General features: G+C 35.1%; 2 protein-coding genes across 2 annotated transcripts in view; both read right to left on the reverse strand.

Annotated features, from left to right (window-relative positions):
- Positions 1–646: 646 nt before the first annotated feature.
- On the reverse strand, positions 647–186,899 carry LOC150108597 (uncharacterized). Its single transcript, XM_090416046.1, has 13 exons — positions 186,714–186,899; positions 178,037–178,077; positions 158,991–159,157; positions 151,800–151,838; positions 129,762–129,863; positions 118,876–118,924; positions 87,533–87,615; positions 68,330–68,621; positions 57,398–57,421; positions 43,890–44,000; positions 35,145–35,333; positions 14,577–14,636; positions 647–934 (listed from the first exon to the last, which is right to left on the reverse strand). Exons 1-13 carry the CDS (start codon positions 186,785–186,787, stop codon positions 828–830), a joined length of 1,338 nt encoding a protein of 445 aa, XP_090272172.1. The 5' UTR covers positions 186,788–186,899; the 3' UTR covers positions 647–827.
- Positions 186,900–206,963: 20,064 nt separating this feature from the next.
- LOC150108598 (lamin-like) overlaps positions 206,964–288,358 on the reverse strand; it is a 118,734-nt gene continuing 37,339 nt past the window's right edge. Inside the window, exons 6-11 of the mRNA XM_090390885.1 lie at positions 283,376–283,596; positions 268,086–268,314; positions 244,410–244,514; positions 232,521–232,637; positions 225,994–226,058; positions 206,964–212,990 (exon numbers count right to left, since the gene is read on the reverse strand). Of these exons, the coding sequence (XP_090247011.1) occupies positions 212,987–212,990; positions 225,994–226,058; positions 232,521–232,637; positions 244,410–244,514; positions 268,086–268,314; positions 283,376–283,596 (741 nt within the window). The 3' untranslated portion in view covers positions 206,964–212,986. The remainder of the gene's footprint in view (positions 212,991–225,993; positions 226,059–232,520; positions 232,638–244,409; positions 244,515–268,085; positions 268,315–283,375; positions 283,597–288,358) is intronic.

A 288,358-nucleotide genomic window follows, 5' to 3' on the forward strand; every position in this document is an offset into this window, starting at 1 on the left:
CAAAAACAAAGATACATTTTGAATTTTTTTTATTAGAATAATAAAATAGTAAATATGAAATTACTGTATAAGGTGACTAATTTCTTCTTTTTATTTTCTAGTTTTAACACCACACAAATTGTATGGAATATCCACATTACTTCCAACAGCTGTATTTTGGGTTTCAGCAGCCAATAAGTTATCCATTATCTTCCCTCTAAAGTACTGTGACCTCATTCCAATACCAACACAGATAGCATATTGCTCTTAGGTTGAGTAGATTAAATTAAAATATACGAATGTGTTCAGTAAATTAAAATATCAGGATGTGTAATTCAGTTCGGTAACACAGGTGAATTTCTTTTAAAGTTTTAAACTTTTACTGTTTGCAAGAATGAGCATAAAACAGTACTGATTTTACAGAACTCAGGTCAAGACCTTAGTTCTGTAAAATCAATTTAATTTCATAGTGCCAGTCTACATACCATCTGCCCTTACATACTCAAAGATTAAATGCTGCATGCTAATAAAGACACTTGAGATTATTTATACCAGAGCCATTGTCTTAATTATAAAACATTAACGTCTTTCTAAAAGTTGATGATTTTCTTTGTTATCTACAGCACACTGCCCTGCTCAGTTTTCATTTATCACAAAAAAGAAAAGATACACTGTCATTAAATGTGCTTTATTTAAGACAATGATCACCGATAGTGATATTTAAATGAATGTACACAAACACATCTCAATGACACTGAATTTATGGCTAAAACACTTGATTTTCTTACAACAAAACAATGCAATGGATGATGATGATGATGAGGCCATAACAAAAGTACTTATTTTCATTAACGCCTGTATGGATGATATCCTTGTGTTTGGGCAACCCCACGCCCACTCTGAGGACCTGGACCTTCTCCTTGACCACTATAACCTGCTCCTGGGCCTCCAAATCCTGCAGTAACAAAATTAAGATATATATAACACAAACACACACACACACACTAAACAGTTAAATATGATATAAATCCGTACAATCTAATACATGCATGAGAAAAAAAATTAATTTTAAAAAAAAAAAAAAATTAAAGAAAGAAGTAACAGTTCCTAAATTGCCTAAGTATAGAAACTGTACTCAAAGACAAACCACAGGAGGAAGGGATCTGGTAAACATATGGAAAGCTTCTTTTCAGATGAGGAAAGGAAGGTACAAATCTTCCTGACAGGAAGAAAGGACACTACAATATTAAGAGGTTTTGGAACTTCAGCAATACATTCAGAAATTCCTTTAACCTCCCTACAGCACTGTGGATGAAATAGTGAGACCAAATTGCATTTCTTATTCATGTTATTCAATAGGTGTTACAGAATCATATCCAGATTTAGCTGGATGTCTATAGACGTCGTGGTCAGTGGGGGGGAGGGGGGAATACAGGTGTCCCTCTCTGTACGTGATTAACTGGTTCTATGAAATAATTGCGTAAAGTGATTTGAATTTAGCATTGGTGAGATAGGGATTTCTTCAGAAGGATAAAAAAAATGAAAGCTTTATACCTGTGAGCAAAAGAAATTTTAATGAATTTAATTAATACAATGTCATAAACACTACGTACTTCTGGATCATACTCTCTTGAAGTCCCTGGGATGATAGGCAGATGATTTTCAAGTTTTTTAATGAAACAGTCGAGACTCAGCTGATGGGCAGCATTCTTCCTCTCACTATAAAGTTCTTTGTAGCAAATCAAAGAATTCTGAATTTCTCTCGCAACTTGGGTACTTCTAGTCTCATTAGGATAATTTTCTTTAATTATTCTGATAGAACTGTCAATGTGATTAAGAAATTCAGTCGTTTTGTTGAAAGCAGTTTGATGGGCTCAGCAACAAAGGGCTCGACTTTCATCATTCATGTTGTTTTCCATTTCCAGAAGATCTTCATTAGTGAGCTCTGATGAGTGGAACTCTAGCAGTTCATCCACATTTGTCTCATCTACATCCTCAAATCCAATAGATTTTGCCATTTTAACTATGTCATGTCTTCAGTTGGCAAGCTCACTTTCAGGATCAAAATCACTAGAATCAGAATCTCCAGGCCAAATTTTCTTCCAAACTCTCTTCATGCAGGACTGCTTAACTTCTGCCCATGCCTCTCCAATGTTGTCAGTTGCCATTTTTATATTTCTTCCAAAATTCTTTCACTGAAATTTTATCTTCACTATCGGTACATGTAGCCTGAACAAGCTGCAAAAATGTTCCGCGGAGATAATAACTCTTGAAAGTTGCAACAATACCCTGATCCATGGGTTGAATGAGGGATGTTGTGTTTGATGGCAGAAAAATAACTTTTATATTCTCATCAATTTCAGCAATGCTTGGAGGATGTCCTGGTGCCCACAAGCAGAAGAATTTTGAAGGGTACATTTATCTGTCACAATAAGCCTTCAATTCACGATGCAATTCATTGCAAAAATAGGACTCAAACACAGCTCCGGTAATCCATGCTTTTTTATTTGACCACCACACAATAGCAAATCCTCCTACGAGCAGCCCTCAAGTGCGCGTGGGTTTACGGAGTGATAAACCATCAGTGGTTTAGTTTTATGATCTCCAGATGCATTTCCTCCTAACAGCGAAGTGAGACGGTCTTTGGAAGCTTTAAAACCTGGGGCCCTCTTAACTTGCACTGATAGAAATGTTCTACTAGGCATACGCTTCCAGAACAATCCCGTTTCATCAAGATTGAACACTTGCTGAGACAAATAACTATGTTCCTGAATTACACTTAGAAATTTTGCTGGAAAGTTCTCAGCAGCAACATCAGCCTCACCAGTCAGCTTGAGATTATGGAATCCATGTCACACCTTGAAACGTTCAAACCACCCAGCACTTGCAGCAAAAGATTGCACTTTAGGATCAGGATCCATACCATTCAAATCAAACAAACTTTTCACCTTAGCCTGGATAATCAAGGTGGATAACAGAACAGCACGTTGATTTTCATGTTCAATCCATTGGGTCAACATCCTTTCCAATTTCTCCATAATTGGTGCCCTTATCTGTGTTATCTTAGTTGCCGACATTCTTGTCGCAGTTTTATAACTTTCTTTTATTTTCTCTGCTTGATTTCTTATTGTTCTTAAAGTTGATTCTGAAATTCCTGTAGCTCTGACTATGTCGACTGTGCACTCATTACGTTCATACCTCTTTATAACTTCTAATTTTTTCTCCAGTGTTATAGCTTTTCCGTTTTTTTAGTCTTGGAAGTATTTTGAGCACAATTACCTCTTTTTTCCATAATGTTTGCATTGCAGAAGACTCCAACAATGGAGCTCACTAGTTCTACACCTACTATGAGCACAATGACATGCAGCATAATGCTGCCTTGTTAAAGCAGTGAGCACACAAAGTCGTGTAATCATGCACAGGGTGACTGCGAAATTGCTACCGGTTGCGATTTTTAAAATTAGCTTTTTAAAATCGTGTTATAGGAAAATACTAAATTATATGCGTAAAGTGAGATCGCATATAACGAGGGATACCTGTATAAAGTAAAATACAAGAAATCTGGAGAAGTAGCATAAAAGCTATTGGGGGGGGGGTGAAGAGAGGCAGATTTCGTATAATTCAATTCTTGCTGTAGAAGGTCTTTAGCAGAATATATTATGAGCACAATGTAATAAGGTCTTGCTGGTTCAACTATTTGACTGGAGTGATGATATGCAACATTATTCCAATCAAATCATGAATTTACTGACAATTTGCTGTCTTATGCTGAGTGGCACTTTAAAAAAATTGCTTTATTGCATTTTATTTTGTGTTCCATTGTTAATGTACTGAGGATGTCTTTGATACTTAGGTAAAAATTTTAAATTTTTATAAAATTTACTTCCATGTAAGTTGACTTTCCATTTTTAATTTCTACAAACAAACATACAAGAAAGCTCACATACCTATTTTGTAGGAACTGTAGCCATTTGCCAAGAAAGTATGGTAAACATAGTTTAGTTCTGTGGAAAGGGTTACATCATCAGAATAAATATCCCTGTCTCTATGACTTAGTGTTTTAAGAATTCTATACTGTTGGTTTTCTAATAAATGTAAAAAGACAATGAACCACCTGAAAGCCAAGAAAAGGTGAATAGTTATTTGATTCTATTTTTCTAAGTAAAGTGAATTTTGGGATGTTGGCTATTAAGTACATTACAAAAAATCTGAAGTGTCTTACTGAAGGGATCTAAATGGCAACCATTGAAAGTGTGTATGCACTTGTGTTCAAGCAGGGAAATAATGACAAGACAGCAGGGCCATGTACATAAGATACCACAATACGTATGAAACAAACAATGGTGGTATGCAAGAGAGGATTTCAGGAATGGTTCAACTTCCATTGGTCTTGAAAGAAAATTGTTTCAGAGCAATGCAAGAAATACAAAGAATAAATGGAAAAGTTCGTAAAATGGATTTTATTCACTCTACAAATCAATAATGTAAATGAGACAGCTGACAGAGAATGATATGCTATTAGAAATAGAACACAATGATATATAATATTTCTTGGAAGACAGTGGTTGTGAGGCAGGGTGAGAGTATTACTGATGATCTCAGATGAGCTTCAAGTAGTGACAGTAACTTGTTTCAAGTGGTACTCATGGTATAGACTATATACAGACATAAGAAAGTTTATTACTGATCTAAATAACATACATTTCAATCTGAAACTCAGAGATCATCTTTAGAAAATCCAAAACACAGCTCATTTTTCACTTATAGAATCATCACTGAACTTCATAAGCAAAAAATGAGCAATGTGCTCAGTGGTGACAGCATATATATGAAGTTGATATATATATATATATATATATATATATATATATATAAATTCAGTTAATAAGGATAAGACTTTCAGAAATTTTTGGTAAGAAAAACAGTCATTATGGTTCAAGCTGATGTAGTGTAGAAGCACTTCAGCACACACTTCTCAAATATGCACTCAAATTTCAAAAGCTGTGTAAAAGGGGAGATCTAGAATGAAAGATTCTGCAGTGAGTCGTCCATGTTGAAGTGTAGACCAGACACAGCATTTGATTAGAGAGCTCGAAAACAATTTAAATTGCAACTGAAAAGAAACTTTTGTCCTAAGTAAGTGTCTTCTGGAAGCTAGATAAAAATGAATTTAATTTAGGAAAGTCATGGTAAATGTGGACTTAGGTGGATGGTCTCTTAGATCTGTGGCAAATTAATGAACCTGCATTTATTAAAGTTAGGGGGATGTTTCATGACTGATTCTAAAAATGCGTTCTTTCATTTTTCTTTCCTGCACAAAGATGCTATAGATCTGAAAGACTATTGATAGAATTAGAATCAGCTATGAAGCATCCCAACCCTCAACATATATACTGCATTAATCTGCCAAAGATCTGTGAGACCAACATTCTAAGAGCAGCTTTATCCTTTACCAGATTAACTTTGTTTTATCTGGCTCCTAGTTAGGATATTAGTTCTTTTTCAGTTAAAAATTTAATATGTTTCAATGACTACCTAATTGAGTGCCATCTATCACATTTTTTTAAAATTTTACTCAGAGGATGAGATTTAAATCCAGCTAAAGATTAGCAAACTCAATACTTTTCTTGTGTTTATACTATGAAGCAGTATTATGAAGAGAGGATGTAGAACTAATGCTCCCAGAAAACAGCAGGGAGGGAGGGAGGAGAAACTATGTTGTCATGTGGTAAAAATGTCATTCACAAAGCATACCTAGAAAGAAAGTTTCAGCTGTAGAAAGGAAACAAAGGGCCTTTGAGATGTTCCAGGTAAAAATTTGCTAAGGCAAGTTCCCTTATTGGTATTCTCAATCTACTTGTACATTCTTTTTTACAGCTAAAATAGCCTGAATATGTGAAAAAATTTGAACAATTTAATTATAGCAGGAGGGAAAGCTTGTGAAAACTGAAAAATTTCCAAGTGCAAAATGTGACTACCATATCTGTGGGTTTTAGGGACAAGATATTGTCAAGAAATCTGATGGATTTTTTTTTAATATAATCAAGTGAGAATGGCCAGTGGGCAAGCTTATGAAACCTGGCCTGATAAATATTGCTATGCAATAGGTGAGACAGTACAGTCTACAATCCACCTCTTCTCCAAAGAAAGTTGTATTAGGAAAAATATCACATCCTAATTTTATAATCATGGTTTTGATTTAAAATACAAGCAGTTCCTGACTTTATATAAATTATCTTGAAAGGGCTGTAAAAATGGCAAATTATAAAAAAGTTTACTTAGCCTGTCACTAAATGGCAGTCTTGCACAAGAAAGACAGCCCACACTGTACATGCATACGCTTTCCTCAGCCTCACTTTCAACACCAATGTAATATTTTTAGTGTTTTCATGGATCCTAATGACTCATTGTTCTTAAAAGTCCAAAGAGAGAAATAGATGACATGTTAACTTGTTATTGAGAGATTTATGAAGAGAAGAAACAAGTCAGTGTTCAGTCATCTCTTGATATTTACACAAGGAAGGATGAATGCCAAATTAAACATTAAAAAAAAAAAAAAAACCTCATACTATTTATACTGTTATTACTTTGCATTAATAATTACATACTGAATTCCAATTTGTATCAATTCTTGAATGAACTACAAGAAATAACTTTTAAATCATGTTAATGCATTACTGCATAAACACAAGCAATAAGGTGCAGTTAACAGGTGAGGAGGATTAAATCTAACTTATGTAAGACTTAAGTTACGCAAAGTTTGCAGAACTCTTAAGCTGGGGACTGCCTGTATTATAAATAGATGAAGTAATTTAATTGAATTAACTTATTTATGTTCTGTATTTCTTTGTGAGCACTTTTTATTTAAAAAAAAAAAAAAAAAAAAAAAAAGCAAACTAACTAAGAATTTACTTTCAAAGAGACTGTAATAGATAAATGTTTTCATTACAAAAGAAATAACTCAAGTCTCATGTGGAGGAATAAAGTCCTCGTGGAGCAACAAAAGTTGGCAAAGGCTGGTTTCAAAACCATTCTGTTGGTTTTAGAGTAAAGAGGAAACATTTTCTTCATAGGAGGGTGTGTGTGTGTGAGAGAGAGAGAGGGGGGGGAAGGGGGGGGGGAATAAAACAGCAGTAAGAACAGTGGAAGATGTGCATGATATACAAATGATTAGTGTAACAATATTTTTTCTGGAATGAAGTTACCAATTACCACAAGCAAGGAATCTAAATTTCTGATAATTGGTCATGTAAAACTTATAACTTATTGATGAATTTTAAGTTAAAAAAATCTTTCACTTATTAATCTGAATACTGTCATAGTAAAGTGAGAGTTAAAAACTTTCTATGTCAATCAACAATTATCTGAAGCAATTATCATGGACCTAAATGGCACCAGCAGTGATAGAAGTATGTAAGAGTAGTTTAAATATTCAAGAGGATTGCAGTTACAAGTACCTAACGAATATTTGACATAGAAAAAGCCAACAGAAGCCTGAAATGTAGGAGGGCAGCTGGAGGTAGATAATGTTTAATCAGAACTGTTCAAATATGGAGGTATAAAAATTTTACAGTATAATGCATAATTCAGAAAGCACTCATCCATAAAAAAAAAGAAATAAGAGAATGTAAGCACAAATTTCCTTACTAAGCATTTGAGAGAGAGAGAGAGAACAGATTTGCCAGAATCATATGAAAAATAAAGATATCAGATAGGAAAGTGACATTACTAGCATTCAAGAATGTGTGAGCAGACCAAATCTATGGTGATGTGGTCATTTAAACAGAATAAGAGAGAGGAAAATATAGCAAAACAGGTATGACGGATGGCATGAAAGAAATTTATATCAAAATATAAGATCTGACAAATAACAGGCTAATGTGGAGGAATGTTGTTAATAGGAAGTTAGTAACAATGTAAATTGAATCATGTAATAATTTCTTCAAGAGGAAGAGCAAAGAATCGTCATGGTCAAATTATGTACTCTCAAGGCGATTCTTTGTTCTTCCTCTTGTAGGTTATGTCAGCACTCTAGAGATTTAAAATGTGTAAATATAGCAAGGAACATTATATTGATTTGCAACATGAAGCACTGCAGTCATATTTGCTTGAAGGAACTTATTTTATTGTAAACTGAAGGCTTAAATGTACAAAAAAGTTACAAGGAGAATGAATATTACTTCCAGTTTATGTAACTATTGATTTATATAGCTGCTTTTCTGCAAAGGTGGACAAAAATAAAACCTGCAATTCGTTGTAGGCCCTCACATTTTGTAGTAATTGCTACCAGCTGTGGGATGATAATGTGAGGGCCTACAATGTATTGCTGAAGTTAAGTGAGGAGGGAAGCAACCTATCACCTTTAAATGTCATAGAAGTGGAGAGCAGTATCAAATTTTTTTGATATTGACAGTTCACTTTCTCTACAATTTTAGAAAACTCTAAGAAATTTATCATTTCACAAAAGACTAATTAATTTTTTTTAAGTCATAATAATTTTGTTGGCAACATCTTAGATTATGCAATTAAGATTATAAAAGTCAGTTGAGTGATTTTATTGATATACATCATGTTTCAAATTAATGTACCCCTATTCAGAATAATCTGTAGAGAGAGAACAGCAGACGGAATACCCTCAAACTTGGGGTAGCCTAACCAGATTACATGAAGAAAAAAAAAAGTCCAAAAAATGACTAATAAGGAGAAAAGATAGTGAATTTTACATACCGCATGAGCCACAAGGTGGTACAAATGAAGAAGCAATACTGACTCTACAACCCTTCAACTTGCATGATGGATCTCACTTTGCCTAAATGTGACTTGCTTGTGAAGTATTTATATAGAAATGGAGAAAATGTTGCTGCAACAGCACTTTGCAAGTACACACACCTAGACTCCTGAAAAGGCCCAACAACATCACATACAGTTTGAGAATCCAACCAGGAAGAAGCCGTAAATCTGAAATTCCACAAATGACTAAAGATGTTGCAACTGCAGCTGTTGAGATCAAATGAAAATGCTGTAGGTTCATGTAGTGCACATGTCGTAGTAAGACAATTAGATTTGCTATACACAACAGTATGAATAACTTTGCATGAAGTGTTGCAATACTACTTGTATAAACATAGCCAAGAATTGCAATGGGAGATGCCAGTATCCGAGAAACGTTTATATTGAAATTTTTGGCATGCATGGAAATGGACAAGGAGTGGCCTTGGAACATCCTATGGAATGATGAAGTGCAATTTCATTTTTGCTGAAATCAATACTCAAAACTGTGACATTTGGGCTACAGAAAATTCATGTGCATTTCAACAAGATCCCTTACATTTGCTAAAGGTCACATTATGTCATGTTCATTATTGAGCCATTTTTCTCTGAAAAAATCCATCAAACTGGACATGACCTACCTGGTCACAGTTGAACATTATCAAGACACACTGAGCAGTTTCATCATGCAACTGTAGCAAACAGGGTGCCTGAACACAACAGTGTTGATTCAAGATGGAGCATCTCATCACATAGGACATGAAGTTCAACAATTATTGCATCAACATGTCACAAAGGATAAGTAACCAGTCACTCATTTTCTACGAAAGAGCCCACATGTTCATTAGACCTAACCCTTGTGACTTCTGGCTTTGGAGTTACCTTAAAATGGTTTATGGCCAAAGTTCTTCACCTGGCAGATTCCAAAGACAAAAGTGAACATTTGGCAGATCCGTTGCGCTCTGCTGTAGACCAGGGGCGAATATTCTGGGTGTGCTAGGTATACGGTGCTTATCCATGAAATATCAGTATCACCGATATTATATTTTGGCATTTATTCCCATTAAAGACTCCCTAATTGTTTGCAGACTTCATGTGATTCCTAAAATTAAACACAATTTACTAATGCTTCATTGCCCTCTTCATGAGGATAATGAAGCATTAATGATTCATGAAGAGGACACTTTTTGACACTTAAACATTGCATCATATTCACATTAATAGCCTGGATGTGCTTCCAAAATACATACACCTTCGAGCCCTTTGAAAAGATGTAAAGAAGGTGCAGCGGGTCAAATTCTTAGCATTCTAATATTTTTAAACTGCTTAGAAGGGGAGGCTGGGTGCGCTCAGAGACAATAGCACCTAGAGGCTGTGAATGGTTATTGTGTCAACCAATCCAATTGAACATTGTCACTTGTCATGAGTTGAGTGCTTTCTGTATCCAATGGCTGTATTACAAACAGCTGTTACACGTTTTCTGGAACTGAAAATTTGAAAGTGGATGTTAGGAGAAAAATACTAATTGTTTCTCTTGTTTGTGCAGTATAGCATCTGTTGAGTGTTGCAAAGTTTTTTAACGGTATAGAGACATTTTTATTCTAGTCTTCGGAAACAACAGACAGTAAAAAATTATCTATTCCTGAATAAAAATGAATACTTCTGTGTATTATAAGATGTTCTACAACAAAATACCAGCATATGTGAGATTGATAAGACAGAAGAACCGCTGATACTAAAAAAACTAATGAATGTAAGATTCCTGAAAGTGTGGATAATTCCGATAATGATCGGATGTTATGGATACTGAGTCTCGGTAAACAAAAGAAAATTCTCAGAAAACATAGCGAAAGATACACAAACCAGAGAAATACACATAACATGTGCAACAAATTTTACAAGATAATTTGCTGCTCCAACAAACCATATTTATTCCTGCCATACTCTCCATCTCCTCGTAAGTTTTTTTTTTTAATTATGACATCATAAATTCACTTATTCATGTCTAGACTATAGGATCGTGCTATTCACTCTACCAGCAACGTATAGGACACACACATATCACAAATGTTAATTATTAATAATTCGTTTGATATTAATGATAATATTTCTACTCACACTTATTCTTTCATTTCATTTCCTATTCTCACATGTCTTATAAATGATGGTTCACATATTTTCATCTTTGAGTATTTCAAATACACCAACCAAATATAGCATTCTCCTTCACTGTTTTTTTCTAATAAATCCTAAAACAAACAGAGTGTTCCCCCACTCTACGCAGAAGTATTCAAGGTTATCCTGCAAGTAATTGCACTGGACCAATTAAGATGAGCACTGATGCGCTATGCACTCTCAAAACTTTCATACATCGATAAAAATGCAATCATACAGTCACAGGCATCTGCAAGAGCGGGGGGGAGCAACGTGGCACTCCTCCCAAGATCGAGTCAAACATTCCACAAATTATAATCGTAAAAGTTATTGAGATATGTAACCTTACACCCTTGACCATGGGATGCTTTGTCTTAAAATTTTATTACAGGTTAGCCTGTTTTGGCCCACAGTAGGGTACTAATAGAACATGTTTTACTGCAGCAATAAAACATGCGTTCCTGATTTTGGTTCATCTTTTTCTGATTTGTGAAAAAAAGTTCATTACTGCTGTGAACAGCAACCAGTTTGTTTGCCATGTATGTCTAGTGAGTCACAGACTGAAGTGCGAATTGTAAATTTATAGTGAAACCAATTTAAAAAGAAAAATACATTTTTAAACAGTAAGTGTATGTAATTTAATATTATTTTACTTGTTAGTTTTGTGAATTTTTTTGCTTTTAAACTGAAATAATTTAATTTAGGATTTTGGGATTAATTATTTAGTTGATTTTTAATAAAAGCATGCCAGCCAATTTTTTAGTATATGAAATTGTGCTAAAAACTGTATTGATTCCAAATACTTTTTTTCCAAGAATTAAAAATCATAGTTTACATTGAGGGGTGCTTAAGGGTCAAAGCTCTATAACTGAGAGGAGACATCCACATAGCCTTTAAAGGAATGCGGAGAACCGACCAGGGCTTCTGACCTAATGTCCAATCCTCACCTTCTCGTGGTGCACCCTGTTGGGTATCTACTTTGATACTGAACGAACGAGGATGGGCTGGCAATTTGGGATTTAGCCGACCAAATTGTATTCTTATTGGCCTAGACCAATACACAAATGATGATACAACATGACAAAATTTCACGGCAGCTGGGGCGTCACCCAGTTAAACAAAGCCCCCTTTGTTTTCGCCAGGGAATCAGGGCGAACAGTGAAAAGTCAGCTACCAGAACAAATCTGAAAGCACACCCCCCAACTCAACATCACCAGAGTTAAAGATCGATACTATCAACATAAGAAGCCTGAATGGCAAAGAAATGGAGCTAGCTGAGGAATTAGTTAAGTACCAGATTGATATAATAGGGATGACTGAAACAAACAAGACCAAAACTGGTGAGATCTTTCTGAGCAATAAACACAAAATGTTATATTCAAACAATGACAATCAAGGAAAAGGAGTAGCCATAGTATTCAACACAAAATACGAGGCTAATCTTCTTGAATGGCAGGCAAATATCAGAATGGGGATTTGGACAATAAAACTTATTTGTGCCTATGGTCCCACAGAAGGTTCTACTAAGGTAGAAATGGAGGAATTTTTTGATGCTTTAGAAAAAGCAACTGACACAATGAAAAAGGAAAAGTTGGTCCTTGTTGGGGATCTAAATAGAGTAGGAAATGATTGTCAGACACAAAAATATTTTGGGAAAATTTGGAGAAAAGTGCAAAGCTAATAATAATGGCAAATATCTGTTGGATTTCTTCTCAGGACAAAAACTGGTTATTACTAACACCATGTTCCAACATCAAAATGTGCACAAATTCAGATGGAGAGAAGAGGCAAGGAATAAGAAAAGTCTGACTATGTTATTGTTGATAGTGATGTTTTTCTCCCTGGTGCAGGACACCAGAGTGTACAGAGGATTTGAAATTGGAAGTGATCACTATTTAGTCGTGAGCAGGATAAAACTGAATTTCATATTGAAAAGAATAACATGTAAGAAAGTTTTAAAGCGAATAAAAGTTGAGCAGCTCTCAGATGTGAACTGTAGACTAAAATACACAAAGATTATTGAAGAAAAAATGAAAGAGTTTCAGAACAGGAACCAAACCTTGGAGAAAACCCTGATTAATTCAGCCAGAGAAGCATGTGGTGAGGTTGTCTACAAGGATAGAAAAATCAGAACCATTGTGGACACAGGAAGTTAAAGAGGCAGCAAAGGAAAAGAAGAAAGCATATCAAAAGTTCCTGGCAAATAAGTCAGCTTTTGCTCTTAGAGAATACAGAGACAAATGTAAGAAAGCGAAACACTGTGTAAAACTAGCTAAACAAAAGTCATGGGAGTACTTTGGCAAGAACATAGAAAATAAATATCAAGAAGGTGGTAGGGGTGCTTAAGGGTCAAAGCTGTATAACTGAGAGGAGACCTCCACGTAGCCTTTAAAGGAATGCAGAGAACTGACCAGGGCTTCTGACCTAATGTCCAATCCTCACCTTCTCGTGGTGCACCCTGTTGGGTATCTACTTGGATACTGAACAAACGAGGATGGGCTGGCAATTTGGGATTTAGCCGACCAAATTGTATTCCTATTGGTTAAACCAAAATAAAAAATGATGGTACGACATGACAAAATTTCATGCTCTGCTAACGCATCCAGGAATGCGTTAGCAGAGCTAATCTCAAGTGGTATGGTCACTTAAACAGAATGGGTGAGGAAAGATTAACAAAACAAGTGTTCTCTGCCAAGTTAGCAGGAAAACGACCCAGAGGAACACCAAGATATAGGTGGATTGATAAGGTACAAAGTGCCTTATAGGATAGAAATATAAGATCTGATAATGTTGGAGTCTTGACAAGTAACAGACTGATTGAGAGGAAAATTGTAGATAGGAAGTTAATAATGAAGTAAATTTTTTAATGTAGTACTATCATATCCTGTACACCCCATGTCAGGAATTTGATGATGATGAGTTTACATTGACAAATAATTACATTAAAAAAATGCTAAAAGATGTTCATTGATGTAATTATTTAATTACATACTTGGAGACAAATTTATTTGTCTCCAAGGCTTTGACCCCCCCCCCCCCAATTTTTTTTTTTTTTTTTTTTTTTTGTGGACGCCCATGCATATTGTCAAATTGACATAAAATTTGTAGCACAGGTTGCGCAACCCACACCCAACTGAAATGGGAACGCAACGGCACTGCTGTATGGTGGTATCAGCTGTTGGTCCTGCATATAAAGGCCAACACATTAAAACGTCAGCATCAAGATTTCATTGAGAGCTCAATGTGATATGTATTTTCTATCGCACTGTTTTATGAAATGATAATGATTATGAAATAATTTATTTCATAGAAATAAACACCAAATAACTTTATTTGTCATTGACTCTGAATCATTTCACAATTACATACCATCCAGTTCACATTAATGTAATTTTTTCCTGCTCACAGTACCATTTTCATTATTGGTTGTATTTTTCCCCCCCCCCCTCCCTATCATAATCTCTTACCCATGATGTGGTTAGAATACCAAAATTTGAGTGTATTTCGTTTCTGGGTCTTTCTATAGATTGCTCCAAATAGGCATACTTTAATTTGAAATGCTCCGTATAATAAATTATTTCCCAATGCTGAAAACTAAAAAGCAGGAATGAAAACTTAAACGAAGAAGAGGAAACAAATTAATCAATATGCTTTCATTAGAAATCAATACCCACCTCCACCATAACCACGTGCTGGACCAAAGTTAGATGCTTCTTGAGGATAGTTTCCAATACCTAAAATAAGAATAGAATTAGACAATGGAATATAACATATCTTGATGTAAAATGATTTAATATCTGTTCATTAAGAGAAAATTATAAGAAGAAAAGAAATGAAAATTAATTTATCTCAAAACACAATACTGTGTTCATGTTAGTATCTTGTACAATATACCAATATGCTATTGCTACTAATCCATCACTTACTGCATTCACATAATGATTATACAGTACATAGATTTATTTTAATAAAGAATATGTAAAAAATGCTTTCATTTTTTTTGTTCACAAAATTTTATGTTACTATAAACAATGTTATACTTTGATATGAACAAAAATTTCTTGAAAAGTATTGTACTTTTGGTGAGGAGTGTTCTCTATAACAAAAAGTCTGTTTTTTGAATAAGATCATTTTCATAATTTCAGCAGGGTCATGTGGTTATTTTTAGAGATTTTTAGATTTTTGAGAAAGCCAAAGAATCAGTCCAGAATCTTTTCTGTAATGGAGGAAAGATTGCGGGTGATTAGATTCTTGACGGTCTGCTGAAGATGAGGAAAGAATACATCACATTTTTCTGGAAAAATCAATTTGTCTGTTTTAGTTTCAACATCTCATTCAAACACATGATCAATATGCAAATCAATTGTAAAAACAAGCTTTGAATGATCTGTTATAATTATAAGAAGACAATGACTTTATTTTGCATACTTCATCAACAGTTTCATTTAGGATTTTTCTTCAAGTTCTTTTCATAATATCTACATATACAGATTCTGACACATGTTTATCAATATTGTGGATTTCTTCAGAATTGTTTGAAATGGGGATGAACAAGCTCCTCCATATCTACCAATGTCACCTTAAGACAGATTTTCTCCAAGCTGGACCACAAATTCTTTTTTATGCGTCTCACAATTTCTGGCTCACACTCTTATGATATAATTCCAATGTTACCTATCATCAGTGTTGCTAAATTCTTCCACAATTATTTTTATGTTGGCCATTCTCTGTCGATTGTCACAAAACATTCAAATGTAAGCATACGAACCTTGGCCTTTGAAATAGATAACATGGTTATCGATTGGCTGAATTGAGGTGGTGTTCAGAGGGGAAAAAAATCCCTTTTATGGTGCCCAGGAATACTCAAGGTCTAGGTCATGAGTTGATGCATTATCAACAATAGGAGTCTTTTTAGCTAAGTTCTTTGAAGATATTGGTCTACTACTGGAATAAAATAATTCACACTAATCTTGAAAAATTTTATGTATCATGCATGCACCATGTCCTATGATTACTAATCTCAAAAATCAGTGGGAGTCAAGCTAATCATCACATTTTTTTAAGACTCTCTCATGTTCTCAAAATAGAAGAGAAGGAGTGGTTTCATTTAGAAGTCTCACCAGGCATGTTATTTACACAAAATTAAATTTTCTTTTTATATATTTTATTAACAAGGTACATATATACATAAAAACATTGTATACAATAAATTTGAATGGGCGTGTACACACACCACACACAACCTTAAAATAATGGGTCTTCTGGCATTAAATACAGGATATCTGCAAAGCAGAAGTTAACATATTTTAGTCAGCAACCTGAACAGACATTCACAGAAAACGTCACAATATTTCTCTGGAAAATCAAAACAAGTTTCCCACGAATCCTTAAGTTCACTAAGGGAAACTGCAGCAACAAATTTCCTCGCACACAATCACACAAGAAAATGACAACTCGTACCTGGGCCTTCAAATACATGCCTTACTTCTAGCATATCCAGTTACTACTTAAAACAAGTACCAAAAACATTAACAGTTTACTTCATAAAACTCAGATATACATAAACAACTACATGAAACATTCTAGCATTTTTACTTGACAACTTCAGTTCGACAAACAGAATAATTTTCTATCTAAATCACACTCCAAAAACTAAAAATTACAACAGTGAAGATATATAAACTTCTCATAGGAACTTCAACAAATAAGGAATCTACAAAATACAACTATCCATTCCTTATATTTTTCTTTATTTCTAAAAGGGAATTATTTCCAGCTCTCCCTTATATTATTTTCTCAGTTCATTTTTTTCCCATCTCCTCTATATATAAATATATCTTCTCTCTCATGTCCATCAGCTGTTCATTTCCATATCACTCAAGCATATGCTGTATTCTCTCATTCGAAACTGTGTGAATGATGTCATGACAGCTGGGTATCACATACAGGAAAGCAAAGTTTTCTGTAATGATGGATTAGATAATGTTTGTTTACAGTTTGATGAAGACCCCCCCCCTGATAATTTCATTGCACTCAACATTCTAATAAATGGAATTTTTCATTTTATGAAGGATGGTTTGAGGACGAGAGGTCATATTTGGAAGGTGAGAATGAATACAATCAAGAAAGGGGTGAGAGCTAAATTTTTCTCTCACAGAGAAGTGTATGACTTAAATGGCCTGCCTCAATGAGTTCTTGCCTCCTTGGAGATCTCTTGTAATAATAATCAATTTAATATTATAAAACTCTATTTCAAAATCAGAAAGAAAGTAATGCTATTCAACATTGTTTCTTGTTTATAAAAGCAGAACAATACATATCTTAAATGTAAGTATAATAAAACACACACACACACATTGGAATTTTGCAAGGGAGGAATAAATTTCGTAATATGAGAAATTCTATATTCGAGGTCACTGTTAAATCAAGTGACCTCAAAGATAGCAACCCCCTTGTAGTTAATTTGTCAATGACTATCATTAAGGAATCAAAAAGAGAGGATAATTAAGTCATAAAAGGCAAAAGAGGCAGCTTGTGTTTTCATCCTCGAAACATGACAAGTTAGTTGGTGTATCTGATCCACTTTGGCCAGAGAGGTGGTGAACTGTCTACCATAACACCATGCTGCATCATCTCCACAAACCATTGTGAATCAGTTGGATTTTATTTCCTATGCAAAGTTTCAAGTTTGATGTACAAATGCTGATTACTGGGTGATATCTAACTGGCATCAGATTCTTCCTCTTCACTTTAATCCAATTTTGCAGCAAACAACATTTTAGTCAGGGGCATGAAAGTGGAAACTATTATCCCCATGACTGTGTGCAGACAATATGTATGCATGCAGAGAAGTGTTAACTGCCATTTTTTTGGATAAGTCTCCAAACCATGGAATGAGTTGGAAAAATTCACATGGTCAATCAATATTTCCCAGAATGCATGTCCGACATAGAGAACTTCTCAGCAAACTGTGATCATCATAATCAATTTCCTGATTTTTTCATCGAGGATGTACAGGCTACTATGAATGTACTAGATCAGCGATTTTCAACCGGTGTGCCGCGAGATTTATGAAAACAAATCAATTGAAAGAAATAATGTCATTAATTTGTGCATTTATTTATTAGTGTCTGGTCTTTCACCTTCTTGTGTGTGTAAATCAATCAAAATTATGCCTATTTTTTTGCCAGATCATCAAAAAAATTAAAAGAATATATTTTTAGTGTGCTGCAGAATTTTAATAATTAGTCTAGGTGTGCCATGTTATGAAAAAGGTTAAAAATCACTGTACTAGATGATTAATATTACATTATTATTAATCTATCAACAATTGCCCTCCAAATTAGTCTATTACTTGTCAGAACTCCAATACTGTCAATATCTAAGATTTCATTCTTCTATGGTACCTCTGACTGAATCAATCAACCAAGTCTTCTTTTCGGTATTTTTCTGGCATCAAACTCCCATCATGCTAACCTTTCTTCTCCTATTCTATTTAAGTGATCTTACCACCTTAGATTAGCCCTACATACATATTCTTGAATGCAAACAATGGTAAGTTCTTTAATAATGTCCTCATTTTTAATGATGCTACCTGTTGAGACCTCTAATTATTTTTCTGAGAACTCTCATATGTGGTCTCTAGTCTTTTAGAGACCACATATGAGTGAAATCAAGTGCTTAATTTCTAACTGAACTCTCAGATTCATAACATCAAACTGGCTTGAACACTGTCTTATATACTGCTAGGTTGGCATTTTGACTATTTTCTCTCTTATTCTGTATAAATTTATTCAGATGGCCCCTCACCATACCAGCTTTTCTTATTGTCTATTTCCAAATTTAATTTGCCATCTTCACTAAAACTGTGCCTAAGTAGATGAAATAATTTTACAATGGAGAAACTATACTTGTAGTATAGTTTCTCCACTGAGAATGAAACAGAAATTTTTAATGTATCTGTCTATTGTCATACTTTTGATCTCTTTATTGCTGATTTTTATGCAAAATTTGTTACAGTTATTACTTGCACTGGATGCACTACATCTGCATAAAGTTTGATATCTGATTCCAATATAAAGTTTAGTGCCGCTTTCTTTCATCATGCAATGCATGTAGATTATGAATAAGAGTGGAGATAACTTGCATTCTTGTCTTACCCCCGATTTTTCCATCAAACCATATTCCTGTATTTGCATATCATTACCTATTTTCCATCCTTTGCAACTAATTTGCTAGCTTCCTCTCCTGATTTTTTTATCAATGTAATTTCTTACTGACGTAAAATCATAGCTGCACATTCCTCTTCCTTTGACAAATCTTGTAGTACAAAATCACTTGAAGCTTCAAGTTTTTCCATAATCTAATCTTGATATAATTCACTGAAGTGGGGATAATCCTGTGAACATATATACTAACAATTCATGATCCTGTGTTATGTCTTGCAAGAAATATCCCTATTTCCAATGATACCTAGAACTCCCGCACAATCTGTTTTCTCTTCTGGGGCAAACATATTTAAAACCTTTCCTGACACAAACATCTCAACCAGATGATTGTGGTTCTCTAGTGTTCTCGGTTAGAGTGATTTTAGAGTGATTTGAGAGTTTTTGACTCGGAGATTGGTAGCGAGTGTCGGATCAAGAACGGACTACGCGATTAACATTGGATTACATCTTATACAGTGAAAATATAATAGTGGTTCAAAAACGGACCTCCATGACCAAGGACTAAAGTGGAATGAAAGAACCTACCAAGGTAAGGTTTAGTAACTTTATTTATTTCAAGCGATATACAAATAGCAACAAAACCGCAACGGAAAAACCATACACGCACCAAAATGGAAAGCTTCGAAGATTTACTACAACACCTAAACAGAGATCAAGCACTAGAGTTATTTAAGTTAATCCTTAAAAAATTCGACACCGAGTGGCCAGGTTTTCTAAACTTGTATGCACACACAGATGAACCAGAAGACATCGAAGATGACGAGAGAGAAACAAACAACACGACCTCCAGCCCACCCGAGAACTTAAAACAGACAAACGTCACAGAAGAACACACAGGGAAAAGACGCAGAACCACGGACGACCACATGGAAGACGCCGCACCCTCACAAACAGCCCCGGAAAAGAAGGAAAAGGTCCCCCCTGTAATTCTCCGGGAAAAAGAAAAATGGACCACAGTAGCACAAAACCTTAGAGATCACAATATTGATTACTCCTGGGCCAGAAACACAGACGAAGGGGTTAAAATACAGCCAACAACAGTAACAGACTACAGAGGTATAACAAAAATAATGGACAACAACAAACTACAATATCACACTTTTGCACTAAGCAGCGAAAAAAATCTTAAAGTTGTACTCAGAGGAGTCACAGAAGGCATCACCTCTGAGGAGATTGCAGCAGACCTCACCCAACACGGACTAACACCTATCAAGGTCAGCAGAATGACCCGATCAGACAAGCGACCAATGCCACTAGTCCTAGTGGAAGTCCCCAACACACAGAAACACATCTATGAAATAACCGCCGTCTGCGGTCTAAGAATAACCCCAGAACCACTAAGAAAGAGAGCATCAGCAGGGCAATGTCATCGCTGCCAAAAGTTTGGCCATGCACAAAAACTCTGCAAAGCTGAGTACAGATGCCTCAAATGTGGCGAAAAACACCCAACTATTACCTGTTCCAAACCAAGAACCACGCCAGCCACATGTGCCAACTGCGGTGGCCCCCATCCTGCCAACTATAAAGGATGCATTCATCATCCGAAAAACCGTGGGGCAACAAGACCCCCCCAATCACCTGCTCCGATTAGCACCCAAAGATCGCAGATTGAGACTGATCAAAGAAAACTAAACCAAACAAGTCAGGAAAGACCACAATTCCCCACCAAAACCTACGCAGAAGCAGCTCGCCCCAAGAATGCAGCACATACCACTCAGAAAACCTCCAACATAGCAGCAATTCTGACCTCCTCATTAGCCACTATGCTGCAAGAATTTAGCCAAACAAACCCACCGTCATCCTCAACGAAGAGATTCCTTCAAGGAACCCACTCCATACTAGCAGCTCTCAATGAACACAACTAAAATACAACCAAACTCACTCCTGATAACTGCCTGGAATGCCAATGGCCTCACCAACAAAACACTTGAGTTACAAGAGTTTGCACTCAGAAGAAACCCCGATATTATGCTGATTAGCGAGACTCACCTGAGACCTGCTAACAACCCCAAAATAAGGGGGTACACCATGTACAGAACAGACAGACTAGGTGCCAGAGGGGGAGGCACAGCCATCTACATCAAGCCCTACCTCAACCACAATACCATACCCAACCCACCAACCACCAACCTGGAGATTACCGGAGTAGAAGTACACACGAGAAATGCAGGAAGCATCAAGATATATGCAGCCTACAACCCACCAAGCAAACACCTATTAATATCAGATCTAGATTCCATCCTAGGCTCCACAGACCCCATTCTTATGGCAGGAGATTTGAATGCGAAGCACACTGCCTGGTACAGCTCCACAGTTAATACAAGTGGCCACACTCTACACAACTACACAGCAGCCAACTCAGCCACAGTTGTGGGACCTGTCGAGCCTACCCATCACAGCCCAATTGGCAGATCAGACGTGCTAGACATCATTATTTTAAAGAATATCAAATATCAGTACCAGCTGGAAACAGTAAATGAATTGTCATCAGATCATAATCCCCTAGTACTCAAACTAGGTACACTAGATCAATTCTCCCCACTACACTCATTCTTAGCATGGGACAAACTGTCCCATGTCCTACCAGAGCACATCGGCCCAGTACCTATCATACATAAAAAAGAAGAGATAGACACTGCAGTAAAAAGCTTAACAGACCAAATCAAGAAAGCAATTGCTTCAGTCACCAGAACTACACTCATCCATTCAACCAGCAGAATCCCAGAGGAGATTACCAACTTAATCAAGTCCAAAAATAAAGCCAGGAAGAGGTACCATAACACTAGAGCCCCACAAGACAAAACTATCCTAAATAACCTAAACAGAAAAGTAAGAGATGCACTACAAAATCATAGAAACCAGGAATGGGAAAAGAAGTTAACATCCCTAAACCAAGCTGATCATACTTTATGGAAATTTTTGAAGATCCTCCGTAGAAAAAATCAACCCTTACCCCCCATGCAGACCAAGCACGGAATAACACACATGGATAGAGACAAAGCTGATGCACTGGCTGACAGTCTGGAGGAGCAGTGCAGACCTGCATATGACAACCTGAATATTAGTCATATATATAATATTCATATGCAGGTCAGGCATACTTTAAAGCAAACAGAGAACTGCCCAGACCACATCACTCCTACCACCCCAACAGAAATATATAACATCATCAAGCATTTAAATTCAAAAAAAGCCCCAGGACCAGATGGAATCACCAATAAAATCATAAAAATTCTTCCCAGAAAGGCCATAATCCATATAGTCAACATAACAAATGCAATAATTAGACTACAACATTTTCCCATAGCCTGGAAAATTGCTGATATAACACCGATAAAAAAGCCTGGAAATGACCCACATCTTCCCCAAAGTTACAGGCCCATTAGTCTAATATCCAGCCTTGGCAAAATAGCAGAGAGAGTTATCCTTACCAGACTACAAGACGCCACAGAGAAACTTAAAATCATCCCTAATGAACAATTTGGTTTCCGGAAGGAGCACAGTACCACTCAACAAATACACCGCCTGGTAGAACACATCACAGTCGGCTTTAACTGGAACCAGCACACTGCAGCCGTTTTCTTGGATCTAGCAAAGGCATTTGACAAAGTATGGCACCAGGGCCTACTCTACAAGCTTATAAAAGCCAACATACCCATAAACATCATCAGACTGATCAAATCCTATCTCTCAGACAGATACATGCAAATAAAAATCAATGGAATTGTATCATCCAGAAGAAAAATTCTGGCAGGCGTACCCCAAGGCTCTCTTCTGGCCCCCCTACTCTTCTCAATCTATGTAGCTGATATCCCACAAAACCCAAGAACAACCATCACTGCCTTATATGCCGATGATACGGCAATATTGTCCAGATCTCTCAGTCCCAAGCTGGCAACCAAAAGACTACAGGATAGCATCTCCACTCTTGCAAAGTGGTTCTCAGATTGGAGGATTCAGGTCAATCCACACAAAAGCTCGGCGATGCTTTTCACCAGAAGAAAAGTACTCATCAGTGATGACATACAACTCTATGGGAAAAAGATTCCATGGCAAGCAGAAACCACATATCTGGGAGTTAGATTGGACAAAAGACTTAGATTCAACAGTCACATTAAACACATCTGCAGCAAGACAGCCAGAGCCATAGCACAGCTATACCCCATGATCAACCGCCGAAGTAAACTTCACACACAAAATAAACTACTAATATACAAGATGGTATTACGCCCGGTAATCACGTATGCCTCCCCAGCGTGGAGCCACACCTCACAGTCTAATATCCTAAAACTCCAGAGAATACAAAATAAATGCCTTCGGATGATCTTGGACGCACCGTGGTACGTCAGAAACGCACAGATCCATCGGGAGACCAAAATACCATACATAGCCCCCCTACTACACGACCTAGCAGAGAAGTATTTCACCAGAGCAATCACTCATCCTAACCCACTGATCAGTCAAGCTTCAGAATACGATGAGACAGTCTACAATAAGCACAAAAGACCGAAAACAATTCTACTCCCAGCTGATATCAACTAACTACACTGCCCACAAAGGGAGAGCATAAAGCTCAAAACTACCCCATTCACCTGTACACCAACCCAGACAAAGGGGAATATAAAAGCATATTTGCTTCGCCCATCCAGTCAGTAGCGTTGAGCGACATCTCAACCACAGCATCTTTGACCTCCAAAGAACTGTCCTTTTCTACTCAAGGCACTACTTCTTCACTTGTACCACACACACACACACACACCAAGCAGCATCAAATACCTCAGAGTACTTGATACTATCCAAGAGACCTATACAAGTAATCAGTCCTTATGGAACACCAACAGATTTCTTCTTTCTCTTTAATTCCATACCATGCCCTGCGCTGTTCTGTAACCTTTTATGTGCAGGATATACATATACAGTAAAACCCGTTTTTACGTTTTCCTGCCATTTTCTGTTGGTCCTGTCTTAAGACCTATTCTCACAATATGTTGTTTTCCTGCCATTAACAACTTTATGTGGACGTTATTTCCCGTGATTTGCGTTTTTTTTTTTCCCTCGGGTGACAATACCGATTTTTGAATCATTTTCTGCGGAAATCTGCGCATTTCTGTTCCCAGGTGTGTTGCTTTCGGCTGTAGTTTCGTTTCTGCCATCACAGTGGCTTACATGCTTGTAGCAGTGATGAGGATTACCACGATTTTTCAATCACAGTACGAATTGATAATGCAGAATTTCTGGTAAGTAATTTAGTGTGTGATAGTTGCGGTGGTGGATAATCCAAGTTAGTAAAATGGAGAAAAAAGACAGAAAATGTATTTCGGTAGAAGAAAAGATGGCAATTCTGCGATGTGCAGATTGGCATGCCGGAACACGTGTTCAATTAGCAAAAGATCTTGGTCTCTCCATGTCCACTTTGAACACAATAACAACAAACAGGTCAAGCATTGAATTCAATGCAAAGCAATCTGGTGTTATGTCAAAAAAAAAAACGAAAATATATCCGGACATCGACATACGATGAATTGGATAAACTTGTGGCAGAGTGGTTTGTTTCTACGAAAGAGTCAGGTATTCCAGTTGATGGTACTATACTCCAAGCAAAAGCCCTTGAATTTGCTGCAGGGTTGGGGATTAATGGTTTTACTGTGTCAAATAGATGGATTGATTGTTTCAAGACTCTTCACAATATTGTGTATAACCAAGTGTGTGGAGAAAGTAATAGTTTTGCAGGGGAAACTGTAAACCAGTGGAAACATGAACTAAAGACTATTATTCAGGACTACGAACCAAAAATTATTTTCAATGTTGATGAAAGTGGGCTCTTTTATAACATTCTGCCAAGTAAAACATTGTGTTTTAAAGGAGAAAAGTGTCACGGTGGAAAACTCAGCAAGCAGAGGGTGACTGTTTTGCTCATGGTCAATGCTGATGGATCAGAAAAATTACCTCCACTGGTAAGTGGTAAATTTAAAAAGCCAAGGTGTTTTAAGAACATGAACAATCTGCCTACTAAGTATGATGCCAATAGCACAGCATGGATGACCAGCAGCATGTTCACATCCATTATGCATGCTCTGGATGCTAAAATGAGTGCAAATCACCTGAAAATACTACTACTGCTAGACAAATGTCCTGCACACTCTGAAAATCTGCAGCTCAGAAACATTAGATTTCCCCCTAATTGTATAAGTGAGCTTCAGTCATTAGATCTGGGCATCATCCATGCATTTAAATGGAAATATACAAAAATGCTTCTTGAAAAACCTGTGTTTATGCATGATAATGGTTTGGACCTAAAACAAATGACATATCAATCCTTGATGGCATGCATTGTGGCCAAAACACGGTTGCATGTTACTTCTGAAACCATATCCAACTGTTTCCAGAAGGTAGGAGTTACGTTTGCAGAAAAGGAGGAACAACTACAGGAGGAAGAAGATATGTCGGAGCTCAACAACTGATATGTGATGGATGAGTCTTCCTCATTTCAAGACTATGTTGATGCTGGTGTGATCACATCAACTTGGTAAAGAAGAAGTGGTTGAAGAAGACTGTGATCAAGAACCTACCATCCCTACTAGTAAAGAAGCAATGGAAGCTATCTCTGTTTTGAGGCAGTATATTGCAAGTGCATCAGGAGACGATGTGGCATTTAATGCCTTACACACTGTGGAGAGGCAAGTGGAACTTATAAGAGTGCAGAAAAAGCAAAAACAATCAACAATTAAAGAATTTTTTAAATAGATAAATGTAAGTAATTGTAAATTCATTTATTTTCAGTTATTAAATTTTGTAATCTAGTATGTAGACTCACATACTAGCAGTATGTCATCTTTTAGCCTTTTTTTAATGATTTTTTACATTTCCTGCTATTTATACTTTTTTCCATCAGTCCCCTAAAAAGTAAAAAAAAAAAGGGGTTTTACTGTATATAGTTCTAAGCAGGATAAAATTGAGCATTACACTGCAAAAAGAAATAAGAATGAAAATTGTAAAAGAGTCAGATCCAGCAGTTTCAGATGTAAACTCCATCTGAAAAAAGAAAGAATTCAGAACATACTGAGAAAATAAAAAAAAAAATAAAAGTAGCCAAACAAAGTTAATATCATGAAAACATCAAAATTTTCTGGAGACTAATGAAAAAGCACAGAAATGGAGAAAGAGTATACCATAAAAGGAATCAAGGATGATAAAAGTGACAAAGGAACTGAAAGAAAAGGATGTTTGGAATGCATGGAAAAATTATTAAATGTTACAAATAATAGAAAAGCAGAAGGGCACAGAAAATTACAGAGGAACATGGAAAAAAGATTTACAAACATTCTTAGTGGCAAACCTAACATGGAAAATAGGAAATTAGAGAGGAACATGGCAAAAAGATTTACAAAGATTCTTAGTGACAAACCTAAGAAGCTATTTTCTGTAGAAAGGATTATACGTTGGTTGCACATGATTACTAAATAACTTAAGGAATTCACAATGTAAAGTGGAATATAAATCAAAATAAACTTTAATATATATTTCCTATATTTTGGCAACGTCACATTGCCATCTTCATGGGAACATAAGATTAAGAAACGTGCACGCAGGCACTAAAAACAGCAAATGAGGTTGAAGCTAGGAAACCACTCTTTTTCTTAAAGTCCTGATGGTGCCCCCAGACCAGACCAACAAAACAGGTGTTTCATGCTGGTCTGGTTGGCTGAGTGGTTAGCCTACTCGCTCTCCAACCAACAGGCTGTGTGCATGGATGCTTGTGATTAGGTGGGTAATAAATTCTACCATCCATATGATACTACCACCCTGCTTATTAGAGACCTGAAGTCACTAGAAAAAGTTCCATCATGTTTGGTCACTAGAGCAGAGTTCAAAGACTATGTAAAAATAATTTAAAAATACAATATATATATAAATAAAAACAGCAGAAATCCTTAGCCCAGCCATGATATACAAAATGTACTATAGGTTAAGAAATAAACTTTTCTGTTGGTTAATTAATGCTGTTAGTAATGCCTTAAAAGATCAAAATGTTAGATGCAACAGTAGTGGATTAACTGGAAAGAAAAAATATTGATAGGAAACTAGTAATACAGCAAATATAATATGAATGCTATCACAACATCCTAAAAACTTCTTGAAAAGATACATATCAGGAAATGATGCAATTTGCAGTGTTAAAATAAAGCAAAACACAATCATCACTACATATTTTGAATTTTAAAAAAAAAATCATATATATAAATTTGAAGCTTCTGTCAGTCATATACCTTCAATCATACTTAAGAACTTGAAGTTTTATGTTAAAAAGTTTTCTACTTCTTGTAGACCTTATCAGAATTAATGAAGAAACAAAGCTTATGTTTTATGCATTTTTTGGTAACACTGTCTATCAGTGTTATAAATAATTAAATAATAAAAAATAATACAGAATATAATAATGACTAACATCCTTGGAAAAAAATCCTTTGGATAAAATGAATACCATGTTATATCAAATGTTATAGATATAACATGAATAAGCATTTCAAAAATTTCTAGCTATATGTAGATTTTTAAGTAACAATAATTTTTTATATGCTTAGGAATCCGACTGTTGGGAAGGTTCAACTAAGACATTACTTGAAATGTATATTATGTGATCAAATTCCTGATATTATGACAGTACTACTGAAAGCGTTACACCATTGTGTGTATGTGTGTGTTATGATCCATCGAGTCGTTTCCGACTGCTGGCGACTCCACGAACAGACACTCTCCATTCCGATCTGTCCCTGACCATGTCTTTCAGAACCTCCAAGCGCACTCCATCCACCCATCTAATTCTTGGTCTTCCTCTTCTCCTGCTTCCATCAACTTTAGCAAGCATCCTCATCTTCTCCAGACTGTCATTTGCTCACATAATATGTCCGAAGTATGACCATTTTTGCTTGATGATCATAGCTTCAAGGGAGCAATCTGGCTTTATTCTGTCTATCACTGATTTATTGGTTTGCTTTGCAGTCCATGGTATTCTTAGTAAACGTCTCCAAACCCATAATTCAAATGCATCTATCTTCCTTCTTTCACTCTTCCTCAGGGTCCAACTTTCACATCTATACAGCACCACAGGGAATACCACTGCTTTCACGATTCTGATTTTATGTAGTGAGGTTAATATCTTTATCTTTAAAGATCTTGCTTAAATTTGTCATTGATTTTTTTCTGAGTAATAATTTTCTTCTAACTTCTTCGGTACAATAACCATCTTTATCAATTCGGGAACCTAGGAACACAAAATTGTTGACCGCTTCCATTTTCTCCCTATCTACTTCAAAATCATTAAGTTCACATGTTGCCATTACTAACATTCAATCAACAATTTTCCTCCAAATTAATCTGTTTTCTGTCAAGACTCCAACATTATCAGTTCTTATATTTCTATCTTCTAAGCCACTTTTTACTGTATCAACCCACCTACATCTTGGTCTTCTTGTGGGCTCTTTTCCTGACAACCTGGCAAAGAACACTTGTTTTGCTAATCGTTCCTCTCCTATTCTGTTTAAGTGATGATACAATCTAAGATCAGCAGGTTTCCTAATATCCTAATTTTTACTAAATAGTTTAAGGAAATTACAACATAGACTAGGATATACATTAAAATAAATTTTAATACACTTCCAATATTTCGGCAACATCACATTGCCATTTTCACAGGAACTTAAGAACAAGACACGTGCACGCAGGCACAACAAACAGTAAATGAGGAAGAAACAGGAAGCTATTCTTTCTCCTAAAGTCCTGATGGTGCCCCCTAGCAGGCAATGTTGGTATTCTTGGGCGATTGGGCTGAAGGTCTTCTGAAGTAGGCTTCCCAAATTTGAGGCAGTCTCATACAGCCAAATGTGTTGAGGTTTGGACTGTTTCTTAGGGCTGAGGCTGATTCCATGAAAAGCCTTTCATATTTGTATTTACTATGGTGTATTACCATGGCTTTCTTCCACCTTATTCTATGGCGTGTATCTAGCGCATGGTCTGCAAGAGCAGAGTGGCTGTATTGGTGAAACCAGATGTGGTCCTTGTGTTCTGAAATTCTGATATTAGCTGTCCTGCCTGTTTGGCCAAAGTAGGACAGCTTACAGCTGCAAGGGACCTAGTATACACCAGGTCTGGGGGGGAAGGTTGGTCTTTAGTAGAGCGGATAAGGGATGCCAATTTTTTATATGGTCTGTAACAAGAAGTTAAGTCATGTTTTTTTTTTTAGGATTTTTGTAATTTTGAACAGATAAGTTTAGCCCTGTTGTGTAGTGTCTTAATGACTCCATACTGTTGCAAGGAGGAGTAGTGGGATTATTGGTGAATGTATGTGCTTGTATGGGTGGGTTCTCTATAGACTGAGAAAACCAAGGTTCCATCAGGCTGGCAGGTGACTAGTGTGTTTAAGAAAGGAAGGCAGTTGCTTTTTTTCCTCTTCCAGGGTGAATTTGATTCTGGGGTGTTGGTTGTTTAAGTGTTAGGAAAGAGAGGAGTGTATCGGAGCCATGTGGCCAAATAGTGAACACATCATCAACATAGCGAAGCCAAATGGTTGGTTTTTGTTGTGCAGAGTTTAAGGCTTTCTCTTCAAAAGGCACCATATAAAAGTTGGTCAAGGGTGGGGAGAGTGGAGAACCTATGGCTGTCCCTTCTATTTGTTTGTAGAATTGTCCTTGCCAAACAAAATAGCCTGAGTTCATTGTGAACTGAAATAGGGCTGTGATATCGGGAGGAAATTTAGCTTGGATTAGCTCTAAGGATTCTTTGAGTTGGACATTTGTGAATAAGGAGGAGACATCAAAACTGACCATAATGTTAGTGTGTTTGAGTGTAAATTTTTATTTTAAATATGTTAATGCCACCTGATCACTCGCCTAATCTTTCTCAGAACTATCGCATCTGTAGTCTCCAGTCTTCACCAAGCATTTTATTTCTAACCCAGCAATCAGATCAATAAGTTAAAACTGGTTTGAAGACTGTCTTGTACACAGCTAATTTAATGTTTTGATTAATTCCTTTCTTATTCCATATAAATTTATTCAGTTGCCTTCCTACCACACCAGCTTTACTAATTCTGTTGTCTATTTTCATATTTAATTTGCCATTGTCACTAAAATTTGTGCCTAAATAGCTGAGATGTTTTACTTGTTCTACAGGTTCTCCATTCAGGATACAGTTGATAGTTTCAAAGTTTCTGCCTATTTTCATTGTCTTTCTATTGCTAATTTTCATGCAAAGTTTATTACAACAGTTATTTATTCAATTTATCAATTTTTTATATATATATATATATATATATATATATATATATATATCTTCTGTCTTCCTGCAACTCCTTAAATTCTAACTGCTGACTATATACTGTTTGATATAATATCCCATTTACACCATGCAGCTGCAATGTTTTGAAGAGCTTTCCCCTTGGCACATTGTCATATGCTTTCTCAATATCTATGAAGCTTAAATACAAATCCTTGTTATATTCCCATGATTTCTCAAACTATCTGTCTTAAAGTGAAAATCTGATCCTGACAACCTTTATTTGGTCTGAATACAGCTTGTTGCTCACCAGGCTTTCTGTCCACAAGACTTCTTAGCTGTTTCTCAAGTATACGTCCATAATCTTACCAGGAACACTCAATAGGGAAATATCTCTATAATTCTCGTATTCAGTTTTATTTTCCTTTTTATAGATGGGAACCATGAGAACTGCTCCAATCATCTGGAATTTGAAACTTTGACCGGGCCTTCTGAATTATGTAGTGCACTATAAAACTTTATACCACCACATCTTAGAATTTCTGCCATTGTGCTAACACTGCTTGTTTCATTTAGCAATTTTTCGAAGTAATTACTCCAGACATCTAGAATATCTTTATCTTTGGTTTTTTTATGTGACATTTATCATTTCTGATTCCTTTTACAATATGGGGGGGCATTCCTGTGTCCCCCCCCCCCTCCATGCCAACAGTGTTGCCCTGTGGTACATTGTTGGTGCTTCAGACAAAAGAAGTCCCAGAGATGAATCACAGGCAACATAAAGCTAATGTCTCAAACAAGGCGTCCAAAGGTTTCCAAGCGCCCTGGACTGCTTACAATAATGAGGAATACAAAACATAAAAAGTTCCATACCGGCTCGATCATTGCCCAGAATAACAAGGACCGCATTGCTTGTTTAGGTGGAGGGCAAGCTTCGAAAAATATGTTACAGTCCCCTAATCAACACTACCTCAAGATATGTTCCCTAAACATAGAAGGGCTATCTAAATCCAAAGCCAGAGTCATCGCCAAAATAGCCAAAGATAAAGCAATTGACGTCTTGGCTCTCCAGGAAACCCATGTGCCTGACACAGCCCTCATAAAGATCCCAGGACTAATTCTCGTGTCTTATAACTGCCATCTCAAGCATGGTCTAGACACCTACATCCAGCCTGGTCTCAAGGATATAACCCAAAGTGTTCCTGATACGGAATACTCCATAGATATTAAAGTTCAAAATATCACTACCTTCAATGTCTACAAACCTCCATCGCAATCCTGGCCCGATCAGATGGACTGGCCTCCACCTTGCCCTGCTATTTTTTTTGGCGACTTCAATTCTCATCACACCACGTGGGGCTATTCCTCTAACAACCGAGATGGTGATAATCTAGTTAACTGGATGGATACATATAACCTGTATTTGAATTATGATGCCAAGCAGGACGGCACTCTTTGCTCTGCCAGATGGAACAGAACCTACACCCCAGATCTGTGCATAGTCACTAAAGATTCCGAAGACCACCCTCTTCCATCAACCGGAACCATCCTCAACAGATTCCCTAATAGCCAACATCGTCCTACATTAATAGACATAAGAACACCAATCCCAGTCATCAGCGGAACACCAATTGTTAGAGGGAATCTCCACAGGTCCAACTAGACTGCATTTCAGAAACAAATCGATCAAACCATTAGAGCAATTCCACCCACTCCTAATTGCTATCCTAGATTTGTTAAGCTACTCAAATCTGCAGCAAAAGCCTCTATCCCTAGAGGCTACAGAAAACAAAATATCCCATGTTGGAGTAGAGAGAGTGAGAAACTCCTAGCCAAATATGAGGAAACTGAAGATCCAACTGTTGCTAAGGAGCTCATATCAGCCATGTATAAAAGCAGAAAGGAAAGATGGATCTCAACCATCAAAGAACTCGATTTTGTCACATCTAGTAGGAGAAGCTGGTCACTTCTGAGAAAATTAGGTGGAGCAGAGCCAACAACACACAAAACAACAGATATAACTCCTGATCAAATGGCTAACCATTTATTGAAAACCTCCAAGATTCATCCCAGCTCTACCAGGAAAATTGCTGTACAAGCTTCCATCAGACAAATCCTGAAGACGGAACCAGAGCTTTCTGAACTCGTACACCCATTATCTCAGGAAGAGGTACAAATAGCCTTTAAACTCACCAAGAATGGCAAAGCTGCAGGAGTGGATGGTATCCTCCCTGAGTTCTTAAAACATCTTAGTCAACATGGATGGCCGCCCTTTTCTCAGAAATTATCATGACTAGGAAACTTCCAAAAGCTGTGGCGGGAAGCCAAAATAATTGCTGTGCCCAAGTCAGGGAAAGATCCAAATGATGTGAAAAACCTACGACCTACTCCTTACTTTGTACCACCTTTAAGCTCTTTGAAAGAATTCTCCTTAAAAGAATTTTACCACTCATTGAAAGAGCATGCCCGACTGAATAAGCTGGCTTCAGGCCAGGAGAAGTTGCTGTGACCAGGTCATGGCCTGACAACTCAAATCTGGATTTAAGCTTCTTCCAGAAGAAACTTAAATCCAGAGCCACTTTCATTGACCTAACATCAGCTTATGATGCTGTCTGGATCAGGGGCCTCCTCCAAAAAACTAGGAAATATTGTTAAGTGCAAAAAAATTTTCCAACTTTTTGAATCTATTCTCTCACAGAAAGATCTGGGTCCATATTGGCAGAAAAAAGAGCAGGCCCAGATTCCTTCACAACGGTCTTCCTCGGGGCTCTGTGTTATCCCCTTTACTTTTTAACATCTACGTGTATGATCTACCTCATACCAGATCAAGCAAGTATATGTACGCTGATGACCTAGTGATCTTACATCAATCCACCTCCTTCGCCAACCTAGAATCAACCTTGAATACAGACCTGAACACCCTGAAAGAGTACGTCAAGCAGTGGTGCTTGAAGCCAAATCCAACAAAAACAGTGTCTCAGTATTTCACCTGTAAAATGTAGAGGCGAATCAACAACAACCTTTCTTTCTGTGGAAAAATAGTGGAACATGAGCCTCACCCAAAATACCTTGGAGTGAGCATGGACAGAAGCCTAACTATAAAAGGCACATCATTAACCTCTCCAATAAAATTGAAACAAGAAACAATATCACCTCAAGGCTTGCTGGAACAACCTGGGGTTGTGGTGCAGAAGTCCTAAGGTCGCCTGCACTAGCTCTCGCATTCTCTGCAGCAGAATATTGTGTCCCCTGTCTGGGAAAGAAGTGCACACACTAACATTATAGACACCCAGCTAAACTCTACCATGCACACAATTAGTGGGACAGTGAGAAGCACCCCTCTCTCCTGGCTGCCTGTCCTATCTAACATTGATCCACCAAACATACGGAGAAGACAAGCCTTGATTAAGGAATTTAATAAAGCAATGAGCAACCCACTCCTACCCCTGCACTAGACTCTCATAAATCCACCAAGTCTTCGCCTCAAATCTAGAAAGCCTCTCTGGTCCATGGACGAACTCTCTTCAGCTGTGCTGCCATCAATATCTGACATATGGAGAGAATACTGATCTAACAATCTCCCAACAAACGGCTTCCTGAGAAGACCCCTGTGCTCCACATCCTGGCTTTGATCTTCGTAGGAAGATTTGGTCATCGATAAACAGGATCAGAACTAATCAGGGCAGATGTGGCTACCTTCTACATAAATGGGGGCTGTTAGACCACCCTTATTGTGATTGTTCGCCCGTGGCTCAGACGATTACTCATATTGTGTATGACTGCCCAAGACGCCAATTTCACTGTGGTGGCCTACAGGACATCCACAGGATGAGGCCTTCGATTGGCTTTCCAGTCTGGACCTCAACCTGTAGTTGGTATGGTCGTGGCGGCGGTTATGGAAGAAACAGAAGATCACGGCCCCGTCTCACCACGAAGACGTTATTCTCGTAGTCACTCTCATAGGGGTTGTCCTCATCATAGTATCAGCAGAACTCCTCCTCATGTTAGAAGATGATAATGCAATGTGAAATGGGCCTCCTCTAATGGATCAAGTTTCTCACACAAGACACAACTTCTCTTTAATTAAACCTCGGATGCAGCTACATTTATGTTATGAAGTGTTGTGAGAACATGCAGCCTTGTCATGCTTGGTGCAGCAGGACGATAATTGCCCCTGGCTTGATTCTGACAAGTTACTTTTGCTTTATTTTAACAAAAAAGAAAGACTTAGAAAGCAAGTTGTGTCTTTTATGTAATGAACTTTTATATGTTAAAATTTTCATCATTTGTTTCTGGAAATTGTGATTGTACTTTTCACTTGCCAGTTTCATGTAGCCATAAGCATAAATAAAGAAACAAATTTACAATACATCCTTGATATTAATTTTCTATGTTCTTACCAAAGTCTTCTCATGACTTTTATTTAGCTAGTGCAAAACACTGCTTCACTTTCTTACATTTTTCTCTGTATTTTCTAGAGAGCACATGTCCTCAGCCGACTCTCCGCATTTCTGAAAAGACTGCATGGAAGTCTCCTCCCAGTTATACGGCTTTGACCATTAATCACCCCTCCTGCATTTTTGAGTGTTTATTTAATTTACCATTAATGTTCACATAAAGGATATTTTGAAAATTTCATGTTATCATGTAACACAAATTACCCATCATCCAATCCAAAAACTACAGATAATTACAAAATGTTAGAGAGAGAATCTCTATGGGCTGTTATAATTAGAAACAAACCTGGAGGTGCATTAGGTCCAGATGCGCCTCCTCCTTGTGGTCCACCTTGCGAAGAGGGATTATTTCCAGGTCCTGTACCTCCTGGTCCACCATAACCATCAGAACCTGGAGCATTAGAACCAGGTGGGCCAGATGGTGCTCCACCCATTGGACCACCATAACCACCATATCCACCATAGCCTGGTGCACCTGCAATTTTCAAAGACAATATTAATAACAAATATTTAAACTATTTAATTAATTAGGGCTAATGATTACAATCAGTAGTAGTTTGTATCCTGGCCATAAAATATTATTTACTCTATAAAATGCAAACACTGACTGCAATTCTTAAAATTATGAAAGTAATCAGTTTCTCCTACCTCTTCAGCTTATAGAATAGCAAATTTACAGTACTGTAATCACTGTCAACAATAAATTAGTCTTAAAATATGTAGGCATAAAATGATAAAATGTTCAATACAAGAACAACCAACATTTATGTATTTACAGCTGCATTTTGTGTTAAGAGAATAAATGTTTGGACCAAACATACCAAGATTTACATTTATCTCTTGATCCATTTGAAAAAGACACATGGCATACAAAACATCCTAATATAAAATTAATGAACAGGAAACCAGTCCACAAAGATTGCTTTTGTGCACAACAGTAATAACAAAACAAACACAGGACTACTTGCATAAGTAGTCCTGTGTATATTAAAACTAATATTCAATGCAACTTGTGATTGGCATGAACTCTAAAAATCTTAAACTTCAAGATAATTCAAAACATCTAAACAAATTCTAAAAGAAAAGAGAGAATCTGCAAAGAAAAAAATAAACTAAGAAATAGTTTGAATACATATTTCTCTAGAAGTCCAAGGACTGAAGCTATATAACTAACATAGGTCTATGTATCCCATATGGAATGCAGAGGAAAAATAAGGGATTTCAACTCAATGACTGTTCTCATGTACACTTCATTATTAAGCGTTTGGATGAGGTATACAAATTTAATGACATATAACTTAGCCTTAGTAAGGAGAAAAAGAGCTGCTTGGATAGCCTTCAACAAAATAAAATCAACAATTACCAACCAAAACATAGATATAGACATAAGAGCCCACCTTTTCAATAGTCACATCTTACCAGCATTAACTTATGGCAGTGAAACATGGAACACAACTTTAAAAGAAGAACAAAGCTTAATAACAACTCAACATGCAATAGAAAGAAGAATATGCAATATAAACAAAATAGACCACGTAAGACACACAGAAATCAGGAAGAAGTCTGGACTCACAGATATAATAAAAACAATCTACAACAGCAAAAGAAGATGGGCAGGACATCTCGCCAGAATGAGAGACAACAGATGGACAGTCAGAGTTACAAACTGGTATCCGAGAGATACCAAAAGTAAACCTGGAAGAGCAGCCTTAAGGTGAGAAGACCCAATGATTAAGAAAGTTGGAAGAAAATGGAGAAGAAAAGCCCAAGACAGGAATAGCTGGACTCTTTACGACCTGCAGTCATGGAGAAACCCTGAGTGAAACCACAGGTCCATCACGGTAAACTTAATCATTGGGTCTTCTCACCTTAAGGCTGGTCTTCCAGGTTTACTGAGAATAAGACAAAATAGAGAATAAGCAAAATAAATTTTATAATAATTTTTTTATGCAATATCAAAAAAGTTAAAACCTTTGCCCACAGGGAAAAAAAGCTAAGAAATATAGAGCAGATAAGTGCAACAGCATAATTTTAGAGATAAATTTTTAGATTAAAAATCTGCTCTGTAGAGAAGATGATTTAAAACATAAGGTCTTGATAAATACAACCAAAAGATTAAGATACTACATATATACATTCCCCCTACCTAATCAATTTCTAAGCTTGGTACATTACAAATACTGTTTCATTTCCACCGTCTGTTTGTAGTATGGTCATAATCAGTGATGAGCTATAGAAATTTTAAAAAAGGGCTCGCATCGTCTTAGTAAGGTTGAATTTATCAATTTCTAAGCTTGGTACATTACAAATACTGTTTCATTTCCACCGTCTGTTTGTAGTATGGTCATAATCAGTGATGAGCTATAGAAATTTTAAAAAAGGGCTTGCATCGTCGAGCAAAGAAAAAAAAAAAGCCGTATTTCACACAAAAACTTTTGTTAATACAGCTTGTGTACAAATTCCAATCAAAAAGTATGAGAGGACAATCAACCTCTAAAGGGTATCATCTTTAAACAAATATTTCATGATCTAAACATGAAATATTTGCACACAATCAACTGTGTTAATTTATCTTACATAAGAAAAACATTTTTTAACTATCAAAATATAATAAGAATGAAATTTTTTATAAACATTTGATTGGCTACTGGTTTTACCATATAATTGGCTACCAGAAGGGAGAAGAGTAAAGATAGCACATGTGCTTATTTTATTTTCAAACTTGGGTGCATTCATTATAGAGGAGTTGAAACAATAATTCCAAATAATCTATACACTGCCGAATAGACAAATTTTTGTTAGGTTACCGTATGAGTTTGACGCTTAACATGTTTCAAAAAAAATTTTTTTTGAAAAATTAAAAAAGTAAACAAGAATAAAGGGCTCGCAAATTTGAGAAAAATTTAACAAAGGGCTCGCGTGAGCCCTTTATAGCTCACCATTGGTCATAATACAAATGGTTTCATTCCAAGTTAGCATCATCATTAATAGCATTCACCTGGCTACATAATACAGATAAATACTGTTCAGATTCTTAATATTACATATGACAGAAGTACATCAAAATATTATAAGTAGGTAATTATAAGTAGGTAATTATTATATTGCAGTAATACTGCTATTACTGCAATATAATGATGCATGACAAATTAGGATAAATTATATATAATTATAGAGGCTCTACCATGTTAAAGAACTTGATCATCATCATCAAATTCCTGACATGTACCCTCAAGGGGTGTACAGGATACGATAGTACTACATGAAAAATTTACATGATTACTAACTTCCTATCTACAATTTTCCTCCAAATCAGTCTGTTACTTGTCAAGACTACAACATTATCAGATCTTATATTTCTAACGTCTAAGGCACTTTGTACCGTATCAATCCACCTATATCTTGGTCTTCCTCTGGGTCGTTTACCTGCCAACCTGGCAGAGAACGCTTGCTTTGCTAATCTTTCCTCGCCCATTCTGTTTAATGCCAATTCTTTAACCAATATACAAATGGTTAAAGAACTTACTTTAATTAAATAAAAAAAAATATATAAAAAAATAAAAAATAAAAAAAAACTCCATGATTTTTAAACCTTTCATCTTTATATCAAGGTCATCTCCAGGAACACACACACAGACACGGAAGCCTTACGGTGGCAGCCTCACCACTGAACTCACCCTGTGAAAGGCTGGTAGCCTATTAAGGTGAGATTACATTACTCGCAAAGCTCTGAAGAAGAAAATTAGGATGGATTTAATTGGAAACGACCCAGCTAAATGGACAGGGACTGCTCACTGAAAAATTAAAAACAGATAATTGGAATGTCTGTGGAATCACACAGACATTCCAAAAAAAAAAAAAAAAAAAAAAAAAAAATGATGGTATAACATGACAAAATTTCATGCCGGCTGGGGCATCTCCCGGTTAAACAAGGTCCCCGTTGTTTTCGCCAGGGAACCAGGGCGAACAGCGAAAAGTCAGCTACTGGAACAAATCTGAAAACAAACCCCAACGCAACATCACCAGAGTTAAAGATCGGTACTATCAACGTAAGAAGCCTGAATGGCAAAGAAATGGAGCTAGCTGAGGAATTAGATAAGTACCAGATCGACATAATAGGGGTGACTGAAACAAAAAAGACCAAAACTGGTGAGATCTTTCTAAGCAATAAATACAAAATGTTATATTCAGGCAACGACAATCAAGGAAAAGAAGGAGTAGCCATAGTATTCAACACAAAATACGAGGCTAATCTTCTTGAATGGCAGTCAGTCTCAAGTAGAGTAATGTGGGCAAATATGAGAATGGGGAACTTGACAATGAGACTTATTTGTGCCTATGGTCCCACAGAAGGTTCTACTAAGGTAGAAGTGGAGGAATTTTTTGACGCTCTAGAAAAAGCAACTGACACAATGAAAAAGGAAAAGTTGGTCCTTGTTGGTGATCTAAATACCAGAGTAGGAAATGATTGTGAGACATACAAAAATATTTTGGGAAAATTTGAAGAAAAGAGCAAAGCTAATAATAATGGCAAATATCTGTTGGATTTCTGCTCAGGACATGGACTGGTTATTACTAACACCATGTTCCAACATAAAAATGTGCACAAATTCACATGGAGAGAAGAGGCTAGGAATAAGAAAAGTCTCATTGGCTATGTTATTGTTGATAGTGATGTTTTCTCCCTGGTGCAGGACACCAGAGTGTACAGAGGATTTGAAATTGGAAGTGATCATTATTTAGTCTTGAGCAGGATAAAATTGAATTTCATATTGAAAAGAATGACATGTAAGAAAGTTTTAAAGCGAATAAAAGTTGGGCAGCTCTCAGATGTGAACTGTAGACTAAAATACAGAAAGATTATTGAAAAGAAAATGAAAGAGTTTGAGAACAGGAATCAAACCTTTGAGATTCAGTGGCAAACTCTGAAGAAAACATTGATTGATTCTGCCAGAGAGGCATGTGGTGAGGTTGTGTGCAAGGATAAAAAAATCAGAACTCCCTGGTGGACAAATATTCTGGAGGTTGTTGAAGAAGCTTAGGAATGGAGGAAAGAGTGCTGTAAAAGGAGTTAGAAATGATAAAGGTGACATGAAAACAGGAGAAAAAGATATCCTTGAAGTATGGAGTAATTACTTTAAAAAATTACTAAATGAAACAAGTAGTGATGACAGCACAGTGATAAAAAACACTGACCAGGCATGCAGTCAGGAATACATATCCATACTTGAAGTAGAAAAAGCCATCAAAGGCTTGAAATGTGGAAAGGCAGCAGGAGTAGATGATATTCGACCAGAAATGCTGAAGTATGGTGCTATAAAAGTCTTACAGTGGCTGCACTGCATAGTTCAGAAAGCCTGGACAGAGGGACGAATTCCCGATGATTGGAGTTGAGCTCTCACAGTACCAATATATAAAAAGGGAAATAAAACTGAATGTGAGAATTACAGAGGTATTTCCCTACTGAGTGTTCCTGGCAAGATCTATGCAAGTATACTTGAGAAACGGTTGAGAAGAATTGTGGAAGAAAAGCTTGGTGAAGAACAAGCTGGATTCAGGCCAAATAGAGGCTGTCAGGATCAGATCTTCACTTTACGACAAATAGTCGAGAAAGCATGGGAATATAACAAAGATCTGTATTTAAGTTTTGCCGATTTGGAAAAGGCATATGACAAGGTGCCAAGAGAGAAGCTATTCAATATGCTACAGTTATATGGTGTCAATGGGGCATTATATCAAGCAATATTTAGTCTTTATTTGAGTTGTAAGTCAGCAGTTAGAATTGAAGGAAGTACAGGAAGATGGTTTAATGTTAAATCTGGTGTGAGACAAGGATGTACATTATCCCCTCTGTTATTCATTATCTATATGGATCACATTATGAAGGAAAGTGGTATTAAACCTGATATCAAAATTGGAGATGTTAATGTCAGCTCTTTGCTTTATGAGGATGATATTATACTTCTAAATAAATCCGCTACAAGTCTGCAAGATTCTCTGACTAAATTGAATTGCTGTTGTAATAGATATCGTATGAAGGTCAGCAATAAAAAAGACAAAGACAATGAAAATAGGCAGAATCATTGAAAATGTCAACTGTGTTGTGAATGGAGAACCTGTGGAACAAGTAAAACATTTCAGCTACTTAGGCAGAATTTTTACTGAAGATGGTAAATTAAATATAGAAATAGACAACAGAATCAGCAAAGCTGGTATGGTGGGAAGTCAATTGAATAAATTCATATGGAATAAGAGAGAAATTAGTCGGAACACTAAATTAGCTGTATGCAAGACAGTGTTCAAACCAGTTTTAACTTATTGATCTGAGAGCTGGGTCAGAAGTAAAACACTTGACCAAAGACTAGAGACCGCAGCTATGAGAGTCCTGAGAAAGATTAGAGGCGTGAACAGATGGCATCAATGGCAATATCATATTAAAAATGAGGATATTTGGAAAGAACTTGAGATTGTCAGCATCCAGGAATGCATTAGCAGAGCTAATCTCAGGCGGTATGGTCACTTAAATAGAATGGGAGAGGAAAGATTAGCAAAACAAGTGTTCTCTGCCAGGATGGCAGGAAAACGACCCAGAGGAAGACCAAGATATAGGTGGATTGATACGGTACAAAGTGCCTTAGACGATAGAAATATAAGATCTGATAATGTTGGAGTCTTGACAAGTAACAGACTGATTTGGAGGAAAATTGTAGATAGGAAGTTAGTAATGATGTAAATTTTTTCATGTAGTACTCTCATATCCTGTACACCCCTTGAGGGTACATAGCAGGAATTTGATGATGATGATGGTGGAATCGCACACAAAATTAATGAGCTAAAGAAAAAACTAAAAAATAGAAACATTGATATAGCAGTAATAGATGAGAAAAAAAGAAAAAGGGATCTCAAATTCTGGAAGATTATGTTATGTTCTTCCGAAGTTCCAGAGTTCTAGAAGACAAATGGGCTACATCTGGGGTTGCAATTTGGATTAAAAAAATAAAAAATACTTGGAGAAACAAAATCTCAGATTATACTTGGGTATTAGGCGGAATAATCAAAGTCAGAATGAAAATTATGAATCAAACATTCAATATTTTTCGAATTTATGCACCAATGAAGCAACAATCTTGATGGGAGATTTCAATGCTCGAGCAGTAACAGGATGCACTGGATCAGAGAGAGAACCAGTAATCAATAACAGTGGAATGTGATTAAGGGATTTCTGCATATTTAACAATCTAAAATTCAGCAATACTTTCTTCAGGCATAAAAATATACATAAGTACACATGGGAAGCAAGAGGAACTAAATCAATAATAGATTACATTATCATTAACAACAAACTAAATAATAATATCAAGGATACAAGGGGTAATTACTCATCATTCTATTGCTATTTGTTGTTTTTTTAAGTATCCATTTCATTTCACTAATTTTTACTTATTCAATCTTAAATTGTTTTCTTTGGATAATTAAAAAATATATATTTATTTAATTTAAGTCTGCCTGCGGAATACTTGTGGTCCACGGACCACAGGTTGAGAAACACTGTTTTAGACAATTCTCGTATATAAGGGATGGCTATATATTTTTGATTGTATTTTTGTGAAGAATTCTATGGATTGTTTTCTTGTTATAGTCATTTTTTAAAAATGTTTTCTTATTATTCTATATTCATTTTTCAGAGCATGCTCACCAGAGCAAAATTGTTAAGGCTCTATTTTTTTTGAGGTGCTAATAATGCCTTGTTTCTGTGTAGGTGAAGGCGGGCATATATGTACTGGCCTGTGTGCGTTGGCTTATAATAGACAATGAAGGACAGGCAATTTGAGTGAAGACATGTAACAAATGTATCCAGAACATGAAGTTTATTGTTTTTCAATTTCAATGGTGAATTGAATGTGCCTGTGTTGCTTGTCTGGCTGAGGAAACTATTTCAAATTTGGTGGACATTTAAATGTCTTCAATATATTTGCCATTTGGCCCCGTGCCCACCAAACTTGAAAAAGGAACATAAACAACACATCAAGTACCTAAAATTTATCTGGTGTCCTGGTTGGTACAGATGAACATGCTGGCTCACTGCTTTAGAAAATATATTTGCATATCTCCTACCTTAGTTAATGCAATTAGAAAGGAAAGCCATTTGAAGTTTTATACATTAGTTGTAAGAAAAATGACTTAACAGTTTGGATAGATGAGCAAGAAGTTGAAGAGGCCAAAATGATTAGGTGAAAAGGTAAAAATAGTGAATTTCAATGATTAATGTGCAATGGAGACTTCTTTTTTATTTATTTTTTCCACAAATTAATCCAAACTGTTGCTTCATTCTGTTATTAAAATCATATATAGATGGTGATTTAATAAGAAATCAGTTAAAAATGTGTTTGCAGTTTTTCCAAGAAAATACAACTGTACACTACACTTTAATTAAAAGACAAAAAATATGACTAAATCAATGATTCAGTTTCATATTCAAATCCATAAATTTTTAGATGAACTAGATTTGCTTTTGCTTGAAACAGATTCACTTTGCATTTCTGCTGATGTGCCTGGACCAATAAACAATTTGCCAATTCAAAAAGTATAGTGAATCACTAAATGTTATAAAAAATAATAAAAATTACACAAATTTTCTGAAATTCAAAACATTCACATTTATGTATTCTATACGATTTTTCTTTTTTTGCCTGTTACCTTAAAAGCTTTTTCATAATCAATAAAGGTCACGTGTTTCTTTTTGAAATTCTCTTTCTCATTTCAATAATTAGTTCAAGAGTAAAATCAAGTTAAATCAAATAATGTGACAACCTTAGAATCTATTTTGTAGGCAGAAACGTTTTGGTAAAATTTGGAGAAAAGAGCAAAACTAATGCTAGCTGGATTTCTTTTCAAACCATGGACTAGTTGTTGCAAACAACATTTTCTAACATAAAGATGTACATAAATTCATGAAATGTAAAACTATATTAAAGTACACCAATCACATTAACACTAAGATGTGTAGAAAAAGAGTATGTTTTGTACTCACCATATCCGCCATAACCTTGCTGACTAGGTCCTCCATAAGGTCCAGGTCCACCATATGGTCCATAACCACCTGTTGGAGCTCCCCATCCCTGATAACCAGTTCCATATCCACCTGAACATAAACAAGAATATTTGTGTATATTTGTTTCTGTTAGCATATTTTTAGTATTTAACTCCTGGATACTATGCCAACTCTGCCATTAGGAAAACGTCTTTATATACACTTTTTTTTTAAAGTGTTGCAGAAATCATGCAAATATCAACTTAATTGTTATTTAAAATAGCAAACTCAAAAGTGTAGTTCTTTTTCAATTTTTTAAAAACTGTTCCTCTCAATAAACGCAAAAAAACAGTGCACTTGATAATTCAGGTTAAAGAACTGGACATGAAAGAGGGAAAAAAAAAAAAAAAATCTAGATGGATTGATGCATTTAGTAGAGCCTTAAGAAAGTGAAATAATAAATGTGACCATAGTAGAGAGACCAGCCAAATAACTTGAGATTAAACCAGCCAAACACTGGCATATATATATATAAATCTGGGAATAAGAATATACATACATGCAACACGATGGTGTAACAATCAAATGTCGGGTCAACTGGTGCCCATCCCACTTGGCCTGGATCACGTTTTCGTAAAAGCCAGTTATTGAAACTGGGGCCATCAGCATAAAGGATGTTGAGTGGCAGAGGATTTACAAAAATACTGCAGACAAAACTGGTATTACTGAGACAGAGAAGACAAAAACAAGTCAAATACTTTTAAGTAATAGCTGTACAATAATATATTTAGGAAACTTTAAAAAAAAAAAAAAAAAAAAGGGGGGGGGGATTATTGTTGGTGGTACCTCCTTTATAACAAAATACTAAAAAGTCCACCATCAATACAATGCTTTTGTGAAAGAAATTCACTGCCGTTTACTACAGTGAATAGTAACCTAATGCTGTAGTGTCTAAGAGTTTAATCTAATAAGAGGTGACCGAACAGTGAAAAGAAACATGTATGAAAACTGCTCAAAGTTGAAAAATATTATTGAAGTAAATCAGAAAACAAGAAACAAAATTAAAGAACCAGTGGTAAAATATGATGAGAACACTGGTTCAGCCAGAAAGATTATCCAAGATTATAAAAAAACTTAATTCGACACCTCTGAAATGAAGTCCAAAACCTGTTTTGCACTCATCCTGCACTAGATTCCATATGTTGGAAAAAAAAAAAAGTATGAATTTTTCACTTCATTATAAAGTATATCATACTAGAAAAGAAATATTCCTGTTTAATCCTTAACTAAGGTGTAAGAAACCAAAGTTTGTGGATGAAGAATCTTCACTACTAGTCAACTTGTTTATATGCTTTGTTTGCTTACACTTGGACAAGGATAAAAACAATATAATTTCTTGTCAAGTATAAGAAATCCAAATTAGACAGTGAAACAATCAAATATAGAAAACTTTGCTTCACTCTGAAGTTCATACTCTGGTAACATAACAGTATTCAAGGAATAAGAAACATCTCATTGACTATGTTATTGTTGATAGTGATGTTTTCTCCCTGGTGCAGGACACCAGAGTGTACAGAGGATTTGAAATTGGAAGTGATCACTATTTAGTCTTGAGCAGGATAAAATTGAATTTCATATTGAAAAGAATAACATGTAAGAAAGTTTTAAAGCGAATAAAAGTTGAGCAGCTCTTAGATGTGAACTGTAGACTAAAATACACAAAGATTAATCAAGAAAAAATGAAAGAGTTTGAGAACAGGAATCAAACCTTTGAGATTCAGTGGCAAACTCTGAAGAAAACATTGATTGATTCTGAGAGAGAGAGGCAGTGAAGGAAAAGAAGAAAGCATATCAAAAGTTCCTGTCAAATAAGTCAGCTTGTGCTCTTAGAGAATACAAAGACAAATGCAAGAATGCTAAACACTGTGTAAAACTAGCTAAACACAAAAGTCATGGGAGGACTTTGGCAAGAATATAGAAAATAAATATCAAGAAGATGGTAAAATATTCTGGAGGTTGTTGAAGAAGCTTAGGAATGGAGGAAAGAGTGCTGTAAAAGGAGTTAGAGATGATAAAGGTTACATGAAAACAGGAGAAAATGATATCCTTGAAGTATGGAGTAATTACTTTGAAAAACTGCTAAATGAAACAAGCAGTGATGATAGCACAGTGGTAAAAAACACTGACCAGGCATGCAGTCAGGAATACATATCCATAATTGAAGTAGAAAAAGCCATCAAAGGCTTAAAATGTGGAAAGGCAGCAGGAGTAGATGATATTCGACCAGAAATGCTGAAGTATGGTGGTTTAAAAGTCTTACAGTGACTGCACTGTATAGTTAAGAATGACTGGACAGAGGGGCGAATTCCCCATGATTGGAGTAGAATTCTCATAGTACCTATATATAAAAAGGGAAATAAAACTGAATGTGAGAATTACAGAGGTATATCCCTATTGAGTGTTCCTGGTAAGATATATGCAAGTATACTTGAGAAACGGTTGAGAAGAATTGTGGAAGGAAAGCTTGGTGAAGAACAAGCTGGATTCAGGCCAAATAGAGGCTGTCAGGATCAGATCATCACTTTACGATAAATAGTGGAGAAATCATGGAAATATAACAAAGATCTGTATTTAAGTTTTGTTGATTTGGAAAAGGCATATGACAAGGTGCCAAGAGAGAAGCTATTCAATATGCTGCAGTTATATGGTGTCGATGGGGCATTATATCAAGCAATACTTAGTCTTTATTTGAGTTGTAAGTCAGCAGTTAGAATTGAAGGAAGTACAGGAAGATGGTTTAATATTAAATCTGGTGTGAGACAAGGATATACATTATCCCCCTCTGTTATTCATTATCTATATGGATCACATTATGAAGGAAAGTGGTATTAAACATGATATCAAAATTGGAGATGTTAATGTCAGCTCTTTGCTTTATGCAGACGATGTTATACTTCTAAATAAATCTGCTACAAGTCTGCAAGATTCTCTGACTAAATTGAATAACTGTTGTAATAGATATGGTATGAAAGTCAGCGATAAAAAGACAAAAACAACGAAAATAGGCAGAATTATTGAAAATGTCAACTGTGTTGTGAATGGAGAACCTGTGGAACAAGTAAAACACGTCAGCTACTTAGGCACGATTTTTAGTGAAGATGGTAAATTAATCGAAATAGACAACAGAATCAACAAAGCTGTTATGGTAGGAAGTCAATTGAATAAATTCATATGGAATAAGAGAGGAATTAGTCGGAACACTAAATTAGCTGTATAGAAGACATTGTTCAAACCAGTTTTAACTTATGGATCTGAGAGCTTGGGTCAGAAGTAACACTTGACCAAAGACTAGAGACGGCAGATATGAGAGTTCCGAGAAAGATTATAGGTGTGAACAAATGGCATCAATGGCAATATCATATTAAAAACGAGGATATTAGGAAAGAACTTGACATTGTCAACATCCAGGAATGTGTTAGCAGAGCTAATCTCAGGTGGTATAGTCACTTAAACAGAATGGGCGAAGTAAGATTAGCAAAACAAGTGTTCTCTGCCAGGATGGCAGCAAAACGACCCAGAGGAAGACCAAGATATAGGTGGATTGATACGGTACAAAGTTCTTAGATGATAGAAATATAAGATCTGATAATGTTGGAGTCTTGACAAGTAACAGACTGATTTGGAGGAAAATTATAGATAGGAAGTTAGTAATGATGTAATTTTTTTCATGTAGTAATATCATATCCTGTACACCCCTTGAGGGTACATGGCAGGAATTTGATGATGTATTCTCTTCCAACTCATGTATGGATGACCAAAGAAATTCACTTTCTCTTCTCCCATGAACAGCTCACTGCACACCTCTGATCTTTTGCCAGAAAGCCATTATAAAAATCCTCACTGGTTTGGATTGCAATAACAATCCTGATCTCGAGGGCATCATTGTCTTCTGCTGTGCTCGAAATTTGCACTCCAGAATTAACACCATTTTGTATCACTTGTACAGGAATGCAGTTCTCTACAATCTACCCAATAACATGGATCTTTCACATACCATATTTTCCGGTGTATAAGACGCACGCAAGAAATTTAATACAATTTTCTGGAAAAAACCTAAACTGTAAAGTATGATTAAAAAAAAAAAAAAAAAATGGATAAAATAATAGGTAATTTTTAATAGTAAACTGACCTTTCAGAAACCTGCAAAACCCATGTCACTGTCATCTGACTCTTCTCTATGATCATTAATTTCTTATAATATAGAAATAATTTTGTCTTCATATTCTTTGGCATTTTTTGACTGATTTTTGTTTTTGTATGCATACAAAGTCCACTGCGTTTCATGAAACGTAACACCATGACACACCACCTTTAAAATCTTCAATGTTACGCTCACAGGCTACTTTGACTGCATGTGAACGAATCATTTTTGTTGAAATGGCAATGCCATTTTGCCAATTTCCTTGCACCCATTTCAAAACTTCAGTCTCTAGTTCTGGCACTTCGCAATTTTTCCACATTCCGTGCACTTTTCTTTACGCAAATTGTACAAAATCGCCTTCTCACCACGCCAAGTTCTAATCATTTTTTTGTAGGCGGAGGTCCAAAATGTCTTCCAGCTTCCCTATTCCCGTGTTCTTCCCCATATTTTACAATCTGCAATTTGTAACTTGAAGTATATGAATGTCGCCTGTTTTTTCATCATCATCATCATCAAATTCCTGCCATGTACCCTCAAGGGGTGTACAGGATATGATAGTACTACATGAAAAAAATTACATCATTATTAATTTCCTATCTACAATTTTCCTCCAAATCAGTCTGTTACTTGTCAACACTCCAACATTATCAGATCTTATATTTCTATCGTCTAAAGCACTTTGAACCGTATCAATCCACCTATATCTTGGTCTTCCTCTGGGTCGTTTTGCTGCCAACTTGGCAGAGAACACTTGTTTTGCTAATCTTTCCTCGCCCATTCTGTTTAAGTGACCATACCACCTGAGATTAGCTCTGCTAACGCATTCCTGGATGCTGACAATGTCAAGTTCTTTCCTAATATCCTCGTTTTTAATATGATACTGCCATTGATGCCATCTGTTCACGCCTATAATCTTTCTCAGGACTCTCATATCTGTGGTCTCTAGTCTTTGGTCAAGTGTTTTACTTCTGACCCAGCTCTCAGATCCATAAGTTAAAACTGGTTTGAACACTGTCTTGTATACAGCTAATTTAGTGTTCCGACTAATTTCTCTCTTATTCCATATGAATTTATTCAATTGACTTCCCACCATACCAGCCTTGCTGATTCTGTTGTCTATTTCTATATTTAATTTACCATCTTCAGTAAAAATTGTGCCTAAATAGCTGAAATGTTTTACTTGTTCCACAGGTTCTCCATTCACAACACAGTTGACATTTTCAATGATTCTGCCTATTTTCATTATCTTTGTCTTTTTATTGCTGACCTTCATACCATATCTATTACAACAGCTATTCAATTTAGTCAGAGAATCTTGCAGACTTGTAGCGGATTTATTTAGAAGTATAACATCATCCGAATAAAGCAAAGAACTGACATTAACATCTCCAATTTTGATATCATGTTTAATACCACTTTCCTTCATGTGATCCATATAGATAATGAATAACAGAGGGGATAATGTACATCCTTGTCTCACACCAGATTTAACATTAAACCATCTTCCTGTACTTCCTTCAATTCTAACTGCTGACTTACAACTCCAATAAAGACTAAGTATTGCTTGATATAATGCCCCATTGACACCATATAACTGCAGCGTATTGAATAGCTTCTCTCTTGGCACCTTGTCATATGCCTTTTCCAGATTGACAGAACTTAAATACAGATCTTTGTTATATTCCCATGCTTTCTGGACTATTTGTCGTAAAGTGAAGATCTGATCCTGACAGCCTCTATTTGGCCTGAATCCAGCTTGTTCTTCACCAAGCTTTTCTTCCACAATTCTTCTCAACCGTTTCTCAAGTATTCTTGCATAGATCTTGCCAGGAACACTCAGTAGGGAAATACCTCTGTAATTCTCATATGCAGTTTTATTTCCCTTTTTATATATGGGTACTATGAGAGCTCTACTCCAATCATCGGGAATTCGTCCCTCTGTCCAGGCTTTCTGAACTATGCAGTGCAGCCACTGTAAGACTCTTATACCACCATACTTCAGCATTTCTGGTCGAATATCATCTACTCCTACTGCCTTTCCACATTTCAAGCCTTTGATGGCTTTTTCTACTTCAAGTATGGATACGTATTTCTAACTTCATGCCTGGTCAGTGTTTTTCACTACTGTGCTGTCATCACTGCTTGTTTCATTTAGCAGTTTTTCAAAGTAATTACTCCATACTTCAAGGATATCTTTTTCTCTCGTTTTCATGTCACCTTTATCATCTCTGATTCCTTTAATAGCACTCTTTCCTCCATTCTTAAGCTTTTTCAACAACCTCCAGAATATTTTGCCACCTTCTTGATATTCATTTTCTATATTCTTGGCAAAGTCCTCCCATGACTTTTGTTTAGCTAGTTTTACACAGTGTTTAGCATTCTTGCATTTGTCTCTATATTCTCTAAGAGCACAAGCTGACTTATTTGACAGGAACTTTTGGTATGCTTTCTTCTTTTCCTTCACTGCCTCTTTAACTTCCTGTGTCCACCAGGGAGTTCTGATTTTTTTATCCTTACAGACAACCTCACCACATGCCTCTCTGGCAGAATCAATCAATGTTTTCTTCAGAGTTTGCCACTGAATCTCCAAGGTTTGATTCCTGTTCTCAAACTCTTTCATTTTTTCTTCAATAATCTTTGTGTATTTTAGTCTACAGCTCACATCTGAGAGCTGCTCAACTTTTATTCGCTTTAAAACTTTCTTACATGTTATTCTTTTCAATATGAAATTCAATTTTATCCTGCTCAAGACTAAATAGTGATCACTTCCAATTTCAAATCCTCTGTACACTCTGGTGTCCTGCACTAGGGAGAAAACATCACTATCAACAATAACATAGTCAATGAGACTTTTCTTATTCCTAGCCTCTTCTCTCCATGTGAATTTGTGCACATTTTTATGTTGGAACATGGTGTTAGTAATAACCAGTCCATGTCCTGAGCAGAAATCCAACAGATATTTGCCATTATTATTAGCTTTGCTCTTTTCTCCAAATTTTCCCAAAATATTTTTGTATGTCTCACAATCATTTCCTACTCTGCTATTTAGATCCCCAACAAGGACCAACTTTTCATTTTTTTTCCATCACTAAAATCTACGGGGAAATATCAAACTGAACACAAAATATCTCAACACGTCAACTCAATACTGATAAACATCGGTAACTGATTACTCAGATAAGATACTATGAAACTTGAATAGGGGCTCCCCGTTCTTAGCCAATGATGCGCTAGAAGTCACATGAAGGTCACGCATCAATTTGATTGCACCATTAACCACCTACAAAGATCTTGGAACATAAAAGGGAGTGCACGACTTTGAAAAGAGGAAACAATCTTTACCTTCATTATATAAGACGCACCCGATTTTTAAGATGAATTTTTAAGGTAAAAAAGTGCGTCTTATGCACCGGAATATACAGTAATAACAAATAACATTCATTTTATTTTGGGAAATTTTTATGCCTCTGTTATTTAAAATGTTCCACTGTATTAGTATTTCATTAATATAAATGTTGGAGATAGAGGAAATCCCTGTCTAACACCTTGGTTTATAGGTTGTTTTTCAGATATGTTTTCATTTATTTCTATTTTATTATTTTTGAACATATTCAATATTGCCTGCAATAAAATATTAGATATATTTATTCTTTGTAATAAATCAAACATTATTTGTCTTTTCACACTATCAAATGCTTTATGTTTTTTTTTGAGTTTCGAAACTAAATTCTCATATGTTCTCTGTAAGTAGTTTTAAACAAAATGCTACATTCAATTGTAAAGCATCCATTTCTAAATCCATTTTGACATTCTAATATTTTTTTCAGTATGCAATTTAAGTTCTTATTAATTATTCAACTATATACAGGGTGTTTCAAAAGGGGATATACAACGATAATAGAAGATAATTAGCAATAAATGAACAATTTTTCTTATCGTGCAAATGTAGTGTAAAGCTTGAAGGTTCAACACAGACAATTAAAGTTTAATATGACTACCTCAAGTAATTCTGTAAATATCCCATCCCATCTGTAATGAATTTCCTGCCACACATGACAGAACATATCTGGCAAAACTTCGGCAATAGCGGCAGTAATCCTGGAACGCAGCTAATCCAAATTGGATTATAGCCCCCCCACAAGAAAAAAATCCAACACTGTAAGGTCAGGGGAATGCAGTGGCCATGCTACAGGCATCCCTCTCCCAATCAATCTGCCTGAAAATGGGGGTTGAGGTACGACCTTACATCTATCAGGTAATGAGGAGGTGCCCCTGTCTTGCTGTAAATGTCAGCATCTGTCGTGGTTATTGTCATCTAACTGTGGTATTAGGTACCCTTATAGCATGCCCAGATACACACCACCAGTAACAGTAGACTCTGAAAAAAAAAGTCTATATACTTTCTTCTTGCTTATGGTGCAAAATAATTAGCTTTTGGGGTGTTGCATATGCTACGATGGCATGTTGATTTTCACTTCCCCAAATTCTGCAGTTGAGTCCTCATTTTGTTCTATCCTACTTATCATTTCCATACAGAAATCCTGGTGTATCTTCTTATCATCTTTCTTCAAATGTTGAACAAGGGCAAATTTGTAGGGCCTTAAATGTAGATGCTGTCGTAAAACATGCCACAGTCACATGTAGAATTCCATCATCATCATCATCAAATTCCTGCCATGTACCCTCAAGGGGTGTACAGGATATGACAGTACTACATGAAAAAATTACATCATTACTAACTTCCTATCTACAATTTTCCTCCAAATCAGTCTGTTACTTGTCAAGACTCCAACATTATCAGATCTTATATTTCTATCGTCTAAGGCACTTTGTACAGTATCAATCCACCTATATCTTGGTCTTCCTCTGGGTCGTTTTCCTGCCAACCTGGCAGAGAACACTTGTTATGCTAATCTTTCCTCTCCCATTCTATTTAAGTGACCATACCATCTGAGATTAGCTCTGCTAACGCATTCCTGGATGCTGACAATGTCAAGTTCTTTCCTAATATCCTCATTTTTAATATGATATTGCCATTGATGCCATCTGTTTACGCCTCTAATCTTTCTCAGGACTCTCATATCTGCGGTCTCTAGTCTTTGGTCAAGTGTTTTACTTCTGACCCAGCTCTCAGATCCATAAGTTAAAATTGGTTTGAACACAGTCTTGTATACAGCTAATTTAGTGTTCCGACTAATTTCTTTCTTATTCCATATGAATTTATTCAATTGACTTCCCACGATACCAGCTTTGCTGATTCTGTTGTCTATTTCTATATTTAGTTTACCATCTTCAGTAAAAATTGTGCCTAAGTAGCTGAAATGTTTTACTTGTTCCACAGGTTTTCCATTCACAACACAGTTGACATTTTCAATGATTCTGCCTATTTTCATTGTCTTTGTCTTTTTATTGCTGACCTTCATACCATATCTATTACAACAGCTATTCAATTTAGTCAGAGAATCTTGCAGACTTGTAGCGGATTTATTTAGAAGTATAACATCATCCGCATAAAGCAAAGAGCTGACATTAACATCTCCAATTTTGATATCAGGTTTAATACCACATTCCTTCATAATGTGATCCATATAGATAATGAATAACAGAGGGGATAACGTACACCCTTGTCTCACACCAGATTTAACATTAAACCATCTTCCTGTACTTCCTTCAATTCTAACTGCAGACTCACAACTCAAATAAAGACTAAGTATTGCTTGATATAATGCCCCATTGACACCATATAACTGCAGCGTATTGAATAGCTTCTCTCTTGGCACCTTGTCATATGCCTTTTCCAAATCGACAAAACTTAAATACAGATCTTCGTTAAATTCCCATGCTTTCTCGACTATTTGTCGTAAAGTGAAGATCTGATCCTGAAAGCCTCTATTTGGCCTGAATCCAGCTTGTTCTTCACCAAGCTTTTCTTCCACAATTCTTCTCAACCGTTTCTCAAGTATACTTGCATAGATCTTGCCAGGAACACTCAGTAGGGAAATACCTCTGTAATTCTCACATTCAGTTTTATTTCCCTTTTTATATATGGGTACTATGAGAGCTCTACTCCAATCATCGGGAATTCGTCCCTCTGTCCAGGCTTTCTGAACTATGCAGTGCAGCCACTGTAAGACTCTTATACCACCATACTTCAGCATTTCTGTTCGAATATCATCTACTCCTGCTGCCTTTCCACATTTCAAGCCTTTGATGGCTTTTTCTACTTCAAGTATGGATATGTATTCCTGACTGCATGCCTGGTCAGTGTTTTTTATCACTGTGCTGTCATCACTGCTTGTTTAATTTAGCAGTTTTTCAAAGTAATTACTCCATACTTCAAGGATATCTTTTTCTCCTGGTTTCATTTCACCTTTATCATCTCTAATTCCTTTTACAGCACTCTTTCCTCCATTCCTAAGCTTCTTCAACAACCTCCAGAATATTTTGCCACCTTCTTGATATTTATTTTCTATATTCTTGCCAAAGTCCTCCCATGACTTTTGTTTAGCTAGTTTTACACAATGTTTAGCTTTCTTACATTTGTCTCTGTATTCTGTAAGAGTAAAAGCTGACTTATTTGCCAGGAACTTTTGATATGCTTTCTTCTTTTCCTTCACTGCCTCTTTAACTTCCTGTGTCCACCAGGGAGTTCTGATTTTTTTATCTTTGCACACAACCTCACCACATGCCTCTCTGGCAGAATCAATCAATGTTTCCTTTAGAGTTTGCCACTGAATCTCCAAGGTTTGATTCCTGTTCTCAAACTCTTTCATTTTCTTTTCAATAATCTTTCTGTATTTTAGTCTACAGTTTACATCTGAGAGCTGCTCAACTTTTATTCGCTTTAAAACTTTCTTACATGTTATTCTTTTCAATATGAAATTCAATTTTATCCTGCTCAAGACTAAATAGTGATCACTTCCAATTTCAAATCCTCTGTACACTCTGGTGTCCTGCACCAGGAAGAAAACATCACTATCAACAATAACATAGTCAATGAGACTTTTCTTATTCCTAGCCTCTTCTCTCCATGTGAATTTGTGCACATTTTTATGTTGGAACATGGTGTTAGTAATAACCAGTCCATGTCCTGAGCAGAAATCCAACAGATATTTGCCATTATTATTAGCTTTGCTCTTTTCTCCAAATTTTCCCAAAATATTTTTGTATGTCTCACAATCATTTCCTACTCTACTATTTAGATCCCCAACAAGGACCAACTTTTCCTTTTTCATTGTGTCAGTTGCTTTTTCTAAAGCCTCAAAAAATTCCTCCACTTCTACCTTAGTAGAACCTTCTGTGGGACCATAGGCACAAATAAGTCTCATTGTCCAGTTCCCCATTCTCATATTTGCCCACATTACTCTACTTGAGACTGACTGCCATTCAAGAAGATTAGCCTCGTATTTTGTGTTGAATACTATGGCTACTCCTTCTTTTCCTTGATTGTTATTGCCTGAATATAACATTTTGTATTTATTGCTCAGAAAGATCTCACCAGTTTTGGTCTTTTTTGTTTCAGTCACCCCTATTATGTCGATCTGGTACTTATCTAATTCCTCAGCTAGCTCCATTTCTTTGCCATTCAGGCTTCTTACGTTGATAGTACCGATCTTTAACTCTGGTGATGTTGAGTTGGGGTTTGTTTTCAGATTTGTTCCAGTAGCTGACTTTTCGCTGTTCGCCCTGGTTCCCTGGCGAAAACAACGGGGGCCTTGTTTAACCGGGCGACGCCCCAGCCGGCATGAAATTTTGTCATGTTGTACCATCATTTTTTATTTTGGTTTAACCAATAAGAATACAATTTGGTCGGCTAAATCCCAAATTGCCAGCCCATCCTCGTTCGTTCAGTATCAAAGTAGATACCCAACAGGGTGCACCACGAGAAGGTGAGGATTGGACATTAGGTCAGAAGCCCTGGTCGGTTCTCCGCATTCCTTTAAAGGCTATGTGGAGGTCTCCTCTCAGTTATACAGCTTTGACCCTTAAGCACCCCATGTAGAATTCCAATTTAATGAAATGCCCATCTGGTTGACTTTCCAGGGCCTCACTGGCAACTTTTCTGAACTTCTTCCACAATAGTATTGGCAGCATGAGGCCCTCATGTTGAGTGGATGACACACAGAACAGTCTGTTTCCACAAAATTCTTGTGCCACATGTAGATAGTGCATCTACTAGGAGTTTCTTTGCCATATTGCATGTGAAAATTCCTCTGAACTTGTGCTTCAGACTTCGTTTTTTCAAACCAAAACATAACATGCTCGCTCTGCACCATCGAAAGTTACCATTTTCAAATGATGACGCATCACGCCATCTAGTGCTGTCATTTGGTGATAAAGTTATGTGACAAAAAATGATCACAGAAAATGGCTGGTGTCTCTCTCTGACTCACCAACCTACAATTAGTGTTACAACAGAAATGCCTTTAGCAGATAGATAATATTTGGTGCCTAGTGTGAGACTATTACCACCACCACCATACTTATTAGAACCCTGAAGGTTCCAATAAATCTAAATGCATTCCATGTTAAGAGTCAGCTTCTAAATTACCAATTTCCAATCCATCCACAGTGCTAAATGTCTTCATAATCCATGAAAAATTTAAAACCTTTCATGGGTGTTACTGACATAAGAAAAAGTGAAGCAATATCTGGATTTTGCTTAGGTAGATATTTATTTATTCATTTTTAACATTCCTTTTGTATAAAATCTCCTGATCTGGTACAAAAAAAGTGTGCTTTTAACCAAATTCATTATTCCAAATCCCGATCCCAAATTTCAATAAATTCCATCCACTTAGAATATAGTTGATATATGATAGATGCTAATATATTTTTGTAAAACACAATCTTAAACAATTTTTTATTCTATGCTTTGGAACAGGCGAATATTTGGATAAGGATGCAATTTAAATAGGATTCATTTTGAAATCAGAAGCTTAGCGAAAAATTTTCTCCTTAAAACGTTTATGATAGGTTACTCCTTGTTGACATAAAAAACAATAACATCACTTTAAGGATAATAATGGCAGAAGAAATTAACAACTTTTCATTATAATTGCCAATTCTTTGTATCTCGAATTAAAGAAGTGAAACTGTAAAGAATGTGGTGGAATAATGAATAGCTAGCTTCCCTTGGTGGTAAGAAATTGTATGTTCCAGATAATTCCCACGAAATGCCCAAGTTTTTAATAATAATGGAAATCAAACAAAAATTTTAATATTAACAAAGACTCATCTTTTCCATGCATGTAACTATTGCAAATAAGCAAGGGCTTATATAAGAGGGGAAGAAAAAAAAACTTACCAGCAGGTGGTTGAGGACCCCAGCCTAAGGGGGGAAAAAAAGTATAACCATATAGTAAAAAATATTATGCTGCCTTATGAAAAGTTAATTGCTGAAATAGTTATAAACAACATTTAAAAATGATTTATTGGACAAAATGAGAAAATGTCCAGTGACTTATGGCCAAGTAAATTGGACATCACTAGGGCAGAGTGTTTTATATTTATTTATTTATTTTAAGGGCCATGACTTATACTTTGCATCATGTCGACAGATGCAAAGTTTATATACCTCAATTATGTCAACTTGCGACATAATTTTGTAACTACGCTTCCCTAATTAACTAAGAACACCATAGCCCATTAAAACATGAGAAATTACAAAGATTAATTATTCTCCATTAAAATTGCCGAGTCTATTAAAAGTCGAGAGGCTTTAATTTGGTGCTGCAAATTTTCAGAAGTTACTTCATGACATAGTAATATAAAGCACACAAAAGTCTCAAATTAAAAATTTTCAAATAACCATTTCAAAATATTTTGCGTGTTCCTGCACATACACTGAAGTGCCACTGAATTAGGGATAGTTACCTAGTAATGTGTTGGACCTCCCCCCCCCCCCTTCTGGCCCGGATAACAGCTGCCACACAACGAGGCAAGGACTCCACAAGCTTGCAAAACTTTTTCAGGGGTATGGTGACCCATGCATTCTCAAGAGCTATCCACAATCTGCTCAAGTTGGTGGTGATGGGATTTAAATCAGAGCTTTTAGGTGGCCACTTCATTATTTTAAAGTCAACAAAATGCTCCTGGAACTAAGCAGTAGTCTGCCAAGACTTGTGAGATGAACAGTCGTCTTGCTGGAAGATGGCATTTTCATTGGGAAGCATAATGGACATAAATGAGTGTAAATGGTCGGCCATTAGTTCAACTAACTGGGATAACTGAGAGTCGTTGGTACATGTACCAAGGGTCCTAAAGATGTCCAACTGAAGACACTCCATCACCAGCATGTAGAATTACAACCTGACATGCAAGATCTTCAGTCTCCCACTGACACTATGAAGCTTAAATCGTGATTCATCACTCCAGGTTATACATTGCCAATTTTTAATCATCCAGTTTTGATGTGTCGTGCTGTTAAAAATGGGATTCTCGTAGGTCGGCAGCTCACAAAGCCGAGGTGGTGGGGTAAGCATTGCACTGACTTTCCGGATGAAACATCATTTTCAGAATGATGTTTCATCCGGAGGTGAGAGGTGATTTGAGATAATGTCTGACCCCCTATCAGTCCCATATGATGCAAGCTAGCTAGACAGCCAAGTCCACAATCATTCAATCCTGGTTGTTGCATTTTGCAGTTTGTCTAGGTGCTCTGCTTTTTTGCCAAAATTTTCATATTCGGAACACTCCTGAAACTGTCATAAGAAAATATCCAAGTTTGTTGACAATTTCGGAGATCGAGTGATCCATCCATCAGGCACTTATGATCTGCCACGTGTCAAATGCATTTAAATCCTGCACCTTTCCTATTGCACTTCTCATGACAAATGCTTAGGGAAGCCAACGCTAAAAGCTAAGTATAATCAGAGTTTCAGCAACAATATCTGCAAATGCACGAGTTGTGGTACAGAATTTGTATAGCATCTCCTATCCTCAATTCAATGTATGAACACAGTCTGAAAAGTTCTCTGCCTCGACCATAGATGGCAACACTATTGTCTTGATTTTTTTTTTTCAAAGTTTGTACACCTGTCACAAGCATTCATGTGAAATTGCAAGTCATTCTATCAAGCAGTTTGTTTTATAGAGCTGTCTGAAGCAAAAGTGTTGTCTGTATCCCTTTAAATGGATAAAATCGAGTTTCATGCAGTTATAAAATTCTTTGTAAAAGAAAGTTTAACGCCAAAATAAATTCATTCAAAGTTCATAAAAGTTTATGGGCACTCTTCTCCTTCGTTTTTCCACAATTAAGAAAGGGAGTGCTGAGTTTAAACATGGCTATACCAGCCTTGAAGATGATCCACATGAAGGACATCCAAAAAGTGTAACAACACCAGAAATCATTGATCAAGTGCATGAAATTGCTGAGACTATAGGCATTTCAAAAGAACATGTTGGATATATTTTGCATGAAGAATTGCAAATGAAAAAGCATTGCGCAAGATGGATGATGACAGCAGATTCATCATCCATCTGCTCACAGCAGATCAAAAATGCACTTGCATGAAAATCTTTGAACAGTGCTTGAAGAGTTTTAACAAGAATAAAACTGATTTTGTGCATCCATTCATTACTATGGATGAGACTTGGATTCACCATTATACACCAGAATCCAAACATCAGTCAAAACAATGGGCAGAAGCCGGTTGTTCAGCACCAAAGAAGACAAAGTCGGTTTCATCAGCAGGAAAGGTGACGGCATTGGTGTTTTGGGATGCTAAAGGCATTTTGTTTATTAAGTATCTTTAAAAGGGTAAAACAGTAACTGCGGAATATTATTCCTATCTTTTAACCAGACTTGACGAAAAAATTCGTGAGAAAAGACCCAGTTTGCAGAAGGAAAAAAAAAAAAAAAAATCCTCTTTCATTAGGACAATGCACCTACCCACAAAGATGTTTTGGCAATGGGAAAATTAAGAGATCTGCACTATGAATTGTTGGAACATCCACCCTATTCCCCAGATTTGGCTCTCTCCCTGACTTCTATCGCGTCCCAAAACTAAAGCTCTTCCTCCATGGTCAGTGTATTTCTTCGAATGAAGATGATTGCAGCTGTTGAGGGTTATTTTGCAGATCTTACTGAGAACCACTACAGGGGCAGGATAATGGTGCTGGAGCATCGCTGGAATAAATGTATTAGTCTTAAGGGAGATGATGCTGAAAGATAAAAATAATTTTGAAATTATAAATTCGTTTTTTCATTGTCAGGCCAAGAACTTTTCCGACCATCCTCGTATAATCATTGAATCTTAACCAAAATGAAGACTCAATCTTTTTAGTACGCACCCTATCTTCATCATCATTAAATTCCTGATATGGATCCTTGGAGGTTCCTGTTCTCAAACTCTCATTTTTTCTTGAATAATGTTTGTGTATTTTAGTCTACAGTTCGCATCTGAGAGCTGCTCAACTTTTATTCTCTTTAAAACTTTCTTACATGTTCTTCTTTTCAATATGAAATTCAATTTTATCCTTCTGAAAATAAATGGTGATTACTTCCAATTTCAAATCCTCTGTACACTCTAGTGTCCTGCACAAGAGAGAAAACATCACTATCAAGAATAATATAGCCAATGAGACTTTTCTTATTCTTGCCTCTTCTCTCCATGTGTATTTGTGCACATTTTTATGTTGGAACATGTTGTTAGTAATAACCAGTCCATGTCCTGAGCAGAAATCCAACAGGTATTTGCCATTATTATTAGCTTTGCTCTTTTCTCCAAATTTTCCCAAAATATTTTTGTATGTCTGACAACCATTTCCTACTCTGCTATTTAGATCCCCAACAAGGACCAACTTTTCCTTTTTCGTTGTGTCTGTTGCTTTCTCTAAAGCCTCGAAAAATTCCTCCACTTCTACCTTAGTAGAACCTTCTATGGGACCATAGGCAGAAATAGTCTCATTGTCCAAATCCCCATTCTGATATTTTCCCACCATTCAAGAAGATTAGCCTCGTATTTTGTGTTGAATACTATGGCTACTCCTTCTTTTCCTTGATCGTCATTTCCTGAATATAACATTTTGTATTTATTGCTCAGAAAGAGATCATACCAGTTTTTGTCTTTTTTGTTTTAGTCACCCCTATTATGTCAATCTGGTACTTATCTAATTCCTCAGCTAGCTCCATTTCTTTGCCATTCAAGCTTCTTATGTTGGATATTAGAATTTATGATGATTAAATTTACATTATTACTAATCTCTTATAAACAAATTTCCCCCAAATCAGTTGGTCACTTGTCAGCATTCCAGTGTTGTACTTGTCAGCATTCCAGTGTTGTCAGATCTCAGATTTCTGTTCTGACTGCATCAATGCAGAGTCTATTTAAGTGAACACACCATTGTTTGTGATTCTGTCACTGATACCATCTGTTCACACTCCTAACATTTCTCAGAACTCCCATTATCTGTGATCACTTAGTCTCCGATCAACATTTAATTCTAACACATCTAACAAGTCTCTCTTACTTCATATAAATTTATTTAGTTGGCTCCAACCATACCAGCTTTGCTTTTTCTGCCATGTATATCCATATTTAATTTGCCATCACTAAAAATTGTGCCTAAATAGCTGAAATATTTATACACCCTAAATACCTTAAATTCAATCTGTCAGAATGGAGTTATTAACTCGGTATCTTTCTCAGCTGTTTTGACCAATTTTCCCCCACATAAATGTCTAATCTAAATGAAACTTGAAATGCTCTGGCAACTTCTCATAAGGACCACATATTTTATTAATAACTGGAATTATATGCAAACAAGCAAATAGGCCTAAAAATAGACCTAGATTCAATTACTCTGTATTTGTTAATTAAGCTAATCACGAAATTCTTCAAAAAATAATACTGGAGCAGTTGAAGTTAGTAACAATGATAGGTTTTATTTATAATACCTTTACTCTCATCCTAGTCCTTTATTTATAAAGGCATATGAAGAGAATCACAGCAGTTTGAAAGTAGACTTTATTGACAAAAGGAAGTAAACAGGCCTCTGTCTATAAGATGGAGAAAAAAAATCCATAAATTTATTAAGAACTAATCAATCCCTATTCTTCACAATATCATAAGATGGAGTCATACGCTAGCTGACTAGTAAACTGGATTATTGTTTAAGGGAGTTAAGAGTGGAGTTAAAAACTTGTTTGTTAAAAAATCCATAAATTTATTAAGAACTAATCAATCCCTATTCTTCACAATATCATAAGATGGAGTCATACGCTAGCTGACTAGTAAACTGGATTATTGTTTAAGGGAGTTAAGAGTGGAGTTAAAAACTTGTTTGTTAAAAAATCCATAAATTTATTAAGAACTAATCAATCCCTATTCTTCACAATATCATAAGATGGAGTCATACGCTAGCTGACTAGTAAACTGGATTATTGTTTAAGGGAGTTAAGAGTGGAGTTAAAAACTTGTTTGTAGGAATCTGATGAAATTCACAGAATAAAATTTAAAACTGTGGATAACAGAGCACATATGGCAAGTTTTTAGTCAAATATGCAAAATGCATTAATAGGGTAAAACAGCACAGGATGCCTATCTGCTGCAGACTTAAAGATGATTTTCAGTGTATTGCATTTATGTTAGGGCCAATCAATCTTGGTTAAATTACAAGTCAACTCAATGAAGCTAAGAAATTTTTGACAATACTGTCAAACATGGAAATTAGCTCTTATTCAAGATCAAATTTCAGTATTATCCAAAGCTCATGAGCATGCAATTTCTCCTAGAAAACTGTCTATTATGGATTTTCTTTTCATCTTATATGCAGAGATTGATTTCCCTTCCTTGTGAGACTGCCAAGCAAGCATACTTTCAAATTGCGATGATTGTCTTCACAGTAAAACTACATCCTTCTAGGCTAACACCTCAGGAATTCAAAGCTCTTAAATCTTTAAAGAAAAATAATACTTATTATTATCAGAGCTAACAAGGGCAAAGTAGTAGTCAAATAAGATAAGAAAAAAATACTTTAAGATTTCTTTGATCTTCATGATCTTTCTACTTATCCCCTCCCCCACCCCACTTTGTGTGATCCTAACACCAGCCAAATTTTAAAAAGTTAATAAAATAGACTTTCTTCATTCAGTTAGGATCAAAGAGTAAAGACAAAAACTCAAAATCATTTATACTCCTCCTTCCAGATTACATAGTCTTTCAAAAATCCATTAAGCCTGGTATTGCAATAAGACCTACAATGAATTATTCACTGTCCACATTATTATCTATCTTGACTGGAAAATATGTTTCACATTTTATCAACTCTTTGTATTTTAAAAATTAAATTTGCAATCATTGTTCAGGTCCTTCAGACACCGTGATTAGTCTAGATATATTATCTCTTTTTATTAACATTCCTTTATTATTAATGAAAAGAGATAATATATCTTACACCATGATCTATATTAATACTATTAAGTACTTAATAGTAATAAAACCAACATTAAACATACCCAGATACTGATATAGCTTTAGAACATAACTCTGTTTGTCTACCTTAAAGATTAAACAAAAAAAACATTTCTAAAAACAATCATACTGAAAGACTTAACAGCTCTGAATATACCTGACAACATAATGGTGTTTAAATCAGAAATTAGAAAAAAATTATATCATGTAGGATATAAAACAGAAGACAATATACTTAGCAATACAAGGGAAATTGAAAACAGATGGTCAAATTTTAGAAGTGCAATATATAGACAGCCAACAAAATTATCCAAAAATGAAATACAATAAGATATCAATATAAGAAATACAATCTCATCTCTGGATGAGAGAAATTATATTAGAACTTATGAATGAAAGACGAAAAAAGAAAAATACATAACAGCATAGAATACTCAGTAAAATTATAAAAAATGAATGCAATAAGGCTAAAGACAAGTGGCTAAATGAAAAATGTAAAGAAATAGAGGAATTAGATAACAAACACAATAATAAAGAATGCATAAGTCAATCCAAGCTTTGACAAATAAAAAGAAAAAATTCAACCATAATCTTTGTATAAAACATCAAAATGAAAAAATACTATTAGAGATACAAGAGATCATAAAAAGATGGAAAGAATAGGGAGAAGAACTGTTTGACTCTGATCGCACAGCCAACCAGATATACAAAATATGGATGGTGAACCAATTACATATTGGGAGAGAGAGAGAGGAGGGGAAAAAAAAAAAAAAAAAAAAAAAAAAAAAAAAAAAAAAAAAACACCAGGCCCTGATCAGATCCCTATCGAATTGTTAAAGAAATTAAATGAAAACTCAATTAATGATCTAAAGGTTATTTTTAATAACATCTATGATACAGGATACATCTCTGATGATCTAAGGAAATCCATCTTTGTCACTATTCCCAAAATTTCAAGAACTTTTGAATGTTCAGAATACAGACTAATAAGTTCAACAAACCATGTTATAAAATTACTACTGAGAATAATCCTAGAGAGAATAAAAGCACTTTGTCAATTTGAAAACATTATGCGAAACAAGCCTCGATAACCAGAAAAAAATATAACTTTGTTTTATTGATTACACCAAAGCATTTGATTCAATACAGCACAAGAAATTAATATATATCCTACAGAATAATGGATTAAAAGGAAAAGATCTAGTATAATTACAAATATATACTGGAATCAAATGGCCTCAAATAAGATACAAAAATGCATATTCTGACAACTTTGAAATCAAAAAAGGAGTAAGACAAGGACTAATGATATATATAGTGAGCAAGTTTTTAAAGATATTGCAGAATTGAAGGATGTAAAAGTAGGGAGTAAGAACTAACAACTTCAGGTATGCAGATGACACAGTCTTTATAGCTGTATCTGAATCTTGAAAACTTAGTCACAGAAATTTACAACAGATGCTTAGACATGGGATTAATTATTAGCCTGAAGAAAACAAAGTGCATGATTATATTAAAAGAACCAATAAATAAGAAACTAAATATAACTGTTAACCAAAAGAAAATTGAACAAGTTCAGTCTTCTATATATTTGGAACAAATGTTTACAGATGGAGGAAATTCTCTTAAAGAATAGAGATAGCAAGAAAACCTTTTATTGATATGAAAACTGTTCTAACATCCAGAGGCATTAACATAGACACAAGAAAAAGATCAATAAATGCTATATCTGGTCAAGTCTTCTCTACAATAGTGAAACTTGGACTCTAAATAAAGAAGCAGAGAAAAATTAGAAGCTTTCGAAACGTGGACTATCAGAAAAATGTTGAAAATATCATGGACAGAAAATGAAAAATGAAGATGTTTTAAAGAAAGCAAAAATGAAATGAACATTAATGAAAATAATTAGAGAATGAAAACGTAAATATTTTGGATATCTAACTAGACAAAGCATTCAGAAATTAATATTAGAAAGGAAACTGAATGGAAAACGAGGGACAGGTAGACTAGGAGAATGTGGTTTGAAGACATTAAGGACTGGACCATAAATGTTTCAGAGCAGCAAAAGAAAGAAAAAAAGTTCCGTGACATGGTTGCCAACCTACTTCTAGGGGATGACACTTGAAGAATTACTTAAACGGCCTCACTTACTTCCTATAAAGGAATAAAAGGAGTTGGCTGATTTTTTTTTTTTTTAAATTACTTAAAGATTTTTCTCTAAATATCAAACTTTTTGACTATTATCCATTCTGGTTATTTTAATGTCCAATATATATCAACAAACTGAAGTTCTCTTTCTCATATGCTTCTTCTATGGTATTTTGTCTCCTTAATGACATTTCGCCTAAATGTGCAGTATTGTACAGATATGATAACATAATTGTGATATGGAATGGTTTGCCACTGATTTAAAACTTTTAATCTCTAAAATCTTAGAATTTCTCTTCCTTATGTTAAAGGAATATGTAAACATACTACTAAGGTTCTAAGGCCTCTCAACATTGTGGTTTTCTTTCATCCTACTAGGAAAATTTCAATATTCCTTTCTTCACCTAAAGACTGGCTTCCTACATTCAACTTTCCAGGTGCCTACCAGATCCCTTGATCCTCCCGTGACTTGTTGTACTTTATGTGATGTGCCTTAGTAGGCCGAAATATAAGAAATAACAATACTGGAGTCATAATATCCTGTACACCTAACTGAGGATATATATATAATGAGTTTGATGTCTATGATACATGAACATTTGTGAATGTTTTTTTACTTGCCTACTGAACATCCATGCCCATGGTAAGATTCAATGGACCAGCCTATTAGTAGGAGCTATTCACTTGGGCCAGTTAGGCTACCAATAACTGCATGTAATCTCCAGTGAGTGGAGTTAAGAAGGAAACCAGTTTCAAGAAGAACCATGCTGCTAGCGTCAGAGATAAAGTTTGCATAAATGTATAAATCTAAAGAGTCCTGAGGCATGACTATAAATAATAAATTACAAGATAACCACAGTAATTAACTTTAATGAAATGAAAGTACAGGAAAAAAAAAACAAAAATGAATGTAACCATCAAAAGTATATTTTTAATATTATTTATTAATAACTTCAAATCAAAAACACAGGGATGTACCTTGCATTCCTGTGTCTTTGATTTGCTTGTTTCTACACATCGATGATGTACTGTTAATAAAAATATCTATATTTTCATTAAAGTTAATTACTGTAGCTATTGTGTAATTTATTGTTTATAAATGTATAAAGTTTTTCCACTTAATTACAATGCATGTTATGATAAGAATTATATCTATATTTTAATTCTTTAACTAAGCATGAAACAAATGAAGTTTAAGTGTGAAGCATTTTTACAACTAGTCTACTTATATAAAGGTCGTTGCTGATTTCACATCAATTTCCTCATAATCCCATAATATAAAAACATTATGGTAAGAGTCACTACCCAGACTGGTTTCAATTTATTGATGTCTCATCAATGGGAGCTACACCCATGAATATAAGGTTAAATAAATGAAAAAGTCATTGTGTCATTATAAACACACTCTAGATTAGAGTGCTTATATATGGAGAATATGTGACTTCTGCACCGATGAGCTTCCCATATAAGTTGAAATTGGTCAGGGTAGTGATCTTTCTTATATTTTTACATTATGGGATATTGAGATAACCAATGCGAAGTAAACAAACAGCCTCTATAAACAAGTAGATTAGTCATTAAGTCATATACTTCGAATAAGCTTTGTTTGCTGAGGTAAAGTTGAATGTTCCCTACATCCTAAAAGGTACAAACTCAAGGCTTTAAAACCCATGGAATATGTTGCTTTTTCAGGCTACAATAAGAAGTCATATGGCACTGGTCATGCTGTGTTTCTTGTCATTATGGGTAAAATGACATTGGGGGGGGGGGGAGGGGGGGGATCCTAAGCAGGTTGTGAGAAGCATAATACACATATAGGGTCAACTGCTAAGAGTCCCTGTGTGGAATGATAAACTATTCATATCTTAAAAGATTTTAAAAAAAAAAAACTTAATATTAAATAGACACAAGATGAATAGCCTAGCTTCAAAAAGAGTTCACCTAAAAATTTAAATATTCTGGTGAGGAATTTTACAGATCATCTAGTAAGACATTAATTGACTTCTCTCATTAAATAAAGCTGCACATGTAGAAGAAAGCAAATGATAAAATGATGTCAATAATGAATTAGTATCATGGATAGAGCTAAAGGATGATTGTGAGTCATGTTGTAAAGACCAAACAAGGTAGAGTCAACTCTACCAGTAAACACTGTTATAACAAACCCACTCAAATCTAACAAACTACCAAGAAGTTCCAACCCAAATTCTATAGATGCAACACTAACTATTCTAAGGAAAATTAATTATAATGGATAGTCTGCTTTAGCTATTGTGGATCCTCAAGTTTTCTCTGCAGTGAGTGTAAACTCTACTTTCCACTTTTCCCTTGGGAATTGCCACCATAATTAGTGCCCCTTTTTAAAGCCTTGAGGATGATTAAAAAAATTCTCTAGAAAATAAAATGCAATTTAGATGTAGACCCATACATGCAATACTAAAAATGTAGAAATATCAAATGTAAAAATAAATAATTACAAAAAATATGCATAAAATTGATAAAAATGAAAGAAAAAAAAATCCTTAGCTTCCTCATGGTACAAATGTACTATAGGTTGAAATAACATTTAAAAAAAAAGGCATGTCAAGAAAAAACATTGTTGTTCCTAACAAAGTAACAGAATCAGCACTTTCTAATAATTATGAAACACTTAACTACTACTGGTAAAATGTTACCTTGTGGTCCATATGGTCCTTGCTGCTGAGGTCCACCCCAACCTCCTTGATAGCCACCAGGCATCATTCCATTAGCCATAGGTGGTCCCATTGGTCCAGAAGGTCCACCAGGTCCCATTCCTGGACCACCAGGTCCCATGTTAGGGCCACCAGGACCTGGTCCCCATCCTCCTGGAGTAGGACCCATTCCCATGTTTGGACCCCACTGATTATTGGACATGTTGTTATTGTTTTGTTGCTGCGTCCTATTACCTCTTGACAAATCACGTGGCTCTGCTCGCTTGCACTCCACCTACCCAAAGAGTAAAATGATAAGTTAAACTGTTTTGGAACATTCAGTAAGTGTAATAAACAGAAATTAAAAGTAAAAAAGTGACTACATCATTTCATTGGTGAATACTAATAAGAATAAAGCAACAAATCAAATATAAAAAATGACAAGTGATTTGTAAACCATAGTATGTCTTTTACAATGGAGAGAAATTTCTCATATTCTGGCGTATGGCATATACAGGCTGCTATATTTCAAATATTTCATTAGTTTCAAATTTTAGTGTTTTGTGTAAGTGAATTTATTATTAAAAACCATTCAGGTAAACAGTTCTTTTGTAAAGAGGTTCTTGGGATCTACTTTACCAGTATTACAATTTATTAAACACTACTATAAATGAATCATTTAGACTTTAAAGGAGAATGCTACTTAAAATTGTGATTAAGAAAAAACTACTTAAAGTTGTGATTAAGAAACACATTTTTTGTTATTTAAATGTAGAGAAAGAAGTTAAAAATACACTTTATCCAGCCAGGTGAGTCAAATATATAATGATTAAGTCCTACTTACACAACTTTAAATTTTATTTTATCTCTTCACCAAATTCAAATTAAATGAAAAATATAATAAATCCAGAACTTCAAATATTATGAATTTATTCAATGTACCGAAAACTATTTGCCAAGTTTTGTTGAATCAAATCAGAGAGCCTTGCTGCATAGGTATATTTATATTCAAGTTGAGAACTCATCTTAGTGGGAAAAAAAATCGATAGTTTGTATTTTTTAAGAAACTATTTTGAAATGTTTGACTGGTGTTAATATTTTAGGGCAAAAGAATAAGATTATTTTGTGAATGTAGTTTCATTTTCTTTAATTGTGCAGATGCACTTAATTTTGAAGGAATATATACATATTAGCCATTTATTTGTCCCTTGCTGATGAATAGCATGATAAAAAAATTGTTTAATAAATATTTATCTATGATGGTGAATTCAATTATTAAAATATGAAAATGATCATCTAGGCAAAATTAATTCATTATCATCATCAAATTTGTGATCTCCAGGGGTGAAAAGGATATGATAGTCCTACATGAAAAACTACATCATTACTAACTTATCAACAATTTTCTTCCAAATTAATCTCTTATCCGTCAAGATTCCAACATATGCTCTTATGTTTCTGTCTTCTAAGCCACTTTTTACTGTATTAAACCTGGCAAAAAAAAAACCTTGTTTTGCAGAATCTTTCCTCTCCCATTTGGTTTAAGTGACCATAGTATCTAAGATAGATTACCTCTGCTAATACATTTCTGGATGTTAACAGTGTCAAGTTCGTTCCTAACATCCTCATTTTTAATATGATATAGCCATAGGTGCAATTAGTTCACTCACCTAATATTTCTCAGAACTGTCATATCTGTAGTTTCCTGTCTTGTAGTGCTTTATTTCTAACTCAGCTCTCAGATCCATAAGTTAAAACTTGTTTGTACAATGTCTTGTACACAGCTAATTAAATGTTTTGACTAATTTCATTCTTATTCCCTATAAATTTATTCAGCTGACATCCAACCATACCAGCTTTAGTAATTTTATTTCCATATTAATTTGCTATCCTCACTAAAAATTGTGCCTAACTAGCTAAAATGTTTTACTTGCTCTATAGGTTCTTCATTCAAGATGCAGTCAATGTTTTAATGTTTATCCCTGATTTTCATACCAAATTTATTACACCAGTTATTGAATTTAGTCAAAGAATATTGCAGATCTCTACTGGAATTATTTAGAAGTAGAATATCATGTGCATAAAGTGAAGAGCTGAGATTAACATGTCCAATTTTGATATCAGGTTTAATACCACTTTCCTACACAATGTGCTCTATATAGATGATATATAACAGAGATATAATGTGCATTATTTTCTGACACCTGATTTAACATTAAACCACCTTCCTGTACCTACTTCAATTGTAACTGCTGAGTTTCAACTCGAATAAAGATGAAATATTGCTTGATATAATGCTCTAATGATATCATATTTGAATAGCTTTCCTCTTGGCTTTGTCATATGCTTTTTTCAGACCTATGAAATGTAAATAAAGAGCCTATATTTCTACGATTTCTCAACTATCTGTTGTGAAGTGAAAATCTGATCCTGACAACCTTTATTTGGTCTGAATTCAGCTTGTTCTTCATTAAGCTTCCTTTCTACAATCCTTCTCAACCGTTTCTCAAGTATACCGTCATAAATCTTACTAGGAACACTCAGTAGGAAAATACCTCTGTAATTTTCACATTCAATTTTATTTTCTTTTTTGCATGTGGATACTATGAGAGTTCTAATCTAATCGCCTGGAATTCGTCCCTCTGTCCAGGCTTTCTGAACTATGCAGTGCAGTCACTGCAAGACTTTTATACCTCCATACTTGAGCATTTCTGGTCGAATATCATCTATTCCTACTGTCTTTCCACATTTCAGGCTTTTTCCTTCAAGTATTGATATGTATTCTGGATTCTAAAGGTAAATAATGTCAATCACCATTGAAAACTTTTAATGAGATAACTATTATATGCAAAATTCCACCATCATCCCATAAACACAGTATCATTAGAATGTTTAGGGCCATCAAATCAAATAATTTGTTACAACAATATTTACAGCTATTAGAGAAGTCTTCTGTCAGCAGTGAATTCAAGAAGTCATCAAAAAGGGTGAGTCACATAATACTAGAAAAAAAATGTTGGTTCCATTATCATCACCAAATTCCTGATGTGTGTACCCTCGGGGTGGGATATTGTATAGCTCTAAATCAAAATGTAGTACTATCATAATATCATAGCACCATAAAGACTAAATTCTGTTTATGGCATTAAACACAGAAGCTAAGTTACTTCATTCCAACAAGAACCATTTAGAATCTTCCTCCATTCTACATGGCTACTACCACCATTATTGATGAATATACCACACTGGATAAATCAACGCAAAGAATATAAAGAACACACTCAGGGATGAAACTATTAATAGGCTTACAACAGAAAATGCCATAAAAAAAAGGACTATATTCTCTGAATAGAAGCAAAAATTCACTTACTAATTAGCATTTCTACTGGATGTTAGTGCTTTTTTTCTCTGTAAAATACATAATACTTTGATAACGTCCTTCTAAAAAGGGCATTTTTAAAATGATAATCCCACACATGAAAGTTTGAAAACTGTAGCATATAATAGCATGGGTGGATTTAGGGTTACTGGGTTTGGGAACTCTGCCCTTCAGGGGCCTGGAGTTGTCTTGTGAAAGCAAACTTCAGACCTCAAATAAGGATGATGGTCTTACAACTAGCAACTAAAATCATATATCACACCAAGAACATGTTAGATGCAATCTGCTCAACCACCCTGGCCAGCAAAACAATATCAAAACAAAAATGCCAAACATTTAAAGGTTTCTATTACTATATTATTTATATAATTTTATGCTTGGTCAATAAAAGTCACATATCTCAGACCATCGTGTCAAGTGATTATCACATAACCTTCAGAGATACAAAAAGATCTAAAAGGAAATCTATTGTTGATTAGTAAATCTCATCTATAAAGGTTGATATCTGTGGTGTACAAATTGCACTCGCAGACCTTAAGAATATGCACTTGTATGGGATAATCTTCCTATTTCCCCATGAAAATACGTACACACACCTTTGCAACTTATGAATTATTCTTTGTAAGATAGTGGAGTTAACCAATCATCATCATGAAATTTAAGTTAAACATATGCATATACACCACTATTACCAGATTGCTATTTCAGAATTTGCATTAACATGTAATTCTGATAACACCTTTTTTTTTTATTATTTAGTCAATGGGGGGAAGGAAATCAAAACAACCTTTCAACTTTATTTTGCACACAGCAGATTCAAAAAATATCTAAATCAGTAATTTACAAAATGAGAAAAACCTGAATTTTCCAGTTAATCAAGCAATGCAAATATGTAGGTTTCCATTTCTATCATCATAAAACTAAAGCTGATCCGATTAGCATGTAATGAATGCCTTTACTTATATATCTTTTACATCACCCAACCATTCGAAAGAATTCTCCATATCTCCTCTGTTGAAAGTCTGTACTGAATTAAAACTTTACTAAGAAATATATCACTTCATTGTGAGCTTTATAATAAAGTTACTTAAAATGGCTTTTTAAAAAGTTCTTTAGTACAGATGTTATCAGTTTCAACATCTCCTCTAGCTTTTATTTTCGGCAATATCTCAAACAAAAGGGCTCAGATGGAAAATAGAAACAAATGCAACAATGATAATAATACAAAAATCACTGACAAAAATTGAATATTTAGAAAGAAATTTTTGAAGGTTACCAGTAAGTTTCCACTTTAAAAATATACAATCTCATCTAATAGACTACAGGTAACTAACTGCCTTTTCAATATTCGAAATTTCATGATATACACAAAATCAAAGAAAATTCTTTACACACATACAATATAATGAAAATTTCACAATTCCAGAAACTGAAAAATGTTTAACATTAGCAAATTTACTTTTAAGAAGCTGAAAATTAAAAGTTATAAAAATAAGCATCTCATTAGAATTAATTTATTATCACTGAACTCAATAAAAACAAAACAATGACAACAACAAAAAAGACAAATGAGCTTCTGAATTAGTTTAAGAATGAAGCAAGACTAGAGACAAAGAAAAAAAAGAGTAAAATACTCTTGTTTAAGTTAAGGGATATTACATCCCATATAGTTTCTTAGCCGAATAAGAAACTCAAAGAGTTTCATGCCGAATATAGTAGAAACTATATAAAGTTTGGCGATTCCAAGCGTAAGCAAATACCTGGATACTGCAGCACTGATCCCAAAGGGTAGTGCAAGCTGGGGCAACTCGTGGTAGAAGTGGAGTAAGTTCCGATCACTATTCTTGATATTTGCCCATAATGTGAACTTAGCTCCTAGGAACTCTAAGTTCACATTATGGGCAAATATCAAGAATAGTGATCGGAACTTACTCCACTTCTACCACGAGTTGCCCCAGCTTGCACTACCCTTTGGGATCAGTGCTGCAGTATCCAGGTATTTGCTTACGCTTGGAATCGCTGAACTTTATATAGTTTCTACTATATTCGGCATGAAACTCTTTGAGTTTCTTATTCGGCTAAGAAACTATATGGGATGTAATATCCCTTAACTTAAACAAGTTATATGTCGCCGAATTGAAGCCTTTGGCTCTTCACATATCTAGTAAAATACTCTTTTTAAGAATATTTAGTGAATAAGAGCATAAATCTATGACACAGATATAATCAAACAAATGTGTAAACCCTTTAAAATAAAAACTAATTTTGAATTTCAAAATTAAGTATACAGATATACTGTCTATTACATATAACATGAAGTCTGCTGACTGGTTTGACATCAGTAATAATAATGAATTTGTATCTAGAATTATGGTAAGGGCATTCTGCTCTGAATCTTTTAATCTATGGTGTTACTGCTAACACATAACTATGTGTTAAAATTAACTTGGTAAATGTACAATGTAATATTTCTGCCACAGTAAAATTGCAGTTAGTCCACCAAATTACATTTCTGCCATATATAAATAAATTACCACAAAAATAGTAGTAGTACATTTGGCCAAAAATTTTCTGACTAATTTAAACAAATTTATGCTACAATAGAGGTAGGTATCAAGCATGTTTTTGCATGAGTTTGCATGTTGTTATCATAAATAAGCATCACTCATTCTAGTAATAACATACACTTAAGGAAAAGACTAAACAGTTTCAGTATTATAGCTGTTTCATTCAAAGGCATCTACTGTATCTGTGATTAACACATGACCTAACTTTAAAAATGGTATCATAAATTAATATTCTGGACATAATTTTGTGCTTCAGATTCACTTTCGTTTGAAATCTAACCTATCTGTTATATTAAGTTATAAAAGTATCGTTAACATATTATTTATATATTAGAATTTCAGGATGCAGATCTAAATCATTGCACAGTTCATTCTTAATAGTATGGCTACATATGATTGGAATAAGTTAGACTTAAACACAGAGACAAACATCTTACCACTGAAACTAGAACATGTCCAATTTGTACCTAATATCCAACAGTCTCATGGTACCTACAAGCAGAATCGTTTGTCAGAAATGCAATCTGTATTATTCAAGAAGGTGGGGCTGCTTAAGGGTCAGAGTGACGTTACTAAGGAGATCTCTGACCAAGAGTGACTAAACGGGAGCTTACTGAAGTGCCTTGAAAAAGTTGCGTGTTTGGTCTCTAGAGCAGGGTTTCCAAGACCAGGTTAAAAAAAAAAAAAATTAAGAATGGTGTGTGTGTGTCTGCGTGGTTAGCCTAGTAGCTATGCACTTCGAAACCATATGCCTGGGGAAGGAGTGTCCTAGGTTCAATTCCTGTCGATGATGCGAGGAGCTTAAGGGCCCAAGACCAGCAAATGAGCGTGGACAGCGAGATTTTTCTCCCCGGTTTATCTGGGTTTTTTTCATCTTGCAAACACAGATACAGTCATGAATGTTGCCCTTAGGGGGTGCAACAGAGGAGTGGCGAACTGGCTGCATTAATACGCCGGTAATCCCTCATTAGGAGGGGACTCAACCCGTCCTATATATGTAAACATAACAAAGTAATCCTTAAGAAGAATACTGAACAGGAAATATAATGAAGGTTACAAAATGTGAATACTACTGAAAAAGCTTAGAAATGGAGAATAGTGCAACAAAAGAAATCATATTGAAAATGAGGAGAATGCCTAATTATTTTTGGAAAAAATTATTACATAAAATAAGCAGTGAAAGAACAGCAACAGAAAATATTCAGGAAGAACGTAGTAATGAGTATATTTTAGTACTGGATGCAGAAAAGCTGTTAGAAATGTGAAATGCAGCTGAAGTATATGATATTCAACCAGAAATTCTCAGATATAGTAGTATAAAAGTTTTAGTGATGTGTTTTATAACAAAGTACAAACCTGAAAGATTTTTTAGAATCAGAGCAGATTAAAAAAAAAAAAATCTAAATAACTATGGTTATGTTAAACTTCCATTACCTATAAGACAAAAGTTGTCTTATAGGTTTGCCGGGGGTCTGGGGAGGATGACTAATCATTTAAATAATTTGTTGATATTGACAGATATGAAAATACTTCTGTGAAATTTACAAGAACTAAAAACATATAATGCACTCGCATTTCACTCTCTCTGGCAACAAAAAGAGGCAGACCAAGATGCACACTACTATTTTTAAATGCTTAATTCCCTAAAGATTTTAAACTGGAGGAGGAAGAAAGCAAAATTGCTATGCATCAAAAGGCTAGTTTTCATTAAAATCAAATTAATTTTAGTTATCTACAAGATTGAAAGTTACCATTAAATAAATGTGATGATATAAAAAAAATAATAAGATAAAATCTGCTAGCAGCTTTTATTCCCCAAAGTGAGTAGGAGAATGAGGAATAATCAATCTCCAATCATAGCCAATCAGAGATAGCTGTCCCAAGACTATCACTAATTTTAAGCAGCATCTTGGAAAGAGACAGCCGACAAGTGCTGCAATCTCATGGTCCTAACACAATATGTTATTCTTTGAAATAATGTGAGTTTTGCAATATATTTTCTTGAGTTTCCAGCAGGGTAAAAACCTTGCCTGTGCTAGAGATTAACTAATTTAGAAATTGGTTGAAGAAAATGGTCCTATAGTCTGTGACTAGAATCGAGCATTCTTCGGACAGTCTAGCACTACAGGTGCAAATATTTCAACAGGACCACACAGACTTTCATGTGATGATATATATAAGAATTTTATATATATAGCAGAGAAAACAGATTAAAATAAAATAAGATTTTTGAGTGATAACTGTTTATGAACCATTTCAATTTATGAGACTGCTATTTGTAATCATCTGCTTATTGTTACAAATTTTATAAACCACATGCCGACCTGGTTGGAAGAGTGGTTAGCATATCCGCTCTCCAGCCAAAAGGCTGTGGGTTCGAATCCCATGTGGGCACGGATGTTTGTGAATGTCTGTGAAAGCACCAGTGGTGGTAGTTGGCAGTAGATGCCATTGGTGTTAGATGATGAAGGTTGGTGGAGTAGTGAGACCAGGAGTTGTAGAGTTGATGCCCTACCTCGAGGAGTCTTTCAACTCCATGGAGGTGTGATATTAATAATAATAAAACATGTGATCACATTAAACTGATCCTACCATAGCTGCAATTTAATGCTCTAGTACAATCCCTCTCCATCACTTCTCAAATATCTGATATTAACACACAGGTTGTCATAAATCAAATACACTACTCATAAAATCCATTTAAAATAAGACTTTATTCTGTTTTATTTTACAGTCAATGGGCAGAATTCCAATATATCATTTTTAGATCCATTACTCACTACAGCAAATGTTGTAATGATCCTGCTCATTAAGAAACCGTTATGAAGTGTATACAAATAACATATCACTGCTAATCTAAAGAAAATCTGCAATACCAAAAAAAAAAAAAAATTATATTTCCAACGAATTTACTATATATATAAATTATCACTTATCCATTTGAATCACACCCGACTGATTTCTGTTAATTATACTGACTAAATGCAATCTTTTCTATACAGTTTGCAAAAATCCCATTTGTGGAAATAATAAGCCAATAATGGTTCGGTTTGAACCCAGAGCTCAGTGGATAGCCAGCAAGTAGCCACTACAGTTGGGCAAACCAAGCAGGCAGATCTTTATCTATAATACTGTTTCTACTTCTCATGTTACTTTATGTCCTTTCTAAACAGCCATACAATTATTGAGAAGACATAACAACCAAACTTTTGCAGTTACATTCTCAATAAATAAAAATTGCAAATTAACTATAAGTGACTAAACAATTTTATACTGCATATCCATATTTTTTTTGGGGGTGCTTAAGGGTCAAAGCTATATAACTGAGAGGAGACCTCCACATAGCCTTTAAAGGAATGCAGAGAACCGACCAAGGCTTCTGACCTAATGTCCAATCCTCACCTTTTCGTGGTGCACCCTGTTGGGTATCTACTTGGATACTGAACGAATGAGGATGGGCTGGCAATTTCGGATTTAGCCAACCATATTGTATTCTTGGTTAAACAAAAATAAAAAATGATGGTACAACATGACAAAATTTCATGGGGGTTGGGGCATCGCCCAGTTACACAAGGCCCCCCGTTGTTTTCGTCAGGGAACCAGGGCAAACAACGAAAAGTCAGCTACTGGAACAAATCTAAAAACAAACCCCAACTCAACATCACCAGAGTTAAAGATTGGTACTATCAACGTAAGAAGCCTGAATGGCAAAGAAATGGAGCTAGCTGAGGAATTAGATAAGTAACAGATCGACATAATAGGGGTGACTGAAACAAAAAAGACCAAAACTGGTGAGATCTTTCTGAGCAATAAATACAAAATGTTATATTCAGGCAATGACAATCAGGTAAAAGAAGGAGTAGCCATAGTATTCAACACAAATACGAGGCTAATCTTCTTGAATGGTGGGAAAATATCAGAATGGGGAACTGGACAATGAGACTTATTTGTGCCTATGGTCACACAGAAGGTTCTACTAAGGTAGAAGTGGAGGAATTTTTTGACGCTTTAGAAAAAGCAACTGACACAATGAAAAAGGAAAAGTTGGTCCTTGTTGGGGATCTAAATAGCAGAGTAGGAAATGATTAACAGATATACAGAAATATTTTGGGAAAATTTGGAGAAAAGAGCAAAGCTAATAATAATGGCAAATATCTGTTGGATTTCTGCTCAGGACATGGACTGGTTATTACTAACACCATGTTCCAACATAAAAATGTGCACAAATTCACATGGAGAGAAGAGGCTAGGAATAAGAAAAGTCTCATTGACTATGTCATTGTTGATAGTGATGTTTTCTCCCTCGTGCAGGACACCAGAGTGTACAGAGGATTTGAAATTGGAAAGTGATCACTATTTAGTCTTGAGCAGGATAAAATTGAATGTCATATTGAAACGAATAACATGTAAGAAAGCTTTAAAGCGAATAAAAGTTGAGCAGCTCTTAGATGTGAACTGTAGACTAAAATACACAAAGATTATTGAAAAAAAATGAAAGAGTTTGAGAACAGGAATCAAACCTTGGAGATTCAGTGGCAAACTCTGAAGAAAACATTGATTGATTCTTCCAGAGAGGCATGTGGTGAGGTTGTCCGCAAGGATAAAAAAATCAGAACTCCCTGGTGGACACAGGAAGTTAAAGAGGCAGTGAAGGAGAAGAAGAAATCATATCAAAAGTTCCTGTCAAATAAGTCAGCTTGTGCTCTTAGAGAATATAGAGACAAATGCAAGAATGCTAAACACTGTGTAAAACTAGCTAAACAAAATTCATGGGAGGACTTTGGCAAGAATATAGAAAATAAATATCAAGAAGGTGGCAAAATATTCTGGAGGTTGTTGAAGAAGCTTAGGAATGGAGGAAAGAGTGCTGTAAAAGGAGTTAGAGATGATAAAGGTGACATGAAAACGGGAGAAAAAGATATCCTTGAGGTATGGAGTAATTACTTTGAAAAACTGCTAAATTAAACAAGCAGTGATGACAGCACAGTAGTGAAAAACACTGACCAGGCATGAAGTTAGGAATACGTATCCATACTTGAAGTAGAAAAAAGCTGTCAAAGGCTTGAAATGTGGAAAGGCAGCAGGAGTAGATGATATTCGACCAGAAATGCTGAAGTATGGTGGTATAAGTCTTACAGTGGCTGCACTGCATAGTTCAGAAAGCCTGGACAGAGGGATGGATTCCCGATGATTGGAGTAGAGCTCTAATAGTACCCATATATAAAAAGGGAAATAAAACTGAATGTGAGAATTACAGAGGTATTTCCCTACTGAATGTTCCTGGCAAGATCTATGCAAGTATACTTGAGAAACAGTTGAGAAGAATTGTGGAAGGAAAGCTTGGTGAAGAACAAGCTGGATTCAGGCCAAATAGAGGCTGTCAGGATCAGATCATCACTTTACGACAAAGTCGAGAAAGCATGGGAATATAACAAAGATCTGTATTTAAGTTTTGTCGATTTGGAAAAGGCATATGACAAGATGACAAGAGAGAAGCTATTCAATATGCTGCAGTTATATGGTGTCAATGGGGCATTATATTAAGCAATACTTAGTCTTTATTTGAGTTGTAAGTCAGCAGTTAGAATTGAAGGAAGTACAGGAAGATGGTTTAATGTTAAATCTGGGGTGAGACAAGGATGTACATTATCCCTTCTGTTATTCATTATCTATATGGATCGCATTATGAAGGAAAGTGGTATTAAACATGATATCGAAATTGGAGATGTTAATGTCAGCTCTTTGCTTTATGCGGATGATGTTATTCTTCTAAATAAATCCGCGACAAGTCTGCAAGATTCTCTGACTAAATTGAATAGCTGTTGTAATAGATATGGTATGAAGGTCAGCAATAAAAAGACAAAGTCAATAAAAATAGGCAGAATCATTGAAAATGTCAACTGTGTTGTGAATGGACAACCTGTGGAACAAGTAAAACATTTCAGCTATTTAGGCATGATTTTTACTGAAGATGGTAAATTAAATATAGAAATAGACAACAGAATCAGCAAAGCTGGTATGGTGGGAAGTCAATTGAATAAATTCATATGGAATAAGAGAGAAATTAGTTGGAACACTAAATTAGCTGTATACACAGTGTTCAAACCAGTTTTAACTTATGGATCTGAGAGCTGGGTCAGAAGTAAAACACTTGACCAAGACTAGAGACCACAGATATGAGAGTCCTGAGAAAGATTATAGGTGTGAACAGATGGCATCAATGGCAATATCATATTAAAAACAAGGATGTTTGGAAAGAACTTGACATTGTCAGCATCCAGGAATGCATTAGCAGAGCTAATCTCAGGTGGTATGGTCACTTAAACATAATCGGTGAGGAAAGATTAGCAAAACAAGTGTTCTCTGCCAGGTTGGCCGCAAAACGACCCAGAGGAAGGCCAAGATATAGGTGGATTGATACGGTACAAAGTGCTTTAGACGATAGAAATATAAGATCTGATAATGTTGGAGTCTTGACAAGTAACAGACTGATTTGGAGGAGTAGATAGGAAATTAATAATGATGTAATTTTTTTCATGTAGTACTATCGTATCCTGTACACCCCTAAGGGTACATGGCAGGAATTTGATGATGATGATGACAACAGAGTCAGCAAAGCTGGTATGGTGGGAAGTCAATTGAATAAATTCATATGGAATAAGAGAGGAATTAGTTGGAACAGTAAATTAGCTGTATAGAAGACAGTGTTCAAACCAGTTTTAACTTATGGATCTGAGAGCTGGGTCAGAAGTAAAACACTTGACCAAAGACTAGAGACCACAGATATGAGAGTCCTGAGAAAGATTATAGGTGTGAACAGATGGCATCAATGGCAATATCATATTAAAAATGAGGATATTAGGAAAGAACTTGACATTGTCAACATCCAGGAATGTGTTAGCAGAGCTAATCTCAGGTGGTATGGTCACTTAAACAGATGGGCGAAGAAAGATTAGCAAAACAAGTGTTCTGCCAAGTTGGCAGCAAAACGACCCAGAGGAAGACCAAGATATAGGTAGATTGATACGGTACAAAGTGCCTTAGATGATAGAAATATAAGATCTGATAATGTTGGAGTCTTGACAAGTAACAGACTGATTTGGAGGAAAATTGTAGATAGGAGTTAGTAATGATGTAATTTTTTTCATGTAGTACTATCATATGCTGTACACCCATTGAGGGTACATGGCAGGAATTTGATGATGATTATGATATCCATATTTTTTCCCCTCTACATGCAGCATACTACTGATTTCTCGTTTCATTCAATTGTAGCCTAAAAACTATCAATATTCGAAGAGCAAACATTAAAACATCAAAAATGCATTACCTTTCTGAATATGGGTGAAAATAACTTGCCATAAGTTAACAAAAATAAATAAATAATAAATAATGAAATGAGTTAAAAATTATTTTATTTTTTGCTAAAATTTTTTGCATCCCCATTATAATTTAAATATGCATGATCTGTGGAGTATCTCTTTGGATTATTGTAGCTGTTTCTACTCCCACTCTCTTTTGTGCTCTTTTATCAAAGGGTCTTCCCTTATGAAGTTACATTTTTGAATTTAAACATAAGGAAAATATACTGAAGTTATACTGTGACTCTTGATGAATAGGTAACACCATATGGTTTCCACATATTCTCTCATGAGCTGCAAATACAAGGTTCAAAAATCGAAAGGCATATATGTAATGGTGGAGAGAGATTGTAGTTTATATGAAACACAAAGAAATGTTCAACAACAAACATTTGTATTTAATTTTACTGCTGAAAGTTTGAATTGTTCCATACAGTTCAAACTTTCAATTATGACATGGAACTTGCACTTGATGAGTGTACAACACTACTTCCATAGGTTCAAAGCAAAATAACAGAGCAAATGATAAAATTTACAGATGGACTTAGAATGAGAATGTCAGAGAATAAATCTTATGAATATGTGAGAATTCTTGAGGCAAATAGCATATTGCATTCAAAAGTCAAATGAATATCTGTTCAAGAGTTCAGAAGTCCACACTCAATGGAGATAACACTTTAACAGCAATCAATACATGGGCCATTCGTGAAATCAAATACACGTAGGGTTAACTGACTGACACAAGCCAATTTGGACACTTCACTGTAAAACATGAAAATGACAATGAACCACTGACATTTATCAGTGAGCATTGAATAACTACATAAGCACGGAGAAAATACTAATCTAACTGAAGCTTACAACAAAAATGTAATGAATGTCATAAATTCAAAAAGGCAGTGTAAGGATAAAGAAACAGTAAAACGATCAGAACGATAAAAAGAGAAACATTCCATGACCAATATATTAAGGGCACTAAAGGAAAATATGATAGTTGCTTGACTTGACAACAGCTTCAATGTCTTGCTAAATTCATGGTGTCTTACCATGGAGAAAGAGAGATGCTAGATGCTGCTCAAGAATAAGCACTACAAAAAAATGCAATAAAGGCAAAGAAAAATAGTAATAATAACAAATGCTGACTCTGCAAGATGAAGAAATAGTGGATCACCTGACTAGTTCTTACAGCAAAAATGCTTATACAGAGTATAACAGACACCATCTGGCTGCAAAAGCATGTAGGAAATATGATTTATTATCTTACAAAGTTCCTTGGGAACATGCAACTGGAGGGGGGGGGGGATGAAAATGCAAAAAAACAGTAGGAGACCAAAATTCAGAAGGCTAGACATCTGGAACACAATATGCTGCACATCGTTCTTGTTGAACAATGTGTGTGTGTGTGTGTGGTTTATTGATGTCATTATGTAGAAAGGAAAACTAAGTATAGAGATCTAGAAACTGAAATTCATCAAATATGAAATAAAATAGCAACAATCAGAACAAGGTCTGATTGTTCAGAGGAGCAATATACCAAGACAATTTATGAAACAGCAAAGCTGATCCTCCCGAACACGACACCATCACAAGTCCTGAAAATGGTGTTATTAGTGACATTAACATTTTTTAATGATATCCAGTTGATTCCTGGATAAGGCCTGATTTGGCACAACTGCAAATCATCTGATATTATGCTTAATGGAGTTTTACAAAGTTTCATCCCTAAATATGACAAACTTACATTATCGTTATAGGACCAATAAAATTTGTTATTATGACATAACAAGATACACTGCTTAGAAAGAAGTCAATGCACAATCCCATGGGCAAGGTGCATCATGCCATGTAATGAGTCGTGTTTGTAGCCAGTATAAATTGAAGGAATATGGTGTTTCCAATTCAATGCAACTGTGTCCAGGTGAAATGGCTGTGAGAAGGAAACTATCAGAGTATGAAACAGGCACTGTGATAGGATGCTATGTTGCAGGCCTCTGTGTTCAGCAAATTGCTGACAAATTGGGCCATCCCATGTCACCAATCAGTGACACCATATTAGTGTCACTGACCCACCACACTTACCAAATGTGACAGTAGGGTGCTGAAGCATAATACGTAAAATATGTCATTCATTGGCCAACAGGTTGAATGTGGAGTTACGAGCAATGATGAAACACAAAACATTCAGAACTGAGGCTCACAACATAGGTTTCCGTGGTAGGACCGCAATACGCAAGCCCCACATTACCCGAACCAACATGTAGCATCATCTCAGTAGTGCAAAGAGTGCGTACAGTGGGATGTAGACACTGGGAAAGCTATATTGTAGTAACAATCAAGCCACACCTTTTACCGAGCAGTGCGAGTGTGGCGGATGACTGGTGAATGTTTCTTACCAGAGTGAGTAATCCTCCCAACTATGAAATTCGGAACTGGCAGTGTGATTGTATGGTCATGTTTTTTTCATGGTTTGACCCTGCACCTCTTGAAAACAAATAATAGCATTATTGTCAAAATTGTTAACATTATTGCTTTCAAAATCACTATCTGAACATTTCACTCAAGTCCACTCATAGCATGGTCAATTTCCTTGGAACTATCTTAACTTTGACATTTTTTTTTTTTTTTTTGCTGTTGTTCTGGTAATTACTGATAAAAAGAAAGCACTTTAATAAATTAACTACTAGTTTGGTACACTTATCGTGTATGTCTTCAAATTGGGAAAGAAGTAAATTCATTAAAAGTGCTTTACTTTTTTACAGCAAGGATACATGAAAAATATTAGGAAGATTGCAAAGAGATGGCAGTGCTATTCACCCACCCCAAAGCTCAAAAGGATATTTGTGCTGTTGGTTTTAATTTTTTTTCTCCAATAAGAATCAATAGTCCTCATTACTGAGGACAATATTTATTATTATTGGGAAAAAATCCAATTCCAGACATAGCCTCTAACAAACTTTTATACTTTTTCCACATTTCTCTTTTTTCTTACCTTGAATACTGAAAAGTAATATGACTGCATCTCTTTAATGTTTTCTACCAGTTTTCTGTATGAGATTACCTCATTCATCAAATTTTTCAGTCATTATTCTGGACATCCAGAATATCCATCTTTAGTTGTTGTTTTTTTTATGTCACCTTGTTAATTGCAGATTCCTTTTATAGTGCTCTTTCTTTCATTTCTAATCTGCTCCAAAAGTCTCCAGAACAAAGTAAATTATGACACACAAGAAATTATATGCTTGTTTTAAATCCTTAACTAAAGTGTAAGCAATCAATGTTTGCACGTGAAGTATCTTCATGACTACCATACTCATATATTATAGACTGTTAACCTCACATCAATTGCCTCAGTATTATGTAATGCAAAACTCATTTCCGTTAAGACATGTATATTGCTATGCATTATAGTAAGGGTGACTACCCAGATAACTTTTTTCATCTTATTAAGAACTAGACCAAAGGAAGATAATTCACCTTCCAGGGGCTAGCTCCTACTGATGTGAAGATAGGCTCATCATGAAGATACTTATTACACAAACCTTGTTTGATCATGCTTGGATAAAGGATTAAAACAAGATAATTTGTCTACTATAACTTTCTTTGTAATCAAACTTTGTACACAGTCTCTCGAACATTTTGCCACCTTTGAGATATGTATCTTATATATTCTTACCACACTCTTTCTACCATTTTACATATAAATTATTATTTCAGGAAGATATGCTAGAAATGCCAGCAATGACCCAACTTGCATTGTATCTTCTTACTCATTACAGCAAATGGACTCATCCTGCAAGGTAAATATACATTAAGCAAAAAAAACAAAAAGAATTCTATCTAGTCAAATGATCATGAAGAACAACTTCCTATAGTTCATTGATTTGTTTTCCTTTCTCCAGAAGTTAAAACTCAAACCTACCAACAAAAAACTGGCAGTAATTTATGACAGTAGGCTCACACAATATATGGCATAAAAAATAAAGCTTGCCACCTTGAATTAACACAATAAGAAATCTGACAAGTTCATAACTATGAAGAGGTGGGAAATTGAGCTCTTCTAGGTGTGCATAGAGGAACAGAAGAAATGAGATGGCACATCACAGTTGGCTAAACAAAGAAGTTGGTAAGAAAAATTTTCAAATTCAGACATAACAATATTTATAGAAGAACAGCATCTAGCCTCATAAGAAGAAGAATGGAGAAAGACCACAAATTAATAACTGATTTCAATGGAAAGAAGATAGTGTCTCCTGAGGGCTAAAATGGATATGGAAAAATAACACATTATCTACAGACTCCAGACTTGAATCACTATTCTGCATTTATCATCCAAATGCTGATAATCTAGTTTCTGACTGTGAATTGCTCAAATCCATTCAAATGCTTTTGATACAACAACACAGTGCTCCCACAGTGACATATCAAAATAAGGGCTCATCCATAATTATCATCTCTAACCTTGGAAATTATTTTCAACATAAGGCATGCTAAATTAAACACAAAATTATATGCATATTAGAAATATCACAAAGAATAATAGGAGTAATAAAAGTTCAGATTATACTTCTGCACAATATAAACAATAAACATTAGTAAAAATGTATGTAAATACTTGTAAGATATGCATTGTATGCATAATAGAACATTCAGATATAAGGTCTTTCTTAGTAGTTGAGTTAGTAGCAGAATTAATTACTGAGAAAGAAAAAACACGGTCAAATAGTGGAGAGGGGGGGGAGTAGTACATGTCATGAAATATTTCATGTCTATCCAAATAATCTATATTCACAATATCACAATGATATTGTGCTGATCACAGATGTAATCTGTATTCAGCATGATATAGTGTGCAAGACACACAACTTAGAGGTAAACCTGCTGTCAGGAAACTTTCAATACATTCTCCAAATATAACAAGCATGTGTATGAAACTTGTACAATTCTAGGGTGTACATTTTTAACTTTGCAGACTTATACAATAGCAATTTTTATTGGACAGCAATAATATTAATACCAAAGTCTTGAGTACTAACATAATAATTTACAACTGATTCTCGATGATAAGAACTTTAACATATCTAAATAAGATAGCCTTTAAGTAAGCATATAAAGTTTATTCGTAATAAATAAAATCAAAATAATTAAATTTTATATTTTTTTCAGTGGACTATTACATGAATATAAAGATATTTGGAATGCAAAGTTGCAGTGTACTAAAACAATCTATATAATCAGTCAATGATAACTTTTTTCTTTTAGGAAAATTGCATTAATGATGGACTAACCTTAATTTTACTGTTTTAGTAGCTTATGTCTTAAATCTATAAAGTCACATCTTGAAATCAATAGTGTATACGTGGCTTAATAATATTTAAATTATTTTATCGATTCTGAGTCCTCAAGTTTGTAAAACAAGTTATAAATATACTAAAAGAATAAATCTATTTTCTCTTATGCTTTACACAGGCCTGAAGATAACTAAATTCTAAACTAATTAACTTTCTGTAATTGTAATAGCATAACTGAAAAATGGTACTTAAAAATCACAAGTGTTGAAATTTAGCTGGCTAATATTTTTAAATGAAGTCTATAAGAGGCACATATTGATCACACACACTAAACAAGTTCAATGGCATCACAGTTTATTCCCCATTTTAAAGGTTTCAGCTGAACTATGAAAAAAATTATGATTGCTGATGTAAATATTTAATTTTTTTTTTTAATATTTAAAAGTCATGTTTAAAACATGGCATTAAAAAATAAGACAAATCTCCATATTTTAATCCAAATAAGTCCAACCAAAAAGTGATACCATTGTATAACTTCAGGCCTATAGCATAAGAGAGTAACTGGAAAAATTAATATGAAAAAGTAAATAAATAACAAAGTAACACTCCACCTGCTTGCCGTTGATGGTCACAAAATGTTCAGCACAAACTTGTTTCACGCTGTCTTCGGTCTCGAATGACAAAAATCCAAACCCTAACAGTCATAAGGTGAAGAAGGAAGCATAATCTTATCTAATTAGCCTTCTAAAGCTGACACAAACTACTGCTGCAGAACATATATGTATATACTACTACCTATTTTAGTCATATACTAAATAATATGCTAACCCTGTAAAATGCATAGCATTAAGTCAGAACAAATGGGAGAAATTCAAGTAATGGGTCCAAGATTCCTGATAAGAAATCTCTATCTTGAAATAAGACGTATAAAATATAAGATGATCCAATTTTTAATTTAAAGATATCTGAACTTCTGTCTTTTAAAACTATGTGAATGACAGAATGTCTAAATTTTATCAAATACATAGGGACTTAAAGTTACTAATCAGTAGACACTAAGAATAGCGTCAAACCAGAAAAATAAGCAGATAAAATATAAACTAACAGAGACAAGCAATGACTGCATATTCAAGCAAAATGCAATAATTTCCAATCAAAGTTTGGAAAATTAAAATTATTTCTGGATAAAAATAATTTATATAAAATAAATTATCATATATTTGTTGGTTAGCAATTTTATGAAAACAAATCCTCTTGGAAAAAATATATTACCTACATGCCTTTTCTAATTTCCCAATTTACACTTATTTTTAACCAACATGTATAAAAAAAAAAAAAAAAAGATTTATCTGACTGATAAATTCATACATGAAAAGAATAACTACAACTATTTGAATTATAACCAGTAATAGTAAAAAATAATGTACCGATTAAATATGTACAAAATCTCAATAAATGCATCCTGATCTAAGACTTAGTGCTTTGCATTTAGAGAGTTAGAGATTTGATGAATTAGTAAGCATGTAAACTAGGTAGCTTATCTATATATATATATATATTATTAGGCTTTCACTGTGCAATGTATTTTTCACATATATTTTCCATTTCCCAATCTGTAAATTTCTGAATTTCAGCTGATAAATTATCATTAAAATGTTATTCTATGACAAAACTATGATTCCGAAATAGCTGTTAAATTTAGTGAAAGGAAGTTAAACTATATTTACAGATTTAAATATAAACTAGATAATTGATTAAATAGAATTAAAGTTTGATACATTAATGTATATAGTTAACATAAAAAGATTTATTTAAAAAACTATTACAATTAAAACTAATCAGCTACCATAATACTATAATTCATGCATAATAACTAATCTCATAACAAATAGGACAACTATAATAAGTCAGATTTCAATGACATTACATACCAGGAATTTACATATAGTCAAAACACTGTTATACTGTCCACAAGTAATATATGGACAATGCTTTCCTTGAGTTACTAATCAGTGGACACTAAGAAATAAAGTGTCAAACCAGGAGGGAAAACTATCTATTTAATATTTTAAATGCATAAGATGGATGCTCCATGACTTGCTAAATATAACATCTGCATGCGACTGCATATCACTATACTCAATGAAATTTGTGACGAACTGAGTTTCCTCACTTTGCAGTTCGAATGCAACAGTGCCATTTGAGAATGATATATGCCACTGATTATCACAACAATATAAAAGTGCTGTCAACTACCACCTCCCATCCCCCAGATTTGTACAGCATTGTAGCATACCTTTTACCACTTTGGCTAATTAAAAAAAAAAAAAAAAAGTTTAAATCAAAATTACTCAAACAGATTTTAATCAATCCCAAACAACAAATTCCGACAAATCAGCACTATTAATGATTAGAAACCAATATCTTGTCATAAACAATGCAATGATGTAGTGAAAGTGTTTACCTCACAACATCAAGCTAATACATTTACCCAAAACGGCTTGGATTACTTGGTCATAAATGGGCATTCCTAAAAACTGGTATTGGCAAAAAATCTAATGTGGTAATGCATGAATATCAAGAAAGATGATGTTCATATATTATCACATGAATAAAAAAACATTCATTCATTAGTAAAATAATTTTGATGAAAAAAATCCAGTAAGAGTCACTGACCTCTCAACATCGACCCAAAACAATTTGGATTACCTGGTCATAATGGGCATTCCTAAAAATTGGCAACGGCATAAAATCCCATGTGGTAATACATGAATATTAAGAAAGATGTTCATGTATTATCACACAAATAATAATAATAATAATAATTTTATTCTTAGTAGGAGAATTCATTAATAAAATAATTTTGATGAAAAAAAAAATCTAATAAAAGTTGCAAATCAATCTTTGAAATTTTTGAAAATAATAAGAATACGACTGCAATCAGTTTTCAATGTTCATCACATATTAAGTTTATATTGATATAATTACTCTTTGATTCCTCTTAATATTATACTACTTAACACACACACACACACACACACACACACACACACACACACACACACACACACACACACACACACACACTATTATACTAATATTAATTAATAAGCTAACAAAATACACACACACATACACACACATGCACTAGTATTAATTAATAAGATAACTAAATAATATATATATATATATATATATATTTCTTCAATTTTTTTTAGAATTAATAACTGTCTAAACAACTAATCTCAGTATTCTAATACTTTTGCCTATAGAATAACAATGCTGTCTTTTTTCTCTTTCTATTTTAATGAAAAGTCAAAAGAATGACATCAATCATGGATAATATATGTGAACTAGAATCTAAACTCATAGGAGAGAAAAAAAAAACAATAATATAATAACATAAGCAGCCTATCCTAAGTTCACAGGTCAGCCATCTGCTAAAACAGTTGCTTGTGTCAAATATAGTATATGGCACTTAGGTGGCACCTACAGATAAAGAACAAAACTAGTTTAAAAGCTGCAAGAAATCAACTTTATATTATATATACATATATTAATTTCTATAATGTACATGCTGAAAATTAATTTTGTGGCGCATTTTCAAAACTAACATCGCGAAGAAATTATACACATAAAAAAAGAAAAAATTAATTTCAACATGTACCATAGAGCTAAGTGTTCCATAATGACTGGCTTATAATACAGCATGCATGCGTAGTTTTTTTAAACTAAAATTTGACTTTAATAAATGTAGGTGAGAATAAAACGTGCACCTAATCTTTAAGCAAAAATACGGTATGTTATATTCAAATCTTACACCAAGGGGATATTCATACACAAAAATATAAAATAATATATATATTTAACATAGTTTATTTACCAACTCATTTCTACCATATAAATTAAGGAAAATAAACATGAAAAGATTTTTTTTTTAAATTTAGTCCTAAAACTGGAAAATGGATATTTAATACTGACTTAAATACATAGATCTGTAAAACATTAAATATGAAGAGAAAATATTTTCTAAAGCATGTTTAAGATAATTTACAACTATGAAAAATTCTAGAATTGATTTATTAAACATCAAAAATACAAATATATAAATGTACACATAAAATACATATACACAAATAAGTCTGAAAATATAAAGATATCTTTTATTAGCAAAAAATATGTAAAACTCAAGATGTTCTTATTCCAAAATAAAGGCCAAATGTAGCCAACTTGACTAGCAAATAATACTCTGAAATCTTTTAAAATCACCTATGCTTTACTATGAAAAATAATAATAAAATACATAAAAAATTAGTCTGTACACCATTTCCACAATTACCACGCATCTTCCATTTAAAAAATAAAAAAATTTAAGATTAATTCTCATTTCTAATTTAAAATGTTAAATAGTTATATATTGCAGATATTTAACTGATTTAAAATGACCCAAACACCGAAAATGCTCATGTGCCACTCCCTACTATCCCAAATTCATGGGTATTTTTGTTTGGGTTCCATAAATTAACAACTTGATTTAACTACACTGTAAAAGTTCTGTATGAAAAAAAAAAAAAAAAAAAAAAAAAAAAAAAAAAAAAAAAAAAAAAAAAGCAATTTCAACAGCTGCAAAGTGGTCCTGAAAATTAAGAATACAAAAGGTTTCAAACTTAATGATAGTACTGAAGCATTTGGTGAAAGGTGTAAACAAGTTTATTAGAGCAATTTCTTTCTCTCTTTTTAAAAAATTGTTTTTATTTGAGAAGAAACTTCTTAGTACATCATAAAAGGCTATGAAAGCTTCATTTAGATAATAATTAAAACTAGTCCTAATACTTAGAAATAATCAAATGTTTGTGATAGATAACCAGCTAACTACAAAGCCAAATGCTGAAACATACTAGAATTCCAATGACTGCTATTTTCATTTATTGTAAAACATCAATGAATAAACAGTTTTTGAATTTTCACTGCTATTTTGTAGCACCTTCTCAACATGTATCTCCTGCCCACGAAAGATTGTACAACTATAGTACCATACGCCAGCTAATGATTTTTTTTAAATCTTTTAAAATGATTTATTTTTTATATTAGTCCAGAAATCAGGCCTCCTATAAGTGGAGAGGTGGTTTCACATCAGGCAATGTAATGCATCTTCCACATAAAGACAAACACAAACATCTAAGCCCAAAGCAGGATTCAAACCTGCAACCTGTTGGTTGGTGCACATTAAGCAGTCAGGCATCCAGGCTAGCTCTACAATCTATAGATCTATATCTGTAAATATATTTACTGTTTGTTTAACACACAAGATACATATGTAAACAAACATGTAAATTTATATTTGAGGTTCACTATAATCTAACAGAAGTAAAACTCTAACATTTCAAATCATTTTTATTTTACAAGAACAGGTTAATGTAAGTACGTGAACCAAAATATTTACTAAGCACATTACTTTTAAACTAGTCACAGTCAGATTATATATTTGGTGGTATATTAAATTATTCTTACATGGTGCTTTTATTCAGTGGAAATATGTAATAGTATGGAATGTTAATAGTCTTTTTTTTTTCATAAAATAAAACCAATTTAGATATTTATTATTATAAAGGAAGAAAAAAAAATTCAGACTGATGGATAAAATTATACAGATTTGAAGAGCACTTTATTCACTAGTAAGCTATAAAAACTGGTGTTATAGCCTTTCATAGAAGTGTCCAATTTTGATTAGTATATCATATTGATCACACTGGTGTTGCTTATAAGATTTACATCTAGACTGCTAAATGACATAATTCTTAAATATGTAATTGAAGAAGCTGACCAAAAAAGTTTACTGAATTTATGTCCATTCAACATACCAAATAAAAGGAGTTATTCCAATAAGGAAAAGTACACGCTAATCATTTATGTAAAAAAAAATCTCATGTAATTGTGATTTATTTATCAAGTTCCTTTTTTTTTTCATCCCAGTATTATATACATGAATTGTAAATTTCATTAATGATATTTAAGTTTTATTATATGATAAGGTAATTTATATACAGGGTGTTCGGGATAAATTTGACATATTTATAATTAATTATATTTTTCCGTAAGTTACATGTATTAACACACACTTCTCTTCATTTAAAAGTTTGGACCCTTCTTCATTCATATACAAGATGTCAGAAAGGATGGATAGCTGGAACCCACCTGAATCATGGAAGAGAATAACTTGTATCATGATGATTCGTGCCCGCCATCAAAATAAGGATATTACGACTGCTGCCCAATGCTCCCTGAATACAGTAAAAACAATCAGGCATGAACTAGAGACTTGCAATGGTGACTACGAGGATGTAGCAAGAAGAAAGATCCCTAGCAGACGATCTGATTGCGTTCGTACAGCAGAATTCCTCGCAAATCTGCAGGAACAGGTGTTGAAGAACCCTGGCATTGGAATTCGGGCTTTGTTCGTGGAGTTGCTAACTGTAGTCAAGCCCTGGATAAAAAGGGTAGCCAATGGTAGGCCGTATGTATGGCAGCAGGATTCGGCCCCTTGCCACACCTCTGGGAAAAGTCAAAAATGGTTGTCTGAAAATTTCTACGACTTCACCAGTCCAAATGTTTGGCCTCCAAACTCCTCAGACCTTAACCCCATGGATTATTTTGTATGGGGCGCAGTTGAAAAAGACACCAATCGCACTTCCAGTAATACAAAAGCCCAGTTAATGGATAAAATTAAAACAGTTTTTGCGGCCCTTCCCAGGGAGACTGTAGCATCAGCTTGTTCGAGGTTCCGAAGCAGAATTGAAGCTGTGATCGATGCTAATGGTGGTTATTTTGAGTAAATCTTGTTGATAGTATTGTAATTAACTCTGCCTGTAATGTTTTTTTGTCAATTCATTAAATTTAATAGATACAAAGAAGATTTTCTTTTTCCTTACGAAACTGTCAAATTTATCCCGAACACCCTGTATATGTACACATTTTGTTCATGTTTTAGTAGTGCAATTGAATGCTTTAGTATTAGTGGAGTGAGCAAGTGGCTATGCAATGGCGAAACAAAACAAGACTTAAAATGTACTTGTCAACAGTAGTATTGTAGCTTACTGTAGTATTGTAACCCTTAGGGATTTACATAGAAAGTGACAGTTCTAAAAACTCATAACTGACATGCATGCCTGTTACCAAAGTTGAAAGTGAACTCAAGTGACAACAATGTGGCTGCCATTAATACAGCACTTACACGTTGTAACAGTGTACGCCAGTATGTAGTCACTCCAGTTTTTGCTTTGAATCTTTGACGCTGTGTTTTACATTATGAGAAAATATCAAGGATAATGAGGGAGCTTGCTCCACCTTTGCTTCGAGTTGCCTTGGTGTTGTACTAACTGGGTAGGTTGATTAATGACCATAATTTCCCCTCACAAAATCTGTCAAACCATACACTGACTTTTCTTTTATTCCTCCTACTCCTATCCCTTTGAGCAGCTCTCCTCTTATTTCTTGAAGATTATAACTTGTAGGTCTTCATTGTTAATAATTGCCCTCTTTCTGCTCAGCTTCCTCTCCATCAAGTATTTCTGGGCTATATGAAGAAGAAAAAAAAAAAGTGAATCTCTGCATCCTACCATGAAAGGTGTGATATCTGTAACATACATTAGTACCATAGGCAGGCTAAGAATCAGATAATTTTGGAAATCTGTTCTAGGACCAAACTTTTTTAAACCATTTCACCCTTCCAATAAGTGGGATGGCGGTCTTGCTCATGGTTGTATAAGCAATGTAGTATAGTGTCAGTGCTTAAGAGTTAATGAAGGTGTAAGCAGTCATGAATTTTAAATATTCTGTCCCAGAAAGCAGTGAGTATCCTAGTACTGAAGAAAGCTACTTTCTTTCTTCATACTTTTCTTTTTCCCATAAACAACTTTCATTCACTAATATGTCAATAAGTGGGTTTATTAATTTAGCATTTGGCACATGCAGTACAATACAGAATAAAAGGCAAACGTGCAGCTTGGAGATAACTGGACCAATCACTTGAATAAGCACACAGGCTGCAGTCAGTGATGATGTGACGAATTCTTTGTTTATGAGCGCCACAGTCACAGCCTTAAGAGAATGGTGCTTTCCCCCCATTTAAATAACAAGTCTCATATTTTCCGTGGTCCGTACAAATCCTATTCAGGATCACCCATGTCTTACAGGGAAGTCAAGAACAGAAGATTGGTTACTAATGCCTCAAATTCACATTTGTAGTTGAGGATGATCAATGTTTGTATCCTACTCTTGTCCATTCTTCTGTGGAGATGAAGTTATTTGTAACTAAATTTTCTGCTTCACATATTTCTGGTTGTCTAAATTTTGATGAACTGATTCTTAGGTTTGCTGCTGTCAAAGGAGAGCATCAACTCTCCGAAGGTTCAGAGGTAGGATGTTGCTCAAGGTTGGAAGACAATAAGTGTTCACTGACCTGATTGCACCAGATATCAGCCACAAGGTGCTATTAAGGTGAGTAACAATGAGCTTTGTGTGTGTTGAGCCAAACAGGTGAACAGTATTCAATTACAGAGAATACCAGACTTAGAACTGATGAGCATAAGATAGTAGCAGAGGATCCACAAAGTCTTGGAATAATTTTATTGCAGGTCTTGATTTTAATCTCTACATTCTCCAGGTGTGTTTCGTGTAGGTTAGTATATGTCCAGTGTAACACATAAATACTCATAATTTGTTATATCATAAGCCCCCCCTGATGCCTGTGACCAACCGTTCCAACAATTATTGGCTTGATCTCTGGTGAGGAGGAGAAAAAAAAACTTTACATCAAAACTTTGATGTAGTAAAGTTTTTTTTCCCATCACCAGAGGTCAGGCCAATAATTGTTTACACAGTATGTCAGTAACTTTAGCATACCATGTAGATTGTAATGCAGCTTGTTTCTTTGTATATATGTGTATGTTCCATATGATGACCTTGATATGAAGGTCGAAATGTTGAGTGTTCATTTTGGTTTATATTAAACTAAAGTTTTGCTCTAACAGGGTAGTTCGCTTCATAATTTTTCATAATGCATTTTGGAAGAACTCCACATTTCTATGGCTTATCAAAAATCCATAAAGAAGGAGACCCCACTCATATGGGGCTATCTGTGCAGTCTGTAGTTGACTGCACAGATAGCCCCACCCATCGCTTAGCCAAAGTCCTAGCTCCTTTTGTAAGCTCCCATACAAGCCACACATAAGCCTCTGTGAAAAATGAACCAATTTCTGACAAAAAATAAAAAAACCTACTCCTTCAACCTATAGACATCATGGTCAGTTTTGGCATTTAGTCCTCATTTACCAGCGTACCTCTAGGCTGACACTATCCAACTGTCATCAGAAGAGTTCCTTTCTAGATATAATCAAACTCTTCAACTTTGTCATTCACTCAGACTATTTCATCTGCAGAAATCAATTCTATAAACAGATCAAAGCAACCACTATGAGAAGTCCTCGGTCACTTGCACTTGCCAATTTCTACTTAGAGCATCTTGAAGACTCCCTATTCTTTTCAACAAACTTCCAATCTTCTCTTTTGGGTATGATATGTGGATGATGCATTCACAACCTGGACAGATTCAGAAGCTCTACTAACTTTGTTAACCAAAAGAAACAGCTTACATGCATCAACTTCACCATGGAAAAAGAAAAGGATGGAAAATTAGTCTCCCTGAACATCCTCCTTTCCTGTACTCCATAAATCCACCTTCCTGTACTCCATATGTTCACCATAAATCCACCTTCACAGGCCACTACATGCAAGATTCAACCCATCATCGATCTCAAAAAATAGACATCTTCAAATTTTTGCACATTTTCAAGTAAGTATATTTTGTATATAACTTGAAGTGTACAAAATATAATATGCACTTTATTGGCCAGTCAGGTCACTAGGTAAAATAAGATAATACAAACATATAAAAAATGTTTAGAAAAGGTCTAATAAACTGAGAGTGCATTCAACACCAAAGAAAAATAACATCTCTTGGAATGGAACAAAAACATCTCATTTCAAATAACTGCTATATTATTTATTACTCTACTTTTAATTTATTTCATAAGAAAATTCACACGAAAAATATACATGGCTATAATAAATTTAGTTTAATCCTTTATCCAAGTATAAGCAAACAAAGTTTGTGCCTGAAGTATCTTCAGGACTGAGGTAACTCGTGGTAAAGGTGGACTAAGCTCTCATCACTTGTCTTAGTATCTCCCATAATGTAAAGCGCATCTCCTTGCAGAGATGTATAATGCTATGCATTAAAGGAAGGGCCACTACCCAGACTGGTTTCAACATTTTTTGAGGTCTCGTCAGTGGGAGCCAGACCCAGAGGTGGTGATACTAACGTGAAAGTAATGGAGAAGTCATAAGGATTAAACTAAATTTATTATAGTCTAACCAAGTGGAAAAAAACTTCCAACAGAAAAATGGCCGAGGTAGCATGCATTACCAATCCAATATAATAAAAACCAAGGTATGATTTTTAAGAGAGGTGGTCACATCAAAAGTTGTTGATCAGATGTTTATTAAGAGATAGCATTATTCATTCTGAATAGTATAAAACAACAATCCCCAATACATGAATCAAAATATCTGTAATTAATCCATCTTAAATATTTTCAACTGTGTCTACATGTTACTTACTAAGAATTTATTGATCAGTTTCAAGTGAAATATAAGTTGGCGTTTTAATAGAAGATATGATATGATTACTTCTGAAAATATTTTCTTTACTTTACATTTTCAGCATGACTTATTTAAAAGATGGAACTGCAAAGCATAAATGACAGGAGTAATAATAGAGCTGTAATAGAATAGCACAGCATAACCATAACTAACGCTCTATAATAAAAAAGTTCCAAAGTCCAATAAGAACAATACTAAAGAAAGGCACTGTAACAAACTATTCTGTGGAATCTACGAGTTTGCTCTAATGGCAGTTTCATGGAAACTACCACTAGAGCAAACCTGTTCATGGAAAAGACCCAAGTCTTTTCCATAAACCCTGTGTGTAATCTGAAAACCTAGTCTATTCTACACACAAATGGCTATAGATCTTCCAGATTTCACCATGCAGATGTTTTGCAGAGGTCTGCAAAAAAACTGAAGTCCTACATGGAAAGATTATATAGGGAAAGTTGCACACTCTTGCAACTATACTCTGCAGATCTGAACAGACTGTGTTTATCTCCATTGTAGAAAGTAATATTATTTAAATACTATTCAATCTATCTTTATTACATACATTTAGAGACCTCAGTTATATTGCCATGCAGTTTTACCATAACAGATAATACCATATCTTCATTATTTATTCTGCACTTCAATGCTTTTGTCATTAATTCTTCTACTACAATTCTATTTTCTAAATCAATCAGAACAAAGTGCTCAGAAACAGTGTGCTAGCCTTAAAAATTTTATATTTTTATGCAAGTAAGGTGAATCATATTTTATTATAATTAAATCTTTATAATTAAAACTTTTCACAAAACATTCAGAACCAAAAGAATATGAAGTACACAATACTCATCAAATCAACAACTGGGCTTCCTGTTGATAGCACATTTTAATTCATGTAATTTCAATTTCAAATTTACAAGCAGAAAAATTAATAATTTTTCTGCTTGTTCTTCACAGTATAGATTGTGCTGTAAAGGAAAGTGGCATGTGAGGGGACTAGAATCAAACACATTAAACTTAGCTCTTTACTTCATATAGATGATAAGATACTCCTAGATAAAAATATAATGCAAGACCTCAGGATTCTAATCAAACTGGATAACAGCTACAATAATAAATGTGTTAAGACAAAAACTAAAAAAATAGGCAGGAACAAAGAAAATATCAGCAATTTCAATTCTTTTTGATGAAGATGAAATATCAAATATAAAGAGCAAATAAGCATAAAACCAAATAGCAATACATAAGACAGTAAGTAATACTCTCAAATGGGTAGGAAATTATATTCAAAGAAATATGGAATACTGGCACTCATGTAAAAAAACAAGCAACACATATGTCAAAAAGTTAAAGAGCATTTTATGAAATTTCAACCCACCACTATGTAATTTATTTATTTATTCAAATGGGAGTTTCCCTCTCTTTCTTCCCTTGTCCCTTGGGGTGGGGAGGAATGAGACCTCCTAATGAGGGATTTAGTATATATATATATATATATATCTTATGACTAAATCCGTGTGTGTGTTTCATGGGGCTAGTTTGCCTGTTCAGGAAGAAAAACCTTCTACCTCTGTATTAGACTGGCTAACTCACCTTTAGTCAAACAAGACCAGATAAAGGTTTCTCACATCATGGATGGGAAATGGTAATCAAATCCATGTCTTTCTGACCATAGGGCTTCATCTATACTGATTGAGCTATGGAGGCTCTTGGATATGCAATGTAAACATAATACTGTTTTCTGGTATTGATCTGAAATATTTTGACACATCCTAAATATCAGATTTCATTAAATTCTATTTGGCTAGTACAGAATTATCTGCACTTGATATTATTAGCATTCAAAGCAATAAGAGCAAGATTAGCAAAAGATGTTTTGCCAATTATGTTAAAATGGGAGGAAAAATATCCAAAAGAAAGTCAAGATCTAGATGAAATGAATCAGCAGCTGACAAACAGATCAATTTGGAAGAAAACTGATGATAAGCTATAATGAAGAAATCTTAACTAGGTTGGATTATTATAATACATCCAGTACATACCCTTAAGGATATAAATCAGGAAGCTAATAACATACCATGTCAACTGTCATCAAAAATAAGTTTAAAAAAAATATACAAAAAAACTGTTTATAGTATAGTTTCATATTATGATTTTATCTTATGTTCTAAACTGTTATCTCATTGTTGTTATATACAGTAATAGTAGTAGTAATAATAATACTCCTTTAGATGTTGAAACAGGCTAATAGCTTAGCTCTTAAAAGAAGTTTTTTTTTTTTTTTTTTGAAAACTGATTCTGGAACACATACTTGTATTTTATATCTATTTCCTTATTCATTATTGTGCTTGTAAATATATGCATATTATTAACTTCTATTTAATAAAGAACTTTTGTTTTAATATATTTCTTCTTTCAATCGCATCTCCACTTCATAAATAATTGATAAATTCAGAGAGCTTAGAGAAATATTTTTGTTTAAATTACTGCTAGGTATGAATGTTTTCCCTCCCTTTAATTTTTTTTTATTAGATTTCACTGAGAAAGATTAAGTTCACAACAGTTCAGATTATTCTTGAAGTCGCACATCAATCACAATCATCAAGCTGGACAGATTTTTGTTGTTGTTATTTTGTGATACTGTTCAATGTTACTCAAGACTAAAAAAAATTTTAACATAAATACAGTAGAGTTTACAATGGCAAGAAAAATGCCATTATAACAAATGCACATTTTAACCAAATTCACATTCCTCAGCAATATGGAAACAGAAAATCAATCTATTGCAGAGAATGACTGGTGAAAACTTACTAGGCAATATCTAACAGATAAGCTTACGTGTTTACAGTTATTCATGACTTATTTTTAATGGTATTAACAACATCAAACAAACTATTTGATAAAAAGATGTTTTATTAACGTACGTGCCAGTAAGTGAAACAATACAATTGTAATGGACAAAAGATCTAAATTCCTATTTTGGGGCCCTGTAATGTTGTAAAAATTTTTTTTTTAAAATTACAGCTGTGGGAATTGCTCTTAAGATAACAATCTCCCAAATTTTGCAAATTAATGCAACCATATTTGTTCAGGTTAGGAGAATTCTTCATAGCCATGGCTGACTTAAAAAATAATCTTTCAGATCTGTCACTTCTAAATAGCATATAGAAGAAAACTAATGTGCTATTTAGAAAATCATTACAGATCCGAAAGATTATTTTTTGAGTCAGCAATGGCTATGAAAAATTCTCTAAAATTCTAACCTGAACAAATATGGTTGCATTAATTTGCCAAAAATTTGGGAGACTGTTACCTTGAACTCCCACATAGCTGTATTTTTTTTTTAAACAACATTAGAGGGGTGCCAAAATAGGACTTTAGATCTTTTGTCTGTTACAATTATATTACTTCACTTACTCAGTGAAGTAATATAATACTGTTAAAAATATAATTTTTAACAGTATTAACAATTTGGTGTTGTTAATACTGTTAAAAATAAGTCCTGAACAACTAGGCAATACTTACTTATTGTATGAAAAGTGTAAAACTAAATTAACAAAAAATAATAAAAAATAAATAAAATGCTCTTTACCTGAAAATTTAAGACAGTTCTGGAGAGACTTTAAATTATTCCATATTAATTTAACTGTGAAATTCTTATCAACCTAAATCACATGGCTGATCAACTATGGGAGAATATATATATGTGCACTCACTCACTCTCCTTCATAGTATTTTCAAATGCCTTCAAAACTAAACAAAGCATTAATTCCTGGTGGTAACAACAGCAACTATGATTAATGATATTTAATGGAGAGTGGAACTAAGCTATGGTATTAGATTTATTGCAATTATGGTAGAGAAATAAAGAAATCAGACTTGGTTTGCAGAAATACTTAAACAGCGACTCTGATTACCTGATAGGAAGATAGCGTCCTCATTCTCTAACAACAGGCATGGGTGGATGTTTGTGAATATTTTACAGTGGTAAGTGAATCTCACTGTTCAGGGTGAGACCTCCATCCTGATTAATGGAAATGTGACATAGACTGAAAAAAAAATGTTCAACGGACTCTAGAACAGAATGTCTAGATTATCTTACCCTTAGCTAATCCAGAGAGATGCTTTCGCAGCACATATTCATTACTGTGATATAATACTCTCCTTATAAATGAAAAATATTTAAGCTATAATCTGATACATAAAAAATTCAAAATAGATTTCTCATTATATGCCATATTTTTTTTTACAGGTAAGTTGAAACACAGCAGAAACATATATATATATATGGTTGAACCATATACTATATACAGGGTGTTCGGGATAAATTTGACATATTTATAATTAATTATATTTTTCCGTAAGTTACATGTATTAACACACACTTCTCTTCATTTAAAAGTTTGGACCCTTCTTCATTCATATACAAGATGTCAGAAAGGATGGATAGCTGGAACCCACCTGAATCATGGAAGAGAATAACTTGTATCATGATGATTCGTGCCCGCCATCAAAATAAGGATATTACGACTGCTGCCCAATGCTCCCTGAATACAGTAAAAACAATCAGGCATGAACTAGAGACTTGCAATGGTGACTACGAGGATGTAGCAAGAAGAAAGATCCCTAGCAGACGATCTGATTGCGTTCGTACAGCAGAATTCCTCGCAAATCTGCAGGAACAGGTGTTGAAGAACCCTGGCATTGGAATTCGGGCTTTGTTCGTGGAGTTGCTAACTGTAGTCAAGCCCTGGATAAAAAGGGTAGCCAATGGTAGGCCGTATGTATGGCAGCAGGATTCGGCCCCTTGCCACACCTCTGGGAAAAGTCAAAAATGGTTGTCTGAAAATTTCTACGACTTCACCAGTCCAAATATTTGGCCTCCAAACTCCCCAGATCTTAACCCCATGGATTATTTTGTATGGGGCGCAGTTGAAAAAGACACCAATCGCACTTCCAGTAATACAAAAGCCCAGTTAATGGATAAAATTAAAACAGTTTTTGCGGCCCTTCCCAGGGAGACTGTAGCATCAGCTTGTTCGAGGTTCCGAAGCAGAATTGAAGCTGTGATCGATGCTAATGGTGGTTATTTTGAGTAAATCTTGTTGATAGTATTGTAATTAACTCTGCCTGTAATGTTTTTTTGTCAATTCATTAAATTTAATAGATACAAAGAAGATTTTCTTTTTCCTTACGAAACTGTCAAATTTATCCCGAACACCCTGTATATGGTTCAGCTTTGTGCATTTTTTTTCTGAATACAACTTATTGTTAAAAAAAAAAAAAAAAAAAAGCTACTGCATAACATACATTAAGAAATGGATTTCTGTGTGCTTCCAATCCATGAAAAATTGTAAAACCTATAATACATTAGTGCTGTAGGCAGGTTAAGGATTTTTTTTTTATTTCTATAATTTTTATATATATATATATATATATATATATATATATATATATCAGGGACGAATATTCTGGTGTGCGGTACTCATCCATGAAATATCAGTGTTATTGATACTTAAATATAAAGAGCCAATAGGCTTCATTTCGGCGATATAAACATTATTTAAATTAAGGGGATATTAAATCCCACATTGTTTTAAAACCGAATAAGAAACTCAAAGATTGGAATCAGAGTTTCATGCCAAATATAGTAAACTATAAAAGTAATGGCGATTATTAGCGTGAGCTAATGCAAGAAGTCCTAGTACGTAGGACTACTAACTTACAATCTCGGGCAACTCGCAGCAAAGGTGGTAAAGTTCTGATCGCTATTCTTGGTATTTTCTATAATGTAAAAACACATTTCCTAGGAAATGTATGCTGTTATTACATTATGGTGGGAGGTCACTACCCAGACCAGTTTCAGCCTTTATTGAGGCTTTGTCAGTGAGTAGCTAGACCAAATAAATACCAAAGGGTATAGCGAAAAGAACTTATATACTCTGCTATACGAGTTGTCAGAAAGGTGCAACCATTAAGTTACTTAAATATAAAGAGCGGCTTCATTTCGGCGATATAAACATTATTTAAAGTAAGGGGATATTAAATCCCACATTGTTTTAAAACCGAATAAGAAACTCAAAGTTTGGAATCAGAGAGTTTCATGCTGAATATAGTAAACTATAAAAGTATCGGCGATTACTAGCGTGAGCTAATGCAAGTAGTCCTAGTATGTAGAACAATCTCGGGCAACTCGCAGCAAAGGTAGTAAAATTCTGATCACTATTCTTGTATTTTCCATAATGCAAATGTGAAATTTTCCATAATGTAAAACGTGAGCTAATGCAAGTAGTCCTAGTATGTAGTACTAGGACTACTTGCATTAGCTCAAGCTAGTAATTGTCGATACTTTTATAGTTTACTATATTCGGCATGAAGCTCTCTGATTCCAATCTTTGAGTTTCTTATTCGGTTTTAAAACAATGTGGGATTTAATATCCCCTTAATTTAAATAATGTTTATATTGCCGAAATGAAGCCCATTGGCTCTTTATATTTAAGTAACTTAATGGTTGCACCTTTTTGACAACTCATATAGCAGAGTATATAAGTTCTTTTCGCTATACCCTTTGGTGTTTATTTGGTCTAGCTACTCACTGATGAAGCCTCAATAAAGGCTGAAACCGGTCTGGGTAGTGACCTCCCACCATAATGTAATAACAGCATACATTTCCTAGGAAATGTGTTTTTACATTATGGAAAATACCAAGAATAGCGATCAGAACTTTACCACCTTTGCTGCGAGTTGCCCGAGATTCTACTATGTACTAGGACTACTTGCATTAGCTCATGCTAGTAATCGCCAATACTTTTATAGTTTACTATATTTGGCATGAAACTTTCTGATTCCAATTTCTTATTCGGTTTTAAAACAATGTGGGATTTAATATCCCCTTAATTTAAACAAACTCAGTATTATTGATATTACATTTATTCCCATTAAAGACTCCCCCTAATTGTTTCCTGGCTTTGCATGATTAATAAAATTAAACACAATATACTAATGCTTCATTGCCCTCTTCATGAAGAGGACATTTTTCAATGAGTAAACATTGCATCACATTCGCATTAATAACTTGGTGTGTGCTTTCAAAATGCATAGACCTTTGAAAAGATATAAAGAGAGCATAGCATTGTAGTAGTTTTAAACCTCTGAGAAATTGAGGCTGGTTGAGTTCTGAGACAACAGCACCTAGAGGCTGTGATTGGTTGTTCAGCCAACTGAACATTGTCAATTCGCATGAATTACTGTTTTTGTTTTCTGAGTTTCATCTGTTTTGCATGTGTGAAGTGTGAACTGATGCGGTGGGGGGCAAGTTTTTATATAAATAAGATAATATAAACTAGCTTGTAATATATAATTTTCCATAAATTTATAACTTTTTTAACCATATTTACAATGGGCAAAAAAGTTACAAATTTATGGAAACAGTGTTGACAATCTACTGAATGTTCTATTTTCTGTCATAACTTTAGTGGATTGTATCACTGTATTCAAAGGAGGTAAGCCCTGTCCTCCTCTTCAAAATTTACAGAGCATGCACAAAGATGCAAAAACTGAGTACATGAGACACATCTCTATTTCACAATACAGCACAGTAGAATGGTTAACTAGATCTGAAGTGCAGTAAAGACTTTTTTGTTGGCATTGTTTATTATTCTCCAGAGAGAAAGATATTTGAATAAGCATGGATATTCTGACTTTAACCATTTAACAACAGCAGTGCAAAAACATGAGCGTTCCCAATCGCATGTTCAATCATTTTTAAATCTCAAGATGTTTAGAAAATAAAGAATTGACACTCATTGACAAACAAAGAAAAACTGAAGTTAACTGTGATAATGAACAAGTAAAGAAAAATAGAGACAGTTCATCATCATCATCATCATCAAATTCCTGCCATGTACCCTCAAGGGGTGTACAGGATATGATAGTACAACATCAAAAATTTACATCATTACTAACTTATCTACAATTTTCCTCCAAATCAGTCTATTACTTGTCCAGACTCCAACATTATCAGATCTTATATTTCTATCATCTAAGGCACTTTTTACAATATCAATCCACCTATATCTTGGTCTTCCTCTGGGTCAATTTCCTGCCAACCAGGCAAAGAACACTTGATTTGCTAATCTTTCCTAGCCCATTCTGTTCAAGTGACCATACCACCTGAGATTAGCTCTGCTAACACATTACTGGATGCTGACAACGCCAAGTTCATTCCTAATATCTTCGTTTTTAATATGATATTGCAATTGATACCATCTGTTCATGCCCCTAATCATTCTCAGAACTCTCATATCTGCAGTCTCTAGTCTTTGGTCAAGTGTTTTACTTCTGACCCAGCTCTCAGATCCATAAGTTAAAACTGGTTTGAACACTGTCTTGTATACAGCTAATTTAGTGTTCTGACTAATCTCTTATTCCATATGAATTTATTCAATTGATTTCTTACCATACCACCTTTGTTGATTCTGTTGTCATCATCATCAAATTCCTGCTATGTACCCTCAAGGGGTGTACAGGATATGACAGTACTATATGAAAAAATTACATCATTACTAACTTCCTATCTACAATTTTCCTCCAAATCAGTCTGTTACTTGTCAAGACTCCAACATTATCAGATCTTATATTTCTATCGTCTAAGGCACTTTGTGCCGTATCAATCCACCTATATCTTGGTCTTCCTCTGGGTTGTTTTCCTGCCAACCTGGCAGAGAACACTTGTTTTGCTAATCTTTCCTCTCCCATTCTATTTAAGTGACCATACCACCTGAGATTAGCTCTGCTAATGCATTCCTGGATGCTGACAATGTCAAGTTCTTTGCTAATATCCTCATTTTTAATATGATATTGCCACTGATGCCATCTGTTCACGCCTCTAATCTTTCTCAGGACTCTCATATCTGCGGTCTCTAGTCTTTGGTCAAGTGTTTTACTTCTGACCCAGCTCTCAGATCCATAAGTTAAAACTGGTTTGAACACCGTCTTGTATACAGCTAATTTATTGTTCTGACTAATTTCTCTCTTATTCCATATGAATTTATTCAATTAACTTCCCACCATACCAGCTTTGCTGATTCTGTTGTCTATTTCTATATTTAATTTACCATCTTCAGTAAAAATTGTGCCTAAGTAGCTGAAATGTTTTACTTGTTCCACAGGTTCTCCATTCACAACACAGTTGACATTTTCAATGATTCTGCCTATTTTCATTGTCTTTGTCTTTTTATTGCTGACCTTCATACCATATCTATTACAACAGCTATTCAATTTAGTCAGAGAATCTTGCAGACTTGTAGCGGATTTATTTAGAAGTATAACATCATCAGCATAAAGCAAAGAGCTGACATTAACATCTCCAATTTTGATATCAGGTTTAATACCACTTTCCTTCATAATGTGATCCATATAGATAATGAATAACAGAGGGGATAATGTACATCCTTGTCTCACACCAGATTTAACATTAAACCATCTTCCTGTACTTCCTTCAATTCTAACTGCTGACTTACAACTCAAATAAAGACTAAGCATTGCTTGATATAATGCCCCATTGACACCATATAACTGCAGCATATTGAATAGCTTCTCTCTTGGCACCTTGTCATATGCCTTTTCCAAATCAACAAAACTTAAATATAGATCTTTGTTATATTCCCATGCTTTCTCGACTATTTGTCGTAAAGTGAAGATCTGATCCTGACAGCCTCTATTTGACCTGAATCCAGCTTGTTCTTCACCAAGCTTTTCTTCCACAATTCTTCTCAACCGTTTCTCAAGTATACTGGCATAGATCTTGCCAGGAAAACTCAGTAGGGAAATACCTCTGTAATTCTCACATTCAGTTTTATTTCCCTTTTTATATATGGGTACTATGAGAGCTCTACTCCAATCATCGGGAATTCATCCCTCTATCCAGGCTTTCTGAACTATGCAGTGCAGCCACTGTAAGACTTTTATACCACCATACTTCAGCATTTGTGGTCGAATATCATCTACTCCTGCTGCCTTTCCACATTTCAAGCCTTTGATGGCTTTTTCTACTTCAAGTATGGATATGTACTCCTGACTGCATGCCTGGTCAGTGTTTTTTATCACTGTGCTGTCATCACTGCTTGTTTCATTTAGCAGTTTTTCAAAGTAATTACTCCATACTTCAAGGATATCTTTTTCTCCTGTTTTCATGTCACCTTTATCATCTCTAACTCCTTTTACTGCACTCTTTCCTCCATTCCTAAGCTTCATCAACAGCCTCCAGAATATTTTGCCACCTTCTTGATATTTATTTTCTATATTCTTGCCAAAGTCCTCCCATGACTTTTGTTTAGCTAGTTTTACACACTGTTTAGCTTTCTTACATTTGTCTCTGTATTCTGTAAGAGTAAAAGCTGACTTATTTGCCAGGAACTTTTGATATGCTTTCTTCTTTTCCTTCACTGCCTCTTTAACTTCCTGTGTCCACCAGGGAGTTCTGATTTTTTTATCCTTGCACACAACCTCGCCACATGCCGCTCTGGCAGAATCAATCAATGTTTTCTTCAGAGTTTGCCACTGAATCTCCAAGGTTTGATTCCTGTTCTCAAACTCTTTCATTTTCTTTTCAATAATATTTCTGTATTTTAGTCTACAGTTCACATCTGAGAGCTGCTCAACTTTTATTCGCTTTAAAACTTTCTTACATGTTATTCTTTTCAATATGAAATTCAATTTTATCCTGCTCAAGACTAAATAGTGATCACTTCCAATTTCAAATCCTCTATACACTCTGGTGTCCTGCACCAGAGAGAAAACATCACTATCAACAAGAACATAGTCAATGAGACTTTTCTTATTCCTAGCCTCTTCTCTCCATGTGAATTTGTGCACATTTTTATGTTGGAACATGGTGTTAGTAATAACCAGTCCATGTCCTGAGCAGAAATCCAACAGATATTTGCCATTATTATTAGCTTTGCTCTTTTCTCCAAATTTTCCCAAAATATTTTTCTATGTCTCATAATCATTTCCTACTCTGCTATTTAGATCCCCAACAAGGACCAACTTTTCCTTTTTCATTGTGTCAGTTGCTTTTTCTATAGCATCAAAAAATTCCTCCACTTCTACCTTAGTAGAGCCTTCTGTGGGACCATAGGCACAAATAAGTCTCATTGTCCAGTTCCCCATTCTCATATTTGCCCACATTACTCTACTTGAGACTGACTGCCATTCAAGAAGATTAGCCTCGTATTTTGTGTTGAATACTATGGCTACTCCTTCTTTTCCTTGATTGTCATTGCCTGAATATAACATTTTGTATTTATTGCTTAGAAAGATCTCACCAGTTTTGGTCTTTTTTGTTTCAGTCACCCCTATTATGTCGATCTGGTACTTATCTAATTCCTCAGCTAGCTCCATTTCTTTGCCATTCAGGCTTCTTACGTTGATAGTACCGATCTTTAACTCTGGTGATGTTGCGTTGGGGTTTGTTTTCAGATTTGTTCCAGTAGCTGACTTTTCGCTGTTCGCCCTGGTTCCCTGGCGAAAACAACGGGGACCTTGTTTAACCGGGCGACGCCCCAGCCGGCATGAAATTTTGTCATGTTGTACCATCATTTTTTATTTTGGTTTAACCAATAAGAATACAATTTGGTCGGCTAAATCCCAAATTGCCAGCCCATCCTCGTTCGTTCAGTATCAAAGTAGATACCCATAGAGACAGTTTAAAAAGATTAATTGATGCCACATGCCATTTGGCTAAGTAAGGGCTTCCTTTGAGAGGTCATGATGAGTCTGAAGATTCAACTAATCAAGGAAATTATATAGATTTTTAAATATGCTCCATGAGTATGATCCTCTTTTAGACAGTCATTTAAAGGATTCAACTGTATTTCAAGAAACTTCTTCCACAGCACTATATCTGATGTGGTTAAAGAAGTTATAAAAAAAGAAATTCCTGCCACGACATTTCTGGCTATTATATATGCTTTGTAAATCTTCTAAATCATCGAAAAGAATAAATGCTTTGCAAGATTTTGTTGCTAAAAAATTACCCTTCGTCACACCAACCAGTTGGAACTTTACTTCTCATTTAACAAGCACAGTAAAACATCTCAGAAATCAACTCACTGAATTTTTTGAACACATAGCAGAGAATTCTAAGGAATGAGACATGGATGGTGTAATCAAAGCGCATGGTTTTTTGCATTTCTTGCAAGATTTTCAAAGAATTTTGTTGCTAGAAATTTTTTCTATATTTTTCAGTATATTTTTTATATTTTTCAGTATATTTTTTGAATAATATACTGCAAACTTCATACTATGATATATTGCACTGTTGTACTGACACTATGAATAAGCTTAGGAATGACAGGGAACATGGATTTGATGATATCTGGGTTTCTGTATCAAAGGAGAAGCATACAGTTGATAAGTCGAGACCTAAGAGATGAAAAGGATCAGAAGAGATGGAGAAAAGCATGTGCTTTTGATTATACCAGGGAATAGCTGACTGCAGATGGAAGAAAGATACTCTTCACTTTTTTTTCAACTCCTTTGTAGTGAAAGATATGGTTGGTATGCAAAGATGTTTCCTAATGGTATTTTAGAAAACAAAGGATTTCTATGGCCCAGTTTTGACTCTATTCACTTTGCTTCAAAAATGAACTGAAAGTACTATTTGCTTCTGAAGAATTTGCCAGAAAACCAGTGTACCACCTATTAAAATTCATGTAAGAAAATCAACTTCAGATTGCATTGAAGGAAATTTATAAGTTAGCAGCAGAGCTGAGAATCATGTTGATTCTGAGCTCTGCTGCTACAGTTGAGCATTCTTTTTCGACTATGAAGAGAATACATATGTATTATAGAGGAACACAGGAAAGGCTGTGCAGCCTAAGCTTAATCGCTATTGAAAAGACATTGCTGATGAAACTGAAGGAAAAAACCTTCATTTTATAATGATGAGCTAACACAATTCTTAAAGAAAAACAGAAGATTGGAACTTGTGTATAAATAAAGTAAGTAAAACAAGTTATTTCAGCCTTTCTTTGATTCAGTCCAGAAAAATTATAATTTCCCAAGGGATTACTATTTCTGCTTTTTGTGTGAATTATATATGGCTGTATTTAAAAATTGTATTATTGTGTCTCACTCTAGTATTTGCTAATGATAATCTAACCTCACCAAGAAGCATAAATCCTTTGTTTCTCAGAAAATCAGCACGCATGAAGCATAACTATCGTTAATTTGACCTTTATGCTTTCCATATTTAAACATATGTTAACACGTCAGGTTCGCAAATGAATGTCTGTCGTTCCTTTATTCCCTGGGCAGTACTAGCTTTTAGCATATGTATGCAGCTTTCGCGTTTCGGATTTTCACAAAGCTTATATGACATGTTACTCCAACTTCCATGGTAGAATTTTATTTCTAAAATTAACGTGTTAAGTCTGAATGATATTGAATATCTCAAATGCAATTCAAACTAATTTCAAGTTTTACATACACACACACACAACACGGGTATCCCTTGCTTAACGTGCCAAAATTAATTGCTGCAATACCCTGATATACGCGACAAGAGTTTTGATTAACGCGGCTTAAAATTTACCATGCAAAAACATGCAAGCCTTGTGGCGTGAGCATGATGACTTCATTCCTTCCACGCAGCCATGCTCTTAGATCCTGAGTGCCAGCCACTTACTTCGGAGCCAGCATTAAGAGTGGGTGTATTGCAAGCTCCAATTGTTCTGCTGTACGTATTTACAAATTATGTTTTTCGTAAATTTCACAGCCCATTAATCATGTCGAAGAATAAGAGCAATCCCACAACCAGGTCATTAAGTGAAAAAAAGAAGAGGAAAGTAGTTACATTAGATACAAAACATGATATAATTAAAAGATTTAAACGTGGTGAAAGTAAAAGTAAGATCGGAAGCGAATTTGGTTTTAACGAGTCTACAATACAGACTATTTTATCCAAATCTGATGAGTATTGCGAGCAAGGTGAAGTTGCATCTACATCTGCAAGTATGCAATGCACATATAACCGGAGTGCTATAATGGTCGAAATAGAAGAGCTGCTGATTATTTGGCTGGAAGACTGCAATCAAAAGAGATCCAATTAGTGCCTATAATAATGCGGCCAAAGCTCTAAGCTTGTTTTCAAGACTTAAAGAGACTAAATATAAAGAAGACAATTCAAAGTTCACAGCTAGCAAAGGCTGGCTTGAAAATTTTAAATCTAGGGCTGGGATTAAAGAATGTGAAAATAATAGGTGAAGCTGCTAGTGCCGATGAAGATGCTGCATCCACATTTCCTCCTGAGCTGCAGAAAATTATCGAAGAAAATGATTACGATTACTTCCAAATTTTCAATGTAGATGAAACTGGCCTCTATTGGAAAAAAATTCCATCTAGAACTTTTATATCAAAAAAGAAGCAGCGCAGCCTGGCTATAAAGTATAAAAAGTTTGCTTAACAGTTATGCTTGGAGGGAAAGCTAATGGAGATTTTAAATTGAAGCTGCTGCTTGTCTATCGAACTCAGACCCCAAGGCCTTTAAAAGGATATAACAAGAACTCTTTACCTGTAATTTGGTGGGCGAATCAGAAGGTTTGGGTTACCCAACGTCTATTTGAAGATTAGTTTAAGTCTTTTTTTTTTTTTTTTTTTTTTTTTTTTGCCTGGAAGTTGAAGCTTATTGCAAGAGAAATAACTTAGCCTTCAAAGCTCTTTTGCTTTTAGATAATGCACCTGGTCATCCAAATTCTCTTAATGATCTGTGTGAGAATGTGAAAGTTTTATTTTTCCCATCGAATACGACATCATTGCAACTTTCAAAGCCTATTTTCTTAAAAAAAACATTTTCAAAGACAGTAGAAACAACAACGGGAGAAAATACGATTATGCTACAAGAATTTTGGAAAAAATTTAGCATTAAGCATGCAATTCAAAGCATTCATGACTCGTGGGAGCAATGCCTTCTAGCTGCATGAAAGCTGTTTGGAAAAACCTTTTACCATAATGACTTAGGTTGATTTCAATATCCTGTGAACAACATGGTTGAAGAAATTGCAATTGATGATACCTTGGTTTTGATGGTGTTGATGCAGAAGATGTTAAAGAATTATTCGATTCAAATTTAAAAGATTTCAGTGACAACGATCTTGAAATTGAACAACAACGCGCATATGAAGACAACGAACAAATGGAATGTGAAGATGAGGCTCCAAAGGAGATAACAGTCAAAGAACTGGAGGGAATATTTCGCAGTTTAGAATCACTTAAGCAGCAAGTAATGGATACGGATCCAGATGTTAATCGAAGAATGCTTGTTTGCCGAGGTCTGGAAAGTCATTTTGCTTGTTATTGTAGAATTTATGCCGATAAGAAAAAAAAAAATTAAAACTGTTCAAACGATTCTTGATAACTTCTTTTGATAAAAAAAATGCAGTAACTAATGTAGGTACAAGCATTCATTAAACATTTACTTTGCATTCATTTATCTTTCCTAAAAGAGTACCATATAAAATGAACTATTAATACAGTAATCGATCATGGACGAATTGTAATTTTTACCATTAATTATTATATTTGATTAACGTGATAACATCGAGGGATTAATTAACCGCGTTAATCGAGAGATACCTGTATATGTATATTCATTTTACTTTTCATAAATTGAGCACTTTCTGTATTCAATGGCTGTATTACAAACACTTGTTACACATTTTCTGAAACTGAAAATTTGAAAGTGGATGTTAGGACAAATGTGCTTAATTAGGTGTTATTTTTAGTGCTACAATAAATCTGTTCTGTTTGTATGCATTCAGTATATCCTGTGGGATCGGAGTGTTTTTCCGCTGTGTCGTTCGAGTTGTCTTACACTAATTGTTCCTAAATATAGTACACAAATGTTAAATATCTGTTTACTGTATTTAGCAATAAACAAAGCTAACTGTTTTTCTTGCTTGTGCAGTATAGTATCCGTTAAGGTTGGAAAGTTATTTTTAACAGTATAAGAACTTTTTTTATTCTAGTCTTTGGAAACAACAGACAGTAAAAATTTATCTATTCCTGAATAAAAATGAATACTTCTGTGTATTATAAGTTGTTGATCTACAACAAAATACCAGCATATGAGAAATTGATAAGACAGAAGAGCCGCTGATACTAAAAAACTAATGAATGTAGGATTCCCGAAAGAATGGATAATTCCAATAACGATCGGATGTTATTATTATTATTATTCCTGATACCTCCAAGGAGTCCAAAGATTCATCGCGGGAGAAAAATTTATAAGGACTGGCCGGCTTAAAGGGGTGAAGCAAGAATGCTTTTCATCTTCCCCGTTATCTGTAGAGGACAGTGTAGGGATAAGGTGTTTTTGAGTTATTAAAGCTCTGATCATGGCAAGAGGGTAACAGCAATAGCCGAGCCTCAGTTAGAACTTCATTGGCTACAGCATTGCCATCCATTATCCTCCAAAGGTATTAATCACCGCATGATATCATGTATCCTATTATTGCATAATATATACTGAGTCTCAGTAAACAAAAGAAAATTCTTAGAAAAACAGAGTGAAATATACATAAACCAGAGAAATACACATAACATGAACACCAAATTTTATGAGATGATTTGCTGCTCCATCAAACCACATGTATTCCTGCCACGCCTAAATGAATCACCTGATCAACATTATTAGTTCATTGGATTAGCCTCTCCCTAGTTTAACTACTAAATGTATTAGTGGCTGTTTATTATTGGTTAGTTATTTATACTTTGCAAGCAAATCTCTTTAGCTCATCTCTTCTCATCTTTTTTTTTTTTTTTAATTATGCCATCATAAATTCACTTATGCCTAGAAATTATAGGATCACATGCTATATGCTTTACCTAGCAAGTTATGGGTCTCATATATCACAAATGTTAATTATTAATAACTTGTTTGGCATTAATGAAAGTATTTCTACTCACACTTATTCTTTCCTTTCATTTCCCATATCTTATAAATGATGGTTTGCATATTTTCACCTTTGGGTAATTCAAATATACCAACCAAACAGAGCATTCTCATTCATTATTGTTTTCTAATAAATCCTAAAACAGATTGTTCTCCCACTCTATGCAGATTTGGTTACAATTAATTGATAAATTAAAGTATTAAAAGTTATCCAACAATTAATTGCATTGGACCAATTAAGATGAGCACTGATGCACTATCTCAAAACTTTCATACATTGATAAAAACGCAACCATACTGTCAAATCTATGTGAATTTTGTAACATAGGTTGCATAATCCACATGACAGCACCGAAATGGGCATGCAACACCACAGATACACACACATGCATGCACACTACATTACAGACCAAAAAATATGGAACCTTTTCAAACCACTTCAGGCCTCCAGTAAGTAGAGAAATGACCTCATGGCAAGTGGGCAGCAATCCCATGGCAGACTATGAAATTCATCCACCACCTAAAGACAATCACAAACATCCAAGTCCATGGCAAGATATGAACACACAGCTTGTAGGTTAGAGAGTGGGCATGCTCATCACTTGGCTAACCAGGCCAGCAATGTAGATCCTGATGGCAACATTGTCATGTAGATAATAACGATGGTGTGTGAGGTGAGGAGATGTAAAACAATGGAGGGGAAGGAATCCAAGGTAGTTTTCATGCAAGAAAAAAATTTAAGTTCCAAAGATTACTTTGCAGTACATGATGGTTATAACTTTCTTCTCATTAAGAAGAAAGTTACAAGCATCCCTTGGCTTTTTTCAACATTGCTTTTGAACATGACAATTCAAGTACGACTTTAACTCTACAACAATACTTGAATTCAATCATGTTACCATCTTGCAATGAAAGATCTTCAGTACACACTGATGTCATAGTGGGCATTCCCCCCCCCCCTTTAAATCTATCTTATCACATCCTTTTATCTCATAGGATAGTGCACCTACACATGATTTAAATTAAATCACCCAGTAACAATTAAAGTCACTATCAAAGATCTTCTTCTTTTAATCTTGCCTTGTCTAGAAATGACACACTGATATGTAATTGTAAACGACTAATTCACTAAGTACTTATTAATGAAAATTAGCAATGTTCTACTGCTGACTAAGTAAAAATAAAGACTACTTGTTTGATCAATATCTAACACTTTTTCTGTGAACTTTATTATCTATGATGAGAACTATGTATTTTCTAGGAAATTTCATTTTGCTCAATTTTTTTATTTGCCTTTAATTTTCTTTTTCCTTTGTAAAATATATTCTTAGGACCTGACAATGTGTTTTCTCTCAGTGCGAATTTAATCTTTTTAAAACTGAACTGGTTCTAATAAATGAATTTCCATAATTCAGCTAAGCCAATTTTGAAAAGTCTTCTCCTCCCCCCTGAAATTCAGAAGGTATCACCAAAATGTCATTTCTATATTTTATATAAGGAGCCATTTTCATATGTAATAAGAATTAATTAATCATGACATACACTGAAAGTTCCAAGATTCTGAATGAATTAAACTGCAATGTAAAAATTGTAGAAAAATTTCTGTAATGAATATTTCGGGTAAGATTTATGAACTTATTTAAAAATATGGTAAGTAAAATTGTTAAAGAGAAATCCAGTCAAGAATAAGCTTCAAGCTACATATCATTTGTCAGGATCAGATTTCTACTTTAAGAGAAACAGGAAACCATAGGAATATAACCTGTGTCCATTGTTTCCTATATCTTTTGAAAAAGACAATAAGTTAAAACGCTGTTCAAAACATTACAATTAAAGGGTGTAAATAGAAAATATTATAGAGAAACATATACACAGCCTCTATATTTTGAGTCAATATAATTGGATGTACAGGAATATGGGATGAGGTAAAATTAGGTGTCAGCTATCTCCACTGTTAGTATCTACATGGATCACTCTTCATGAGGGAAAATGGCATTAGACCTGATATCAATCAGAAATATTCAACTCGGCTCCTCTTTATACAGATGATGTTATTATACTGCTAAATAAATCCAGTACACATATTCAAATCTCTAACTAAATTGAGTAACTGCTGTAAAAAAATTCAGAATGAAAATCAGCAATAAAGAGAAAACAGTGGGGGTTGCATTCTCAATGTAGAACCTATAAAACAAGTAAAATATTTTACCTCTTCAGACACAATTTTTAGTAAAGACAGCAAATTAAAGATGAAATAAATAATAGAATAACCCAAAGACACTAAGCTAACCATCTAAATGATGTTCAAACTAATTCTAACTTCTAGATCTGAGAGTTTCATTTAATTTTTTTTATCTGTTCCAGAACCTCTGCTTTAGAGACCAAACATGGAACTTTTTCAAGCCACTTCAGGACTCCAATAAGCAAGGTGGTGGTCTCTAACAGGCAATGAAATTCATCTCTCAACTAAAGACAGTCGTAAATATCCAAGCCTATGGTGAGATTTGAACCTGCTATATGTTGGTTAGAGAGCAGATATGCTAACCACATGGACAGAAGGCTGGCATTAGAAATAAAACTGCTGATCAAAAACTAGATATGAAAGATATGAATTCTGAGAAAATATACAAGAGTAGAGAGATACATCAGTGTAAGAATTACATTATGAAAAGATATCAGAAAGGAGTTTTCATGTAAATAGAATGGCAGAGATAAGGTTAGCAAAAAAAAGTTTGGTCCACAGCAAATTCTAACAATTTTTCACCTCGTTCATTTCCTTCTCTGAAACCATATTTTCCAATGACTTTTTCCCAACCATCATTATCTATTCCAACTTTGGCATTCCAATCTCCTTCAATGTCAGGATGCCAGGTAAAAAGACTGAGAAAGTTCAAAACTTAAGATCCAATAATACCGGAGACTTAACAAATAGATTAATCTAGAGGAAAATTGATGATGGTAAGCTAGAAATAACAAACTTATGCCCATAGTATCAGAGTATTGTGTATACCTCTTTTGAGAGTGCACATCAAAAGACTGATAATGTGATGATATGCAACTCAACTGAGACTTCAAGCACACTGCTGATAATACAACCTACTTTCACTACAGCAAATACTTTTATAACAAACTCACTCACTACAATAAACTTCTAAAAAGTCCTAACCAAAGGCCACAGGTACAATCCTATGATACAAAAAATTCACTACAGTAAAACTATCCACTATAATGAACTATTCTAGTAGTCCTTATCTCTACAAGTTTGGTATAATAAGAATTGCCTGTATACTGGTAATTTGGGTGTTTTTTCTCTCATACCCAATTTAAGTTTATGATTCAATACGTTCATCCAAAGTCAATTTCTTTATATGAGGTCTCACAAACATGTTCTGCTACTAAAAGATCAAAACGATTGTTTTTAAAGTTGGACAGTGATTCAGTAACACAAAAGGACTTGTTTCTATGAAGATGCCAATCAGCTTCTTTCTTATTATTAAACAGAAACTGAAAATAGTATGCTTCAGGTGAGCTGAAAGAGCAATAGGAATGAATGCATATAAATTACTATTGTGAAGGGCAACTTATTGAATACTTCTCCTTTGATTGATAAATATGAAAATGAGTCACTTATTATAAAAATGACAATTTGTGAAAAATCAGCCTGTGACAGCAAAAATATGGACAAGGTTTTCAAAATCAGCAGGAAGTAACTGACATAATTAAGAGCATATATTAGCAATATATTGTTACATATCACTGACATTCACATTCTAAAGAGTGAAAAAGTGCACGTAATATTTCAAAAATCAATCACTGTAGTATTCGGTTCTATTGCTCATGGTGTTATATTAGGTAAATATATTTTTCATGTGATTCCTACCCATGATAGACTTTTAGAAATCTATAATACAGCAGTTCTGTAGGCTGCTAAGTATGAAGCACTGCATAAAAACTGAAACCCAAATATACTGTATTCTACTAAAAACAAAGGACAAAACATTTTTTTGGAAAGCAATTACTGTTCATAAGCCAGCCATAACGGTTGTTTACATAATTCTAATGGTAATTTCTTCATTAAAGAGGTAGACAATTATAGCAAAAACCTTAAAACAAATGTATTCTATAAAATGTTTTAGTTAGGGAACTAAATTATTCATACACTATACTAAGATATAGATCTGTATAGTTAATATTATATAAGAAGCTGACTACTACGAATGCCCTTTGGAAAAGCTGAAAAAAAATCCATGAGATGCATGCTAAAATGCTACAATGTATACTACATACCTCTTGACTTCTTCTTTTCTTGGTCAAACATTATAACAACTTCAATTACCTTGAAAAAAAAAAAGAGGGGTTAAATGTCTGTATCTAAAGATATGAAATAAGACCAATATTCATATGAAATATGCTTTATTCTCTATACAACAGATTTTAAGAACATCTATAAATTTTATCCCACACTAACTTGTCTAAAACAAATTTTACTGATATTTTTTTCTTACTGGAGTGCAATTCAGATGAACAGGATTTTTTTGTGATGCTAACAGTGACATAGTGAATTTTTACACATATTAATCACCCGTTTCTGCCCCCAGCCTACAAAAAAAAGGATACATTGTGAAAGGTAAAGTTGATAGTTACACATTAATAAATAAGTTTTTAATATAAAAAATGAAACAGTAAAATTTGTTTTTACTGTTTCATTTTGTAATTTAAAATTTGTAATCAAATGGCATAGGCCAAGATTACACAATTTATGCTGTATTTTCTTGTATACTGACACCTGTGGAAGTAAAATTAAATTTTGTGTAGATATTTCGTCTTATGTAATGTAAGGCATCATCAGTACAAACAGCGAACAATAAGGAATTACAGATAGTGATAGTCAATTGCAGTTCCTTCCTCTTGTTTATATATTTTATCTTTCCATGTGAAGTAACCTGATGCAACTGCAAATTTAGATAAATTATTATTATTACGGGTATCTCCATGGAGTCAGTAGACTCATCGCGGGAGACCCCAACTTTCTCGAATTCATTTACAGACAAAGAGCTCACAACTAAGTCAGGCAATGGATTCCACACATTCACCACCCCCCCAGGCAAAAAACCTTGTTCTGACACCCTTGTTAACCACACTCTTTAATTTCCAGGGATGACCTCTTGTTCTTCCATCACTATCACACAGCTGAAACATTTCCCCTGCATCAATCCTATAAAAACCTTTCAGTAATTTAAATGTTTCTATCATATCCCCCTCTTCTCCACCTATCAACCAACCTCTGCAATCCACAAGCTCTCAATCCATCAATATAGGGAGCATTTTTTACATCACTTACCAACTTGGTCACTCCTCTCTGAACCCTCTCCACAGCCTCCTCATCTCCAAGGAATCCAGGTAACCAGACCTGAGCACACTAATCCATATGTGGAAGTATCAACGACTCCCAATCACTCCCATACTATTTATTACTGCATCATTCACCAAAGACTCACCCATACGTAAATCTGTTCTAGTTACTTCAGCTAAAGTAATCTCTATAGTCCAATTTCTCTGTTTAACGTTAAACTCAGTTTTAACTTCCAGTATCTCCTTACTGAGCACTCCCAATTCCTCATGCAGAAGATGGTCATTTTTCATTTTCATGAACTCCCACCGAAGTTCCTCCGCTATGGCACCCAACGTCAGCTTCCATTCCTAAACACTCCAGCCTATCCTGACACTTCTCACATACATCGACATTTTCATTCTTCTCACTTAGCCAGACCGACCATAGATCCTTCACATTCTTCAGTGCATATATGTAGCAGTTTCCGCAATGCATCCATTGCGAAAAATCTAACGTTGAGCCAGCCTTTCGTGTCGAAGTAGAAGTCCTGTGCACCGCTGACGTACGTTTCTTGTTGGACGCCATCTTTACACGTTGAAGTAGTGAAACAAACAGCAGCGAAAACACAATATATACAACATAGTTCCAAACAATAACACCACTGAAGGACACTTGTATCTAACCAATGCACAACTGCAGCACAATTTGAGACAAAAATCCACTATGTCAGATGGAAATTTTTGGGCTCGTGTCTCTTTGTGAGGAATATTAGTGAAGGGAGAGACGATGTCAAAGTTTACTAATATTTCTGTATCTGCCAGATTAATGTCTTGTTTTTATAAGAAATTCTGTGATTTTTTTTTTTTAATCAAAGAAGATGAGTGACCAATGAGGGGACAGAAGAGGTTAGACATAAATCTTGAAATTTTATGTGGGACTGCCTACAGAATCCACAATAGGTATAAGTATACAACTGCTTTTATGTAATTTTTGTGAGTCATATTTTAGAGGATCTTTCATGGTATGTTATGCATCTTTTGATGGTTTCCTGATCTAGAGATTTTTGATAGGATCATTAAGCTGGGAGTATGTATTTCGAGCATGAAGTAATTTCATTTTTCAATCATATGATTCGGCATCTATGGTGGTTATGTTATGCATCTTTTGATGGTTTCCTGATCTAGAGATTTTTGATAGGATCATTAAGCTGGGAGTATGTATTTCGAGCATGAAGTAATTTCATTTTTCAATCATATGATTCGGCATCTATAGTGGTATTACCTTGGTCAGCTTTGGTGATAATTATGTTATTATTATTACATTTTAAGGACTTAGGACTTTCAATTTTGATCGATGTGCATTATAGATCACATTGGCTATTTCAAAACATAGTTTATTAACTTCCTTACTAGATGACTGATGTTCTTTTCAAAGTTATGCATGAAATCTAAATAAGGAATAAGTTTGGGTGAAATCGCAAACTTGTGATATGTGCTGGTACATTTTCATCTTCAGCTAGAAGGCCAGTTAAGTTTACAACCAATCTGTCCATAGGTAATTTAGTTCTTTTTCTTTCACCGAGTTAAGTACTCCTTATCGAGATTTATGATACTTTTTCCAAAGGCTTCAGTGTCTGCATTTTTTGATCTATTAAAAAACCATACACAGTAAGTCGTGGTTTAATGTATTTGACAGATCAGCTTCTAATTCTGTTGTTTTTATGACATTTAAACTACCTTTTGTACCATATATTAAAGGCATTTCTGAACATTTGGCAAAAATTATATGAAAAAATACCAACTCATCGCCACCCATCAACCAAATTCATAACTGCTACCTTCTTCAAAAGACAAACTCTCACAACTGGTGCTACCTGGCATATAACCAAGTACCATGTTCATGCAGCTTGTCTTACTTTGGAAAAACAGAAAGATCTGTAAACAAAAGTATTGCTGAACCACATTTGACTTATCACACCTCACAAACCTGGCCTGGCACAAAATGGAATTGAAAACACCAAGCTGCTGCATAGAACCATATATAGACATGAACGTTCATAGAAAGAAAGTGCTGAAGCTCAATTTCATTGATCTAAACTCAATTGTAATGACTGCCTCACTGTTCCAAAGGATAATAATTTGATAATAATAAGTTGAGGATAATAATTTTTCACAAAAGTGTGGGAAATTATTATCCTCAACTGTATTAAATAAATGTATAATCTCTTAAAATTTATTATTATCATTATTATTAAGAGACCTCTAGGGAGTCAGGAACTCATTAAGGGAGGTCACATACCTGCACCAGCTATCATACTTATGCTAGAATTCATTCACACTGCTTGCACATACAACATCCAATCGCAATCCACTCCAAACAGTGGCATTCATTCTTAGCTTCCAAGGATGCCCTCCTGTCCTTTCTCCACCCTCAATAAATTGAAATCCTGCATGACCTTTAGAGAAGTTTGTAAATCCCAATCATATCACCCCTCTTTCTCCTGTTTGCTAGTACCTGCAGTCTCCAAATTCTCAATCTATCTTCATAATCAGTATTCCATAATACTGATATCATTTTTAACACTCCTTTGCACTCCCTTCAACATATCAGAATCACAATGGAAACCAGGAGACCAGACCTGCACACAATAGTCCAAGTGAGGTCTTATCAAGGCCTTGTAAAGAGGAAAAAAATGACATCCTTATCTTCATGTGAACGTTTGTTTCAGCATTGAAATTATGTTGGAAATTTTTTTTTCCCCTCTAAATCCAGAGTAATTTAATAATAAGGTGGTACACCTTTTAGCAACTCGTATAGGTAAATATGACTTCTCCATTGCTTCTGCCTTGGTATCACCGCTACTGGGTCTGGCTCCCACTGAGGAGACCCCAATAAAGGTCAAAACCGGTCTGGGTAGTGGCCTTTCCCTTAATGCATAGCATTATACACGTCTGCAAGGAAATGTGCTTTACATTATGGGAGATATTGAGACAAGGAGTGATGACAGCTTGGTCCACCTTTACCACGAGTTGCATCAGTCCTGAAGATACTTCAGGCTCAAGCTTTGTTTGCTTACACTTGGATAAAGGATTAAACTAAATTTATTATAGTCTAATCAAGTGTAAAATAAACTTCAAAAAAAAAAAAAAATACTTCTATTGCATAAAGGAGGTTCCAAGACTGATGTTGAAAATTACCGACCAATCAGCATATCAAGAGTTGTCATAGTATTGGAGAAATTAGTCAAGAGCAAAATACAGGAATGAATAGATGGAGATACTGTGTGTAGGGGGGGGAGCACTGTAATACTGGATGAAGGTAATAACGGGTTTACAGTGATACTGCTGGATTTTGCAAAGACCTTTGACAGGATACCACATGGAATTCTAATAAGTAAACTGCAGCACATGGGGATGGATATAGGACTGGTAAGATGGATAGGAGGGTGGTTAATGGAGAGATAGAGAGTAGTTAATCTAAAACAATAGAGTCCAAAAGAAGGCCTGTGACTAGTGGTGTGCTTGTCATAGGGTTCTGTTCTTGAACCACTGCTGTTTAATTTGTTCATTAATGATATAGGAAAGGATCTGAGAGAGGAACTGTTCAGTTATTTGCTAATGATGCAAAGTTGGGTAGAGCAATAGTTAATACAGATAACATCAAAATTTTGCAAGATGATTTGGAAAGATTGGCAGACTGGGCAAAGGAGAAGGGATTGTAGTTTAATGTGGCAAAGTGTAAGGTTATACATTTTGAGGTGAAAATATTACCAGCTATATACTACATTGTTGGAACTGTACTCCAGGAAATTGACAAAGTCAGAGACTTGGGAGTGGGATCAGCAATCTAAGTGATGAAACCCTGAGTCCACCATCCTTCACCTTCGTGTGGAAATATGCAGTAGAGGTGTCAGGCGGCAGTCGGAGCCATGATCTCACAGCTGAACGGGTAGCTCTGTCCATTCAGGACAGTTCTGAGATATATGTCCTCCCAAGCACCAACTTGTGGTAAAAGCGAGGTAGGAGATAAGGAAAGGAGAAACAGTCTTTGCTGGGGCTTGAGAGGAGCTTTCCTCAAAGAAGCGATCCCAGCTTCTAGGATAGAAGGGACAGAAGACCTTCCCTTTGGGGGTGAACATGATACTGAGGTATCTCCACTCTTCCAGGATGGTCAAAGCATGCAACCATCCTGGAAGAGTGGAGATAAAAAGTGGAGAGTGCAGGGAAAAACTCTATAGTCTCGACCTTAAGCTTCTTGTCACGACAAGAGCTAAAGAGCAGGACTTCTCTACATTAATAGAAAGGCCTCGAATAACCAGAATAAGATCGTCTGCAAAGGCCATAGCATTAAAGGAAGAAGCGCCTAGAGAGTAGCCTATATGGCTAGGAAGAGAGTGAAGAAACTCATCTATGATGCAGTTAAAGAAAAGGGGATATAGAGGATCACCCTGCACTGAGGGAATAGAAGTCGCACGGGACCCTGTAGTGATAGTGGTGGAGCTACCCAATTATAGCTCCATAACATAAGAAAGAAAGGGTTCCGGACATCCAGCAATAGACAGCGCTCGAAGGAGAGCAGGAAAGAAGACACTATCAAAGGCCTTTTGGAGGCTCAGTGATGCCCAATATAGAGGCTTAAGGTGAAGCCAATATTTTACTATAGGAAAATTCAAAATTCTTTATTCCTAACCAAAATTACAGAAATAAATGCAGCAACAGACTGATTTTTTTCTCTCCCAAACAGTGAATATCCATCCCTAAGAGATTATCCTGTCTCAATGAAGAATTTATAACCTTACATCTAATGAAAATCTCTGTGAGAAAAACTACTATGGACACTGCAACATAATTTTCATCATATACCTCCACTGTCATACACTCAAAGTTACTACAAACAGAATTTTTTTTTTTCATAATTCCATATCGTACATGGATTTTGATGCTCAAGGAAATGACGGAATCAACATAATCCTATTTCAAGTAATGTCCTAAACATTAACAAACTTGGATTTTATTCAATTCCCATCTTCCCTTTCATGTTAGGCTGAATGGCCTGTCAGGAGAAAGTAACTTGGCAGAGACAAAATTTAGCATTTATACGCCGGTAAATATGGTAATTATTTCAATATTAAGATTTCAACTGAAGATCAATGGCAGCATTATATTAAAAATAAGGAAACTAAGAAACAACTTGACATGTTAAGCATCCCGGAATGTGTGGGGTGGTCACTTAAATATAAGACATGGCATATTAGAGTTAGAGTAACTGTTTCACATGGTACTATCATAATATCCTGTACACTCTCTGAGAGTACTTGTCAGGAGTTTGATGATGACCGAAATTATTGGATTGGCAAATAAGTTCATTCGGTTTATGCCACTTCACTTGTCGCTACTGCACAACGATATTGCACAATTGAAAGGTGACATTTCACATAACCTTTCAGTGAATTTTTGTTCACCCTACTTCAGTTGCATGTGTGTAACATATTTTTAGAAATGGAAGGAAATAACGTACATTACCAGCATATTTTGCTTTTATATTTCAAAAAAGGCAAACGAGCTGCAGAGGCTCATAAAAAAATATGCAGCGTATATGGGGATGGTGCTTTAACAGAATGCGCATGCCAAAGTGGTTTGCCAAATTCCGTTCTGGAGTTTGACGTCAGTGATGCACCTTGTGGCAGTCACCCGACCGAGGTTGATTCAAGTGTTGTGAAAGATATTGTCGACAAAAATCGATCACAAACAGTGTGGGAGGTTGCTGCAGTACTGAACATATCCCATACAAGCATTGAAAACCATTTGCACAGCTGGGATATGTTTCAAAACTCAATGTTTGGGTGCCGCATGAATTGACTGAGGCCAATATGACTGCTCGCATATCCATCTGTGATTCGCTGCAACGTCACCAAGAAAACGACCATTTGACAGATGATGATGGGAGATGAAAAATGGATCGTGTACAATAATGTGGTATGTAAAAGATCATGGGGCACAAGAACGAACCACTGCAAACAACCTCGAAAGCAGGATTGCACCCAAAGAAGATCATGCTCTCTGTGTGTGAGGATTATAAAGGTGTTGTCCACTATGAGAATTAACCAATTACACAAAACTAGCACCACACAAAAAATGCACTCATCCAAAACACCTCCAATTCCAAATAAGTTAATACAAATTACATAAAGTTGTGTTGTGTTATGTTGGAGATTTCCTTGGAGAACCATTTGAAGAAGAAAAGTCATTAAATAAGAATAGAAATAATAATAATAACAAAATCAATATTCATTTTTGTTACTTGAATTTTCCTTTCTATGACACATTTTTCTTTTAAAAACTTTTTAAACAAGATCTTTTTAACTTCTTGAAGTTAAAAAAGGATCTTGTTTAAAGTTTTTTTATTATTTATTAAATAAAAAATATTCTACTTTTTCCAGTACTTGCACATGGCAAAATCTACTTGACATGTGCAAGTAGATTTGTTGAGCTCTGTTCAAAAAAGGGTGTTCTTACCACACTGAAATATGATAAGGGGACCAGTTTAAGGTACGGATTATGGAAGCTCTTGTAAATTGGATTATATATAAGCGCTGCAAAGTTTGCCAAATAAAAAAAAAAGAAGAAAAAAAAAGAGAAAGCTAAAGAGAAAGAGAAGGTCATTTATGAAAATTGAAACAACTATAGAGAAAGTACAGCGCCCTGGAATAGTCCTGCAGGTGTGGGAAAATCTGAAGTAACCTACCAACCAAACCTTAATATGGTTTTGTGACATGTTCCAAGATTTGGGAAACAGTAATTCTTAGACTTCCACCCTAGGCTGTCTACCAGCACTCACAGAGGGCGTGCCTCTTAGTACTTTAGGCTTAGTCTAATATCATCTACTTATTTATTATATATATATATATATATATATATATTTTGTGTGTGTGTGTTCTGTGAATGCATTATTAGAATTCTATTAATAGAATTCTCATTGTATCATAAATGATGTCTCTGCAATAAAGATTTAAATTCATGTTTAATTCTTTCACTGTGTTGTTTTCCTTCTATTAAATTTAAACATGAATGTATCCAGCAAATAAGCCTAAATACATGACTTCATATCAAATTGTCCTATTATCTCATAATGCACAGTAAACTTTCTTTTAATCCTTGGCATTCATTATAGTAAGGGTTACTACCCAGATTAATAACAAACTTTTAGGTCTCATAAGTGGAAGCCAGACATGTGGAAATATTGAGAGCTAAATCAATGGATGTATCAGAGAAATTTGATATGAAGCTGTGTCTATATATGAGCAACCTAGTCAGGAGGTTATCACACTTTTTTTCCATGCTTAGGTAAAGGATAAAAACAAAAAATACAACTTCAAGCATAATTTATTTTCTAACCAAGCAAAAAAACTAATTATAATTAGGATAGCATTCCAACTCTTTGGTATTCTCTTCTGTCTTGGACAGGATGTATAAATTTTACTTAGCAGTCATGACCAGTTTACCACCTGCTTTCAAAACTTCTATAAATATCTCATGTTCACCTGGTGCCTTTCCACTATTCATGCTTTCCATTGCATACTAAACTTCTTTTATAAAATCAAAGCTTATTTCTTCCTTTTCCATTTAGAGTACTACATCATTATTTTCATACTGGCTTAAGTTTTGAGAATCATCATATAAGTTGATATAGAAAGATTCCACTCTTCTTATGATCTGTTCTTTGTCTGTGATTAGTACTCCATTTTCATCTTTAAGGGCTATTCTTTTATTTTGTCCTATGATCAACTTTATATCTACATTATCAAACTTCTATCTTTTTGGAAGAATGCCCCTCTCCCCAGATATGATAAATTAATATGATAAACTTTTAATCAGTTTCTGTCTTTCTCATCTTTTGTTGATAATTTTGGATATCACTAATCTATGGTTGCTACATGTATTGAAATTATTTATCATGTATCTCAGTCTTACAATATATCATATCATTAAATCATTAAACACCTCTTTATTTGCACTCCTCTATGTTCATTTCCAGTTCTTCCTTTTTTTTTGAAGAAGTCATTCATTGAAGAGTCCTCTGCTTTCAGCAAATTCTATCAATCTTTCTCCATTTTCATTCCTCTGGTGCAATCCATATTTTCAATCGCTGCTAGATGTGCACTGCTCTTACCTACTTTAGCATTAAAGTCTCGCAAAAAACTGTAAAAAAATGCAGCATCGCTATTTACTAGTTGCTCTAGTATTTCATAAAATGCATGTATTTCATACTCTGTGTGGTGAATAAACTTGTATAATTCTTAATTTTAAGGTAGATTTCTGGAATTCTGTTTGTGGTGTATTTTATTTCTTGTATTTGATCTTTTAAACAGGATCTTGGATTGCCACCATAATTATAGAGTAGATGCCTATTCTTTTGATCTAATTCTATTTCCATATTTAATTTGCAATCCTCACTAAAAACTGCCATAATAGCTGAAATTTTCTACATGCCTGGATTTTTACAGTTCTGGTCTTTTTATTGCCAATTTTCATGCTAAATCTGTTTCAGCTGTTACTCAATTTTGTTAAGGGATCCTAGAGACTTGCATTGGATTTATTTAGGAGTATAACATCTAAATAAAGCAGAGAGCAAAAGGATGATATCTCATATTACAATATCAAGGTTAATGCCACTTCTTTCAATAATGTAACATACACATTATTATTATTAGTAGTATTATTTTGTGACACCTCCAAGGAGTCCGAAGACTCATCGAGGGAGGGCACTGACTTACAACTCTCCATCATCTACTGCTCACCACCACCACTAGTATTTTTTGTCTGTAAATTGTGTGTGTGTCCTAAAGCTGATTTGCCTGTATGTGGGATGAAAAATCCAAGTTTCCAGGAGGAAAAAACCCTGCTACCTCTATATGAGATTGGCTAACTAATCTTCAATGGAAAAATTCCATATAAAGATTACTTCCATCATGACGAGAATCGAACTTAAGCCTTTTCCAATCAAAGGACGCGAAGTACTGTCGTTCTTCCAATTGCACTACGGAGGCACTTGTACACAGATGATTATACACAGATGATGAATAAGAGTAGGACACCCTTGTCTCACATCTGATTTTAGTAACCACTTTCCTGCCTATGATTCCTTCAATTTTAACTGCCAACGCAGAACTTAAAATATAGACTATCTTTCTTCCTTCCTTGTAATCATTTAGAATCACCCACTCCAGTATTTCTGATGTCTGATTTTTTAAAATTGATTTGTAAATAAAAAGCATTACTCCTGCTGATAATATAATAACTGTCAGGCTATCACACTATTCTATATACCTCTTGAAGCTACACTACAAAATGAGGATGATTTTACTGTTAAAATAGTTCAGTGATTCTGTCCATATCTAAGAAAAGACATGGGTTCAAATATATGGCAAGAGTGAAGTGTTTTTTTTTTTTTTTTTTTTTTTTAAACCCCTGTCAAATTAATGGTCTCATTGTGACATAATTTGTCTCTTGCAGAAAACTTAAATTAACCGCAGGTGTAATACACATACAGACATTCCACACAAACACATGTGCCAATGATAATGATAATAAAACTGACTAATATAACACAGATGTGTTGTTATATTAGTCAATTCTCTTCCTCATACCTTTCTCTTGCCACCTGAATGAAACGGGGTGGGGGGGTATTTTTTCCACCCTGATTTATCGTGCAAGTCTAAGATTAAACCAAAATTTCCAAAATCTCATTAAATTTTTCAGTTACCAATAAACACATATAAATTCATTTCAAATTGACTGGAATAAACCAGTAAAGTAATTATAATAATAATCAAATAACATACCCGTCCATATTTTGAAAAGAAACTACGAATATCTGTTTCTGTACAAGCAGATGGAAGGCCACCAAGAAAAACCTTTGGAAAGTTTCCTCCAGCTTTCTTTGCCTATATTGCAAATATTAATTTAAAAAAAAAAAAAAGATTAATAAAAGTAACTAGTAATAAGTTATCAACATGTCAGTAAAAAATATAACTCTCACTGAATTAGAGACCAGAATTCTATCATATATATATATGTGTGTGTGTCTAAAACCCAATTTAATGGCATTTCTCAGAAAGCTAAACAACTTCAAAGATGCTGTCAGTGCCAAAATTTCTCTTTATTTTTTGACAAATATAATTTACTAGAGTTTGGTAGAAAATAATAAAACAATCTCCCTTTTTTGTTGCTTACAGAAAGAAATGAATAGTCTGTTATAGTGAACAGGAAATTCACTATAGCAAACTATGTACTAGGCTTGACAAGTTAGTTTCAACTATATTGGATACTGTGCAATGGATCTTGAGACACAAAGAAAGAAACCTACTAGTTTTAGTAGTAACTAAATTATGTGCTAATCTAAATCTAAAAAAAAAAATCTAAAACCCAAAAGCAACTATATACAATTGTGTGTGTGGGGGGGGGGGGAGGAATCAACCATCCTCATTATAATACATGCATGGAAGGGGCTAAAAAATAATGCATTACTATTATTAATGGCATGTCTCTGGAAAGCATGAATCCATATCCATCTAGTGGCGACAGCATGAACCTTTCCATAATTTTAATCAATATTCTGCTATTTGAGAAAAGTATGTACAGAAACTCAATAATCAGGGAGTGCTTAATGAAAGTATGAAAAAATCATGTTTCTAGAGAGCAAAAATTCACGATATTAGCCACGCCATCCAGATGCAAAAAGGTAAATAGAAGAAAATGATTGTCTTGGTTGGTACTAATGATTTGAGAGGTGAGAAGTATTCTATGAGGGAGGATGTAAAGGAGTTGTTAGAAGAGGCAAATCTGAAGAGCAAGAAGGTGAAGATTGTAAGTCTTCTACAATGGTATGATAGAGGTGAACTGAGAAGTGGGGCACTGATAATCAATAAGTCTATCTGTAGATTGTGCAAAAGGAATGATGTAGAATTTGTGGTCTGTGTTTGATGGAAAGAAGGATTTGTACAATGCAGATGGACTACATCTGAATAGTTTTGGTGTTAGGTGTCGGGGGGGGGGGGGGGGGGGGGGCCTTTGTTCACTGAGCATGCTGACATGTAAATTCAGGAAAACTTAAGCAATCAGGCTGGAAGCAAGTGAGTTTGTGTGAAGGCACCCACGAAGCAAGTGAGTGTGAGAATGACCAAGTGAGGAATCTAGCCTCTCAAGCAAAAATATTGAATAGGGTAATCAATTCAGGAAGTAAAGGTGTGGGGGAATAAAGGGGTGTTGCTGTTTCTATATACTAATGCCAGAAGTAAAGTAACAAGAGGGAGGAGATTTTGGATTTGGGGTAGTACAACTTTGCCAAAAGGTATAGGCATTAGTGAGACTTGGCTAACAGCAGATGATGTAGTTACAAGGATTGAATGTGAAGGGTTTAGTATTTTCAGAGAAGATGGGATGGGGAGGAATACTAATGATGATAGGATATAATAAATTTAGTTTAATCCTTTATCCAAGTGTGAGCAAACAAAGTTTGCGCCTGAAAGTATCTTCAGGACTGGGGTAAGGTGGTACAACACCAGGGCAACGCATTGCAAAGGTGGAGCAAGCTACCAACACTCCTGTCTCAGTATCTCCTATAATGCACAACACATCTCCTTGCGAATATGTCTATTGTTATGCATTAAGGGAAGGGCCACTACCCAGACTAGTTTCGACCTTTATTGAGGTCTCTTCAGTGGGAGCCAGGCCCAAGCTGAGATACCAGGCAGAAGCATTCGCAGGTCATCTCTACCTATAGGAGTTGCCAAATGGTGTGCCACCATTTTTTTAATAAATTACTCTGGATTTAGAGAAAGATGTTGAAAGTTTATTTTTCACTTGGTTAGAGTATAACAAATTTAGTTTAATCCTTTATCCAAGTGTGAGCAAGTTTGTACCACCTTACCCCAGTCCTGAAGATACTTTCAGGCGCAAACTTTGTTTGCTCACACTTGGATAAAGGATTAAACTAAATTTATTATACTCTAACCAAGTGAAAAAGAAACTTTCAAAATGATGATAGGAGATGAATTCAACCAAAAAAGAACAGGAGATAGGTGGTAGGGTGGCAGTTCATTTGAAGCAATCTGGTGTGAGATTAAGACCAATAAGACTAAATATATACCGTATTTTCCGGTATATAAGACGCACCCAAGAAATTTAATACAATTTTCTGGAAAAAACCTAAACTTTAAAGCATAATTTTGAAAAAAATGGTAACTGATTACTCGGATAAGATATTATGAAACTTGAATAGGGACTCCCCGTTCTTAGCCAATGACGAGCTAGAAGTCACGTGAAGGTCACGCATCAATTTGATTGCACCATTAACCGCCTACAAAGATCTTGGAACATAAAAGGGAGTGCGTGTGACTTTGAAAAGAGAAAACAATCTTTACCTTCATTATATAAGACGCAACCCATTTTTAAGATAAAAAAAGTGCGTCTTATACACCGGAAAATATGGTAGTTGGTTGTTGCTATAGGCTAGAGCAGCGTTTCTCAACCTTTCTAAGCCCAGGGACCTGTAATATGCCTAAAACAATTCTATGGACCACTAAGTTATATAATTTTTTTAAAAACCTATATGGAGATTACCAACATTTGGGAAAAATTGTGCCATTTATAACATAATAAATCTACAAGCATGTTTTGAATACATATGGAAACATAATTAATTAAATTGGAAGTAAACGATTAAAAGAGTATCATCACTGAACAAAGTTTTAATTTTTATTAAACAAATAAATACTGTAAAATGACATAATTATGTTACTACTTATTTTAATGAGATGCTTGAGCTTCTTGGCCCTTGCAGAGTTGCTGGATATCTGGCTCAGTATTGGAATACTTTAGTCGAAGATCAGCTCACACACTAAGTTGATTTCTGCATTTTTTTATTTGAAGGAGCAATGAAAATCCTTTCTCACAAAGATAGGTTGTAGAAAACTGCATGACGATTTTCAATGCTTCTTTAGATAATTCGGGAAATTCACTTCTCACTGATGGCGAAATCCAGAATCGAGCCAAACCAAGATCACGGAATTGCATTTTAAGCCCACTGTCACTTGTAAACTCAATTAACTGTTCTTTTTTCGATAACAAAAGGTCGTTCTCTCGTGACTGTAAGCCTCAAATGGATCACGATATAAAAGTTATTCGGGAAATATTTTCCAAAATTCTGTTTCAGAGTTTTGAGGTGATCACAAACCCTTTCCAGAAACTCAGAATCAACAAATATATCATTTTCTACTAAAAAGGATTCCAATGTTGGAAATTTGTTTGTCTTTTACATAACTAATCCAAAACACCAGTTGTTTTTTTTCCCCCTCGAATTCCTTTATTTTGTCGTAGGCATCAAAAACAGTTAAAGAATTTTCCTAAAGGAAGAGATTTAGTTAATTTCATTTCGAAAAAAATGTCTTGAAGACAGGATAGCGTTGATAACCTGCTTTGTCAACAAGGAGGGATGCAAAATCATACGTTCATTTACAAACAATAAAACTTCGTGCCTTAATTGAAATAACCTTGCTAGTGCTTTGCCCCTGGAAAGCCAGCAAATTTCAGAATGAAGCAAAAGTTGTATATATATATTCACTGCCCATTTCATCTCAAAGTACTGAAAATAACCTGTTATTTAAAGGTCGAGCATTAATAAAATTAACTAGCTTTACAGCATTATATAGCACAGTTTTAAATTCTGGTGGCATTCCTTTGGAGGCTAATGCTTCCCTGTTTATGAAATAATATACCCAATTCATATCCAGAACTACTTCCTTGACCTTAGAAACAACCCCACTAGGCCTGCCTGTAAGGTCACGAGCTCCATCCGAATAGAAGCCCATACATTTTTCCCACTGGATCCCTTTGAGTATTATGTAATTATTGAGAGTGTGAAATATTTCCTCTCCAGTTGTTCGGGATGACAAAGTTCTACAAAACAGAATATTATCATGAATGTTGTTAACATATGCATATCATACATTGCATATTAACTACGCATCATTTGTAACATCAGAAGACTTGTCTATTTGTAATGCATAATAAGGGCTCTTTCGATTATCTGAGATTCTATGTCGCCTGCCATATAATTAATTCTGCGACTGACAGTGTCTTTTGAAAGTGGAATCAAATCAACATCTTTTAGTATCTTGTTGCCAAAATTAGTTTTTACCACATTTTTTATAGCTGGAAGTAGTAAGTTTTCCCTGATAGAATGAGATTTCCCTGTTTTCACTATGCGCAAACTTAAGACATAGGATGCTTCCAGTGCCTTGCTATTAATCGAACCCATGGCCGAAACTATATCTTTCCCATGATTTAATGTTCCTAAGCATCGTTGAAAAAATTCAATTGGCTTATTTTTCACATCACAATGTTTAGTTTCTAAATATCTTCGGAGTTTGGCAGGTTTCATGCACTCGTTCGACAACACTTCATAATGCAAAACACATTGAGGTTTCTGTTCACTCATCTCCACACCAAGTGAACCCGAATTCCAAACATGAACTGTTGTATTTCCTATATTTTTTATTACAACATGTGTATCACAATTAGGGTTAGCATCACCTGTTTCGTTTGCTTTTCTTTTCAAAGTCCTAGTTCTAAGCCACTTTTCCATTATTAACAAACGGTTCCCAAAAATACATAAAAATACTGTATTGGGATTAACTCATGACACACTTTGTCAAAGTATCACTTAGCACTTCTGAAGATATACTGAGCCTTGGTTGAAGGAGGAAAACCTTCAATAATAAAAATCAATAAACAACAAACAAGTGGTTGAAATGTGGATAACATTTGAAGTAAACAGATTTGTTTACTTCAAATCTGACAAAACAGCAAGGAAAGGTGGAAGCAATAAAACCATATTGTTGTTCAATTCACTCCTCTTATTAAATTACTGTAGCGCAGAATGTTCACGGAATGAGCATTCTGTCGCTATTTGCTGGGTTTTTTTTAAGTATCCATTTTATTTCAATAATTTTTCCTTACTTATTCAATTTTAATTTGTTTTGTTTGGATAATTAAAAGATATATATATATATATATTTAAGTCTGCCTGCGGACCACCTGTCCCATCGTCGCGGACCACAGGTTGAGAAACACTGGGCTAAGGAGTTCACAAATGATCTTCCAGATCATCTGTGAAACTCATATGGAGAAAAAAACAAGTCTTATTGCAGTTCCTGTCGATATCTTAACACTAGTTCACGATACAACAGTAAAGCAGGGGACCTGAAATAGGTGGTGATTACTATTTGGTTTTGAGAGGGGATAAAATTCATACTTTTTTCCCTTCTCACAGTGGTAACTAAAAAGTATACAAAAAAATTTTAAATGAATCAAAGCCAAATCACTTTTATAATGTCAACTGGACTCAAATCAGCTCAAAATCACTCAAAAGGAAAATGATATGCACAGCAAAAGAAAGACGTAAGTTGTCTACAAGGATGATAAAAAAATAAATACATAAATCAGAACTTTGTAGTAGACTCAGAGAAGTTAAAGGAGCATCTCAACTTGCTGGCATGTGTCTTCAGAGAATACGAAGAAAGTTATAAGAAAGATACATATAAAAGTAACTAAACAAGTCAAGGAGAAGAGTTAGGAACTCTGCAGAAGATAAATATCATGTAAGTGGCAAAATGCTCTGGGGGCTATTAAAAACATAGAATTGAAGGGAAAAAATGCTATAAAAGGAATCAGAGATAATAACGGTTACAAAAGAAATAAAGATATTGTGTATTCCATTCCATTTTCCTTTACTAGTTAGGCTTAAATGTCATGTCATGGCCATCTACTGCGGCTTCTCTGAAACCTAATTAATGCCCTGATAGGATGCTTAATACTATCTACATGGTATATTACAACTATCAGTTGTGTGTGTCTTCTTGCCAGTTTGCCTGTTTTGTAGAATAAAAAACCTGAGTTCCTGGGAGGGGAAATCTTTCTACCTCTGCATGAGATTGGCTAACTCACCTTCAAATTAAGAGCTCTGATAAAGATTCTTTGCATCCTAGATGAAATTAAAACCCAGGTCTTTCCAAAGGACTTTCCAGGTCTGAGCAAAGGACATTGTTGAAACCAACAGCTACAGAAACTCAATATTCTGAATGTCTAGAAAGTCACTACTTTGAAACATTATTCAGAAAGAGAATAACTGCACTACTGAAATGTATGGGTACATTTCATTGGTGAAAAAGAAAAAAAAGCTGTAAGAATTTTGCAGGTGGAAAGACACAACAGATCAAATGTGACCAACCAGAAAAATTGAAACATGACAGTATTTTATACCTCCAATTTTATAGTAGGATACTGCAAAATTCAATGCTTCTCATCTCATCTTCCCATTTGTGCTAAGCTCAATGATTGTCACAGACAAGTAACTTGGCTTTATAAAAACATGTTTACTACTATAATAGAGCAGTTAATAGATATAACCATCTGCATTGTTATATAAGTTTGTAAACTGCATGTGTTCTTCTGGCCATTTTTCTATTATGCAGGATGAAAAATCAATTTCCAAGTGTAAATTAGAGATACCAAGAAATTATATAGTACAATTCAACAGATTTTGACAATGCGGCTAATAGCAGAGAAAGCTAGGAGAAAAAACAAAAACCTATATACTTGCTTTGTTGATTTTCAGAAAGCATTTGACAGTATTGACCAGAAAGTGACATTAGCAGTTCTGGAATCCTATGGAATTGATAAAAAACCAATAGCTATATTAAAAGATGTTTATCAGAATGCAGTTGCAGTAGTTAGAATAGGTGATGATTTGGGGAAATGGTTTAAAACAAGCAGAAGTACTAGACAAGGAGACCCAATATCACCAACATTTTCATCGCACATTTAGAAAGAGCAATGGATAAAATGAAAGAAGATGACAAAGGAATATCTGTACACGGAATGAGAATTAACAATCTGAGATTTACAGATGACATTGTTATTATTCAAGAAGATGAAAGAGAACTACAAAAAACACTGAAATTGTTAAACGAGGAAGGGAAGAGACTTGGACTTGTTATGAACTTTGAAAAAACAAAGACAATGGTATTTGGTGAGAAGAATGTGAAACAAAAGATACAAGTGGATGGAACAGATATAGAAAATGTAGAACAATTCACATATTTGGGAAGTAAACTGACACATGACTTGGACTGTAAAAAAGAAATAAAGATCAGGATTGCAAAGGGAAGAACAAATCTGAAGGCCATGGATAACATCTGGAAAAGTAAAGTGATCAGTCTGCAAACAAAACTAAGAGTATTGGAAACATGCATCATCAGTGGTGTACTGTACAGATCTGAAACTTCGGTAATGAATAAGGAATCAAGAAAAAGAATTTTGGCATTTGAAAGAACTTATTACAGGAAGATTCTAAGAATAGGATGGGTACAGAAAATCACCAATGAAGAGCTCTATCAGAAGATACAACCAAAACAGAATCTAATGCAGATGATTATAAAACGGAAGCTGCAATTATTTGGACACATCTGTAGAATGAGTGAGGACTGGAAGATAAAGACATTTATGTTGGTATTTTGGATGGTTTAAACAGAAGAGGTAGACCATACAGAGAATGGATAGACGATATAAAAGACTGGTGTGGAATGGGTGTACAAAAACTGCGACACTGTGCACTGGACAAAGAAAGGTGGAAGAAGATAGTGAAACAGGCATCAGACATCAACGGGCAGTGAGCCCATGGTTCGTGATGATGATGCCACTTTCTGATCTATATTTCTGAAAGTCAACAAAATAAGTATGAAGGTTTTTAGGCAGAGCTTTTTCTATTAATCTTAACATTAATATTTGGTGCATAGTACTTTGTCTCTTCTAAATCCTGTTCACTCATCTTCCAGATTGTCCTCTATTAGTTTCTTTATTCTTCTTTGTTAATATCATCATAGGTACTATTCCCACATGACTCAGAGTAATTGTTCTAAAGTCTTTGGAGTCTTTTTTTTTTTTTTTTTTTTTTTTTTTTTTTTTTTTTTTTTTGTGAATGGATATTAGAATTGATCTCATCCATTCCTTGGTCCCATGAAATGTTAAATAAACTGTGCAGTTCATCTATGATCACCTCTCCACATTTCAGCATCTCCCAAATGATTTCACTCCAGGAACTTTTATGGTTCTTCAGATGTTACTGCCTTTACAACCTCATTCCTCAGCATAATTTCTCCATCTATGCTTAGTGGTGATATTCCCTTCAATTTATCAATTAAACTCTTTTGCACCTCAACAAATCCAATATAATTCTGAGCAGTATCTTGTTCATCTTTCTCTCTCTCTCTCTCCCCTATTTCTTCTGTGTTCATCAAGATTTCACCCTTTTCATCTTTTATGGTTCTCTGCTTTGGACTCCATTTCTTGTTGATATTTCTGATCATCTTGTATTACTCTTGTTCTATATTCACCATAGTATATTGATATCATCAGTATTCCATGCCATTTTGATTTCTCTCTTCTAACTGCCTTCTTCACTTCATTGCATTTCGCTCCACACTGTTCTTCCACAGATCTCTCTCTCTCTCCCCCCTAATCTTAAATGCTCTTTTTTTTTCTTGATATCCCTATGAGATTCACTTCTTTCATAGCTTCTGTCTTTGAGACTGTTTGTTCTGCTGCTGTCTTGAGTGTAGACACTACTTTGTTGATTCTATCTTCCAGTTCATAATGGCTTTAAATTCTTCCTTGAGCACTTTCCTATACACTTTTCCTGTGACTTCCTCACTCAGCATCCTCATGTGTCTCTATAAAGCTGTGTCTTCACTTGTTGTTTGAGTTTTAACTTGATATAAGCAACTACTAAGCTATGATCTGATTCCATGTCTGCTACTTGAAATGTTGAAACACTACTGAGCTAATGTGGCACATCTCTTGCTTATAAGTATCATGTCTAGAATGTTCTTTGTTCTTCCATCAGGTGATTGCCATGTCCACTTCCTGCATATAACTCTGAGGCAAGGAAAATCCATACTTGCCCATTATTCTTCCCCATCCTTCATTGTCGTTTCCAATCTCCACCAATGATTAGTATATCTTTCTTTGATTTCAAGATTATTTCCTTCATTTTTTCTTTAGTACTTTCTGAAGTGGATGAACAAACATGGACCACTGTAATGTAAAATGGTCTTGCTGCAAATCTTGCCATTATTACTCTTTAATTTACTGGTTTGTATCCTCATAATACTTCTCTTCCCCTTTTACTTAGAAGAAATCCAACTCTTGTCTCATGTTTTCTACTGTTTTCAGATCAGATGATTCTTCTACCTATAACCCCCCCCCACCTGAATATGTCTAGTGAATCTCCACTAATCCAAGGATGTTGCAGCAGTATTGTTCCATCTCTTTGCAAAGCAAGTTTACCTTTCCAGAAGCCCATAAAGCATGGACATTCCATCTTCCTACTGATAGCATGTCTCTTGCTTGTTTTAATCTTATTGTACATCTTTTGGTAGCTGACTTACCGATCCAAACCGTACTTTTCTTTGTAATTCCATATTGCACTAGATTTCAATCATATTCTGTTTTACAATCAACACTCATCTGACAAACCTTAATGGTTCATTCAGCCATCCCTGACATAAGGAACAGATGTGGTTTGTACCTTCTTGCCTTGGCACTCTATCATACGCTTTCTCCAGATCAATAAATACCAGATGTAGCTGTCTCGAAACTTTTCCATTATCTGTCGTACCCCAGAGATAGCATCTGTCTTCGATCGACCAGGCGTGAAGCTAAATTGCTCCTTTGCAATCTCCACCTCCTTCCTCAGTCTTCCATCAAGAACCCTCTCTAGGATTTTCATTGTGTGGGACATTCAACTTTATTTCTCTGTAATTCTTAGTCTTGTGCATCCCCTTTACTCTTGTAGATGGGGACAAGAGTACTTTCCCTCCATTCCTCGGGTATATTTTCCTGTTGACAAACTTTTATTAACAGGTCCCACAGTAGGTCAATTCCTTCTTCCCCCAGTGCCTTCCATGCCTCCACTGGGATCCTGGCAGGGCCCACTGATTTTCCATTCTTCATGCTCTTTATGGCTTCCTTCACTTCCACTCTACTAATGTTCTGCACCATCCCCTCATAAGGCTCCCCATCTTCTCTGTGAGTCCTTGCATTTTCTTCATTCAAAAGTCCTTCAGAATATATTCTCCATCTGTTTCTTATATTCACATCCCTCCTTGCCTTATCAAAGTAAGCAAAATAACCTCCTCATCCTTATGTATTAATGTTCATTTTGACACTGCAATTATCCTCCAAGCTATATTTGCATCTTTGCTATATGAACTTCTGAACTTCAGCTTCCTATCTACTAAAACTCGAAGATCACTAACATGGTCAGTTTCTTCTACCATAACCGACCAATATAATAAGCCAATGGATATCTCATTGCACCAAAGTAAATTACTTTACATTTACTAATACTGAAATGAAAGCCATTTTCACATATACAACTTCAGCTTATTCAAATTATTCTGTAAGTATTGCATAGCAGCATTCCTGCCTATCTTTGCATCATCAGCATATAGCTGTATGTCTCTTATGAAATCCTTCCTAATGTCATTAATATAAAATGTTACTGACAGAATAACAATGTAGCAAGAACTGATCCTTGGGATGCACACCACTGGACACCTAAAATCTTGTAGAATTTGATAGCTGTCAGTATGTTATCCTCTTATCCAAGTTAGTAGTTCATAATCAAATCCTATATCTTCCAACTTAGGCAACAGCCTTTCATACTATCTCCTATCAAAAGTTTTATCAAAGTCCAAAAGTATCATGGTGTATTCATTTCCCTTGTCTACAACATTACAAAATGTGAGCAAGTTACTCAAATATGACCTTTGTTAAGTAAACTCATATTGCCCACTGCAAAACATAAATTCTCTATGAACCAATTTCCATGTGTTCTCTTACCAATTTTTCTAAAATTGAAACTCTCCAAAGATACCAACAGGTCAATAATTAGACGCATTCTTTGCACTACCATTGTGCAATGGGATTATTATACATTCTTTCCGCTCGTGTGGAATTTTCCCTGTTCAAGAACTCAAATTATACACGAAGTTAAAGCATAGCCAGTTCACATAAACATTCTTTTAGCAGTGATGTTGAATGTTGCATTTATATTGTGTTTGTGTAACAGCACTAGTATCTCCTGATACACCTGAGTTTCTTCATCCAGTGAAGAGGTAGAATTCTTTTGGGTTGTTTTTAGCTTGCAGTGGCAGTTTCTTTTCCTATTCATTTAGCTGGCCAAGTGGTTAGTGTTCAGCCTTCCAACCAACAGGCTATGGGTTCGAATCCTGACGTGGGCATGGATGTTTGTGATTGTCATTAGTTGGAAGATAATTTCATTATCTGGTGTGAGTGTTTAGAAATGAAAATTTTATTATTTAATCTCTGTTAAGAGACGATCTCTGTTCGACTGCACCATTTGTTTAGATAGGATAATATTATTAATGTATATTATTTCTGGGAAAACTCCCATGTTACTCCTCTTTATAAACTATTATGATTACAGCTATTTTGCCTGCTTCAGTTTAGGAGTACCCCTGTTTAAATGTCATTGGCTATTTACTCATGGATTCTTAGGGCATTATGAGTGTAGATGTACTAAAAAGTATATGTAGCCTAAGGAATAGAAAATTGCACATACCTTTTTCGGGGTGTTGTGGCTTTTCCTCAGTCTGCGATGTCGAAAACTGCAGAGTGTGTGTGTGGGGGGGGGGGGGGCTCTCTATACGCTAACGTGGACGTCCCCAGAACTTTAGACATCGTACACACACTACTCACAGAAGACCACACCCTACACTCTCGTACTAAACTAACGCCCATTGACATTATTAACTTAATAAAACTAGTAATCTCGGCAAACTTCTTCAAGTTCAACAACAACATGTACATACAAATCTTCGGACTCCCCATGGGCCAAAACATCAGTGGACAACTAGCGGAATTATTCCTGGCACATATAGAATCACTTCTACTCCACCCTTCCCTTCCCCCTGGCATCACCTTTTATAGCAGATACGTAGACGATATTCTGTGCATTGGTAATCCCACACACATCACCACCTTAAAAACATCCCTAAACAGCTACAGCAACAGATTAAAATTCACCACGGAAACCAAACAGAACAAATCCATCAACTTCTTAAACTTGACATTAACCAGAGCACACAACAAAATAGCCACGAAAATATACCACAAACCCTCACACATCGGAAACTACCTCCATTTTCACTCATACCATCCGTATTCTGTTAAAAAATCCGTCATCTTATCACAATTCATAAATGCTTACAAATTTACCAATCAAAATAGCCTAAACGCTGAAATAAAAAAACTAACACAGGTCTTCTTAAATCGCAACTATCCTACACAACTGATTAACTACGCAAACAAGACAGCAAAAAACCGCCAAAACAACCCAAGTACCAAAACGAACTTCCCTACACAAAAAATTATCAAACTACCATACACCCAAAACACATACAAAGCCTATAAATACATCTTCAAACATACTGACTACAAACTGGTATTCACAACTGGTGAATACCACAAACTGGTATTCACCAGTTTGCCAAAAACTGGCAAACCTCCTAAAATCCACCAAACCTCACACACAAAAAGAAATATTTGAACAGCACAATGTAGTCTATAAATTTCCCTGCCAAAAAGACTGTGACATCACCTACACAGGTTCCACCATCAGGTCTTTATGGGCAAGACTACAAGAACACTTCCGTGACTGTAACATCCCTATTCCCGAACATTTAAACACTAAAAAACGCAACATCAAAAAGAAAAATCGTATACAAAACACAGGAAAAACGGAAATAGCTGTTCACGCCCTTGAACAAAAACACACCCCGCAGATAGACAAGGCCATCATAATAGACAGACAAGACAATGAAACAATGCTCAGAATATCGGAAACAATAGCTATAAAGTGTGACGCGAACTCTATCAACGTACACAGGCCCTACATAATCTCCGAGGTTTGGAAGCTTCACAACATAAAATTGAGGTCACAACCCCGACCAATAGGAGACAACACAAACACCTCTAAAGCAGAAGCACTCACCCGACCTGACATAGCTTCCACTTTCCCAATGTGTTCAGATGACGACCACGAATAGTCGAAACGGTCCACACCCCGTCAACCAACTTTCCCCTTCCCCCTCCCTATTTAAAAAAAAAAAAAAAAAAAAAAAATTAACCCTTTCACTTTTTCCCCACCCTATAAAAAGTATATGTTTCTATATGTTACGGAAAAAAAAACCCGGGTTTTTCTAACTTATTCTACCAAACTGCCTACCCCCCCCCCCACACACACACACTGCAGACTGAGGAAAAGCCACAACACCCCGAAAAAGGTATGTGCAATTTTCTATTCCTTAGGCTACATATACTTTTTAGTACATCTACACTCATAATGCCCTAAGAATCCATGAGAAAATAGCCAATGACATTTAAACAGGGGTACTCCTAAACTGAAGCAGGCAAAATAGCTGTAATCATAATAATATTATTAATTTTTATTCAATCTATCCTCATTTTTATGAGATTTTCTCTATAACAATTATTTCTATTTCCGAGTGAATTTATATATGCACAAGGGTTCACTCCAATTGGTGCAATACCTTTCTACGGTTTTTTTCAGAATCCAAAAAAGTCACTGACTCAAGACCAAATACAGAAATTAGACATTTAATAAAACAAAAACAATACATATACACTTCAAACAAAATTGCATAACTACAAAATTAATTGGATCCAAAGCCTTTTAAAATAAACTTCCACTTAAGAGATCACCCATTCTATTACTGATTTGTTTAACATATACTTCATCACATCCACTAAACAGTTTGTTTACACAATAACAAAATGTTCACAGACAGTTTCTCTGTTAAGGCCCTTTTCCGAAGATATAAGACGCTCTTCTTCTTTTTCATAGGATCCTTTCTTATCACTCTCATTTGCACACATTAATTCTTCCTAACTCAATTCTGCCTCCTTTTTCAGTAGAAATAACAGTTAGATCCAACATCCTTAAGATAGATGAAATTTTCCAATCAGTGTTTCCTCGCACATTCCTTTAGAACATCAAATGCAACATCATCTTTTATTTACTAATACTTATCAACAGTCTCCCACTTTAAAAACTTGCAGTTCTACGATTCCTTTTTTGGAATATACTATTAATTTCCTCCGACTGTCAAATAAAAACTTAATTTTTTCTTCATAACCCAAATATCTGCCGACCTGCGTTCTCTTTTCTTCCCGAACACGCTTGTCTTCTCTGTTACCTCGATACAGAATGCTCTCTCTGTATCAGCTGTCAATCACCCATCAAACTCCTCGGCGAGAATGCATACTCCATGAAAGTGGCAAGCAAGAAGTTATGTATAAGGGCTGACGTGTCGTCTCCATTAGTGAATGTCTTCATAAAACACAACACTTAATATTTTAAACTACAATAAAATTTCTGAAAGTAACACAACTATCCAAATCCAATCCAGTAAGTATACATAATTTTTTTTTTTTTTTAAATGCTTCACATTTCATTTTGACAAAATAACATCAATAACAGACACATCACAAGTGCCAACAATGCATGTTATGAAACCAAAACTAATAAACGTACTAACATAAACAATTTGTAAAAATATTCAGAATTTTAAATTATGATTATTTTTACATAAGTTGACTGCGAGGACTACTGCTGTCTCAAAGTCATAACTGTAAACCCATGATTCATCACCAGTTATGACCCTGGAGATGAAGTTCGGGTGATCTCTGGTTTGATCTTTGAGCTTCCTGCAGACAGCAATGCAATGTTCTTTCTGGTCATTGCTCAGCATTCTCTGCACAAATTTTGCAGAAATGTCTCATGTTCAAAATGCCCAACAAAATGCACTGAATACAATTCCATACAATAGTCCTACGTTCTGGAAGGATAGCCTCATGCACTCTTGTTGGCAGTGGTCCAGAACACTCATCATCGGCAAATGTTTCATCCAACCTTGAGGTGTTTGTACCACAAAAAAGTTTTGCTCTGGCTTAGAGCATTATCATTTGATATCATCTTCCTTAAGCATCTGGTTGGTTTCTGCAGCAGATTTTTTTTTTTTAGGTTGAAGCAAAATTTGATGCAGATTCTCTGCTCTTTAAAATCCACCATTCAGGTGGAAAAGAAAATCACTGAACCACCAAAACATATTATTTTCATATTGCAATGTTTTTTCATACTTTTAACCTTACTGATGGTGCTTAATGGAGCATGAAAGTCATTGCAGATGTCTGTTTTACTGATTATCACTAATTCTGTCATAATGGTAAACAGCCAATAGAACATGCATCATTTTATCTTTTGAATGGATGCTCAGAAAAACAATTAACAAGTCATCTATTTTAAGTTGCATGCCTCATCAATTTTCTAATATGTATCCTCAAGGGGTCTAGAGAATATTATTATAGTACTGCACAATTAAACTAGCATTATTAACATTATTACAACAATATTCCTCCAAATTTACCTATCGCTTGTAAACATTCCGATATTGTCATATTTTATATTTCTATTCTAGGGCACCTCTAAATGCATCAATCTTGTCTTTTCTACTGGTCTCTTTTCCTGAAAACCCATTCTGCTAACCTTCCCTCTTTGATTGCCTTTAAGCCCAAGAAAAAGTTCTACTAATACATACTGAGCTAATAATGTTCAGTTCCTTCCTAATTATTCTCATTTTCAATATGATTCCACTATTCATGCCATTGGTTCACTTCCCTTATTATTATCAGAAGTCTCATATCATTGGTATCTGATCTTTGATCAAGAGATATGTTTCTAACCCAGCTCTCAAATCCATAACTTAAAACTGGTTTGAACAGTATTGCACACAGATAGTTTAATGCTTTGACTAATTTCTCTATTCTACATAAATTTAATCATTTGATTTCTTGTAATACCATCATCATCATCAAATTCCTGCCATGTACCCTCAAGGGGTGTACAGGATATGATAGTACTACATGAAAAAAATTACATCATTATTAATTTCCTATCTACAATTTTCCTCCAAATCAGTCTGTTACTTGTCAACACTCCAATATTATCAACTCTTATATGTCTATCGTCTAAAGCACTTTGTACCATATCAATCCACCTATATCTTGGTCTTCCTCTGGGTCGTTTTCCTGCCAACCTGGTAGAGAACACTTGTTTTGCTAATCTTTCCTGGCCCATTCTGTTTAAGTAACCATACCACCTGAGATTAGCTCTGCTAACGCATTCCTGGATGCTGACAATGCCAAGTTCTTTCCTAATATCCTCGTTTTTAATATGATACTGCCATTGATGCCACCTGTCCACACCTATAATCTTTCTCAGGACTCTCATATCTGAAGTCTCTAGTCTTTGGTCAAATGTTTTACTTCTGACCCAGCTCTCAGATCCATAAGTTAAAACTGGTTTGAACACTGTCTTGTATACAGCTAATTTCTCTCTTATTCCATATGAATTTATTCAATTGACTTCCCACCATACCAGCTTTGCTGATTCTGTTGTCTATTTCTATATTTAATTTACCATCTTCAGTAAAAATCGTGCCTAAATAGCTGAAATGTTTTACTTGTTCCACAGGTTCTCCATTCACAACACAGTTGACATTTTCAATGATTCTGCCTATTTTCATTGTCTTTGTCTTTTTATTGCTGACCTTCATACCATATCTATTACAACAGCTATTCAATTTAGTCAGAGAATCTTGCAGACTTGTAGCGGATTTATTTAGAAGTATAACATCATCCGCATAAAGCAAAGAGCTGACATTAACATCTCCAATTTCGATATCATGTTTAATACCACTTTCCTTCATAATGCGATCCATATAGATAATGAATAACAGAAGGGATAATGTACATCATTGTCTCAAACCAGATTTAACATTAAACCATCTTCCTGTACTTCTTTCAATTCTAACTGCTGACTTACAACTCAAAGACTAAGTATTGCTTGATATAATGTCCCATTGACACCATATAACTGCAGCGTATTGAATAGCTTCTCTCTTGGCACCTTGTCATATGCCTTTTCCAGATCGACAAAACTTAAATACAGATCTTTGTTGTATTCCCATGCTTTCTCGACTATTTGTCGTAAAGTGAAGATCTGATCCTGACAGCCTCTATTTGGCCTGAATCCAGCTTGTTCTTCACCAAGCTTTCCTTCCACAATTCTTCTCAACCGTTTCTCAAGTATACTTGCATAGATCTTGCCAGGAACACTCAGTAGAGAAATACCTCTGTAATTCTCACATGCAGTTTTATTTCCCTTTTTATATATGGGTACTATGAGAGCTCTACTCCAATCATCGGGATTTCATCTCTCTGTCCAGGCTTTCTGAACTATGCAGTGCAGCCACTGTAAGACTCTTATACCTCCATACTTCAGCATTTCTGGTCGAATATCATCTACTCCTGCTGCCTTTCCACATTTCAAGCCTTTGATGGCTTTTTCTACTTCAAGTATGGATATGTATTCCTGACTGCATGCCTGGTCAGTGTTTTTTACCACTGTGCTGTCATCACTGCTTATTTCATTTAGCAGTTTTTCAAAGTAATTACTCCATACTTCAAGGATATCTTTTTCTCCCGTTTTCATGTCACCTTTATCATCTCTAATTCCTTTTATAGCACTCTTTCCTCCATTCTTAAGCTTCTTCAACAACCTCCAGAATATTTTGCCACCTTCTTGATATTTATTTTCTATATTCTTGCCAAAGTCCTCCCATGACTTTTGTTTAGCTAGTTTTACACAGTGTTTAGCATTTTTGCATTTATCTCTATATTCTCTAAGAGCACAAGCTGACTTATTTGACAGGAACTTTTGGTATGCTTTCTTCTTTTCCTTCACTGCCTCTTTAACCTCCTGTGTCCACCAGGGAGTTCTGATTTTTTTATCCTTACAAACAACCTCACCACATGCCTCTCTGGCAGAATCAATCAATGTTTTCTTCAGAGTTTGCCAATGAATCTCCAAGGTTTGATTCCTGTTCTCAAACTCTTTCATTTTTCCTTCAATAATCTTTGTATTTTAGTCTACAGCTCACATCTGAGAGCTGCTCAACATTTATTCGCTTTAAAACTTTCTTACATGTTATTCTTTTCAATATGAAATTCAATTTTATCCTGCTCAAGACTAAATAGTGATCACTTCCAATTTCAAATCCTCTGTACACTCTGGTGTCCTGCACCAGGGAGAAAACATCACTATCAACAATAACATAGTCAATGAGACTTTTCTTATTCCTAGCCTCTTCTCTCCATGTGAATTTGTGCACATTTTTATGTTGGAACATGGTGTTAGTAATAACCAGTCCATGTCCTGAGCAGAAATCCAATAGATATTTGCCATTATTATTAGCATACCACCTTTGCTAATTCTGTTGTCTACTTTCAAATTATCGAACTTTTTATCATGAACTGATGGCGAACATGCCTAGAAAGAGGGATGATTGGGGACAAATGATGGCTCAAAGCTGTGACTTACATTTCTCTGCAATATCAGTGTTGTTCCAATATATTTCAGGTTATTGTTCAACACTTAGCTGGTTATTTTGAAGTACACTTCAGTGCTTACTTTTTATGTGCTTCCTACCCCACGTAAGGTAGTAAAGGAATTTTTTTCAATATTTTTATTTCCATATTTTATTCTATATATTTTTATTTCCATATTTTATTCTATATATTTTTAGTCCATATAAATTTATTCAGCTTGCTGCAGACCATACCAGCTTTGCTTATTCTGTTATCTATTTCCACATTTAACCTGCTATCTTCACTAAAAACTGTGCCTAAATAGATGAAATATTTTACTTGTTCTATAAGATCTCCATTTAGAATGCAGCTAAAGTTTTCTATGTCTTTGCCTATTTTCATAGTTTTGGTCTTTTTACTGATGATTTTTATTTGATACAGCTGTTACTCAATTTAATTAGAGAATCCTGGAGACTGCACTAGATATGTTGGAATATATCATCTGCATAAAACAAAGAGCTGTTTGATATCTCCAATTCCATCAGGCCTAATACTTTCTTTCTTTCATAATGTGATCCATATAAATGGTGAATAAGATTGGAGATAATGTGCATCCTTGTCTTACCTCTGAATTTACATTAAATCATCTTCCTGTATGTCCTTCAATTTTAACTGCAGATTTTCTACAGTTCAAGCTTTTGATGGCTTTTTCTACCTCAAGTGCTGATATGTATTACTCTTGAAAATTTTGTAGTATGGTTCTGCCACTGCTTGGTTCATTTAAGTCTTTCAAAGTAATTACACCAGACATCTACAATATCCTTATCTTCAGTTTTTATGTCACCTTTATCATCTTTGATTCCTTTTACAGTACTCTTTCCTCCATTTCTAAGCTTTTTCAATAGCCTCCAGAACATTATGCCACCTTACTGATATATATTTTCTATATTCTTACCAGTTTTTCCATGACTTTTGTTTAGCTATTTTTACATATTCTTACCAAAGTTTTTCCATGACTTTTGTTTAGCTATTTTTACACACAGCTCAGCACTCTTACATTTTTATCTGTATTCTTTTAGGGAATCTGCCAACTTATTTGCTAGGAACTTTTGATATAATTTCTTCTTTTACAGGACTGTTTCTTTAACTTCTTGTGTTCCACCATGATGTTCATTTCTATCATTGCAAACAACTTCACCACATAACTCCATAGCTGAATCAATCAATGTCTTCTTCAGAGTTTGCCACTGAGACTCCAAGGTTTTGTTCTTGTTTTCAATTCATTTCATTTCTTCTTCAATAATGTGTGTATAGTCAAGTCAACAATTTACTTGTAAAAGCTGCTCAACCATCATATTAACCATCACAATATTCATATTTACCTATCTGATGCAGATGATAGCAGATTAAACCTATAAAAGATAACAGAATATATAGTGAGAATCGAGGTGAATATTTATATGAACAAGAGAGAAATCAGTCACAACAAAAATGTGTGAGAGTACAAACCAATATACAAACTCCGTTCAACCAAAAAAAGGAAAACTAAACGAATACAGATGACTCACACTGTAGCAAACTCCTTGGGATCTCAAGAACAGTTTGTTCTAGTGGGCAGTTTTTTCTATAGTGGATTTATTTTAGCACTGCAGTGTATTTATGGAGCTTTCAATGGGACTTTCAGAAGTTTTTATAGTGGAGTCAACTCATCATCAAATTCCTGACATGTACCCTCAAGGGGTGTACAGGATATGATAGTACTACATGAAACATTTACTTCATTACTAACTTCCTATCTACAATTTTCCTCCAAATCAGTCTGTTACTTGTCAAGACTCCAACATTATCAGATCTTATATTTCTATCGTCTAAGGCACTTTGTACCGTATCAATCCACCTATATCTTGGTCTTCCTCTGGGTCGTTTTCCTGCCAACCTGGTAGAGAACACTTGTTTTGCTAATCTTTCCTCGCCCATTCTGTTTAAGTAACCATACCACCTGAGATTAGCTCTGCTAACGCATTCCTGGATGCTCACAATGTCAAGTTCTTCCTAATATCCTTGTTTTTAATATGATATCACCATTGATGCCATCTGTTCACGCCTCTAATCTTTCTCAGGACTCTCATATCTGCGGTCTCTAGTCTTTGGTCAAGTGTTTTATTTCTGACCCAGCTCTCAGATCCATAGGTTAAAACTGGTTTGAACACTGTCTTGTATACAGCTGATTTAGTGTTCAGACTAATTTCTCTCTTATTCCATATGAATTTATTCAAATTGACTTCCCAACATACCAGCTTTGTTGATTCTGTTGTCTATTTCCATATTCAATTTACCATCGTCAGTAAAAATCATGCCAAAGTAGCTGAAATGTTTTACTTGTTCCACTAGTGGAGTCAACTGCATATAAAATCAATAAACACCAGCTTAGAAAAATGGAAAGAACTATCTTCAAAGATCTACAGACAGAAATAGAGATAACATTAGACCAATTAAGATATGCACTGATGTTCTGTACACTGTTAAAACTTTCATACGTTGATAAACATGAAATCATACAGTCAAACTGATGCAAATTTTGTAGCATGGATTGCATAAACCATTACAGCAGACCCAACTGGCATCGAATGCCCACTAAAAGGGCATTCGATGCCAGTTGGGTCTGCTGTCATGACTTATGCAATACTATACTTGGCGTATGGCCACTGCCATACGTCAAGTATAGTATTCACCTTGATACAGTACTGGTGATAATAAAATAATGTGATACTGTATTATTTACACAAATTAGGAAGGGAACATCTTGAAGGCCTAGGAAGATTGCACTGTTCTGAGGAGAGGCAAAGCTATTATGGGGTGTACATTGTACAAGGAGTTGCCAGCAAAATGCAGAAGACAGCATCTATCTGAGATGGAAAACCACATAAACAATAATATGATGAAGAAAATCTGCAACAGCAGTCCACCTAATTGTAGCTCTAATAATGCTATATGAGCAGTTTTTGGAGAAACATATTTTTTTAATGACAGCTTTATTATCTAGTTTTGGCTTAAAATATTCCCCAAAACTAATAAAACAGTCAAGATTCTATTTCAAAACAATTCAAGATTTTCTATCTCTTAGTGTTGAAAAACTGCAAGAATCTCTTATCCAGAATAAAATCTCAATTATAAGCACTTTTTATATGGCAAATTTTCCTCATATGATAGCATGAATACATGCTGAACAAACATACATAATATTTCTGTTTTAATACATATATATAATATTTTCATGGCAGGCAACTCACCTTATGTGCTCCTCGAGGACTACATGCTTTAGGATCAATCTAGAAATAAACACACATAAATTCAGGTTTAAAAATAAAGTCTAAAAACTAAAATTTAAGTGCTTATGACTTCATTAAGTCTTAAAAATTAGAAATTAACTACTATGAGAATCAGTCAACAACCTAATGAATACTCTCACAGTTGAGTGAATGACTTGCATTCACTCAACTTGATGCAGGTATCGTAACCATAATTGGAGATGCAAAATAATTATTTTTACTCAGTGCTGAAATTTTGAACAAATATTGATTAATTGTGCCTTGCTTTCAAAATGTGACAAATGGACTATGCCTCTCCTGCTAATAAAAGATCATTATCACAAACTTAACAGGTTGGGACAGGGAGCAATGTGAAATTATAATAATTATTTAGCACTTCATTATTCTTTTTCTTTGGCCAGTGCTAATAAGATGTAAAAGCTAATCAATGCAAGATGTAAGGAAAAAAAACTAATCTGGAAGAAAAATACTTGATAAGAGACTAGTAATGAAATAAATTTTTGCACTAACATAATATCTGACACAGCCTTTGAAGATATAAATTAGTCAAACTGTCTGAACTACGCTATACAAAATTCTGTTACATGACTTGATGAATGAAAAGGTACTTTTGTGCATTTGTCAGGTCATGTGACAGACATATATACAAAGAATTTTATTTATTTATTCGTATGCCCCCCCCCCCATCCCTTAGGATTCATTGAGCCCTTCTAATGAGGAAATTAAGTATGTACTTATGACTGTGGATCCGCATGCGTTCACAGGCCAGTTTGCCTGTTCTGAGGAACGAAAAACCCATGTTTCCAGGTGAAAGAACCCTCTACCTCCATATGAGACTGGCTAACTCACCTTTAATTGAAAGAGACCAGATAATAGAACTACTTCTTTATTGCATGCTGTGGCTCAAAATTTCCTTAGCCTAATTTCTTGATGTCTTTATAGTTTCTAATTCCTGATAACCACTTTGACCTGTTTGATTACTATATCTCCAAAGATTCATTTTCTGCAGTCTAAATATCCAAACAGTGAGGATAAAGTAATCTTCCTTAAAGACTTCAGTGTTCACAACTCAAATGCAACTATTATTTTTTACTGGCATTGGTCTAAACACAACCCATTCATCTTCCTACCATAACACCAAATAATCCTCCCAATGTTCAATATTTTCTTTTAACAGTTCCATTTCCAAATATATTGCTGATGTCAACTCTCCTCTTCATTCTGACAGTTATTTCATCCTTATATCCTTTGGCAATGTTTTTTTTATTTTTATTTATTTTTTTTATGTTGAGCCCATACGTGAGAGGTCGAATGATCAACCTTTAGTACATTAGTACGGTGTATGAATGTTAAATGGGTCGATTCCTCTTCTTGATTATTGCTTCTGCTCTCCTAATCCAAATACCTGCTCAGATTCAATAACTGAAATAATTCTTGCTGGCTGGGATAAAGAGGGATGAAGGCTATTCATCTCTCCTTTCTTCCACAACTTATGATTTACATTTCAGCTCTTGCAAAAAGTATATCAAGGCAATACAAGAAGAAAAATTTAGCATACACAATTTGAGAGTTAAAAACTCCAACTTACATCAAGTGCCTTTGAAAAGAACAAATATTGAAAACTTGAGTCTTGCTCAAATGACAATCAAGCTAATCAGGTCTAATCAAGCTAACATTATTAAGCATAACTTCCCTTGTATGTTTCCAACTCTCTCTCTCTGGATGATGATACAACAATGCTATCATATAGATAAGCATCATCATATCATCATCCAAAAGTAAAGCTGCACTCCACGTAACATTAGCAAGTCTATATTCAGCCCTCTCTTCCTACCCCCCCCCACAAAAAAAGAGATCAAAAAAGCAATATTCAATCATTCAAATGTTTGCAGCCTTATATTCTCAAAAACACTGGAGAATATCACCAGTACACCACTTCTTCACTATACCATATTAGGCTATTACATAATTATCATACATTTCATAATTGAGAATTTCTAGGTTAGTTTCCACTAATATTCTACCATGGCTGACCAAAAAAGAGCATCTGCTCCCCAACCAACATACTGCAGATTCAAATCTGAATGCAGGCATGGATCTTTGTGATTGTCTTCAATAGATGATAAATTTTACTGCTCAGGTGAGACACAGACCAGCTTACTGAAAGGATTAAATAAGGTGGACTGTAGTTATAGATACAACTTGAGTTTCAGTAAGGAATACCACATCAGGTTTTGATGCCTGCCAATATTAGTAGAATGGATGTAAAAGTGCTTTTCTGCTTTATATAGTTTTTTTTTTTTTTTTTTTTTGGCTTTTTGTTGATCAATTTTTGTAGTGTTTTTGCAATTTTTTTAGCATTTTATATTTTAGGGAGTTTTGTTCTATAACCACAGTGTATTGGTTATACTATTATTAGCATAACCAATGTTTTTCGTGATAAAATTAATGCTGAAAATTTATAGAAGAGGAGCATGGATCAGTTTAGAACACGAATGAGCTCTAATGGTGTTGGTCAGCAGTCAAGCAACATCAAGTTTGTTTATAAACTAAGGCCTTTATTCCAATATATGCCAGAATATCTGAGTCGATAGCATGCTTACTCTCCAACCAACAAGCTGTGCTCAAGTTCCAATACTGTGAAGTATTGGAACTTCACTAATACTGTGAAGCTATTGTGAGCCTAAGTTTGGTCTTGAGAGCAGGATTTCCAAGATAAGCCCTATGCTCATTCATGTTACCAATGTAATATATAGTTTAAACATGGAATTCACTTTTATTAATAAAAAAAAAAAATAAATAAATAAAAAAAAACTATTAATGTGATGAGAACAAAGTCTAATTATTATGGCATCTTATCAGTAGTTTCTCCAGCAATTTCTGTAACATATTTTTCAATAATGGAAAAAATAACCAAAAATGCATAATCTAAGAATGCACAATATACAGTACTCATTTCATCATAACATCTTATATTTGTTATTTAGAAGAATATCAATTGTGGTACCTCTCTAATTGTTCTGCCAGCTGCACTTCCTTTTCACTAATACATCTTATGATGATGTGTCTATCCCACCAACTGAAAGCAAACATTTTCCGTCATAATTTGTTCAACAGCTTCAAAGCATGCATGTTCTCTTGTTTGCAGCAATATACAAGTACCAGAAATACAAATTGTCTTTTTGCAATGATAATACATATCCATAAGGATACGTATTTCACATTATGGGATACCAAGGCAAGTGATGTGAAGTCGTTGGCATCTTTAATACAAGTTGCCCTGTCCTGAAATTACTTCAGGCACAAACTTGTTTGATTAAACTTGGATAAAGGATTAAACCAAGAATATAATTTCTTGGCATCTTTAATTTATAGTATAACCAAGTGGAAAAACTCAGAACACATTTTACTGAAACAAAACAAGAGTTCTTCATAAAAGCCGTTTCTCTCAAAGAAGAACATTTTTATAAAGAAAGATAAAACTTTACTTTGTTGTCTTAACTTAAACAGGTCTGATGGTCTATATATCCCCTTTGTGAGAGACAGCACTTTTTTATTTCTACTAATCTTTATTAACTTTATTTTGTGTATGTGTGTGTGTGTGTTTTAATTAGGAAATTTTCTGTTTTAGTTATCCTACAGTTAGCTACTAAGGTGCCACTTTTCACATGTGTCATTGTTTAACTGCCATTCTATAATCCTGTACTAAATATGCCTATGGTGAAAATTTTAAAACAAATAAGTTTTTTTTATGTAAGTTTACTCTGTTTTTATAGTTATTATTATTATGGCAACTCATGGTGTTCCATTATTGAAACAAAACTTTAGTTTCTGCAGTCTCTCTCCCACAAGAATGTGGTTGAGCCACAGTGTAGAATTCATTAAAATAATTTTTTTTAATTAATTCCATAGAATTCATTTTTAAAAATAAAAATAGACATATAATGTATTATTTTGTACTAGATAGAAGCATACTTTTTCCACCAAGAAAATGAAATAGTTTAAAATACTAAGGCTATACAAAAAAGGAAAAATTGATTTATGATGACCATTTGGTCATCTTAAATCAATTTTTCTTATTTAAAGAGCAGTATCATTGCAATATTTTATTACCTACATGTAATTAAAACGAGATAATTACACCATGCATATCAAAAAGGGAACACAAATATAAAATAATACAAAATACAAATAATAATAATAATAAATTCTGAATATGCAATTGAACCTAATTTGTTTCACTATTTCAAAATGGGAATACCAAAGAAAAAGTACACAAGTTTTCTTTTACACAAAGAATATCTACCTGTGGTTTTTAACCTACAGCTATGGGTTCACCACTATCCCTCTCCTTTTGTAAACTTTTATACCACAGCTGTTCTATACATCAGAAGATATCAAAAAATAAGCAGAATATGACACAAATACAACACTAATGACACTTTTACTCCACTACAAAAGTAAGGAATTATTCAACTCTTTGGATCCCCTTCCTTCTTTGGAGTGTAGTGAATCTAGTGCAATTGTTACTTATCATACACAGGTGAAACAAGACACAAAATTTCTATCTGGAAAATGAATCCTTCTAATAATGATCTGAACACTGTACACCAAAATGATTGAAAAAGTACCTGTTCCTTACCAAAAAAAAAAAACTTAGTATGAATGCAAATTTTTATATTGCATTTTATATTATTTCTAACAAGTCATTATAATTAGACTGTAGTTCTCTAGCAATCATGTAATCCAGACATTAATTTGATAGTAACCACAGCAGTTAATAACTGCTGTGGTTACTATTAGACTCTAGTTCTCCAGCAATCTTGCAATCTTGTAAATTACTATCAAATGACATTAATTTGATAGTAACCATAGCAGTTATTAACTGCTGTGGTTACTATGCCAACTCTAATGCTGCAGCATTAGTGTAGGGTCCACATTATTATATGGAGTAGACATGGACACTCTCCAATCTGAGTGAACAAACTGGAGGCCTTTGAAATGTGGATATCATGGAAAGACAAATGAAGAGGCTAGAGATGATAGATGAAAACAGAAGCCTAATAAGATAAAAGTCAGCTATTTGGGACATATTCTTAGACATGACTGCCTACAAAGGACACTTCTCGAAGGAACTGTTGAGGGAAAGAGAAGGAGAGGAAGACTGGAGTGGATGAAAAATATAGAAGACTGGCCCTATCTCGATCTCCTGGAGGGAGAAGGCATCTGACAGGATAGGAATGCTGCAGCATTTACTAGCATTTAATTAGAAGATAATGTAAATGAATTTGATCTCTGACCACGAAAAACAAGGCTACAGATTGGATGTCCCTCTCCCCATCAGGTCAGGTTAGCAGGGTAACGGTAAACAAAATTAATGATACATAACTAGTTTCTCTTTATACAAAGGAGGAAACTAGTTATGTTACGAACGTTAAGTTTCCCAGACCAGCAATATATAACAAATTGTTGCCTCTTCCTCCTCAACACACACACATGCTGTAAATGCATGTAATGGCTTAAAGTTTTGATATAAGTGTGTAACGGCCATAAATCAAGCATTTATTTGTTACACAAACAAAAAATTTTGAATAATTTTTGCAAGCAAAAAAAAGGTACACACATTGAATGGAAAATCATCTTTTCTCTGTACATTTTTCTATAACAAGTGTATCAGTCTAAAATATGCATCTTCAAATAAATTTAATAATTTTAATCTTATATCTAATAGGTTTACAAGTCTTCTTTTCACTGGAAGTAACAGTATCCTTACTATGACTTATGTCATTATTAACAACAATAAAATAATAGTTAGAAACAGTTATTAGATATATGAAGAGCCAAAGGCTTCAATTCGGCGACATAAGACTTGTTTAAGTTAAGGAATATTACATCCCATATCGTTTCTTAGCCGAATAAGAAACTCAAAGAGTTTCATGCCGAATATAGTAGAAACTATATAAAATTCAGTGATTCCAAGCAAGAACCGGTCTGGGTAGTGACCTTCTCTCATAATGTAGAACAGTAATACAGCTCCTAGGAGCTATGTTCACATTATGGGTAAATATCAAGAATAGTGATCGGAGCTTGCTCCACCTTTGACATGAGTTGCCTCAGCTTGCACTACCTTAAGGGTCAGTTGCTGCAGTATCCAGGTATTTGCTTATGCTTGGAATTGCCGAACTTTATATAGTTTCTACTATATTCGGCATGAAACTCTTTGAGTTTCTTATTCGGCTAAGAAACGATATGGGATGTAATATCCCTTAACTTAAACAAGTTAGAAACAGTTTATAATTCACAATGAAATTCCAATAAACACAGAGATGCAGCAAGCAAAGACATAAACAAACTGGGTCCATGAAAACTATGAATCAGTTGATTCACAGCAGTGTCACATTCCTAAAACTACAGGCAAATGTGTGCCATCATATAAATGGATACTGGTCATAACTGGAAATCACCATGCAAGCAGAATGTCATAAATCAAAATGTTGTAAGGCAGAGGCCTTACTATACGTATATTTCAGATGATCTTAATAAAAACGTCCACACATTAGAGAATTTAAAGTGATTTAAACTATTGCATTACAGGTCCTGTTATCTTTTGTGTGTGTCTATAGTGTAAATATTAAAAAATCATGCATACTAACAATGATGTGGAATTTTTTGGACACTATTAATTGATAATTGATAATTTATAATTTATTGAGCTGTGAATTAAATTGGTATTATATCTGTTAGCTTATCCATTTTGACCAATTGAGAACTAATTCCATGAAACAGTTTATTTATACAAAATAAACTGTTTCATGGAATTTTAGACTGCATTTCAATGCAGTCTAAAATCATCATCAAACTGCAGATATGTAGACTGAAGGGATGTACAGAATACTATGATGACACTATTTGAAAAGTTTACATTACCGTCTTCCTGTCAACAAATCCTTCAAATTAGTCTGTGTGAAAGTGATACATTATGTTAGGCATGCACAATATTTAGATTTGGTGGTCGTATTTCTTCAAGGGAACACAAAAAGACATTTATGTGACTATGGTGAAATTCTTCCAATGGTTTCAATGTCTTGCAAAAATAGTAGCTATATTTAAATGCTTGAGGCAATATAAAATTTAAACATTTTAAAAACTTACTGTTCTTCCATCTAATTCATGAGGGCCACTTGAAAGAACCATGGCAACACAACTTGGATCTTTGAAAGTAACAAACCCAAAACCTCTTGACCGTCCAGTTTCATTATTTTTCATTACAACACAATCCACCACTTCTCCATATCTATTGAAGTAGCTCAGTAGACTTTCTAAAGGAAATATACACAACAAGCAATGATTAAAAAAAAAAAAAGAATAATATAACTTAAAATGAAAATTATATTTAACATGCCTAACTTCCCAAATTAGCTAACCATGCCTTCAAAAGCACATAAAACTAACTTCCAAGGAGATTAATTTAAAAATTATTATTATTACAGTAACCCCCATAACACTGCATTGGTAGACATATCCTTATTCTTGTAGATAAACTTATACAATTAAATTTTAACTTATTAATTAAAAAATTTAATCAATACCTTCCACTATTTCAGCAACATTACATTCCCTTCTCGTTCTCGTAAAATACCTTTGTCTCTCTTTTCCTCCTATCCGCCACTCTCTACATTACCTCAACCGCTCTGTATAACCAACAATCCAGAGTCCCGATATTACTTTGGTCATTCAGCTTTAGATTCTCTACAGTGTTCCCAATTGCAATGAAAACTAGGTTTTATTGAAACAATTAAATTATTCTAGTTATTAGCAGAGAAGATAAATTTCGTTACATGATGCAAGGCCAATGTTTGCTTATTGGATGCCTGAAAAAGTTCCATGTTTGGTTTATAGACATATTGACATCCTCTTTCTAAAATTCCACCATCATCAATGTTTGGAAGGCAGTCACTCACTAATCAGTGACTGCCTTCCAAACAGCTACATGTCCAGAGATGACTGACAAACGATCTACATGCAACTTTCATAGTTGCAATGTGCTTCAGAAGGCATCATAGTTGAGGAGCATATGATCTAACACTTTTTAAATTCTTATTTGCACAGTCTCTATTGCACACCATAGTTTCAAAAGATTAAGATCCTACAGACAATCTTTGTCTCTCCATTCTGACCAATCTCTAGAACCCAAGTTCCTCAATTTTGAATGTTGATATTTATTTGTGCTCATCTTGAGGTTATCCTTGGAGCACTTTGCCTGCTCTCTTTTGAGGCAATATAAAATTAAACATTTTTAAAACTTACTGTTCTTCCATCTAATTCATGAGGGCCACTTGAAAGAACCATGGTAACACAACTTGGATCTGTGAAAGTAACAAACCCAAAACCTCTTGACCATCCAAGTTTCATTATTTTTCATTACGACATAATCCACCACTTTGCCAATAGTTCTGCTCCCAAGATGATCTGTTTTGGAAGGTGGATATCTAATATACAAGTGATGACCAATCCAGACAATGGCAGTGGATAATCACTATTAATATTTGTGTAATTAGCTTCAATCAAAATACTAATTTTAGCGTGTGTCTTTCCAATGGTGAAATTCTTCCTTGTGGTCGAAATTTCACGATGACAACAAATCTATAAACCAAGCTCAGTTGCAGCATGGATGTCAGGGATCATTAAAGGCTTATTTTACTTACATCCAAAAGCTGCACTAGTGTTTTTCAAACAACAATGAATTTCCTCATTAATATCAGCATTTGCTGAGTGCACCAAGATAAGGAAAATTTCATCCAACTGAATGATAAGTACATTTGCTAAATCAACTGCAGTGGAATGGTGAAGCATGTGTCTCTTTTTTGTGTTGTGTTTATATGCAAACCAATTTGTTCATGGACAGGATTGAAAACTGTGCATCTCAATGAAACTTTTAGTTGACGTAGAAAAAAATCCGAGTAATTAGGTTTATTTTTTATCCAGTAATGGAATATGCAGAACTTGACCTTTAATAGCAGATATTAAAACTTGAAAAACTGAGAAAAAAATATTGATTTTCCCAAAACATTTCTTAATATTGATTGTAATCTAAATAGTTTTTTTTTTTTATTATTGTTTTCTGAGTTGTGCTGTCACATGACATCAATGACCCTATCCATCTGACAATGTTTCAGAGCCAATCAGAATTCAGACACACTAATGTAGTTATATATGTATACCTAGTTGTTTATTCAGGATTTTTATGACACAATGTTTTTAACATTTGTTTATAACAGTAGATAAGAAATTGTTTGATATTTTCCATTCATGAATCAAGATATAAGTATTACAAGCAAGAGCATAGTGAAAAATAGTATCATTAATAAATAAAATAATAATAATAAATGGTCTTGCATCACTTATAAAATGTATGATTTTTTCTTTCAAAGACTGATCAAGTGTTAATTATACGTAGGCTGTTCAAAAAGTAATAAGACTAATTTTACTGTCGCGAAACCACTCATCACAATATTAATTTCTTTGGAATAAAGGAATGTTGCTATCTGTATTAACAAAAGAGGTTAACAGATGGCGTATACAGGCTGATGTGCCAGTGTCACGTGACTAAACGCAAGCTTGTTTCGACGCACCTACGAGCGATTCAATTTTGTGTGCGTTTGCAAAATTAAGCATCGAACAAGCTTAAGAAGTTGTCACCTTCTTGTTCCAGTCTTTCTTTCCATTCTGTGCACACATCCACTCGATGCTGCATTTGCTCCGGTGTCAAGAGTTTGGGAATCCGTCGGGCGCAAACACGTTTCAGTCCCAAATGTTCAGCCATGATTGAATGAACACTTCCCACAGAAATATTCAAGACAACATGCAGCTGGCGTACTGTAATTCTGCGATCCTCCTTGATGATAATCGCTGCTGTGTTGATCATCTTCTCTGTGATGGACGTTGAAGGTCTTACCTCTTGTTCAAGATCTTCCACATTTTGCCTTCCTTCCTTAAAAGTTTTATGCCAGCGAAAAACACTTGCCCTCGACATTGCTTCATTGTGGAAAGCTTCGTGTAGCATGTTAAAAGTGTCCGATGCCGATTTTTGCAAACGCACACAAAATTTAATCGCATAACGCTGTTCCAAGGACGCTTCCATTTCGAAGACTGGTCACACCTCGTAGGCACGCCGATGAGCACCTGCGTTTAGTCATGTGACACTCTGGCACATCAGCCAGTATACGCCATCTATCAACCTCTTTTGTTAATACAGACAGCAACATTTCATTATTCGAAAGAAATTAATATTGTGATGAGTGGTTTCGCGACAGTAAAATTAGTCTTATTACTTATCGAACAACTCTAGTAGTTATACAGGTAAAAATTAGCCACAAAAGCTTAAATACACATGTGACTATGATATATAAGAATAACCATGGAGAATACATCCAGACTGATACCATGATTAGTCAGATATATTACCTGATTGATGAGCGAGCACAAAATTTTTCAAGCCTTACTCATCGGCCTTTGAAAGTGTCTATAATGACTGAAAGTTGTTTCGGACAGTGAAAAGGCATGTAGACTGGAGTTCCACAAGTGACACTGTTGTTGTTGTTTCTGTTTTAGACCAGTTTGTTAGGGTTAAAAAGTTTCTCCATTACCATAAGGCTATTTCAACAGATGCAAAACTGCCCTTCATGTTTTGATCATAAAGGGTCTCTGAATACCTAATGCATCATCATCAAATTCCTGACATGTACCCTCTAGGGATGTACAGGATATGATAGCACTACATGAAAAACATCATTACTAACTTCCTATCTACAGTCTTCCTTCAAATCAATCTGTTACCTGTCAAGATTCCAACATTATCAGACCTTATATTTCTAAGATCTTTTTACTATATCAATCCACCAATATCTTAGTCTTCCTCTGGGTCTTTTTCCTGCCATCTTGGCAGAGAACATTTGTTTTGTTAATCTTTCCTCTCCCATTCAAAGTGACCATATCGCCTGAGATTAACTCTGCTAACACATTCCTGGATGCTAGCAATGACAAGTTCTTTCTTAATATCCTCGTTTTTAATATGATATTGCCAATGATACCATCTGTTCACGCCCCTAATCTTTCTCAGGACTCTCATATCTGCGGTCTCTAGTCTTTAGTCAAGTGTTTTATTTCTAATCCAGCTTTTGGATCCATAACTTTAAAATTGGTTTGAACACTATCTTGTATACAGCAAATTTAGTATTTTGACTATTTTCTCTCTTATTCCATATAAAATTATTCAGTTCGCTTCCTACCAGCTTTGTTGATTCTGTTGTCTATTTCCATATTTAATTTACCATCTTCACTAAAAATTGTGCCTAAGTAGCTGAAATGTTTTTCTTGTTCTATAGGTTCTCTGTTCACAATGCAGTTAATATTTTCAATGCATCTGCCTATTTTCATTGTCTTTGCCTTGTTACTGCTGACCTCCATACCATATCATTACAACAGTTATTCAATTTAGTCAGGGAATCTTGCAGACTTGTAGCAGATTTATTTAGAAATATAACATCATTCGCATAAAGTAAGAGCTGAGATTAACATTTCCAATTTTGATATCAGGTTTAATACCACTTTCCTTCATAATGTGACTCATATAGATAATGAACAACAGAGGGGATAATGTATGTTCTTGTCTGACACCAGATTTAACATTAAAGTATTGTTTGATATAATATCCCAGTGACACCATACAACAGTAGCGTTTTGAATAGCTTTTCTCTTAGCACCTTGTAATATGCCTTTTCCAGATCTACAAAACTATTAAACTTAAATACAGATCTTTGTAATATTCCCATGGTTTCTCAACTATTTCGCATAAAGTGAAAATCTCATTCTGACAGTCTCTATTTGGCCTGAATGCTGCTTGTTCTTCACTAAGTTTCTGTTCCAATTCTTCTCAACCAGTTTCTCAAGTATACTTGCATAAATCTTGCCAGGAACACTCAGTATAGAAATACCTCTGTAATTCTCACATTCAGTTTTATTTCCCTTTTTATATATGGGTACTATGACAGCTCTACTCCAATCATCCGGAATTTGTTCCTCTCCAGTCAAATATCATCTACTTCAGCTGCCTTTCCACATTTCAGGCTTTTGATGGCTTTTTCTACTTCAAGTATGGATATATATTCCTAATTGCATGCTTGTTGACTGTTTTTTACCATTGCATTGTCAGTGATTGTTTTATTTAGCAAATTTTCAAAGTAATTACTCCATATATATCAAGGATATCTTTTTCTGCAGTTTTCATGTCACCTTTGTCATCTCTAATTCCTTTTACAACACTCTTTCCTCCATTTGTGAGCTTTTTTAACAACCTCCAGAATATCTTGCCACCTTCTTGATATTTATTTTCTATGTTCTTACCAAAGTCATCCAAGAATAGTTAATGCTGTTCCTAGTTATTCACATTGTGTAGCAGTCTCAAATCAGAGATGAATATTGGTGGTCACTCAATCTTTTGATAGTTTCTAAGTTTCCAGATGACTAGGTCAAATGCTTTGGTTAGAACAATATAAAGAACATGCAAGTGGGAAGTTTAATTCATGATATTTCTCTTCGTTTACATGAAGTGAAGATCATCAAGTGGCCACAGGATATCACGAAACCTCAATAAATTTCTTTGGTAAGAGGAAGCAGCTAGTTAGTAAGAATGTAAGCAAAGGTTTTTTGCAACAGAAGATAGAGAGATGTTCCAATAATTATCAAAGGATGGTTACAATTGAGCATCTTTAAAGGTCAGTCACAACAGGCATATCTTGTGTTTCAAATACAAACAAAATCACTAAATATGACATTCACATTTCACAATTTCTTCCTTGAAAATCATCATAGCAGAGATGCCACATAGCAGTATGTTGGATTTGAGTGCTTGATAACATATTCAACTTTGGTGGTGAATTGAAGTCCTTTTTAAATAGCTCTTGGGAAATATTCAGAAATTAATACTTAATGTTCCAACCAAGGCTATCTTTAAAATAATGCTTTGAAATATTCCAAAATGTAGCTAATTTCACCAGTATCCACTGAGCAGCACTATACGTCAGTCCCATCCTTGTTATGCAACAACATTAAATCTATGGTTTGCATCTAAATGGCCATGATGGATGAAATAAAATTATCAATCCAATTATCAGCATTGTCCATGGCTCTTGTGACAACATAAAGATGATCTCAAACATGAACAATAAGAAATAATCAAATTCCAATGATTGAGTTCTTTTCATGAAAAGTGAAAAAATAACATGATTCATGTTCAGCACATTTTGTCAACAGGAAAATTCCACTTCAGTTTATTTTTCACTTTCCCCAATAGTTCCCTTGACAGTGTTTAATAACACCCAACTGTGACATTAACACTTTCTGTACACAATATTTACATCACAGAAAGTCTTCATATTCTTGCAATGATATTTCTTTTTTTTTTTTTTTATCGTTTCCTTTTTTAGAAGAAAAATATTCAAAATGCTTTCAAAGCAATTGCATTTTTTAAAAATCAAACTTCAGAAACATTTATGCATTATTTAAACAATGAATGATGAGCACATGTCATTTGCTAAGGGGGTGTTGATTAGAAGGTGACTAGCGATAAATACTTAAGTTTTGTTTTGCATTTGCACCAGAAGCCCGGTTAAGCCTTTGGTCTACCTGCAAAAGCTTAGTAGCCCTCAATTCAAAAAAAAAAGATCAAAAGTCCCAGAAAACACAAGAGGACAGTTATGTCAATGTTAAATCTCTTCAAGTTATCAGGCAACCAAAGCTTTCAGGGTGAAAAAGTAAATTCATTGCTTTTGGCTGCTGAGTGATGATCCTACTGAATGTGGTTATCCAGTCATCACAATTTGTGTGAAGTTAAGGTAACTATTATTAGGAGATACCTTTTCAAGATCCTCCCCAATGAGATGAGCAGAATAGATCCTGAAAAGTGATGCGCAGTAGTGCAGCCACCAAAATGTGCCTCAATCCTTAAATTGAATCAAACACACATTGCTATTTACCCAGCACTGTAGATAGCACAAGTACTTTCACAAGTCTTTCTCAAACAAAAACCGCTGTTAACTAAAAAAATAATAATAAAATAAAATGAAAACAATTCTCCTCCCCACAGATACGAACAGCTCCTATTTAGAAGAGGCATGTTCATTTAACTTAGAAATGCTGGTGCACTACAAACAACATTTCACAGTTCTAAAACTGATTTCAATGGTACAGATGCTAAGATGATTTGTAATCCCTGCTCTGCTGAAGCCCTTCTGTCTAGTCAGCTGTTGACAGGACTGCTACATTGGTTCTCACTGAAGATTTATTATACATAGTAAATTTATTTAAAAAAAAAAAAAAAAGCACAGCATGTAAATAAAATTTGCATGCTGTGCCTTTCAATAAGCCAATGCCTTACATCACATTATTAAAAACTGAAATAATAAAAGGAGTGTCAAAATATACTTGAGAACCTACTGAAATGAGTAAATGCTAAACAAACTGAGTATGAAATCAGCAATAAAAAATAATTACACTGTGATAACAGACATGGGAAAACATCAAATATATTCTCAGTAATGACTGACAGAAAAGGTTAACATTACTTTCCTAGGCATTTTTTTTAAAGTAAAAATAGGAAATTAAGTACACAGAATTAGGCAGAGAATCAATTAAATATATATAAAATAATACATAAAGTAATCAAAACAAACCAGGTGAGCCAATTTTAACACATGGACTTGATGAGTGATATTAACTTGGAAAAAGCGCCATAATAAGTTAATAAATTAATTTAATAAACCAGCTAGTTTCATCAATAATTTGCAAACGTCCTTAGGGTATACAGAGCATTAAAAACACTACAAATATAACTTCACATTTAATCATGTTTAAAGACAATTTAATGTTAAGAGTAATAGAGCAGCTTCATGGGTTCAAAGCTCATTATGATAGACATGTTACTGGTTAAGTGGGCCTCTCACGATGAGTGTGTTGACTCCATAGTGGTTACAAAAATAATCATAAGTTACAATAATAATACTTATCGCACTGCTACTTTCAGTAGCAAATATAGAAAATTATACTCAGAGAAGAAAGGATAATATACAAATATTCAAACTAAAGATACGTTCTTAAGCCAATCACCAACTCGCTCTAGAGAACACTAGTCCATTATGAGCTATATTATTCAAATACATCCACATTTCAATCTAGCAACATATTAATTACATGAATTTCACTGTCTAGTGTCTTGAAAAAGATTCACATTTGATTTCTAGAAAAGAATTTCAATATAACGTAACCCTCAGCCTATTCACAGTATAATACTAATGTAATGTACTGTACTATAGGCTAACAAAGTCTTTTGTAGGTGTGATTTCATAAAATCTGGTCAGGGCAAAGTTTTTAATGAATCCAGAATATTTAGATAATGGGAAGAAAGTTTTAGGTGAACAAAGTCAAGATTCAAAGTTGACTGATCAGTTGCTTAAGTAATCTTAAAAAATTATTGTTATATGGTGAGAGACTGTACACAGGGTAGATTAACCACGAGGTTACCATTTTTGTGATAGATGAAACATGGCTGGAGAGGATTTTCTTCACTTGTTTTGTTAAATACATTTCACATTCAAGTTCTTTAAATGTAGTGGTGGTGGTTTTTTCCTTTCAGTCATTTCCAACCCTATGTGATTTTGTAGGCATTGCCCACAAAGTGTTCCTGGTGAAATTTTTACAGGGTAGTTCACCATTGCTTCCTCCTCCCAATTTCATCCGGGCTCGGGACCAGCATATGGCTGGGATGTATTCATGACTATAATCCATGTAATGTAGAAACTAAATTGTAGTGATTAAATGTAGTAACCCAGTGTTATTATTATCAGACATCTATGCAGACAACCCATTGTAAGGCCTCCATCACTCACTCACACACACACACACACACCTTATACCACAGATTGAATGTATTCACTGTCTCCACACACCACCACAACCACACTTCCAGGTAATGCATTCTAACCACCCACAACTCAACATGTAAAAAACATACTCCTCACTCTCTTGTTCACACCTTCCTTACAGCTTCAAGGGACAGCCTCTTATTCTCCCTATAATCTTGGTGACCAAATCTGTAGACAGTAATGCATGTGTGGTCTATCAAAGCCTTATGTAATGGAATCATAACATTCTTGCTCCTATTTGTCAGTGTTCTGTGCATCATTGCCATAATGCACTGCTCTCACAATTTCAGGTCCTTATCCACCAATACCCCTCCCCCCAATCTATGTATCTCATCTGAACTTCCCAAACTTAAAACCTTGCACTTTGCTATGTAGCACCATTCATTTGTCCATTCACAAAGTCTATTCAAAGCTACAACATCTATTCACTTGCAAGTGAATAGATGTTGTAGCTTGCAAGTCTACTTGCAAGGCTACAACATCTATTCTACTCCTCAGATTTCTTCCCAACTTTGCATCATCAGCAAACAATTGCATATCGCCATTCAAACACTTCCCAATGTCATTTACATACAAATTAAATGGCAATGGCCAAAACAGACATTTGAGGCACACCATTAGTGATTTTCCACTTATGGGATATTGCTTCCCCGTAAGCTACTTGCTGATACCAATCAGACAGCCAGTCCCCAATCCACTATCCAACCTCATCTGTTCCTTAATTACCAGCTTGTCATGTGGCAATCTATCAAAGTCTTTAGTAAGTGATTGCTAAAACATGATCTTCTTTTAGCAAACCCATGATGTCCAAAGAGAATGTTACTGTCAACCCAATTCTGAATCCTAATTCAAAGTTCTTAGTATCCCTTTACGAAGCTATGGAGGCAATCAAAAATGGCAATACCAAGCTCACACAAGACATCCATAAACTCTTAAATCAACTAAAGTGTTTAGGTAAAAGTTGCATTTTACAATGGATTCCTGCTCATGTAGGCACTGATTACAATGAAGCAGCTGATAAATTAGCAAAAGAGGCCAGAGAACTCAACCAAGAAACTCACATGATAACTCTTGCTGATGCCAACGCACTAACAAAAGCTAAACTAATTCCACTGAAATCAGTGATACAACATCAAATTCCCGAAATCAGTGCTGATAGAAAGACCTCCACCATGATAGCAAGACTACGAACAGGACATTATAGAGGACTGAAGATCAATACAGATGATACAAGAACATATAGAAACTGCAACAACTGCCCCAATACTGAACTGACACCCACTCACATCTTTACCTGTCCAGCAATTACAGCAGCCTTGCAAGAAATAGATCCTAATCCTGAACAACAGCTCTATACAAACAAAATCATCGACATAGCCAAAGCAGTACAAGGAGCACACAGAAACATCTAAGACTCTTCAAAGGACAAGACAACAACAATGAAGCAGAATAATTTTGCCGTATTCCACTCCTTTGGAATTTGGGCATGGTAAAGACATAAGTTAAAGCCTCCTGATCTTGGAATGCATTCAGACATTGCCTCTGCCACAGTTCCTAAATAGGTCCCAAGCAGAACTGATCTCCTTTCCATCCAATTCTCCGCACTCACCGTGTTAATCTGTCAATGCACGGCATCTACTTCGTCCTGCTTATCCTGTGAACCCCCCCCCCAGATATACCTGCAAGCTGTCTCATGAGCTTATTATAATCACCAGCCTTTTAGTTTCATAATCCCTTTCTCACAGAAATTCTCATATGACTGGCCGCCACCAAAGTAATCACTTAATTGACTTTCACCAACTGGAGGAAGATTTAACACTACATTTATAATAATATCCTCTGATGAGACAATCAATTCCAAAACCCTTGATCCCCACGTGCCTGCTCTTATGTATTGCCTAAGGTAGCTGTCCCTTAAAAACTCAAAAAATTGATTCCTTTGCTCCCAGATGCCTGTCTCTTCATTCTAATCTATATTACTATAATTAAAATCACCCATAACAATCATCATTTTCTTATTAGCTACACCAATTTGTGCATACATTTTCTTCTCGTTATCCTCCACATTACTAAGTCTATAGCAACATGTCCAACTAGATTTTCATTCTATTCCCCTCTTCACACACTGCCATGTTTGCTCCTTTCATCTCCACATTAGATGATGATCACTCATCTCCATCATCTAATCATCTGTTTTCATGAAAAACATCATATCCATCTCTATTCTTGTCACGCATAACGGTACTGACTTGATGGGTGAAGCATAAATGCTTTTCATATTCCCCTTCATCTGAAAAGGAAAGTTCTTTGGGTGGAAAATTATTGAGTTTTAAGCTCGCTCTGAAAGGGCAGCGAGATTAACTGTTTTCAGCCGAGCATAGAATTGACTTGGGTCTCTTGTATTTGTAGAAATCTGCTTCGTTGTAGTCTGATCAGTGGGTTAGGATGATTGATCGTCTTATTGAAGAACTTTTCAGCTAGGTCATGAAGAAGAATTGTGAAGTAGGGAATGTTGACGTCTCTGTGAATTTGGGAGTTTCTGATAAACCATGGAGTATATAAACTCATTCTCAGACATTTGTTTTGCAATCTCTGCAGCTTCTGAATATTTGCCTTCGAAGTGTGACTCCACGCAGGAGATGCATAAGTTATGATTGGGCGTATTACCATCTTGTATATGAGCAGTTTGTTTTGAGTATCTAATTTACTTTTTCTGTTGATCATAGGGTAGAGCTGCGCTATTGCTTTAGACGTCTTTGAACTTATGTGTTCTATATGGTTGGTGAATTGTAGTTTTTTATCCAGAATTACTCCAAGATATTTGACTGTATTCTGCCATGGGACTTTAACACCTAGTAAATGTATATCTTCCTTGATTTGAGGCTTTTTTCTGGTGAACAGTACGGCTGAGCTCTTCTGTGGATTGGCTTGAATTCTCCAGTCCATTAGCCATCTTTCCAGTGTGTGAATGCTGCTTTGGAGTCTCTTAATAGCCAATTTTGGGCTGAGAGATCTTGCTAATAATGCAGTGTCATCAGCATATAATGCAGTGATTGTTGAGCTTGGGTTTTGAGGGATATCAGCAATATAGATAGAAAACAGCAAGGGGGCCAAGAGTGAGCCCTGCGGTACTCCTGCCAAAACCTTGCGCCTGGTTGATACAGTTTCATTTATTTTGACTTGCATGTATCTGTCTCTGAGGTAAGAGTGAATTATTTTAACTAGCTGAATAAGTATATTGAATGCGATAAGCTTGTAAAGAAGACCTTGGTGCCACACCTTATCAAAAGCCTTTGCGGCATCTAAAAAGACTGCAGCTGTATGAAGATTCCGATTGAAGCCTTCGGAAATGTACTCGATCAATCTGTGAATCTGCTGAACGGTGGAATGGTTTTTTCTGAATCCAAATTGCTCATTTGGGATTATATGTAGTTGGTCCGTTTGTGATTGAAGTCTAGTAAGGACTACTTTTTCTGCTATCTTTTCAAGGTTAGACAAAAGACTGATAGGTCTGTAGTTTTCAGGGAGTTGAGTGTTTTTTCCACTCTTTTTAATTGGTGTGACATCTGCTATTTTCCATGTTAAAGGGAAATACTGGAGTCTGAGGATGGCATTAATTATGTTGACTAGATGTACAATGGCTTTTCTGGGGAGTAGTTTGATTATTCTGTTCGTAATTCCATCTGGGCCTGGAGCTTTATTGTTGTTCAGGTGGGTTATAATGTTTATAACTTCTGTTGGAGAAGTGGGTGTGAGAGATTCTAGATCATCTTTTTGTTCTGTTATGGCCTGCCTGACTCGGCGGTGAATCTTGTAGATGAGATTGATGTTCAAGTTTTCATATGAGGGGTTGCATTGACTTTCCAAGCTGTCGGCTAGAGCCTCTGCTTTTTCCCCATCATTGTGAGCTATTCCTTTTGAGGTTTGAATTGGGGGTAAAAGTTGCCTTTTGGTGCGGAAGGTTCTCATAAACTTCCATATGGAGTTGTCCTCAGGGTTTAAATTTGTTAGCTTAGATTCCCACTGTTGGTTTCGATGTGTCTGGATGGCTTCCCGTACTTGTCTGTTTAATTTGTTCAAGTTTGCTTTATCTTGAGGGGCTCTTGTGTTATGATACCGCTTTCTGGCTTTGTTTTTCAGTCTAATTAAATCCATAATTTCTTTGGGGATCCGTCCACTAGGGTGAGAAACTGTGGTTTGGGTAACTGCCTTTATTGCATTTTTGATTTGGATGGTAAAGTTGTTTACAGCCATTTCTATCTCCTCTTTAGTGTGAATAGTAGGAACTGGACCAATGTGATCAGGTAAGATTCTGGTGAGTTTGTCCCAAGATATGAAAGAGTGGGGAGGGGAGAATTGTTCTTGTGTGCCAAGTTTAAGCAGAATAGGGTTGTGATCTGATGAAAGTTCATTTATTGCTTCCAGCTGGTATTGATATCTGATGTTTTTGAGGACAACTATGTCAAGTACATCTGAACTTCCAGTTGGGCTATGATGAGTGGGCTCTGTAAGTCCGGTTACAACAATAGAATTTTGTGTTGCGTAATGGTTTAGAATTCGACCTTTGTCATTAATTATGGAGCTATGCCAGGCTGTATGTTTGGCATTAAAGTCACCAGCCATGATGATGGAATCGGAGAAGCCGAGAATGGGGCCAAATCGGATACCAGCAATGGAATGCTGGGTGGATTATATACAGCGTAGATTTTGATATTTCCAGCGTTGTTGGTATTAACTTCTATGCCAGTTATCTCTAGGTTCTTGGTTTGGGGATTGGTCAGAACATTGTGGCTTAGATAGTTTTTAATGTATATAGCAGTTCCTCCTCCACTTCCAGTTAGTCTATCTGTTTTATACATGGTATAGTTCCGTAATTTGGGATTGTTAGCTGGTCTGAGATGTGTTTCGTTTACCAGTATTATGTCAGGATTATGCCTGTGAGAGAGCTCTTGTAGTTCTAGGATTTTATTGCTGAGTCTGTTGGCATTCCATGCCGTGATCATGAGAGAGTTGGGATGGAATTTTCTTCTATTCATTGCTGAGGGCTGTCAGAATTGAATGGGTACCTTGTAGGAATCTTTTCGTGGAGGAAGGCGAAGGATTCGTCAAACTGAATTCTTGTAACATGGTAGCTAGTGAGGCAGTTAGTACTGAAGTAAGATTTGAGCCTACATGGTCATGAGTTGGAGTAGTCTTTGTTCGTGCTGCCTCTGCATAAGTTTTAGGCATTTGTTTCCTTTCTTGAGTTGTTGGGTTACTGATAGTTTGAGCTGAGGTATAACTAGCACGGCTGGCTTGAGCATCACTGAATTGTGTTGGAGGGGTAGTTTTTTGTAACCCTCGGTTATTTGGATGTGTAATGCATCCCTTGTAGTTTGCAGGGTGAGGTCCTCCACAATTTGCGCATTTAGCTGGAGCGGATCTTGGTTTTGTGCACATGACTGTCTGGTGGCCCTCGCCACATTTTAAACATCTGTAATTTGCTTTGCAGAGTTTTTGGGCATGGCCAAATCTTTGACACCTATGGCACTGTCCAGCCATCGACTTCCTCCTCAGTGGCTCAGTTGAAATTCTGAGGCCACATATCGTTGTTAATTCATATATCTCTTTCTGTGTCTTATCAATTTCTACGAGTATTAGTGGCATTGGTCTTTTATCTGCCCTGAGCATCCTGCTCACTTTCACTGGTGTTAGGTTCCGACTCATGAGATCAGTGGTGACTTCTTCACAGGTGACCCCCTCGGTCACTCTGCGAAGCACAACCTTGAGATTTTTCTCGCTGGGTAAAGCAAAAGTATGATATGGGAGACTTTTGTTATCCATTAGTCTTGTTAGCTGTCTGTAGTCAGTGACTGAGGCTGGTTGGATTTTGACACCTTCATCTTGATTTTTGGCCCAAGAATATGCAATTTTGTGTTCTCTAAGGGCTGTGGTGACAGTGGTCCATTTGTCCTTGTCCCTAAGTATTACTGGTGGTACCTTTTCGGTGTTCTTTGGGACTTCTAATGTACTTGAGTCTTCATCCATCTGGTCTTCTGTGATTCTTCTTCTTTTGTAAGCGTGCTCCCCCTTGAGAGATGTTTTGACAGGGGGGTTTTGGTGACAGAGCAGCAATGAGATCCTCTTGAGAGATCTCATTCTCCTCCTCCTCTCCATCATTAGAGTGAATGTACTCTTTTATGAATCCTGGCCAGTCAGTTTCTAATTTGCTTATTATAAGTTTGAGCACTTCTAGAGACTGCTCCTTGTTAAGGAACTGGATATGATCTTTGATGTTGTCCATCTCAAAGTGGCTATTTCCTGCCAGCAGAGATGGGTTAAAAGCAGTATAATAATCCCGCAGGGCCGGGGGCCTGCCAGCAAAGTGTCCTGTAGACCTAAATGGACTACTAGCAATATATGATCCCACAGGGCTTGAAGCCTGCCAGCAAATGTCCTGTAGACTGAGTTAGTCTACTAGCAACCTAGCGAATCGCGCTAGTAATTTCAAATGACTTACCTGAGCTGGATCTCAAGGATTTCCGTATAGCGTATAAACACAAAATATAACACACTAAAGGACTATCGCGAGACCACAATCACTAATTAACAACACAATCATCACCTACTTGATTACCTTCGCTTTCCGCTTATATCAAAAATCTGAATCAACACTCCGAATTATTCATAACAACTATTTAAATCACTGATCACATATATAAACACTTGGCAACCGCCATTATGCACCAGCGCCCTCTCTATTCTTGTCAGAATGTCATCCTCATCTAAATATCTCACTTATTCCAGCAATTTTTGGGTGAATATACTTCATTAATGCTACAATTTCATTTCCTTTATTTCGAATAAATACTTCTGGCATTTGTAAGTAAATATATATACTAGCTTATTTCTGGTTCTACAACAAGCCTCACCAACACCACTTATCAGATACAACTTCTCCATACCTTTACCCCTCGCTGGCAAATTTTCTCTATCCCCACTGATCTTACACCGCTCCTCAGTCCTGTTCGTTTCCTCCGCATACCTGGTCATCCCAATCCATTCTTGTATATACACATACACACTCCTGTATCCATCATCCACTCTTCTCACACTGTGTCGCCCTGCCTCCCTCCACTTACCTGTTTGTCTTATGTTCCTTCTCTCTCATTCACTTCACTTATGCCACTCATTTCTTCATTCACCAGCTCTCCTATCATACTTTCCTGCTCTTCCATATCATTTCTTGCTGCTTCCTCAGGTCTTCCATTCACTTCAGTGATTACTCTCTCGCAGCAGCAGCAGCAGTTTCTCCAGCTGACTCACACCAAATCCATTTAAATGGATTTGGTGTGAGTTCTTTAAATTCACCCCACACATTCCCAAAATAATTCCTTTCTCTTCACACAACTCCACTAGTATTCTATCTTCACTTTCCATCTCGACTGATCACTATTATAACTGGGCAACAGTATCTTTCCTACCACACTGTTATCTTTTACTCTCCTTAGCGACCTCCTAATCTCCTTACCAACCTCCATCCTTACATTCGCCTATTCAGATAATCTGTGCCTACTATCCACTCTTTTGCACACTTCCTCCTCATATCTAGTGCTTCAGTCACTGCTCAATCTACCTGCTGGAAAGTAAATCTTTATGCACCTTCTCATTAACCACACAGCTAATAACTAAATCCCCATACATAGTTACTCTTGAATCATTGGGCACCTCTTTCAATATTTAAAAGATGATCTTGATGAAGAACTCAGACGTGTTTATAAGCAACATATTTTTGATTTCTAGTCCAATGGTAATCTGACTTTTCTTACATACATTTTGTTATTTGTTAATATGATCAGACTTTCATATTAGCACATCTAAGGAGAGTATTTTGATGTTTTTCAATTCTAACCTAAACTTATGGATTGTGCAAAGAATTCAGGTGGTTAACATAAGGACTTAATAACCTATAGCATGTAGAAAGTTTTTCCACTTGGTTATACTATAAAATTAAAGATGTGAAAAAATTATATTCTTTGTTGAATCCTTTATCAAACATTAAGTAGTTACAAAATGTTAAATAATGGAATATGAAAGAAGCCATGCCTTGTCACATAATTATCAACTGTCATGGAAATAAAAAATAACTGTTGGAATAACTAGATCTGGAGTGTCAACAAAATCAGAAATTTCAAATCACACTAAAGTCATCGATGTCTTATATTTATGAGTAGGCGTAAGCAGATGACAATAACTACAAGATATATTCAGCTCAGAGTAATCAGAGAAGAGAAAAGCAGCTAGAATATTCAAGACAAAATAAGAAGATAATCTATTAGCAGTTTCAAACAAGGAAACATCAAAATGGGAAATTGGACAATGACTTATTTGTGTGTATGATCAAACAGAAGGTTTTATTATAGCAGAAGTGAAGGAATTTGTCAAGTCATCAGAGGAGACTGCCATGGAGAAAAAAGCCAGTTTTTGTTGGAGATCTCTACTATGCCGTGCCTCAAGGAGATCACAGCACGAATTCCACAAGGCTGGGTAACTAGTAGCAATGCCCACCACCAATATCCTAACACACAACTATATGCTGAGTTAGCTTTGCATTAGGAACCCCCATCTAATAATGAATTGGTTCACCACTGTGCAATTACAGCTAGCAGACACCTAGAAACAGATTCCACAAGTTGTCAAACATTCTCCGTGCATAACTCGACCTATGTCTGTGGAAGCAACTGTCAGTTCATGCCCATTCTGTGGAGGAGGATCAGCAGTTCTCACACCCATTCTAGCATATCCCACACATGTTCAATTGGGTTAGTCAGGAGAGTATGGAGGCCAAGGTAATGTGACAGAATTCACTGTCGTGTTCCTCCAACCACTCAGCAGTTGTACGAGCCCAATGACAAGGTGTGTTTTCTTGTTGAAAGATGGCAGTGTGGTCAAGGGTAGACCTCCTGCAGATATGGTTGGAGTCAAACTGGAGAGGGTTGGCTAACAAGGCCCTGTAGCATTCACCATTCTGTGTTTGTGGGATGATAACTAATAGACCTAAGGTGTGCCACAGAAAAGCTTCCCAGACCATACATAACACACCACCTGCACCGGCCTGTGGAACCAGAGATAGGGCTTCATGCTATTTACACCAAATGCAAACCCAGCCATCAGCATGGTGCAGCAGGAAACAGGACATCACTCTAGACAACCTTCCATCTATGGAAGATCCATTGCTAGCATTCCTTGGCCATGCGAGGCATTGTTCGTGATGCCTCGCTGTCATCATAGACACCTTTGTTGCTCTCTGGCTGTGGAACCCAAGCCGAAGCAAGGTACGATGCATGGTGCATGTGGAAATGGGTTGAACTAGTGGATGAGCTGTGTGACTGTTGCACATAGTTTCTGAGATACCAGCTGTGATACCTGACTGGTAGCTCACCTCTAGGATCCACACATGGTTGACCAATGTAAGCCCTTCTGCTGGATGTCTGTTCATAGTTAATCCAGTCCTAGTGAACCCTTGATACAATAGTATAGGAGCAATCAACAAATGTGGCTGTCTCCGAAATACTGGCAACTGCCCTCTGGGCCCAAACTATCTGTCCACTGTCAACTGGCTTACATCATCACATTTCCCTATTTACTAGCAAACACTGACTGATTACATACAGAGGAGATAGGCATGCCCATTTATAGTAGCTGCACATGATGTTGATATACAATGATTAATGTTTAAATTAGCATTTATCCTTAGTTAATTTATTATTATGTATTTCTTATGGCAGAACTGCCATCACTTCACCACAAAAGGTTAATAACTTTCACAGGATGCATCATTATTGATATTGCCAGTGAAAGTTATTAATAAGAATAATGACAGCTAGTTGTGTTATATCCTTTCTCAAAAAATACATAACATGTACCTGCTAGGTGTTAGATAAAGATGTTCATTTGATTAGTAGCATTATTAAGAATATTACTAAATATATTATTTTTCATTATAGTATACTGTTTGTCACATATCTAATTCTGAAATAGAAGTATACAACATTGGTGTATTAAATATTACTCAGTCTTGCTGAAATAACTAAAAATATCAGAGTTGATTAAAATATGTCTTTTAATCAACTCTGAGATAATATACTGAAATATATGTGCAAATTTCCAAGACCAACCACATGCACATTCATTAATATTTTGTTATTAATTCAAAATATCAAAATGAGAAATAAACCTTACCCTGTGTTGTTTCCCAACTCAAACCTCCTACAAACAATTTCCTACAAAGAAAAGGAATAAAGATGTATAGAAGTAAAATTTCCAATTTCATAAAAAATAATAAATAACCCTGAAAATCCAACTTCAACCCTTAAATGTAAAAAATCACTTCAGTCATTAATGACCAAATTTTAAATGTCCACCAAGGTAAATATTTTATTATACATACCATTTTTATAAACTGGGCTATACACATAGCAACTGTAATATTAAGTAAAGTCCCAGAAATACAAAACTCAGATATAAGCTTCTAAATACACAATAATTAATAATGGTCTAACAAAGCTTACTTTCTAGTTAGTGACTACAGCTTTTGCTTCAAGCAGTGAGCTGTACATTTCAATTCCCATGCCTGCAAAAATGATCTACAGTTTTGACTTTACTTGTAAGATTATTTTCACTGTTCAGGTGAACCATCCTAATGAAAAAAAACCACATCTCCAGAAAGGAATACTTGGTTAACTCTTAAATGCTATCAAGTCATTATTGACCTGTATGATTTTATTCATGTTGTTAACATGGACAACTGATATTGAAGAATGACCATGTGACTTCTCCATTTATTATTATTACATGACGGGGTGCTTAAGGGTCAAAGCTGTATGAAGAATGACCATGTGACTTCTCCATTTATTATTATATGATGGGGTGCTTAAGTATCAAAGCTGTATAACTGAGAGGAGACCTCCACATAGCCTTTAAAGGAATGCAGAGAACCAACCAGGGCTTCTGACCTAATGTCCAATCCTCACCTTCTCATGGTGCACCCTGTAGGGTATCTACCTGGATACTGAATGAATGAGGATGGGCTAGCAATTTGGGATTTAGCCAACCAAATTGTATTCTTATTGGTTAAACCAAAATACAAAATGATGGTTAAACATGACAAAATTTCATGCCAGCTGGTGTGTCGCCCGATTAAACAAGGACCTCCGTTGTTTTTTGCAGGGAACTCGGGCGAACAGCGAAAACTCAGCTACTGGAACTAATCTGAAACACAACCCAACTCAACATAAGATTTAAAGATCGGTACTATCAACATAAGGAGCCTGAATGGCAAAGAAATGGAGCTAGCTGAGGAATTAGATAAGTACCAGATCGACATAATAGGGCTGATTGAAACAAAAAAGACAAAAACTGGTGAGATCTTTCTGAGCAATAAATACAAAATGTTATATTCATGCAATGACAATCAAGGAAAAGAAGGAGTAGCCATAGTATTCAACACTAAATATGAGGCTAATCTTCATGAATGGCAGGCAGTCTCAAGTAGAGCGATGTGGGCTAATATTAGAATGGGGAACTGGAAAATGAGACTTATTTGTGCCTATGGTCCCACAAAAGGTTCTACTAAGGTAGAAGTGGAGGAATTTTTCGAGGCTTTAGAGAAAGCAACAGACACAACGAAAAAGGAAAAGTTGGTCCTTGTTGGGGATCTAAATAGCAGAGTAGGAAATGGTTGTCAGACATACAAAAATATTTTGGGAAAATTTGGAGAAAAGAGCAAAGCTAATAATAATGGCAAATACCTGTTGGATTTCTGCTCAGGACATGGACTGGTTATTAATAACACCATGTTCCAACATAAAAATGTGCACAAATTCACATGGAGAGAAGAGGTAAGGAATAAGAAAAGGGGCACATTCCAATACTACACCATTTAAGTATTTTTTTAAATATTTTCCATGCAATGTCAATATTCTTCCCATCTAGGAAATGATATCATGGGACAGAACCTAGTATATTCCTCAGTTTATCATAATTTCCTGCTTTGTAGTTCAGCATGTAAAATTTTTTGGAATGAAACATCCATAAACTTGGGCACTTCCTAAGCCAGTACAGCATAATTACTGTCACCAACTAGAGGCAGATCAGTATGTCTTTAATTAAAACCACATTATAGTCAGATATAACACTTTCTTACCTTAGTCCCATCTGTCACATGCTACTTGAGGAAGTTGTCTTTCAACAGCTCAAAAATTTGGTTTCATTCTTCTTGAGAGATGTAACTGCTACTCAATCAATATTTGGATAATTAAATTCACCCACAATGCTTAGATGTTAATCTTTCATATGGTTTATTTGGTCATTTCATTGTCACTGGCAACTGATCCACTAGTTCTATAACACCATTATATATTGCATCTTGGTAGACTCCACCTCACACCAGACTGCTTCAAATGCATTGCCACATAGAAAATTGTTACTGATTGTTATATTAGTAACAATTATAACAATTGTTATATTAGTAACAGCTGACTACTATAACTGGAGTCAAATCATCCAATATCATTACAAGCATCCCTCCTTGTCTACTATCCTGTGTATCCTTAACTGTCCTTTAAACTTGATACCAATCAGTATATTGATGAAATAAATTTACAATAAAGATTTGTTACTATGCATTAATTTCTCACAGAGCAATTTCTTGTTTCATAGTTCTGATGGAATGATACAATCATTATGAAGAATGCGACTCAAATATCTTTTGAAATCAAATATTCGGTTCTGCAATCAAAAAATAATATATATTATCTTTTACACACACACAAACAAAATATCTACTAATAATTATCCAGGTACCCCTGTTATTTGAAGTTATGGAACATTCCAGGTTTGTTAATCGAATAAAAACCGGTGTACAGATAGTAGGAAGCAGTATTTCATCATAGCAGTTGAATACAGGTAGTATGGCAACACAATGTGAACTCAGTGAGTTCGAGAAAGGTGTTACCATCGGCTGTCACATTGGTGGCATGTCCATACGTGCCATTGCCACTAAAAATGGAGAATCCAAAATCAGTGGTTCACAATGTGATCAACAAATGGAAACGTTATGGCATCACTAGTGCAGGAAAACACCCAGGGCAGCCACCGAAAATGAGAACAGAAAGGTGTTAAAACAGGTGGCAAGCAAAAACTGTCTACAACTGGCACAAACCATCAGTGGTTAGCTGCAGATGGTTTAGAGCACCAGTAACACCATGGTGAGCACTAACACTGTACAAAAAAGAACTCCATTTACTAGGTTTCCACAGAAGAGCAGCAGCATTCAAGTCAATCGTCACAACAATGAACAAGGAGGCTCATCTGGCCTGGTGCAAAGAGTATGTGAACTAGACAAATGACCAGTGGAAAACAGTACTTTGGAGCAATGAATCAAGGTTCACCTGTTTCCAGTCTGATGAAACTCAAGAAAACACTGATTCAGCTATGATTCAATTAGCAATGACAGAGCAATTACGCATAATTCAGAGGGCCTGGTCAGAAGGTCGAATTCCTGAAGATTGAAGCAGAGCTCGCACAGTACCCATCTATAAAAAAGGGATTAAAACTGAATGTGAGAATTAAAGGAATTTCTCTATTAAGTGTCCCAGGTAAGAATTATACAAGCATACTTGAAAAAAGGTTGACAGATTGTGGAAGAGTAAGTTTCTCTTCCACGTAGAGAAACTTGGAGAAGAATAAGCTGGGTTCAGACTAAATAGAGGTTGTCAAGATCAGATTGTCACTTTAAGACAAATAGATGAGAAATCATGGGAATATGTAAGGATCTGTACTTAAGTTTTGTAGATCTGGAAAAGGCATATGACAAAGGGCCCAGAGAAAAACTTTTCAAAACACTACAATTATATGGGATGAATGGAACATTATATAGAGCAATACATAGTCATTTAAATAGTCAGTCAGCAGTTAAAATTAGAGGAAATACAGGAAGATTGTTTGATGTAAATTCAGGGGTAAGACAAGGATGCACATTATGAAAGAAAGTAGTTACTACGATAAAGAGCCGAGAGACTATTTTTCCAGCGGCATAAATTAAGTTAAGGGGATAATAAATCCCTCATTATTTTAAAGCCGGATACGAAACTCAGAGATCGAAATCTAAGAGTTTCATGCCAAAGAACTATTGGTGAGTCCAAGCGTAAATCAACACCTGGGTGGTACAACACTAGGGCAACTCGGAGCAAGCTCCATCACTATCCTTAATATTTTCTCATAATGTAAAAAGCAGTTCCTAGGAGATGTATTACTGTTTCACATTATGAGGAGAGGTCACTACCCATACCGGTTTTGACCTTTATTGAGGTCTCATCAGTGAGTAGGTAGACCTGGATAATACCAAGGTTTAAGTGAACCGAACTTACATATACCCCTACTAACAAATTGCCAGACTGGTGTACCCATATATTATTATTACTACGATAAAGAGCCAAGAGGCTATTTTTCCGGTGGCGTATCTCCAAGTTTCGTATCTGGCTTTAAAATAATGAGAGATTTATTATCCCCTTAACTTAAAGAAAGTAGTATTTAGGCCTGATGCAATTGGAGATATCAAACTGTTTGCTTTATGCAGATAATGTTGTACTCCTAAACATATCTAGTGCAAGACTCCAGGATTCTCTAACTAAATTGAACAGTTGTAACAAATATAGCCTGATAATCATCAATAAAAATACCAAAACTATGAAAATAGGCAAGGACATAGAAAACCTCAGCTGCATTCTGAATGGAGATCTGGAAATAGGCAACAGAGGAATAGGGTTAAATCTAGAAATAGGCAACAGAATAAGCAAAGATAGTAGGATGGGTAGCCAGTTGAATAAACTTATATGGAATAAGAGAGAAATTAGCCAAAATACAAACTAGCAGTATACAAGACACTATTTGAATCAGTTTTAAGTTATGGATATGAGAGTTGTGTGTTAGAAATAAGGCACTTGATCAAAGACTAGAGAACACAGATATGAATGTTCGGAGGGGGGGGGGATGGCATGAATGGCAGAATCATTAAAAATGAAGATATTAGAAAGGAAGTTGACATTATTAGCATTCAAGAATGTGTCAGCAGAGCTAATCTAAGGTGGTATGGCAACTTAAATTGAACAAGTGAGGAAACGCATAGATAGGCTTATGTGTTCTGTGTTTGTCACACATGTTGAATTGGATTTAAACGGTATTGATGTGAACACAGATTGATAAGAAAATAACTATTTATTAAAAGCTAATATTTCACTGGTATTATATCCAGCATCTTCACAACACACAAATAAAGTTTGTTATAAATGTGAGACAACCACAGTCTGGTGTGACAGTGGGGCTAGTATAAGTAATTGCAGTGTGCAACACAAGACTCAAGTCCTAATAAGGTGCCATCTAAGTTTAAAAAAAAAACTTGCCACTTGCACAAACAATTCTCCCTCTTTTGTTAAAAATTCTACCCATCTAAAAAATATTTTAGAAAGCCACACCTTAAATAGTTCAGACCTAATGGTGAATTTTGATATCACCTCATTATTCACTAATGTACCATTGCCTGAAACACTTAACTTACTAAATTCACAATTTCCCCCTGATATATTTCAGCTATTTAAATTCACAGTACAGGCAGGTTACTTTATATGGAAAGGGAAAATATACAAACAATTAGATGGGACAGCTATGGGATCCCCCCCTTAGCCAACTTCTACATAGAACATCTGGAAAAGCTAGCTATCAACACAGCCACTCTCACACCTAGTCTCTGGCTATGCTATGTTGATGATGTGTTTGCTATTTGGTCACATGGCCCAGACACAGTGAATAGATTTTAGTGCATCTAAATAGCCAGCACCCTAAAATCCACTTTACAATGAAACTAGAAGCCAATGACAGCCTGCCCTTCCTGGACACACTGATCACACGTCTTCCAGAAGGTTCTTTATCATTTTTGGTTTATAGAAATCCCATATATACTGGAGATATTTACATAAACAATCACACCATCACCCTTCTCAACAATATGGTATCTTAAAAACACTAACCCACAGAGCTAGAGCAATCTGTTCCAATGACATTGCTTTCACTGCTGAACTTTTTCACCTGCGTCACACCTTCCTAACCAATGGCTATAATCCCCATAAGATAGATAAAATACTAAATGCTACCCAGAAATCCCCCCCCCCACTATCTACCACAGAAGACTACAACAAAACTATCACCATCCCATACATTAAAGGCACATCCGAAAAGACATCTAGGGTGCTTAATAAACACCAACTGCGCACCGTATTTAAACCTTATGTGAAATTGGCAACTCTCATCTGTTCACCTAAGGACAGATTCACTCCTTTATCATATCCAGGAGTCTATGAAGTGCCTTGTTCATGTCATCAAGCTTACTACGGACAGACAGGAAGAACTGTGCACATCTGCCTCAGTGAACACAAAAAATATATCTGGCACTTTCGCTATGGCAAGTCGGGTCTGGCAGACTATGCTTCGGATACCCTGGCACACAGGATCAATTGGAAAAAAGACAAAAGTACTGCACAGAAGCTTCTGCAAGTCAGAGAGATTGTTTCTAGAATCAACAGAAGCCATAAAACATACTCCAAACCTTAACAAGTATGGCTGTATAAATCTACCAAAGATTTGGGAGACAGTCATCCTAAGACCAAATTAATATTTATTTATTTTTATTTTTTTTTTAAACTTTGGACTAGTGTTTTTTTTTTTTTTTTTTTTTTTTTTTTTTTTTTTTTTTTTTTAAACTTAGATGGTGCCTTATTAGGACTTTAGTCTTGTGTTGCATGCTGCAATTACTTATACTAGCCCCACTGTCGCACCGGATTATGGTTGTCTCGCATTTGTAACAAACTTTATGTGCTCTGAAGATGCTGGATTAATACCAGTGAAATATTAGCTTTTAAGTTAATAAATGGTTATTTTCTTATCAATCTGTGTTCACATCAATACTGCTTAAATCCAATTCAACAAGTGAGGATTAGCAAACAGATGTTTGATGCCAAGATAGCAGTAAGGAGACCCATAGGAAGACCAAGGTCTAGGTGAATCAATTTAGTCAGAGGTGCCTTAGAAGCACGAAATGTTAAATATGACAATACCTGAGTTCTCACAAGTAATGGAGGAAAATTGTTGATAGGAGATTAATAATAATATAAACTTAATCATGTAGAGCTGTCTCAGCAACCAGAACACTCCCTTGGAGATACATACAAGGAAACTGATGATGATATATGTAATCTTTTGAATTCAAATATTTCATTTCCAAAACAAAAAATAAACAAGTCAATTCTCCAAGCAATATCATATATACAGTCCCACTCTTAGAATTAAACATTTTATATTCAAAATTTAACTGTGAATTAGAGTTATGTCTATAGCAAATATGTTCCATTACGATGTCAATAATATAAACAAAATGTAACTGATTACATACGATTAAAATACTCTTTAAAAATATGGGACACTATTTTAGTCTGATTTCTGGCTAGACATAAGTATTCATATGCTGGATAGTGAACAAAAAAATAGTTTATGAAACAGCTACTTACAATTGTTTACTGCATGCTGAAAAATTGTTAATAGAGTGGCTAGTTTGTTGCAGACATCAAATGGGATGCAAATGGAAGTAAACCACACAACAGATTATTGTATCATTATATTACAAAAATAAATCATATTCTCACACTGTAGATATACAATTTGAGAATTTGTCACTTGATCTGCACAGTCATGGTACTGTGCAGATCAAGTGACAAAGATATAAAAAATTCTTCATAAACAGTGAAAGAGTTGGTTGTCCTCAGAAACTTACTACTAGAGAAAAAAGAACATTACTTAGAATGATCAAGAAAGACCCAAAAATTCCATGTGTAAATTATCAGCATGTGTAAATGAACACTTCCAAAAACAAATTTCCCCAAAAACTATCTGCAGGCATTTCAACTAAGCAAGGTACATAAAATAACTAGAAGAAAGCCATACAACAGTAAGAAGAACAAGAGAAGCAAATTAATATTTGCTCAGGAGTATGTAAATAAAGTAAGACTTTTGCAATAAGGTGTTATTGACTGACAAAAGTTACTTTAACATTTTCCATGGTAGAATTTTGGTATGGAGGAGGCCCAACACTGAGCTTGAGCCTCACAATCTCCAAGCTACAGTTAAACATGGAGGTGGTGGAGTTATGGTCTGGGGGGCTGTATGGAAGCCTAGCATAGGGAATCTGGCAAATCATTGAGGGAATGAAGGATAGGTTTGCTTATTTAGACATCCAAACGAGAAATTTGCAGCCGAGTGTTGGTGATTTGGGATAATTACTACTTCCAGCAAGACAATAAACCAAACCATATGGCAGAGATTTTCTGTCTCTGGTTGCTCTATCACACTCCTCACACACTGAAAACTCCAGCCGAGTCTCCAGATTTAAACTCAATTGGGCATCTTTGGAGTGAACTTGAAATTAAAATAAGAACATGTTAAATAACTGGGAAGAATAGAATGAAAGGGCAAAGCTTGAATAAACCTAAAATTTCAAAATTTTGAATATCATGCAATTTCTTGCCTTTTAGTTAAAACATAACATTTCGTTGGCTGCGCTGTTATAAAGTAAGAGACTGCCTGATACGCAAATTTTGAAATTTAATGTGTATGCAATTCCGTTCAATTAACAGTGCAGTGTATGAATATTTATATCCATGACTGTGTGACATTTTACCAAGAAATGGTTTCTTAAAAATTATATATACATAAGGCATCAAGTATATTTGCCTTTCATAACAGAAAGATTACCACAAAAACAGAATACGTATATAACTTCGCTTTTCAGAAATGTTTCAGAGCATTTACTTACCCTGCTTCATCTTGATCATTCTGATTTTGAAATGGCTTTACATCTCCTTGATTCTGAGTTTGACTCTGTGTCATCTTTTTTCTACTTAAATTATCTCTCCAAACTTTATAATACAGTAATTTTTAGCACATGAAACCAACGTCAAACCACGCAACACATACAAGTATACAAATGCAAACAGACAAAAGCTACGGGGTTTCAGGGATGAAGGGAGGGAAATGAGGTGGCGCCACCATCGTATGTCTTTGTTATTATTATTACCATTATTATACAAACACCTCAGAAGTCAAGAGACTCATCGATTATTTTCTAATACGTATGCCTACGTTTTCAACGAGGGTTGATTTTTTTTTTTTTTTTTCAATCTGGAGAATCTACGAAAGGTTGGAAACCTGTCATATACTCTTAGCGGTTGGTTAGTGTTTAATATTGCAAATTATAATATCTTACATTCATCTATGAAATATACAATCAAAATGCTGTGGTATCCTATTTTCATTTTGAAATAACGGAATATGCAGTTAACTACATATTTAAAATATATCTTTCGAAAATAATAAATGCAGCTTAAATAATATTTCAGTTTTCGGTTCCCAACACTGTGTTAATATTTTAAGTTAATAAAATCCGCATTTTTAACCACAAAGCGGACAATACAACTGGAGAAACATAATATACTTGCTTACTGCCTTAACGGCTTTCATTCTGACTCAGAACAAAGAGCATGTTATTATATTAAATAAATCCGATATACCCACATATTATAAAAAGTCTTTTTTTATTGCACTAGTTTCCGATACACTATGTGATACTTTGGTAATATAATGTTCGTAACAACTGAATACATATAAAAGCATAATAAATCTCAAATCCGAAACCAATGTATCAAATTAAATCGATGTTCAGTATGATCATCGTCTGACAAATCGCACGCGTGATCTGTGCGACTTAATATTCATTGATAGAGTAGTTAAAAGTTAAGATGAAATGATATATAGAGGTAAGCGTTCTATGCTTTATATAATGGTTGGGACTTCCGAATGATATATTTAGAGGTAAACTATCTTCCATTTTTCTATTTTTATGATTACACATTGCTTAGCTGGTAGACTCTTGCGTGAGTCTGAGGGATTTTTCAATGACCACCCTCCTAGATCATCAGGAATAAGACATCAGAATCTTCCCTCATTGTACACAAGGATGGAGAATGTAAAAGATATCAAGGACGCCATTCAACATCTAAACAAAGATATGTCACTTGACATTCTCAAATTCATCCTAAATAAATTTGAAACGGATTATCCTGGTTGCTTGAATCTCTGCACTCAAGTAAATGACACTGAAGATGATGATTTGAACATCGAAGAGGACATTAGACATGTTCCACCTACAAAGACTCCCCGGCAGTTCGATTGTTCACAGGAGGAACAATCTAATAAAAGACGGTGAACATCGGAAGGTAGAATGGAAGATGATGTAACAACTCACCAAAATTAGGTCACCCAAGATAGAAAAGAAAAGGTCCCTCCAGTTATCTTTCGAGATAAAGATAAATGGACCTCAGTCTCAAGATCCCTAGGAGAACAAAATATCAATTTCTCCTGGGCAAGAAATACTGAAGAGGGTGTAAAGATTCACCCTACCACTGTCACAGATTATCACATGATGACGAAAATGCTAGACAACTCTAAAGTGCCCTTCCACACCTTTGGGCTAGCAAGTGAGAACTTAAAAGTAGATCTAAGAGGAGTGGCTGAGGGCATTACAGCTAATGAGATCACAGCTGACCTCATCAATCAAGGATTGACCCCAATCAAATTCAGTAGAATATTGAGGTCAGATAAAACACCAATGCCACTGGTGTTGGTCGAAACATCTCCAACACAGAAAAAAGAATCTGTGAAGTTACCAACATTTGTAAGCTTAAAGTTACAACCTCTAAAGAAGAAGGCATCGGCAGGGCAGTGCCACAGATTCCAGAGGTTCGGTTATGCCCAAAAACTGTACAGAGCTGCCTATAGATGCCTAAAATGCGGTGAGGGTAACCAAACTAACCCCTGCACCAAGCTCAGATTCACACCTGCTGTGCCAATTGTAGAGGAGCACATCCCTCTAATAACAAGAGATGCCTTTTGCATCCGAAAAACCGTGGATCAACAAGAACGAACCACGCTCCTCCAAGCAATGACACAAACAACGAAACAGGTCGCCCTTCAGACCAAAATACCTCACATTCGGCAAAACAGGAAGGCACTCGACCTTCATTCATGTTCGATTCATATGCGAAAGCGGTAAGAACCCGCACTTCTTCATCGTAAGAACGAACAAGCTCTAATCTCACATCAGCTTTAACCTCATCACTTGCAAAAATGCTGCATGAATTCAGCAAAGCAAACACCTCACCATCATCCAGAAAGAGATTCTATCTAGAAACCCAATCCATATTAACAGCTCTCTATAATGTTTAAAAATTTTAAACCAAATTCTCTCATGATAACAGCATGGAATGCCAATGGCTTAACAAACAAAATTCTCGAGCTGCAAGAATTCGTAAATAGACACAATCCAGACAATCTTGATTAGTGAATTCCACCTCAGACCATCAAACAACCCAAAACTAAGAGGTTATATTTTATATAGGACAGACAGACTTAACTCTAGTGGTGGGGGCACAGCTATTTTTATTAAAAGTTATTTGAGCCACAACTCACTGACCAACCCCCAAACTCTAAACCTTGAGGTGACAGGTGTGGAGGTGCACACTATTGATGCAGGCAAACTCAAAATCTATACAGTGTAAAATCCTCCCAGCATTCCATTATTGACAGCAGACTTAGACTCGATCCTCTGCTCCACGGATTCCATAATTATAGCAGGAGACCTAAACTCCAAACATACGGCCTGGTTCAGTTCGTCAATCAACTCCAAAGGCCATACCTTATTTAAATACACGTTACTCAACTCATCAATAGTAGCTGGACCCACTGAGCCCACCCACTACAGCCCATCAGGAAGTTCTGATGTATTAGACATTTATCCTCAGAAACATCAAATATCAATGCCAGCTGGAGACATTAGAAGAGCTTAACTCAGATCATAATCCCATCCTGCTGAGGTTAAGACTTCAAGATCAGCTCTCTCCCAATCATTCTATCTTACCATGGCACAAACTCTCTAAGGTTCTCCCAGTCCACATCGGTCCACCCCCTGTCATTCGTAAAAAAGAAGAAATAGACCAAGCTGTAAGCAGTTTAACTAGGAAAATCAACACAGCAATAGCATCAGTCACTCAAACCACTGTCTTCCACGCTCCCAACTGGATCCCAGAAGAGATAATGGACCTGATTAGGGCCAAAAATAAAGCCAGAAAGGGAAATCACAACACCAGAGCCGCGCAGGACAAAACAACTTTAAACAGCTTGAACAGACAGGTTCGAGAAGCCCTCCAGATGCACAGGAATTCCAACTGGGAATCCAAACTCAGGGAAATCACTGCAGAAGATAACTCCATGTGGAAGTTTGTAATATCTCTTCTTACCAAATGACAACCACTTCCCCCTTTGAAGACCAATCTTGGAATTGCACATTCAGATGAAGAAAAAGTAGAAGCCCTAATTGAAAATCTGGAAAATCAATGCAGCCCAACTTACATAAACTTAAATATCAATCTTATTTACAAAGTTCTTCGTAAAGTTAGAAATACACTAAGAGCCTAATGATGATTCAGAAACCATCTCCCCCACATCTCCAACAAAAATAATAAATATTATTTCCCATCTGAAGAATAAAAGGGCTCCCAGCCCTGACGGCATTACAAATAGAATAATAAAGATACTCCCAGGGAAAGCCATAACGCATCTAGTTAATATTACCAATTCCATTTTAAGATTCCAGTACTTTCCCACAGATTGGAAAATCGCGGATTTTATACCTCTGAAAATGCCTGGTAATAACGCACAACTTCCCCAAAGCTACAGGCCCATCAGTCTTCTTTCCTGTCTTGGCAAAGTAATAGAAAATGTCATCCTATCAAGACTACAATCAGCAGTGGACAAACAGAAAATAATCCCAAATGAGCAACTTGGGTTCGCAAAGCTCACAACTCAGTACAACAAATTCACCGACTAAAAGAACATATCACTCATGGTTTTAACTGGCACCCTCACACTGCTGCTGTATTTTTCAATGTTGCCAAGGCCTTTTTTAAGGTCTGGCAGAGCCGGCGCTAGGGTCTTTGACGCCCGCATGCAATTTCTATCTAAGCGCCTATGTAACGATCCGGGAGTATGTGGTTCTTTTACGATAATAAAAATTTAAATTATTTGAAATTTCTTAAATAAATTTTGACAGAACAGCCACACGTTGGTTCGCTAAATGTAACGAACCGGGAGTGTTGAGTAGGCAGGATTATCGTTAAAAACCCGAATATTCAAAAAATTCTCAAAAGTTAAAGCAAATTTTGATAAAGCCACTTCACTTTAATCGTTGAATATAATGATACATGGATTATAGCCTTCTCACCGACCCGAATCGCTAATAAAATTAAAATGAATTTTAAATTAAAATTTATTTGAAGTAAAGTTTAAAAAATTCTTGCATTTTACAAGTTACTAAATTCTTAGTAACTTGTAATAATTTTTATAAAGTGGAACTATCTTTTAGGAAATTAAAAGAAACTCGAGATAGATTGAGAAAATAATAAAAGAATTCAGAAATAATTATAAGTATTCAAAAAATAATATCTTTACAGAATAACAGAAAATAAATTAAATTACATAAATATACTTGAAATTTTTTTTATTAAAATTTTAAGGTTTTTGATTTCATATTCACAAAATTAGAAATAATGGTCTTAACGTCTAATTCCGCACATATATCATTTTCAATAGCTATTAACGCCAAACTAACAAGCCTTTTTTGTTACGTACTTGTTCTTAAGTAGGTTTTAATCAATTTCAACTTGAAAAAGGAACATTCACAGCTCGCTACACTAACAGGTATGGTTAATAGTATTCTTCAAGCAATTGAAAAGTTATGGAAAGATAAATTATTGGACACAATGAAATTAAGAGTATCGAAAGGGCTTTTGAATATTTAAATTATCCATCCAAAAAATATCCCGGAAAGCCCATAACTCGTCATATAGTTCTATTGCATTTACGTTTTTATTGTCGCAGTCCTTCAAGAGAATCTCTAAATCGTCACAAATTTTTCGTAAATCTTCGTTATTAATTTGTAGTAATCTGTACAAGAAATTAAAATTATCATATCTTTTAGTTGTTCAAAACGTTCTATTAACGAAAACACATTGCAACGCTAGAAGAATATAAAACACATTCACTCTAAATTAATCTTCTGGCGATTGTGGCGTTTCGTCATGACGCTCGTAGTCAAACTGTCGTGTCTTCTTTCGTCGTCGAACTTCCGTACCAGTTTTAAATTCTTGTTCTCCATCCACCTCTTCACTCAGTTATTTTGCTGTTTTAAGAACTTCATTAAAATTTGTATCTGATCGATACTCTTATAAGAATATTTTTAAGTTTTCGATAGATTCTAAAGCAAGTGTAATGTTCATATTTTTGTCTTGAAGCATTTTACTCGCAGGGTTTATTCTGTTAAGTAAATCATACCAAGTTATAAGAGAGCAAATAAATTTGTTGTCCTTTATTTTAGCACATAATGTTTGTGCTTCATGCTGAGTTTCTTTATTAAAATTTTTATTATTTAAAATTTCAAAAAGTGCATCATGAATTTCTCCTAACTGATATAGTAGAGGGGATTGCATTAATTTTACTATCTCATCGCGTTTCTGATGGCTGTTTCAAGGTTAATTTTTTTACGAACTTTAAAAGGATTTCCCAACGTTTGTAAGAGAATGAAAACAATTGTATATTTCTTGAATAATTGCAAAGAAACTCATTGCATCTGCATTCACTTTGGCTGCATCTTTAATGATTAAATTTAGAGAATGAGCAGCACATGGCACGTAAAAATCTAGATGATTTTTGTTCAAAAGCAAATTTTGGAGCCCATATTTGCTCCATTGTCATACCGTTGACCTCGCATGTCTTCAATGGGAATGTTCCATTTTTCCAGTTGTTCCATTATTGTTGCACATAAACCACATCCTGTGGAATCTGATATATCTGCAAAACCTAAAATATTTTCCCAGATCCTGACAATTCCATTGTCACAGGAAACAAAGCGAATAGTAATGGTCATTTGTTCTGTTTTACTTGCATCAGGTGTGCAGTCTAAAATTATGGAATAATATTTAGATTTTCGAATTGATAATAAAATTGTATCCTTGATTGCGTTACTTCAAGTTTCCAATATTTCATTTTGATTGTCTTTATTCAAATAGTGTACTCTATTGTTTCGTTGTAGGGCCCTTTCAACATGATTTTCCATAACGGAATCAAACTTCGCAAACAGTTCGACTAATTTTAAAAAATTTCCGTTATTCCTTTCATATAATTTATCAGATGATCCGCGAAAAGCTAAATTTTGGCTACCAAGGAATTTTATAATTTCAATCAAGTGTTCTAAAACACTCGTCCAATGTTTCTTTTCCATTGAGTCTGGCAATCTATAGTAGTTTTGTTTTTTTTTTAAATTTTTATCAACTTCCTTCCATTTTAAGAAATTTTTCATGTAAGTTAAACTAGTCTCATGTCTATGCAAAGTTGTACTTACATTTCTCCAATCGTTATAACCTTCTACAAGACTACTTGATTCGGTAGGTGCGAAAGGTTTGCAACAAAAGCAAAAAACATAATTTAAAGTTTCGGAATAAATGAGCCGTGTTCTTGGCACGAGCTCACCGTTTTCCATTTTTCTATTATAATAGGTATCGCCAAATTTATAACCATATGTATCTCTGGGATATATTATATTTTTCTTTTGAACAAGTCCCATTTCAATTAAAACAACTCGTAATTTTTCATCACTATTTTCCCATTCACCTGGATCTTCTAAATTTACAGAGACTAACACATAGTAGCGGCGCCGGCATGCCCGCTTCCGCCTGCCCTGCTAAAGACTATTGGAAGCATAAAGTTCACCAGAAAGTGGTTGAGAATGAAAAAGCTAAAATACTCTGGTATTTCAAAATCCAGACTGACAAAACCTTGGAATGTAATAAACCTGATATCGCAGTGGTTGAAAAAAGTGAAAACAAGGGTGTTAAGTTTATCAAAAATCAGTACCAGGAGATAATCGGATTGACAACAAATAAAATGAAAAAATTACAAAATATCGCGATTTGCAAATCGAAGTTGAACGAATCTGGCAAAAGAAAACGAAAGTTATTCCCATAATAATAGGTGCTTTAAGCGTCATCCTTAAAACATTCAAAAAACATCTAGAAGCACTCGAATTAGACGGATTAAAAATTGGGCAGTTGCAAAAGGCCGCTTTGTTCGGCACAGCTTTCATTTTCAGAAAGTATTTCTACAACTGATAGGCCCTTGCATAGTACTCGAATCAGTGGAATATAACCAGCCTTTTCTTAAGACTGAGGAAGCAAATCAAGCTTTGATGAATATTATATATATATATATATTTAATAGTCTATCAATAAATGCTGTTACAACTTGAACAGCGCAAAAACTTTTAATCTATCAGTAAAACGTTTACAACTTTCAGTATATTCAAACCACATGTATAACGCGCATATAGAATGCTCATATCCGAAATGTCCCCCTTTTGCCTTCATGAACGTCCGACGTCTGTGAGACCACATCCACATATCTATAGCAACACATACAACATTTAACGAAAACGCGCCCTCTTTGCTCCAAATCCACCTTTAGGCTGGCAATGCTGAAGTTGTCGTGTCTTGCAGTCTACTCTTGGAAGGTCTGACCACAATTTGAAGTTGTACTGATACAAAACTGGACTTCCAGACGGCCAATCAGATAGCGATATGTTGTCGGACACATTTTTCTCCAACCATTGATGCAGGGGCTGAGTCTTGTAGGAAGGTCTACTGCATACTGTGAAACAAAGTGTTGTTCTGGGCCATACCGCAGATTCCTGCACGGTGTCCTGATACACTTTGGTGGGGTTTTGACCGAAGGGTATCGAGGGTATTGAAGTTCCATATCTAGCAGAAATTGAACTTCGATACCCTTGATACGTATCCCCCCCCCTCCCCATCCAGTGCTGGTTCTAGAGAATTTGGTGCCCAGCTGCAAATTCAAGTTGAGTGCCCCTTAGTTTTCTAAAATGTATTTAAAATTTAAAGGTTAAAAACTCAAAACAAATTTTATATAAAATAACACACTTTAAAAAATACATATATTAACACACCAAAAATCGCAAAACAAAAATCTACATAGACTAGAATTTCAGATACATAAGTTGCCAATTACTGATTATGAGCTATTATAACTAGAAATAAACAAACTTGAAAAATTGTACAATGATAAGAATAATTTAATTTTTAATGGAAAAGCAATGTATGAAAAAAATTAAATCATTACAAGTTTACTTTCTTGAATTTGTGGAAACAAATTCATTCAAAACTTCACTTCTTCCTAGTTTCTCGCAGATATTACCTTCTATTGCGATCGTTGACTGTCCAACTACTCTATCCAGTGAAATACTAGATCTTAGATATGTTTTAATTAGTTTCGATCTTGAAAATGATCGTCGCCATTTACTACTAAAACTGGAAGTGTGAAAAATATTCAAAGCGAAATTGTTAAATTAATAAAGACGTTATCTGAAATATTTGCCTATATATATTGCAATATTTTCAGTGGGTCTAAGCTGAAACTATTATTATTATTATTATTACCACGGGCTACTCCAGGAGTCCTTAGACTCATCGAGGGAGGCCCTAAACATCATGTTCACACAGCTGTTCAACATTCTCACAGTATCTATCACACCTTGCCTTGAACTCGCTCACTGTCATAGCACCCACAACATACTCTGGCAGCTTATTCCACTCATCTACCACTCTAAAATTAAAGAACCCAGCTCTAACACCCCTGCTAACCACGCTCTTGCCCAGCTTCCATGGGTGTCCCCTAGTTCTCCCACCACCAGTCCTGATCTCAAAAATATCATCTGAATTAATCCTATAGAATCCTTTTAGCAATTTGAATTTCTCAATCATATCTCCCCTTTTTCGCCTATCAACTAGTTTCTGCAACCCACAAATCTTCAACCTGTTCTCATATGGTGCATTCCATAGACCTGCTATCATCTTAGTCACTCGCCTATGGATCCTCTCAAACTCCTCCCCATCAAGAAGGAACCGAGGTGACCAAATCTGGGCACAGTAGTCGAGATGAGGTCTTATCAATGCTCAGTACACAGGTACAATAACTTGTTTTTCTCTGCTCGTCAAGGTATTTTTCAACAACCAAGTGAGTTGATGAGCTGATTTAGCTACTTTCGCAATGTGCCCCCCTAAACTTCATCTCCCTATCCACCAACACTCCCAAGTCCCTGGCCTCATCAATCTCTTGGAGTACAGTTCCACCAATGTGGTATACTGCTGCTAATCTTTTCACTCCGAAATGCATAACCTTACATTTTGTCACATTAAATTGACATCCATTCTCCTTAGTCCAGAACTCCAATCTATCTAAGTCATCTTGCAAGACTTTGACATCTTCTGCATTCACTATCGCCCTACCCAACTTTGCATCATCAGCGAACAAATGAACTGTCCCACTTAGACCATTCCCTATATCGTTAATGAACAGATTAAACAGCAGTGGTCCAAGAACAGAACCCTGTGGCACACCACTAGTCACAGGCCGTTTTTTGGACTCTACTCCTGAATAAACTACTCTTTGATATCTCTCCATCAACCGCCCAGCTATCCATCTCACCAACCCTATATCCATTCCCATATGTTGTAGTTTACGGATTAGAATTCCATGTGGTATCCTGTCAAACGCCTTTGCCAGGTCCAGCAGTATCACTGTAAACCCATTTCCCTTATCCAGTTCAGCCGTCACCTTGTTATAAAACTTGAGCAAGTTACTGAGGCATGATCTACCCTTCACAAAGCCATGCTGTCCTCTGTACAGTATCTCATTTTCATCAATCCATTCCTGTATTTTTCCTTTGACTACTTTCTCCAAGACCTTGACAACGACTCCTGATATGCTGATCGGTCGGTAATTTGCAACCATAGTCTTGGATCCTCCTTTATGCAGTGGAACTATTTTCCCCTCTTTCCACGCCTTCGGGACTAAGCCAGACCTGAGACGCAGATTAAACAACATGGTCAAGGGCACTGATAATTCATTAGCCGCTTCATGCAAGACCCGTGCCGGTATACCATCCAATCCCACAGATGTATTCACATTAAGGTTCTGTAATAGACCATTCACCTCCACTTCATTCATCACAATTCCCGTATAAACTAATGGTTCCTTCATTTTTTCAACGTCACCACCTGGATGATATACTTTTGCAAAGTGCGCGCTCAGTAACGCCACTATATCGACTGGTTCAGTGAACTCTTTACCATCGTCATTCCTTAAAATCATTTTGCCATGTACAGTTTTTTTCTTGCTTGCAGCATATTGAAAGAACTGTTTGGGATTCTCTTTTGCTTGCATAGCTAGTTTCCTTTCATAATCGGCTTTTGCTGTTTTTACCACACTCGTTACCCTTCTAGCCTGTACTTTATACCATTCGTGTGCCTGCAGGTCACCCCTTTCTTTAAATTCCCTCCATAGTTGTTTCTTTTTTTGCAGCTCAAGCTTAATGGTGTTATTCATCCATTTAACCCCTCCTTGTTTCACTATTCGGACCTTAGGTATATAATCAGCCATAACCTCCTGTAAATGCTCTTTGATCACTTCCCATGCTCTATCGACGTCCATCCCTTGCAGTTGTACATGCCATGGCACTGATCCAAGCAATCTCCTAAGCTTGTCATACTTGCCAGCACGGTAATTCCACATATACCCTGTCTTAATCACAAATTTCACACCTTTAGCCACCTCCTAGGTCAAGACCTTATGATCACTCTCACCAATAGGTGGCAACATGGTCATATTCATTACAGTCAAATTCTCAGATACTATTACCAGGTCAAGCACTCTCACACCCCTGGTATTTTCAATTACATGCTGTTTCAGATAGTTATCCCTTAATAATTGAATAAAATCCATTTCCTTCCTCACATGTGTCCTCTCCTCCTTCCAATCAATGTTACCATAATTGAAATCCCCCATAATAATTACCCTCCTTCCACTCATTTCATCAATTTGTTTTGCATACCATCTCCACCATCTATTCCATCACCTGGTCTATAGCAGCACCCAACTGTATATTTTATTCTGCCAGTATCAATCTCACACCAAATAGCCTCAAATGAGCTCCTTTCACTATCCTGCAATACTTCAATTCTCCTTGGCTGCAGTTCATCAGCTATCATCAATAACACCCCTCCCCCAATTTTATTCTCTCTGTCCCTCCTAAACATACTATAACCTACACATTCTATCCCACTAACTATATCATCTTCCGTCAGCCATGTTTCACTAATGCCAATAACCTGTGGCCAGGAAGAGCCAATCAAGGCCAAAAATTCTTCCTTCTTGTTCCTAATACTCCTGGCATTAGTATTCATGAATTGCAGTGTTCCCTTTGTCCCACCCCTATCTTGATGCGTTATTCTAAATATCCCATTCCCATTTTTTGTCCTTATTGCTGGCTCAGGTACATTATATACCTTTTTACACTCAACTGTCTCACTGATGTCTGGATATCCACTCCCCCCTCCTCCTTGGTAGTTCTAGTTTCCCTGGTTCTACACATCCATTTTCACTTCATTCAGCAACACTTTTTCCAGTCTCCGCACACCAAGTCCTTTCAAATGCAGTCCATCCATCTTGTATAAGTCCTTTCGCCCATCAAACTCATTCCACACGTCCACAAATTCCACACCACACCGTCCGCATAACCTGCGCATAATATCATTTGCGATTATGGCCCTCCTTCTAAACTCCTCTCTGTCATACCGCGGTAACAGACTCACCATTCTAACTCTGTCACTCTTTTCTTTTGCTACCTTTAACAATACTTTCAATTCTTCTCTCACTATCAACTATCCTGTATGATGTCCGTTAAAATTTGTATTTCATTATATTAGGCATTATAACAGTGCCAAATGGGACGATCTCCGAGACTACTATACTTCATTCCCATGGTTAGGCTATTGTTTCCAGCTTTCCAGTCCAAACATATGCGCTGAACACATCACCAAAGTGATCCCCACTGGCATGAAAACATATATTCCCCACACTACTCAGACCTGCCGTCCCCTAACTAAACCCTGGTTCTCCAAAAAATGTGCCAAGGCTGTACAAATGAAAAATCAGGCATACCACAACTGGCTCAAATCAAGAACCCCATCATCATTCAATGCCTAATGAAGCCCGAACAATTGAAAGAAAATTATCAATACTTCCAAAACAGAATTTGAACGGGCCAAAAGCAGGAAGCTTGCAGCCTGTCCAAACGGCAGCCATGCATTTTTGGTACCTCAGTGGATGTGGCGTTTGCCAACCACGGCGCTTGGCCGCATGGTATACAATCAGCCATTGGTTTCGAGTCTAGTCGGCGACTAGAGGAAATTTTTCTAAGCCTTTTTTCGACCGGTTCCCGAGTTAGTCGATCTCTGGCACGGGCAAGCAGGTTTTTCCTCCCGGAAACTCGGGTTTTTCGTCCTGTAAACTCAAGAAAATCGACCGTAGAACCCACATTATTTCAGACATTAAATATATTGTGTTAGGGTTAGGGACCACGAGATGGCGGCACATTTGAGCCGTCTCTCTTCACTGAGTACCGCTTAATTAGTGATAGCCTTGGGCCATCTATCTCTGATTGGTACCAGTGGAGATTGAACTGCCCACTCAGTCTCCAAAAGTTGGATAGGGCTAAATGGCATCGCCTACTCCCCGTATAGGGGAATAAACAGGCGTAGCTGATTTTTTTTTTTCCAAGGCAATTGGCCGTAACTTTTGCCCCACATTATTCCCACCTCTATCATACCCAGATGGCTGAATTCCAACATCACCCATAGAAAAAGCTTCTCTCCTGGCATCACACTTTGCCTCCAATTCACACATAACTGATAATGGCAAATGTCCTTCCAACTGCCCAACATGCAATGCTCCCTGTATCCTTTTGCAAAAAAGATATCACAAACCTGTTGTCTAAATTAGACACAAAAAAAAGTCTCCAGGCCCTGATGGCATTCCTCCATTTATCCTGGTCTCTGCATCGGAACTGACTCCTCTCCTATGTCACTTGTACACAGTCTCTTACTCCACTGGTATATATCCCAAAACCTGGAAACTGGCCTATATTCAATCCATTCCTAAAAAGGTGACAAATCACTGCCATCTAACTACCACCCTGTGTAACTCACTTCAGACCTATCTAAAGTAATGGAGAAAATTATCAACTCTCAACTCCTTATCTACTTTGAAGGTACTCAGCTATTAAGCGACCACCAGTACCGATTCCGTCAAAGCCGTTCAACAGGAGATCTGCTCTCATACATCACCATCACTGGACAATCGCTATGGAGAAATTCGGTGAATCCCAAGTAGTTGCACTTGATATCTCCAAAGCCTTTGACCGAGTCTGGCACAAAGGCTTACTAAGCAAACACCCATCAATTGGACTGCCCCAGGACTTCTGCAGATGGATTTCCAGCTTCCTGTCTGGAAGCACATGATGGGATAGCCCAATTTGTCAACAATTTGCCGAACAGATAGGACTGCAACATGGCATCCTATCATATCATAACTCCTCTTTAAAACTCAATCAGTTCCCTATGGAACTGACTTGGGAGTATCACATTCCTCTAATTTATGCCAGAAAAAATGCTCGACTAATTACATTGTGTGTTTGTGGTCCATTTTTTCAGTAGCGGGGTTAAACACATAAATTTTCTGGGAGAGGAAAAATAAAATTTTCCTGTTCAACAAATTGCCAGGTTTATATCATTTATGTATATTAATTCTAGGAATATCAGGAATAAGAAGAAATTTTAGCATTGGTTTATTCCTACTGACTGAAAATTATCGGTATTAGGGAGACGTAGTTTACTAAGAATGAAACAATTATTGGCATAGAAAGGGAAAGTTATAGTATTTTTAGGGTATACAGTGTAAATAGAATGTGGAGGAAGTATTACTGATATCAAATGAGTTGCAGCTTAAAAGTGCTGTACAACAGGAAATCAGCATAATGGGAAAATAGTGCTTTCGAAGATGTCTGGTGTGAGATACATTCTAACTCAGTAAATTTGGCTGCTGCTATAGGCCAGGGAATGCAAAGGGGAAAAAACACTGGGAAAAAAAAAAAGTTTTTTTTTATTGTGGCAAGCAAAAGAAATAATGAAGTAGAATGATTGTGAAGAATGCAGATGGTACAGAAATGAAAGCAGATGAATTAGTTAAAATATTTAATAATCATTTTGCAAGAGTGTATCTTCCAGGTAATGATATTACAATATTACCAGGGTGGTCTGAAGAGTTCTCACCTTAACAATGAAAAAACGAATTTATAATTTTAAAATCATTTTTATTTTTCAACATAATCTCCCTTAAGACTAATACATTTATTCCAGTGATGCTCCAGTGCCATTTTCCTGCTCCTCTAGAGGTTCCTACTAAGATCTACAAAACACCCTCTACAGCTGCAATCACATCTTGATTCGAAGAAAAACGCAGATCAGCGAGGAAGAGATTTAGTTTTGGGAAGAGAGAAGTCAGAGGGAGTCAAATCTGGGGAATAGGATGGATGTTCCAACAATTCATAGTGCAATCCCTTAATTTTCCCATTGCCAAAACACTTTTGTAGGCAGGTGCATTGTCCTGATGAAAGATGTTTTTTTTCTTCTGCAAACCAGGTCTTTTCCCACAATTTTTTTGTCTAGTCTGGTTAAAAGATCGGAATCATATTCCCCGGTTATTGTTTTACCCTTTTCAAGATTATATTAATAAACAAAATGCCTTTAGCATCCCAAAACACCGATGCCATGACCTTTCCTGCTGATGGAACCAACTTTGTCTTTGGCGCTGAACAACCGGCTTCTGCCCACTGTTTTGATCCTAGTGTGTAATGGTGAATCCAAGTCACATCCATAGTAATAAATCAACACACAAAATCAGTTTTTAATAAATTTAGTTTAATCCTTTATCCAAGTGTGAGCAAACAAAGTTTGCACCTGAAAGTATCTTCAGGACTGGGTAAGGTGGTACAATACCGGGCAACTCGTTGCAAAGTTGGAGGAAGCTAATATCACTCCAACCTCAATATCTCCCATAATGCAAAACACATCTTGTGGATATGTATAATGTTATGCATTAAGGGAAGGGCCACTACCCAGACTAGTTTCAACCTTTATTGAGGTCTCTTCAGTGGGAGCCAGGCCTAAGTGAGATACCAGGCATAAACATTAGCAAGGTCATCTCTACCTATAGGAGTTTTGAGATACCCAAGGAGGATATCTCCACTTGGGCCTGGTTCCCACTGAAGAGACCTCAATAAAGGTCGAAACTAGTCTGGGTAGTGCCCTTCCCTTAATGCATAACATTATACATATCCGCAAGGAGATGTGGTTTGCACTATGGGAGATACTGAGATAGGAGTGATGTTACCTTGCTCCACCTTTGCAACGAGTTTCCCAGTGTTGTATCACCTTACCCCAGTCCTGAAGATACTTTCAGGTGCAAACTTTGTTTGCTCACACTTGGATAAAGGATTAAACTAAATTTATTATAGTCTAACCAAGTGAAAAATAAACTTTCAAAATCAGTTTTATTCTTGTTAAAATGCTCCAAGCACTATTCAGAGATTTTCATGCGAGTGCGTTTTAGATCTTCTGTGAGCGAGTGCAGCACCCATCTTGCACAAAGCCTTTTCGTTTGCAATTCTTCATGCAAAATATTATTATTATTTAATACCTCCAGGGAGTCCAAAGGCTCATCATGGGAGAGCACCTGCTCTACAACTCTCTCCACCGTTCCACCGACTGCACCATCGCCATCTACCACTGACCACCACTAGTATTTCCACAGACAATCACAAACATCCATGCCCTCGGCGGGATTCGAACCTGCAGTCTTTTGGCTGAAGAGCTGATACTCTAACCACTCGGCCAGCCATGCTGGCATATATCCTACATGTTCTTTCGAAATGCGTATAGTCTGAAATTTCATGCACTTTGACTCGCCAGTCATCCAATACCATATCATGCACTCGATCAATGATTTCTGGTGTTTTGGACGTACTCCATGTGGATAATCTCGCCAGCCCATTTCTTAATTGTCGGAAACGAAGGAGAAAAGTGCCCGTAAACTTTTTTGAATTAATTTCTTTTGGTGATAAATCTTTTGTACAGAGAATTTTATGACTGCACAATACTTAATTTTATTTTTTATTCATTTCAAGGGATACAGATATAAAACAAACTACATGATAGAATGACTTGCAATTTCACATGGATGCTTATGACAGATGTACCAACTTAGAAAAAAGAGTGGAGGTACATAGGATCTTACAGAATCTGGATGTCAATAGAGCTATGGGACTGGATGGGATATCAGCTCATGAACATGCTAGGGAGTTGGTCTTTTTGACTAGATTGCTTAATCTGAGTCTCAGCTTGTGTAGGGTCCCAAGAGAATAGAAATTAAAAAGTTCCATTATAGAAACATGATTCCAAGAGAGAACTAGCTAATTAATAGACCGATTAGTATTTCTGGAGTGGTGGTCGAAGTATTGGAAAAGTTGATTAACCACCTTACCGGCCATTATGGATCAAATTTACGCATCCTGCTACATTTCGTATCCATCATATATTTCAATGTAATATCAATGGTATTACAATTTTAATGAGCACTTCATATCCATGATAACCTTGACATTTATAGAAATCTTGGCCAGTTGCATGGTTAAAGACAAAATTCAGGGCTGGATGGCCATGTATGGGGGCAGGGGGAAGACAGTATAGATTTGTAAAGGGTAGATCATGCTTCGGTAATTTACTTTCTATAATAAGGTGACAGTCAAGTTGGATCAAGGTAATGGCTTCCTACTGTTAGACTCTGAATTCCATGTAGTATCCTATCAACGTCTTCGCGAAGACGTTGATAGGATACTACATGGAATCCAGATGCTTAAGTTACATCAAATGGGTATGGACATGAAGCTGGTGTTGTGGATAAGAGTGGTTGATGGAGAGATACCAGACAGTAGTTTATGCAGGTACAGTTTGGTAGAGCTATGACTAGTGGAGTGCTCCAGGACTCTGTACTTGGACCACTACTCTTTAACTGTTCATTAATGATATAGGATATAATCCGAGGGAAAATATTCAGTTCTTTGTAGATGATGCAAAATTAGGTAGAGCAATAGTTAACAAAGATCATGCTGATATTTTATAGAATGATTTAAATAGACTGGTGGCATAAGCAAAGGAAAATGGATGTCAATTTAACATGGTAAAGTGTAATGCATATGCATTTTGGAGTGAAAAGATTACCATATTGATGGGTCTGTATTCCAAGAACTTGTTAAAGCCAGGGATTTTGGGAGTGTTGGTGGATAGAGAGTAAAAATTCATACGGCATATTGCAAAAGTGGATAAAACAGCTCATAAGGTTACCTGATTATTAAGAAATGCCTTGACATGCAAAAATAAGATTACATCACAGATATTCCTGAAACAGCCAGCAGGAAGTTTACTTATGCAGATGATCTAGCTTCGGCGATAAGTCTATAAAAAGAACTGAAGAAATATTGACAAATGATCTGTCAGCTTTATGGCAGTTCTATAAAAAAAAAAAAATGGAGATTAACACCAAATTCTGGTAAAACCAAATGTTCTTGCTTTCACCTGAACAATAGACTTGTAAATCAAAAGCCAGAAATGTATGTGGATGGAACATTAATTTCGTTTAATCCGACACCTAAATATCAGGAAATAACTCTGACATATAAACAGCATATGATTAATATCGCTGCTTAAGTTCGCACCAGAAATAACATAGTTCAGAAGCTTTGTGGTACTATACGGGGCTCAAGTGCCACAACTCTGCAGTGCACTGCCATGGGTCTAGTTTACAGTGCAGTAGAGTATGGTGCTCCTGTCTGGCTCAATAGTTACCATGTCAATAAACTAGATGCTAACTTAACTCCACTCTGCATTTAATAACATAACAGGTTGCATTAGGAGTACACCCTTACAATGGCTCTACACTTTGAGCCATATTGCTCCTCTGGAACTGCAACAACAGGAAGCCTTGCTTCGTGAAAATAAAAGAATTTTAAATAACCCAAACCTCCTAATACGTGAATTTATTCCAGATGCTTTATCTAATAGTCTAAAATCCAGAAGACCTACCATAAAAACCGACCATAATCTTCTTGGCAAGAATGACAGTATGGTGAGTACGTGGGATGTACTGTAGTTCCAAGCAGTATCACCTGAAGTTCATAATTACATAAACATCTTCCAAAAACCATCTGGATTTGACCTGCCCAGGAATATATGGATGATGGCTAACAGGATTTGTACAGGCTATGGTGTATGTGGGGGACTTACTTTCAAAGTGGAGTAAGATACCAAATCCCCACTGTCCCTGTGGAGCAAAGACCCAAACCATTCACCATATAGTACAGGAATGTGAGTAGATGGCACATCCAGGTGACTTTAAGGATATCTATGACCTATTCCCAGAGGCAATCATTGTCTGAATGTAGATGTTTTACTTTTCTTATTTATATTATCCTATATGTACATCTTATCTATATCCATGCATATTTTATCTTATTGTCTTTTAACCATTCCTCTTTATAAGGCTTTGATAAAGATGAGTCTCCAGACTGCATGTAATAATAATGTCTCATCTGAATTACTGCACACAGATTTGGAGACCTGAGTTTCTTAGAGATGTGGATGAGATGGAATGGATTCAGAGATGAGTAAGATGGTGGCAGAACCATATGAAGCTGGTTGGTTGGCAGATAAGGAGAAATATGATAGAAACACAAGTTGCTCAGGGAAGGTTTACAAGACTGATGTTGATGAAATATTTCATTACATGAACAATGTGAGGAAAACTAGACGTCATCCACATAAATTGAATAAGAGAGTGGTTAGTAAGGGACTGAGAACTGGATTTTTTGCTTGGAGAGTGGTGAATAAGTGGAATAGACTGCTAGAGTCAGCTGTGTATTCTTGGTCAGTAAAAAGATTGCAAGGCAAAATGATATAGTACAGATATTAATAATTGTTGATTAATGTTTTTAAAATAGATCTTCCACGATGAGTTTATGGACTATGTTATTTATTGGCAACCAGATTTTTTTCACTCTTGACTTGACTGAGCCATATCAACTTTAAATACTCTTGACTTAACATTCACTCTAATGTTAAAAAACATTAATAAATTTGATATGAAGTAAATTTTTTCATGAGGAAATACAATACATTAGGACACTGGAAATGCATAAATTCATTCAAGGGTTAGTTTAATCAAAGAAAATTGAGATCATCATACTGTTTTTCCTGTATAACTAACACTTTATATAAATTCCAAATTGTCTGATTTTAGAATAACGTTTCTCACATTCTCAGTGGCATACCTAAAACCTACCTAAGAATTCCTGACTATCCCAGAAGATGACTCCCCTTCTTTCTCACTAACTTCTTGCAATCATCTCATATGTACTGTTTCTACACTGTCCAATTTTATACATATTTTCAAGGGTGCTGGCTACTGAACTGGCCACCACTATTCCTCCATTTTCCTCTAATCATGTAAGAATATGAGCAGCCAATGGTCAACATCCATACACAGTTCAGCTCTACACTAATCAAACTGATTTATCCTCTTTTTTTCCCCTTTTCTTCTGTTTCTTTTGGATCAGCTTCCCTAAAAGCATTTTCATTCAATGAAAACAATCCCTTTCCCCACATACACACCCAGCTGTTCAAGTAATACATTAACATAATACATTAATTCAAGTAATAGATTTCTTCCTTCTCTCAACTTGTCCACACATGGCACCATTCCCTTATGTTTTATAACCTCTTGTGTGTGTGTGGGGGGGGGGGGGAATAAATGAAGAATTAAAGACATCAATACTCTGTAGAAGGTAATGATCACTGTGCAGTTTTTTCATGGTATGATTAACAAAGAAATAATATTGAAACAGCATTTTCTAAATATGATGGCAAAATGACAACAGTAATCTAAATACAGGACTTTATTGTTTATATAATGAATGAAAACTATCTTTTCAAACTGAAATCAAAGGATATAAGTATACAAAACTGCCTTTATAAAGCTTATGGCTTTATTTAAAGAAGTTCCTTATTTAAACAATAAATTATAATCTTACAGATCAACTGATGAACAACTTTTTATATCTTTACATTTTTTTCTATACATGACAACAACAAAACAATAAAGCAACATATCTCATATTTAAAATTCTGTACAAAATTTTATAAAACTGGAAGTCGAGAATAAAATTTTAAAGAAAATTTATCTCTGTCATATTTTAATTTACAGACTTGCAGTATAATAAGAAACCTTTCATACAAACTAAATTGTATATTGATATGTGACAGGTACAAAACTAGCATTTTTTTAAAATAAAAATTTAAGTAAATTTAAGTTTACAACCTTTCATGGGTAAGACATCAAAAATTAATATATGTATCAAATTAATGTGGGGACTCAGTTTCTTAATTTTAAATATTTGATTTGACTGCATTTCAGAAAAACTTCTAATTTAAAATTAGAGAATGGAATCATTTATTATAGCTGAAATCTTTTTATTTTTTCTTTGAACAGTCTATATTGCATATGACAATCCTTGTGGGTTCAGCAAGGAATTACATGAAATAGACAGATGGAATGGTTTAAAGGACAAACCTGTTCTAAATACCATTTCTGTATGCATTGGCGGCTCGTGGCTTGAAATCTTAGGGGGGGGGGTGCCTGCAACTTTCGAAATATACACTGTACTTACAGTGTGTATGTATATGTGTTTGGATAAAATATCAAAATTATGGTAAAAATTAAACATGAAAAAATATTGTTTATTATCAATAAAATTATACAGTTTAGTATAATTCAAAATTACTTAAAAATAAAATCCATTCCTTTAACTGTAATGTCCAAAAATTTAAAGAGATGGAGTAAACACAATAAGCACTACGAACACTCTACTACTGGCGCAAACTGCATATATAAACAACAGTGGAACTGCACGATGGACAGTATCACATTACACTAATAGCTTGCATCTCACTATGCCGTGCATATGTTTGCGCGTGTAGCAATATGACACTGTGGTAAACACAGTGCTGCTAGTCCTTTGCCCTCCTAAGTGCCACAAGATGGATTTTTATTAGTTTTTATACAAAATAAGAGAATTGTATAGGATTGTTGATGATAAAATTAAATATTACAAGCAAATATAAATAAATTAATAAATATATTTATATATTGAGAAAAATTGGGGGTGCTGCAGTTCCGCAGCGCCTATGCACGAGCCGCCCATCTGAATGTACAATAAAGAGTAAAGAGTTTTGTGCCATAAATGTTGAAGATAGTGTATTTGAAATTTATGATTTATTTTCTTCAAGATGGATACTTAATTTGCAAAACAAAAATGACTCCTTGTGGCAATTTCTGGAGTTGTTTCAAAAGTGTATTTTCATTCTGTTTCACAGCTGTACTTCACAATTTTGCATGCTTGCATGGAGAGAGCTTACAGAAATTATGTCAGTAGCTTAATCAAAGACACAATTCTTTTAGATGAGACGGCAGTACCCATATCACTTTGTTGCTGATAAACATTGATTTTTAATTAAAAGCTTGATTTTATTGAAAAAAAATGGTATGGTGATGAATATAATGATTTTTTTGTACATCAAAAAAAATGTACAAAATACACTTAACATTTGAATTATAATTCAAATGTTAAGTGCATTTCTAAAAAAAAAAAATTAATACATGATTATACATAAATGAAGGCTTTCAATTACTTAATGAAACTGACAAAACAATGACTGAAAATTCAAAACAAATCATTCACTTTTTAAACTCCAACATTTCATTGTCATCATAGCAACATTTTCAGAGAAAACTAATTTAATCACCAATAAAATGTATGATATTCAGGTAAAAGGAAGAGTGCAATGAGAGTATTGAGTATGCTCTTTTGCCAATATCCTTGGGTTTTTTTTATTAATTAGCTTTATACAGCTGTATTTAAGGATGGTTCATAGTTGTATTGGTTGACTCCCTGAAATACCATCATTCTACACTATCAGTCAGTAGTGTAGAATGGTGGTGTTTCACACTGTATTGTGTAATTTGTATGAAAACCTTTGAGTAAGTATGAATTCATCCAATCTAAACAAATATAAAGCTCATGAAAATCTGGAGCACTCTCCTACATCAGCACATGAAAAAACAACCATTCAATAGATAAGGCAAAACCAATGCACAGAGAAAATTATTCAAGTTTCTCAACACATTCACACCAGGCAAGGACAAATTATCTCATACTGCACTTGACTTCAGAGTGAGACATGAAAATTTACCTTGTACTTGTTTGTGTGTACTGGGTGGACATGCTACGTATCATGGTGTGTGCTTCAAATGAAGCACAAACTATGGAGGGATGCATTTGTTTTGGGATATATTAGAAACTAATAATAAAGAATATGTTAGAATACATAAATTACTAAAAGGTGTAAATATGTAAACTGACATTAACAAGGCATGAACTATGATTGGCATATAAGGGAGAGAAAAAACAGGTATGAATTACTAATAATTTACAGTTGTGGTATTGTGTGTATCTAATAAGCTGAAATTAATTATATGTTACCTATGATAGTTAGAACACATGATAGCATCATGATGGACATAGTTAAAAAAGGAGAGGGAAAGAGATTTGCAAAATATATATAAATAACCAATAATAAACAGTGCCAGTATACATTATAGCTTAGTAAATAACTATCAGGAGGAATATATCCCTCAAACTAATAATGATAATCAGATTAAGAAGGAAATGAATTTAGAGTCTGAATTTTTTTTAAAAACATGAGTTAAGAAACAAATCCTATAGTGAATGTAATCAACCAGCAGTATAAATGATGTGCTGGATATTTCAGTCAATTTGTCAGATTAAGATAGAAAAAACTAGTTATGAGCTAGCCATGTGATAGATGAAAAAATATTGGCTAGAATTAGGCTGGTTCAAGAATAAGGAATCCAAGTATGTCTGATTTACTGCTGTTTCTGATTCTTTTTTTAATTAATAAATACTCCATTAACCCTTAAGCTGCAAGTTGGTAAACAGGGGAAGTTCCATTAATAAAGCTTAGCTTTTATAGGTATTATTTCTGGGAAAATTCCCATGTTACTCCTCTAATCAACTATTATTTTTATGGCTATACAGCCTACTTTCGTTTAGGAGTGCTCCTTTTTCACAATGTCATTGACTTTTTAATCAAATTTTAGGGCATTACTAATGTGTTATAAAAAAAGGATATATGAAGAATAATATAGGAGGAAAATTCGGATATACGTTTTTGGATGTTGTTGGCTGTCTTCTTATCCCGGCGATATGCATTCATCTACTGTTAAAGGAAGGTTTGGGAAAAGTGGGAGTAAGGTAATGTGGGAGAATTGAAAAAACCTGGGTTTAGATGAATGCATATCGCTGGGATAAGGAGACAGCCAACAACATCCAAAAAAACTTATGTCCGATTTTCCTCCTATATTATTCTTCATATATTTTTTTTTATAACACATTAGATGCCCTAAAATTTGATTAAAAAGCCAATGACATTGCAAAAAAGGGGCACTCCTAAACAAAAGTAGGCTATATAGTAAAAATAATTAGCTTTTTATTATTGTTATTTTTTTTTTTAATATCTAACATTGGAAGATATATGAAACTTACTTTTCAGAACATTCCAAATGTACACTTTTTGTGCAAGTAATAAATCCAAGATATATTTTTTGGAGATTACCAGATGCACTTCCTTTTCTTGCAACATATACAAAGATTCATTTTTACTCATTCTTTCTGAATACTTAAAGTCCTTGTATAGTGAAAAACATTTCCCCCACCCAGGCACCATACTGCACAGATGACAAAGAAAGCAGCAATTTTATGTTTCATTAAATACAGTATAGAGACAATAGTATACTGCAGAGATGAAGGTAAAACAAAGTAGAAGTTTTATCATTGTGCTAAATAGTATCTGCCTTCTGACTAACTACAATGTCCTAACCTATTTCAAATTTTAAGTTGCAAAAAATATGTGATCATACCTGTTCAATAATGCAGTTAGTGAGTGCAGAAACCAATCAATTCATGTAAAGCAAATAAATAAATATATAACTTAAAATCAGATGGAATTACATTTGAGATTTTCTATATCTTTAAGAAAGTTCATAAACACTAATTTGAGATAAAATTATGGGAAAAAAAAAAAACTGGCATAATACACACTGAAAACTTTGTAAAAATGCGCCTGCCAAACATGAAAAGGACATAATATATGATTCTGCCTGATGAACAACATATGAGAGAGACAGTCCAGTGTAATGTGTTAACTGAACCCTGACTTTTAATATTGCAATGGTAAGAAGTGGACAGTTTCCCTTGAAGGTGTTTCTAGGATGGCAGCAAGGTAACAGTTTAAAAATGAAACAATTTTAAATATTGAATAATACTGTCAATTTCAGTAAGATATTAAAAATAGTTATACAAGAAAATATATCATTCATTAATTATAGCATTAAAATAATTTACTACACACCACTTACTATATTTCAAGCAGTATGATTTCAGTAATATACACAATCACCAGATACATTTTCTAATAGTCACAAGGATATTTTGTCGTGAAGTAACAATGAACAAAAAATTACCAGTAATAAAAACTGGTGACTGATTTCTTTTTAAAGAAAAAAAAAATACAAATTCTCTGTGTTTATTCTTCTGAATTATTAATAATTTTTGGTTTACTATAACAAACCTCTTTTGATGTCCTGCAAATAAATTCTATAAAGAACAAGTTCTATGATTCAGATAAATTTCATGTTACAATTTGCTATTTACAACTGGCTGCATGAAAGATCATGCAAGATTTAAGTTAAAAAAAAAAAAAAAAAAAAAAGACCTGCTATATATTAAAAAAAAATTGAATGACTAGAAACCGAGAAAAATGAAAACAAAGTTTATTAGCACGACTAATTTCAGCTTGTATCAGCCATCTTCAGGTGCATATTAGAAAAGAAATAACCAGTAAAACAGAGGAAACAATTGTAAACATCACGGAAAGTTAGTGTATATATATATATATTCAACATTGAAGTCTGCGCATTCAAAATTGTTCTCTTCATTGTTGCGCATATGCATGCATATAGCATTTCGTGAATGCCAGTATTTGATCATTGCACAATGACAGCCTGAAAGGTTGTAACTCAGGTTGTTGTTGAGAATGATTTCTTTTGATTCTATTATCTTTTTTTCTTTCTGATCAATTCTATTATCTTTCTTTCTTTTGAAAGAAAGATAATAGAATCAATAGAAATCATTCTCAACCCCCCCCCCCCCCACATCTCAACAACAACAACCTGAGTTACAACCTTTCAGAGTGTCATTGTGCAACGATCAAATACTGGCATTCGCAAGATGCTATATGCATGCATACGCCCAACAATGAAGCCAACGAAAGAACAGTTTTGAATGTGCAAGACTTCAACGTTTCAATGTTGAATATATACACACTAACTTTCCGTGATGTTTACAATTATTTCCTCTATGTTTTACTGGTTATTTCTTTTCTAATGTGCACCTGAGGAAGGCTGATACAAGCTGAAACTAGTCATGCCAATAAACTTTGTTTTCATTTTTCTCAGTTTCTAGTCATTCAATTTTTTTAATAAATGTATATCAACATATTAGGAAGATTGATTTACTCAATCTTTTTACATATTATATAACAGTTACAGAAGTACTATATTTTAAACATAATTTATATCCTGAGAACAATAGTATTTCTAACATGTCATGTAGCACCCTCATGTAGCACCTTGTAATCATTTAGGATAAAATTTCCAATTTTTCCCTTCACAAAGGTATAGCCACACCAACTAGCACAACAATATAACATAGAAGTATGATATTCTAACACCAATAGAGATCCTATTTTTCTGTGTTCAGCACAGTTACCTGAAATTAAACAAAAATAAATAAATCCAGGTACAAAAAATAATTATAGTAATCAATAAACTGTAATAGCATCACTGAACTCATGGTTCATGTAGCTCTTTTCTGTGACTTTTAGTATAAAATAACAAGCAAAGCCTTATTGCTATAGTTGGCTACAACTCTTTCCAATTAAGAAAATTTTCAAATTCGCTTTTTTGATTAAAAAAAAAAAAAAACAATGAAAGCAATCATAAACTGGAATCATTGCCTACCTTTTCTGTATTGGCAGTAAAATCTTTAGGTAATTTTCTAAATAGCAATTTAGGTAATTGATAAGATTTATCAAAATTGATGTAAAAGACGATGAAATAAAATAAATCAATAGTGAACGAGTATGATGCTGATAATAATGAATATGATACTGATCAAATAATTCAATTATAAATAAGTATGATATAGATGAGTAAAAAGTGATGATAAAAACCAGAAAAAAATAAAATAAAAATTGGCTGGACTAAAAAGATACACTATTTACCAATAATTGTCCAGACATTTTAGCATTTTTACAATTGATACCAGCAGACAAACCCTAATATTGGGTATGTCCACCTTTGGCATTGATCACCTCCTGCACTGCTTGAGGGAGACTTTCCACCAACATACAGCAGACATCAGGTGGAATTTGTCTCCATTACTCCATTAAGGCAGCACTGAGTTCAGCGACATTTTGAGAACGTGCTGCTCTGAACCTCAATTGCTGCTCCAATTTGTCCCAGGTGTTTGATGGGATTGAGGTCAGGAGTCTGCACAGGCCAGGGCAGTCGTTTAACTCCCATCTTTTCACACCATTCCATAACAGCTGCAGCTTTGTGGTATGAGGCATTGTCGTCTTAATGGCAACATGGGTCTGTTCCATAAAAACTCCACAGTGTAGGCAGCGCCAGATTATCCAGAATATCAAGGTATGAGCTGTCTTCATGGAACCATGGACAACGACCAGTGGTCCCACTCCAAACCAGCTGAATGCACCCATACCATTATATCTCCACCAACAAACTTTACTGTGGGTACAACACACTGTGGTAACAAGCATTCACCAGGCCACCTCCACGCCTGCCATCAGACTGGAAACACGTGAATCTTGATTCATCACGCCAGAGTACCATTTTCTGCTGGTCAATTGTCCAGATCACATGCTCTTTGCACCAAGCCAGACAAGCCACCTTGTTCATTGTTGTGATGTTCGGCTTGTGTGCTGCTGCTATTCTGTGGAAACCCAGTAAATGGAATTATTTTCCTACAGTATTAGTGCTTACCATGGTGTTGGGTTAGGTTAGATTCACGGATGGTCTGTGCCGATTGTAGTCAGTTTTTGCGTGCCACCCGTTTTAACACCTTCCTATCCCTGTCAGTAATTTTCAGTGGCGACCCTGGGTATTTTCCTGCAATTATGTCAGAACATCTCCATTTGTTGATCACCTCACCAACAGTTGATTTTGGATGCCCCAGTTAAGCAGCAATTGCATGTATGGACATGCTACCAATGTGATAGCTTATGATGACACTGTTGTGTCCTGAATAAACCAAGGAAAAGAATTACCATTTAATTATTCAGGAACAACTCTCTTTGAAAATAGGCAGAGAATGTGGTGTGTTGGCCATAAACTGGAAATGTATATATATGTATATAGTACTAAGATAGGAGTAAGAAATTATATAACAATGAAAGAAAATTGTAAGACCTAACCTGTTATGTATAAGGGTCTGATAGAGAAATTATTTAATGTATTGAATTAATTTAAGAACCCCATTTTATGTGTCATAAGATAGCAAAATCTGTAAGCCAGAGTCCAAGGGTCACCTTTGACCATCCAGTGTTACGTGTGCAGGGGGGATTATGAGAAAAAGAAACCAGAGTGCTTTCTAAGAAAACACGTCAAGCACGCGTGTGATGTAGCGGAAGGAGCTGGACGCCGTGACGAAGACCCACATGACCGCGTTGGCAGACATCGCGATATACGAGAAACGGCGGGAAGAACATGAAAACCAAAAGGTCAAGCAACCCCCACTCGAGGCTTATTTTGTTCCTGTTTCCTGACCTCTCGGACGTTGGTCCAGTCCGCCCCTACGGAGAAGTTCCAGGCTGGCCGTGGAAGGTACGAGTCGTCTGCTGCAGCGTACGGAATAGGGCTAGCTATTTCCTTGGACTAGGATAGCTATGCTACATCATGCGATGGAAGAACCAGGTAGATGCTGTCCGTTCTGGACAAGCTCCTGAGCCATATCGCCTTTCCCGCTGCGAATCTGGCCGTACAGTTGTCGAAGGTGACCAGACGAGCAGCAGACTGAGAAGAAGCCTTGATGCCCAGACAAGGCAGAAGAAAGGAGCGAGTATCATTTCAGAGACGGTAATGTAGATCCTTGTGTTATATTTTCCAGTTAAGGAATTGTGTGTTTTCCAAAGAACATTTGTGTAGTGGACTTATTATACGGAACTTTAGGAACTGCCTCCAACTTGGCATAGACCATCTTTGTTTGAGAACTGTCTGCCTAGAAGGTCTATGCCAAGTTGGAGGCAGTTGAGTGTAGAATGTGTGATAACTTGTGATGAGATAATGTTAAGTTACATATAGAGGTGGTCCAAGCAAATTTGTTCATGTATTTCATTAGTAGTAATGAACCAGAGGTCTTACTTAAATTTGATTCAGATTACCTAGTAGTAAGACTTTCATGTATCATTTCTTTAATTAATAAATATGTTTCTTAGTACCTGATCTGGTTTAGTATATGAATTCAAACAGCCACTCATAAAAATATTATTGAACTTAGCAGGAAGAACCCACATGTATAATTTAATAAAACGGACCACGACTGCATGCAAGAATATAGTGAACAGAAGTTAGAAATTTACTGTAGTTTAGTTACTGTGTATCACTCTGAGAGAGCCATCCTGGGTAAGAGTCTCATCTATCCTCAGTATTGGCTGGCACAGTTAAAAAATAAATTTGTCAATGCTTATCAGGTGGACTGTCTCAGAAGATATGTTTAATAGCCGCGTCTGATTCTAGGACAAAGCCTTAATCATTAAGTATCCTACACGTGATTAAACTTAAGAGCAGCCAAAGATTTTGTTTGTTTAAAAAGGGGAAAGATTTAAGAGAACAACGAGTTAAGTGTAGACTAACCTTAAAGGCTAAAAGGGACTAAAATATAGAAAAGGAGTATATAACAACACCTCTCTGAGTTCACGTCACGTTGCCATATCACCTATATTCAACTGCTATGATGAAATACTGCTTCCTACTATCTGTACACCAGTTTGTATGTTCTTAACAAACCTGGAATGTTCCATAACTTCAAATAACAGGGGTGTCCAGACAATTATTGGTAGACAGTGCATCATCATCAAATTCCTGACATATACCCTCAAGGGGTGTACAGGATATGATAGTACTACATCAAAAATTTACATCATTACTAACTTCCATCTACAATTTTCCTCCAAATCAACCTGTCAAGACTCCAACATTATCAGATCTTATAATTCTATCTTCTAAGGCATTTTTACCCTATCAATCCACCTATATCTTGGTCTTCCTTCGGATCTTTTTCTTGCCACCTTGGCAGAGAACACTTGACAGTTCTCTGCACAAATGCGGAGAACTGACCAGGGCTTCTGACCTAATGTCCAATCCTTGCCTTCTCGTAGTGTACCCTGTTAGGTATCTACCTGGATACTGAACGAACAAGGATGGGCTGGCAATTTGGGATTTAGCCAACCAAAGTGTATTCTTATTGGCTTAAACCACAATACAAAATGATGGTACAACATGACAGAATTTCATGCCCGCTGGGACGTTGCGTGGTTAAACAAGGCCCCGTTATTTTCGCCAGGGAACGTGAATAGCGAAAAGTCAGCTACTGGAACAAATCCTAAAACATACCCCAACTCAACATCACCAAAGTTCAGGATCAGTACTATCAACATAAGAAGCCTGAATGGCAAAGAAATGGAGCTAACTGAGGAATTGGATGAGTACCAGATTGACATAATAGGGGTGACTGAAACAAAAAAGACAGTGTACATTAAAAGCCTAAAAATTTGAAAACGAAGTGTAAGAAAAACAATTTAAGAGGCCTAAGAACTTGAAAATGTAATAAAATATATGAATGATATAAAAAACATTAATATATATATATAACACAAATGAATATAAGTAATATAAAGGGCCATTCTAATAACAAAAATTGATGTAACAAATTATATTTCCCCCCAAAAAAACACTGTTTTTACTGTTCTTCCTATACTTATTAATGGACCTTCTTGAAATGGTGTTTACACAATAGAAATATTGTCAAACAATGATACAGCATCAGTAATCTCTTGGAACTCCTGTCAACGTATTAAAAATGAGAGGGGGGGGGGTAAGTATATTCGTGGCTAGTAGGATTTTGCATAATATGTCAAACTTTATTATCATCACCAAATTTCTGATATACACACACACGCACATAAGGGAATGTACACAATACTAGGATAGTACTACATGAAAGTTTACATCATTACTAACTTCTTTTTGACCATCTTCCTCCAATACCATCAGATCTCATAATTTGGTCTTAATTTATAATAAGATTCTGCCATTAATGCCAGTGTTCACTCTCGTAGTTTTTGATGAACAGTTTTATTTCTAACCTAGCTCTCAGACCCATAATTGCTGTTCCTTCCTGTCATATATATATTTTATCTTTCCATGTGAAGTAACCTGATGTGATTGTAAATTTGAATAATTCCACTGTCAGGCAGAAAATTTTGAGTTAACAGTTCTATTGTTTCTTTGTGAGAGATATTAGTGAAGAGAGAGACAATGTCAAAAGCATTGTGTCATTGTCTCTCTCTTCACTAATATCCCTCACGAAGAAACAATAGAACTGTTAACTCAAAATTTTCTGCCTGACAGTGGAATTATTCAAATTTACAATCACATCAGGTTACTTCACATGGAAAGATAACATATATAAACAACAGGAAGGAACAGCAATGGGCTCATTCTTATCACCCAACTTTCTTCTGGAACACCTAGAAGACAGAATTTTTGCTCTTGACCAAAAACTAACAATGTGGCTATACTACATCGATGACGTCTTTGCAGTTCAGTCACATGGAGCCTGAACTCTACTGATTTCTACAAAAAAAAAAAAAAAAAAATCGACATCCTGCATCCTCGTATCAAGTTCACACTAGAAAAGGAAACGTCTAGAGGTATTTCCTTTCTGATGTATACATCCTGTGCAAATAAGATGGTTCCATCTCCATTTCAGTCTACCGAAAACCAACTTTTTCAGGTTGCTATATCCATAATACATCAGCTCACCATCCATCTCAAACGTATGGCATCATAAAATCTTTAGTATCCACAAGCATACAAGATTTGTTCTTATGAAGAATCCCTAAAACAATTGAAATTATCAAAGAAACAGCCTTACTAAATGGATATAGTCCAATAACAACCCAAAATATAATTAACCTCTTCCACAAATTGACCCTTACAAGAAGAAGCCCACAGTACTCCCATTCCATATATTAAAGGAATCTTTGAACATGCGGCAAAAATTATGAGAAAATATAAACTCATTGCTACCTACAAACCCATCAACCAAATTCACAACTTGCTACCTTCTCCAAAAGACAAACTCTCGCCAATGATGCTGCCTGGTGTATACCAAGTACCATGTTCATGCAACTTGTCTTACTATGGACAAACAGGAAGATCTATAATTATATAAATGTATCTCTGAACATCAAGACCACAATCTGGCTTATGAAACCTCACAAACCTGGCCTTGCACAACATGGAATTGAAAATGCTAACCACAGGATCCAATGACAAAATGCTGAGTTACTACATAGATCCGCATATAAACATGGACGGCTATATAAAGAAAGTGCTGAAGCCTTACTTCATATACCTAATCTTAATCAAAATGAGTGTTGCACTATCCCAAAAGTGTGGGAAATTGTTATCGTCAAGTGTATTCAATAATTTATCTGCTATATTTTAATTTAAGTAATTTTAATTTCAATCCAGTAGTTTTTAATCCATAAACATGCAACTGTATACATAGAGGGATTCTAATTTAAGCATGTGCACAACTGGTTTTTTTTTTTTTTAATTCAGTTCCTATTGTTGTTCGTTAGTTGTACTACTGATGTCTTATGATACATAAGACAAAATATTTACATAATAAAAAAGTTATTTACTGTGGCATACGTGTTATTTTATAGTTATTTCTTTTTTCTGCCACTAATCTTAATTTCTGATGGTCTTTGTCTGAGTCAGCCATTCTCATAATGTATTCACTATAAATATAGTGAATAGATAAAAAGATAGGGTGACAGTATACAACTCTGCTACAGCTCTTTTTCCACTTGAAGAACACTGTTTCTTTCTTCAAAAACTGTTTTTATTGAAATTTTTTGGTTGTTATACAGCTCTGTGATCAAGAGACATTAGATGCTCAGGTATTCCCATTGATCTCAGCACTGGTATCTGATCCTAAAGCCTGCTGTATCAGAATTTCTCTATTCACATATGGCTCCAGCCATTTTTGGATTACTTTCAGCATGACTTTACTTTCATGTGAAATTAAAGCAACCATATAAATTTATTATTATATAGTTGTATTATATTAAAATTATATTATATAATATAAATTTATATTTAAACTATAAACTATGGGGTGCTTAAGGGTCAAAGCTGTATAACTGAGAGGAGACCTCCACATAGCCTTTAAAGGAATGCGGAGAACCGACCAGGGCTTCTGACCTAATGTCCAATCCTCACCTTCTCGTGGTGCACCCTGTTGGGTATCTACTTTGATACTGAACGAACGAGGATGGGCTGGCAATTTGGGATTTAGCCGACCAAATTGTATTCTTATTGGTTAAACAAAAATAAAAAATGATGGTACAACATGACAAAATTTCATGCCGGCTGGGGCGTCGCCCGGTTAAACAAGGCCCCCGTTGTTTTCGCCAGGGAACCAGGGCGAACAGCGAAAAGTCAGCTACTGGAACAAATCTGAAAACAAACCCCAACTCAACATCACCAGAGTTAAAGATCGGTACTATCAACGTAAGAAGCCTGAATGGCAAAGAAATGGAGCTAGCTGAGGAATTAGATAAGTACCAGATCGACATAATAGGGGTGACTGAAACAAAAAAGACCAAAACTGGTGAGATCTTTCTGAGCAATAAATACAAAATGTTATATTCAGGCAATAACAATCAAGGAAAAGAAGGAGTAGCCATAGTATTCAACACAAAATACGAGGCTAATCTTCTTGAATGGCAGTCAGTCTCAAGTAGAGTAATGTGGGCAAATATGAGAATGGGGAACTGGACAATGAGACTTATTTGTGCCTATGGTCCCACAGAAGGTTCTACTAAGGTAGAAGTGGAGGAATTTTTTGAGGCTTTAGAAAAAGCAACTGACACAATGAAAAAGGAAAAGTTGGTCCTTGTTGGGGATCTAAATAGTAGGGTAGGAAATGATTGTGAGACATACAAAAATATTTTGGGAAAATTTGGAGAAAAGAGCAAAGCTAATAATAATGGCAAATATCTGTTGGATTTCTGCTCAGGACATGGACTGGTTATTACTAACACCATGTTCCAACATAAAAATGTGCACAAATTCACATGGAGAGAAGAGGCTAGGAATAAGAAAAGTCTCATTGACTATGTTATTGTTGATAGTGATGTTTTCTTCCTGGTGCAGGACACCAGAGTGTACAGAGGATTTGAAATTGGAAGTGATCACTATTTAGTCTTGAGCAGGATAAAATTGAATTTCATATTGAAAAGAATAACATGTAAGAAAGTTTTAAAGCGAATAAAAGTTGAGCAGCTCTCAGATGTAAACTGTAGACTAAAATACAGAAATATTATTGAAAAGAAAATGAAAGAGTTTGAGAACAGGAATCAAACCTTGGAGATTCAGTGGCAAACTCTGAAGGAAACATTGATTGATTCTGCCAGAGAGGCATGTGGTGAGGTTGTGTGCAAAGATAAAAAAATCAGAACTCCCTGGTGGACACAGGAAGTTAAAGAGGCAGTGAAGGAAAAGAAGAAAGCATATCAAAAGTTCCTGGCAAATAAGTCAGCTTTTACTCTTACAGAATACAGAGACAAATGTAAGAAAGCTAAACAGTGTGTAAAACTAGCTAAACAAAAGTCATGGGAGGACTTTGGCAAGAATATAGAAAATAAATATCATGAAGGTGGCAAAATATTCTGGAGGTTGTTGAAGAAGCTTAGGAATGGAGGAAAGAGTGCTGTAAAAGGAATTAGAGATGATAAAGGTGAAATGAAAACAGGAGAAAAAGATATCCTTGAAGTATGGAGTAATTACTTTGAAAAACTGCTAAATGAAACAAGCAGTGATGACAGCACAGTGATAAAAAACACTGACCAGGCATGCAGTCAGGAATACATATCCATACTTGAAGTAGAAAAAGCCATCAAAGGCTTGAAATGTGGAAAGGCAGCAGGAGTAGATGATATTCGACCAGAAATGCTGAAGTATGGTGGTATAAGAGTCTTACAGTGGCTGCACTGCATAGTTCAGAAAGCCTGGACAGAGGGACGAATTCCCGATGATTGGAGTAGAGCTCTCATAGTACCCATATATAAAAAGGGAAATAAAACTGAATGTGAGAATTACAGAGGTATTTCCCTACTGAGTGTTCCTGGCAAGATCTATGCAAGTATACTTGAGAAACGGTTGAGAAGAATTGTGGAAGAAAAGCTTGGTGAAGAAAAGCTTGGTGAAGAACAAGCTGGATTCAGGCCAAATAGAGGCTGTCAGGATCAGATCTTCACTTTACGACAAATAGTTGAGAAAGCATGGGAATATAACAAAGATCTGTATTTAAGTTTTGTCGATTTGGAAAAGGCATATGACAAGGTGCCAAGAGAGAAGCTATTCAATACGCTGCAGTTATATGGTGTCAATGGGGCATTATATCAAGCAATACTTAGTCTTTATTTGAGTTGTGAGTCAGCAGTTAGAATTGAAGGAAGTACAGGAAGATGGTTTAATGTTAAATATGGTGTGAGACAAGGATGTACATTATCCCCTCTGTTATTCATTATCTATATGGATCACATTATGAAGGAATGTGGTATTAAACCTGATATCAAAATTGGAGATGTTAATGTCTGCTCTTTGCTTTATGCGGATGATGTTATACTTCTAAATAAATCCGCTACAAGTCTGCAAGATTCTCTGACTAAATTGAATAGCTGTTGTAATAGATATGGTATGAAGGTCAGCAATAAAAAGACAAAGACAATGAAAATAGGCAGAATCATTGAAAATATCAACTGTGTTGTGAATGGAGAACCTGTGGAACAAGTAAAACATTTCAGCTACTTAGGCACAATTTTTACTGAAGATGGTAAACTAAATATAGAAATAGACAACAGAATCAGCAAAGCTGGTATCGTGGGAAGTCAATTGAATAAATTCATATGGAATAAGAAAGAAATTAGTCGGAACACTAAATTAGCTGTATACAAGACTGTGTTCAAACCAATTTTAACTTATGGATCTGAGAGCTGGGTCAGAAGTAAAACACTTGACCAAAGACTAGAGACCGCAGATATGAGAGTCCTGAGAAAGATTAGCGGCGTGAACAGATGGCATCAATGGCAATATCATATTAAAAATGAGGATATTAGGAAAGAACTTGACATTGTCAGCATCCAGGAATGCGTTAGCAGAGCTAATCTCAGATGGTATGGTCACTTAAATAGAATGGGAGAGGAAAGATTAGCAAAACACGTATTCTCTGCCAGGTTGGCAGGAAAACGACCCAGAGGAAGACCAAGATATAGGTGGATTGATACGGTACAAAGTGCCTTAGACGATAGAAATATAAGATCTGATAATGTTGGAGTCTTGACAAGTAACAGACTGATTTGGAGGAAAATTGTAGATAGGAAGTTAGTAATGATGTAATTTTTTCATGTAGTACTGTCATATCCTGTACACCCCTTGAGGGTACATGACAGGAATTTGATGATGATGATGATGATGACTATAAACTATATAAATTTATTCAGATGACTCCCTACCATACTGACTCTGCTAATTCTATTATTGATTTTCATATTTAATTTGCCATCTTCATTAAGAATTATGCCTAAATAGTTGAAATCACTTGTTCTACAGGTTCTACATTTGGGATGCTTGATGTTCTTTATGTTTCTACCATTTTTCATAGTTTTGGTCTATTTATTGCTGATTTTCTGTACCATATTTGTTATAGCAGTTAATTAATTGAGTTAAGGAATTATACAAACTTGTACTGTGTTTATTGAGGAGTACATCATCAGCATAAAGTAAAGAGCTGATATTAACATCTCCAAATTTAATATCACTTTCTTTCATAATGGGATCAATATACATTGAGAACAATGGCGGTGATGGTGTGCATCCTTATCTCACACTTGACTTTACATCAAACCATCTTCCTGCACTTCCATCAGTTCTAATAACTGAAAGTTCACATAGATATTCTTGTCATATTTCACTGATTTTTCAATCATTTGTCTTAAAAATGAAAATCTGATTTTGACAATCTATACATGGTGTGAACAAAGCTTGTTCTTCTCAAAGTTTCTCTTTCTCAATTTTTCTTAGTGTTTGTCTTTTTTCCTCCTTTTCTATAAATGGATACATTATAAGAGCTCTGCTCCAATCATTAGGAATTTGACCCTATTACCAGGCCTTCTGAACTGAATGTGGCAAGGCCTACTACAGCAGCCTTACCACATTCATGTTTCTGATGGCATTTTGTACCTCAAGTATTGATACTTCTGATATTGCTTTACTCTTGAATATTTTCTACCAATGTTCAATAACTTGCTATCTTTCAAAGTAATTATTCCACATATCCAAAATATCTATCTTCATTTTAATGTCACCATCATCTTTTATTCCTTAACTGCACTTCTAAGATTTTTCAAGCCTCCAAAATCATTTTTCCATTGTCCTGATGCTGTTCTATATTCTTACCAAAGTCTTGCTGTGACTTATGTTTAGCTACTCTCACATGCTGCTTTGCTTTATATTTTTCTCCATATTCTCTTAGACCACATGCTGACTCACTTGTTAAGAACTTCAATATGCCTTTTTCTTTTCAAGGATGACCTCTTTCACTTCTTGCATTCATCATAGTTCTGATTTGGAGTGTCTCTATCCTGAGAGACACTCCACATGCATCTCTGGCTGAATCAATCAATGTTTTCTTCAGAGTTTGTCACTGAATCTCCAAGGCTTGGTTCTTGTTTTCAATGATTTTTTTCTTGAATAACATTTGTGTATTTGAATTTACAGTTCACCTTAAAATATCATCAATATCATATTCAGTTTTATCCTGCTCAAAACTAAATATTCACTTCTGATTTCAAATCCACTGTATATTCTTGTGTCTGGAGCCAGTGAAGATATCACTTTCAAACAATAACATAGTCAATAAGACTTTTATTTGTGCACATCTTTACAGTAGAATATGGTGTCAGTAACAAATAAATTATATCCATAACTGAAATCTAGCAGGAACTCACCATCATCATTAACTTGGTTCTTTTCTCCAAATTTTTCCAAAACATTTCAGTATGTCTGGTACATTCCTCACTTTGCTCTTCAGAACTTGAACAATGACCAGCTTTTACTTTGTCAGCTACCTTCTCTAATTGTTCAAAAAATTTTTCCACTTCCACAGAACCTTCTGTGGAACCATAGACACAAATAAATCTCACTCTCCAGTTTTACATTTTGTTGTCTGACCACATCATGAATAGCAGGCAATAATATCTGTATTACTGCCTGCTATTAATGAAGGCATGAACACTAAACATGCAGTATTATCTGCATGTTTAGTGTTTGAGTACTATATAATACCCCCCCTTCCATTCCTTTCCTTGATCATTACTGTCTGAATATACCATCTCTTATTTTGTTATTCAGTAGAATCTGACTATATTTGTTTTCTATTTTACCAACACAATTATGTGGATGAAACAGAAAATTATATTTCTAATTCTTCTGCCAGGTCCTTTCCTTTTTATTTATTTTTTTTGTTCATATAGCTAGGAAATGTACTCTGTGAAATGGGAGTGATGGAATAACTGATATTACTAATTAACCGATGATCCTTCAGGAAGTGAAGTTGGCTGTTGATACCCTTCTCCATTGTTTCTAATTGCTTCCATGCTGTTTGGCAAATGACAGATAAATGTAACAGCCTCCATATCTAATAGAGGATGAGTGTTATTCTGGAGCACATTTGGGGGGAGGAATACATCTGGAATAGGAGACTTAGTGGTTTCCTAATTAATAAGGACTTTTTCTGGCATCTTTTTGGTGGTAGATCATGAGAGTATTAGTGGGTAGAGGATATATGCTCAAGAAGAACAATTCTCATTACAGCTTCCCTAAATCCATTTACATGGATGTGTAGTCCTACCAATATTAAGTTGCCGTTTTTAATGCATTTTGTTTTATATGTAACATATAGAATGATTATGTTATAATCATTCTTTCTCTCTCTCTCTTTCATTCTCGGTATGTTTCAGTTTTTTATTTGCTGTTTCATAAAGGGCTATGCATAGGTAACTTTTGATTTGGGAAGTACTGTATTTGATTTCAGCTTAAACCAACATGTTGACTTAAATGGCTCAGTTAAGTTAATAAAAGTGTTCAGGTCACAAGCAATGGGAAAATCAAGCAAGCCATCATTGGATGACTAACAAAATATACTAAAACACTGATCAACAAGAGAACATTCACTCAATGCACAGGGGATAGGGTAAGAGAAGGTGGAGAGCAGTGGTGAAAAGGATATATTTATACATTTCAGCTGGAAAATAGTACTAAATTACTGAATGGTTAATATTTATTAAACTTTAAATATTAAAAAAGGACTAAAAGATTATATTAAAAAATGAACTCACTGTTGAGTTATATGCTGCATTTCTGAACTATGAAGAATTTTACATGTCTCACGTGTTGCAACCTCCTGAAAAACAAGAAGTAAAAAAAATAATGTCACACTTTCTTTATAAGACTGATCAATCAAGCATCATACATTAAGTAATTTGTATATTCTTCAATTACTCAATCCATTTCACAATTTTACAATTTAACAAATGAGCTAATATAAAAAGTTTCTTTAGGGAAAAAAAATTAAATTTATTCAAACTGTTTTGAAGTAGTAATCGGCAGTAGAAAAAAAAAAAATCAAAACGAGTAGGATTTTTTTAAATGATTTCTAACACTCAGACGATTAATAACAATTGGGGGGGGGGGGAAGAAATATTTAACCTAAATATGAAGATTCTTGAATGAAAATTCTATGAATGTCAAACACAATTTCAAGTATAGATCGATTACAGAGTAATCAGTTTGCTTTATTTTAAATTAAAGTATTATTCCAACATGGAAGTAAATTCCATAATTTTGCTGTAAAAAAAATCTTTTTATATTCATGTGATGCTCATCCATGAAAGGTTGTAAACCTATAGTACAATAATACTGTGGATGAACTAAGAAATTTTTTGGGTCTATTAATTTTTATGCACTTTTTTGTGTTTTTATTTATTTATTTTTATATAACTTTGCATACTTAGGACTTGAAAGTATTGTTAAAGGTAGCGAAAGAAAAGAGTGACAGAGTTAGAATGGTGAGTCTGTTGCCGCGGTATGACAGAGAGGAGTTTAGAAGGAGGGCCATAATCGCAAATGACATTATGCGAAGGTTATGCAGACAGTGTAGTGTGGAATTCGTGGATGTGTGGAATGAGTTTGATGGGCAAAAGGACTTATACAAGATGGATGGCCTGCATTTGAATGGACTTGGTGTGTGGAGACTGGAAAAAGTGTTGCTGAATGAAGTAAAAATGGATGTGCAGAACCAGGGAAACTAGAACTACCATGGAGGGGGGGGGGGAGTAGATATGTGGATATCAGTGAGACAGTTGAGTGTAAGAATGTTTATAATGCATAGAATGTATATATGTTCTTAGCCAGCACTAAGGACAAAAAATGGGAATGGGACATTTAGAATAACGCATCAAGATAGGGGTGGGACAAAGGGATCACTGCATTTCATGTATACTAATGCCAGGAGTATTAGGAACAAGAAGGAAGAATTTTTGGCCTTGATTGGCTCTTCCTGGCAACAGGTTATTGGCATTAGTGAAACATGGCTGACGGAAGATGATATAGTTAGTGGGATAGAATGTGTAGGTTATAGTGTGTTTAGGAGGGACAGAGAGAATAAAATGGGGGGAGGGGTGTTATTCATGATAGCTGATGAACTGCAGCCAAGGAGAATTGAAGTTGTATCGCAGGATAGTGAAAGGAGCTCATTTGAGGCTATTTGGTGTGAGAATGAGACTGGCAGAATAAAATATACAGTTGGGTGCTGCTATAGACCAGGTGATGGAATAGATGGTGGAGATAGTATGCATAAACAAATTGATGAAATGAGTGGAAGGAGGGTAATTATTATGGGGGATTTCAACTATAGTAACATTGATTGGAAGGAGAAGAGGACACATGTGAGGAAGGAAATGGATTTTATTCAATTATTAAGGGATAACTATCTGAGACAGCATGTAATTGAAAATACTAGGGGTGTGAGAGTGCTTGACCTGGTAATAGCATCTCAGAATTTGACTGTAATGAATATGACCATGTTGCCACCTATTGGTGAGAGTGATCATAAGGTCTTGACCTGGGAGGTGGCTAAAGGTGTGGAATTTTCGATTAAGACATGGTATATGTGGAATTGACGTGCTGGCAAGCTTAGGGGATTGCTTGGATCAGTGCCATGGCATGTACAACTGCAAGGGCTGGACGTCGATAGAGCATGGGAAGTGGCCAAGGAGCATTTACAGGAGGTTATGGCTGATTGTATACCTACCTAGGGTCCGAATAGTAAAACAAGTAGGGATTAAATGGATGAATAATGCCATTAAGCTTGAGCTACAGAAAAAGAAACAACTGCGGAGGGAATTTAAAGAAAGGGGTGACCTGCAGGCACACGAACGGTATAAAGTGCAGGCCAGAAGGGTAACAAGTGTGGTAATTAAAGCAAAAGCGGATTATGAAAGGAAATTAGCCATGCAAGCAAAAGAGAATCTCAAACAGTTCTTTCAATATGCTGCAAGCAAGAAAAAACTGTACACGGCAAAATGATTTTAAGGAATGACGATGGTAAGGTCACTGAATCAGTCGATATAGTGGAGTTACTGAGCACACACTTTGCAAAAGTATATCATCCAGGTGGTGACATTGAAGAAATGAAGGAACCATTAGTTTATATGGGAATTGTGATGAAATGAAGTGGAGGTGAATAGTCTATTACAGAACCTTAATGTGAATACATCTGTGGGATTGGATGGTATACCGGCACAGGTCTTGAGTAAAGCAGCTAAGGAATTATCAGTGCCCTTGACCATGTTGTTTAATCTGAGTCTTGGGTCTGGTTTAGTCCCGAAGGTGTGGAAAGAGGGGAAAATAGTTTCACTGCATAAAGGAGGATCCAAGACTACGGTTGCAAATTACCGACCGATCAGCATATCAGTAGTCATTGTCAAGGTCTTGGAGAAAGTAGTCAAAGGAAAAATACAGGAATGGATTGATGAAAATGAGATACTGTACAGGGGACAGCATGGCTTTGTGAAGGGTAGATCATGCCTCAGTAACTTGCTCGAGTTTTATAACAAGGTGACGGCTGAACTGGATAAGGGTAATGGGTTTACAGTGATACTGCTGGACCTGGCAAAGGCGTTTGACAGGATACCACATGGAATTCTAATCTGTAAACTACAACATATGGGAATGGATATAGGATTGGTGAGATGGATAGGTGAGTGGTTGATGGATAGATATCAAAGAGTAGTTTATTCAGGAGTAGAGTCCAAAAGACGGCCTGTGACTAGTGGTGTGCTGCAGGGTTCTGTTCTTGGACCACTGCTGTTTAATCTATTCATTAACGATATAGGGAAGGATCTAAGTGGAACAGTTCATTTGTTCGCTGATGATGCAAAGTTGAGTAGGGCAACAGTGAATGCAGAAGATGTCAAAATCTTGCAGGATGACTTCGATAGATTGGAGTTCTGGGCTAAGGAGAATGGATGTCAATTTAATGTGACAAAATGTAAGGTTATGCATTTTGGGGTGAAAAGATTAGCAGCAGTATACCACATTGGTGGAACTGTACTCAAGGAGATTGATGATGCCAGGGACTTGGGAGTGTTGGTGGATAGGGAGATGAAGTTTAGGGGGAACATTGCAAAAGTAGCTAAATCAGCTCATCAACCCACTTGGTTGTTGAAAAATACCTTGACGAGCAGAGACAAGCAAGTTATTGTACCTCTGTACTGAGCCTTGATAAGACCTCATCTCGACTACTGTACCCAGATTTGGTCACCTCGGTTCCTTCTTGATGGGGAGGAGGTGGAGAGGATCCAGAGGCGAGTGACTAAGATGATAGCAGGTCTATGGAATGAACTATATGAGAATAGGTTGAAGATTTGTGGGTTGCAGAAACTAGTTGATAGGTGGAAAAGGGGAGATATGATTGAGACATTCAAATTGCTAAAGGGATTCTATAGGATTAATTCAGAGGATATTTTTGAGATCAAGACTGGTGGTGGTGGGAAAACTAGGGGACACCTATGGAAGCTGGGCAAGAGTGTGGTTAGCAGGGGTGTTAGAGCTAGGTTCTTTACTTTTAGAGTGGTAAATGAGTGGAATAAGCTGCCAGAGTCTGTTGTGGGTGCTATGACGGTGAGCGAGTTCAAGGCAAGGTATGATAGATACTGTGAGAATGTCGTATAGTTGTGTGGACATGATGTTTAGGGCCTCCCTCAACGAGTCTAAGGACTCCCTGGAGTCGCTCGAAATAATAATAATAATAATCTGGGCACTTTTTCTCTGAAAACAAAACACAGACAATAACACCTAAAGACAACAACAAACATGCCAAAACTCCTATCTAAAGACAACAAACATTTGTTGACTGGAGAGAAGATACACCACTAAGCTAATCAGGCTGCCAGACTTTAAAAGCCTAAAAAAAAGTTTGTTAGTATTCTATATTCACCTTATATACAAATGACTCAATACTTCAGAATCATATAATTTCTCTACTATTTGTCTTTTAAGTCAAAAATCTCATCCATACAACTCATATTTGGAGACTGAATCCAGCTTCTTTCAAAGTTTCTCTACCATAATCTTTCTTAGCTTCAAGTGCGATTGCATACAATGAGGGGAAAAATTCTATGGCATAAATTCTACTTGGAACACTGAACAGGGAAATTGCTTTACACCTCACATTGTTTCATTTCCCTTTTTATAGATGGGTACTAGTACCCATCTGTATATAGATGGATATTATAAAAACCCTGCTACCTCGGTGCTTCTTTCGATTACTGACAAGGAACCTCACGTGGTAGTGGACCCAGGTAAGAGAAGATTGAGAAACCTAAGACAAAGTCCTTCTCAACGTTTCACCTTATAAAGGCCCAGACTTCCATTGTACACATGCATGAGTCTCTGAAAACTTCGTTATACAGTTACATATTGACATCCGACCATAATGACGTCATATCCGTGCATCTTTTGAAATTGCTATATATGGACATGGATTAATAGCATTACATAATGACATCATGTGCCACATTATTTTAACAAAAGCATATGGTTAAGTTATTACAAATACAAGATTATTAGACAAACTTGACATTTAAGTGCGATCTCCTTAGAAAAACATGCAAAAAAAAAAACATGATAAGTTACTTATAATGAGAGATTTTATACTCTTCTCCAACTTCTGGTCAGCAATGGATATTCTAAAAAATGGTAGAAAGAATACTATTCTCTACTCCCTCTCCACAATAGATCCATGACATTCACTACAGAGCCTTGGTTTCCATCCCTTATATTGGCAAACTTTCTCTAAAAATCATCTATCTCCAGAAATCTCATGACATAAGAGTGGCCTTCAAACTCACTGTGACTGATCAAACTCTGTTACGCTTGCCTAAAGACCACAACCCTTTCAACAAACATCCTGGAGTTTGCAATATTCCATGTTCTTGTGGCCTTACATAGGACAAACATCTAGAAGTTTATCATAGAAATAAAGCAAAAGGAGCATATTGGAGACGTGAATAACAGCAGAGAAGACAGCTCAAGCCTGGCATTCCGTTTCTCCCACACTCACCACAATATTGAATGGGACGAGCTCCATGCCCTACACAGAAGACAATTTCAGCTCCTGTAACATCAAAGAGGCTATGATGGCATTCTCAACAAAAACCAAGGAATGATTTCATGTGACACTTATTAGATCTTTCAACACATTAGACTAACTTTTCTGCTAACTATCATGCACACACCTGCTGAACAATGACAGCTTTCATGCTCCATGTGTTTGTTTTTACTTGTATTTTTGTGTAATAGTTCCTACACATTCGGTTTTTTGTTATGTAATAATTCATATTTAACTCTTATTGTATATTTGTTTGTTCTTCCTAACCCAGATGAAGCCACTAGCATATGTGGAGAAACTAGTAGGTTTAATTAAATAATTATTATGACCTATAATAACTGATGGCCTGATTGGCCGAGTGATTAGTGTATCCGCTCTCCAGCCAAAAGATTGAGGGTTTGAATCCCGCATTGGGCATGGATGTTTGCGATTGTCTGTGAAAATACTAGTGATGGTGGTGGTCAGCGGTAGATAGCGTTCGTGTAGATTATGAAGATAGTGGTGGAATGGTGGAGAGGGAGAGTTGTATAGTAGGTGCCCTCTCTCGAAGTCTTTGGACTCCTTGGAGGTGCTACGTAATAATAATAATAAACCTAGCATTATTATTTTTTGTCGAAAAAAGTCAACATACTCACCATAAACATTACTTTTTTTTATATTAAAGTCATGTCTTCTGTTACAGAAACAATTATAGTCTTATAAGTACTAAAATCATGTGCTTTCTTATTTTATCACTTCTTAATCAAACCTCATAGATTTCATGTTCACAAATCCAGAATAGCATAGTATAGTATGATATAGTATAGTATAGTATACAAAAATATTTCACTTCTCTACTGTTTTAGCATTAAATTGCATGCACATAAATGCATGAATGCACACACTACTACTATGGTAAGTGCCAACCTGTTTATATAGCCATGAATTATAATGAAGTGATGGATTCAATGGCTGAATGAGTGTTTCTAAAAAAACTATTCATTCAAGGCATTATAAAGGTTAAGTTTATGTTAATCTTTTTGTTAATTTTAAGAATACATTATTTTCCCAATATGCACTTTACATTACATTAAAAGACTGAAACAGTATTTAGCTCACCCTATGATCTATAGTAAACCATTAAACAATTTCTATCAGCACCATAACAAAACACTTTCTGTTAACATCCTCATCAATACTCAGAAAAAAACTTACTTCATTGTTGCCATTCATCAAGGTAGTTATGAGACTATCTGAACAACACCAGTTCTGATTCTTCATTACTAAATCAAAAGGAGGATTATGAGATGTGCCACTGTCAGAACTCCATATCTGTAAAACAAAATCAAAACAGTGCTGTAAATATTTTGCACACTTTTTTTTTTTCTATATTGTGTATGTGCTCATGTACATATAGGCATGTATCCATCCCACTTTAAATCAAAATTTATGAGAAATTGTGCAAATCAGACCTTCTGAGATGATCACATTACCCTTCAGATTTTAAACAAGGTATATCCCTCACCACTTGAAAGTGGTGAGAGGGATATTTCAGGACTTGTTTCATGAACACTTCTTCTACTGCCCCGCTTGACAAGGTATCCCCTGTTCCCTGTATGAAGGTTATCAGTTCAGAAAGTTCTGAAATGGTTTCTAATCTCTCCACTCCTTAAGGAGTGGCCAAGAATTTGGCAATTTGTTAATATTTTATAACAATGTTATGGCCAAGTTGGATAAAGGGAATGAACACACTGTGATAATGTTGGATTTTACTTAGGCATCTGATAGAATACCAAATGAAAGGCTGTTGCATAAATTGGAGAATATGAGATTAGAATATAAACTCTTGACTTGGATAAGTGGATGGTTGACAGACAGGTATCAAAAATTGGCATACAGTGAGTGTGAATCTGACAGATTTAAGATGACTAGTAGTACCTCAGGGTTCAGTCCTTGTGCCATTATTGTCCAATTAGGGAGGATTTAATAGGAGATATGCAATTGTTTGCCGATGATGCAAAGATAGACAGGGCAATCAGGGATGCTACTGATATCCAGTACTTACAGAATGATTTGAATTAGCTGGAAATTTGGGAAAATGAAAATGGCTGTCAGTTCAATGGTCATCATCATCATAAAATTCCTGATATGTACCCTCAAGGGGTATACAGGATATGATAGTACTACATGAACAACTTACATTATCACTAACTTACTATCTACAATTTTTCTCCAAATCAATCTGTTACCTGTCAAGACTCCAACATTATCAGATCTTATATTTCTATCTTCTAAGGCATTTTTTACTGTATCTATTCATCTATATCTTGATCTTCCTCTGGGTCTTATCCATGTCAACCTGGCAGAGAACACACTTGTTTTGCTAATCTTTCTTTACCCATTCTCTTTAAGTGACCATACCACCTGAGATTAGATCTGCGACCACATTCCTGGATGCTAGCAATGTCAAGTTCTTTCCTAATATCCTCGTTTTTAATATGATATTGTTGATACCATCTGGTCATGCCCCAATCTTTCTGAGGACTCTGATATCTGTGGACTATATTTTTTGGTCAAGCATTTTATTTCTAACCCAGCTCTCAGATGCATAAGTTAAAATTGATCTGAACACTGTTGTCTTGTATACAACTAATTTAGTGTTTTGACTAATTTCTCTCTTATTCCATATAAATTTATTCAGTTGACTTCCAACCATACCAGCTTTGTTGATTCTGTCATTTATTTCCATATTTAACTTACCATTTTCACTAAAAATCATGCCTAAGTAGATGAAACTTTTTACTTGTTCTATAGGTTCTCCCACTCACGATGCAGTTGATATTTTCAATGTTTCTGCCTATTTTCATCGTCTTTGTCTTGTTATTGCTGACCTTCATATCAAATCTATTACAACAGTTATTCAATTTAGTCAAAGAATCTTGCAGACTTGTACTGGATTTATTTAGAAGTATAACATCATTCGCATAAAGTAAAGGGCTGACATTATGAAGGAAAGTGGTATTAAACCTGATATCAAAATTGGACCTCTATCATATCACCTCTCATTCTCCTGTAATCTACATACTCACAAGGAGAAAGAGAGGTGATATGATAGATCTCCAATTTTGATATCAGGTTTAACACCACTTCACTTCATAATGTGATCCACATAGATAATGAATAACAGAGGGAATAATGTACATTCTTGTCTGACACCGATTTAACATTAAACCATCTTCATGTACTTATTTCAATTCTAACTGCTGACTTACAACTCAAATAAAGACGAAGTATTGCTTGATATAATGTTCCACTGACACCATAAAACTGTAGCATTTTGAATAGCTTCTCTCTTGGCTCTTTGTCATATGCTATCTCCACTACGAAACTTAAATACAGATCATAACGAAGGTTTATTTTCTTGATCCTGAGAATTAGTAATAATATTTTTGGTTTACAAATCAAGTGTTGATCAATTTTATTAACTTAACCAACTAGTTTCGCCAAAGTTTAACTGTTGACAAGAATATCGAACGTGCGTGAAACACGTATCGCGTGTACAAGATTAGCTAGCTGTTGCTAAGGAACTTTCTGTAGTTTGTATTAAAGTTCATTTCTTTTGTTTTTAAAGATTTGATTAGGGTTTTCCATCTCTCTGGGAGTATTAGGCCTTGATTTCTGTTAAGGTTGACAGTAGAATGGGCGACTGTGGCTGCTTCTTTGAAAATTCTTGAATGGTAATCTTCCTCTAAATAAGGGGAACAACTTTTGTCCCACTCGATGACATGGTTAGTTGTAGAGAAATCAGACTATAGGCCAGAAATGTCCTGTCTGTTGTTTTTGACATAGCCAATGTGCTCTTTTTTGCCTGATTTCAAGGCTTCTCGAAGTCTGTCCGATGTAACTAGAGCCACACGAGCATGGAATATTATAAACTCCAGCATATTTATAGAAAGGGTGGTTGTCTTTTGAAGATCTTAGTAGTTTACAAATAGATTCTATTGGTTTAAATGTTACTCTTATTTTGTGTTGTTTGAGGAGGCTGGCGAGCTTGAAGGAGATACCACTTACAAACGGAATTGCAATAGTTTTTATATATTGAATATCTTCTTGTTCTTTTTGTAGTGGTTCAGAGAAGAGGACTTTATTGACTAGTCTTCTTAGATAGCCGTTCAAGTACAGATTGTTGGAAATTAATTTTAACTCATCTTGAAGGGTCTCATTGTCTGTTGTGATGCGAATCGCTCTCTTCTTTAACATGTGTACAATGCTGAGTTTATGTGAGATGTGGTGAGAGCAGCTGAAATGTAGGTAGCGATCTGTATTGGTCGGTTTTCTGTACACCGATAGATTTATACTGTCATCAATTTGTTTTTTGATTAAGATGTCTAAAAAGGGTAGTTGTTTTTCACTTTCAAGTTCCAGAGTAAATTTAATAGAATGATGGAAGGAGTTGATCTTTTTGAGAAAATCATATAGGTCATCTTTGTTGTTGTTCTACACGATGAAGATATCGTCCACATATCTGAACCAAATTTTAGGTTTGGGAATAATTTGGGATAGGATTTTATTTTCTAAGTGTTCCATAAAGAGGTCAGCACATGAAGGTGAGAGTGGGCTCCCCACCGCCAAGCCTGTTAATTGTTGGTAGATCTTATTTTTCCACGAAAAGTAGTTAGAATTTAGGCAGTGAGCAAACAATGAGGTTATATCTTGTGGGAACAAGGTACTTAAGATGTCAATGCCCTCCATTACAGGAATGTTTGCAAAGAGAGAGGTAACATCTAGGCCGGCTAGAAGATCATTATCCGATATGTTGATGTTTTTTAGCTTTTCCACAAAATGTTCTGAGTTTTTAATGTAACTTTAAATAAAGGTACGGCATTTTCAAATCCTAAAATGTAAAAAGGCGAGGTTACTAAACCATCTCACTTTTTTAAAACGTTGCCAAGATAACTGTATAATTCCTAAGTTTTTACTTCTTAAACCTCCTTTCAATACTAGACAAGCTAAAAATATTTATTTCAAGACATCAATGTTACTTATTTGTGAAAGGTTACATCACACAAGATTTGTGCTTAGTCAAATTGACTCACAATGTTATGAACTGTTCATGGATCTCTCAGCTCTTTAGATGAGGAAATTTGGCAAGTCTTAGATAGAATGATTAATACCAGTTTCGCCAAAGCTTTCAACAAAAGCAGAACAGACCCAGATTAAAAAATTCAACTACCTTTATACCACCCACAATGAGTCTAAACCTTCTCTACCCGACAACCAAGTTATTCTTAATTTCTCAAACCACATCTTAAAGAAACCTGAAATCGCTATTCTCAAGAAAGGTTTCAACTATGCAATAGCTCCTCAACAGATTCCTAAGGTGGATTTCACCTGTAGTCTAGAAAAAGGAATCTCATTATTACCGCCTCACACAGCAAATGATCTAAGACTAAAAAGTTGTATAATACTTTCCTCTTCCTATTCCACAAAACAAAACTTCTCCTCATTGGATAGAAGAACTATTCGTAATTTAAAAAACCACAAGGACATCATAATACTTAAAGCAGATAAAGGAAACAGTACTGTAATACTGAACTCAAAGGACTATGAGGACAAAGCAAACCATCTACTATCTGACTTGTCCATTTACCGTCTTTTAACAAAAGATCTGACATTAAAAAACCACCATGATACCAATGAATTACTATGCGATTTATCCAACTGGCTAACAGACTTGATTAAAAAACTAAAACCCATGCATCCTTTAACCTCGAGACTCTATGGCATTCCAAAAGTGCACAAAGATGGTATTCCTTTATGCCCAATCGTTGATGCAATAAATTCTCCTACCTACTTATTGTCAAAACATCTCTTGAAACTCTAGTGGAGGTCAACTGTAGTGGAGGTCATTGACATCTTAAGTACCTTGTTCCCACAAAATATAACCTCATTGTTTGCTCACTGCCTAAATTCTAACTACTTTTCGTGGAAAAATAAGATCTACCAACAATTAACAGGCTTGGCGATGGGGAGCCCACTCTCACCTTTATGTACTGACCTCTTTATGGAAGACTTAGAAAATAAAATCCTATCCCAAATTATTCCCAAACCTAAAATTTGGTTCAGATATGTGGACGATATCTTCATTGTATGGAACAACAACAAAGATGACCTATATGCTTTTCTCAAAAAGATCAACTCCTTCCATCATTCTATTAAATTTACTCTGGAACTTGAAAGTGAAAAACAACTACCGTTTTTAGACATCTTAATCAAAAAACAAATTGATGACAGTATAAATCTATCGGTGTACAGAAAACCGACCAATACAGATCGCTACCTACATTTCAGCTGCTCTCACCACATCTCACATAAACTCAGCATTGTACACATGTTAAAGAAAAGACCGATTCGCATCACAACGGACGAGACCCTTCAAGATGAGTTAAAATTTATTTCCAACAATCTGTATTTGAACGGCTATCCAAGAAGACTAGTCAATAAAGTCATTTTCTCTGAACCACCACAAAGTGAACAAGATATTCAATATATAAATACGATTGCAATTCCGTTTGTAAGTGGCATCTCCAACAAGCTCGCCAGCCTCCTCAAACAACACAAAATAAGAGTAACATTTAAACCAATAGAATCTATTCGTAAACTACTAAGATCTTCAAAAGACAACCACCCTTTCTATAAATATGATGGAGTTTATAATATTCCATGCTCGTGTGGCTCTAGTTACATCGGACAGACTTTGAGAAGTCTTGAAATCAGGCAAAAAAGAGCATATTGGCTATGTCAAAAAACAACAGAAAGGACATAATAATAATATATGTTTGCAGATTAAATGTTGATCAATTTTATTATTAAACTGAACCAACTAGTTTCGCCACACTTTAACTGTTGGCATCTTCAGGGTACATTATAAGTTTAAACAATCTCACAATTATGCATAACTGCAAAATTGACAAAATTAACTGTAAAAAACTGACTAGAATAATTACAAATAGGATAGTATCGAACGTGAATGAGACACGTATCGCGTGTACAATGTTAGCTAGCTGTTGCTAAGGAACTTTCTGTAGTTTGTATTAAAGTTCATTTCTTCCGTTTTTAAAGTTCTGATTAGGATTTTCCCATATCTCTGGGAGTATTAGGCCTTGAGTTCTGTTAAGGTTGAGAGTAGAATGGGCGACTGTGGCTGCTTCTTTGAAAATTCTTGAACAGTAATCTTCCTCTATGTAAGAGGAACAGCTTTTGTCCCACTCGATGACATGGTTAGTTGTAGAAAAATGAGACGATAGGCCAGAAATTGGCTATGTCAAAAACAACAGACAGGATATTTCTGGTCTATCGTCTCATTTTTCTACAACTAACCATGTCATCGAGTGGGACAAAAGCTGTTCTCCTTACATAGAGGAAGATTACCATTCAAGAATTTTCAAAGAAGCAGCCACAGTCGCCCATTCTACCTTAACAGAACTCAAGGCCTAATACTCCCAGAGACATGGAAAACTCTAATCAGAACTTTAAAAACGGAAGAAACGAACTTTAATACAAACTACAGAAAGTCCCTTAGCAACAGCTAGCTAACATTGTACACATGATACATGTCTCACTCACGTTCGATAGTATCCTATTTGTAATTATTCTATTCTGTATTTATTTTGTCAGTTTTGCAGTTACGCATAATTGTGAAATTGTTTAAACTTATAATGTAACCTGAAGATGCCAACAGTTAAAGTGTGGCGAAACTAGTTGGTTCAGTTTAATAATAAAATTGATGAACATTTGATCTGCAACCAAATATTATTATTATACTAATTTATGATCAAGAAAATACCTTCATGATGAACAGACAGGACATTTCTCGCCTATAGTCTCATTTCTCTACAACTAACCATGTCATCGAGTGGGACAAAAGTTGTTCCCCTTACTTAGAGGAAGATTACCATTCAAGAATTTTCAAAGCAGCAGCCACAGTCACCCGTTCTACTGTCAACCTTAACAGAAATCAAGGCCTAATACTCCCAGAGAGATGGAAAACCCTAATCAAATCTTTAAAAACAAAAGAAATGAACTTTAATACAAACTACAGAAAGTTCCTTAGCAACAGCTAGCTAATCTTGTACACGCGATACGTGTTTCATGCACGTTCGATACTATTTTATTTGTAATTATTCTAGTCGGTTTTTTTTTACAGTTATTCTTGTCAGTTTTATAGTTACACATAATTGTGAGATTGTTTCAGCCTATATGTAAGTCCCCTGAAGATGCCAACAGTTAAAGTTTGGTGAAACTAGTTGGTTAAGTTAATAAAATTGATCAACACTTGATCTGTAAACCAAAAATATTATTATTAAATACAGATCTTTGTTATATTCCCATGACTTCTCAACTATTTGTCGTAAAGTGAAAATCTGATCCTGACAGCCTCTATTTGGGCTGAATCCAGCTTGTTCTTCACTAGCTTCTGTTCCAATTCTTTTCAACCAGTTTCTCAAGTATACTAGCATAAATCTTACCAGGAACACTCAATAGAGAAATACCTCTGAAATTCTTACATTCAGTTTATTTCCCGTTTTATATATGGATACTGTGAGCTCTACTCCAATCATTTGGAATTCGTCCATCGTTCCAGGCCCTTTGAACTATGCAGTGCAGCCACTATAAGACTTATACCTCCATACTGAGCATTTCTGAACAAATATCATATACTTCTGCTGCCTTTCCACATTTCAGGCTTTTGATGGATTTCTCTACTTCAAGTATGGATATTTATTCCTGATTGCATGCCTGTTGAGTGTTTTTTACTACTGTGCTGTCTTACTACAGTTTAATGGTAGTAAGTTTAAAGTTATACACTTTGGTGTGATGAGATTTCCAGCAGTATACTATATTAGCAGGATTATGATACAAGAAACTGATGAGGCTAAGGATCTTGACATAATGGTGTTTAGAAATTTGAAGTTCAAAGGTCACATAAATACTACTCAGAGGATGAATTGTTATGTTGAAGCTGTCAGAGCTCCATATCTATAAAACAAAAAATTACTGTAAACGTTTTGTGTACTAGTTTTTTTTTTCTATATTGTTTATGTAATCATTTACATATAGGCATGCATCAATTCCACTTTAAATCAAAATTTAAAAAGAAATTGTGCAAATCAGATCTTCTGAGATGGAATGGAATGTGGATAGGAATTTCAAGTTCAAAAAGGTCACATAAATACAACTCAGAGGGTAAATTAAGATGTTGAAGCAAACCTTGGCATATAAGGATAAGGAAGTCATTTTGCCTCTTTATAAGGCCTTGATAAGACTGCATCTGGAATATTGTGCATGGGCTCCTAGGATTTAAAGAAGTTGTGGAAAGGGTACAAAGAACAGTTACAAAGATTATATTGGGATTATAGAATTTAAATTATGAGGACAGATTGTGAGTATGTAGATTACAGGAGAAAGAGAGGTGATATGATAGCGGTCCATAAACTTCTGAATTGCTATTACAGGATCTTGTCTGACAAAATTTTTCATTATAAGGAAGGTGGGGATAGAATATGGGATGCGTCCATGGAAGTTAAATTTGTTCACGGTCAAGAAAGGGGTAAGAGCTAGATTTTTCTCCCACAGAACCGTGAGTGAGTGGAATAGTTTGCCTTTAGAGGTAGTGAGTGTATCTAGTGTGATAGAGTTTAAGGGAAGGTTTGCATGATGTATAATTTCCTCGATGAGTCCTTGACTCCCTGAGACCTCCAGGGAGTCAAGGACTCATCAATAATGTTATCTCAGATAATAATAATATTGCAAGTTCAACTGTATGCAGTTCAGTTGATTTGTCTCAAAGGTTCTGGAACAGAAAACATCAATACACATGAATTCCTATATTAATAAGAGGAATCATCACAAAGAGTGCTACTGTCATCCTCCATGCATGTGTCTATCCTTGTTATCCTGGTCATTTTGTTTTGTGTCTTCACTGAGTACGTATGTATAGTTGATAATGCTAGCTTGAATTAGCAAAACATCAGTTTATAAGTAGTTTAGTCAGTAAATTATTTATTTGCATTCCAGTATCTACAGAGTTTTCTGTACAGGAATCTTCAAACATGAATCATAACAAACAGCTATGGAAATTTGGGGAGCCTCCGTAGCTCAGTTGGTATAGATAAAGCCCTTTGGTCGGAAAGACATAGGTTCGATTCCCGTTTGTGATGTGAGGAATCTTTATCTCGTCTCTTTTGACTAAAGATGAGTTAGCTGGTCTCATACGGAGGTAGAGGGTTTTTTTCACCCGGAAACTCAGATTTTTCGTCCCTCAGAACAGGCAAACCAGCCCCGTAAACACACATGGATTACAGTCACGAATACTTACGACAATATGTGGAAGAGACAGGGTCCTCACCACATGTCGTTACACCTGTAGTTAACCATGAGTCACATCATGGTAGTCAACCTCCTAGACAGGAAGATGACACATGAACGGGAATGAATGGAAATTTGAATAGGTGATGCAACCCAGTAGGACATGAGTGGATGTTGTGTCTGTAAAGACTAGCAGATCTTGCTAATGACTCCAATCTAGAACCATCTGCATGGACTGATGGAAAAATCAGAGTATCCTGTTCTTTGCACGTAAAAAGAACTGCTAATAGACAGTGGTAGGCACACATGACTTCCTTTAGATGTACAATGGCAAGTAGCATATTAGAGTATAAGAATTCCAAAATGGGAAGAGTTGTCATGCGAGCACTGTCTATCAATAAGAACATGAAGCTTTTAAGTGCATTCATTGAGCATATCAAAAGGTATGAAATCTGATGTTATATATAAAACATCAGACGTAGAAGTCTGATGTTTTATAAGATTTTCCTGGTGTAGACAAATCTAACAGGGATTTTATTTTTATAGCATAAAACAAAGACAACTGTCATTGCTGGAGAGAGGGTGCTTCACTTTAACATACCAGCTAGGGATAGGTAATGTGCAAATTGCATTTCTTATGTCCTGAATACAGACGACTCACTATAGCAAACTCCTAGGAAAGACCACAGGAGAGTTTTGTTATAGTGAATAGTTTGCTATAATGAATTTCTTTTAGCATATCATCATATCTATGAGATTTGCTGGGAGTTTTTCTCATTTATTATAGGGAGGAAGTTTGTTATAGCCATCGACCGTATATGGAAACCTGCCACCAAACAGCATGGAAGAAGCATATAGTACTGACCCAAAACTCAACTTTAAGTGCACAAGTACAATGTATGCAGAACAGGAGTACCAATCTAACTTCACATGGAAGATGGCAGCCATGGAGGTTGCTCAGTGCATTACTACTCTTAGCTGACAAATGTGTGGAAGGAATAAGCTTCTGTTGAAAAATGAGTCCCATCAGATCTTGCCTGGAATACAATTTCTTTCATCCAGAAGGTTTGATAGAACAAAATTAAAGTCCTTTACAAAGGACTTTAATTTTGTAAAAGCATTTTCTACTAAAAAAGACTTTACAAAGAAGCCTGAAACTCTGTTACAGAAACCAAAACATAAATAGGAACCAAGTTTAGATAGATAGCATTATCAAACATCCCACACAGTCATGAAAAATGCATCATTACCCTTACACTTATTCCTTCTGGACTAACAGCAGGTCTGACCAAGTTTTCTTGCAGTAAAACATGCACAACATTGAGATAATAACAACTAATGTAATTTTTTTATCATAATGATAAATAGAAATATCTCAAATCTTTTTTGACTGAACAGTTTAATTGTTAAAATGAAAAAGACCACAACCTATGAATAATTTTTGCCAAAAAAAAAAAAAAATCTTAGACCACCTGCTATATTTCAAACCTGCCATTTCTGACTTACCTCTGTTTCCAAAATTAAAACTCGTGATAGAATTAATTTTAGTTCATTTGTTTAATAACATTTAATAAACCAAAACTATACAAATATTCTGATCTAATATTTTTTCCTCCACTTATATTCTGGTAAAATTTCTCAGCTAATGGGTATACAAAACATAATCTGCCAGTCCTGTCCATAATGATTTGTAGAGAATGTGGTTTCAAGGTGGATGTTAATATATCTTCCAGTCTGTCCATAAAAACAAAACACATTGCAAGGGCTGCACACAGAACTGTTATCTTTGCATGGGTTCAAATCCCTAGGACAAATCAGGGCTTTTCTCAGTGAGTTAGCTCATCACATATGGAGGTGGAAAAATTTTTCCTCCCAGCAACTGATTTTCATTCTGCAAAAACATGTAAACTGAGAACACATGCAATTTACAACCCCAGCAGAAAATGCAGGTGGGATTAACTGCCCTATCATAAGCAGTATCAGGTTTCAAAGAAGCCAAGTTAGTGAAAGATAGGAAAAAATGTTGGGGAGATGAGGAAGCCTGTCAATGGCACATTAGTAAAAATAGAAAAGCAATATCAAAACTAAACATAAAGTCTGAATTCTTGAACATATTTTTTTTAATTAAAGATCTGAATTGAATAAAATGTTTAATGATTGAGAGGCAGCCGCCTGTGGAGAGAGGTCCACAAGTGATTTTGCTGTCAGGCAAGTTTATACATGACATTGTCTACACTATTAATTATGGAATGAAGAGAAGAATTGCATTTTTGAAGGGTATATGTAGTTTTAGTTTTTAATAATTTGTTTAGGACAATACATAACTTTTTTTTTTTTAATTTATATACCTTTTCTTCTGAATTGGTAACTGATTAGTAACAAGTTTAGCTATCTTTTCCAAAATTATTTTATTTCAGTTTTTTGCCTGTTTAGTGAATATCAAACTGAATAACACAAATAATTATCAAATTCCAAACCTTTCAAAATCACATCATATATTTCTAGTTTCCTCTATCCCCCCCCCCCCCCCATCTATTCTGACAAATTGTTTTACCATCAAAAACTTTATTCAAATTTGATATAATTCTTCCTTGCAGAAGTAACCAATTTTGATAAATTATGCATAAATGTCTTTTCTTGATAAATTCATTAGATTATTCTGCAGATTAAAATTCATTTCTTAGACATGCATTTACATTATATTCAATTACAGTATACTATACCAAGATTCCTTACTGTTATAGTGGCATTAGGTTTGATAACTGCTCCTCGAGGAAATTTGTAGGAAACTTCCTGATGATCTCCTTGCTGAGAAACTTGCCAACTACCTAAAGCTATTTCCTACAAAAAAAAGAAAAAAAATTATATAAATAATGTTGACAAATTAATATACCATGTATTAAAATGCATTTAAACAAATTTAAAATATTTATTGCTTACATTTTCATTTCACCAGAAACTACTGTAATTCTTTATTTTATTGACTATAAAAAGTCATGTGGGCTCACTTAGTCTAAAATATGTATGACTTGTAATCAAAATACCCCAAGTAAGAAAAACAGGGCAGCTTCTAAAAGTAACATGTCTATGCAAAGTGCTTGAAGTATACAAGATGTAATCATAAGTTTTTTTTCTTTTTTTTTAAATTTAGGAATGCCGGATTGTTTTTTAAAAGAAAAAAATAATTAGGCCTCTTTCATTAAAAGATCTGTTTTTAACTGCCATTTCTACAGAATGCCAGCCTTTTCCTACACAATAGAAATCCTAATGTAAAACAATAACTGTAATCTGTAATTATTTGATTAAAACATTTATTGCTATCTGGATGAGGGTTAAAGGGTCTTACCTTAAAATTTCATTCCTTTTGAACTTTAAAATTGACAAGATAACAAATAATATATTATTGACAAGATAACAAATATATTTAAATTACATCCTGAAAATAGGAGAAATGCATTTTTGGGGGGGGGGGGGTATACTTTTATTTATTTATTTATTTATTTTTTTTTGTGCTTTGTTTTCACTTCCTTCTTGGTCATGCAGAAAGGCATGTGCCAAGATTATGTATTTCTGAATGGGAAGTTTAACAGTAGAGCAGCTGTTGATTAAAAACAGAATAAGTCTAGAGAACAAAAACAGCATTAAGTGCTTTTTCATTTGTGTACCTATTATAATAAACTAGTTGCATAAAATTTTTAGTTATGATAGCAAATTAAATGTGAAATATAAAAAATTAGAGTAAACAAATGAATTTAATGATCAGGTGAACAAGAAAGGAATTTATCAAAAACAACATAACAGCAAGTTTAAATTAATTTTAAACTATGGAGGACTGGAGATCAGTGGCATCCATTTTAAAACTGAATATGTCAGAATGGTAGTTAACATTATTAATGTTCAAGAATATGGAAACAGAATATAGTATCATCCTTAACCTTACACTTTGCCACATTAAACTGACATCCCCACACACACTCACCCATTCAAACAGTCTATTTGGGTCCTCTTGCAAAGCTGCATCTGTTCTACTTCTCATAATGTTCCCCAACTTTGCATCATCTGCAAACAACTGTATATCACCATTTACCCCTTTCCAATGTCATTTACATACAAATTAAACAATGGCCAAAAAACGGACCCCTGGAGCACACCGCTAGAGACTTTCCTCTTCTAAGAAATCACTCCCCCCCCGTATACAACCTGCTGATACCTATCAGAAAGCCAATCTCCAATCCAATGCACTAGTCTACTATCCATTCCAACTTAACTAGTAGCTTGTCATGTGACAATCTATAGAATGCATTTGCAAAATCTAAATATACTACTGTATATGCATCCTCCTTGTTCAATGTATTTGCCACCATATTGAAGGTAAATACAAAATTGACAAAATGATCTGGAGGCTATTGAAAAAGCTTAGAAATGGAGGAAAGTACTATAAAAGGAGCCAGAGATGATAAAGATGACATAAAAACTGAAGATAAAGATATTCTAATATCTGGAGAAATTACTCTGAAAGACTTAAATAAAACTAGCAATGACAAAACGGTAATAGAAAATTTAAGAGGAATACAAAGAGGAGTACATATCACTACCTAAGACAGAAAAAGCCATGAAAAACTTGAAATGTGGAAACACAGCTGGAGTAGATATTTGACCAGAAATGCTCTAATATGAAGGTAACAGTTTTGCAGTGGCTATACTACATAATGCAAAGAGCCTGGTCAGAAGGTCACATTCCAGACAATTGGAGAAAAGATCTCATAAACTCCTGTAATTGTGATCTCATAGACCACAATTATAGGAGTTTCTTTACTAAGCATTCCAGGTAAGATTTATGTAATAATACTTGAAAAGAGGCTGAGAAAAATTGTGGAAGACAAACTTGGAGAAGAGCAAGCTGGGTTCAGAGCAAACAGAGGTTGTTGTGATCAGATTTTCACTTTACGACAAATGGTTAAGAAGTCATGAGAATATGATAAGGATCTGTATAGTTAAATTTAGTAGATCTCGAAAAAGGCATATGACAATGCACCATGAGAAAAGTTTTCAAAACACTACTATTTACTTATGCAGTAAATGGAACATTATACAAAGCAATATATAGTCTATATTTAAGTTGTAAAGCAGCAGTTTGAAATGAAGGAAATACACAAAGATAGTTTGATGTAAAATCAAGTGCAAAATAACAATACACATTTTCTCCACTGTTATTGTATAAACACATTATGGGAAAAAAAAAGTGGCATTAAATCGAATATTAGAATCAAAAGATATTAAACTTAGCTTTTTGTTTATGCAGATGATGATGTACTCCTAACTACATTTTGTGCAAGCCTCCAGGATTCTCTCAATTGCTTAACAGCTGTAACAAATTTTGTATGAAAATCAGCAATAAAAACACCAAAACTATGAAAATAGGCAGGAAAACTTCATCTGCACTTTCAATGAAGAACCTATAGCAGAAGTAAAATATTTCCTTCTGAAAATATTTTACTTCCAGATATATATTTATATGCAAATGCACCTAAATATTTGCTTCCAACAAATATTTAGGTGCAATTTTTAGAGAGGATGACAAACTGAATTTGGAATTAGATTGTTAAAGAATAAGCAAAACTGGTATGATGAGGAGCTAGTTAAATAAATTTATTTGGAATAAGAGAGAAATTAGATAAATCTAGCAGTATACAAGACATTATTGAAACTAGTTTTAAGTTATGTATCTGACAGCTTGGTTAGAAATAAAGCATTTGATCAAAGATTATACCTTGATCAAATGATACAACTGACACAATGAAAAAGGCAATGTTGGTCCTTGTTGGGGATCTAAATAGCAGAGTAGGAAATGATTGTCAGACATACAAAAATATTTTGGGAAATTTGGAGAAAAGAGTAAAGCTAATAATAATGGCAAATACATGTTGGATTTCTGCTCAGGACATGGACTGGTTATTACTAACACAATGTTCCAACATAATAATGTGCACAAATTCACATGGAGAGAAGAGACAAAGAATAAGAAAAGTCTCATTGACTATGTTATTGTTGATAGATGTTTTCACACTGGTGCAGAACACCAGAGTGTACAGAGGATTTGAAATTGGAAGTGATCACCATTTAATCTTGAACAGAATAAAATTGAATTTCATATTGAAAAAGAAAAACATGTAAGAAAGTTTTAAAGCAAATAAAAGTTGAGCAGCTCTCAGATGTGAACTGTAGACTAAAATACACAAATATTATTAAGAAAAAATGAAAGAGTTTGGGAACAGGAACCAAACCTTGAAGATTCAGTGGCAAGACCTGAAGAAAACACTGATTGATTCAGCTAGAGAGGCAAGTGGTGCAGCATGTGGTTTTATCTGCAAGGATAAAAAAAATCAGAATTCCATGGTGGACACAGGAAGTTAAAGAGGCAGTGAAGGAGAACAAGAAAGCATATCAAAAGTTCCTGGAAAATAAGTCAGCTTGTGCTCTTATAGAATATAGAGACAAATGTAAGAAAGCTAAACATTGTGTGAAACTGGCTAAACAAAAGTCATGGGAGGACTTTGGCAAGAACATAGAAAATAAATATCAAGAAGGTGGCAAGATATACTGGAGGTTGTTGACAGCACTCTTTCCTCTATTTCTGAAGAAGTTCAGAAATAGAGGAAAGAGTGCTGTAAAAGGAAAATTAGAGATGATGATAAAGGTGACATGAAAACAGGAGAAAACGATATCCTTGAAGTATGGAGTAATTACTTCGAAAAATTGCTAAATGAAACAAGCAGTGATGATAGTACAGTGATAAAAAACTGACCAGACATGCAGTCAGAAATACATACCAACACTTGAAGTAGAAAAAGTCATTAAAAGCCTGAAAATGTGGAAAGGCAGCAGGAGTAGATGATATTCGACTAGAAATGCTCAAGTATGAGGTATAAAAGGCTTACAGTGGCTGCACAGCATAGTTCAGAAGGCCTGGACAGAGGGACGAATTTCAGATGATTGGAGTAGAGCTCATAGTACCCATATATATATAAAAAGGGAAATAAAACTGAATGTGAGAATTACAGAGGCATTTCCCTACTGAGTGTTCCTGGCAAGATCTATGCAAGTATACTTGAGAAACGGTTGAGAAGGATTGTAGAAGATAAGTTTTAGTGAAGAACAAGCTGGATTCAGGCTAAATAGAGGCTGTCAGGATCAGATTTTCACCTTGCAACAGATAGTTGAGAAATCATGGGAATATAACAAAGATCTATATTTAAGTTCTATAGATTTGGAAAAGGCATATGACAAGGTGCCAAGAGAGAAGTTATTCAAAACACTATAGTTATATTCTGTTAATGGGGGATTATATCAAGCAATACTTAGTCTTTATTTGAGTTCTAAGTCAGCAGTTAGAATTGATAGAAGTACAGGAAGGTATTTTAATGTTAAATCTGATGTCAGAAAAGGATGTACATTATCCCCTCTGTTATTCATTATCTATATGGATCACATTATGAAGGAAAGTGGTATTAAACCTGATATTAAAATTAGAGATGTTAATCTCAGCCTCTTTGCTTTATACAGATGATGTTATACTTTAAATAAATCTGCCACAAGTCTGCAAGATTCCCTGAATAAATTGAATAACTGTTGTAATAGATATGGTATGAAATTTAGCTTTAAAAAGACAAAGAGTGAAAATAGGCAGAAACATTGAAAATATCAACTGCATTGTGAATGGAGAACCTATAGAACAAGTAAAACATTTCAGCTACTTGGGCACGATTTTTAGTGAAGATGGTAAATTAAATATGGAAATAGACAACAGAATCAACAAAGCTGGTATGGTAGGAAGTCAACTGAATAAATTTATATGGAATAAGAGAGAAATTAGCCAAAAAACTAAATTAGCTGTATACAAGACAGTGTTCAAACCAGTTTTAACTTATGGATCTGAGAGCTGGGTCAGAAGTAAAATACTTCACCAAAGACTAGAGACCACAGATAGGAGAATCCTGAGAAAGATTAGAGGTGTGAACAGATGGAATCAATGGCAATATCATATTAAAAATGAGGATATTAGGAAAGAACTTGACATTGTCAGCATCCAGGAACACATTAGCAGAGTTAATCTCAGGTGGCATGGTCATTTAAACAGAATGGGAGAGGAAAGGATTAGCAAAACAAATGTTCTATGCAAGGTTGGCAGGAAAAAAGACCCAGAGGAAGACTAAGATATAGGTGGATTGATACAGTAAAAAGTGCCTTAGAAGACAGAAATATAACATCTGATAATATTGGAGTCTGGACAGGTAACAGACTGATTTGGAGGAAAATTGTACATAGGAAGTTAGTAATGATGTAAATTTTCATATAATACTAGTCTACTCCTTGAGGGCATATATCAGGAATTTGATGATGATGATCAAAGATTAGAGCCACAGATATGAGAGTTCTGAGAAAAATTAGGGGAGTGAATATATGGCATCAATGAAGAGTCATATTAAAAATGAAGATATTAGGAAGGAACCTGACATTCTTAACATCCAAGAATGTGTGAACAGGAATAATCTAAGGAGGTATTTCACGTAAACAGAATGGGAGAAGAAAGGTTAGTGAAACAGGTGTTTAGTGCCAAGACAGCAGTAAAAAGAACCAGAGGAAGACCAAGATCTAGGTGGATTGATTCAGTCAGAAGTGCTTTAGAAGAATAAAATGTTAGATATAACAATATTGGAGTACTGATAAGGAAAAAACTAATTTGGAGGAAAATTGTTGACAGGAACGTAATGATTATAGAATATTTTAGTAAGAAGGTGCGACTCCTTTTGGCATCTCATATAAGAAAATATGAGTTCTGCATTACTTCAACCTTGGTATCACTTCTGGGTCTGGCTACTATTGATGACACCTCAATAAAGGTTGAAACCGGTCTGAGCAGCGATTCTTACCATAATGCATAGCATTATACATGTCCATAAGGATATGTATTCTGGGATACTAAGGCAAGTGATGTGAAGTCATTAGCCTCTATATACGAGTTGCCCAGCCATGGAGTTACTTCGTGTGCAAACTTTGTTTGCTTATAAACAAAGTTTGTTTATAAGCAAACTGATAAAGGATTAATCCAAGAATATACTTTCTTGGCATCTTTAATTTACAGTAATGTAAACTTCATATCGAGGCTAATGACTTCACATCACTTGCCTTAGAGGCTAATGACTTCACATCACTTGTGATTCCTGAACACCTTTTGAGGGTAACATAATCAGGAAATTGATGATATGTACTGTACAATGTCCCATTTACTCTATAGTGTTTATTATAGTGCCTTCAGGAATCACAAAAATTTTAATACAGGTCCTTGTTATGTGCCTGTGATTTCTCAACTATTTGTCTTAAACTGCCACTCTGATCTATACAACTATTATGTAGCCAAAATCCAACTCATTCTTTGCCAAATATTTTTTCTGTGTTTGCTTCTATTCAAATATACTTGCATAAATCTTAAATACTCAGTAGAGAAATTCTTACATTAAATTTTAATTTCTTTTTAAAGATACAATTATGATAGCTCTAGTCCAACCACATAGAACTTGACATTCTGATTAGGACTTTTAAATGATGCAGTGTAGCCACTAAAAGATTTATACCTTTGTATTTGAACATTTCTAGTTCATATCATTCACTCCAGCAGCCATTCTAATATTTTAAACATTTTTGATAGATTTTTTTTTTTTTACTTAAGTATTGATATTTACTCCTAACTGCATTCTTCTTGACTATTTTCTACATTGTTGTTTATTTATTAAGCCTTTCAAAGTAATTACTCTGGACATTTAGAATATTTATCTTCAGCTTTTATGTCCCCATTATTATTCGATTCCTTTACAATATGCTTCCTCAATTTCTAAGCTTTTTCATTAATCTCCATAACATAAATATCATGCAGGTGACAAAATTAATCTTTTATGTTCTTTCCAAAGTTTTCCCCAAAACTTAATTACCTAATTTCATACATAGCTTCATTATGATTTTCTCAGTGTTCCTTCAAGGCATCTGTTGACTTATATGCTAAGATTTTTTTTTATAAAGCTTTCTTCTTTTTTTACGAGCCTGTGTAACTCAGTGGATGTGGCGTTTGCACACCACGGCATTTGACTGTACAAAGGAAGACTTGATTTCAAATCTAGTCGCCGACTAGAGGAAATTTTTTCTGTCTTTTTTTGACTGGTTCCCGAGTTAGTCGATCTCTGGCACGGCCAAGCAGGTTTTTTCTCCCAGAAACTTTGATTTTTCGTCCCGTAAACTCAAGAAAATCGACTGTAGAACCCACACTATTTCAGACATTAAATATATTGTGTTAGGGACCACAAGATGGCGGCACTTGTTGAGCCATCTGTCTTTACTGCGTGCCATCAATTAGTGATAGCCTTGGGACAGCCATCTCTTATTGGGTACCAGTGGAGATTGAACTGCCCACTCAGTGTCCAAAAGTTAGAGAGGGCTAAAATGTCCCCTCGCCTACTCCCTATATGGGAATAAAAGGTGTTAGCTGATTTTTGTTTTCCAGGGACTGTCCCCCCCCCCCCCCCCAACACCACTGATTTTTTGAGACCACTATGAAGTTTGAATTTTTCTATCCTAGCAAACAATATTACTTGTCTCTGGCTGAAATAATGAATGTTTTCTTCAGGTTTTGCCAGTGGGCTAAGGGTTTTTTTTTTTTTTTTTTTTTTTTAAAGTTTCATATTTTTCTTTAATAATATTTGTATACTGAGTCTACAAATAACCTATGAAACTGTTTGACTTTGTACAACAGTTTTTAAAAAGAAGCAAATATTTCATTTCACTGTGATAATTATTTTAATTCTACTGTAAACTAAATAGTGATCACTTCCTATATCAAATCCCCCATATACTCTCTCTATATTCTGAAACACACAGGATACTACCATCCACAATAACATAATACGACTTCTTATTTATTCTGTATGTATGTAAATTTGTGCATGTCATTATGTTGGAACATTGTACTGGTAATGACTAATCCATGTCCTGGACAGAGATGATGCATATATTTACCATTCCTATTAGTTTACTCTTTTCTTCAAAATCTTCCCAAACATATTCATAACGTGTTCTGCTGTCTAAACTCCAGCAAGAATCAACTTTTCCTTTTTTTTTTTTTTTTTTTTTGCCACTTGCACTCTTTAATGCCTTAGAAAATTCTTCTGCTTCTTTCTTAATGGGATTGTCTGTGGAAACAGATGGACATATCAGTCGGACTGCCATTACAAATTTTAAAATGTGCTTACATTTGCCTTGTAATTGCTTGTCATTCAAGGTTTATCTTCATGTAACACTTCTCTCTCCCTGAAAGAAAAGTGTAGCATGATGATGTGGATCATTATTTTCTAAATATAGCATCCTATAGTTAACCAAAACAAAACAATGATACAACATAATAGAATTACCTGCTGATTGGAGGAATGTTCAGTTAAAAATGCTCCCTGCTGTTTCCATCAGAGAAATATGGCAAACCAGCTACTATTGGAATGAACTCTAAATCACCATCAGCAGCATTCAAGATTAGCAACATCAATGTAATAGGCATCAACGAAAAAGAAATTAAATGGAACAGGAAGAAGATTGGAGAAGTATGAAGTTCACATAATTGGCATTACTGAAATAAAGAGGATAAAAACAGGTGAAATTGTTCAAAATGGGATGCTTAAGGGTGAAAGCTGTATAACTGAGAGGAGACCTCCACATGGCCTTTAACGGAATGTGGAGAACCGACCAGGGCTTCTGACCTAATGTCCAATCCTCACTTTCGCGTGGTGCACCCTGTTGGGTATCTACTTGGATACTGAACGAACGAGGATGGGCTGGCAATTTGGAATTTAGCCGACCAAATTGTATTCTTATTGGTTAAACCAAAATAAAAAATGATGGTACAACATGACAGAATTTCATGCCGGCTGGGGCGTCGCCCGGTTAAACAAGACCCCTGTTGTTTTCGCCAGGGCGAACAGCGAAAAGTCAGCTACTGGAACAAATCTGAAAACAAACCCCAACTCAACATCACCAGAGTTAAAGATCAGTACTATCAACGTAAGAAGCCTGAATGGCAAAGAAATGGAGCTAGCTGAGGAATTAGATAATTACCAGATCGACATAATAGGGGTGACTGAAACAAAAAAGACCAAAACTGGTGAGATCTTTCTGAGCAATAAATACAAAATGTTATATTCAGGCAATGACAATCAAGGAAAAGAAGGAGTAGCCATAGTATTCAACACAAAATACGAGGCTAATCTTCTTGAATGGCAGTCAGTCTCAAGTAGAAGTGGAGGAGTTTTTTGAGGCTTTAGAAAAAGCAACAGAGACAATGAAAAATTGGTCATTGTTGGGGATCTAAATAGCAGAGTAGGAAATGATTGTGAGACATACAAAAATATTTTGGGAAAATTTGGAGAAAAGAGCAAAGCTAATAATAATGGCAAATATCTGTTGGATTTCTGCTCAGGACATGGACTGGTTATTACTAACACCATGTTCCAACATAAAAATGTGCACAAATTCACATGGAGAGAAGAGGCTAGGAATAAGAAAAGTCTCATTGACTATGTTATTGTTGATAGTGATGTTTTCTCCCTGGTGCAGGACACCAGAGTGTACAGAGGATTTGAAATTGGAAGTGATCACTATTTAGTCTTGAGCAGGATAAAATTGAATTTAATATTGAAAAGAATAACATGTAAGAAAGTTTTAAAGCGAATAAAAGTTGAGCAGCTCTCAGATGTGAACTGTAGACTAAAATACACAAAGATTATTGAAGAAAATATGAAAGAGTTTGAGAACAGGAATCAAACCTTGGAGATTCAGTGGCAAACTCTGAAGAAAACATTGATTGATTCTGCCAGAGAGGCATTTGGTGAGGTTGTCTGTAAGAATACAAAAATCAGAACTTCCTGGTGGACACAGGAAGTTAAAGAGGCAGTGAAGGAAAAGAAGAAAGCATATCAAAAGTTCCTGTCAAATAAGTCAGCTTGTGCTCTTAGAGAATACAGAGACAAATGCAAGAATGCTAAACACTGTGTAAAACTAGCTAAACAAAAGTCATGGGAGGACTTTGGCAAGAATATAGAAAATAAATATCAAGAAGGTGGCAAAATATTCTGGAGGTGTTGTTGAAAAAGCTTAAGAATGGAGGAAAGAGTGCTGTAAAAGGAATTAGAGATGATAAAGGTGTCATGAAAACGGGAGAAAAAGATATCCTTGAAGGATATCCTTAGAGTAATTACTTTGAAAAACTGCTAAATGAAACAAGCAGTGATGACAGCATAGTGGTAAAAAAACACTGACCAGGCATACAGTCAGGAATACATATCCATACTTGAAGTAGAAAAAGCCATCAAAGGCTTGAAATGTGGAAAGGCAGCAGGAGTAGATGATATTCGACCAGAAATGCTGAAGTATGGTGGTATAAGAGTCTTACAGTGGCTGCAATGCATAGTTCAGAAAGCCTGGACAGAGGGATGAATTCCCGATGATTGGAGTAGAGCTCTCATAGTACCTATATATAAAAAGAGAAATAAAACTGAATGTGAGAATTACAGAGGTATTTCCCTACTGAGTGTTCCTGGCAAGATCTATGCAAGTATACTTGAGAAACGGTTGAGAAGAATTGTGGAAGGAAAGCTTGGTGAAGAACAAGCTGGATTCAGGCCAAATAGAGGCTGTCAGGATCAGATCTTCACTTTACGACAAATAGTCGAGAAAGCATGGGAATATAACAAAGATCTGTATTGAAGTTTTGTCAATTTGGAAAAGGCATATAACAAGGTGCCAAGAGAGAAGCTATTCAATATGCTGCAGTTATATGGTGTCAATGGGGCATTATATCAAGCAATACTTAGTCTTTATTTGAGTTGTAAGTCAGCAGATAGAATTGAAGGAAGTACAGGAAGATGGTTTAATGTTAAATCTGGTGTGAGACAAGGATGTACATTATCCCCTCTGTTATTCATTATCTATATGAATCACATTATGAAGGAAAGTGCTATTAAACATGATATCAAAATTGGAGATGCTAATGTCAGCTCTTTGCTTTATGCAGACGATGTTATACTTCTAAATAAATCTGCTACAAGTCTGCAAGATTCTCTGACTAAATTGAATAGCTGTTGTAATAGATATGGTATGAAGGTCAGCAATAAAATGACAAAGACAATGAAAATAGGCAGAATCATTGAAAATGTCAACTGTGTTGTGAATGGAGAACCTGTCGAACAAGTAAAACATTTCAGCTATTCAGGCATGATTTTTAGTGAAGATGGTAAATTAAATATAGAAATAGACAACAGAATCAGCAAAGCTGGTATGGTGGGAAGTCAATTGAATAAATTCATATGGAAGAAGAGAGAAATTAGTCGGAACATTAAATTAGCCATATACAAGACAGTGTTCAAACCAGTTTTAACTTATGGATCTGAGAGCTGGCTCAGAAGTAAAACACTTGACCAAAGACTAGAGACCACAGATATGAGAGTCCTGAGAAAAATTATAGGCGTGAACAGATGGCATCAATGGGAATATCATATTAAAAACGAGGATATTAGGAAAGAACTTGACATTGTCAACATCCAGGAATGTGTTAGCAGAGCTAATCTCAGGTGGTATGGTCACTCCAACAGAATGGGCGAGGAAAGATTAGCAAAACAAGTGTTCTCTGCCAGTTTGCAGCAAAACGACCCAGAGGAAGACCAAGATATAGGTGGATTGATACGGTACAAAGTGCTTTAGACGATAGAAATATAAGATCTGATAATGTTGGAGTCTTGACAAGTAACAGACTGATTTGGAGGAAAATTGTAGATAGGAAATTAATAATGATGTAATTTTTTCATGTAGTACTATCATATCCTGTACACCCCTTGAGGGTACATGGCAGGAATTTGATGATGATGATGATTGTTCTAAATAACAAACATGTGTAATATTCAAGCAATAAAGATCAGGTAAAGGAAGGAGTAGCTATAGACATAAAATATACATTCAACAATAAACACAAGGAAAATCTTCTTGAATAAGAAGCAATATCAAGTAGTGGTGGACAGACATCAAAATGAGGAATTGGACAACAAAGACTTATCTGTGTTTAAAGTCCCACATAAGGTTTTAATGAGAAAGAAATTTTTCAAGTTATAGAAGGCAACTGGCATAAAGATAAAGTTAGTTCTTGTTGGAGATCTAAACAAGAAAAACAGAAAAATTAATACCAGACATATAGAAATGTTTTGAGAATTTTTGAAGAAAAGAGCAAAGCCAATAAAAGTAGAAGTACCTGCTGGATTTCTTTTCAAGAGATGGACTAGTCATTACAAACACCATGTTCCAACATAAAGATGTGCATAAATTTCGATGGAGGGAAGCTCAAAGAAAATAAGAAGTCTCATTAAGTATGTTATTGCTGATAGCAATATCTTTACTGGTTCACATCACAAGATTATACAGGAAATTTGAAATAGTGAGCATTTAGTTTTGAGTAAGATAAAACTTAATATGATGTCAAAAATGCACAGGAAGGTTTTAAAAAGAATCAAAAGTCAAGCAATTTTCAAAGGTGAACTGTGGCCTTCAATATGAGTGAAAATAAGAATTAAACCTTGGAGACTCACAGTGGCAAACTGATGAAAATGCTGACTGAGCTAGTCTGTGTATATATAAGAAAGCATGTAGTTAAGTTGTCTGCAAGAATAGAAAAATCAAACTCCATGATGGACTCAGGAACTGGTATAGAGTATACACAAAGAATTAGAAAGTGTTAAATGACTGAAGGAGTCCTCATAAAGAAGCAAAATTTGGACTTCTAAATCCAACAATGCATTTATATCTGCTTGTGTCCCATGGCATCACACAACAATAGTGTTCAAAACAATACAACTGTACAGTATAACTGAGAAATTACACACAGTAATATATAGCCTGCACTTCAGTTGTAAGTAAACACTTAGAATGAAGGATGCACAGGAAGAGTTTGATGTAAAATCAGGTGTGAGACATGAGCATCCAGTTATTCATCATCTATATGCATCACATTATGAAGGTAATGGCATTTGAGCTGAGATCAAAATTAGAGTAATTCAACTCAGCTGTTTATTTTATGCAGATATTATAATCCGAAATAAATCCAGTACAAGCATGAAGGACTCTTGCTAAACCGAATTAACTGACGTAACAAATTTAGTATGAAAATCAGCAATAAAAAGATAAACTATGAAAATAGGCAGGAATATAGAATATATCAACTGCATTTTAACAGAAAAGTAAAAAAAAAAAAAAAAAAAAATGCAGCTATTCGGATAGTTTTATTTGTTATTGGTCTTTTTACCAGAAGACATAAGGCCATCTAGGGAGGCAATAACATAGACTTCCATGATGTACAAAAATTCATATTTATTCTTATTATAGAACTGTACATGTAACTACTACCAAATATGTTCAAGGCCAGTTTTATTTTTAGTAAAGATAGCAATTTAATCTGAAAATAGAGAACAGAATAAACAAAGCTGGTTAGCCAATTGAGTAAACATATCTGGAATAAGAGAGAAAATCTGCCAAAACAGTATACTGCTAGTTTGCTGGCAGTATAGAAGACAGTACTCAACCCAATTTTGAGTTAACTAAATACTAGAGATCACATATATGAAAGTAATATATGTGATCTTTCCACTCCTGAGAAAAATCAGGAGTGGAAAGATTACATCAATTACAGAATCATAAGAAAAATAAAGATATTAGAAAGAAATTTAATGTTAGAATTCAAGAATCTGCAAGCAGAGCTACCTAAGACGATATGGTCTTAATAGAGAAAAGGTTAGCAAGAGAAGTATTTGATGTTAGCATGGGAGGAAAAAGAATGCAGAGAAATATATAACATCTAAGAGTATTGGAAACTGAGAAATAAGATCAAATGATGACAAATGCAATCAAAAGATGAATAAGATTATTCTGAAACAAAACTGTTAATAGAAAGCTAGACATAAGACATGTAGAGCTATTATCAGGGTGATTTTTCATCACCCAGTATGAAACCATTGTCCCACTTATTAGAGGCCTGAAATGGCTTCAAAAGGTTCATGTTTAGTCTATAGAGCATAGTTTCTGGACTATGTAAAAATATTTTTTAAAAGATACAATATATAAGGGGTGCTTAAGGATCAAAGCTGTATAACTGAGAGGAGACCTCTACATAGCCTTTAAAGGAATGCGGAGAACTGATCAGAGCTTCTGACCTAATGTCCAATCCTCACCTTCTCGTGGTGCACCCTGTTAGGTATCTACCTAGATACTGAATGAATGAAGATAGGCTAGCAATTTGGGATTTAGCTGACCAAATTGTATTCTTATTGGCTTAAACCACAATATTAAATGATGGTACAACATGACAGAATTTCATGCCAGCTGGGGAGTCATCCGGTTCAACAAAACCCCTGTTGTTTTTGCCAGGGAACCAGGTCAAAGAGCAAAACATCAGCTACTAGAACAAATCCTAAAACACAACCCAACTCAATATCACCAGAGTTGATCAGTAGCATCAGAATAAGAAGCCTGAATGGCACAGAAATGGAGCTAACCGAGGAAAAGGTTGGTAAGTACCAGATCAATATAATAGGGGTGACTGAAACAAAAAAAGACAAAAGCTGGTGAGATCTTTCTGAGCAATAAACACAAAATGTTATATTCAGGCAATGACAATCAAGGAAAAGAAGGAGTAGCCATTGTATTCAACACTAAACACGAGGCTAATCTTCTTGAATGGCAGGGAATTTCAAGTAGAGTGATATGGGCAAATATCAGAATGGGGAACCGGACAATGAAAGACTTATTTGTGCCCCCACAGACGTTCTGCTAAAGTAGAAGTGGAGGAATTTTTTGAGGCTCTAGAGAAAGCAACTGACACAATGAAAAATAAAACGTTGGGGATTTAAATAGCAGAGTAGGAAATGATTGACAGACATACAAAAATATTTTGGGAAAATTTGGAGAAAAGAGCAAATCTAATAATAATGGCAAATATCTGTTGGATTTATACTCAGGACATGGACTAGTTATTACTAACACCTTGTTCCAACATCAAAATGTGCACAAATTCACATGGAGAGAAGAGGCAAGGAATAAGAAAAGTCTCACTGACTATGTTATTGTTGATAGTGATGTCTTCTCCCTGGTGCAGGACACCAGAGTGTACAGAGGATTTGAAATTGGAAGTGATCACCATTCAGTCTTGAGCAGTATATTGAAAAGAAGAATATGTAAGAAAGTTTTAAAGCAAATAAAAGTTGAGCAGCTCTCAGATGTGAACTGTAGACTAAAATATACAAACATTAATCAAGAAAAAATGAAACAGTTTGAGAAGAGAAATCAAACTTTGGAGATTTAGCACAAGCTCTGAAGAAAACATTGATTGATTCAGCCAGAGAGGCATGTGGTAAGGTTGTCTGCAAGGATAGAAAAATCAGAACTCCATGGTGGACACAGGAAGTTAAAGAGGTAGTGAAGGAAAAGAAGAAAGCATATCAAAAGTTCCTCACAAATAAGTCAGAATACAGAGACAAATGTAAGAAAGCTAAACACTGTGTACAACTAGCTAAACAAAAGTCATAGGAAGACTTTCATAAGAACATAGAAAATAAATATCAAGAAGGTGGCAAGATATTCTGGAGGGTGTTGAAGAAGCTTAGAAATGGAGGAAAGAATGCTGCAAAAGCAACTAGAGATGATAAAGGTGACATAAAAACTGAAAAAAAAAGATATCCTTGAAGTATGAAGTAATTACTTCGAAAAGTTGCTAGATGAAACAATCAGTGACAGCACAGTGGTAAAAAACACTCAACAGGCATGGAATCCGAAATACATATCCATACTTGAAGTGGAAAAAGCCATCAAAAGCCTGAAATGTGAAAAGGCATCATGACTAGGTGATATTCGACCAGAAATGCTCAAGTATAGAGGTATAAAAGTCTTACAGTGGCTGCACTGCATAGTTCAGAGGGTCTGGACAGAGAGATGAATTCCAGATGATTGGAGAAGAGTACATAGTACCCATATATAAAAAGGGAAATAAACCGAATGTGAGAATTTCAGAGGTATTTCTCTACTGAGTGGTCCTGGTAAGATTTATGCCAGTATACTTGAGAAATGGTTGAGAAGAATTGTGGAACAGAAGCTTGGTGAAGAACAAGCTGAACAAGATTCAGGCCAAATAGAGGCTTTCAGGATCATATTTTTTCACTTTACAACAAACAGTTGAGAAGTCATGGGAATATAACAAAGATCTGTATTTAAGATTTGGAAAAGGCACAAGGTGCCAAGAGAGAAGTTATTCAAAACACTATAGTTATATTCTGTTAATGGGGCATTATATCAAGCAATACTTTGTCTTTATTTGAGTTGTAAGTCAGCAGTTAGATTTGATGGAAGTACAGAAATGTTTTAATGTTAAATTTGATGTCAGAGAAGGATGTACATTATCCCCTCTGTTATTCATTATCTATATGGATCACATTATGAAGGAAAGTGGTATTAAACCTGATATTAAAATTAGAGATGTTAATTAATCTCAGCTCTTTGCTTTATGCTGATGATGTTATACTTCTAAATAATTCCGCCACAAGTCTTCAAGATTCCTGACTAAATTGAATAACTGTTGTAATAGATATGGTATGAAATTTAGCATAAAAAAGACAAAGAGTGAAAATAGCCAGAAACATTGAAAATATCAACTGTATTTTGAATGGAGAACCCATAGAACAAGAAAAGCATTTCACCTACTTAGGTACTATTTTTAGTGAAGATGGTAAATTAAATATGGAAATAAACAACAGAATCAACAAAGCTGTATGGTAGGAAGTCAACTGAATAAATTTGTCTGGAATAAGAGAGAAATTAGTAAAACAATAAATTAGCTGTATACAAGACAGTGTTCAAACCAATATTAACTTATGGATTTGAAAGCTGGGTCAGAAGTAAAACTCTTGACCAAAGACTAGAGACCGCAGATATGACAGACGAGGATATTAGGAAAGAACTAACTTCACGTTGTTATCATCCAGGAATGTGTTAGCAGAGCTAATCTCAGGTGGTATGGTCACTTAAACAGAATGGGAGAGGAAAGATTAGCAAAACAAGGGTTCTCTGCTAAAGTATTCAACACAAAATACGAGGCTAATCTTCTTGAATGGCAGTCAGTCTCAAGTAGAGTAATGTGGAAATATGAGAATGGGGAACTGGACAATGAGACTTATTTGTGCCTATGGTCCCCACAGAAGGTTCCACTAAGGTAGAAGTGGAGGAGTTTTTTGAGGCTTCAGAAAAAGCAACTGACAAAATGAAATAGGAAAAGTTGGTCCTTATTGGGGATCTAAACAGCAGAGTAGGAAATGATTGTGAGACATACAAAAATATTTTGGGAAAATTTGGAGAAAAAGAGCAAAGCTAATAATAATGGCAAATATCTGTTGGATTTCTGCTCAGGACATGGACTGGTTATTACTAACACCATGTTCCAACATAAAAATGTGCACAAATTCACATGGAGAGAAGAGGCAAGGAATAAGAAAAGTCTCATTGACTATGTTATTGTTCATAGTGATGTTTTTCCACTGGTGCAGGACACCAGAATGTACAGAGGAGTTGAAATTGGACGTGATCACTATTTAGTCTTGAGCAGGATAAAATTGAATTTCATATTGGAAAGAATAACATGTAAGAAAGTTTTAAAGCGAATAAAAGTTGAGCATCTCTCAGATGTGAACTGTAGACTAAAATACACAAAGATTATTGAAGAAAATATGAAAGAGATTGAGAACAGGAATCAAACCTTGGAGATTCAGTGGCAAACTCTGAAGAAAACATTCATTGATTCTGCAAGAGAGGCATGTTGTGAGGTTGTCTGCAAGGATAAAAAAATCAGAACTCCCTGGTGGACACAGGAAGTTAAAGAGGCAGTGAAGGAAAAGAAGAAAGCATATCAAAAGTTCCTGTCAAATAAGTCAGCTTGTGCTCTTAGAGAATACAGAGACAAATGCAAGAATGCTAAACACTGTGTAAAACTAGCTAAACAAAAGTCATGGGTGGACTTTGGCAAGAATATAGAAAATAAATATCAAGAAGGTGGCAAAATATTCTGGAGGTTGTTGAGAAAGCTTAGGAATGGAGGAAAGAGTGCTGTAAAAGGAAGTTAAAGATAATAAAGGTGACATGAAAACAGGAGAAAAAGATATCCTTGAAGTATGGAGTAATTACTTTGAAAAACTGCTAAATGAAACAAGCAGTGATGACAGCACAGTGGTAAAAAACACTGACCAGGCATGCAATCAGGAATACATATCCATACTTGAAGTAGAAAAAGCCATCAAAAGCTTGAAATGTGGAAAGGCAGCAGGAGTAGATGATATTCGACCAGAAATGCTGAAGTATGGTGGTATAAGAGTCTTACAGTGGCCGCAATACATAGTTCAGAAAGCCTGGACAGAGGGACGAATTCCTGATGATTGGAGTAGAGCTCTCATAGTACTCATATGTAAAAAGGGAAATAAAACTGAATGTGAGAATTCCAGAGGTATTTCCCTACTGAGTATTCCTGGCAAGATCTATGCAAGTATACTTGAGAAACAGTTGAGAAGAATTGTGGAAGGAAAGATGGTGAAGAACAAGCTGGATTCAGGTCAAATAGAGGCTGTCAGGATCAGATCTTCACTTTACGACAAATAGTCAAGAAAGCATGGGAATATAACAGAGATCTGTATTTAAGTTTTGTCGATTTGGAAAAGGCATATAACAAGGTGCCAAGAGAGAAGCTATTCAATACGCTACAATTATATGGTGTCAGTGGGGCATTATATCAAGCAATACTTAGTCTTTTTTGAGTTGAAAGTCAGCAGTTAGAATTGAAGGAAGTACAGGAAGATGGTTTAATGTTAAATCTGGTGTGAGACAAGATGTACATTATCCCCTCTGTTATTTATTATCTATTTCTATATGGATCACATTATGAAGGAAAGTGGTATTAAACATGATATCAAAATTGGAGATGTTAATTTCAGCTCTTTGCATTATGCAGACGATGTTATACTTCTAAATAAATCCACTACAAGTCTGCAAGATTCCCTGACTAAATTGAATAGTTGTTGTAATAGGTATGGTATGAAGGTCAGCAATAAAAAGACAGAGACAATGAAAATAGGTAGAATCGTTGAAAATGTCAACTGTGTTGTGAACAGAAAACCTGTGGAACAAGGTAAAACATTTCAGCTACTTAGGCACGATTTTTACTGAAGATGGTAAATTAAATATGGAAATAGACAACAGAATCAACAAAGCTGGCATGGTAGGAAGTCAAATTGAATAAATTCATGTGGAATAAGAGAGAAATTAGTCGGAACACTAAATTAGCTGTATACAAGACAGTGTTCAAACCAGTTTTAACTTATGGATCTGAGAGCTGGGTCAGAAGTAAAGCACTTGACCAAAGACTAGAGACGGCAGATATGAGAGTTCTGAGAAAGATTATAGGCGTGAACAGATGGCATCAATGGCAATATCATATTAAAAACGAGGATATTAGGAAAGAACTTGACATTGTCAACATCCAGGAATGTGTTAGCAGAGCTAATCTCAGGTGGTATGGTCACTTAAACAGAATGGGCGAAGAAAGATTAGCAAAACAAGTGTTCTCTGCCAAGTTGGCAGCAAAACGACCCAGAGGAAGACCAAGATATAGGTGGATTGATATGGTACAAAGTGCCTTAGACGATAGAAATATAAGATCTGATAATGTTGGAGTCTTGACAAGTAACAGACTGATTTGGAGGAAAATTGTAGATAGGAAGTTAGTAATGATGTAATTTTTTTTCAAGTAGTACTATCATATCCTGTACACCCCTTAAGGGTAGATAGCAGGAATTTGATGATGATGATGATGTGTTCTCTGCTAGGTTAGCAGGAAAAAGACCCAGAAAAAAACCAAGACAAAGGTGGATTGATAAGGTAAAAAGTGCCTTAAAAGATAGAAATGTAATATCTGACAATGTTTGAGACTTGACAGGTAACAGATTGATTTTCATGTAGTACTATTATATCCTATACACCCCTTGAGGGTAAATGTCAGGAATTGACGACGATGATGATACATTATTGATAAAAATAGACAAAAAAAAAATCCTTAGACTGCACACAATACAAAATGTACTATAGGTTTGCAAATAACCTTTCATGGGTGGAAAATTCTTAGTCATTTCGCTCGAGGACGAGCAAAATGACTAAGAATTTTTAGTTGACTGGTACCAAAAATCAGAAAAGCAGGTTTATGTTAGTCAACAGTTTTAGTTATGTAATGGTGATTTTATGATGTGTCAGTTTCTTTATATTTTTATCTCACTTATTACACCTATTGGGTCATGCTGGTCATTACAAATGCCTGTTCTGTCAATTATCATTGATTGTTACAATAAAATGTGACGAATAAAATAAGAACAGAATATGTGTATATAGTTTATCTTTTGAGAGTACTCAGGAGTATTTTGAGATACCATAATCAGCTAATAGGGTTACAATAACCTAAAATAGATGAGCAGCTAACAGTGGTATAATTAGCTTATTTTTTACCCAGTGATGGAATATGCAGAATCAGAACCATTAACAACGTACATTAAAATTAAGACATACTATTTGGATTACAAGACCATAGGTTTAATACACATATATACAAAAACGTTTACTAGTTTCGCTAGCTGTAACTGACTAGCTTTGTCAAGACGAGAAGGTAAAAAAACTACCAGTAAATGCAATAAAAAAGGAATGCCATAACAGTTAACAACAGACAATATTGGAAGGCTCGCGTGATATGATACACATGAAGCGTGAAGAGTCAGTCATTTTTACAAAGTCGCATTACATAATTTTTGGTGTAATGTAGCTCCGCTAAACTTAACGAGTTAATCAGATTTTTCTACATATCCTTTAATATAACCCCTTGGTTTCGATTAAGGTTACAACCTGTTTGTAGGACTACTGCAACTTCTTTAAAAGTTCTGCAACTGTAATCCTCTTCTATATATGGCATGGAGCTGTTATGTTATCCCAATCTATTGCGTGGTTTGAAGTTGAGAAATGATGTGCCAAGCTTAAGGTGTCTGTTCTGTTGCGATTGATATCTCCAACATGTTCTTTCTTTCCAATTTCTAGGCTTCTCGAAGTTTGGCCTATGTAGGATAGTCCACACGTGCATGGTATGCAATAAACACCTGCATATTTGAAGAAAGCTACGTTATCTTTAGGGGATTGTAAGAACTGTCTGGTGGTACTCGTCAGTTTAAAAACAACTCTGATGTTATAAGGCTTCATAATTCTAGCTATTTTTGTGGAGACTGAGCGAACATAGGGTAACACGATGGATGAAATGTGCTGAGTTGCTTTAAGTTGTTGTTGGAGGTTGTTACTGTAGAGAATTTTATTGATTATGTTTTGGGGATAACCATTCTGTGATAGAGATTTAGATATAAGGGAAAGTTCTGTATGTACGTCGTTGTCTTCTGTGACTATACTTCGGGCTCTGTTTCTTAGCATATGTATGATGCTGTATTTCTGTGTATGGTGATAATTAGAAGAATAATGGAAATACTGTCCAGTATCGAATATGGGTTTTCTATATATCGTAAGTTTGATATATTCATTCTCTTTTCTTTTAACTAGTACATCTAAAAAGGGTAGTTGACGATTGTTTTCCAATTCCAATGTAAATTTGATTTTATGATGGAAAGAGTTAAATATTACAGATTTTCCTCCACCCCTCCAAAAAATATTTTTTTTATATGTATTCTAAACACATATCCTATATGCTTTTTGACTCTTTTAGCAGCTGCTATCATATGAAATTATTGGCCCTGTCTCTATCTACCAATGTACTGGAACCAAGCAGATTTCAGAAAACTAACATACAGTTAATGTAGACCTAATGATCTTATTTTAATGAATTTATATGTGATTTTGATACATTCAACCTCAAAATTTGTTTATAATGGCACGGATGATACTTTTTTCATAAAAGAGATTCGAGACATACCATAAGTTACAGAACCTAAAAGGTGAAACTGATCATGTAATATTAATAAACGAAAAATGGCATGTATTACTGATAAAATGTATGAGGTTTTCTTCATGTCTTATAGACAAAGAGACACACTAATATATAACAGCATAAACTGATGGAAGTTTTTTCACTTAGCTATGCTACCAATTATATACTTGGCTTAATCCTTTATCCAAGTGTAAGCAAACAAAGTTTGCACCTGAAGTATTTTCAGGACTGGGGCAACTCGTGGTAAAGGTGGATTGAGTTCTGATCACTTGCCTTAGTATCTCCCATAATGCAAAGCACATCTCCTTGCGGAGATGTATAATGCCTATGCATTAAAGGAAGGGCCACTACCCAGACCGGTTTCGACCTTTATTGAGGTCTCATCAGTGGGAGCCAGACCCAGAGGTGGTGATACTAAGGTGGAAGTAATGCAGAAGTCATATCACTGTATACCAGTTGCCAACACCTCATTATTAAAATTCTCTGGATTAGAGATAGTTGATAGAACACTTGCTTACAGTTGGATAAAGGATTAAACCAAATATATAATTGGTAGCACAGCCAAGTGAAAAAAACTTCCATCAACTTTTCTAATCCATTATTTTAATGTCAGAACACCTTATTTTAATAATAAGGTGTTCTGACACCTTTTGGCAACTGGTATATGGTGATATGACTTCTGCATTACTTCCACCTTAGTATCACCACCCATGGATCTGGCTCCCACTGATGAGACCTCAATACAGGCTGAAACCAGTGGGAGCTGGGTAGTAGCCCTTCCCTTAATGCATAGCATTATACATGTCCACAAGGAGATGTGCTTTGCATTATGGAAGATACTAAGGCAAGTGATCAGAACTTATTCCCCTTTACCACGAGTTGCCCCAGTCCTGAAAATACTTTAGGTGCAAACTTTGTTTGCTTACACTTGGATAAAGGATTAAACCAAATATACAATTGGCAACAGTATAACTGTTGTTAATACTGGTAAACAGGGTAAAAATTAGCCACAGCATTAACAACAGTTTATAAACTGACAAGGTCTGGAATTTAGCATGTGACAATGATATATTAGGCAAATATATCAGACTACAGAAAATTTGCATTACTTTGTGAGGGCCAACACAAAATTTTTGATGCCTTGACAATCTTAGCATCCTGTACTGTACCCTCGTACATATCAAGAATTAATGACATCTCGTGACATTTGGAAGAAGAGTGTAAAGTTGTTTATCACCTAGGGCTAGTAATAGAAAATCTAAGATAAGAAACTACTAAAAACTTACCTTGTTACCTTTATTGAATAATTTAATAAATTTCCCTCCTAAATCATGTTCAGCAACTTCTATTTCACCTTTGGCTTTTGCGGATACCTGTATATCACTAGTACTTTTATCTTCGGAGTGACTAATTAGTCCCCGTCTACGTTTTGTGCCTCTCAGTGGAGTAAGTCGTGGGGACTGTGAAGATCTCTGGGGACTTGTAGTACGTGAACTATTTGAAGAAAGGTTTAACCTAAAATATAAAGCATAAAATTAGAGTAAGTTTTTATATGAAGTTTATATTAGTAATTAGAAAAAATTATTAGGTGGAGGAGTTTTTTTCTCTTCAGCCTTTTTGAGATTCCAGCATTCACTTCCTTAGAGAAGTATTGGGAGGACCATATTTCTGAAAACAAGTGCAATTGATATTTGGGAACTCCATTACACTTAACTGAAAACTACAACATTGATTTAACCACACTACCGGCCAGGACATATATATACGTCCAAGTTTCCATGGATACAAAGTGCATATTAAAATTGTAATACCATTGATATTCATTGAAATATATGATGGATACGAAGAGTATGAGAATGCATATTTGATCCATAATAGCCAGTAAGGTGGTTAAGCTGATACAGAAAATACAATTTGCAGCCAATACAAATTAAGATAATTACATAATTAAGCCTATTATATATAAATATAAGAAAATACAATTGTAAAGCACCAGCTGAATTTCTGTTCAGGATCATTCTGAGGGGGGGGGGTCCATAAAGTTTTATTAGGGAAAAAAATGTAAGATTACTCATTAACTGGTATTTTAGAGTTATTTCCTGATCCCACATATCATTGGCATAAGTATACACTAATTTTTCATACATGAGAACAGAGAGAGAGAATCTTTCTTTTAAGGTTACACGGTGATCAGCATTCATATTTATGAATTTAGGGAAACAAAATTTTATTATTAATCATCGTCGTCGTCGTCGTCCGGTAGCATCCTCAAGAGCTGCTCATCTGCTGCAACCCTCTTGAGGGTTGCAGCAGATAAGCAGCTCTTCTCCATTTCTCTCTGTCAGTCGCTTCCATCATTCTTAAACCAGTCCATTCCACGATGTCATTAAACCACTCTCTAGTTGGTCTTCCCCTCAACTTTCCCTTGTAATATAGTTCTTGTCAGGTGTCCCGAAGAACCTCTCAGAAGATGTCCTGCAAATCTAGTCTTTCTTTGCATAATATTCTTTAACAGTGTTCTTTCCATCCCAACTCGTCTTAAAACTTCTTGATTTGATATTCTTTCTGTATAGCTAATCTTTTCCATCTTTCTATAACACCACATTTCCAATGCATTAATTCTTTCCATATCTCTCTTTCTTAGTGTCCATGACTCACTTCCATAATTTGCAATACTCCAAACTGTTTTGCTTTAACTATTCCAATTCTAATGCCTATTTTAGTGTTCTTGTTTATTAAAATTCTCTTCATTTCCATAAATGCCGATTTAGCTTTACCTATTCTATTTCTAATGTCCAACTCTGAAGTTCCTTTCTCTGAGATCCAGCTACCTAAATATTGAAATCTTTCCACTTCTTCTAAAATCTTTCCTCTACATCTTATTTTTACATTATCTCCTATTTTTCTACCCATTATCATTATCTTGGTCTTTTTTGTGTTAATTCTTAGTCCATACTCTTTACAAGAGTTTTCAATTCTTTGAATAATTTGTTGTAACCCATTTTCACTTTCTGCCATCACTACTACATCATCCACATATCTTAAGTTATTAATAATTCTTCCGTTTATTTTTATTCCTTCTTCTACATCCTCAAGTGCCTCTCTAAACATTTGTTCACTATAAAAGTTAAACAATAATGGTGATAACTTGCATCCTTGCCTGACTCCTCTCTCCACCGGGAACTCTCCTGTTTCCTCTCCATTTACACATATTATTAATCACAATATTTTATTATTAATCAGTAAAATAATCTTTTCAACACGTGTGTTTTGTGTCCCTAAATTCATAAATATGAAGAGAGAGAGAATGTTGATCCCATGCAAAGTAGCTCAAAATTGTCCATATTTAGTATGGAAATAGTAGTTGTAGAATTCACTTGTCTATTGACACCAGGTAACAGGATTTGAGATTACTTAAAAAAACATACAACAGCTCAATTTTTCATTAATTATCCTAATGAAGATGTTTGAATTATAAGTAAATAATCATATACACTTTTTTAGAATTATATTGTAAACTGGTTGAAAAAAATACCACAGTAAATTTTTATACTTAAATTGATTTTTATGAAAATCATTTAATATTATTAGATGATTTTCATAAAATTATGATTTTACAAAATTACTAAAATAAATATAACTCAAATTTCATTTACTATTAGCATGAAGTGATTTTTCATTTATTTTAATTAAAATAAAGCCAAATAATTACAGAAATACTCACTTACTGTAGCTGCTTCACAGAACTGTGAATTAGATATTTTTATAATTTATTGTTATTATTACAAATTAATCTAAGTAAAATTAAGTTCAAAATTATTAATCCTTCAACAGATGTAAACAAGAAAAAAAAAGAACATGTTGGAATAAGTATCATTTTGCATCTCAAAAGAGATATAGATGTCTCTGTGCATTGTTTGTTTTCACACTCCTTTGAATGGTTCATTGAAACCAGACAAATATCATTACATCTAACTTGTTGTCATCCAAATCTTATTTGAATTGAAGAAAAGTTAATACAACGTCAAACAAAACAGCACAACTGAATTTTTCCATGGAAGAAATCGGAATTTAAAGTTAACTCAAAAAAACGTATGTAATAGCCAAGGAATTTCATTTGCTATGTACTATCGAAACTGTGCAATCTGTATTTGTCGAAGCTGGATGCTGCGCAAAAAGTTAGTGGGATATCTGTTTTCAATATGTTCCAGTGTGTAATTGCTCACATCCACAGAGATTTGCAAAGTAAAATCATGTAAAAAATTAAAACATCTCCTTTTTTTTTTTTTTATTCATCTTGATGAACAGACAATATCAGAGTGAAAATGCATATATTAGTGCACTGCTAATATATTTGTAATGGTCAAATGAAGGGAGAATTTATTTTTCTGAAAGTCTTTGGAAACAACTACCAAAGCGTTTAGATGTCCCAATACTTGTATTTGCTTATTTGCTCATTTGAACAGATCAAAAACAGTTGGTATTACTACTGATAATGCGCAGCCATGAATAGTTCAAAATCTGGTTTTCTTTTATTTTAAGGTACAACATCTACACATTATTGGTGTTTATTGTTTTATTCTTCATGAAGTACTTGATTCTAAAGCAGTTGTGTAGCTAGAGCTTTTGTCACCCGAGGCGGTCCCTGAGTTTGCCGCCCCTCACAATACACACCAAAAATACTACAAAAAGTCAAAACAACGTATAGGGAAATAAATTAAAACACTATGTTTATTTTTGAAATAAAACTTTAATTTCAACATTCTAAAATGTTATTTTTCTTGCTTTTCTGTTAGCAAAATCGTCGATGACATTGGTGAAGTCTACTATTTCATAATAATGTATGTAATTCTTAATATATTTTATTTAGAAAACCTCCTCCCACAACTAGCAACACCTACAGCAATTGTGAGGAAAATTCGCAGTAGTATTACAATGATTGGAAATGAGTTCTCGAGACTGTATTTTAGAATTAACTGCAAAAGTTCAAAAAGGTTCAAAGTGCCACCTGGGGCGGACCGCCCCCTCCACTCCTCCTAGCTATGCCTCTGTTCTAAAGTAGCTCTTGAAAAATTGGGAAGTTTACTCAAAGAAATTACTATTATCAACATGTGAAATGATTAGATTTTAATGACTTCTCAAACAATTGTGTTGATATGGATTTTACATTTCATTTCTGGTTTGCACACCACTCAAGTACGTCTAGGTACTTGAATGGTGTGTAAACACTTTTTTTTTAACACTTATTTAATCTTCATGAAGAAGCAAGAAATTTTCTACCACTATAAAATGAAGACAGATTTGTAGCAACATTAGACACATAAAATTTTACATAAATAGAAATGGATATCAACATGCTTAACTAAATTCAAACTTTTCTCACAAAATTAAACTATATAAAAAACATATGGTGTGAATGCTTGACATGTTTCCAAATAGTAATGAACTAGCTAGCAAATATGATCTACCACGTGCTAAAGAAGAAATAACAGAATACACCAGACTTGTTGTTAAAAAAAAAGATTTTCATAGGTATTTTCAATGAGGATTCAGTTCTGAATGAAAATAGAAGAATTCTTGTACAATTCAGCAACCAAACACATCTTCAAAGAGAACAGTGCTGAAGAATTTAAAAAATATATATAAAAAATAAGTGATGTATCATTTGTGTCCTTTTACCATTAATGCCTACATATCTTTGCAAGAGCAGCTTTTCAGCATTGTGAATATAAAATCGAAGTCCTACAATAGAATAATAATTAAACATGGTCTCACAAAGATTCTAACTGAATATGAAAAGCTATGAGATCAAAACAGTCACATCACAATCTTTTTTTGTATATTTTTCATCCTCTGTCCATATGAAATAAATACTTTTGTAATTGGTTAGTGTTTTTTAATTTATACTGACAATATTTTCATCAGTGGTTCTTGTGTCTCTGTAGGAGATTTTGAGGGTACATAAACTTTAGGAACCACCATTTTAACATAAAAATATGCATAAATTACTCAGGAAGAAGATGCAAGGAATGACTATGTTACTGCTGGTCTTCAGGCTTCTAATGATTGGACACAAGGTTTGTTGAATGAACAAGAAGAACAGAGTGGGAGAGTCGCATAAAAAAAAATAATGAACACCATATCTAATACGGTTATGAGTATCTGATTCAGTTTAGACAATGGGATAGGACTATTTTTTTTTACATGTTATTAAATGTAAATAAACAACAGTTACAGATTTGTCAATTTTCTGTATTTTAGCTGTTGTAGCTAAATTTTCTCTATCAACAGCTCATATTCTGTATATGAGCTTTTGTATTTTCAAAGAGACCAGCACCAGAATGCAGACCACATTTCAGGAAACAGTGATTTACATAGATCAGATTGTGAAGGAATGTGGCATTAACCCTGATCTTAAAATCTAAAATATTCAACTCGTCTCTTTACATTATGTTATACCTCTAAATAATCCAGTGTCTTCAAGCTCAGGATTTCTTAATTAAATAACTCATCATCATCATCAAATTCCTGCCATGTACCCTCAAGGGGGGTTTACAGGATATGATAGTACTACATGAAAAAAAATTACATCATTACTAACTTCCTATCTACAATTTTCCTCCAAATCAGTCTGTTACTTGTCAAGACTCCAACATTATCAGATCTTATATTTCTATCGTCTAAGGCACTTTGTACCATATCACTCCACCTATATCTTGGTCTTCCTCTGGGTCGTTTTGCTGCCAACTTGGCAGAGAACACTTGTTTTGCTAATCTTTCTTCGCCCATTCTGTTTAAGTGACCATACCACCTGAGATTAGCTCTGCTAACACATTCCTGGATGTTGACAATGTCAAGTTCTTTCCTAATATCCTCGTTTTTAATATGATATTGCCATTGATGCCATCTGTTCACGCCTATAATCTTTCTCAGAACTCTCATATCTGCCGTCTCTAGTCTTTGGTCAAGTGTTTTACTTCTGACCCAGCTCTCAGATCCATAAGTTAAAACTGGTTTGAACACTGTCTTGTATACAGCTAATTTAGTGTTCCGACTAATTTCTCTCTTATTCCATATGAATTTATTCAATTTGACTTCCTACCATGCCAGCTTTGTTGATTCTGTTGTCTATTTCCATATTTAATTTACCATCTTCAGTAAAAATCGTGCCTAAGTAGCTGAAATGTTTTACCTTGTTCCACAGGTTTTCTGTTCACAACACAGTTGACATTTTCAACGATTCTACCTATTTTCATTGTCTATGTCTTTTTATTGCTGACCTTCATACCATACCTATTACAACAACTATTCAATTTAGTCAGGGAATCTTGCAGACTTGTAGCAGATTTATTTAGAAGTATAACATCATCCGCATAATGCAAAGAGCTGACATTAACATCTCCAATTTTGATATCATGTTTAATACCACTTTCCTTCATAATGTGATCCATATAGATAATGAATAACAGAGGGGATAATGTACATCCTTGTCTCACACCAGATTTAACATTAAACCATCTTCCTGTACTTCCTTCAATTCTAACTGCTGACTTACAACTCAAATAAAGACTAAGTATTGCTTGATATAATGCCCCATCGACACCATATAGCTGCAGCATATTGAATAGCTTCTATCTTGGCACCTTGTCATATGCCTTTTCCAAATTGACAAAACTTAAATACAGATCTTTGTTATATTCCCATGCTTTCTCGACTATTTGTCGTAAAGTGAAGATCTGATCCCGACAGCCTCTATTTGGCCTGAATCCAGCTTGTTCTTCACCAAGCTTTCCTTCCACAATTCTTCTCAACTGTTTCTCAAGTATACTTGCATAGATCTTGCCAGGAACACTCAGTAGGGAAATACCTCTGTAATTCTCACATTCAGTTTTATTTCCCTTTTTATATATGGGTACTATTAGAGCTCTACTCCAATCATCGGGAATTCGTCCCTCTGTCCAGGCTTTCTGAACTATGCAGTGCAGCCACTGTAAGACTCTTATACCACCATACTTCAGCATTTCTGGTCGAATATCATCTACTCCTGCTGCCTTTCCACATTTCAAGCCTTTAACGGCTTTTTCTACTTCAAGTATGGATATGTATTCCAGACGTATGCCTGTTGAATGTTTTTCACCATTGTCCTATCACTGCTTGTTTCATTTAGCAATTTTTCGAAGTAATTACTCCATACTTCCAAGATATCTTTTTCTCCCGTTTTCATGTCACCTTTATCATCTCTAACTCCTTTTACAGCACTCTTTCCTCCATTCCTAAGCTTCCTCAACAACCTCCAGAATATTTTGCCACCTTCTTGATATTTATTTTCTATATTCTTGCCAAAGTCCTCCCATGACTTTTGTTTAGCTAGTTTTACACAGTGTTCAGCATGCTTGCATTTGTCTCTATATTCTCTAAGAGCACAAGCTGACTTATTTGACAGGAACTTTTGATATGCTTTCTTCTTTTCCTTCACTGCCTCTTTAACTTCGTATGTCCACCAGGGAGTTCTGATTTTTTTATCCTTGCAGACAACCTCACCACATGCCTCTCTTGCAGAATCAATGAATGTTTTCTTCAGAGTTTGCCACTGAATCTCCAAGGTTTGATTCCTGTTCTCAAACTCTTTCATATTTTCTTCAATAATCTTTGTGTATTTTAGTCTACAGTTCACATCTGAGAGCTGCTCAACTTTTATTCGCTTTAAAACTTTCTTACATGTTATTCTTTTCAATATGAAATTCAATTTTATCCTGCTCAAGACTAAATAGTGATCACGTCCAATTTCAAATCCTCTGTACACTCTGGTGTCCTGCACCAGTGGAAAAACATCACTATGAACAATAACATAGTCAATGAGACTTTTCTTATTCCTTGCCTCTTCTCTCCATGTGAATTTGTGCACATTTTTATGTTGGAACATGGTGTTATTAATAACCAGTCCATGTCCTGAGCAGAAATCCAACAGATATTTGCCATTATTATTAGCTTTGCTCTTTTTCTCCAAATTTTCCCAAAATATTTTTGTATGTCTCACAATCATTTCCTACTCTGCTATTTAGATCCCCAACAAGGACCAACTTTTCCTTTTTCATTGTGTCAGTTGCTTTTTCTAAAGCCTCAAAAAATTCCTCCACTTCTACCTTAGTAGAACCTTCTGTGGGACCATAGGCACAAATAAGTCTCATTGTCCAGTTACCCATTCTCATATTTGCCGACATTACTCTACTTGAGACTGACTGCCATTCAAGAAGATTAGCCTCGTATTATGTTGAATACTATGGCTACTCCTTCTTTTCTTTGATTGTCATTTCCTGAATATAACATTTTGTATTTATTGCTCAGAAAGATCTCACCAGTTTTTGTCTTTTTTTGTTTCAGTCACCCCTATTATGTCGATCTGGTACTTATCTAATTCCTCAGCTAGCTCCATTTCTTTGCCATTCAGTCTTCTTACATTGATAGTACCGATCTTTAACTCTGGTGATGTTGTGTTGGGGTTTGTTTTTAGATTTGTTCCAGTAGCTGACTTTCTGCCATAACAAATATGGTATGAAAATCAGCTATAAAAAGACAAAAAAAAACTATGAAAATATGCAGGAACATTTAAAACATCAGCTGCATCCTGAATGGAAAATCTATAGAAAACAAGTAAAAGATTTTCAGCTCTGTAGGTACAAAGTGAAGATGACAAATTAAATATGGAATAAGAGAGAAATTAGTCAAAACACTAAATCAGCTGTTCAGACCAATTTTAACTTATTAATCTACAAGCCAGGTTAAAAATAAAACAGTGGATCAAAGACAGAAGACCACAGATAGCTCTGAAAAACAATTAGGATGGCACAAGTCACTTGTATTAAGAATGAAGATATCAGGAAGGAACTTGACAATGTTAGCATTCAGGAGTTTGTGAGCAGTGCTAATCTCAATTTAAACAGAATGGAAGAGGAGAGGTTAGCAGAAGAAATGTCTGATGCAAATGGAAAAAAAAAAAAAAATCCAGAAGACTGAGATCTAGGTGGACTGATTCAGTAAGAAGTGCATTAGAAGACCAAATATAAAATCTAAGGACTCAAATATTATCAAGATTAATTTGGAAGGAAACTGCTGATATGACGTTACTTATAATAATGTAAGCCTGTATATCTTCTGGAGAGTATATCAGGAATATGATGATGCTGATAACATCCTATTTATACCATATAATTGCACAAAGTTTTGACCAGCTTTTTTTTTTACCACTTTATCCTAAGCCGTTTCCATATCTACAAAACTAAAATACAGATCCATGTTATATTTCAATGATTTCTGAACTACGTCTTAAATGGAAAATCTGATCTAACTCCTATTTGGCCTAAATCTAGTTTCTCTTCCACAATTGTTTTCTTAGCCTCTTCTCAAGTATACCTGCACATATTTCCATGTGCTTTCCTGTGAATTTATGCACAATTTTATGATTGAACGTGATGTTAGTAATGACTAGGCTATGTCCTGAACTGAAAACCAGCAGGTATACTTAACATTATTAGTAATGAAGTAATTCATTAATTAATAACTTATCTGAACTGCAGTCATAGTTAAATTCATCTTTTAAATTCATAATGGAAATTATAATAATCTTTCCAAGATTAACCACCTTACCGGCTATTATGGATCAAATACGCATCCCCATACGCTTCATATCCATCATATATTTCAATGTAATATCAATGGTATTACAATTTTAATATGCACTTCACATCCATGATAACCTTGACATCTATAGACGTCTTGGCCGGTAGCGTGGTTAAAAGTAAGAGATAAACACAAGTATTAAGATAATCCAAGTTTATCTACCAGATGACTCCACTGGAGATGATGAATAATGGTAGTGAAAAGGCACAGAGGAGGACCAAGTTCTAGGTGGATTGATTCAGTTATAAGTGCCTTAGAAGAATGAAATATTAGATATGAAAATACTGGAGTGGTGACAATAGACAGATTTGAAGGAAAATTGTTGATAGGAGATTAGCAATAAAATTAGCGCATATGTAAACATAATCAAATAGTACTGTCATATTATCCTGTACATTCCTTGATGGTATATATCAAGAAACTGATGATGATTTTACTAGTTCTTACCAGATGTTACTTCTGTTTTCTGGGATGAACTATTATGTGTTCCTCCAAGTATAGACAAACACACATAGCTGGGAAGAACTGGTAAAAGTCCATTCCAGAAAAAAAGTGCAAATATGGCTAAAAATTACATCATATAAAATCAGATGATATAGTATTATTTACAAATAAGGTGAACTTACGTGTTCACATGGGCAATTGACAGTCTTTCGTCTTCCCTCTATCTGATGAAGGGATAGAAAAATGCTGTGGCCTGCAGAAAATACATGCTTGCATTTTGGAGGATGCACAACATATTTGATGGTTCTTTAATTGTAACCAAATCTGCATGTGAAAGGGGGGGGGGAACTAATGTGTTTTTAGGGTACATTAGGAAACCATAATTAAGGAGAATGCTGTATTTAGTTGGAATATTTATTATTATTATTATTACCTGACACCTCCAGGGAGTCCAAAGGCTCAACAAGGGAGGGCACCTATTCTACAGCTCTCTGTCTCCGCCACTCAATCCACCAACGAACTGCAACTACACCAATGCCATCTACCACCCACCACCACCACCACTAGTATTTTCTAGACATTTTCACAGACAATCACAAACATCCATGCCCACGGCAAGATTCGAACCCATAGCCTTTTGACTGGAGAGTGGATACGCTAACCACTTGGCTATCCAGGCCAGTAAATTTGAATTTCTAAAAGATGTAAATATGTGGACCATTATTATTAAATCATGCAAGGATAAGAAGTATAAAGGAGAGAAAGAACAGGTGTGAATAGAAATACTCTCATTATTAGCAAATGAATTATTAATAATTAACATTTGTGATATTGCATATCTTGCCATAAATACTATTACAACTTCCACAAACCCCCTGCACTGCCCACAGAATTGCACGAGCCCAGTTCCATTAGTGGCACTGTGCACAGTCAGCCTTCGCATGTTTATGAGCAGAGAGAGAGGTCTAGCTGTATAATAAGATTATGAGAACTGTGTAGCAGCAACAGAACTTCACAAGATTGGAATGCAGCCACCTGTTATTTTCAACATGCTAAAAACACTTACGATCAGTAGAGTTTGTGTATCCGACTATTAACCATTATAATGATACAGAAGCCAACCTGGTTGGCCGAGTGGTTAGTGTATCTGCACTCCGGTCAAGAGGCTGCGGGTTCAAATCCTGCTTAGACATGGATGTTTGTGATTGTCTCTCACCTTCATACATTCATTCATCTAAGTATATATACACTCTCCCAAGATGGATTGGGTCACCATGAGAGAAGTAGACCCAACCCTCCTGCAATGGGAGAGGCCTTCACCCTGTAGTGGATAGAAAACAGGCTGATCATCATTAATGAAATAAATAAAATATTTATTTCTCTATTTTGGAAAACCAAAGTTAGAAAAAAACAACAGATTGATTACAAACTCACAAGTTACAGGAAATGCTAGCTGATTAAAAAAAAAAGTTAATGTGAAATTTGGCATTGTTTGGACCTCGCAATATTTTCATAGTCAGGTTGATTGGCCACATGAAGTAGTAGCCAATTGCAGACACTCATCCAAGTGATCATTTAATTTGGTTTCTTAATTTATTTTTTATGATGTTCATATTTGAAAAAACGGATTCTGACAAGTATGTCGATCTGAAACACGACAGAATTTTTCGTGCAATATCAGTTAATATTGGAAATTTTTCATGCGTATACTTCCAAATGACTTCATTGTTTATTGATTTTAAATGTAAACTATTCTGAATGTTTATTATCTCAAGTTCTACTTCAGCTTGGTTTATATCAAACAGCCCACTAATTTTATTTGAAATTTCTGTGATGTTCAAGTTTTCTTGAAATGGATTATTGATAAAATATACAATCATTTCAGTTTTTATTAAAATCTTTAAATCTTGAATTTATTTCTTCCTCAACTAATTCTATTTCACGAATAAATTCTTTTAAATCACAGCGAAGCATTTCTTGATTTTGTTCAAAAAATTTTAATAAATATGGGAGATGTCTAAATTCTCAGTCATTTATATTTTTCTTTAATAAAAGTAAGTATTGATGGAAACTTTTTATTGAACTTAACATGTCAATTAAATTTTTATGTCTACCTTGTAACTCTAAATTTAAATTGCTTAATTTTGTATAGAAATCTACTAAAAATGATAAGTGTAACAACCATCTTTTATCACTCGATTGTGGATAAATAGAAAAATTATATTGTTAATTAATACAAGAAAGCTTTCTAAAAATTTATTTCTGCTGAACCAGAGAACATTATTGTACAACAGAAGTTCCCTATCATCATCTGCCTGTAATTTAAATAACCGCCGTTGCAGGGCTTTTCCTCGAACAGAATTGACAATTTTAAATGTACTATCCAAAACATCTTTTGTGTTTAATCTTTTACTACACAGTACTTGTTGGTGGATAATACAGTGTTACGTTAAAATATATGGATATTTGTCATCGTTTTTACATAATGAAATGAAGCCTGATTTATTACCTATCATTGCAGGAGAACCATCAGTAGTAATAGACATAAATTTAAAAAGGAAGTTTGTGTTGTTTCACAAATTCATCAAATTATGAAAAAATGTCTTCTCCCAATTGTCCTTCCCAATAATGGTACAATTTTCAAAAGTTGTTCTTTACTTGAATAATCTTGAAATACCATGTGAATAAATACCATTAACTGAGCAGTATCAGTGAAGTTGTTTGATTCATCAAATTGTAATGAAAATGCAACACACTGGTGAATGTCTGACATTAACTGGGTATTCAGATCAGCACTTAAAATTTCAACTCTTCTCATAACTGTTGGGCTGGAAAGTTGTAAATCTTTAATATTCGAAATGATTTCATTTTTATTTTTAAAATCAGAAAATAAAGACTCTACTGCTGCAAGAAATGATTCTTTTATTAACTCTCCATCAGTAAAGTTTTTTTGCTTTTATTAATAAATGACACTCTTTCAAGGATGCAATAGTGGCTGATATTGGGTTATTTATTACTTTCGAAATCATATTTTGTTGTCCAGAAAGTAATACCTTTAAATTTATAATTTTTAATTCACGTATTTCGGAATTTTGGGGAAAATCTTCATCATATTTTGCATGTAACAATCGAAAATGTCTCTCAATATTACCTTTTTTGGAATTGCTACAGATGAATTACAAATGAAACAACGACACTTTCCATTTACCATCAGTAAAAAGCTTTTTTGCTTTTACTAATAAATGACACTCTTTCAAAGATGCAATAGTGGCTGATATTGGTTTATTTATTACTTTCGAAATCATATTTTGTTGTCCAGAAAGTCCTGCCTTTAAATTTATAATTTTTGATTCACGTATTTCGGAATTTTGGGGAAAATCTTCATCATATTTTGCATGTAGCAATCGAAAATGTCTCTCAATATTACCTTTTTTGGAATTGCTACAGATGAATTACAAATGAAACAATGACACTTTCCATTTACCATTGTAAAGAAATAATCCATTTCCCATTCTTTGTGAAAACGATATGTCTTCAATTTCTTTCATACACTCATGATTAGCCTCAAATTAAAAAAAAAAAGTAACTTTTAAATATTTTATTAAAATAAAAAATGTTTATAACTTATCAATTAGCGAACAAAATAATGGTAAATCCAGCGATAAATTTAGAGCAACCGAAACTCAACTGAAATTCTAACAGTGGATAGTGGGAAGTGTGTGATGTAGTTACAAGTAAACACGATTATAAACGAAATGCATACGATGTGCTTTGCTTATAATCGTATTCACTCGGCTTGCTGTTTGACTTCCACTGATCCAAATAAATTCATTTACCCAGACTTATAAGAAAATTACTGATTTGACAATTTTAACGAAAAATAAATAAACAATAGCAATACACTTAAAGAGGCTTAAAAAATAATACAAAATAACAATAAATAAATTATTGTTTTCAGTTTTAATTAAATTTGTAAGTAATGAGGAATAAACAAGAGATCGACCAAAAATCCCTCCAATTGATGGGTTGAACACCACTGCTTTAGTGTATCATTAAATACAGTACAGAGACATTTCACAGTCTTTATACTGTATTTGGCAAACATTTACTGTAATTATAGATAACTGGAATGATACTTCATAATGAAAAACACTCCATTCCCACAGAATATACTGCAATGCATGCAAGCAAAACAGAATTTATTGCTGCACTAAACATAGTAACTAACTAAACATATTTGTCCTAACATCCTCTTTCAAATTTTCAGTTCCAGAAAAGATTTATAACAGCTATTTACAATAGTCACCAAGTATAGAAAGCACATAAATTACATTTATGTAAACTTTACATAAATCAAATTTATGTAAAGCAAAAGATGCATATGAGAAGATATGTATAACTTGAAATCAGTTCGAATTATGTTTGAGATATTCAACATCATTAAGACATTTCACAAATGCTAATTTTACAAATAAAAGTCTACCAAAAAAGTTGCAACTAAAATAAAATTGTGAAATGCAAACTGTGAAAATGCAACTCTCAGATGCAGCAGCAGCATACACATGCTAGGCAGGAACTAGCTTTGGCAAGTTCCCACTGGTGATTTATGCACATGCAGACACTGCCTGGCACAAATGTGTTAAAGCACAAGATACGAAATTTATAAAAATAAGGTCAATGCAATGCAGATAAATTTTAGTCAAACTAAATAAAGTCCACAGGTAGAGATTATGCAGACCATGAAAGTGGAATAAAATAAATTGGAATAGGTTAAAGAAGATAATTATTTAGGTACCTTAATCAGAGAATTATGAAGTAACTATTAAAGCATAAATCTAGGATGACCAAACTTATATCTGGAAAAATCCATTTTTTTTTCCTCTAAAGAACTTAAAATCGAAAGATACAGATCAATGATAATGGTCTACTGTTCTTTATAGCGCAGAGACTGGGGTTGTCACAGAAAAGAACAAGGATTAACAGACTTTGAAAACAAGTGTTTAAGGAAAATAAACAATATGGACTAAAATTAAATGAGATTAGGAAAGAATTAAATTGCCAATGATATCAAGAATTAAAGAAACAATTATGAGGGTACAAACATGTACAGAATGTTTACTGAAAGACCTCAGATGCTCAGAAACTGAATAATAGAAAGGTATCTTTGGGTATACTATGAGGAAATGGATAGGAAAACATCAAGAGTATAACTGGACTGAACTCCTAAGAAATTTAAATATCTTGGCTACAAACATATGACTGTAAATCAGATGTTTGTAGTAGCTTTAACCTGACTCTGGCAGACAAGAATGATGATTACTAAATCCTGAATAAATTAGTAATTAATAATTCTTAACAATCCTTTCAATAAATCCATTAGATTATTAAATATTTGTTAACTGATCCCCTGAGTACTGTAGTTTAATACTTTGCAAGCTATTCCAATTTTACTTACCTGCTTTCCTCTCCTTCTAACAGTTTACGATATGCTGCAATCTCCAAATCTAATGCAACTTTAACATCTAACAGATCTCTGTATTCTATTAACTGTCGTTCCATTTGCTCTCGCAAATGATTTAATTCATCTTCTTTAGCTTGTATGGCATCATGATGCCAATCACGTTCCTGCTCCAGCATCTTCTCAAGATCCCTAATTCTACTCTGAAGTGATGTATTCTGCAAAACATGAAAATTTTCTTTAGATGTAAAGTATTATTTTCAGTCTTCAGAGATGCTGCATTTATAAACAAAAAGAACATAATGAGTTTATTAGTTTGAACCACAAAATAAACTAAAAAATCCAAATTTAAATAATTCATATTACTGAAATATGATTTTTTTCAGGCAATAATGATAATGAAAAAGGAGTAGCAATAGCATTTAACAAACATGAAGACAAACTTCTTGATTGGAAGGTAGTTTCAAGTAGAGTTCTGTGGCAAACTTCAAAATGGGGACATGGACAATGAAACTTATTTGTGCCTATGGTGCTAGAGAAATTTCCTCCAAGGAAGAAGTGGAGAAATTTTTTGAGTCATTAAACAGGCAGCTGACATTAAGAAAATGGAAAAAGTTGTTGGAGATCTGAACAGCAGAGAAGGAAATGAATCCCACAATGCATATAGGAACATTTTGGGGAAAATTTGGAGAAAAGGGCAAAGCTAATAATAATGGTATTTACTAGACTTCTGCTCAGAACATGGACTAGTCATTACTAACATGTTTCAACATAAAGATATGCACAAGTTCACATGGATAGAACACACAAGAAAAGACTTATTTACTACATCATTGTTGATAGTGATATCCTCATGCTCATTAAGGATACAAGAGTGTACAGAGGATTTGAAACTGGAAGTAACCATTAACTTAGTACTAAGCAGGATAAAAATGGATATCACATTGAAAATAATAGTATGTAAGAAAATTTTAAAAATAATTAAAACTGAGTAGCTTTTACAAGTAAACTGTAGACTCGACTATGCAACCATTATTGAAGAAAAAAATGAATCAAATTGAAAACAAGAACCAAACCTTGGGGTCTCAGTGGCAAAATCTGAAGAAGACGTTGATTGATTCAGCTAGGGAGGTATGTGAGGAAGTTGTCTGCAAGGATAGAAAAGAACACCATGATGGACACAAGAAATTAAAGAAACAGTCCTGGAAAAGAAGAAAGCATACCAAAAGTTCCTAGCAAATAAATCAGTACATGCCCTAAAAGAATACGGAGAAAAATGTGGGAGAGCTAAGCTGTGTGTATAAGTAGCTAAACAAAAGTCATTGGAAGACTAGTAAGAATATAGAAAATAAATATCAGGAAGGTGGCAAAATGTTCTAGAGGCTACTGAAGTTTAGAAATGGAGGAAAGAGTACTGTAAAAGGAATCAAAGATGATAAAGGTGACATGAAAACTGAAGATAAGAATATCCTAGATGTCTGGAGTAATTACCTTGAAAGACTGCGAAACGAATCAAGCAGTGACAGAACCATACTAGAAAATTTTCAAGAGGAATGCAAAGAAGAGTAGATATCAATACTTGAGGTAGAAAAAGCCATCAGAAACTTGAAATGTGGAAAGATAGCTGGAGCAGATGATATTCGACCAGAAATGCTTAAGTATGGAGGTATAAAAGTTTTTGCATAAAAGTTCTACAATGAATAATTCAGAGGACCTTTTCATCAGAAAGTTGAATTCCCAATGATTGGAGTAGAGCTCTCATAGTCTTCTTAAGTATTCTGCATTGAGCAGGTTCTTCTCTTAGCAGCAAAATCTTTCCTTCCACTCTCTTCAATTCTGAGCCATCTCTTTCAAGGTTGTGTACCTGTCTCCATTCAGCATGTCATCAAGCATTGTTTTCCTTACTCTTCCTCTGGGTCTTTTTCTGTCTATTTTTCCTTCGATAGCATCTCTGATGATTCCATTTCCTCTGAGAATATGTCTGATCCAGTTTCCCTTTCTTCTTTTTATCCTCTTTAACAGACTTCTTTCTTCTTCTACTCTTTTTAAGACCTCTTCATTAGTTATTTTATCTATCCATTTGATTTTTTCCATCCTTCTCCAAATCCACATTTCAAAATCTTAATTTCTTCTTTCTTCAATGTCCAACTTTCAGCTGCATAGAGGGCAATACTCCACACAACATTTTATTAATCTTTTCTTTAGGTTTCTGAAAGTTTATTTTTCACTTGGTCAGACTATAATAAATTTAGTTTAATCCTTTATCCAAGTGTGTGCAAACAAAGTTTGCATCTGAAAGTATCTTCAGGACTGGGGTAAAGTGGTACAACACCAGGCGACTCCTTGCAAAGGCGGAGCAAGCTACCAACACTCCTATCTCAGTATCTCCCATAATGCAAAACACATCTCCTTGCAGATATGTATAATGTTATGCATTAAGGGAAGGGCCACTACCCAGACTAGTTTCGACCTTTATTGAGGTCTCTTCAGTGGGAGCCAGGCCCAAGTGGAGAGATACCAAGGCAGAAGCATTAGCAAGGTCATTTCCTCCTATAGAAGCTGCCAGACGGTGTGCCACCTTTTTATTAAATTACTCTGGATACTCTCAGTCTAGAAAAAATGCTTCTGCCTTGGTATCTCCACTTGGGCCTGGCTCCTACTGAAGAGATCTCAATAAAGGTCGAAACTAGTCTGGGTAGTGGCCCTTCCCTTAATGCATAACATTATACACATCTGCAAGGAGATGTGTTTTGCATTATGGGAGATACTGAGATAGGAGTGTTGGTAGCTTGCTCCACCTTTGCAAGGCGTCGCCTGGTGTTGTACCACTTTACCCCAGTCCTGAAGATACTTTCAGGCGCAAACTTTGTTTGCACACACTTGGATTAAACTAAATTTATTAAAAACTTTAGGTTTCTGTCCATTATACTTCTGAATAAATTCCATTTTCTATTAAAGGCATCTCTTCCCATCGTTATTCTTGCTTTTTTTTCACTTTTACATCTTCAATCACTGCTAATCACACTTCCTAGATATTTAAATGTCTTTACTTGATTCAATTTTTCCCCATTTATTCTGATATCCATATTTCCCTCTTTCCTTGCTATTTTCATTACCTTTGCTTTTCGTATGTTAATTTTCTTTCCATAATTGATACAGTATTCTAGTAATCTGTTCAACAGATGTTGTAGTCCTGTTTCAGTATTTGATAATAATGCCTTGTCATCTGCGTATCTTATTGCAAATATCTGTCTACCTCCAATCTTTATTCCTACTTCCAAATTCTCCAGTGCTTCTTTTAACATTGCTTTGGAATACATGTTAAACAAAACTGGCAACAGAGAACAGCCTTGTCTTACTCCTCGTCCAATGATACCTGGTACTGCTGCATCAGGTATGTCTCTCACCATGGAAGTTAGTCCCATATATAGTGATATAATTAGCCTTCTGTCTTTCCAATCTATACCAATCTTTTCCATTACTTCCACCATCTTATCCCATTTGATAAAGTCAAAAGCTTTTTCAAAATCTATATAACACATGTTAACCTCTTTATTCACTTACAGACTTCTTTCACTTATTATTCTTAACAGTCCAATCGCATCTCTTGTTCCTGCTTCCCTTCCTGAAACCAAACTGATCTTCTCCAAGAAATTCTTCCACCTTAGATGCAATTTTCCATGTTAGGTTTCTCATAAGTATTTTTGATGTATGGGAAATGAGGCTTATTGTTCTAAAATCCTTGCAATTCACTGCATTACTTTTTTTGGTATAGGTATATTGGTATATTCTCACTGAATGTGAGAATTACAGAGGAATTTTTCTACTAAGTGTTCCAGGTAAGATTTATGCAAGCATACTTGAAAAGAGGTTGAGAAAGATTGTAGAAGAGAAACTTGGAGGAGAACAAGCTGCATTCAGGGAAAACAGAGGTCGTCAAGATCAGATTTTCACTTTAAGACAAATAGTTCAGAAATCGTGGGAATATGACAAGGATCTACAAAACTGCTTAAGTTTTGTAGATCTGGAAAAGGTGCCCAGAGAAAAGCTTTTCAAAACACTACAATTATTTGGGATGAATGGATCATTATATTGAACAATACGTAACCTATATTTAAATTGTCACTCAGCAGTTAGAATTGAAGGAAATACAAGAAGATGGTTTGATGTAAAATCAAGAGTAAGACAAGGATGCACATTATCTGAACTCTTATTCATCATCTATATAGATCACATTATGAAAGAAAATAGCATCAAGCTTGATATTAAAATTGGAGATGTCAAACTAGGCTCTTTATGTAGATGATGTACTCCTAAACACATCTAGTGCAAGTTTGCTGCGCATCTGCTCTCCAGTCAAAAGGCTACAGGTTCAAATCCCACCATGGGCATGGATGTTTGTGATTGTCTGTGGAAATACTAGTGGTGGCAGGCAGTAGATGGCGCTGGTGTAGTTGTGGTTAGTTATAGTTGGTGGATTGAGTGGTAGAGACAGAGATGTAGAGTAGGTGTCCTCCCTTGCTGAGTTTTTGGATTAACTAAATTGAATAACAACTAACAAATTTGGCATGAAAATCAGCAATAAAAAGACCAAAACTATGAAAATAGGTAGGAACACAGAAAACTTCAGCTGCATTCTGAATGGAGATCCCATGGAACAACTAAAATATTTCAACTATTTACACAGTTTTTAGTGAAGATGTGAATTTTTTTAGTGAATTTATATGAAATAAGAGAGAAATTAGCCAAAACACCAAACTACCAGTATACAAAACAGTATTTAAGCCAGTTTTAAGCTATGGATATGAGAGTTAAGTTAGAAATAAAGCATTGATCAAAGACTAGAGACCACAGATATAAGGGTTCTGAGAAAAATTAAGGAAGTGAACCGATGGCATCAATGGCAGAATCATATTAAAAATGAAAATATTAGAAAAGAACTTGAAATGATTAGCATTCAAAAATGCATCAGCAGAGCTA

This window comes from Typopeltis vanoorti, chromosome 3, assembly GCF_054136105.1.
Source record: "Typopeltis vanoorti isolate ZY-2024b chromosome 3, IOZ_Tvanoo_1.0, whole genome shotgun sequence".
NCBI lineage: Eukaryota > Metazoa > Arthropoda > Arachnida > Uropygi > Thelyphonidae > Typopeltis > Typopeltis vanoorti.

Bases quoted from the DNA above. Each gene is read 5' to 3' on its own strand.
- LOC150108597 (XM_090416046.1), bottom strand. From the start codon at position 186,787: ATGACACAGAGTCAAACTCAGAATCAAGGAGATGTAAAGCCATTTCAA. The intron at 87,616-118,875 runs GTATGTAGTATA...TATGACTGTTAG, and splicing joins AGAAAAGAAGAAGTCAAGAG to GGTTTGGATTTTTGTCATTC. The intron at 14,637-35,144 runs GTTTGTTTCTAA...TTCTTATTTTAG, and splicing joins TGGACCTAATGCACCTCCAG to GTATTGGAAACTATCCTCAA.